Source organism: Toxotes jaculatrix, chromosome 21 (assembly GCF_017976425.1).
Source record: "Toxotes jaculatrix isolate fToxJac2 chromosome 21, fToxJac2.pri, whole genome shotgun sequence".
Taxonomy (NCBI): Eukaryota; Metazoa; Chordata; class Actinopteri; family Toxotidae; genus Toxotes; species Toxotes jaculatrix.
Window position 1 is genome coordinate 1,409,296 of NC_054414.1, and position 248,959 is coordinate 1,658,254.

At 42.6% G+C, this 248,959-nt stretch overlaps 9 protein-coding genes across 14 annotated transcripts; 6 read left to right on the forward strand and 3 right to left on the reverse strand.

Annotated features, from left to right (window-relative positions):
- Nucleotides 1-49: 49 nt before the first annotated feature.
- Nucleotides 50-2,684, reverse strand: adoa (2-aminoethanethiol (cysteamine) dioxygenase a). The gene is made up of 2 exons (XM_041029627.1): nt 2,063-2,684; nt 50-1,216 (listed from the first exon to the last, which is right to left on the reverse strand). The coding sequence occupies exons 1-2, from the start codon at nt 2,399-2,401 to the stop codon at nt 758-760; spliced, it is 798 nt and encodes a 265-aa protein (XP_040885561.1). The 5' UTR covers nt 2,402-2,684; the 3' UTR covers nt 50-757.
- Nucleotides 2,685-21,444: 18,760 nt separating this feature from the next.
- Nucleotides 21,445-31,928, forward strand: bms1 (BMS1 ribosome biogenesis factor). 3 transcript variants are annotated; one of them, XM_041067006.1, is made up of 23 exons: nt 21,445-21,523; nt 22,718-22,898; nt 23,148-23,338; nt 23,553-23,632; nt 23,879-24,067; nt 24,225-24,367; nt 24,453-24,574; nt 24,672-24,865; nt 24,964-25,106; nt 25,336-25,886; nt 26,104-26,205; nt 26,615-26,769; nt 26,888-26,969; nt 27,150-27,229; nt 27,343-27,531; nt 27,653-27,841; nt 28,470-28,650; nt 28,882-28,940; nt 29,156-29,278; nt 29,469-29,616; nt 30,418-30,593; nt 30,882-31,043; nt 31,326-31,928. In XM_041067006.1, exons 2-23 carry the CDS (start codon nt 22,726-22,728, stop codon nt 31,551-31,553), a joined length of 3,660 nt encoding a protein of 1,219 aa, XP_040922940.1. In that variant the 5' UTR covers nt 21,445-21,523; nt 22,718-22,725; the 3' UTR covers nt 31,554-31,928. The 3 variants fall into 3 exon arrangements, with proteins under 3 accessions (XP_040922940.1, XP_040922939.1, XP_040922941.1); XM_041067005.1 differs by lacking the exon at nt 21,445-21,523 and adding an exon at nt 22,398-22,508; XM_041067007.1 differs by lacking the exon at nt 21,445-21,523 and adding an exon at nt 22,399-22,508 and having other exon boundaries at nt 27,346-27,531; nt 31,326-31,927.
- A 590-nt stretch (nt 31,929-32,518) lies between these two features.
- mtr (5-methyltetrahydrofolate-homocysteine methyltransferase) lies at nt 32,519-56,527 on the forward strand. 2 transcript variants are annotated; one of them, XM_041067004.1, is made up of 33 exons: nt 32,519-32,669; nt 33,788-33,999; nt 34,239-34,328; nt 35,018-35,087; nt 35,230-35,322; nt 36,365-36,471; nt 37,352-37,411; nt 37,632-37,726; nt 38,808-38,908; nt 39,323-39,384; nt 39,769-39,836; nt 39,952-40,031; nt 41,016-41,128; nt 41,248-41,388; nt 42,299-42,484; nt 42,572-42,751; nt 42,848-42,964; nt 43,268-43,408; nt 43,504-43,593; nt 45,221-45,373; nt 45,598-45,705; nt 45,901-46,001; nt 46,551-46,618; nt 46,781-46,901; nt 47,119-47,200; nt 47,465-47,563; nt 50,957-51,032; nt 51,201-51,356; nt 51,507-51,706; nt 51,914-52,114; nt 52,229-52,421; nt 53,221-53,333; nt 54,102-56,525. In XM_041067004.1, exons 1-33 carry the CDS (start codon nt 32,627-32,629, stop codon nt 54,189-54,191), a joined length of 3,810 nt encoding a protein of 1,269 aa, XP_040922938.1. In that variant the 5' UTR covers nt 32,519-32,626; the 3' UTR covers nt 54,192-56,525. The 2 variants fall into 2 exon arrangements, 1 of the variants encoding a protein (XP_040922938.1); XR_005896616.1 differs by lacking the exons at nt 51,914-52,114; nt 52,229-52,421 and having other exon boundaries at nt 54,102-56,527.
- Nucleotides 56,528-57,430: 903 nt separating this feature from the next.
- Nucleotides 57,431-166,578, forward strand: ryr2a (ryanodine receptor 2a (cardiac)). The gene is made up of 116 exons (XM_041029386.1): nt 57,431-57,478; nt 93,911-94,030; nt 95,508-95,612; nt 98,476-98,496; nt 102,920-102,994; nt 103,936-104,014; nt 105,877-105,989; nt 107,415-107,514; nt 108,331-108,427; nt 109,982-110,056; nt 111,847-112,003; nt 113,264-113,428; nt 113,762-113,883; nt 114,512-114,695; nt 114,839-114,974; nt 115,981-116,076; nt 116,156-116,274; nt 116,739-116,872; nt 116,970-117,211; nt 117,503-117,695; nt 118,027-118,231; nt 118,440-118,544; nt 118,986-119,089; nt 119,292-119,375; nt 119,569-119,728; nt 120,288-120,435; nt 120,606-120,709; nt 121,064-121,168; nt 121,300-121,474; nt 121,953-122,161; nt 122,330-122,506; nt 122,862-123,007; nt 123,097-123,211; nt 123,406-123,566; nt 124,166-124,325; nt 124,438-124,524; nt 125,282-125,413; nt 125,793-125,887; nt 125,996-126,171; nt 126,413-127,068; nt 127,386-127,586; nt 128,048-128,153; nt 128,231-128,374; nt 128,651-128,778; nt 129,078-129,223; nt 129,623-129,737; nt 130,727-130,859; nt 131,276-131,379; nt 132,115-132,250; nt 132,369-132,555; nt 132,884-132,995; nt 133,083-133,203; nt 133,355-133,524; nt 133,633-133,853; nt 134,092-134,182; nt 134,403-134,543; nt 134,800-134,963; nt 135,120-135,198; nt 135,314-135,403; nt 135,658-135,795; nt 135,927-136,004; nt 136,199-136,274; nt 136,473-136,596; nt 136,898-137,013; nt 137,658-137,722; nt 137,864-137,985; nt 138,288-138,337; nt 139,212-139,272; nt 140,082-140,320; nt 140,471-140,552; nt 140,785-140,915; nt 141,158-141,285; nt 141,464-141,656; nt 141,837-141,919; nt 142,226-142,383; nt 142,475-142,562; nt 143,051-143,143; nt 143,334-143,504; nt 143,732-143,791; nt 143,965-144,099; nt 144,391-144,503; nt 144,617-144,713; nt 144,852-144,958; nt 145,199-145,250; nt 145,358-145,408; nt 145,516-145,615; nt 145,829-145,908; nt 146,162-146,238; nt 147,009-147,082; nt 149,324-149,341; nt 152,944-153,024; nt 153,328-153,416; nt 153,938-154,066; nt 154,300-154,404; nt 154,507-154,588; nt 154,727-154,885; nt 155,252-155,406; nt 155,630-155,845; nt 155,965-156,237; nt 156,332-156,538; nt 156,611-156,925; nt 157,127-157,191; nt 157,425-157,575; nt 157,769-157,855; nt 157,981-158,250; nt 158,365-158,495; nt 159,067-159,109; nt 159,654-159,787; nt 160,031-160,091; nt 160,661-160,807; nt 161,751-161,885; nt 163,162-163,318; nt 163,573-163,637; nt 163,811-163,911; nt 165,162-165,213; nt 165,721-166,578. Exons 1-116 carry the CDS (start codon nt 57,431-57,433, stop codon nt 165,814-165,816), a joined length of 14,940 nt encoding a protein of 4,979 aa, XP_040885320.1. The 3' UTR covers nt 165,817-166,578.
- A 7,643-nt stretch (nt 166,579-174,221) lies between these two features.
- On the forward strand, nt 174,222-176,581 carry LOC121201313 (muscarinic acetylcholine receptor M1). The gene is made up of 5 exons (XM_041067094.1): nt 174,222-174,324; nt 174,466-174,635; nt 174,807-175,102; nt 175,243-175,979; nt 176,061-176,581. The coding sequence occupies exons 1-5, from the start codon at nt 174,222-174,224 to the stop codon at nt 176,579-176,581; spliced, it is 1,827 nt and encodes a 608-aa protein (XP_040923028.1).
- Nucleotides 176,582-181,716: 5,135 nt separating this feature from the next.
- On the forward strand, nt 181,717-198,570 carry fmn2b (formin 2b). The gene is made up of 21 exons (XM_041067093.1): nt 181,717-183,413; nt 185,432-185,673; nt 188,059-188,240; nt 188,437-188,587; nt 189,120-189,131; nt 189,457-189,510; nt 189,779-189,792; nt 190,385-191,382; nt 192,637-192,781; nt 193,536-193,623; nt 194,522-194,583; nt 194,726-194,817; nt 194,946-195,075; nt 195,254-195,400; nt 196,482-196,541; nt 196,641-196,761; nt 196,873-196,965; nt 197,225-197,276; nt 197,957-198,106; nt 198,330-198,411; nt 198,544-198,570. Exons 1-21 carry the CDS (start codon nt 181,717-181,719, stop codon nt 198,568-198,570), a joined length of 4,599 nt encoding a protein of 1,532 aa, XP_040923027.1.
- Nucleotides 198,571-209,846: 11,276 nt separating this feature from the next.
- si:ch211-214e3.5 (zinc finger protein 518A) lies at nt 209,847-225,307 on the forward strand. Of its 3 annotated transcripts, XM_041067401.1 has the most exons (4): nt 210,282-210,310; nt 210,440-210,518; nt 212,712-212,790; nt 216,651-225,307. In XM_041067401.1, exon 4 carries the CDS (start codon nt 216,671-216,673, stop codon nt 220,856-220,858), a length of 4,188 nt encoding a protein of 1,395 aa, XP_040923335.1. In that variant the 5' UTR covers nt 210,282-210,310; nt 210,440-210,518; nt 212,712-212,790; nt 216,651-216,670; the 3' UTR covers nt 220,859-225,307. The 3 variants fall into 3 exon arrangements, with proteins under 3 accessions (XP_040923334.1, XP_040923335.1, XP_040923333.1); XM_041067400.1 differs by lacking the exons at nt 210,282-210,310; nt 210,440-210,518 and adding an exon at nt 209,847-209,973; XM_041067399.1 differs by lacking the exons at nt 210,282-210,310; nt 210,440-210,518; nt 212,712-212,790 and adding an exon at nt 214,907-215,005.
- Nucleotides 225,308-233,027: 7,720 nt separating this feature from the next.
- On the reverse strand, nt 233,028-237,352 carry adgra1a (adhesion G protein-coupled receptor A1a). The gene is made up of 5 exons (XM_041029211.1): nt 237,219-237,352; nt 236,529-236,652; nt 235,616-235,767; nt 234,603-234,698; nt 233,028-234,516 (listed from the first exon to the last, which is right to left on the reverse strand). Exons 1-5 carry the CDS (start codon nt 237,266-237,268, stop codon nt 233,028-233,030), a joined length of 1,911 nt encoding a protein of 636 aa, XP_040885145.1. The 5' UTR covers nt 237,269-237,352.
- Nucleotides 237,353-243,671: 6,319 nt separating this feature from the next.
- Nucleotides 243,672-248,053, reverse strand: LOC121200922 (transmembrane protein 26-like). The gene is made up of 6 exons (XM_041066419.1): nt 247,779-248,053; nt 247,502-247,598; nt 247,321-247,404; nt 245,089-245,288; nt 244,695-244,774; nt 243,672-244,328 (listed from the first exon to the last, which is right to left on the reverse strand). The coding sequence occupies exons 1-6, from the start codon at nt 247,964-247,966 to the stop codon at nt 244,078-244,080; spliced, it is 900 nt and encodes a 299-aa protein (XP_040922353.1). The 5' UTR covers nt 247,967-248,053; the 3' UTR covers nt 243,672-244,077.
- Nucleotides 248,054-248,959: the final 906 nt, after the last annotated feature.

The following is a 248,959-nucleotide window of genomic DNA, read 5'->3' on the forward strand; positions in this document are numbered from 1 at the left end:
TGGATTAAGTTACATGAGCTGAAATGAGAATACAACAGCGTTTTTTTTCCCCTTAAATGTCCAGGAACCATGTGTAGGAACCATATAAACTAGAATAAGTTAAACACATAAAATAAAAATAAAAAGTATATATATGTATATATAATGTAGTGTGTGCACTTTGGAAGAGAAGTGTTTAATAAAAAATGGCCCTCTTAAAGACGTATACATTCAATATTCACAATTAAGGCAGGTACGACTTGAATTACAGGCTTTGGCATTGAGACACATGACAATGTGGAGGTCTTCTGCAGCACAGTGAGTAATATCATGCGTCAAAGGCTTTTTTTTTTTTCGAGGCTTCACAGGACACACAACAGAGACCCTAAAGACACCAACACCAGCCACAGGACGTCTGGACGAGGACATTCGTGTGTGTAATGTACAAGACAACATATAATGGTCCCAAGAAAAAAAAAAAAGCCATATTTAAAAAGTGAATTCCTGGTGTCAGTACTTTTACAAGCAGATGTTATTTCAAGGTTTGTGAGAGGAGGTTTAATGGTCCTTATTCTGGGCTGAGTATCAGAGGTCAAGTTCCTGTTTCTACCCAGGACTACAATCCTTGAGCAAGGCACTCAGTCTCTTTTGAGTTCCAGGTAATAATAACCGTGGTGTCTGACCTTCCTGTGGAAGGGGGATAAAAATGAAGTGTACCACTGTGGATGGATGGATGGAGATCACAATACTGTTGCTGCCATGTTCCTGCAGTGATCATTCAGATAGAGACTGCAGGGCCTGGGTAGGGTTCCCCTCCACACCAGAAGTCCTCCGGCTGAGGGATTTCTAGTAACCACGTCTCCTCTTCTTTCTCCTTCTCCTCTCCCTGCTGCTCCTCCTCACTCTTCCCATCCGTCCCCCCCTCCACCACAGTCCGCAGGACTTTGTAATAGTGACAATCCCGCCCGTCGTCCGGACTGTACGGCGGCGCCAGGATATCCAGGAAAGCCGCCGGCCCCTCCACGGCGTCAATCTGGTGGAGGTTGTCCCTCTGAGGAGTGAGGAGGCACGGCCCGGTGGTCTCAGAGTATTCGGAGACGGAGCGGAGTATGGAGCGCCAAAGGGAGGTCGTCTGGAGCGGGTCCAGCGGTGGATCAAAACGAGACGGGGCGGTGTTGACGGATAAGTTGTCCTCCAGTTTGTCAAAGCAGCGGACGCTCACCTTCCCATAGAGAACCTGGACAAGAGACAGGAAACAGGAAGAAAGAATTCAAATTCCCATACACACTGCATATTATTTCTGTGAATCAAAAGAAGTTTCTCGTTAGAAAGAGAACCTGAGCAAAGTATGGACAGGTGCAAAGCTTTTCCTCTGATGAGACTGAATCTATTAAAAAAAAAAAAAAAGTAATTAAATTATATCGAGCGACAGAAAATACCATGATATATACCGTTAGCATCCATGCTTCATATTATATTGTGATATAAATATTAAGCCAAGTCCCTACTTGTCTAGTGTAATCCAAGGAATACTTCTTTGTATTCGTTTGTCGTAATTGGATTGCACACAACTTATATTTAGGACTATGCATAATGTGATCATATTAACTGGAATTTAAAAAAAAGTTTAAAAAGTTTTTTTAAAGTGATTTATTCCTGATTTTAGAGCAGAGCCAGAAAATATAATGCCAGAGTATATAATATATAATATATAATGTCAGACTCACTGAGATGATTGTGTACTTCAGTGATGCCAATTCACAAATAGATTTGTAATTAATCAAATTACTATAATCATCAGCATGCAGTGAGGCTGGGACTCTTGAGGCCCCTCGGGGTCTGGGGTCCCAGCAAAGTTACCAAGTTACCAGTTAGGTAACCCATGTTTGGTATCAATGCCTTACTAGTGTATGGTCTTACAGGAGGGGGTGGGCCATAACCTTAGGTGAAGGTTCTGGGGTTTCTGGGTTTCTGGCTGTTGCTAGCTCGCTTAAAATAATAATTAAAAACCGGAACACAGAGAATAGCTGGCACTGGGGGGTCACAAAAGGCCACAACAAGTTAGACAAGAGGTGTAGAAGACCTTGAGCATCCCGTTCATGTCCGGATGGTCGTGCAGCGGTATGGAGGCGCCGGTCCTCAGCAGGAACACCCCCATGCTGAACACCTCCGTCTCACAGATGTGCATGTAGGTGACCGGGGGGCTCTGGAGCCCCGCTGCCCCGGAGCTCGCTTTGCTTTTCCGGGGAGCAATTTTCAGGTCGGCAGCCCTGACAGCGGTCACCAAGGAGATTAGCTCGCTCTGTTTGTCCGCAATGAGTTTATTATTATCCTGGTTGGCAGAAGACTTCAAGCCCTTGAAGGTGATATAAGCTTGTCTTGCTATTTTCTGGATAAGAGGGGTTTTGTTGTCCCGCGGCATTTTGACTGCGGGAAAAAAAAACAACACCAGTTGTTATCGGTTTGTCTCTGGAACTGTTCCGAAGCAAATACAAGCCCTGTCTAAAAGAAAAAAAAAGGCTTGCAAAACCTCCAGTATCACCAGGTTTCCTCTGATGCAGGTCAGACGACTTTCAAAACAGACAAAACTGCGGCTTTTCCGAAAAGAAAACTCGATTCATGGTGATAATAGCGGATTTCACGCCCAGATGTGAGCTTCCCTACAGTCATTTTTCCATCGCCTCGGGTCTTCTTGTTCGTGTTCACGGAGCATGCGCGCCAAACGAAAAGCAGCGCGGGATATGGAGTTTTATCTGTAAATATAAAACGACATTTCCTTCGCGCAAGCCTAAAAAGCTAAGCATTGGATAGCCAGTATTTAACAGATATATTTGTGTGGTTGTGTAAGATTAGGAAATATACCAACATACCGCTAAAACATTAAAAAAAATAATATGACCTGCATGTCAGTGAGACTACATTTCCCACATGTCCCGGGGACGCAACGGGAGTTTCAGAGGGGAAGGCCAGACAGGCCATTGAACTCTCCGCACCGTTAGGGATGGTGTTAGATTCCAAGGCCCAATCCCAGCATCCACAGCCCCGGTCTCGCGGATTTAGAGGCGCGTTCCCGTTTACGACTGGGAAAGCCCCGGAAGCCTTAAAAAAAAAAAGAGGGTAAACAAACAAGCACGGAAGGAGTAGCCAGACTAAATGTTGAAAAAAAAAAAGGTTTACATCCAAGTATTGACACAGCTCAGTGATGATTCATAGCCAAAACTGTGAAGTTGCTTGTTACAGCTTCAAATCAAGCAGTCAATCCCTTTAGTACCTTGGCTGAGAAGGAAGTTAGTTAAATAAATAAATAAATAAAAAATAAAATAAAATAACATGAAAAGTCCCCAAATCCACAGTAATACAAAAGGTGTTCTTCTTTGGTACAGGTAGGACGGTGGCAGCTTTGAAGCATGTGGGGACAACAGACAGAGTCAAGGAGGTATTCAAGATGTCTGTCAGGACACACCGTTGCAACACAAGACCTGGTATGCTGTCCAAACCTGCAGCTTCGTGGGCGTTTATCACGGAAAGTAAATTTTTTCACGCCGAGGAAAAGAGTAGAACCTGGTCATTGAGAGGGAGTGCTGTCTTCTGTGCAGGTGAGTTGTTAAGTTCTTGAGAACATGCAAAGAAGTTGTTGAGCCGGTTCAGCAGAGAAATGTGTCTCTGCTGTCTCTGAAGTGATCTTTTTTTGGTGTATGGGCTACAGACTCTTGGCTTTCCTGATCCCGTGGGATAGAGTCTTGTAGCCATAGAGGTTACACAAAGCAAAACACAAATCATTTTTGTAATGGTCATATAGCTCATGTTGGTTGGCACTGACAACTGAATATTTTTGTTGTGTCATCCCTCCAGTGGTACAAATCGTGTAAGCTGTTTTTTGTCCATGAGTAAAGATAGTAAAGATGAAGAGGCAGTGAAACATCCTTCATTCATCCTTCACTCTGCTGACGGTTTCTGTATTTGTGATGCATTTGCACAGAAACATTATAAAGACTGTTTCACCTGCATCCACAGCCAGCAGGAAATGAGCCTGTTAGATGCTCTTTATGAAGTTTCACTTTGTTGTAAACTCTTTTGCCCCTGTCGAGATCCTGTAGGAATGATGACTCAGTTTTTTCTGGTGATCTGATTGGTCAGTAGTTTGGGCTGTTAACAGGTTTTGACCTGACCCTCTGAACTTAACCTGCTCCGGAGCAGGAGCAGGGTTACTGCATGAATCACTGTCCTGATGTTAGCGCTAACGCCAAATCCTGCTTCGTAGCAAAGGACTCTGCTGTACTTAGAGCTGTCCTCTTGTGATCACCTGAGACACATGTTAATATCCGAACAGGGCCAAATTGTATGTGACGAACTAATGTCAAATCAAGATCCCCTGATTAGTTCCTTACTTGTTTTATCACTGCCAGGATCCTGAATATGCAACTTTTGTTAACAGGGTCCAGTTGCCAGTTTGGCATAGACAGTCATGAGTCAAAGTTTTTTGTTTGTTAATCAGGGTCAGTGTCTTTGTTTTTTTTGTGTGTGTGTGTGAAGTGGATTTGATGTTCTGATCTGATCTTTAAAATCAAACATCTTGCATGAAGCCAAAAGGATTCAAACCTGTCAGACTTTTAGAAGCGGCTCCAGCAGCTCGTCGCTGCTTTCTGGAGCAGAAGGTAGTGAGCATGGTGAACCCAACGACCAATCACAGTCACGGGGCTGAGCCACCCGCGTCGCAAATTCTGAGTAAATGTACTCCACTGATCACATGTGTGCTTGTGTCTCTGTCTGTGCTCACATGCAGTACAATTAAACAGTTGGCTGCAGTTGTGTGTGGGTTTGAGCTTGAGTACTTCCTTACATGGGTGTATTTTTTTTTTTTTTTTATGTGTGTGTGTGAGTAACTCAGTGCATTTGTATGCATGTTGCATTATGTATGATGCATTCTGCATGACGAGTGAGGGAGACACAAAGCAAGCAATATCCTCTTGAGAAATAATGAGGCCAGTTCATTATAGGTTCACACACACAGGCACGCACGCATGCACACACACACACTTCTGTGTGGTTGACACAGGCACAGTGTCATTGCTCTAGAAGATGAGACCGTGTTGCTTAGAGACCCGTCTTCAGTAGATACAGCATGTGGTAAAACTAATTTAATTCCTTTTGAAATCCCGGAGGGTCAGACAGACAGGTAGTCTATGAACTAACTAATTCTTCAATCTGTTCTCGACAGATTAGCCAAAGAAGAGTTTGTTACAGGTACAGCAATCGACTCGATGGCTGAGTTAAAGGCTGGATATTCTCAGTACTGAGACTTTTCATACTCAGAAAAACTTCAGGTGCCTCCTAACATTACAGGCTCCTACACTGGTTATATAAAACTATAATAATAAATATATTAAGATAAGATACTTTGTACAAAAGTACAGCAAAAATGAAGCACGGTACCACATCAGTGCAAAAAGAAAGGTGTACAAATCACAGTATAGCAAAATAAAATAAAATATATTCAGGATGAACTATACAGTGTATACAGAGTATATATGGAAACAGTGTTTTGGTGTGTGTATTAGGCTACATATACATTAGAAGTAAAGTTAAAAAAAAACACCAACACAACTTCAATGGCAGTTTTATTTATGCAGCACATGTGATTATAGGTATACTCAATGTGTTGTATGCTGAAAGATAAAATATACACATGTAGGCATGAAGATGAGAACATGGGAAAACATAGGCAGTATACTGTAAATAAAAGAATGCAAGCATGAGAAAACTGCATCAGTGAAGCATAAACTCAAACATTACACACAACACAACTGCAGAAGGTCAATCCATGATCCCTGTATACACACAAGGGTAGATCTCACCTCGGTGAGTCACCTGCAGAGAAATGTAGAATAAGCAGTTGTTAGTGATTGCTCATATTTATATTTGGCAACCACTACAGTGTTGCTTGGAGAGTGTGTGTGTGTGTGTGTGTGTGTGTGCGCGTGCGTGTGTTCGTGTGTGTGTGTGTGTGTGTGTGTCTGTGTGTGTGTGATCATGGCAAAATTCGGTCCCGGGGACACCTACTGTTGTGGGAACTCTCAGAGGCAGTTTTCAGTACTTTGGCAGGTGTCTGCCTGTTTGCCTGCCCGTCTCTGTCTATCTGCCTGCCTGTCTCTCTGTCTGTCTGTCTGTCTGTGGACAGATTTTGTCACCTTGATAGCGTCACGACTGTGCAAGGTGCAGTCATGAAACTTTACAGATGTGTAGTTGAGATCAAAACGAAGGCTGAGTTTGAAGATGGGTGTGGTCCGACCCATGACTACTGAGTACTCATGTAATATTGTAGTAATGACTTGTCATGGTCGGAACGTCAACACATTGACGGGCGTCTCAGCTGGAGTGAGCCCATCCAAGATGGTCTCTACTTTATTTATTGCTACTGCTATCAAAGCAGTGCAGGCTGTGAGATCAGATTAACGACCCATCGGTTACCAGGCCAGTGGTGCTGAATAAGGACAATGGACGTGGACTTCATCAGTAAATGCTAACAGATTACAGGCTAAATCCAATTTGTTTTCAGTTACATGTAAGTGTTATTCCCTAAATTATGCACTGAGGGTTAAAGCCCATCAAAAGCCCATCTCACCAATCTGATTTTAAGTTGCATAAAACAATATTGTTCTTGAATTCTGCATTTTCCGAGAACAAAGATGTAAAAAAAAAATTCCAGTTTTGTCTGAGGTCTCATTTGCATGTGGTGCCGGGACATAAAGCCAACATTATTCCCTAGCTGTTTAAAATGTGCATGACTGGCATTGCAGAGAAGTCAAGCAAGCTTCATCATGCCATCCTCACAACCTCAGCCAAAGAACTCTGAATGGAGCAAGTGATTCTCTGCCTGTACACAATTTGCATAGCAGTGTACACACACAGAAACACACACACATATACAAATGCAAACGTGGAACATGTTCAGTTTTGTTAGACACACACAAACATACAGATATATATATATATAGATATGCAAACACAGACATACACACAGGTGGAAGCGCAGGTGCCTTTACACACATTAAAGTGTGCACAAATATAAAGTGTGACTGAACAAGAATTTGCATACACACAAACACACACATACACGCATTCCTCTGTCCTCTGTCCTCAGCATATTGAGACAATGAGACAATGATAACAGCTGCTTATGGATCACTTTAGTGCAACCAGTCAACGTGGCCTTTGTGCTCAGTCAATACGCAGCCTGTTCTCTGTCATCAGAGTTGTCATTATTTCGCGATGTGTTCCACTTGTTGAGAACATGAGGGGTCTTTTTATTTGTTGCCCCCCCCCCCCCCATAACCCCCCCCCCTCTCCCCTCTCTCCGGCCTCGTTGAATCGGGCAGAATCGTTTGAGAATGAAGCCGACTCTGTTGTCCGTCAAAGAACGCTACACAACCCGGGCCAAAGATGAAAATTCATTAGCTTGTCTGGAAAAAAAAAAAAATGTCTGCATAACTTGAGGGGAAGCAGCAGGAGACGATGCAATGCTAATGTTTGTTCTCGCCGCCAAACAGCTGCTTTCTTCAGGCAGCTTCTCAGGGGATTTTTTTTTTTTTTTAGAAGTTTTGCTAATGTTTGGTCTGTATGTTGTAAAGAAGTTTGCATGTTACAGAAAGCTGTTCTATATCTGCTCTGAATGCACACATACTTTGAGTACAGCATGATATTCACTTTACTGTATATTTCCATGTCAATCAGTATTTACCAGCAGACAGACTTTATGGGGATTATCTTTGTATAAGTTTCTTTTCTTCATTTGTGCAGTGATGGAAGACATATTCGGAGCCTTTACTACATATCATAGGCTAAAAATACTTGTAAAATTACAAGGAAAAGTCAACACATCCCTTAAGTTAAAGTACAAAAGTATTATCAGTACAATGTATGGATCAAAACTAAAAGTATCCATTCAGCATGTTATTTTGTGAATAATATATGTACATAATAATGTTTGAATTATTGGATATTATTTCTTAATGTTGTAATATGTCAATGTAAATTCAAATTTAAGGTAATTTATATACTTGGATGTGGATATTTCAATAATATTTTATAAGCTGCTCCTATGTTTTGTGTGTAAAATCTTAATCTGAAATGTAACCTGTAACTAGATCTGTCAAGTAAATATAGTGGAGTAGGACAATACTGAATAACTTTGGTAAAGTACTTAGATTTACAGGAACGTCCGTGGGATTGTCTGTGACACAAAACAGTAAATATAAACATGCACAAATATTGTTTGAATTCAAGAAGTTGCTTTTAGTGGAGTAACTTTGAGAGGAATGGATGCCGTGGATCTGCTCTGTATGAATTGGTGTCATCATATCTATTGTGTTTCAGTGCAGCAAGTTGGCAGGACATCCACCATCTTATCTATCAGCGCCCCCAGCCCCAGCCGCCCCCCACTCCCCGCAATTTACTCCTTGTCTCTTTTATGGTTGGGCTGCAGACCCTGACCACCCCAGCTGAGATCTCTGGATTAGGAGTGATGACAGGCAGTGCTGAACACACACACACACACACGCACACACGTGAAAACAGTCTCAGTGGTATATTACTGTCTTTTTCTTTTTTAATTAATTCAGTTAATAAAAAAGGTAGAAAAGTATTTCTAGCTTGATTATTGATAGTTTTTTTTATTTAAATTCCTTAAACTGTTGAATTATTCATCAAATTCTGAAAATAGACGTTTTTCTGGAGTCTATGAAAAAAAAATATTTCCGTTGAATTTATTGCAGATGTCAAGATCGAAAGAATCATTTTCTCTAAATGTGGAATTTGTTTTGGAATATTTTGCTGCACCTGTCTGCAAATGTCCCATAATAAGCGCAAATATGTCGTTTGACGTGCGGGTTCAGTTTGGAACACTGAGACTCAGATGGTGACTAAGGCCCAGTTCAGACCTGACATCATCGTGTGGCACATGTCTCAGGTGATCCAATCACAAGTGGACAGCTCTAAGTACGTCAGTTCACACCTGGTGTTAAAATGCGTCTCCAGTCACTTGGGATCAGATCTCACTTCCCTGCCCTGTATGCAAATAAACACATACATCAGTTCTGTTTCCAAAAACCAAAGGCGTTGTTGTTGTTTTTAACTGGAGGCAGCGATTGCAGCTTCCCCTGCCTCGTCTGCCAGAAATTAAAAGAGGAAGAAGAAGAAATCAACACAGACTGGATCTATTCCTTGGCGTGTTCATGGCAAACAAAATCACCTAAGATGTTCGTGCACACACTGCTAAAAGAATGTGGTCGTATACGTCCCAGACCACCTCTCAATGCGGTCCGAGTAATCAGATCTCATTGCATCCTCAATCTTCCTTGGGCGCCTTCACATCTGAGCTGTCCATGTGTGATCACCTGAAATACATGTTAATGTCAGGACTGAACAGGGCCTAATTCCTTCCCTTCCCTCAAACAGTAAAGTTGAAACTACTCCAATGGTGCTAAATAGTTATGCTTATTAGTAGAAGACTGTGGGTCTATCTCTTGGATGGTATTCTACCATCTCTGATGCTGAAAAAGAGCCAGTGCTGAGGACTGATTGAATTAGATTGATTGAAGAATTGAGGATGATTCTGATTTGTTGGGCTTTTTTTTTTGCCTCCTCTGACACACACTCCTGAGGGAAACACTGGTTTGTGAAAAAGAAAACAACATCTTCACACCTAAAACTGTTGATAAAAGCAACTGCATTTCTATCACTGAGAGCTAAGAGGAGTAAAGTGTAAAACAATGGGGCGTAACCAGGCCGTTTGTCACTGCTGTTGCTGCTTTGATAGAAACTATTACCTTTGTATAAGCCGCCTGACTCCAGTGCATCTTTATAGTGGAGTGTGTGTGCTGTTTACCTGCAAATGTCATGTTGGACTGAGCAGCTTTTTATTTAATAATTAGAGGCTCTATCCATAACCCCTTTTAGACATAAGCTTCAAATGTGATGGTAACTTCCTTTCAGTCTGTTTGAAAGAGCCCCCAGGTCACTTTTCCATCATGATGGCAACCTGACGCAATCTGAAGCAGTGGCAACATTCACACAATTCAGAAATCTGAACGGATTTCTGGACAATGTCATTCTCTTTTGTTTGGCTTGACCCTGAGTGACAGACAGTAAGTTCCACTCATATATAAATGTTAATTAAAAGAAGCTTTTCCTAAAGAGGACATCAGTTGGACTGGTGGTGGTTACTGATGAAGACGTCTTAGGTTTGCACACACCCCTGAGATGAACCTGCTTATTATCAGAATTTTATTCAATAAAATTTGGAAAGTCTGTGTGATTAAATGATTTTTATCCCATTCACGCATTTTAGGAGCCTACAGGAAGTCAGCCCAGGTGAGGTCTCAGATGCTGGAGAGCCTTTGCTGGAGGAGGAGGATGCGATCGAGCCTGATCTATGGGACCAAACATCCAGAAATGTGACGAAGCCTGCAGAGTTGTTCCAGCGTATGCGGTGAGTGAACATTTTTTTATTGGAATTGATGGAGAGCTATGTTTGAAGACAGTAATCAGTTCTCGGGCCTTAGTTTGGCCTTGCTGGGTCTTAGTCAGGCTCAACTTTTATCGCCCAGATGAACCTGCATTGCTTCATCAGAAGCTTCTGTGCTGGCCTGGCCTTATTTAAGTGAATGAGAGGGATACGTTTATACACACAGGGCTTAAGTCGATCTGAACGCAACCTTTGAGTAGTTCACTGTCAGCAGAGAACGGGGGAGGGCTGATTGGCACTACTGTTGCGACAGCAGAGCTTCCCATTGCTATGCTAATGTTTTTCTCATCAACTTCAGCTGCCAGAGGCTCCTCACACACACACACACACACACTCCCTCTACATTGGTCTTTTCCTGCTAAATCACATACAAAACAACAGATGCAAATGCGGCACACTTGAAATAACACATTGGAATGCTTATTGAGCAATGGAATTGGTTGATTTATTGGAGTATATGTGATATTTGTTACATGAACTACTAAATGCAAAATGCTTTAATCATATTGGAGTGGGATGATGCAGACTCAAACTGGGTGTTCTTCATGGCGAAGTTGGGGAAACGAAAATAATTTAGCCAAAGTTCAACCAAAACATTATAACCCAGCCTTGATCAGCCTTGAAATTTAGCTAATGTTCAGCTACATATGTGCCAGCAAACCTGCAAAAAATACAAATGTGAAGTACTGTAAAAGGTCTGATACCTTTTATGAGTTGTGTCTGGCTACAGATTTCTCATGAGGAGTTCCTGAGATCCGTTTTAACAATGATATTTGCGCAGTTGTCCATCATCTGCGAGGACTTCTCATTTTGGAAAAAATTAATGTTGAAACAAACCTCAAGTTGATGGGAGCTGCCCCAAGGGGGACAGGAGTGGAGGGGCTGACACTTGTGGAACTTGAGGAGGGGGTTGGAGTGTGAGTGTGTGTGTATGTCTTTCTCAGGGGCAGGAAGGACCCACCTCCTCCCACCTACTTTCCCCACCCCCCAGCCAGGCCCTTTGTTCCCTGATGATGTATGAGACAGCATCTCCCATGGAGTACCACAGGAACACGACAGCGGAGCAACAACGCTGTCCTATAATAGAGACTGATGGGACGGCTCCCGCTCTCTTCACTTTGTCCACTACTAAGATTGAGTTGGCGTGGCACTCCAGGCTCTGACAGGACCCTCGTAAGAGAAGACTCAACCCGACGGCGGCTCACGTCTGTCAGTCGCACTGGGTCCCGCCATGACCTGACAGGTGGATGGATGGATGGATGATATATGAGAGGATGGAGGGGTGGACGGATGGATGGGGGACCTGCACAGGTCTTTGTGGGCTGTGTGATAGCGGAGGAGAGGTGACGGGGATCCCCAGCCACTGGTTCCTGTTGGACATTCCTGGGATGACTGAGCTCATAAAAGGCAGCCATCAGCTGAGGGTGGTTTGATTTCTGGAAGAAGATGTCACACTGTTAAAGAAGAGCAAAAATAATTGGGCGTAACATTAAAGCTAAAACTAGAGACAATTCTAAACAAGAAAAGCATGCAAAGAACATTTTTACACTTCCCTAGTACTTTATTAATAGAACCTTTGTAATACTGGCTTTACTCTCCTTTGCTCTCATTGATTCCACAAGATGTTGGAAACCTTCCTTTGAGGTTCTGCTCCATGTTGACACGCTTCATCACAACATTCAAGCTGTCAGTGTGGTAGAACATTCAGGCTGTTCTACCACATCCCAAAGGTGTTCTACTGGATTCAGGTCTGGAGAATGGGGGAGGCCGCTGAAGTTCACTGAACTCACTGTCCTGTTGATGAAACCAGTTTGAGACAACTTTAGCTTTGTGACATGGAGCATGATCCTGCTGGAAGCAGCCATTAGAAGATGGTGAACTTTGGCCATAACGGGATGAACATGGTCAGAAAAAATACTCAAACAGACCATGATTGATTGGTATTAAGGCCCAAAGTGAACCAAGCAAACATCCCCCACACCATCACACCATCACCAGCCTGGACTGTTGAGACAAGGCAGGTTGGGTCCATGGTTTCATGCTGTTGACTCCAAACTCAGACCCTACCATCTGCAGCCTCAGCAGAAATCCAGATCCATCAGACCAGACACCATTTTACCAGTCTTCTTCTGTCCAGGTTTGGTGACCCTGTGTCCACTGCAGCCTCAGATCTCTGTTCTTGGCTGACAAGGTTGTGGTCTCTGCTGTTGTAGTCCATCCACAGGTTGGATGTATTGTGAGACATTTCTGTCCACAGAGGCTGCTGCTCACTGGATGTTTTCACTCTGAGTTAAACTCTGAAGACTTCCAGTGCAGTTCTTTCTCTATATGTCAAATGTCATGGGGATCCATCCTCTAGGAATCACGAATCATTACATTACACATTACAGTCAATTTTATAGCAAGAACCACAGTGGTGACATGACCAACATATTCTCAGAGCCATGGTTTTAGCATAGTTAAAAACCCACACAGCACCAGGGCAGCATTTACACACACGAATGTCAAAGTCTAATGGAAAAATTTCCATGAAACGCCACACTCCCAGAGGAAGAACCATTTTGGATACTTCATGAGCATTCCCCTAGTACCACCTGAGATATCAACTAACTTCACATGATTCCCATGAAATTTGTTGTGGATGCTTATGGTTCCCCAAGAATGAATTCTGATGTCTTTAGTGACCCGGGATTTTAACCTTAAACACTGATTCAGGTGGTAACAATAACAAACACTCTACGTTTGCTGTGATGGTCTAAACTCTTGGCCCTGAAGATGATTAAAAACATCAAATGACTAAAATGATCAAGCTTTAGAGGCAAGATGATGAGGAAAGGATGGTGACGGACAGATAATGAGGACCGAGGAACACAGGAAAAAACAGGGAAGTGATGGAGAGATGTGCTTAATGACTTCAAAAATGAGAGTGATACAGATGGAGGGGGAGAAAGCACAGTATGTGTTTGTAAGAGAGGTTGTTTGGATGCTGTTGTGAACTCATCTCAGTGTATGCGTGTGTGTGTGTGTGTGTGTGCATGTGTGTGTGTGTGTGTACAGTACGTGGACAGCTCATGACTCAGACAGGAAATAGATATTATGATCTTTCAGAGATGGAGGCTCAATTATTGAATGGATAATACAGTATAATATCTGAATAATGTCCCTACCACACAAAGACTTGACACGCATGGACATGAATGTCTGTGATGAATCATTTCCTGTGATAACAATAACACAGTCAGTAAAGAAAAATCCATACATAGAGGACCAGTTAGCAGCCATGGAACCTGTAGAGCCTGTGGACCTCAGAAAACTCAGGGTTTACTATTAACATTACGACTACTACAACAACAACTACTACTACTACTACTACTAATATCTCTCAAATATTATCTGCTGAGCAGCCTCATTATTTTGTCCATTAATTAAATAAACTTAATTTGCATTTCCCAAGGGTTGAGATGAGAAGGTCATCCGCAGTCTCCTGTCTGCGTGATAAAGGTCCAGCACATCTGTACACACACCCCACACAGTGGCCTTATGCTCCCCCAGGGCCCCTGGGGTCCCCCCCCCCCCCCCACCCCAGCTTGAGAACCACTGGCTTAGACCTTGCAGCGTTGCAAGCCAGGTTAAACTATTTTGCCTGTTGACCTGCGCCGACCTGCAACTGTCACTGCAGCAGTCGCATGTCAGCCTGAAAACAACCTCAGTGCCTGGTATGTCCTCCCATTGAAATCTTGTCCCAGGTGAAGGGTCTGACAAAGAGTAGATCAAAGACCAAAGACCTCATGCAGGCCCCTATCAGCAGCAGGATGGGGTCTTGTGTTAAGAACTTGCTGGAAAAATTTGGCTCTCGGCATAAAATTCTTTTCACCAATGAGAGGCTTTTCACCCCACCATGTGGTGGGGCCATTTGGTGTGGGTAAAAACATTTTTGCCTTCAGTTGTGCTTGAATGATGTGGTTGTACAAACTCATTCATCAACATACCCAAGTCCCAATAGAACAGAGAGGGCATCTCCCTTTTTGAAAGTACCCAAGTGAGGTAGTGCATCAAGACACTTCATTGGCAGCATTATGCATTTCAAGACTGAAATTCTTGAAATGCATGGCTGATACTGATGAGATTAACATGGTAGCCTTTCATCTGCATCACCCAGAGTCAGATTGTAATGCTTATGCAGTACATACGTAATGGCAAAACGTCAGTGGGTCTGCTGAACACGAGATGCAACAAACTATCATCTTGCCTTAAATGGAGAGGAGTTTGCATGTTTCGTGTTTTTATGGTTCAGTTGTTGCCTGTGCCATAAACAGAAGCTGTGTGTGTGTGTGTGTGTGTATGTGTGTGTGTGTTTGTGAGGGGAAATCACACGTCTAAAACAAGGAAGTGAAAGCAACTGATCAAGGCCAGCTCATAGGCCATGGAATGATTGACAAGGCCTTACTCCCATTTTGTGTGTAGGTGGATGTATGTGTGTGTGTGAGCGCAGATTTTGAAAGTCATACCGCTAAACATAGTCTCCAAATTCCACCATTCCATGACGTGTGCACTGGTCAAAAGTGTGGGAAAGAAGATTGTGGGCACAGATGAGGAGGTTGTTTGGCCAATCGGCAACTGTGACGTTGTACGGAGCAGAGTAGCAGTGCCATTGTTAGCTGCAGTCCATCTCAAATCTTCTACTTGAAGAAATCAATACTCAAAGTATGGATCCCAGCAAGTGCCCCCCTACAGGCTGCTGAGGGTAGTATGTGAAAAAAGACCACAGACAGGATTGTGGGTGCAAAGTCTGGTTTGAGAGTCTTGGGCTTTGGATGACTGCCAACCACCCCAACCAGCCTTAAATTACATGGTAAATGTAATTTCTAGGAGTCAAAGTTGACTCCTTCAAACTATCTGAATGCATTATAGCTTATTCAGAAACTCCTTTTTTCTTCTAGAATTCTTCAGAATGAATGTTTTTCTTGCAAGAAATATGACAGATGAGAAATACGAGCTGTGGGCGGCACAGTGCAGTGGTTAGCACTGTACCTCACAGCAAGAGGGTTCCAGGTTCGAAACCCCGGTCTGGGCTCTTCTGTGCGGAGTTTGTGTGTTGCATACCTGCATGGGTTTTCCTCCCACAATCCCAAAAAGCCCCTAGGTGTGTGTGTGTGTGTGTGGTTGTCTGTCTTTGTGTGTCAACCCTGACTGGCAACTAGTCCAGGGTGTACCCCGCCTCTCTGTTTTAGTCAGCTGGGCGCGCTCCCCGCGACCCTGAGGGATCAAGTATAGAAAATGGATGGAAGCCATCACTGGTTGGTTGGCATGTGGTTGGATATCCATGGTGCCCAGACAATGAATGACTTTGGTGTTTGGTGGCTGTTGTAGCACCACTAGCATATCAGTATTTTAAATTTGTGTTTCCTGTACCTCTCTAACTTTGATTGTACTTCAATTTTTGTTCTAGTCTCTAGAAAAGTGGGAATTTTTGATTAAGAGTGAAATATCTCAACAACTATTCAGAGGACTGGAATTAAGTTTTAGTAAATGCATCCATGTTCCCTTCAGGATCTGTCCATCCATTATCCATACTGCTTATCCTTATAAGGAGGGAGGCTGGAGACGAATCCCAGCTGACACGAAGACAGCAGGAACAAACCGACGCTGACTTCCTCCTCCCTGAATCCTAAACATTATGGTTAGTAATCTCTTGACATTCAAAATGTTAAAAAGGATATGCACACTGGTGTTGCAATAAAGCCTGCTGATTATGATGCATGTTATTTTTTTGTTGTCCTTGCCCTGTGAAGGGAATTTCCACAACCATTTAATGCAACGCCTTATTTTGTAACAGATAGTTCACCCACATAGAGCGCTGTCATGTACTGTATGTGTGCTCATTGTTCCAATGGTAACGGCCAGACGCAGTGATGTGGAAATATTGTCTATGGATTTGTTATGGTCTCATTCATCTCTCTCTCCTCTGCTTTCTCTCACTCTGTGATAACTTCAGGTCATCTCTGCTAAATGACGGATCATTCCACCACAAACACCACAGCGCTGAAAATGGACCAATTCATCAGCTCACTTTATTGGGGTGTGTGTGTGTGTGTTTGGCAGCAAAACTGTGAAAAAAACATTTCAATGGCCCCCGACCCTTGTCCTCATGGGACTCATTCTTACCACCTGTTACCAACCCCCCCGCCCAGCCACTCACCCCATGCATGCAGTATGTTCCCTCCACATAAACCTGTACGCTTAATAGAATACCATTAAGAGTAAATGCATGTTTAGTGTATTTATTTTTGGTTCAAACATTTGGGCACCCTGCTACATCAGTACCTAGTAAAACCCCCCCCCAGCTGTTAAGCATGGGGCGGGAGGTATTCCGCTTTGCATGTCCAAGTCAGCTAGTGGAATACATGAAACACTGCAGAGACTGGGGGAAAGAATGGATTCCACTAATTGCCTGCAAATTCTGGATGCAAATATCATGCAGTCAGTCGACAAAGTGAAAGTGAAAAGAGGCGGGCTTCCACAACAGATCCAAAGAAGATCTGAAAACTCACCATGAATTACTTCAAATCAATGATGATCCCACTTCCTTGGAACTGAGTCACATTTTGTGAAGCCCTTACTGCTGCACCTTTCTCTTTCGCCGCTAAAGACCTGGTTGGTCATTTAGATAGTACATGTATAGCTATCTAGGACACTATTGCTCCTCTCAGAGGAGACCTGATTCAGTGTGTAGGACGTCTGAATAGTCAGTGAAGACAAATAAATTAGAAGTTAACTTGAGCCATTTTCACGTGAACTCTATACAATGTCCAGAATCAGGTCCGGACATTGACCAGACTTGCCCTTTCACAAATGAAGCACACAAGCAGGAGATTGTCCGTGTGAGACGCGTTCACACCTACTGGAAATCCTCCGTTTGATTTAGGCAAGGGGTGGCGCCCGGGTAGAGCGCACAGAAGGATGGAAACATCATCAACACGCCCACTTGGAGCTCTGGACAATGACCTGCTCTATTCACACATCTGCTCAATTGGACATTACATGAACTTTGTCCTAGGGAGATGTCGGGGTGAAGGCCGTTTAATGTCCAGTCCAGCTGATTAGGACATTTTGCGTTCTCACGAACAGCTCATCTGGGTAACGTCTTGAAAAATTCAGGGTTGCAAGCGCATGTGTGAAAGCAGCTTTAGAAATTCTGAGAGACCATATGTATATACATATCACACAGCAGTTAAGGAATCAAGATGATCCTGTTTCTCAAATCTCATTTTTTTAGAACCACCATAACTCCATTTCTATTTCATCCCTTAGAAGAGATAAGACACATGAAATCCACATCATGTCCATCAAACTTCCATCTTCACCTTTCTTGCCTCCTTCCTAGCTGAAGAAGCATTAGATTATTCATTTGAACTGACAGGAAACATAATAAATGTGCAGTATAGAAGAAAAATATTATTGTCAGTTAACAGACAATGATAAACCCCTGTGACAATGCAGAATCTTGTATTTCCCTGCTTCAATGTGCAGTCTCACCCTTACTTCAGACCTTACACAGAGAACCCTACACTTTGTCACACATGTTGACCACAGTGATTGATTACACAACTCTGGTCTGAGATGGCTGCAGTGTAGTTTGCTTATTTACTTGCTATTGCTCCCTCTTACTGCTTAGAAAGACTTTAATTTTCTTATGCACAAGTACTATACTATACTTGAGCATGAGAAGTAGAGAAATAAATAAGAGAAAGAAGTACAGTATGCACCTGCACACGATCCCAGAACAGTAGAAGCCACAAGAGGGCAGTATATAAGATGAATGCAAACAGGCTTAATATCCTTTATGGCCACTATTCTCAGTCTGGGGTCCGCAAAAAAATTGATATTTCATCACAAGTTTCAACCTCTAACTTTTGGTGAAAAATTAACTATGTCTCTCACCCCCTTTACAGCATCTTGGACAGTCTGAGGAGCTGCCACAGCAACAGACTGCTGCAGCCCAGATGTTCTAAGGAGCGCTACAGCAAGTCCTTTCTGCCTGAGGCCATCAGACTGTATAATACACATGTAGCCTCCAGAACTGTGCACTGAATTTTATGTGAATTTTACCTGAATTTTACTTAGATTAATCTCTCTATTTATAACTGTACTGTTTGTTGTGTATGTGTGCTGCTGGGACAAACTAATTTCCCTCTGGGATTAATAAAGTTATCTATCTATCTAAGCAACTTACAAGTCATGTGAATGTTTTGTATTTTAGGCCACAGTTCTTGTATTTCCACTTTTTTTTGGGGGGGGGGGGGGGGTCCCTTGATGTCTGCATTTCACCAGTGAGCTCTGGACTGAAGGTTGAAGACTGCACTCACAATTTCAACTTTCAGACTTTTTGTAATCTTTATGCTGGATTAACAAAAAAAAAAGTTCCATATCTTGCAAACAATCTTATTCATTCACCTGAATATGAATCAACACGTTGTCTGAAACATTTTTAAATGAATGGATAAACATACATACATCCAGAAACGAATGATTCCTCAACCTTTAAGTTCAATCCGCTCTTCTATTCATCACTGAAAGATCCCTGCCATACAATAAATGTTGGTCCAGTCCAGCACCTGTGCCATGATCAGTGCTTCAGGTTTCGGGTGTAGCAAACCAGATGACGACGATAATAGTGCATGTATTGTTAGGAAGAAGGTGGAAATGGATTATCCAAAGGACAACGAGCACTTGATGTTCAAAGGCTTTGAGGGCAGCTCAGGGTGTACTGGACTCTTCATAACAACATGCTAATGATAACAAGAGATGACAGCAAAGAAGATGAGGATAATGATGACAGCAACATTGATTGTAATTAGGATGGTTAGATTTAAAATAAAGCACCTTTTTTTTCTCTCCAACAAACAGTGAACAGAAATAATAATGAATAAATCATTTCTATTTTATTTGTTGCTATGTGCTTTGTTACATTTGCAATACTATATCTTCTGTCGCGATTATTTAGCTGTGGTGCTGAGTCCTGCTCAGGAATTTGGCACCATCAGGTGGTACAAAATAGTTACTGCAGCTCTGGTAACACTGGAATAATCAGGTTCTGTTCTGTTAACATGTGAAATACATATTTATGTACTTTTCTAATTAAAAAGACTGTGGGTCCACTGCTTCACAGTAATGCTTTGTTGCACAGCTGTGGGACACAAAGTTCACTAGCAAGCTCCCACGGCTTTATGTTGTAACTGTAACTGAGGCAGAGTGCTGCTGGTGCTCTCTGCTCTCCCACAGTATATTAGAGTTTAACAGAGCCCAACTGTGTCAAATGAAGCTTAACTTTGAAAGCAGAAATATAAGATCATCAGGGTTCGTCAGATGTATCACTCTTGCCCTGGCTCAAAGTCCCTGTGAAAGACCTGCCAACCAGCCGACCATTCAACACCCAACACACACAGGGGAGTAAAGACATCTCCGTCTCTTTACATTCTGTTTCCGTTTCTTCTCTTTTGTATTGTCTGTTGTGCCTTATCTTGTTTCTACTCCTCTTCTTATCTTTGTTCACATTTCCTTTTAATTTCCATTTCTTTTTTGTCAGAGACCAAAGAGGAAGTTCAGTTTCCTTTAGGTTCTTTTATGTTCAAGATACTAAAAGTCATCCAACGAATCTTTCACAGAGGTGCTTCATTTTTAGTCATATAGGTTTTATATTCATTTATATGAATTACAGCCTCTGTTTCAATTGCTCTTTAAAACTATCAATAAAATACATGCCATGGCTGCCCTCTGCTGGCCCTCTTGTAAAACTCTCCTCTCTCTTGTTGATGCTTGTGTTCAATAAACTGGGAGGTACTGACATTTTGTTGAAATATCAAAATATCAAAAGTCACACTGGAAAATGAATTATAAACATAATTTTAGGCCTCACAGTGTCCCACTGTGGGACAGCAGAGTCATATTAAGTGAAAGAAAATCTATGTTCATGGAAGACTGGGTGAAGAAACAGATATGATCAACTGTGAATCTGATGGATGGAAATGGTGATATTCTTACTTTAATAATAAAACTAACTTGGATTGCTCTTGGTGTGGATGTGGATTTTTTTTTTTTTTTTTTTTTTTTTTACACAGAAGCTGCATTAATACACTTTTGAGGCAGTATATGGTAAATACGATCCCACCCTGGTTTACTGAGGAGGACACTTCATCTCAAAAACTATGGAAAAAGTGAAAATCAGATCAAAATGATGTAGATACTTTTCACCTCTGCAACACAAATGTAGGCAAATCAACAAGGCACCTGTTTTATGCTCGTGACAGGATGCAAAACTTATGGAAATAATATCATCATTGTACCAGAATACTATAGACATAAATATCCCTTTGCTAAATCTTCCACTTAGTGGAATACAGTAAAAAAAATTGTGTCCATGCCAGGAAACTCTATATTCTATACTCTAATGTCTGAATATAATTTACTTGCTCACTTCCTTATTTTGAATTATTTGAATGCCTCACCTTTCTTTACTTGGATATTTCCTTTGTGTTAGTTTGTCATTTCAAAAACTGAATTCATTTTTTTTTTCAAACCAGTAAATATTTGGTCATTGTTTCCTATAACTGATGTGTAATTGTTTCCTGTGTGATTCTGTTTTGAACAGGAAACCTTACCTGAATGGAACAACATTAAGTTCGTCACTGTACTTGTCTTGTGTGTGCTATAAATAAAGTTGCACCCCGCCAAAAAAAAGAAAAAAAAAAAGAAAACATGCAACATTCATGATGTCATCAATTTCCATCTGTTGTCGAGGAGAGAGACGGCGCGCATCTCTGGAGGCTGGTGCCACCGTGTGGAGGGTTTTTGGAACCACACCCTGGCTGTGCGGAACCTCTTTGATTTTTTTTTGTTCCCAGTCGTTTCTCTACGAAGTGGCACTTATATACACATCCGGGTCGGCGTATACTATACACACGTGAGAAGTGAAGAAAACACGACAGCAGACTGGAAGCCGACTGCAGCCTGTTTTATCTGCAGGTATGGACACTGGTTATGTCTGTTTGTTCTCTGGACATTGAAGAGAGAGATGTGTGTAGCTGGTTGGGAGACGCCGTTAGCTGTTAGCTAGCTTGTGTTCATTCAGACATACAGAGATCTCTGATACGCCACTGTGCACAGGCTGCAGCCTGGATCCATGAGGGGGTCTCACTTCATTACAGCTTCACTAAAAAACATGTCCACTGTGTCCTCCTTTGTTTGGCCCAGTAGTACAGAATAAGATACCGCAGTAAACTTAGTTTTTTTTTAGCTGGACATTGGAGAGACATTCAGTCCGAATCCAGCAGGGTCTGCTTAGTAGGAGGACTGTTATCTCATGTCCTAGCTCCCCGTGCTGGGGGTGCCTTCAGGGACTAATTCCCTTATACTATAGTGGGATATAGTGTTTAATACAGTATATTGTGTTGTGCTGTAGGTTTGTGCCCTCTGTAGAATACACTGTGAGACACTGGGTCACATGATGTGGATAATAAAAAAAAAAGATTTATGCAGCGTTTACAGTTTATACTAAAATGTGTTGCCACATGGCTCAAACCTATTGCAGTATTGAACAATGTAAAATGAAAAAGTTAAAACTAGGTTCAGTGGTTCATATAATCGCATTTAATAGGGTTTGGACTGTGACTCAGGAGGTAGAGCCAGTTGCCCACTAATCAGAGGGTGGTTTGATTGAGTATTGTTTTGTGCTTGATTTTTAATCTGAATTGACAAATGTGTTTTTATTTTTCATGTATCATAACAGTTTTAATATCAGTGCAACCGGAAGTTACAACCAAAGCTCTGTTGTGGGCATAAAAGAGTAACAGTAAAAAGAAAATAAACCAAACTAAGAGTCTAATGGGAGATCATGTTTCCAGAAATCCTGTTACAACATTTTAATTGTGTAGATTCTGATTTATCTTCTTAATGTATAGACAGTGGGGACCAAAGCCATGTTTTCACTTTGTCATTATGGATTATTAAGGTCAGACTTATGGGTAACTGTTGCAATTTTATCTACTTAAAAACACATATAAAACACAAAGTGTCCACAATGTGAAGGGGTCTGAACACTTCGTGTCTGTCTTACCTAGACTTACTTGTACATATATACTCTGGTACATTTCCTGGACACCTGCTGTGACATGATGTCTTGTGTGTGTTTTTTTTTTAAAATCTTTTTTTGTGCTGCAGTGGACACGATGGACGGGAAGGTTAAGGAACAGAAGCGACATCAGCAGAAGCACAGTGGACCCAAGGCGGAGAGGAAGAAGCTGAAGAAGCAGGGAGGCTCAACGGAGGAGGATGAACGCAAACGCAACCCCAAAGCGTTTGCGGTTCAGTCCGCTGTCCGCATGGCCAAGACCTTCCACAGGTTTGATCGCTGATGGCTTTCTTATTAGCTGTACTGCTGCACAGCTGTTAGGCCGACTGGGACTTCAGGCCCCTGTAGCATCAAAGATGTAATGTATGATTCACCAGGTCTGTGTTGACACCTTCAGGGACATCAGGGACACACAGCTGATATAATTCCATTAATTAATCCAACGTAATAACAATCAACAATTGAGGTAAGTCCAAGCATAGTCTGAAACTACTGCCTGTGTATGTATATTTTTTTTAGGGCCCAGGACATAAAGGCCAAAAAACATCACATCCCCCTTGTGGATCGGACTCCCCTGGAGCCGCCTCCGGTTGTGATTGCAGTTGTCGGGCCCCCCAAGGTGGGAAAAAGCACCCTCATTCGCTGCCTGATCAGAAACTTCACCCGGCAGAAGCTGGGGGACATATGTGGACCTGTGACCATTGTCTCCGGTGAGTTTGGCATCTTTCGGTCCACCGCTTTCATCAACAGGACCTTTCCTGCCTCTAATGAGACGTGACAGTAGAGAGCTGACAGGACATGGGAGGTGGGGAATGACACGCGACACAAGGTGGTCAGCCGGATTCTAACCTGTGGTGGGGGTCACCATCACGTTACATTAGTTTATTATTTGTTTAATAAGCGACTTCTTGTCTTGTTCTTCAGGAAAGAAGCGTCGCCTTACTTTCATGGAGTGCAACAACGACATAAACACTATGATTGACCTTGCAAAAGTAGCTGACCTGGTGAGTTGTTTTTTTCTTTTTTCAGTTTGCAGTAAACGAGTACATTTAAGAAAAATATGAAGGAGCAGTATTACTCAAGAAAGCATATTTGTGTACTTTGTAATATAATCAACATGTTGTTGTCAGTACTGAAAGTTTTTTTTTTAATCTTGTGAGCAGTATATCAACTATTGAATTGAGTCTTGAGGGATGAATAAAGCTTTATGAGCTAAATCCGTTTCAATGCGCTGTGTTTTCTCTCTCCAGGTTTTGATGCTGATCGACGCCAGCTTCGGCTTTGAGATGGAGACTTTCGAGTTTCTCAACATCTGTCAGGTGCACGGCTTTCCTCGCATCATGGGTGTGCTGACTCACCTGGACTCGTTCAAGAACAACAAGACGCTGAGGAAGACGAAGAAAAACCTCAAACATCGCTTCTGGACCGAGGTCTACCAGGTTAAAACCGACACGCTCATGTCTTCACTGCTGGGGGGGAAAAAAAAAAAAAATTCACCCTGTGTTCATCATACACTGAAACAATAACTCATCTGCCAATAAAAGGGCTGTTTTTACATGTGTGTGCATGTTGTGTGTTTGTTTGTTTGTTTGTCAGGGGGCCAAGCTGTTCTATCTGTCTGGCATGGTTTATGGTGAATATCAGATTCAGGAAGTGAAGAACCTCGGCCGCTTCATCTCAGTCATGAAGTTCCGTCCTCTGGTGTGGCAGACCTCCCACCCTTATGTGCTGGTTGACCGGTGAGTGTTGGCCTGTGGAGCTATGTACTCCTGTTAACTCCAGTTAGCTATTATATCCTCAACGCTCCTTTCTGCATTGGCACAGTATGGAGGACCTGACTGACCCTGAGAGGGTGAGAACAGACCCCAAATGCGACCGGACTGTGTCACTCTACGGCTACCTGAGAGGGACATATTTGAAAAACAAAGGCCAGGTCCATATCCCAGGTACATAATCACACACTGCTTGTTACCTTTCCTTGTATTGTTTCTTGTGGAATCAAGATCTGGTGAAAGATATATTGTGCGTCGTTATACTCTGCAGGTGTCGGAGACTTTCAGGTGGCGGACGTAAACTTCCTGCCTGACCCGTGTCCTCTGCCCGACGCTCAGAAGAAGAGGGCACTGAACGAGAAGGAGCGCCTGCTCTATGCACCCATGACTGGGGTCGGAGGGGTCGTGTACGACAAAGATGCCGTGTACATCGACCTTCCTGCCAACCACGTCAATCAGCAGCAGGTGTGTGTGCTGTTTATTTATTTTTTTGACCAGTTAAATCAGAGTTCAGTTGCTTGTTGTACCGAGCGGGAAGTGAAATCGCTCTTCATCTGGTACAGGAGGAGGTGAGGCCCACCACAGAGCTGGTCCAGTCTCTCATCGACACACATGCCACCCTGGATGAAAAGATGGCTGCCAGTAAAGTGTCTCTGTTCAGCGGCTCTGCCAGCCTGGACCCCGCAAACGTGGACCAGCAGAGCGGGTGAGACACCACACAGCTCCAGTCCTCTGTCTCTCCTCTTCTTTTACACAACAACCGATTTGACAGTCATTGGAGACATGAAATAGTCCCAGTTTATACTGGGTTGCGAGAGTCTGCCCATGTCTATGTCTGTGTAATATGTTAGCACAACTTTTACTGGAAGAAGAATCATATCAAAATGAAGAAACATACTCTTTTCTAATTGTTCTGGTTTTTGTTTGTGTGTTAGAGAGAAGGAGGGTCCTCACGAGAAGCTTGTCTGGGATCCCAACACCCAGAGAGAGAGGAGGGCGGTGGTCTTCGCTGAAGAGGAGGAGGAAGGTGACGTCAGCGGCGATTCCAGTGATGATGAGGACAGTGACCAGGAGGAGGGGGAGGATGAAGAGGACGAAGAGGACGAAGACGAGGATAACCTTTCCACATTTCTCAAAGAGGCAAGAGCCAAATCTGAAAGGACGGACGTAACAGGCAGCGCCCCGCCAGTGAAGAAACAGAAACTAGAGGAGAAGAAAGGAGAGAGGAGAGGAGCGATCGCCGAGGAGGTGCCGGCGTTTGCCGACAGCGAAGATGACCTGGAGATGAGTGAGGAGAGCGGGGAGGCTGGGAGAGCAGGAGACTCTGGACACTGTTCTGAGGAGGACGAGGAGGAGAGCGATGATGAAGAGGAGGAGGAGGATGAGGAAGAAGGGTCTGATGATGAATCAGTGGAGGAGGATGGTGCGGCTGAAGCTGCAGAGAAGGAACAGACAGCGAGTGAGAGTGATGGAGAGGAGGAGCAGGGTAAATACAATGTTGCCTCCGTAATCAGATTTTCATTTGCTTTCGAATTCAGTTCAGCTTGTGATGACAAAGATACACAGATGCCTAGGGTGTCTCAGCCTCAGCCACAGGTATGAAGATGTAAACAGTGTCTTTATATCAGCTGAGGATGGATTTGACCCTGATCAAGAGCCAGTTTGTGATACTTGAAGGTTCAGTCTACTGTTTGCCTCCTCAGGGGCTCTGAGGTGGAAGGAGGGTCTGCAGCAGAGAGCATCGGAAGCGTTTCTACGGCAACAAGAGGCTGCCCCCAATCTGAGAAAACTGGTCTACGGCTCAGGTAATTATTGTCCCTTCATACTTTTATACAGGGGATCATTACAGTGACTTATTTATATTATTTAAGTATATTTTGACATATTTTTTAGCCAAAGACAAAGGTGTTGTGAATGATGATGATACAGAGAGGGTGAAAAACTGAAAATGATATACACTGAGTCAGCAGTGTGTTCTAAACGTGGTTGCTTCGGCTTTATGACAGTTGTGGAGGATGTTGTTTGTGGTGTTAATAAATTGCATTGCACTCCACAGACAGGTGTTTCAGCTATTTTGTCCACCCTCCATATTTTGTTCATATTAATGAGGGTAGATTAAGGAACAGAAACACATCACCACAAACCACAGCCTCCTCAATGAGGGTATTTTGGAGCTTTTCAGTGTCTCTTAAAGATAACCGTATTTTTTTTCAGTTGTAGAGGCGGGTGATTCGGAGGACGAGGAGGAGGAGGAGCTGGGGGGGCTGTTTCGCGTCAGTCGCCCTCAAAACAGCAAAAAGTTCAAGGCTAACGCTGTGGACTGCTCCCGTTTCAACCCGGACACCTCCCACGACTGGGACCTGGAGGAGGTAGGACATTTGAAACCCTGCTCTAAAAACTGTTATAATGAGGAAACTTTACATTTCTTTTGTTACTAATGTTCTCTTGATATGAAAAACAAATACAGAGGTGTTTTATTTCTTTCAGATGTTGAACTCCATCAGGGACTGCTTTGTAACAGGGAAGTGGGAGGACGGACAAGATGCAGCCACACTACTGAAGCAGGATGGTAAGAAGAGGAATTCTTTTAGACTTTAGTTATAATCTACTTTATGTTTAAGACTGGCTGAGTGATTCAGAGTGCTTACATGGGGAACCACAGTTTTGTTTCTGACTGTTGGAGCACGTAAACCATGTGGTGTCCGAAAAAAAAAAAAAAAAGACACTCATTTCTTCTCGTTTTATCCAGAGGAGCTGTATGGTGACTTTGAGGATTTGGAAACAGGCGAAATCCACAAGGGACAAACTGGACAGGAGGATCAGGCCGAGGTACTTCTTTTGAAGTGTCCAAAGCAGAGATATTTCAAAATGCAAATACAAATACGTTACAGCTTCGGTGAACTCAGCTGGATGATGTTTTGTCTCGTGCACCTTGCGACCAGCTGAATAGTGAGGAGGAGGAGGATGATGAAGCTGAGAAGAGTCTGGTGAAGGTGGATGACGAGCAGGTCCAGAAGAACAAGCGTCTAGAGAAGAAACGCAGACTGAAGGAGCGATTCGATGCAGAATATGACGACGGAGACGCCACTTACTTTGATGATCTGAAGGAGGAGATGCAGAAGCAGGCTGAGGTAGACCATTTTTAAAATACCATGCACGATCGGTGAACATACATTTTAGAATTTGTTAGTTACTGCTGTCTTAGTATTTATTTGATTTCTCATTTTGTGTGTTCTGTCTTAATGCCCTCAGCTGAACAGGGCAGAGTTTGAGGATGTGGACGATGAGACCAGGGTGCAGTATGAAGGCTTCCGGCCAGGGATGTACGTCAGATTAGAAATCTCCTCTCTCCCGTGTGAATTTGTCACCAACTTTGACCCCCATTACCCCATCATCCTCGGAGGTCTGGGCTCCAGTGAAGGCAACATAGGATACCTGCAGGTACGTGTAATGGTTTGCACACGACTGTTAGTACTTGAGAACTTTATTGTTCTGGTCCATGCTAAAAATTCATTATAAAATTCAGGTGAAGTTAATGCGAAGCTTCAACAGTCTGTTTAATAAGCCTTAGCAAAGATTTAGCTGAACGTCAGAATATATTTTAACACAAAACAGCCATTACCTCCATTGAAATACCTTGAGAGAGGTGATCTCTTTGTGGCCAGTATGCACAGGAGCAACAATTGCGAATGTTGTTTTAGGGTAATCTATCACCCAACTATTTCTACTCAACAGGTTAGTTGGGTAGTTAGTTCCAGCACAGAACTACCCAACAGATAACCGATAAAATAAATGAGACTGAATGTCTTTTAATGAGCTTTAAAGACGTTAGTGGGTGTATTTTTGAATACAGGCTAACTTTTTGCACCATTTCCAGTCTTGGAAAGCAAAGCTAGGCTAACCTTGTCCTGACTACACATGGTTTGCGCAGTAGTGAAATGTTTCCTTGCTCCCTCTAGGAATCCGCGTTTGAGTCCCAGTTGCCCCATCTGGTTTTTTGTAATAAGGCAGTGTGAAATCCAGATGATACCCTCATATCTAAAGTTGTGTGTCTGTGTGTGTGTGTCAGATGCGACTAAAGAAACACCGCTGGTACGAGCGCATCCTGAAGACACGGGACCCCCTCATCCTGTCCTTAGGCTGGAGGCGCTTCCAGACCATTCCCCTCTACCACATCGAAGATCACAACGGTCGCCACCGCCTGCTCAAATACACACCGCAGCACATGCACTGTGGAGCCTCCATCTGGGGTGAGGCCCAGTTAAAGCGGCAAATTCATTAAAAAGTGAAAAACTGAAATGTCACTGTCATAAGTATTCAGACCCTTTACTTAAATAAATGGGAGTCATTTCTTACTCTGCAATCAGTCCTTTGTCCCAGCACAGCTGAGAAGCCTTTGAAACGTTTTAGAGTCCAGTCTAAAATGTTCGCCTCCACGTTAATGACCATAATTCTGACTCCTTTTCTTTCTCTCGTTGAAGGTCCCATCACTCCACAGGGCACTGGTTTCCTGGCTGTGCAGTCAGTAGCAGGAACTAAAGTAAGTCTGATTGTTCAAATCACTGCCGTTTAAATCAGAGCGGTAACTCGGTTCATTTAATACGCTAACTGAGAATAACATCATTCCAATCCCAGTTGTAAAAGAAGTGAGACCATTACCAGCTTCACTGTTACTTACTATATGAATTATAAAAGAAAAAAACATCTGGAGGTGTTGAGAAAATATTTAGTTTACTTCCTGTTTTCTCTCTGCAGGCTAATTTCCGGATTGCAGCCACGGGGGTGGTTCTGGATCTGGATAAATCAGTGACCATAGTGAAGAAGCTCAAACTCATCGGTTACCCCTACAAGATCTTTAAGAACACGTCCTTCATTAAGGTGTGGAAACGACATTTCATACACAACTCATTGTTTTTTGTCAACCTTTGACAGACATGTCACCTGATAAATAAAGCATTCTTGTGATAACTAAAACAAGCAGGCTGCAGTTTTCCTGCTTGTGTTGAACTTGAAAAGGCAGCGAAGCATCACAGTATGTATAATATTAATAAAACCTCCGTGTTCACAGGGCATGTTCAACACAGTGCTGGAGGTCGCTAAATTTGAAGGTGCTTCTGTACGAACAGTGTCAGGGGTCAGAGGTCAGATCAAGAAGGCGTTGTCCACGCCACCAGGAGCTTACAGAGCCACGTTTGAGGACCGCCTGCTCATGAGTGGTGAGTGCCTGTTTGACCGGTGTTGTTATCCTGTGGACTTTTCTTTTATGGTTCTTGTGGGGTTCCTTTATATTCTGTTTGTTCTATAAAAATACCAAATCTGTCAGGCTGAATTTTTGGGAAATGGTGAAAAAAAAGATTCAAAAGATATGTGGAATATTTCCACTTTTTGATGGAACATTGCAGAAACACAAAAACATGGAGCTGGGTCTTGATATTACAAAAAAAAATTGTATAACTGAGAAGCTTTGCAACTCTGAAGTACAAGACGACACCAGGTTCACTTCCTGTGGGATGGATGGCAGAGGAGGGAAAGATTCCCATGTTTTGAGCTTTTAAACATTCATGCTGCCAGATTCAAGACAACATAGCAACCTCTCTGTTACATTTGGGTTTTCTTACCTTTAATGACAGAGCTTGATGGTCTGAGGTGTTTATATCTGGTTGGTTTTCAGGCAACTACTTATTATTTATTATTATTATTTAAGTCAGATATGTTGGGACCTTAAAAAACAGTTTTTCAGTTGTAATCATGACTTGTTTGTTGACATGAATGTATGTACGATTACAAAACTTGTAATTATGGTAATTTTTAATGTGACATGAATATATTCATATAAACAGACGTATAATACCATGGTGAAGCTGTTTCTCATCTTAACCATGATTGTCTTTATTGTATGCAAATGTGTAACGGACAATGATTCAATGAAATGAATGTTTTGTTATGTATTAAAGGGTATGTGCTGTGTGTGTGTGTGTGTGTGTGTGTGTGTGTGTGTGTGTAACTGTCTTGTGCAGACATTGTGTTTCTGCGCTCCTGGTTCCCGGTATCCGTCCCACAGCTGTACAACCCTGTCACCTCTCTGCTGCTCCCTGTTGGTCAGAAGGACAACTGGGAGGGGATGAGGACCCTGGGCCAGCTCAAACACGACCTGGGCATCCGCAACAAACCCAACAACGACTCTCTGTACAAGGTAGACCCAGTCTGATACACCTGTAAACACAGGATATGATAAATAGATGAGGAACTAGGAGCAACGTGGCATAGCTGGTGCTACAGCACCTTCCAAACCTCCAGCTTCTCCAATGTGATGTGTGGATTTTCTGTTTGATATGACAGTAAACTGAGTATCTTTGGGTTTTGGGACTGTTGGTTGGACCAAACAAGACCAGATTAATCATAAATGATCTTTATTTGTAGCCCTAAAATAGAGTAGCCCTAACCGCCGACCTGACGTGAATATTTGCCCTCTTCCCTTCAGCCGGTTGTCCGAGCCAAAAGGCACTTCAACCCCCTCCACATCCCCAAGGAGCTCCAGAAGGCCCTGCCCTTCAAGAGCAAACCCAAACAGCAGCAACCCAAAGGAAAGACGCCCAGAGACCTGCAACGTCCCAGCGTGATCAGAGAACCTCACGAGAGGAAGGTGTGTAAAACCTGATTGTACGGTCTCATCACAGCAGCTCAGGAACTACCATCGGCCATTGGTTGTGTGTTTTTGCGATAATGAAACACTGATTTGACCATTCATACAAAAAAGTTGTCATAACTGATAGAAACTGACACACCCAAACTATGAAAAAGACCCATTTTGTTGTGGATTCCCTTTCAACTACAAACTGACCTTGCATTTCTCCCTGCAGTAAAACATGACTGCAATTACTACAAGTTTTTTTTTTTTTTCTGTCTCCCCCCCTCGTTCCTTTAGGTGGCGGCCCTGCTCCACGCTCTGAGCACAGTTCACAACCACAAGAGGAAGAAAGCCCACACGGTGCAGCACACCAAACACAAGGAGTTCCTGCAGCAGAAGGAGAAACAGGAGGAGGCCAAGATGAAGAGACAGAAGGAGGCACGGAAAAAATTGTACCGTGTCATGGGCCAGATGGACCAGAAGAAGCACAGATCCAGTCTGAAGGGGGCACCACAGGACGATTGACTCTCTGTATCCGGACTAATGGACTCTTAGCATGTTTTTCATGACTCTGGCAGGTTCATTTTGATTCTGTTTTTCTTTATGTTTTGAACTGAGAATTTGCTGTAAAGAAAAATATATTTGACTTTTGGAGCTTATTTTAATAAAACTTGATAATAATGTCGAAACATGTGACCTCAGTCCAGCAACTTGAAGTTTTCAGCTGTAAAAGTGTCAGTGAGTGTCTGTGTGTGTCAGTTGCATCAGGGTTTAACCCTTAAATAGTTTTATTTTTTTAAATTTCCCCGCCACCATCAAGTTTTCTGTCTATGGTGGACATATTCCAAGACTTATCAGTGTCTGTGGGGGAATCCCTCCTCATGTTGATGGGTGATTTTGCTACATCATGAAGATATTATCAGTCAAATCACTAATCATTAATAAAAACAATATCAGTTAATGAGATAAAACTTTTCACACCACTACTTATCTCCTGCCAGACCCTTTCTAAGAGTGCCATCTACCGTGTTATGAAAGAATAATATTGTAACCTTGTCAATGAGTTGAAAGCAAAACGTTTCATTTTTCAAGTATTGATGTAGATGAATAAGGCAGCATCAGGGAGATCTATATGAAAGCCCGTTTTTGTCAGGAAAAAAATGAAAAAAAATGAATGAAAATAACCATAGCCATTGTAAATCAAAATTAAGAAGTACGACAAAAATAAGTTACTGTGTTCACTGACTTCAGAGTCTGACTGAAACTTCCCTGCCAGAATCTTTGGATGTTTAAATCCTAGACCTATGCTTTCAAAAAATCGTTTACAAGGAAAATATTCCAAAGTAATTGAACACGCATTTTAACTGTGTGATATGGGATATGTGAGAAAAGCTTACCTATTAGCGTTAACGGTGAATCTTTTACTGTGATGGTCTGAAACCGGAAGCGGAGATGTTACCGCTAGAGGAGCCAAACATTTGTAGGCGACGCGCCGATAAAGTTGGACCGGAGTTGCAGCAAAAGTTTTGAGTTTCAGGATTAACCGTTTGCTCTTCAGACGGTCTGTGGGGCTGTTCTCAAGCCTGGGTCTTCACAAGATGGCACCGACTAACCTCACTCATCAATTCTCTTCGGAAGCGGGTAAATAAACTTAGTTTTCTCGCTGTTAACGGTTAGCTTTTAGCCGTCTGCCTCATAGAGTCCAGTGTAAACTCAATGGACCTACTTGTTAACCCACGTGCGGGCAAGTTTGGAACGTTGTGCTAGCTAAACAACCAGATGTGACAGTTAATTCTGTGTGGAGTTTGCAGTGTTAGAGCATTTATTCCCACTCGTATGACTGAACAGGGAGGGTGTAGAAGCTGGTCGTATAACAGAGATGCTCTTCTGAGCAACAGTGGTGACAACCAGCTGGACTAGAGTGAGAGTCACCGCTCAGGTCTGAGGACTGGACTGTGTGGACAGTTCCACAGGTGGACATCTGGGCTGACGCAACAGGCATGAGCGTTGGCTGATTTGAATCACAAAATTAACGATGTCATGAGACAGTGTTTTCATGACATGGTTAATTCATCAGAGAGCACTGACAAGTTTTACACTGTAAAATGTTCCACTACTCTATATATCTTGATCCCAAGGCTTTAAAGTGGTGATAAAGGTTATTTTTTTAGAATAACTATGTATGTATGAAATGATAACATGGAAACAATAAGACATTGTGAAAGGAAGCACTCATATTGATGAATCTTCAGAAGATTATTATCTGAAATACCTGCAGCTCCACACTTCTTTATGGTGCGTTCAGGCATCAGCAATGACCTATAGATGGAGGCATCATGTCTCTTTTTTCAGGGTTTTACTTTAAGTTATCATCCACCTGTACATTGCTACTCAGCATGATAGATGTCAGAGGAGAGAAGGGTATACAAACACCCTCCTTCTCTAATGGAGGAACTCTGGAATGTCTCAACACCAAGAGGGCTGGATCAGGAATATGAAAGAAAATGCTTTTTGTCAATTCAGATTAGATTCCTGTAGTTACCTCTTCATGTACTCAGCCACCACATACACATTTATGTAAGTATGCAGGTTGGCCACGCCACTGACTGCGTAGGAAAATGATAAGAGATCTCCCTCTCCCCCTCTCTCTCTCTCTCTCTCCCTCTCTCTCTCTCTGTGTATGGAAAGCTTGTCATTACAGTAAATGTATTTAAAAGTTACCCATCCCCGATGAATAAAAGCCCCACTTTCATTTCCAGGCTGCAGAAGTCCGTTAGAGTCCGAGCTTCGTGCAGTGCTGCAGCAAAGGATTATGGTCCTGGACGGTGGGATGGGAACCATGATCCAGCAGCATAAGCTTGAAGAGGAGGACTTTAGGGGGGACGAGTTTAAAGAGCACAAGTTTCCACTGAAGGGCAACAACGACCTTCTCAGTATCACACAGCCCGATATAATTTACAAAATACACAAGGTAATTTGTCTATGAGAAAGGGGTTCTGTGAATGTTTTGTCTTTGCAATGATAATGTTTATCTGACTTCACTGTGAACCACTGTCTTCTAAAAGAATAGTCCTAATGAGAATGATCCACCGTGAAGGTCTGTGGATTATTCAGGGACTCTGTTTCTTTGGTGGGCTGAGCAGGATGTGAACCTGAACACGCGTGTGTGTTTTGGATGTGTGTAACCTGTGCTCTCATCTGTGTGTAAAGGAGTACCTGCAGGCCGGGGCGGATATCATCGAGACCAACACATTCAGCAGCACTTCCATCGCTCAGGCAGACTATGGACTGGAACACATGGTATGATGTCAACAGAGCGGACAGACTGACAGATGTTACCTCATCAGCTGCTGATGCATCGCTCTTTGGGCTCTGTTCAGCCCTGGCAGTAACAGTGGTTAATGAACAGGGCAGTAGAATGAGAGCTACCCCCCATCTCTACAAACAGCTGAACACTCTGCACCCAGCTCTGTGTCCTTGCTGTTATCTCCACCTTAAACTACAACACCCTCCCATCATTCAGCAGACACAGCTGAGATGGCTTGTTGTATTAAACCTCAAAACAAAACCTAAAACAATCAAGAGACACTGGCAGTCTCCTAGGCAACGAATGACTCCTAAAAGAGTTCACCATAAAGTGTTACCAACTGCAACCACCAACTTTGCTTTGGCTTCTGGCTAAGAGTCTTTCTTAGCCAGACTCTTTCATTTTTCTGCTGATGACTCGTCGATTCCCTCTCAGTATCTATTGTTAAATTATTATTCTCTCCCATCATTTCCCAGTTTATCACATTGTTCATTTTATTTTTCTCGCTCTGATGTTGTCAATAAGCCACGTTTCTGTAAAGAAAAAAACACAGCATTCCCTCATGTCACATGTGGGTTGACCTCAGAAGACATATGTTGTCCATTCTATTGCTCATGGAGCTTACATGAGCTCACACAAGGTAAACCTGAGTTATATATATATGTGTGTGTGTGTGTTGCAGGCTTATCGTCTCAACAGGGTGTCCGCGGAGCTGGCAAGGAAAGCAGCTGATGATGTCTCCAGACAAAGCGGTAAGCTGAGTTTTTAGCATTACAGCAGCATACTGCTGCCTGGAAAATAGATGTACAGGCCCTGACTGTCAGGAAATGCTTTACGTGTGTTACATCAACATGAATTAATCATCAGCTATAATCTGTGTGTGTGTGTTATCAGGTTGTAAACGCTATGTGGCTGGGGCAGTGGGTCCCACCAATAAAACCCTGTCTGTATCGCCGTCTGTGGAGAGACCGGACTTCAGGAACATCAGTAAGATGACTTGCAGATTTTTTTTTGTGCTTTTTCTGGGTGTAGGTCTTGGCAAGTCTTAAAAAAAACACTTAAATGAATCTTTTTTTTGTTCATTAGTCCATCCATCCATTTTATACCACTTATCCAGATCCAGGTCACATTTATTGAATTAATCATATCATTTCCAATTAGTATACAGTTTCATAGGTATGTTGTTATGACGTGAGATTTAGCTCAGGTGCCTTCATGAGGCCGCCATCATTCTTAGATGGAAGAAGTTTGGAACATCCAGAACTCTTCCTGGAGCTGGCTGCCCGGCCAAACTGAGAAGTCAGGGGAAAAGGGTCTTGGTAAGAGAGGTGACCGAGAACCTGATGGTCACTCTGGCTGAGCTGCAGAGATCCTGCATGGGGATAGGAGAAACTTCCAGAGGAATACTTTGAGGAACAAGGATCTTTGGTCCCATGAAACCAAGACTGAACTGTTTTACAGTCTGGCTTAGGGCTTAGGATCTGTTATATTAAGCGTAGAATACTGGATACTCTCTGAATGAACTGTATTGTGTAAGATTTAATCTTTACCCATCAGGTGACAACAACAGCTCAGTTTGTCACTGCCTGTGTTTAAATGTCAGGGTGACTCTGTTAGCGTTTTTAGTTGTTTACATGACCTTTTGATCGACTGAATCTCGGTTGACTGCTGTTATCTTTCAAGTTATTAGTAGAGTTTTGACCCTCCTCCTTCCTGTACCTTTCTTTCTTTAGAAACATTGGAATACCTGTTTTATCTTCAGAATTTGCAGTAGTCAAAACGAAAACTGAAAATGACTACAACGATTGCACAGGATTGCATTAGAGCACACAAGTGTACCTAATTAACTGGCGTCTTAGTGTAGTCAAGGCTCCCTGGGACACTTGAAATAGAGCAGAGCCATTGTTAATGTTAATAGTAACAAGTGCTGGATGTTTGCTGTGAAAGGCCTGTTGAATTTGAGTATCATAGTAACGTCATGTACAGTATGCAATTCTGTTGACTGAGTGTGTGTGTGTCTCTTCCCCAGCTTTTGATGAGCTAGTAGAAGCCTACTCAGAGCAGGTCAGAGGTTTATTAGACGGAGGAGCAGACATACTTCTGGTTGAAACCATCTTCGACACTGCCAATGCTAAGGTATTCAAGCATAAGTGGTTTAAATGTGTTACTCAACTACTTAAATTTATTTTGTTAAACGTCTAAGCGCCTTGAAAGTCTTGAAAAAATTATCAGAATCATTCCAAGATACTCCAAAACACGTACAGGGTTCAAAACTGTTGACCCCAGTTATCAGGTGTTGACTCTTTCATTTCAAGTTTCTGATGATTACATCGAAGAAATATCAGATTCTGATCAGATTATAACATAATTATTAAAGGAACAATGTGTAACATTAATAGCAAGCATTTAAAATGGATACAGCAGTCCCCCCCCTCCTCACCAGACTTAAGAATCTCACGCAGGTTGCCAGGTTGAGGACACTGAGCCAACAGGAACAAGCACAACATCATACTATCACAATGGCCAGCGACAATGATTCCTACGCTGTGACTTGGATCAGCTCGTGTATGATTACAAGATAAGACTAGTTGAACTTCCTTGCCAGTGATTTGGTTTAATTAGTGACCGTGTTAACTGACAGCGTCCGGGTGAAACAGAGGTTCTGCTCCAGAACGGAAATTTCAAAGGAGAACATACTGGCTGTAGCACTGTTGTCGGAGAAGCTAGTGTTAGCATGTTTCTTTAATCTCTGATAGTCATTTATGATTTAGTACAGGAAACGTATCACATATTGTTCCTTTAATAACGGTGTGCTGCATATCTCTAAAAATATGCATATGCACAAAAATGTGATATGCAGTTTTAATGGACACCTGCTGGCAAATTAGAAAAGAGTGATTTCAGTGGACAAGTTATAAATGTATTATAAATGTAACTCGGGAGTTGCTGATACCCTGATGTTTTATGTACAGGGATTGATGTGTCTTGACGGCTTTTTTTTTTTTTCCTTACACAGGCTGCCTTGTTCGCCATCGACCTGCTGTTTGAAAAGAACTATGAAAGAAAACCTATATTTGTATGTTTGTTTGTTTTTTTAAAATTTTCTTCAAACTTCATTTTCCTCAGTTTCCTCCGTTTCATTTATAATTTCACATTAAAAAAAAAAAACATAGTATGGACATTCGGCCTCTGTCTCAGCTGTCCTCGGCCTAACCAAGAATGAATGTGTTCTCCAGGATTTAGTTGAGCTTATGTTTAAATATTTATGTCGCCCTCTTGTCCCACTCATGGTCTAGATCTCAGGGACCATTGTAGACCGGAGTGGACGAACTCTGTCTGGTCAGACAGGGGAGGCCTTTGTAGTGAGTGTATCCCATGCAAAACCTCTATGGTGAGTTCATGTACCTCACACCTTGACAGCAACACTACTACTACTGGACTGAAGTCCAGTGTCTTACTGGTTTTCTCCCTCTCTGTGTTTCAGTATTGGTGTGAAGTCCAGTGTCTTACTGGTTTTCTCCCTCTCTGTGTTTCAGTATTGGTGTGAAGTCCAGTGTCTTACTGGTTTTCTCCCTCTCTTTGTATTAATATTGGTGTGAAGTCCAGTGTCTCACGGGTTTTCTTCCTCTCTGTGTTTCAGTATTGGTGTGAAGTCCAGTGTCTTACTGGTTTTCTCCCTCTCTGTGTTTCAGTATTGGTGTGAAGTCCAGTGTCTTACTGGTTTTCTTCCTCTCTGTGTTTCAGTATTGGTGTGAAGTCCAGTGTCTTACTGGTTTTCTTCCTCTCTGTGTTTCAGTATTGGTCTAAAGTCCAGTGTCTTACTGGTTTTCTCCCTCTCTGTGTATTAATATTGGTGTGAAGTCCAGTGTCTTACTGGTTTTCTCCCTCTCTGTGTTTCAGTATTGGTGTGAAGTCCAGTGTCTTACTGGTTTTCTCCCTCTCTGTGTATTAATATTGGTGTGAAGTCCAGTGCCTTACTGGTTTTCTCCCTCTCTGTGTATTAATATTGGTGTGAAGTCCAGTGTCTTACTGGTTTTCTCCCTCTCTGTGTTTCAGTATTGGTGTGAAGTCCAGTGTCTTACTGGTTTTCTCCCTCTCTGTGTATTAATATTGGTGTGAAGTCCAGTGCCTTACTGGTTTTCTCCCTCTCTGTGTATTAATATTGGTGTGAAGTCCAGTGCCTTACTGGTTTTCTCCCTCTCTGTGTATTAATATTGGTGTGAAGTCCAGTGTCTTACTGGTTTTCTCCCTCTCTGTGTTTCAGTATTGGTGTGAAGTCCAGTGTCTTACTGGTTTTCTCCCTCTCTGTGTTTCAGTATTGGTGTGAAGTCCAGTGTCTTATGGGTTTTCTTCCTCTCTGTGTTTCAGTATTGGTGTGAAGTCCAGTGTCTTACTGGTTTTCTTCCTCTCTGTGTTTCAGTATTGGTGTGAAGTCCAGTGTCTTACTGGTTTTGTCCCTCTTTGTGTTGTAGTATCGGTCTGAACTGTGCCTTGGGGGCGACAGAGATGCGACCATTCATTGAGACCATTGGAAAAAGCTCCACAGCTTTCATTATCTGTTATCCTAACGCAGGTGACCCACACTCACACCTTTTTCATAATGTCATCATAAAGCAGTCAAGGCTTAAATCCAGATGAATGAATACATTACATCTTTTAAAGTATCAATTTATGAACTCATGTTAATTCAGCACTGCAGAAATCTGCCGTACTTCCGTTGGCACGCTCCAGGCTCCATCCGACATGGTGCCCATGTAAACACCTCTCCAAATGAAATGTGTGTCTTCATATTTCCACATGTTAAGGATTGAAATGACCATTTTCACACAGTTGAAAGGATTCTGCTGGTGTGTGTGAGCAGCTGTAGCTCACAGACCTTTGGCCTAATTTAGCTTGCATCACATGTCAGACCATCCAGGATGATGTAATGATGTCATTATGTCGTGTGTGTGTGTGTGTGTGTGTGTGTGTTATCTTTTTCTGGCAGGTCTTCCCAACACATTCGGAGAATATGATGAAACTCCAGAAGTAACAGCCTCCAGTTTAAAGGTTATGTTGTATTCTGCTGCTTTATATTTGCAGCATGCCTGTAATTCCTGTCTCTCTGTAATGTCACACCCGAAGGCAAAATGCCACAAAAGCAGATAGTAATAACAGGTATTGCTCAAAACTTTGGGAAGTACTCTTTCTTTGTGAGAAAGGGAGGAGAGGATGGATATTCATCTCATATCTGTGTTAAGCAAAGAGCCTAGCTCAGCCTGGAAGCCAGGAAGTGGGAGGAAGCAGCTTAGCCTGACTCTGACTACAGTTCCATACACCTGCAAACACCACTTTCAATTCAGAATGAAAAATAGAAAAATATGTTGATATGTAACCTTAAGTAGCCCTGGCTTCCTCATGGCTACAAATTTTTCTGTTAACTTCGGTCTACAGGAGTTTGCTACAGATGGACTCGTGAACATTGTGGGAGGCTGTTGTGGGACCACTCCAGGACACATCAGGTCTCTTCAGTGTTTCTGACAACTAACTGTTCATCTATAAGTTTCATACAGTTTTGAAAATAAAAAAAAAAATAAAATAAAAAATTGTTCCATTTCCTCCTCTCTGCTCCATCAGAGCTATATCTGAAGCAGTCAGACACTGCCAGCCAAGAGCTCCTGCTGCTGATATTTATCAAGACTACTTGCTTCTCTCAGGTAATAAAACCTTCATGTCACCATCTGTCAAGTCTGCTGTGAAACTTCCCGGTTGTTGTGGTTGATGATGACTGTAAACTAATGAATTGAGGATGTCAATCAGATCAGACAGTTCTCAAATAGTGATTTATTTAATTACCTTAATTCACTTCTCTCTCTCTTTTCCACTTTTCCCCACATTTAACCAATGATGCTTCCCCTGTTTGGTTCTCACTGTGTATTTAAACCTTTGGGCTTGTGCTGTCGTTGATCTGTGTTTCTTCATAAATATGGCTTCATCTTTTTGCTCCATTCTGCTTCCTGTGACTAACCTCCTGTTTTTTTCTAACTGGAAATTGGATTTGCAAGATTTGGCATGAATGTGTGAAGCTCCTGCAAGTAACATTTATGCATCCTCATGGTGCCTCTAAGACTCCAGTTGGTCCAGGAGAGAGGACACCTGTCTCTCTTGTGCGTGTCCTGAAGATCATTGATGCCCCACTTACACCAACAGGCAGTTTACACCTCCATTTTGGGAAAGAACATCACTGCATTGTTCAGACTCTTAAAGTAGACACAGCTTCTTCAAAGCTTTTCATTTCCTGACATTTTGCCTCAGTTAATTTGTAGAACTGCTTTGTTTTGCAAAATGTCTGTTATAGTAAAACATAATATGTTTGGTACCTTAATAATTAAAGGTTTATTGATGGTAGATTTAGGAAAAATAATGGAGAGGAGAAAGATTTGGAGACAATTAGTGAATAAAAACGGTGCTTGTGTTGCAAAAGCGCAGTAGAGTGGTGAGTATTAGGACTGTAGAAATGTGGAAATGTACATTATACTGACTTTATCAACATATAAATTACTTAAAGTTGACATCCTGGGAGTTTGTTTGCATTTTTCTCTTTAAAATTTGCTACAGGAGAGATCCTTCATACGGCCACTCCCTTTTTATCCAAAACACAAAGCTGTCAGTGAGATAAAAATGTCCTTTTTGGTTTCTAGGTTTAGAGCCGTTCAGGATTGGCCCTTATACCAACTTTGTAAACATTGGCGAGCGATGCAACGTGGCCGGGTCACGCAAGTTTGCCAAGCTGATCATGGCAGGAAACTATGAGGTGAGACACAGAATTTATTTATTTATTCATTTATTTCATTTTCAGCTGTCAAGTCATTAGCATAGGCCAAAATCAGTATTGGATTTCACTGTTTATTTGCGTCCCTCTTTGATTTCCAGGAGGCACTAAGCATTGCTAAGGCCCAGGTGGAAATGGGAGCCCAGGTGCTGGATATAAACATGGATGAGGGGATGCTGGAGGGGCCAACCGCCATGGCCCGATTCTGTAACTTCATCGCCTCTGAGCCAGACATTGCACGGGTAGGATTTAAAGGCAGTGGAAATGAACACAGGCAATTCCTCAACAGCCATGTTACTGTATTATATTGGGTATATTATAGTATTGAATACGACATGTGAAAGGGACGGCAGGGTAGATTTCATTTCCTTTTTTGCAGTTCCAAAACTCAACAGGAAGCCCGCGCAGCACGAAACAAAACAGAAAACAAATGTGTGGAACTGTTCACAAGCAAGGCTGACAGATCCAGAATTCAACAGCGTGTTGTTACACGCGTGTCAACACGACTCAAAGCACGTTTTTCGACTTCAGTCAGTTTTCTTCCATTCCTTTCTCTCAGCTTCTGAGGACTGCCAGAACCGAGGTGGCCTGACCTCAGTGCTGCCCCTGAAGGCATCCTGTGCAGACGCAGATGGAGCTGCTGTAGCTGCTGCAATGTTGTTTTTTTTGTTTTTTGTTTTTTGTTTTTTTTTAAGATTCATTCTTGACCTCAGGGACACATACGTGATATAGTCTTCTAAACTTGTGATAAAGACTGTAAATGGAATGCAAATAAAACTTGGAGACAGCAGGCTTTTTTTTTTTTTTTCCCAGCAAATATTTTGACTTATCGTAGCAGGAGAAGCACAGGTGGTTAATAATGACTCTGAGGCACATTCTGAACCTCACCCTGAACTCTGAGCTGCCTGACTAACAAGTGGTTAACACCCCAAAGCTAAATGTGGTAAACAGACTGCATTACACTACACTACAATTTACCCATTCACACACACATTCACATACCGCTTTTTACTAATACTCCCAGTTCAGTATCTTGCCCAAAGACACTTTGAGACACAGACTGGAGGAGCCGGCGATCGAACCACTGACTTTCTGATTATTTAATTTGGCTCTAGTATTTATTTTTTGATTGAGCTTCTGCTTCTCCTTCAGGTTCCTTTGTGCATCGACTCCTCTAACTTCTCAGTGATTGAGGCTGGGTTGAAGTGCTGCCAGGGGAAGTGTATAGTCAACAGCATCAGTTTGAAGGAAGGAGAGGAAGAGTTCCTGCTCAGAGCTGCTACCGTGAAGCGCTACGGAGCCGCCGTGGTGGTCATGGCCTTTGATGAGGAGGGACAGGTGGGGGAGACAAACGCACGCAAAACTCTGTCATACGCAAACACAAACCTGCATGCTGATTAAAAAAAAGCGTTCTGTCCTCTCCAGGCCACAGAAACTGACCGCAAAGTGGAGATCTGCAGTCGAGCCTACAAGCTGCTGGTCAGCAAAGTGGGATTTGACCCCAACGACATCATCTTCGACCCCAACATCCTCACCATCGGTACGGGCATGGAGGAACACAACGAGTACGCTGTCAACTTCATCAGGGCTACCAAGCTTATCAAGGTAATGCAGCATTAGGTTCACTGGCGACTCTGAAATGTCCATAGGTGTGAATCTGCATCAACTGTACATTGTTTGTGTGTGTGTGTGTTTGTGTAGGAAACTTTACCAAGAGCCAGAGTGAGCGGAGGTCTGTCCAACCTGTCCTTCTCCTTCAGAGGAATGGAGGCCATCAGAGAGGCCATGCATGGAGCATTTCTTTACCACGCTATCAAGGTAAACGCTGACACACCACCATCACATATGCCGACCTCACTGTCAGCAGAGTTACATTTTACTCTGGGAAGATGGTGACAAAGTACTCGGACACTCAAGCAGGTTGAAAACAGTTTGAGTAGGTTCAAATCTGAGGCAGGAAGTTGGTTTGAAAACTCTGATCGATGTTTACAACAGTTTAATGAACTCGGTGAGTGCAGTTTTAGTAGTAACAGAAAAAAATGGCCATGAAGGTATGACTCAACGTAGTAGAGTAGGAAGCCTGTAAATAATAACACCCACACACACTCTCTCCTGTCCCAGGATGGTATGGATATGGGGATAGTGAATGCCGGAAACCTGCCGGTGTATGACGACATCGACAGAGAGCTGCTGCTGCTGTGTGAAAACCTCATCTGGAACAGAGACGCCGATGCCACTGAGAAATTACTGGCCTATGCACAGGTACGTCCGTACCTACGCGTTTTAATCCACACACCAAGAGGATGTTGCTTTAGTTTGGTTTTCTACATGTTGACTCTACTGCTCGTGTTTAACAGAACAATGTGAAAGGAGGGAAGAAGGTGGTTCAGACAGATGAGTGGAGAGAAGGAAGCGTGGAGGAGAGGCTGGAGTACGCTTTAATCAAGGTAAGATCTGACCATTAGAATAGATTAGATTACTGTAGTCTGGAAGAACTATTATTATTATTATTATTATTATTATTATTATTATTACATATTTCTTTTTCCCCCTGTATTAAAATCCATGTTTACCTGTGTCCTGAGAATTTCAGTATAACACTAGTTCATCAGCACAGCACTTGTCACCTCAGATGCTCCACTGCAACCTTTGCCCCCAAACAATGATAAACTGCCATGAATGAAACTTGATACTTCCTCCAGGATTTTCATATTAAAAGTCTTGCAGCATTTCCTTCATAGGCAGGCTGTTAAAACCTCAGGAAGCTTTGAGTTGTGCTGGGAATGAATTATAGAATGAAAACATTACTTCTGTTAAAAAGAGAGAGTGTTCTCAGCAGAGGGGTGTGTATGACAGGACTCTGTAGATAAATTAGTGCTGTGGAAGTGCACCTTTAATTGTTCATGGTGGACAAATCAAATGTAGCTCCAAATCATGGCAGAAGTTATCTCAGGATGCTTCTCATATAGAGTACGGTCTAGACCTACTTCAACTGTACCTTTAAGACAGAGAAACTTAGCTTAAACTCAGACCAGGTCCACACTAAGAGTTGGAATATAGTAGAAAAGAAGTGGGCTGTGCAATGTGCTGTTTGACCACATGGTAGATCACATGTGTTTATACCTTATGTGAACAGCCACGCTGGAAGGTGAAGTGAGATAAGATAAGCTATATTATTCTTTAGGGGAAATTTGTACTGCACACAGCTACATACAAGATATATATATATATATTACACATTATCACACAGTCTCTGCTGGGAGACCAATGTCTACCTGGACAGAAGAAAGAAAGAGAGGGAGAAGTTCCGTCCCCCTGGACATAGGAGGTATATTCATGTGCTTGTAGCTGGTCTTTGCACCGTGGTATGTTCCTCCCTCCTGTTCTCACTTGCCCCCACCCCTTACTCTCTCAACCCAACCGGTCGAGTCACTAATATAGTGGTTCTCACACAGAGGTCATTTTAGTTCAGGGTTTACTGGGTCACTATATGAAGGTACCTCATATTATAGCCTGGTATTAAATGAGTGAAATTAAAAGTTACTCGTTTCAAACCTCAATAAATGTGATCACCCATTAGGCCTACAGCTGTTTGTCATTGACTTGTATTTATGTTTATTTCATGAGACAACTTCGTCAACATCTGACCAGATGTTGGCTGTGATGCTCCGTTTTGTTGTTTGCAGAAGAGAGGAAGTAGAAGAAATGTGTTGTGGACGCAGAAGGTTTTTTTATACATGTAAATGGTAATGATAATGTTTAAACAGCTGGGCATAGTCTGAAAATATTTAGCACAGAAACAGACATTTCACCTATTTATCTGAACAAAATAAAAGATTACAAAACCATTTTAAAAGCCTTTTAAAACTGTTGGGTCTCCTTAATCATCACTTGAAATATGTAATAAAATAAGTCTTTCACTGTCAGGTGAGTGTATGTCATCTCATTGGCATACTTGTAAACATAAATTTATGTATGTTGGTTTTTTTTTTTAAACCAATCAGATTCCCCTGTTGTCATGTTTTCATCTCTCCACCTCTGTAATATGCACCAACCTGTGTTGTTGCTGTGCAGGGAATAGATAAGTATGTGGTGGAGGACGTGGAGGAGTGTCGCACTCAGGCTGAGCGCTACGCTCGACCCCTTCACATCATTGAGGGCCCCCTTATGAACGGCATGAAGGTGGTGGGAGATCTCTTTGGAGCTGGGAAGATGTTCCTGCCACAGGTAGGATGCTACTAATTTTATTTATTTATTTTTTTTTTTTTTACCTGTGTCCTTCTTGCATAGGTGTTTTTACTTTATGCTTCACATTATGCTACACCCAAACAATAAACATATTCATATCTGGATTGAACAAAACAATTGTCCCCACTGTATTACAGCATTTTAAAACTACTGGAGTTAAAACCAAAGAAGCACTGCAGTTAACAGCCTCTGTGCGTTTGCAGGTGATCAAGTCGGCTCGTGTTATGAAGAAGGCTGTGGGCTATTTGATTCCTTTCATGGAGAAGGAGAGGGAGGAGATGATGGCATCATCGGGCTCAACGGAGGAGATGGTCAGTCTCCCCTGAATATGAATGCATTTAGCACATTATGATAGATGAAGATATTTCCATAAATATGTCAGTATGTCTTTTCACAGGAGATCTGGGTGAAATATAAAGATATATATAAAGAGTATTGGTCCATATATTTATTTATTTGTTCTATGGCTCTCCTCTTCCCCCTCATGTGTTCTCCTTGGTCTGCAGGATCCCTATCAGGGCACCATCGTTCTGGCTACGGTGAAGGGAGACGTCCATGACATTGGCAAGAACATCGTGGGTGTGGTGCTGGGTTGCAACAACTTCAGGTAAAACTGGTTCGCTGCAAAGTTTTAAATGGTTTCAAATTCTTCACTAGGCATCAGGTTCTTTTTTTTTTCCCACCGCGCCCTCGTCAGAGTATATTCAGCCTGTCAGCAGCACTTTGGCTCACAATGTGGTGTAAATAGCAGCAAATATATTTATGATGAACTGGAATTAACAGCTGACGGTGTCCGTTTGAGGTTAAACGTTAATCTCAGTGGCACCGACAGCAGTTCACTGAACCGTTCAAGAGTATTAACCCGTTCACCTCACATCGCCTTTTGATCCCCCACAGGGCACAGCGGTGCATTATGGGAGTGAAGTGGCAGTGTTGATTTGTTGCCAGGCCCTGGGCACCAACCCAGTGCTGTTATTACTGTTTAATGGCACCTAATTTGCTATGCGTTTGTGTGTGTGTGTGTGTGTGTGTGTGTGTGTTAACTACCTACCTATGTGGGTTTATCCTACATTGTGTAATATTGTATGTGCCCAAACAAGTCAGGGTTACAAGTTACATCATAGAAATGAATTTGGGGGTGTTTGTTCCCTTTCAGAGTCATTGACCTGGGGGTGATGGTTCCCTGTGATCAGATCCTCAGAGAGGCCATCGCACAGAAAGCAGGTACAGTTCAGATGACATGTTGTCAGTGTGAGATTCTGACTGAACATATGGTTAAACTCCTATTGTTTAACTATTGTCAAATGATTCTTCCTGTATTAATTCTTACTGTCTTATATGAGCAGCAGCAGTAATCCTGGGCGTGTGTCACGTGTGTCCCCGCAGATATCATTGGCTTGTCTGGTCTCATCACCCCGTCTCTCGATGAGATGATCCACGTGGCCAAAGAGATGGAGAGACTGGGAATGGCAACACCACTGCTGATTGGAGGAGCCACCACGTCAAAGTAATACGAACACAAACACGCATAAATCCATGATAAAGTAAAAATATGTATCAACAAACATTTGTAAATGATAGGTAGCAGGCAGGTTGCTGGATATCCATATATCCTCTATATATAATTAGGCATTGTAAGTCATCCCTCTGTTTTTCATCATAAAAGGAGGCTGATGTCTTGCAGTGCTTTCTTGGGTTGTAAATATGTGTTTTGTGTTTGATAGGACACACACAGCAGTGAAGATCGCCCCTCGCTACAGCTGTCCTGTCATCCATGTCCTGGACGCCTCCAGGAGTGTGGTGGTGGTAAGTACCATCTGCCTTACTATACTTTTCATTACAGAAACAAAAATCAAATGTTTGAATCTGTCTCTGGATCAGGATCTGCATCACAGCTCGAAGAGACAGACAGTCATGGGACAGTGTCAGCTGTTCAAGACAGCGTTTGGTGTCAGTGTTTGGTGGTGCATCAGAATCCTAACTAACAAACAAAGCAGAGTGAAAGATGTTTGAACTGACTGGTCCACACTTCAGTGTGTTTCATCTCCTGCTTGTTCTCCTCTCCCTCAGTGTTCCCAGTTGCTGGATGAGACCGTGAGGGAGGAGTACTTTGATGATTTGAAAGAGGAGTATGAGGAGATCAGGCAGGAGCACTATGACTCTCTGAAGGTAAGAAAGGGCTGGTAGAAGCTCCCCATTATGGAGGGGTCCCTACTTTTGAACCACTTTAGTGCTTCAAAAGTGTTTTCTTGGATCCAGTGACCCACGTAGGTGACCTTCTTTGCGATCCTTGTCGCATCTAAGTCTTGCGCCCTTATTACAAGTAAACACAGATGGCTACATTCAGCAGCCTCCAGACAAACGACAACACACCTGAGCCCAGGCTCATTTATGGTAGTTTACTATAACCAACTGAATTTCCCTTTGCATAAAAAATGAAAGTGAACTCTGAGATGCCATCTAGATTATTATTTGGTTGCCATGAAGGCTGTGCAAGATTCATACTGCATGAAAGATGAAGATGTGCTGCTGGGAGAAGTAGTTTTATAAAGGCAATAGAAGATTTTTTTTTTTTTTTAAGAAACAACAAATCAGCCTGCTTAAAGGATCAGTTTGGTTTTATTGCACATTTTGCTTGTTTTCAAATATTCATCTTCAAACACGTCATAAATATATAGTTTCATTTTCCTAAAACAGCTGAAAGAGTTTATTAACAAACTAACAGACTATTTTCAGTGGCGGACTAATCCACATTTGGTGCTCTGTATTTGGGGCAGCAGCATGGTGTGTGTGTGTGTGTGTGTGTGTGTGGCACTGAGTTAAAATAAACTACTGTGTGTGTGTGTGTGTGTGTGTTCATGGTAATGAAAGAACATGTCACCCAGCGCAATAGTGTGGCTCACTTTTGTGTTTTTAATCGTGTTTGGGCAACAATGGATGTAACACAGGTCACCGTTAACATGGGCTCACACGTGTATGTTTTTACTTAGCAGGAGCCGTACTGTGTTATGTGGACCCTTTTGAATGAGCATACAAACAGTTTTCTTTTCTGTCTTCATTGAACACACACACTGAACGCTTCAAAGTACTGGTGGAAAAAAGTAAACCCTTAGATTTAATAACTGGTGTTTGCAAACCAAACACAAGTTCTCCCAGTATCTGTGGATCAGACCTGCACAGTGTGCAGGAGGAATTTTTGGACCACTCTCCCTACAGAACTGCTGTTGTAGGTTTACTTCAGTGTTTTGTGGTGATGCATGGTCCCGCTGCATCACCCGGCTTCTACAGAGCTTCAGCTATCAGACCTCCACCCTGACATCACCCTCTAAGACACCCTGGGAATTCATCTTCCCCCTCGATGGTGTGGCGCTGTCCATGTGCAGTCGCTTTTATGTTGTACGTAGGCCTGTGTATTCCATCCATCCATCCATCCATCATCCATACTGCTTAGCCTCTTAAGGGTCACAGGGGGCTTGGAGCCAATCCCAGCTTGGGTGAGAAGTAGGGTACACCCTGAATAGGTCTCCAGTCTAGCACAGGGCTGTTTAGAGTCACCAATGAACCTAATGCGACTATGGGAGGAAGCTGGAGAACCCAGAGGGAACCCACACAAGCACTGGGAGAACATGCATATTCTTCCTAAGCAGTTTAACCTTAGTTTCATCAGTCATGCATGAAGATCTGAAAATATTGAAAGACAAACTTATACATAAATGCACAGTTCTAAAGGGTTCACATACATTTTCCACTAGTCTCCTTTAAACCACTTTAATGTTGGTATTGTTCTAGTGTGATAGCATATTCATTTAGATTGTTGAACGCTAGCTTTTTGTGAAAACTTCAGATCTGAAGTAGTCTCCCAGGTCACAGTATGGGTAAAATAGTGCACTGTGACCAGCAGTAGTAGTAGTTACTGTACACAGTGTTGTATTTGAAGTGCACTGAACAGAAATAGAACACAGTGAGTCACTGGGGGAGTAAAACCTACAGCTTGACCTTCTATTGTGTACTAGAGGTAATTTGAAGAGTCAGCACAAAGGTATCGCACAAGTGAACAGGAACAAATTGAAGTCAGTTGAGATGGTCTAATTAAAAGTAATGAAGCAAGGATGCTGATGTTCATAATGTGAAACCGCCAGGAAGACTCTTCTCCCTCTCCTCCTCTGTTTTATCTCGTTTGTCTCCTCTGAGACATCACTGGTGTCTCAGTGATTGTAAAAGGAGTCCTGTTTTAGTTTTGTTTGACGTCAGCTGAATCAGAGAAGGTCGGTTACGATTGTTGTGATTTTTTTTTTTTTTTTTTTTAGGCAGAGTTACACTCAAAACACAGAGACAGGGGTGGAATGAAGTCAATAGGAGTGTACTGCCAAGTAGAATAATGGTCTTGGCGTTGGAGCAAGCTAAGAACAGGCTGGGTGAGACTGACAGGCTGGAGCAGGTGGAGGTGTGTGAGGCAGAGGAGAGGAACTGGCGAGCAGGAAACCTACAGCAGTCTGATGAGGAGCGTGGTGAGACGGCGGAGGCACGGGTACAGGTGGAGCACAGAAGAGTATAAGCACGAGGAATAATAACAGTGGTGTTAATATACTGCAGACTGAGGGTGTGGCCGATGATGTGGTTGTGGAGGGGTGAGAAGGAATTCTGGGAGGAAGCTGAAGATAGGTCGACCGCGCATATACATAAACGCGCACACACAAAAAAAAAACCAACAGGGGACTAACAAGAATGGTGAGGGATGGGAGAACACCAGAAACACAAGGATAGAGGGGGAGACTGTTCACTCTGAACTACAATACTGTAATTTAAAGACATGCGCTGATCTTGGGACCTGAGATTGCTTCAAGATGGCCTCAGAAGCCTGGACTGTGAAACAGGATTTGGGTTTTCAGGGTTATGATGGTGGTTCACTTCTTACCTTGTTACAACGCCATGGTAACTTATGCTGCACACCTCACCTGCTCCGGAGCAGGTTAAGTTCAGATTAATGATCAGATCAAAAACCTGCCAATAGCCCCGGCCCCCGACTACTGACCAATCTGATCACTGGGAAAAACGGAGTCATCATTCCTACAGTATCCCGACAGGGACAAAAGAGTTTCCAATAAAGTGGCAAAACAATGAAGAGCATCAGAGATTTTTATAGACGAGTGGAATCATTTTGCTGGCTGGGGTTTTCCAATTTAACTGACATTTACTGACTTTTTTTTTTTACCTGCTTCACTTATTCAGAATAATTATTATTAATTCACGAAGAAGCTTAAAAATAACGCTGAATAACTGAATTTACCTGCAGGTATCACTGTTTCCTCTCATATCATGTTAAATACTTTATTCATGGTTCTGATAATCTTGCTTGTACTTGTAATTAACAACCCTGTTAACTAAGCCGGTTGATAACCAGCTTCATAGTACAGGTGATCCAGGGCAGTCAGTGTTAGGCTCAGGGAACCCAGATAACCTAAAGATATCCTGGGATATGTTGTAGCTGTATATTGTGTTGTGATATGTGTTAGTACGTGTGTTTTTACTTGTACTGAAGTGTGCTCCCTCTGTTGCCTTCAGGATCGTCGGTATCTGTCTCTTTCCCAGGCCAGAGAAAAGGCTTTACGTATAGACTGGCTCTCTCTGCCCAGACCAGGTACAGATACACTGATGCAGTTTCAGTTTGTCATCATAATCTTTGGGAAGTCTATCTTTATAACCTTTTTTTTTTTAAGGCCTGCTCAAGATCCCAAAGTTTCCAGAGATACCAAACACGTCAAACCACTTGGCAACAGTGTGCCCTGTATTTGTCTTTGTGTGACAGTGCGTCCTCAGTTCTTGGGCACCCGGGTGTTCGAGTGTTACAGCCTGAGCAGTCTGGTGGACTTCATCGACTGGAAGCCTTTCTTCGATGTGTGGCAGCTGAGAGGAAAATACCCCAACAGAGGTTACCCCAAGATCTTCAATGACAAGACCGTGGGTACGAGCTCCGCCTTTCGTTTTTATTTTAATACTTCGTCATCAGTGAAATCATCTTAAACGCTAAAATAAGAATACTACTACAAGAAAACCCTGATATTGGCAGCAGTGAGTAACTTGAAACCATGTCTGATCTGTTTGGGTCCTGAAGGTTCGGAGGCTCGTCGAGTCTTCGATGACGCTCAGCGGCTGCTCAACCAGATGATTGCCAGCAGCAAGCTGAGGGGTCAGGGCCTGGTGGGATTCTGGCGTGCCCAGAGCGACGGCGATGACATCAATGTGTACAAAAATGACGTCACAGTGCACAGAGACACCGAGCCCATTGCCACGTTCCACGGCTTACGGCAACAGGTGAGGGACATACCAGAAAAAAGTGATTCAGGTCTGAGGCATAATTTCTTGCGAACCGCTGACTAGATCACTGTGAAATTTACTAAAGACATCATTTGGCTGCCATGGCAACATGCTGACACAGTGCTTTTGTTGTCATACATAGATTCAAGCTGTGTGTGTGTGTGTGTGTGTGTGTGTGTGTGTGTGTGTGTATCTGTGCTGCAGGTGGAGAAGGACAGCTCCAGTTCAGAGCCCTACCTGTGTGTGTCTGACTTCGTGGCCCCCGTAGACAGCAGCGTGGCAGACTACATCGGCGTGTTCGCTGTGGGTGTGTTTGGAGCTGAGGAGCTGAGTCAGCAGTTCCAGGCGCAGGGAGACGACTACAGCAGCATCATGGTCAAAGCCCTGGCCGACCGCCTGGCCGAGGTACGGTATAGACAGCGTCCTAAACACGGCGCGCCTCCGTCACCGCCGGCGTCGCGCAAGTCAGTGAGTCATTGAATCCTGAATGACAGATCGGTGGTACCGTTTGTCCTCCAGGCGTTTGCTGAGGAGCTCCATGCTCGCGTGCGTAAGGAGCTGTGGGGCTATAGTGCCGAAGAATCTCTGCAGGCCTCAGACCTCCATAGGATTCGATACCAGGGAATCAGACCTGCAGCCGGCTACCCCAGCCAGCCCGACCACACTGAGAAGACCACTATGTGGAGCCTGGCTGGTATACAGGAAAAGACTGGTGAGAGAACCAGAAAGCACTTCACAGAGACCTGCTGATGGGATTATGTAAGCCAAGGAATCTGCATTTTCCAAGAGAAATCTAACTGAGGACACCAGGTTTCTTTAATCCCCTTCCAATGATTATTGAAACCTAAAGTTTCTCACTTACTCACTTGTATTTAAGAAAACAACACACTGTAGAAAACTGTAGCCAGGTTACTTCTGTGCATGCTAACATAAGCAAAGGAAGGCTATAATCATTGACACACACGTCGTCTCTGTAAAGCAAGCATCAGTCAAGCTGTCTGCTCACCTTTCCTCTGATGGTTATATCTTTGTTTGTTAGTCTGATGCAGGCTCAGCCAAGCTGCTGCCAAACTCATCACGCTGTCTCAAAGTGAAGAGCAGTAGATTTAATGCTGTCATCACAGCACTGACTTGATTCTAGTCCGAGCAGTCGCACACAGGTGGGGGTGGGGGCCCAGGATGGGTTTTTGGATCATGTCCCAGTGTAGTCCAGATGGAAAATGTGTTTGCTATGTGTGTGTGTGTGTGTGGGGGGGGGGGGCTTGTATTACTCATGCTGTGGGGGACATATATGTGTGTGAGTCCCCATACCTTCCTTTTGGGGACAAACAGGAAGTCCTCATGATGTAAATCAGTACATTTTGGTGTGAGGACCTGGTTGAAGGTTAAGGTGTGTGTGCACTTGGACATTTTGTGTACTTCATCTTTATGTTTATTACATAGGTATATCTATGCTGTATCCATATATAATAACTGTAATAACTGTGTGTGTGTTGTCTGTGTGTGTGCAGGTATTGGTCTGACAGAGTCCCTGGCCATGACGCCTGCTGCCTCTGTGTCCGGACTTTACTTCTCCAACCCTCAGGCCTCGTACTTTGCTGTGGGGAAGATCACCAAGGAGCAGGTTCAACTATCCACATCTTAAACTGCTGTAGTTCACTGGAGACAGGATTGGCTTTTGTGTCTGTCCTTCACAGTGAACTGTAAAGATGTTTTCCTGTCTTAGAACGGGTCTTCCTTCTTTTGTGGCGCATGCCAACAAAGTATCCCATTAGGACTACAATCCCCAAGTGCTGCTCCATCATGCTCCATAATATTGTCTTATATTTGGGCCAGCATGGTTTAGTGCAGAGCAAGTATGTCCTTTGATATTGGAAGGTTCTGAGGACAGTAGCTCTGGACATGAAGACGTGTCAGAGGCGAGCGGTGATGAGGAAGATGATTTGTGTCCAATGATGACTCAGCTAATTCAGAAGCAGAAGTGAAGACTGAGAATGATGAGGCTAACTCAGGTGATATGAGCTCCAAATATTACAATGGTCAGGATGCAGCTAAAGTAGCTACCACAGGAGAAGCTAGGACCAATGAGGTATCAGGTTCCAGTCCTGTCAGCCGAGAACAGAGATGTGAGGCTGCAGTGGACACACACTCACCAAACGTGGACAGTTGAAGACTGGAAAAATGTAGTCTGGTCTGATGGATCTGGAAAAAATATAATTATATGTTCATGTTATTAATTAACATATCATACACAGATACACAAATTAAACTAAATGCAAGAAGGAGCCAAAGTGGGGTGTTGGTATTGTTAGACAAAGATTTCTAACAGTGAGGACTCAGGACACAAAACTAAGCTGAAACCTGTATTTTTCTCTGCTGTTGTTGTCTTCAGGTGGAGGACTACGCTAGGAGGAAAGAGATAAGTGTGGAGGAGGTGGAGAGATGGCTGGCTCCTATACTGGGTTACGACAGCGAGGCGTAGAGCGTGACGGCTCCAGCAGCCGGCTGCACCACAGAGGGATCAGGAGCGGGGCCGAACTCACCGAGAACCAGGTTTACAATCCAACCATTCCACTGTGGCTCACACGGGTTCTTACTGGTGCTGCTCAAACTGGGATTCACCGACGTCCCACAGTATATATTTTTTTAACTTCTGGACAAACACACTACGCCTTATCATTTTAACATGTTCTACTGTATGTTTCAGAATGGGTCAGGGTTTGTTTTTTTTGTTTTGTTTTTAGTGGTACAGCCTCACACATAGGGGGAAAACAGTTGCATATTAATGCCTCTCCAGCCGTGCTGCACGATCAAGCCGAAGCGATCACATCACAGTTATTTTGCTTGTTGTGGATATTATTATTTTCTCTCTTTCATCCCCGGCTGGGCTGGATGTTGTTCAAGGTCAGTCTCTGTCAGTGCCAGTATGATTCCTGACGCTTGGTGATGCGTTCATTTTGCTGATTATAACAATATTTTTTTAAATGATTTTGTTCCTTTTATGAGGCAAGTTTCTTACATCAGCGTTTAAGTTATTTTAAAGGAATAGTTCCAACACTTTGGAAAACGTACTGTCTGGGTGCTAAGTACAGCGCTGGATGTCTGGATGTCAGACACAGAAATGAACCTACCAACACATCTGAAGCTGATTAACGGGATTTAACTGAGAAGAAATGAAAAGAAATGTTGATGGACAAGAGTTTATCCATCTGCCCAGAACTTCAGTGTCACATCTCTGCCTCTGTTTTGGTCACCGTACAAGCACTGTGGTACAAAACCTGACAACCTCACTGTGATGACAAGAGTCCAGGAAGTGCACCTGGCTGTCAGTTTGTGTTAATCTGTGATCTTTGGTGGTGTTGGCTGGTGTATAGAACTTTGGAGAGCACCGGGCTAGCTGTGTGTACCTGCTTCCAGTCTGTACGCTAAGCTAGGCTAACCACATCCTGACTCCAGCTCCGTACCTAACGCATCCACACCCATCTCCGTATCCGTGAATGTGTGGCTGGTATTGTTTTCACCTTGTGAGTCTGTGTCTGTGTCATTAAAGGCAAAATGTGTGGTGCTGGACACACTTACTGTGACAGGAACTAACTGGGCAGATGTTTGACCGACTGTCAGGACAAGATGTTGTTACTGCAATAGCATCTAGAAACTTTACAGGTGTGTAGTTGAAAGCCAAATCACAGACTGTATCCCAGTTTGGATGATCCCTGTCCACTCTAAGACACTGGGTAAAACTACAGACCATCTTGAGATGGGATCACTGCAGCCACACACCTGTCGGTAATGTAGTAATGACCACTGAGCACTCGTGGTTGTGCCTAGGTTGTCATGTTGACAGGGTGTTGCAGTAGTCAGTACTCTGCCTTTATTTGGATCACAGCTACACACCTGTGAAGATTCATGACTGTGTCTTGCACAGTTGTGATGCTAATGTGGTAACAAAATCTGTCCTCAGACAGACTTGACTGACTTAATGTGGAAGCTCTCCTTGCAATAGGTGTCCCCAGGACCACATTTTACCAGGATGACACGCACACAGACTCACAAGGTGAAAACAACACTAGCCACACTTGTCGCTGCTGGTAACAATTATGATTAAAATCAGGAAACATCTGATCAAAGAATCAGTGAACAACACTAAGAATCTGCTCTTACATTCAGTTCCAGTTCATTCAAACAAAATCACATTTACTGATGTAAGCTCTGCAAACATGCTTTATAAATGTTATTGACTTCATTTAAGTTTGAAATTTTTATGTGGAATGGAAAATTTGGGTCTTTGCATACCGTTTGTATTTAAGTTGTTAATTAAAAAAAAAAATATTGTTCTTATGTAGTTTGCATCAGCATTTGTTTGGAGGCTGTTGTGAACTTTTAATACTCTTAATACTTACCTCAGTTTCAGTGGTTGACAACTTCATAGGCACATTCAGTCACTCAAAAACAGTATTCCATTGTCGTACTTTGTTCATGTTACATTGAAGATCTGTGTTAAAGAGCTGCAACCAGTGTGTTATAGCAGGAGACTAACACACTGTGGAAACATGGACAGGAGAATTTTAATAAAAAAGCCTTTTGTTAGGAGCAACTTCCCAGCAGCTGAAAGTCTTGTTTTTGTTGACCTCCAGTGGTTTAACTTCCCAGCAGGCTCTAGTGATGTGGAAGTGTACTATAATTGTGTGTCAGTACACCGTGATATCACCATGTTGTGGGTGTGGTTACAGGCAGTGCAGTCAGGTGAACTTTAAGCCTGACAGAGCAGTAAAGTTCTGTGTTCCAGCTTCTGTAAAAATCCTTTTGTTGCGTCATTTGAAATTCATTCGGATACTCGGTAATAAAAACATGAACTGCTTTAATTAGATTTTCAAAAAATGATTTTTAAAATGACATCAGTTCATCGGGGGTCCAAGCCTGGGGGCCTCACAAACCAAGCAGCGTGGCTGGAACCTCACTGAAATCGCTCTGATTTAGATTTTTTAAAATAATTTTTTTAAGGGTCCAAGCTCCAGCAGTATTTATTTATTTTTTACTTACAGACACACATCAGACACCAAAAAAGTCCACCAACAGGTGGCGCTGGAATCAGGATTGTACCAGTCCGAACTGCCATGGCTTGGACCCTGGTCTAGTTATTGTTAGGGCCCGAGCACGAAACGTGCGAGAGCCCTATTGTAACTGAAGGAATTATTATTATTATTATTATTATATAATTAAAGATACTAATTATAATACCATTGATTTGCTAAGCTGAGGTATTAGCTTAGATTCTAATTTGCTATATTATGTAATAATAAACTATTAGGGTTTTTTTGATGAGTCATTATTTGTGAACTACTGCATGTTGCAAGTAATTAATCATTAATGATAATGAATGATATTATGGATGGTAAATATTATATTAGACAGATATTTATTATCATTAGTATGCTGATAATAATGATCACTGTTATAATGATGATGATGATAATGATGATAAGCGGGGGGGAATAGCTCGCGCACACACATACTCGCTCACACCTGTGCAGCTCCTCCCTCGGACAGCGCGCGCCATCCAATGAGAGACAGGTTCCACAGTGCGTTGGCTTTCGCCGTCTCGAATGCACACACACACACACACACACACACTCGCGCGCGCGCGCACACGCACACACGCAGAGCCATCCTGCTCTCTCCACACGCAGATACACCTCGAGCATCTCCGTGTGAAAGCTAACCATGGCCGAAGGAGGAGAAGGCGAGGATGAAATCCAGTTCCTGCGGACTGTAAGTGCTGCTCCCGTTCCTCTGGAGCCGAATGTAGGCGCTGTGCTGGGTGTTACTGCGTCTTTCTGCTCGGCTATACGTGTATGCGTGTGAGTGTGTGTGTGTGTGTGTGTGTGTGTGTGTGGTGTGGGCAGGGAGTTTACCGCATTCAGGATGACAGCTCCTGTAGATACTAGTCATTGGTCAGTGAGTCCGCATCATGCGGACAGGACTGCAAGGATGGAAGAGGTGTGAAAACCCACTGACAGACAGACAGAGGGAGAGGAGCAGAGATGTTAGAGCCCGTGTGGCTGTCATTTGTCATAAAGAGGAGTTTAGCAGCGTGCAGACTGTGTGTAGTCGCTGCTGTGTGTGTGCGTGTGTTGGGTGGATGCGGGATGCGGGGCGCAGTGCGGTGCAGACTGGCAGCATGAAGCCTGCTGCATCTGCTTCACTTCTCCTCCATCAGCTTACAACACTGAAGCAATGCCACGGTTCCTTATGTGTGTGTGTGTGTGTGTGTGTGTGTGTCTGTGAGTGTGTGTGTGCGCGGCCGTTTGTGTTTGACACGAGAAGGAGCTGTTGCTTTTCAAAAAAAAGTCACGTGAATAATCACACGTGAATTCCCTGCACATTTATAGTATTTACTTTTTTTTTTTTTTTTTTTCTAAGGGGAAGAGGGTGGACACACAACTCTGCACACATATGTGCTAATGTACACACATGAATCCGTCTGCGCGAGTGAACATGTAGTTTAACCTAAAAAGCCTGATGTGTGAGTGTGTTTCTGCCAGAGCTCAGATGATCCAGTGCAGATCCCCTTTGTTTTTGGACTGGTGTCAGTATCTGGACCACAGCAGGAAGATGCACTGCACTGGTGTTAAGATGCCACGATTTGGATGAAGTTTGAAACGATGCAGTGAAATTCCTGAATTTAGGGAAGCTATGGATGCTTCAGCATATTCAGACAGACTGCATTTTAATGCTGCATCCACTGATTTTTTTTTTTTTTTTTTTTTTTTAAATATTAATAACAAGTGGAATGACTGTGTGTAGCATGGAAGGAGTCAGTCATAGTGACAGTCCTTCAGAGAATTATGGCCTGACTCTGCACTTCCCATAAAGCCAGTGTGGGGGGGCAACAGCAGAAACAGTAAGAGACGAGCTGGTGAACATAGGGTTTAGCCATAACACATTAGCCATATCGGCTTTACGAGGTTACCAGTGCTGCCTCCGGGTGGCCGAAAGAGATGAAAAAGAATATGTAATAAGTGACTTTAAGTTATTTTAAGTTCCATCCATCTATCATGGATGTTTTAAGTTCCATCGTCATGGTGGGATGGGGAGTTTGAGGGCTAGAGTCACCAGTGAACCTAATCTGCATGTCTTGGAACCCACGAACCCAGAACCTTCTTGTTGTGAGGCCACATCATATACTGTTGTATAGTTTTATATATAGAGAGAGAGTGGAAAATGTTTCATAGAGAAGCATGCCTCATTTATTATTATTTTATTTTATTTTTATATTTTTTGGGTGTGTTTTTGTGGTACTTCGCATTCTCACCTGCTCTCATGGAGCTACACAGAGGCAGTTGTTGTCAAAGCAGCGTTCTGTCAGTGGAAATGGACAGAGTCGTGTTCAGATAGCTGTGTTACACGTTGTACTGGACTGTTGGGATGAAGAAGCAGATGAGCCCGAAGCCAAAGTTCTTGATTTACATTTCCTCTGCTCTCTGATGACGATGAGCTGTTGCTGCTGAGTGAAACAAAGGCGTCTGATACACGCTGCCAAAACGAGGTCCCTTCACAGGGTGTCTGTACTCCGACATTCAGACAGATCTCAGATCAGGACTTGGGACTCTTTTGGCAATTTGTGGATCAGTTTCATCAGGATACGGTATGTCCAGCTGGGACGGGCACACACAGAACATATGGAGGCTTTCAGATATCTAAACCGGCCTTGGAACACCTTGGTACTCCTGCTGGTAGATGTGGCTGTGGAAAAAGGATTTGGATTCATGATGTTTGGAAACCTGTGTTTTACACAATACACATCCTTTAAACTGGCATCGGGAATTTTCTTTTATATATGCCTTTGATGTAAGGACAGAGCTGACTGCAGTGGAGGTTCCTGGTTATATATCTATACACACTGGCCCCCAACAGGCCACCGGTCACCATTTCAGCATGTGGCAGCCTGTCGGCCATGGTCTGCAGAGTGAGGTGCTGCTCTGTTTGGCAAAGGCTGTTCTCTAATTCCTGTACACACTGGCTGAATGGAGGGTCAAGATAGAGATATATACCTTTTATATATCTATATATCTATCTATATCTATCTATCTATCTCTATATCTCTCTCTCTCTCTATATATATATATATATATATATATATATATATAGAGAGAGAGAGAGAGAGAGAGAGAGAGAGAGAGAGAGAGAGAGAGAGAGAGAGAGAGAGAGAGAGAGAGAGAGAGAGAGAGAGAGAGAGAGAGAGAGAGAGAGAGAGAGAGAGATGATATCTGTTCCTGTTAATACATGGGGAAAAAAACCTCATATATAAATAATAAAAAAAAAATGTGAACAAAAGCAGAGCTGAAATATGAAAAGTAAAAAAAAAAATTAAGTTAATTGGCAACAATTGTGATACTTGATTGAACATTTAAGTCATTTTTATAAGAAAAAAAGGTGCCAGCTTCTGAAATGTGAGGATTTGCTGCTTTAAATCTTTGACTGTCTTTGATATTTAAATAAGATATTTAAATATTTAAGCTTCAGCTCTGACATTTTATGGATCAAACAATCAATGGAGACAATAATAAACAGACTAATTGAAGAATTAAAATAAATATTTTTGCAACCCTAAAATATACACACACAAATAGAGATAAAAAACATGAGAAAATAAACTTTGCAGATAATTTGGCAGTGAATGGTGACACCTATTGAATTATTAATAATTATTAACCGCAGGCTCACATTTTACACACCTGATGAGCTGTGTGTGTGTGTGTGTGTGTGTGTGTGTGTGTGTGTGTGTGTGTGTGTGTGTGTGTGTGTGTGTGTGTGTGTGTGTGTTTTTTTTCTAACCACAAACTCACAGTTGTGGCTGCAGAGAAATGAAAAACTCGAAACAGTATTAATGTCAGTTTATTTACTGGTAAATGTCAGTATCAGGCCACCTGTTAAATGTATATTTAAAAAAAAGAAGATTCTGGGTTTGAGTCTGCTGGCAGGGTCTTTTCTGTGTGGAGTGTGCATGTTCTCCCTGTCCCTGTGTGGGTTCTCTCAGGGTTCTCTGGCTTCCTCCCACAGTCCAGGGACATGGACATTATCTGGTAAAATTTTGTGTAGCCTTTCTCCATTTAGATTGAGGCTGTAATACTGTTCAGTCTGAGGACTTCCTGTCCCAGGTTCCAGTGTTTTGTCTACATAGTCTCCACAGGACAAGTGTCTGTAGTTGTATCACGTCTTGTCAGTACGTGCTGTGCTGCTGTAGTATTAGAGTGACACCGATGGTGGTTCAGGTGAAGTGCTGGATGTGTCCACCACTGGACATACAAGACATACCACCACAGAGGAGCAGAGCTCAGAGGACAGAGGGGATCATGATGGGCCGCTTCACAGGAACCGGACCCAGGGAAGACACCGGAGCTCTCTGGCTTCATTAAACGCCTCATTAGGTGCAAGTGACTAACGTTTGGACATGTACTGCATCTTCATCCGAGTCAAACGGTACTGGCTGTGACAAGCAACACTCATTGAAGTGGACAGTACAATACAGGAATACTGATATCTGATCCTGTTAATACATGGGGAAAAAACTCATTCAAGTGTCATATGGCTTTGACAAAGAGTAAAGACTAATAAGGTCTTAGTAAGACTTGCTGGGATACTAATGGGGGGTTATCCAAGGTAAGATTTGGAAAGTCCAGAAGAGCTGGAGGATTGAATAATTTGATCCTCTCCCAGCCAGCAGAAGACTTAGCTCTCAACCTTGGCTGGAGAAGGACTCTACTGATGCTCTGCTCATGCTCTTCGGCCTAAACCTAAATGTTATTTTTTGGCTGAAAATAACCTTTTCGTGCACATTATAATAATCCAGGTGGCTGGTGGCAGTGCAGTGGTCAGCACTGTGGTTCTCCATCTTCCTCCCACAGTCCAAACGACTGTGTGTTGGATTATCCATAGGCGTGAATGGTTGTATGTCTCCATATGTTAGTTTCATGATATAGGTGCAAAAACACACCTTTTTTTTTCCTCAAAACTTTAATCAGACGTATTTGCTTTACAAAGCAATACGTTTTAATGAGCTGTCTCAGATTGAAAGACAAGCCAAGGCTTGTCGGTTTTCCTCAGTAGGCAGTTAATTGGGTGAGGGACAGGGTGGGGGGAGGGGGTCCAGAAAATTCCATGAAGATGCAGGGGGAACAGAGAGATAGGACGTCCACTTCCTGTCCTCTCCGTCAGCCTAGTAATGGTTAATGATAGGTCTGTCAGCATCAGTCCCAGTTTCTCGTCTCGCTGTAGATCAGATCGTACGTCCACACCAGACACTTCACTCTGCTGTTTCACACACGTAATGCTATTATGAATTTCCTGTTTCATATTGCAGGAAGTGGTGAAATTTATTTGACAGGTCACTTTAGTTAATCGACCAATTGGAAGAATATTATTAATATATTATTAGAGCCAGTGATTGGGTTTCACACTCAAGTAAATGAAACGTTTTCTCCTGGTTGATCTTAATGAAAACAGACTCAGGTCAGTGATTGGACTCAGTATCAAAGTGTGTGAAAGGCTCTTGATTATCAGTAGTTTATATTGTAGAGGAGCAGCTCATTATTTTTTAACGAGCCCAGCCTTCTCACTACATCACCACTGACTTTACCGATAGCACGGCGGTCGACAGCTGTTTGCTCCTGCCAATAATGTTTAGCTCCACGGCCTCTGTCTGTCTCTGCCGCTCACACTCGCTCGTGTGACACTAAAAAGCAGCAACGTGTTGAGATTTCCATCCAGAAATGCTGAGTTTCTAATATCAGGTGTATGTGTAGTAATTTACATCCAGGCTTTTTGCCCCCCCCCCCCATCCTCTCCTCAGACTCTCATCCCCCCTTCTCTCTGCCTCTTCTCTGTTCCTCCTCCTCCTCCTCCTGTTCACACCCACCCCCCATCACCCCACCCCTCTAAATCCTGCAGCACTCCCCCTGCTAAGTGCACTTTGAATGCAGATCAATACATGGTTACTGGTGACTGCTGATGTCTCAGCACAAAAGCAAACAGCACGGCAGCAGCCGTGTGTGTTTGTGTTCGTTTCATCTCTGTTAGAGGGAAACGTCTGTGTTTGCAGACTGTGGAAATGGACTGAGCAGACAATTCCACTACAGAGCCACCACAGGTCAACTGAAGGAGCGCTCCACCCATAATCTTTTTTTTTTCTTTTTTTTTTTTTTGTAAGACATTCGTCCCCCTTTAGACTAGAAGAAAATGAAGCATAAATTACAAAGTCACCTCAGCTGAGTTAATTCTGTTAGAAGAAGTGAGACCAGTCACACACTTAAATAACATCTTGTCAACCATATAGTAAATGAATTGGGGAGTTTAATGATGGAAAAAAAAAATCCACATCAGTGCTGATTTATATGTAAGAGTTAAGAGTTAATGACGGGCTAACGATAAGAGAAAAGAAAATGGAAGGTGCTATGGTGATGATGATGAGCTGTTTTCTTCCCTGTGTCAGCCACAGCTGATCCAGGATACTTGATATATTTGATATGTTATTTTCACGACCGTATAACTGAAGCAAATATTCACCATGTCACGTATGCTGTCAAATAATACCTAATAATAAAATAATTCATGGAACTTTTCTTTCTACTTGGTCACAACTGCAAATTGTTTTTATAAATATAATGAAAATCCAAGAATGATAGCTTTAGTTAGCTACAACTCTGAGATATCAATGTGTAAATTGTTGTATTTGATCCCATTTAAGGGTCAGCCATAGATTTTGGCCTGGGGTCATCTGTACCCTGTTAGCCCCCCCCCCCCCCCCGGGGCTGATGTACAGATACGAGAGCGAGGATTGGCTCACAGAGTTCGGACTGTGGTGCTTAGACTTAGGTGCAGCCATGCAGAGCTTGTTTGTGTTTGTATAAAACTTACTGTACCCATTCTGCCACTTCAGCACTGTCCTAAATTCATCATGGGAAGCTCGGTTCCCCTTGTAAGGACATGCTGACTGGCCTGTGGAGCAAAACAAGTTTTTTATTAACACACACTGCTGAAGCAGTATACAATTTAATACACAAATGAAAAGTAGGAGCAGTAGCAGTAAATACTAAGGAATGCAGAATGGAAAATATGAACATATAGCTGATATTCTGGCTGAGTGTACGTGTGCGTGTGTGTGTGTGTGTGTGTGTGTGTGTGTGTGTGTAAAGCTTTTGTTGTTACCATAATCTGGAGACTCATGGTTGAGTTTGGCAGGTGACAGCTGTTCCACATGCATCTTTGCCTTAGGCTGTTCATGCACATGGTTAATTTATTATTTGTAGAACAAGTTCAAGTGGTAAAGGGGATCAATTTAAAGGAAAAGAAAAAGAGTAGAGATTAAAACAGAGGAGATTTGTGAGGCGGACTGTCGTATTATTTTTAGATTTGATGTTTAGCGGCATTTGTCCCGCAGTTTCTCTTCACCACAGCACCCTAGAAAAAATTGAGTGTTGCAAATGTGTGTTTTTTGTGTGCAGGTGTTGTTTATACATCAGTTACAGTGTAAGTGCTGTCAAACTGTTGAAATGCTTTTTTTTTCTCCTTTAAATGAAAAGAGAACATCATACAGGGGCGGTGTAATAGACTCATAAAGTGTGGGAGTTTGCCCTGTGCAGTTCAGGGTGGGGGGTGGAGGGGGAGGGGGCAGTGTAAAAAGCAATAGTCCTCCATCAGCTGTCAGTGGACCACACACACATTGAGAGTGATGAGCCCTTTTTCTCAGCATGAAAGTTTAATGACTTCCCTCCCAGTTTTATAAATGTTATGTCCTCGCTATGAGCCACACAATTCCCTGACTATCTATCAGCCAAACACTCTGCGCCACTGTGTGTGTGTGTGTGTGCTTGTACTGTGTGCTATTCGTGTGAGGACCAGTTTGAGTTTTAAACCACTGAAGTGAGGACATTTTGGGAAAAGGAGGACATTGTGGCTGTTTGAAAAAGCTGTTTGAGGGTTAAGGCCTGGTTTTAAGGTTCAGGTTAGAATCTGGTTTAGGTTTGGGTTAGGGTTAGGCATTCAGTTTTGATGGTTAAGGGTTAGGGTGAGGGTCTAGGCAATGCTTTATGTCAATGAGTGTCCTCACAAAGGCAGAAGTATAAACATGTGTCTATGTGTTTGTCTGGTTTGTTTTAGCTGATCCGATTGTCCATCTAAAGTGGAATATGGACAGTGTGTGTCCTGTCCTCCAGAAGGCTGGAGCAACTTTCAGACATGGAAGGCTTCGTCATTCAGACACTATTGACTTTTACGTTAACATGTCTTTAGCATCTGGAATCTACTGTGTGCAGATCAGAGACTCATTTTGCTGTTGAAGCTTTAAGTATACTGAGCATCATGAGTGACACTCATCACTTCACGACACAGTGAGCCCACTCATCCGTTTTCACATCGGCTTCATCATTTAATGGTATTGGAGCACCAATTCTGCAGCTCTAAACCGTCCATAGGTGTGAATCGGCTGTTTGTCTCTATATATGAATCCTGTGGTAGACTGGAGACAGGGTGTCCCCCCACCTCTCGCCCAGTGTTTGCTGGGATTGGCTCCAACCCCCACCCGACCCCACAATTAATACAGTGATATTAGAGTCTCTATTATTCATACGTTTCACCTTGTGCTGTGGTATTTGTGTTAAGGCTAGGGGTGAATGTGTGAAAGGGGTTGTAGTGTAACAGTAGTTTGACCATTAGTGGGTAAAAAAATACTCCACACTACTGCCTTCACCAGCTTTCTCTACAGGTCCCCTATGCATAGAAGTAGTATTTTCTCTGTGCTAGGAATCGGGGACAAATAAGCCGTCTGGTACCATGTGTGCTTGTGATAGTGAACCCTGGTATATGATTCCTTTCCTGCAGTTCAGCCTTTTGTCATTTTCTGGCTCTGTGACTTTTTAAATGATGGTGTGTGTGTTCTGCTGTGGTTAAAAAAAAAACAGACTATATATTTTAGTCCACACTCTTTGATGTCAGCTGTCTGCTCACCTCTGTGAGAGTGAATATACACTGTTTGATTTCTGCCTTCTAAATAAAGAAAATCACTTCTTCAGGTACACGGATACTGTTGTGCATCTATCGTGTATCACAGGACCACTGTTATCAGGAGGAATATAAAATATAGTGTCATTTCTGTGATTCCCTGTGATCTAGATGCTTGTGGCTTTCAGAAGTCAACACACTATACTTACTACATACTTATACAACCCCTAGAGGCCAAAATACTGTTAATAAAGAGGGTACGACCCCATGAGAGAGCATCGTCTTGCTCTGATGACACAGACCAGCATGCTGAAGAACAGCGTCCACTGGTTTCACTGGTATTTTGTCTCCTATAGGAAAAGAGAGAAGTGCATCTGAAATTAGTTTCCAGTAGATAACTGAACATTTGAGGCAAGTACCGATGAATATTTGATCGCTGTCCTCAGTCCCGACCTTCACACCTGGGCAGAAAAGAGCAACCTAATCACATCAAAGCAAGCTGCAGAGATGGCCGAAGCTGTTCTTGCGGTCTGACGACCCACTAAAAAGCCACGCCACTCCACACCATCCAGTCCAAGTCGGTAAGACAGTGGGTCTTAGATTCAGTGAACTCAGTGGATGGTTCATAAGTACAACCAGCAGCCAGGTTAGTAATAGTCACATCCTTGTCAGGTAGGATTGTCTTCCCAGGAATATCACCTTTCATTGGTAGGCTTACAGTTTGATGGATTCATGGGGACAGTGTAGACTGCCCTATAACCAGCGTCAGTATTCAAGTTGATGGCCAAGTGACAGTTCTCCCTGTCAGTGAGAGTAATGGGTAAACTTCCTGATGTTGACAGATCCAGACCATGTTGTGCAAGGAATAGCAGAATGCAAAGGAGACATGATAAAGTTGAGGGAACTAAGATTGTTGAGCCAGTTTCAGAGGCAGAAATTGATGTGCCAATGGTCACACCTAGTGATATATCCACAGAGACCAGATGGTGCTTTCCAGCAGCGTGAGGCCCACGGTTTTGCAGCCGACTCTGTCTCTACCTTGGCGGCAGGACATTTAGGCCAACTCAAAACCTTCTCCAGAATGACAACTCACTTTTACTGGTCTCAGCAGTTTGCTGACACAGTTCAGTTTTGCAAATCATGTCCACAGTGCCAGCTAACAGCACCAGGAAAGGTAATAGGCCTCCACTTGTCACTATGCCAGTTGTAGACACCCCTGTTTCCCACATTGCCATGGACGCTGTATGCCCACTGGAGAGGAGCAGTTCAGGTCCCAGGTATATTTTAGTAGTGTATATATGTAGTGTAAGATATTATGAGGCATTCCTCTGAAGAGAGGTCAAGGTCTGCCAGATTGCAAACTGAGGCTGGGATCCCCAGAGAAATCACTGCTGATTGTCATCATCTAAATTTCATGAAATGAGAGACTGTTGGTTCTGGTTTCCTGTGCAGCTGCAGCTCAGGAGCTAGAGCGGTTCTACCCACCAATCAGAAGGGTCTGTTCGATCCCCAGTCCTTTTCCAGTCCTTATGTTGAAGTGTCCTTGGGCAAGATACCCTGAACCCTTGATTGCCCCTGATGTATCATTGGTGTGTGAGTCTGTGTGTGTGTGTGTGTGTTAGTGAAAACACTGTATGAATGCGAGTGAATGGATGAACGCCATTTGTATCGTAAAGTGCTTTTGAGCGGTCGGCAAGACTAGAAAAGTGCCATATAAATGCAGTCCATTTACCATGTACCATTTTCAACCATTTCTTCCTGATAGACTATTCTGCATGGGTCATGTCGCAGCTGTCTCTGCTCTTTGCTTTGGTGCAGAGTAGAATTTAAAGCAGTTTAAAGGCACATTAGGTCGTGGTAGAGAACGGTGTCATCTGTCTGGGGGGGGGGCTTGGTAAATTTGTAACAGCACAGCCTGATACCCGCTGCAGGGCCTGGTGATAGGTCAAACACCATTTAACACAAATACTGGGCTTCTATATGGATGTTTACCCAAGTTTTTGAGCATTTTACTTTGTACTGGTAACTGTCTACAGCACTAATTCCATCAGTACGACAACAGAGTCATGTCATGCTCACCGCCGTGCTGCTGTTGAGGTACACCAGTAAAACTCAACACTTCCTGCAGATGTTTCATATTAAAAGGAAAGGTGGTTATTATGTGTCTCTCAGCTTTTATTGTGGTAGGCTTTTATTGTGACGCATGTGACCAGGAAGTGTTAACAGTTAGTTTAAAAGTGATCAAATAAAGCAAAACGAAGTGACTGAACTAAATGAGTGATTGAAAACCAGTATTTCTGTTGGAGAAAGGAAGCCAAGAGCATCATTATAATCACCATCATTATAATAAAATAAACCTAGGACAGGACAGGAAAATTCAGAATAAAAGCCCTTCTTTAATATAAGCCTGTTTCAGATAAAGACATGAGTCTCTCTGCAGCTGAGGTAAATAAAAGCCATTATTGGAAACTTTGTAATACACCTATGCTAATATATCTCTGATAAGCTAAAACTGGATCCTTGTATTGGCCATGCATATGTATCAGTCCGGCTCTAAGTGAAACCCCTGAAATAAATATGAAGGCAATAGCTTCTCTCTCCTCTGTTTCTCATTTTAATGTTTCCTGACTCAGGGCCCTATTTTCATGGTGGTGCCAAGCAGCAGAACTCTTTTGGTATTTGCCTGACCTTGAAATTTGCTTTTCCTGCCCATGGTATTTTCATGCCAAGCCAGAGCACGCGGTGCACAGGTGGGATCAGGGAAACAAACAGGTGGGCGGTTCATTCAAATGAGGTAGTGCAAAGTATTTTGGTGGAAAGGTGTGTGTCTCAGACTCACATCTGTTTCTGACACAACAATTTAATCTGCTGCCACTTCTGTGATTTTATTAACAAGTGCAAACTAAATACACTAAATGACTTCCTGGCCAGTGCAGGCCTGTAAATTGGCATTAAAAATTAATATGCATCTGTAAATCAGTCTGCATTTATCATTCACTCATAAATCAGAGTGTGGTTCTTCCAGTATCTGCTGTCCACAGCAGCTTTATGCTGTATGCTGAAGCTGCTTCTTCAGTTCATTAAAATCCCTGCAGCCGTCTGAAGGCAGCAGGACACATATGTTAATAATCTGCAGCCTCTGATTTAAGAAGTGTCACGTCAGAGAGCAGTGCCATTACACAACTGTCCAGCTTTCCTGGGAACAGTTCTTTTTGTTGAGCTGCTGTTATAGTGTGTCTTTGTGATTGGTTCAGCTGTTTCAGAGCGATGAGCCATGCGCTCAGTCTGCTGTATCGCTTTCTTTCTCCCATCTCCAGAACCCCCCCCCCAAGTCACTAGAGTTTGGTTGACTGCTCTTCACCAGGGCTGGTCAGGCTCAATTAAATAGCGTAGGCCACTGATGAATAAATCAAAAGGAGCGGTGAGGCTGATTGGTGGATTCATAATTAATGTTGGACATAATATAAGTCACTGCACTGCTGTGATTTGTGGTTATTACTGTTAGTGCGTCCTGGCAGGTGAACAACTTGAGTGTGCCTTTTGTGCTGCACTCAAAAGTTAGGAGGATTGTTTTTGTTTTTTTTTAAAAATTAGGTCACTTATTCATTACATTTCAAAATGTGCAAATCAACACTTTGGCCTTGGTTTTGTTCACGTTATTTTGGTGGGGGTTATGGGGATTTAAATATCTTTTTTTATATTTATTGCTCATTTGAACTGCGGAACCTGAATGAAAATAAGGTTCATTTGTTTTATGGCAGGGGGATGAGGCTCACAGTGACACATGTTGATATGAAATGGAAAAAAATCACTGCAAAAATATGAAGGACGTGTGATAGGTGGGATATAAAATGCATGGGAATCCCTGTTTGAGCTTTTCCCTGCAGTTCAGTATGTGGAACGTCAACTGAATAGACTTGTAACTGCATACAGCTTTACAGTCTGTAAGCCTGGGCTCCCCTGGGCAAATGACAAATTTTGCTGACTGAAAAGAAGTAAATAGAACCACTGCAGCAAACAGACATTTAATTAATTAATACTGACTTTCTTTTTAGTTCATTAACTACATGCTGATAATTTTTCATACAACTATATGTTTCTTATTATCAACAAATTCCATGTTCAGACACAAACCAACACTGAATATTTTGCACTAATAAGAATTATGTGTTTCATTTTAATTTGTTTTTATTTGTGCTGATGCTTTGGCAAAAAAAGGTGAACTCTCATGCAAGTACAGCAGAAATAAAAGAAAGAAAGTCTGTATGTGTGTATACGAGCGTGCTGGGGGGGGGGGGGGGGGGGGGGGGGGCGCGTGCTTTAAAAGTGAAACACGCTTTGAAGGTGACCTTTAACAGGTTCAAAGGATGAACAGAGAGAGGATGAGTCAGAATTTCAGCAGGGGATGAAGGCCTCCCATTTTATTCAGAAATGACGTGGCTGTTAGAACGTCACACAGCTCTCCTGATATTAAGCTTCAATTAAACAATTCTAGAAATGGGAAAGGTGTTTAATAAAGAAGGTGACGTCTCCAGACTTGCCTGGTCCTACCTGGGTTAGTTCTCCGGCTTAGATTGTCTGCCAGGACGAGCTGTCTTCCAACCAGTCTGCTGGACTGAAACTCATTATTACCAAACAAAAAGGTCTGTGCTTCTGATTCATTTAAAAAAGAAATGTGCTGTGAATCCACCACAAATCTGCTGGCCTCCTGGTGAGCTAGCAGCCAACGGTGACACAACCCCCCCCCCCAAAAAACCCCCAAAAAACCAGAAATCATGAGCAGGACTCAATTTATTTAGGGCTGTCAGTTTTCAATTGAAATTCAAACTATCTACTCAAAAATCTACTTATTAGATATTGTCTTGCCAGTAATTCATTTTGTCCATCCCATTACATGTAGGGTTTATCCTTTTTAAGGGCCACAGGAGCCAATCCCAGCTCCCTTTGGACAAGAGGTGGGGTCCACCCTGCAGGGGCGTCGCAACCGTGGGGGATGTGGGTGTTTTAACACCCACACCTTTCCTGGCGAGAGGGTTCAACACCCACACTTTTTTTTTTCTGCAGATTTTCCGCAGTTTTGCTTAAACGCCTCACAACTTTCGCTCCGTTTCTCTGGCCGCTCTGTGTTCACGCTCGCTGCGGCTGCATCCTCTCCCCTCCCTCTCCTGTTCTTACTTCAAACGGCTTCAGACACCGCCTCTGAGTGTGACCGGCTGATGATTGGTTTTTCTGCCTTAAGTCCCGCCTCTCTTGCTGTTAGAGTTATCTATCGGCTCGTCCTGAGGAGGAGGCGGGAACTAGCTAAGTTCATAGTTCACACCGGCACCTTTTTTTTTTATTTTATACTGAGTGTGTTTTTGTACTTTTCTTTCTTTCTTTCTTCTCTTTCTTCTTCTTTCTTTCAAACTTTATTGGCATCCATCCCTCACACTTCTGAAACACTTGCTACACCTCTGAAATTTTATGACAGATGAGATCATTAGATGATAAATACTGAGGCATCAGTGCATAAGCAGCCTGTTGCTGTTGTAGCTGCTGGAGGTGGAGCCTGTTTGAACTAATTCATATACAAGGACATTAGATAAATTGGAGGGGTCCTGATATGATTCATTTGAAAGGAATGAAGAACAAAGTTCTCGTACACACATCTGTTTTCAGTGTTTGGACTCTAATCTTTGATTTCTGGTGAGATATCAGATCATGGGGCAGCACACTGGTGCAGCAGTTAGCACTGTTAACGCACAGCAAGAAGGTTCTGGGTTTGGATCCGCTGGCAGGGACTGTTCTATGTGGAGTTAACAGGTTCTCTCTGTACCCTGTGTGGGCTCAATCCAGGTTCTCCAGCTCCAGAGTCCAGAGACATGCAGGCTCATCTGTGACTGTAAATTGTCCATGTGAGTATGAATAGCCCTGTGATAGACCTGTGACCCAGGATTTGGACCCTTAAGAGGATAAGCGATATGGATGCTGGACATTTTATCTTTGGAAATGAAACCATGTGAGAAGTTTAGAGGGAAGAATGACTTGTGCGGTGGAGCTGTTAACAACTCATAGACATCTGAAATGTGACCCTGACTACACCAACAAGTACCTCAAAATTATACTTAAGTACAGTATTGAGTTAATGTTACTTAGTTACTTTTCACCACTTCAGGCCAGTAGCTATCTGTCTGGATAACTAGCTGTGTCTTAGAACGTTGTGCTGAAATGCGGCTGACCAATATCAGTGAAAATGGCTAAAACCATATCCATAAAAACATAACAAACATAACCTGTGTGAGTGTGTGTGTGTTAGTGTGAAAGAGGAAAAGTGAGATGGCATGGCACCCCTCACTTCTCTGTGTTTCTCTCGTCCTCGCCGCTTCTCACTGCAGTGCTCTTATGTAATCTGATTGATCATAGCGGAATGTTCTAGTGCAGAGTGGATGGGAAGAAAGGAGAGAGGAGAGGAGGGAAGGAGCAGAGCTGAGGAGAAGTGGGAAGAGGAGAGAGAGAGAGAGAGAGAGAAAAAATTAGAAAATGAGAGGAAAACACAAGGCTGAGGAGAGTTTTCTCTGCGACTGAGGACCCATAGCATCTGTAATTGTGAACAGTTTTTCATTCTCATTGTGGCTTCAACACACATGATATCGAATAACATGATGAGCAGACGGTCATGAAACTGGCTGAGCACACTGATGATCACACTGAGGACCGTCACAACTGTAGCTATTCACCCTCTGCCCGAGGGATGGTAATGCTGGTTGGTCCACTACTGCGGTCCAGTTTGAAATACAGTATACAACAATATTGTGTACACCTCTTTACAATATCACTGAAATGTTAAATTATTCTAAATTGTACAATCTTACAATAATAATAACAATGTTAACACTTGATCTTATGTGTAGTTAAAAACAGGTTGGACAGACAACACTGAAAATACAGCCCCAAAGTCCAAACCTCAGTGCAACAAAAACCAGTTGACTTGTGATCACTGCAACAGAGGTGATCACACCTGTGATTTGATCAAGCTTATAAAAGAACCTCCTCAGTTCTGGTGAGGAGCTGCCTGAACAAGTAAGAAACCAGACTGTGAGACTTCATAAAGATGGAGGAGGGGACACAAGATTGCATCAGCAGGCGACTGAACATAAGCTGAACCACAGCTGCAGCAGAGGTTAGGAGGTAGAGGAAGAGCCACGCTGACAATAACAGAAGGTGCAGTGATAGAATCATCTGTGAGGAAGCAGAACATCTCTCCACTGATTAGTGTTAGGCTGGATTCATCCACGAACAGGAGGACTGAATCTATCACCAAAACTAAAGGTGGACGTTCAAAATATTAACCAAATAAAAGACTGGAATCTCACCAATGAAGGGAGTATTTAAAATAACTTAACATTTTTATTGATATTGACCAGGTGTACCCAGTTTTGTTGTATGTACAGACATTCTCATACCTCTCAGGATTACATGGTTTTTAATTTGGCGATCTCCTCACTTTTTATTTAATTCTCTGGATCAAAAACTTAATTTATTCAATACTTAAATTTTTAACCAAATGCCTGCGAACAACAATTTCCTTCAGCTGTAGTTTGCAGTTAGTGCTACTTACCAAATGTTAGCATGGTGAGCATGGTAAACACATGAATGAATTGTAATGAGAACAGGATACCAGACTGTAATATGGCGCCCATTCACTTAAATGAAAATTTGCTTGCTCACAAACTTTGCACAAGCAGAGCTGTAGCTTCGGGGTTTTGTTCCACGTTGTGAGGCTCTGCTGCAGATGTGCGTTAGTATTTCTCCAGCTGACCCTCTACTGCGCACTCACACTCTGCTCATTGACTTTACGCTGGATGATGCCACACACTTTAAAATAGCTTCTTCTAGTCTCTTGGAATATTTATAGCTATAAAAACCCTCCATGGATTCAACATTTACACGACACAGAGTGATAAATTACCATTTTTGTTGTTAAATGTGTCTTTTTTACAGATGTTTCTTTTATAGACTGTAGACTTTTTGTTTTTTTACCATCACACATATTATTTAATGTATTATTTTGAATTTTAATTTATAGAATTTATTTTTAAAAGCATTCACTGCACAGTAGTGAGAGCTGGAAATTAAAAGTTGCTGACCCGAAATTACCAACAATACCCAAGTATTGAAGTATGAATTTTGATTAGGATACTAACCTTGGTAAGATGTAAGCTGGATCAGTTTAAACCAGATTAAATTGCAGCCTTTGCTTAGGAGCCTGCTCTACACTGTGAAGTAGCTGCGCTCCTTGTTGTCCTGCTTCTTAAAACTGGGAAAAGTAGGATAAAGTTGTCCTTTTTTCTGTGCTGCGACCCTTAGCAGTTGTCACAGCAACCTATATACTGTGAGTTAAGCAAGTGAGTGTGTGTGTGTGTGTGTGTTTGTTAGAGAGGGAGCAGTGCATGCAAAGAGTTTGAATAATGGGCTCTGTGCAGCATCTCATACATCACGGCTGATGTGCGCTGTGGATGGATGGCTGGCTGCGCAGGCAGCCTATTTCTAGGAGACCTACCTAATGGCATAGAACCAACACACACTGACAGGTTGCTGCTGCAGTGCTGTACTTTGCGCCGGTCCCAGAGGCTGGTTTCGGCCTCTCAAAGACACTACAGAACTCTGTAAAGTTTTAACTTCATGCGAAGTGTCCCATATATGATAGAAGTGGGAGAGGAACAGCAGCACAGCCTCTGCGGTGCTAACTGCTGCTGCTCTGGAGACCTCAGACAGCGTGTGATGGACAACAACCTGGAAAAAAAAAACTGTGACCTTTATTGTGTTCATCAGATTCTTCTTTTTTTAAGGTATTTTTAGGATTCAGGACAGACAGTAGAGATGCATCAAAGCTGCTTGGTTGGACTTTATCCGGAGACATTGTGGTTCACGGTTGGCGTCCCCCCGGTACTGCTACCTGTTAGCTATAGGTGGCACCCTATTGTTTGGTTGCAGGCTCAAATCATACGACACATCTGGCCTCCAGTTCCTCTGTGCTTGAATGAACTCCCAAGTTTGAATGAATGAATTAATGCCAGTGAGTGTTGGAAGTTACCTTACTCTCCCTCTGTACTCAGTCGATCAGTGTAGACGTATCATCCAGCACCAACTACAGCGTTAAATCGATCAGTTCAGTAAAATCAAATCAAATTCAAATTCATCTATCAGATTCATTTGGAATGTACCCTGCTCCAGCTATACCTGGAACAGACATGGAAAAGTCTCTATGGCTGCTATATGTATGCTACAGAATGATCTAAGTATGTGTATCTGAAGATGAGATCCAGCTCTATGAAAGACATAAGGGATATATGTGAGGAATGCCTCTTGTATGAAAATGCAAATAAGGATGTCTTTTGTCTAAAGGAGGATGTGCACAGGCTGTCACTGGAGCTCAATTTCAAGACCTAAGCTCTTCTGCTATCCATGGAAACCAGTCCCTCACAGTGGTGTGTGATGTCCTGACTCCAGCTGTGGTCTTTTCTGATCAGGTCTCTCTAGAATCAACAACTGGCCTCCCTCCGCTTCTGTAGTCCGTGCTCCCCGTCCTACAGCGGGGTTTAGTGAACTGCCTCTTGGTTTGGGCAGTGGCAGATCATGAGACACTGTCCCGTTAAACTGCCTTGTTTGCAGTCCACTGGGCCTTGGTTTGGAGCAGACACTCTTCTCTTCCACAAACGGAGGTTTGTGCCTCTAAAGGGTGTTTGTTCAACTCAAGCCAATTAACCCATATTGCTAGTTCCATTTCACATAGTAAATTCTCCACAGGGTCCGGGCTATGTTCTGTAAGCCCCTCTCACCCTACACTTGCCAGTGTGTATGAAGAAGTACTAAAAATACTACCTGTGCAGCCACACTACTGCCTCCATTACTTGTGATCTTTTCCATATTTTATCCAATCAGCAAAAATGCTGCTTTTAAATGTCAGATCACTCTCCATAGAGCCCTTCATTTGAAACGATTTGATTTTAACCCATAAATTAGATTTCTTCTCAGTGAAACCTCTCAAAGACCTGGTGTGGTCAGGTCTTTTTCTGAGTTATGTCCTCCAGAATACAAATACCTCAACTCTCTGTGGATTGCTGGACATGGTCAGGGCCTGGCTGTGGTTTTTAAGGGAGATCTTTCTACCTGTGAAAACCCATGTCATGAATGATGAATATACAAGTTTTTAAATACTGCTGGGACTTATACCCAGTTAGTCATGGATCTTAGGTGCAAAGAGCCTGTTGTTTTTGTAGATATTTTTATTAGTAGTTGTAGTAGTAGTAGTATCATTATTATTCTGCTGCAGAAATGCATTTTTGAAGGTTTTGAGATGTTTGAAAACTCACCAAACATGGCACACACGTCAGAACTGGTGAAAATTGCAATAATTTCTAGTGATCAGGCCCAGGTGATCATCACTATTGAGAGCATTGCATATGCACCAAACAGCAGCTCGGAGTGTCTTAGAGTCTCAGGGTGGGGTCCTGGAAACTGGACTTCTAGCAATAGATTGGCCACAACAAACGGCATGTTAGAGCATTGGATGGTTAAAGTACTGGTACAGGAGCTCCTGAAGTCTTCTGCCATTGTAGCTGATCCACCTGCTCCGCTCAGTTGTACAGAGTGGTTATCTGAGTTACTGCAGCCTTTCTGTCAGCTCCAACCAGTCTGACCGTTCTTCCTCCTCTGACCTCTCTCATTAACAAGGTGTTTCTGTCCTCAGGACTGCTGCTCACTGCATGTTTTTTTTTAAATGTTTTTTGGAACCGTTCTGAGTAGAAAAAAAAAAAAAGTCCCAGGAGATTAGCAGTTTCAGAAATACTCTAACCAGCCCACCTGGCACCAACATTCACGCTATTGTCAAAGTCACTGAGATCACATTGAAGCATGGAACCTGGCTGGTTTAGTTCTATTGGAGTATGACTGTAACATTTAGGGGTTTTTTTGTGTCCATTTGATTTGCTTGCAGTCACTTTACATTCATTCACACCACACCCACATTTTTCTGTGTGTCCTGCTTGCACACAAACACACACACTTGTACTTATATCTTTGTGAGGACACTCATTGACATAATGCATTCCCTAGCCCCTTACCCTGACCAAAACCCAATTCTAACCTGAGCCCTAAAACCAAGTCCTAACCCTCAAACAGCCCTTCAAAGTTGTGAGGACTGTCTAAAATGAAATGTCCTCACGCTGAGACTTGAGGTCTATGCTCAGATTGGTCCTCACAAAGATAGATCTACAAGTATACATACGCACACACAGATTAATTTATTGGGTTCAAACTGTTGGCCCTGCCAATAGCTGTAGCTGCCAAAAGACATACACACACAAGTGTCTGTGGATGTGTTTGCTGCAGACTGCTGAAAGGAAGCGAAAGTCGAGATGACAATTAGCAAGGAAAGATTATGTCGAAATCACCTTTTTTAAATGTTGAAAAGTAGAAAAACTGTTGTTATTATTAGCAGTGGTGGTATTAATTCAATTCAATTCAATTCAATTCAATTAGTGTGTTCACTGTATTAGTACAGTGCGGTCATAGCACTGAGGCCGATGTATGTTTTTCATTACTCTGACACACTTGATTGGATGTTAAGTGCGCTAATGAATGCTGAGAGTCAGCACTTTAACCTCATAGTCATAGTTTCATTTCCAGCTCAGCAGTTGAAACAGAATACAGACATATGTAGTTCATCTGGTTTTTCACGTGTGTATTTCTCTGGTTGTAAATCCACCGGCAGTATTCAGACAGTACACGGGTTACAGAGCCTGGGTTAATGAGTGCTGATGGTAAGATGCACCCGTGATATGACATTTTCACATATCCTAAGGATAATGCAGTCAGTTAATGTCTCAGTCAGGCTGCTGTGTGCTCGACTGCTTTCTCCCACTCAGTCGCAGCCAGCAGGAAGACGTTCACGTTCACCGAGCAGGATTTAAAGGAGCTACAAAAAAAGAAAAAAACAAAAACACCTGATGGTTTGATACTACGACTGTCAGGTTTTCAAATACAGTCAAAATCAGACAAATGAGAAATAACACATCTCTGAACTCTTGGAGTTATATAACTCTCTTCTCTGATCCTGCTAGTGGTTTAGAGAGAGGAGGATGAGGATGCAGAGTCACAAAATGAATATTCTGATTTGGGCTTTCCAATGTGGTGTAGTTTTTCAGGATGCTGTGCTTCCCCAGTGCTCTAACAGTGGTGCAAGAAGTATTCAGGTATTTTACTCAAGGAAAAGCAGCAAAAGTTAAAGCACTCATCTGCCCCCCTGTCAGTGTGTGTGCAGCATGTTCGAGTGCGTTACCATGAACTGATGGTGTGTGATGGATGGTGGGATGAACGGAGAAGTTAAGACAGAAGTTTTGTGGAATGAGGACAGAGCGATCTAATTAATGATTGGATGGGTTCATTAGAAGGCAAACCCAGGTCGCAAGCTAAACACTAATGAAGATAAGTGGAGCTGCAAGTTGCTTAAGTGGTTAAATGAATGGATGTCGGACTACTATCACTGTGAAAGAAGATGTTTCAAAGGAGTTGGTTTGATTAAATTCTTTGGATAAGTCTACGACTAATTATTATTTTTATTACTGAGTAATCTATTTATTATTTTCTTAGTATTATATGATTTTGATTAATGGCTGAGTTTGCAATATGTCAGAATTTTTTTTTTTTTTTTTTTTTTAATGCCCATAAGTTCTGAGAACCCAGTGTGATGTATGATGCTACATAAAATCCAAAGATACATAATTCAGGACGATATACACTTGATACATTTGAGAAGCTGGAATTGGAAAATCTTTAGCAAAGCAAGTTTTATGACCACTTTTTGGCAGTAAATTACATAGATACATAAATTCCTAAGCAACATTGTTGACTTTATTTCAGTCTAGATATGATTTCAACAAGCTCTGGAGCATATTCCAAACAAGGACAATTATATTTTGTATCTTTTTAAAATCTAATTCAAATCTTTTAAGGACTCTTGAGGATGAATAATTTGTTGTTTATAATGGATTATAAATGATTTGAATTGTAAAGGACTTGAACCGTATTTACCAGTTTACATACGCTGTAATGCTGTAAATGGGAGTAGGATTTGTAAAGCAAGAACTGTGTATTATTGTTTGCAGGGTTGTGACCATCCCATTGTCATCAGCTTCACATAGCCTGCTGCTGAGGTGGTTTCATGCATGGATAGTGTTTTGCGTGTGTATCAGCCCCGTTGTGAACTCAGTGGTGAAAGATGCACACAAAGAAAAAGACACTTGTGCATCATACAACACAACTACATGCGTGTATTAAATGAAACGCGATCCGGCCTGTGTTGCTTTTTGTACAGGACTGTGTGCAGAATGATGAACAGCTGATGAAACACTGGTTGGGATGTTTCTGTGAAATCGAGTCACCTCTCCTCTTCTGGTTCAAGTTTTCCAACAGTGGGAGGTGTGTAGGCTGTGTGTGGTCATAGTCTATTTCTACTGTATCTGCATAGTGCACAGTGGACACACACACAGATACACTAGTGGTGGATGTAAGTGTATGTGATAATAAGTGGAATTTAGCTTAACTGCATTGCAAGTTAGCACTTAGATCGATGCAGATATATGTGTGATCTGTCTGATCCTGACAGCTGATGATGATATCTCCCTCTCAATGCAAAGAAACTGTGAGGGAACACCGTTTTTTGGATTTAATGGGAAGTTATATAAAGCAATTTGAAAATAAAGCAATGAAACTGGGGGGAATAAGGGCTTTTGCATAAGACCTACTGAGGAAAAATCTAATGAAAACTTACCAGTACAATGTATTACAAGTTAATGACAAGAATTTAGTTTACCTAGTCATACATATCATTTATTTGACCTAAAAAGAAAAAAAGAAAGATCTCGAGCTGCTTGTACACCAACCCTGAACTTTTCTAGACATTACCCAGAGGAGGTGTGTGTGTGTGAACACTGATGTCCCTGTCCCTGCCCCCTGGTTCAACATCTGTGTAATGTCTGATTAAAGTTGATGTGTGAATAGAGCCGGTCATTGCCCAGAGAATTCACAGCGAGTGAGTGATGACGTATTAATGATGTTTCTAACCCGCCTCTTGCATGATTTTGAAAAAGTCTTTTCTTATAAACTTCAAACCATAACTTTAAAGATAACTAAACTACATCAGAGATGACGGAGCATGTTGTGTAACTTTAAACAGATGAAACACAACTTGACAAAACAGTCCCAGTTACTAGCTTTCTCAGTATGAGGTCGACCTTTTGACTGGTTAGTGAAGTGTCTCAATGACTGTTGGTTGGATTGTCATGGAGTTCATTAAACACATTCATGTTCCCCTCAGGATTCATTGTAATAACTTTGCTGATCCTTTTATTTTTCCTCTAACCCCATCACCAGGTCAACATTTTCATTTCTAATTATATATAAATAATTTATTTGAAATTATTGTCATACCCATCAGCCTCAGCTGTACGCTGTGTTTAGAGCAACAGGGCTTGCTTTAGGTTCCTCTCAACCAAAAGGCTTCTGAGAGGCAATCCTCTCAGTGCTCTCAGGTGAACCAACTATGTAATGGAGACACTGAATACTGTAGGTCTAAGGTGTTCTGATGTACAGTACAACTGTCAGCCAGCCAATCAGAGCGTTCTGTGGCTATGGATTAAGGTTTTATAGAGAACCACTATTCCAACCCAAAAAAAAAGAATCCTTGAAGGTTCCCTTCTTGGGAGTGTAGGATGTTTGCAGCGCGATGGTTCCCTCCTTTAATTCTGAAGCTCAGCCATATGTCCTCACTCCTACGTAAAGATGTGGCTTAGATAACAGCTGGCTGCAACTCCCTGCTTTAACCCTTCCACATTTCAGAGTGCCCCGGTTAATCTGCAGTTTTTACTTTTTTCCTACCAGCGTTTCTCTTCCTCCCTCCTCTCTTCTTCTAGTCCAGCTTAGTGTGAGGCAGGCAGTGCTGCTCTGTTGTTGTAATTACAGAGACATTTGGGATTATGCCAGGAATGTCACTGGCCAGGCCTCTCTTTGTGTGTGTGTGTGTGTGTGTGTGTGTGTGTGTAAGTGTTTGCTTGATGTATTATTCCTGTCAGAGAAATGTTGCCAGCAGTTGTATGGTAAAAGTCAAAATCCTACAAATCCTGCTGTCAGCTGTGAGTTATGCTCGGGCCAGCTGGATGGGATACTGTCAGAACATGTAGTAGTAGTGTTGATTCAGAGGGAAATCCAATGAGTGGGCATGACTTTTTTTTCATATCGGGTTGGGTTCAGTTGTTTTACGACAATTATACGAGAAGGCTACAAAGATATGACCCCAAAACGTGGTCAAAGATGGGCATTCCCAAAACCTGCACCCACCTGTGGCTGGCTTTAGGTGGCACCTTCAATTTTGGGATAGAATTTGATTTATTTTTCTGTCATGAACTGTAAACAATGGATGACTTTAAACTGAGTAAGGTAATGTCAGAGACAAAGGTGGTGGATGCGTTGGAAGGGGTGTCTCTACAACTCCTCATTAGGCTCAGTGTTTAGATCTTGTTCCCAGCAGGACTGGAAACAAACAGGGTTCTTTGGCGAAGCTGCAGGCCTGGAGGTATCTAAAGAAGTTTGCCTCCTTTTGGAGAATTTCAAAAGAGGCCAAAAGAAACAAACAAACAAACAAACAAAAACAACATTGTTATGCCACATTTGAAATGCTTCATCACTCTGGGAGGGAGGAAAAAGATGGTTATGTTTCAAGGGCGTATGGGCACCTGTACTACTACAATTAAATTGTTTTCTGAACTGACACCAAATTCAGAAAGAGCAATTTATCACAGCGTTAATAACCTGTTGATAGATGGGCTGAATCCATATTTTTCAAGGAGGTACTTCCATTAAGTCCGATCAAAAGCTTTCTCTGTATCTAGGGGAGAGTACAACTTGTGCTTGCTGGGCAGAATCAGAGGTCTCTTGTCAGTTCTTGTCTAATTTGTGATAAATTAGATCCTTTGTCTGTTTGTATAAATTTGTATAAATCAATAAATGACAGAAGATCCTAAGTAATAATTTTTGCATTGTAAATATTGTTTTTATTTATCTCAATTTACAGGTAGAAAAAAAAATGTTGTCAGCGCTACAGAGACTGAATGGTATAAGTGAGCTGTATGAAGTTGTGATTAAAAAAAAAAAAAGTACAAATAAATAAATAAGAACAAAAAGAAATCAGCTCACCAGTGTTTCAGCAAGAGGCCGATCGTTCCCCTCTGCCTCTCCACATGCTTCCTTTTATAGCCACGAACCCACAAAGTGACAAACGGTGAATAATGAGAACATAATGAAGCATTATTCACATACAAATACACAACTCAGCAACAACACTGTCCTTGCCCACGAAAATGCATGACCTCAGGCTGAAAGCCCAGCATCCAGCACATTGACGTCTGTGTAGAACTCTGCATTTAATAAATCTGAGGCCTTGTGTGACCTCAGCACATAGAGTTCCCTGTACAGACTTCACAAATGTCTACCGTCTGCCTGGAAGACAAAATAGTCGTCCAGGACGAAACCAACCTTTTAATCCAATATGTGTAACCCCACAGATTTAGGTTAGCAGAGGAGAAGAGCCGAGCAGAAGGAAAGTTTTGGACTTTTAGTTTTGGACACATTCAGGTTCACTAAGACTTTTTTTTTTTTTTTTTTTTTAACAAATAAATGAGCTGTAAACATGAAGTTGTACAGGACTGACAGGTTGGACAGTTTTGGCAACTGTCAACTGTCCTGTTTTTTGAGGACATCAGCAGGAGCCACGAGAGGAAATCAAATTCGGATGACTGACAGGAGCACTTCCCTTGCTGTATTTTATGTATTTAAAAAAAAAACAGAATAGAAACCTCGTAGTTTGCTTGTTCATTTTATAGTTTCAGTACAAAATAAAACTTTATCTTAAGTTTACTTTATCAAAGTTTACAATTAAGAGTCAACTTTTATAATTTAGCCAATTTAGTCCCAAGAAGCATATAAATAGTACACTTACAAGTTAACTACTAGTACGTTGATATTATGCTTACTACATAAATTATACTAGGACTTCACTTAAGTTTACTTAATTAAATCAATTAGTTTCCTTCTTTTTTTGTAAGGGAAGCCATGATGAAAAGCATCTTGTACAGCAAGACCTATTGTACGGTGAAGAACGTACATATAAGCACACAACACACACACTGCTTTTGACGCTTTCGACCCCAGCAGATTGATCAGAGGCAGCAGCAAAACCCTGTCTTCATAGCACCATCTATAAATGTCATATCTCCTACACCTTTAGCTCTCATGTAGCCCCGTATCAGCACACTCCCACCTCCATGTTTCACAGTGAGCGCTGCGCAGTCGCTGTGGTGGTCCTGGCCTGGTCCATGTCAAACATACTGGACTCCATCTGATCCATGTATTTTGGTTTAATGAGACCGAAGCATGTGCTGCCAACATTCATCGGGATTCTTTTCATGTTCTTTGGCAAAGCGGTTTTGTGATCAGTGCTTTTTCTTCTTGGACTCCGTCTGTAGAGGTTGACTTCATGCAGTGTCCTCCTCACTGTCTGATCAGTCACTCAAACACAGAGTGACACTGATGATCATGGTGCCAAGTCAGAAGCACTTACCCGTCTGTTTTTCCGTGCAAAGTTGTGTAGATGGTAAATTGTGCATGACTCCTGTTATTGTTAGTGTGGTCAGAACTGAGGAAGCTGAGTTCACAGGTTCTTTTATAACCTTGTTCACGCAGTCAGCCTTAATTGGAAATCACAGGGTGTGATCACCTTTGTTGCAGTGATCACAGGTTGGACTTTGGAGCTATATTTTTAGTGTAATCTATATAATCTGTTTTTCCGCTTTAAAATAACACATACATACATACACACACATCTATCTATCTATCTATCTATCTATCTATCTATCTATCTATCTATCTATCTATCTATCTATAGATACATATATCCTGTTATTCAGTAAAATGAATAAATAACTGAGGCTGGATTATCTTGCGCACAGGTGTATTTTAAATGTTTATTGTTACAGAGGTAAACATGACAGTTACATGAATAATTAATAGTGGTATGGAAACGGCTCTTAATCGTATATATAAGATTGATCAGATTACTAACAGCAGTGTCAGTAAACTAATAATATAAACTGATATCAATGTTTCTTCTGTGTACAGTAGGATGTGATCAGAGGCTGAAGAGTCTTCCTCTGTTTCCCTCTGCTTTTCTCAGATTACATCATCGCTGACGCTTTTCCCTCCTCCGCACTCTCCCTCTCTCTCCTTCTCTCTCTCTCCCTCTCCCTCTCTCTCTCTCTCTCTCCGTGTGCCAAGCTCATAAACCCTCCTCCGCTGACCTGCCCACTGCCAGTGTGTGTATGTGTGTGTCTCCAAAATCCCTGATGCTGTGTAACACCGGATACTTGAAATACAACTCACACAAACACACATACGCACACAGCAAGCTGATCTGTCATGTTCAGCAGCAGATTTGGACTGTTTTAGTGCAGACATATATGAAAAGCTGACTAAATATAAATTGGTAAAGGGCTTTAGAGTGAGTCATAGCATATTCCGTGTCACTCTATAGCTTTGATATGAAGGAAGACATTATTCCAACTGAAGCAGCAGGGTCTTTTATCATGGTGGTGCAGTGGTGAGCACTGTGGCAAGAAGGTTCTGGGTTCAAATCCACCAGCTGGGGGTTTTTCCTGTGTGGAGTTTGCGTGTTCTCCCTGTGCTTGTGTTTGTCTCTATATGTCAGCTCTGTGATAGACCTGCAGACCTGTTCAGGGTGGACCCCACCTCTCGCCAAAAGTCTGCTATGATTGGCTCCAGTTAATGAATGGATATATCATTGCTGACTACAAATTAGGATTTAGATGCTTAAAAAAAATGAAAGTAACTCTGATGAGTATCCTTATTTTTGATAATGGATGACATGATATTTACCTTGTTTCCAGTGATATTCTCAGTTTTCAGAAGTAATCCCTGTGTGCAGAACCAAAGCAGCAATGAATGTAGCACCTGATTCCTCTGAGCCATTGAGCTCCATTGTTTCCAGAGACTATTAAAACACATCAGTGAGCCACACACAGTGTACTTTATTTTGGCTCAACCCCCCCCCCCCCCCCCCCCCCCCCCACAAATACTCACCACAGCACCAAATGTGGATTAATCGACCGCCAGCAAACGCATTCTTTCCTCCTGTTTGAGCCACATGTGATAAAAACTACAGTGACCAGCTGTGAACCTTTTTTTAATAAAGTGAAACACTGGCTGTATCGTTTAACGTGCTGTTGTGAGATCTTCTCACCTCACTCTCTGACAGAGAGCCCTCCCTCTGTCTTGTGTCGGAGGACGACTTGTCCTTGTTGTGGTTTCTTTTTCTGATCCTGCTTGTCTACCTTTGGATTACAGACCGCCCTCTGTGGCAGCACTCACCCTCTCCTCTGTCTGCCTCCTCTGTCTCTCTTGCCTCCTCCCCTTCTGCTCAGTGTTTCAGGGAGGTCACATTTAATGTTTCCACTGACTGCCACTGTTGAATAAGCTGTTGTGTAAGGCGGTGTGTATGCAGCTCTGCGCTGCTTTTGAGTGTAGTCCTGATGAGCACTGACTGTGCTCTCTAATGTGGCTTTTGTGTGTGTCTGAAAACTGGGAGCCCGCTGTACTTGTAGGGTCTAACAGTTTTGTGGGGACCAAAGTGTGTGTGTGTGTGTGTGTGTGTGTGTGTGTGTGTGTGTGTGTGTGTGTGTGTGTTTAGCTCAAACCTGCCCTCGGACACTCAGACTTTCAGTTCTTTATACATCCATGACAAAGAGATCAGAGGAGAGAAATGCGACATAACCCAATTTTTATAGTCTCACCATCACAACGTCCCAACGTCTGAGAAAATTATCTGGCTCTTTAGCTTCTAAATGGTCCAATATGTTGGACAGTAGCTGACAAGCCACTTTCACTGACAAATTATGACAAAAATAAAATACGACCCAAAAGCTAAGATAAGGTAGTCTGCCTTGTATTTTACTGGGTTTTCAAGTGTATGATTGTGAAAGTTTAAACATAGATCCTTGTTGTTTTGTGACCAAAATGGCAACTTGAAACATTCAAATGCATTTAGACAATTCTGTTGCCACTGGTCATTTTACTTACTATATCTTTTATTTATCAGTTGTGGGTTATTTGCCTGCAGGAGATGAAAATCAAAAGGAAGCCGTGAATCTAGTGTATGGGTCAGGACACAGTGACGTTACTAAAATGAGTGTCCAGCAGAGGCACAAGCACAAATGGTCAGACAATCGATCACTGTAAATAACAGCCAAAGCTTTGTGTTGTTTGTCCCACTTTACTTTGATTTTAGGCCTGCTGCTGTAGACCCTGCTCTAGTTGTCTGTCCATTTAACCTGCAACTCAGTTTCCCTTAAATCAAGTAGTTTTTTTTTTTTTTTAAATCTAAATCTTCAAACAGTGTCATATTTTTATGTGTTTAAAATGAGAGGTAAACACCTTGTAATTTCGTTTATTGGGCTTATTGTTGAATACAGTCAGCCTCTAGTGGTCAGGAGAAGAAATGCAGCTTCGCTCAGTTCTGTATTCCTTTCAGCAATTCTGGTTTCCACTTCAGGTCAAATGATTAGACTACACACACACACAGACACACACAGACACAGACACACACACACACACACAAATCTGCAATTACTACATGTGGCTCACAACTGCTGCTGTTGATCCTCTGTCGGTTCCTGTGTGTCTGTCTCTTTTCCATTGATTCCCTGAGTCTCTCTATCATTCCCTCTCTCTCTCCATAGAAGGCTGGAATGCAAACTGCTGCTGACAGACACCAGACGTCTTCATGCAGGGAACTCATCCTTCTCTCTCTCTGTGTGTGTGTGTGTGTGTGTGTGTGTGTGTGTGTGTGCGTGTGTGTGTGCGTGCGTGTGTCAGCCATTATGAATGTTACAAAAGCATGACTCAAGTTAATGTTAGACATATCTAAGATACCCTCCCGCTCCTTGTGTGTGCATGTGTGTGTGGGCAGTAGGGTCTGTATGTGCCAAGCAATATAAATGTCATTAAGTCATTTATACTAGTTTCCAACAAACCTTACATGGATATGTGTGTGTGTGTGTGTGTGTGTGTGTGTGTGAGATGGTATTCCCTCAGCCCACATGTCTAGATAATTAAGCAGAACCACAGAGACTGATGAATTCCCAGCGCAGCTTACGGCAACTACAATGTTCCCCAATTGGAACCATATTGCATTTAGTCATTTTCAGTTTTATCTATGAAAATGTATTTCTGCTTCAGCATCATCATCATCACCATCACCGTCATCATCAGGCTGCAGGGAGAAATACTGCAGCAGACAGAATTGTACCGCTGGGAGAGCACTTCCACTCTGTGGCCATTTTCCAACCACGCTGAGTCTGTGTGCACGTCTAGTATACACAGACCTCATTAATGATGAAACGACAAGTGAAGCTCTCATTCATCAGAACACATGTTGACTTCCTTGAGAAACTCCAGGTACTTTATCACTGTATGAGGCATAATTCACGTTCAGGCTTATTGTCACACAGCAGTAGCATGATTTGAAGCTGCCGGTGATGATGAAAAATCCATCCAGGTGTGTTGTTTGTTGACTTACACTGCCGTACAGCTGTCACAGGTACACTGCTGCAGCAGTGAAGTCCCTCAGCAAGTCATGTTGACAACAACCAAATATGGCTGTAAATAATACAGAATAAAGTGACTTTGCAATTTATTTATGAAGAAGACAGTGTATTTAAGAGAACGTTCTGGGTTTGAATCCACTGGTCGGGGCTTTTCTGTGTGGAGTCTACATGTTCTTCCCGTGCTAGCGTGGGTTCCCTCCAGGTTCTCTGGCTTCCCCCCACACAGTCCGAAGACATCCAGATTAGGTTCACTGGCGACTCTAAATTGTCCATAAGTTTGGATGTGAGCACGAAAGCTTATTTGTCTCAATATTGTGTTTAAGACTGGAGACCTGTTCGTGGGTGTACCCTGCCCCTGAACCAATGTCAGCTGGGATTGGCTCCAACCCGGCCCTTCAGAGGATAAGCGGTATAGGTAATAATTGGTCATTTGAACCAGAGGCAGCAGTAAAACATTAGTTCAGCCTGCTATTATGTTTTTAGGTTATTGTGGAAAAACAAGCTAACTGCTCCCAGCAGCTACTACGGCAGCTTACATGTAGCCTGATTATTATTAGGCTAGGTATGAGCTGCTTCATACAGGCTCCACCCACCACGCAAGGTATAATTAACTGGTCCTGCAGGCTCTATGTACACAGTGGCAATGGAAATCACTCCTTCATTCACTTCCTATGTAATATACACTCAGTAGCTGACTCTAGAGTGAGCCGTAAATTGAGATTTCACACCCTTTCACACACTCCTTTTCATTAGGCTGTGGCTGAAATCACTCCCTATTTACTAAACAGATCTTTACTGTCCGACATTTTATTGTGCGAGTTTGTAAATGTATCCACGCAGTCGAAAAATTCCCCAGTGGAATGGAAAGTGCTTTCTGCTAGAAGTCTCACAATGCAATGCTCTGCATTTTATCGATGAGAAAATTACAGTTGCACAACTCTAGATCTGATAGTGAGGATGCACAATGGCAATGATTCGTGTGTGTGTGTGTGTAAAGTCTAAAGTCTTTATTGTTCACTACGCTATTTAAGAAAAGTTGAAAAAGCTCAAAATTTAAAAGTTTTGAAATTGAAATGAATTTCTTTGTCATGACTAGCCCCTAAGGGGGTTGTTTTCTGAACACTTTTATGTTTTGAACCCCTTTGTTGTCTCTGAGACTCTTGTTTAATTTGTTAAATTTTGTTAGTAGTTCCTGTTTTATTCTGAAATCATTGGCCTAGTGTATCTTGTCTTGTTATACTTCCAGTCTTTGTCTTGTTTCCTGCCTTTGTAATTGTTTTCCCCGCCCTAATTGTTTCCACCTGTTTCCCCTTACCTGTTGTGTATATATAGTCTGCGTTTTCCCATGTCCGGTGTTAGTTCTTTTTTGTCCCATGCCGTTGTCATACGTTTAGTCTCATGCTCTCATGTCTTGTCTTTTGCCAGTGATCAGGTCATTGTGTTTCCCTAGTCAGGTCACGTATTATTTATTACTTTGTTTCTGATTTTGTTTTGCTCCTTGTTTAGTCTTCCTTCTCTCAAAGAGTGATTCTGTGTTCACGTTTTGCATTTTTGTTCTCGTGCCTTTTTTCCCCTTTATGGGTGATTCTTGTTTGTTACTTTGTCCAGTTGGTTTGCCTTCCTCCTTCGTGAGTAATTTTCTGTTGATACTTTGTTAGAATAAATAATTATTATTTTGGACTACGTCTGAGGGGTTGTGTATTTGGGTCCTAGTCCTTGCTTCCAAGTCTTGACATTCTTAAGTTTTTCTTAAGTTCGCTTTCTGCAGGTGTTTCCACCTACTACTAGAACTTCTGTAAGGTTTACTCTTATAATATTATTTGCAGACACCCAGCATTCCCCCGTGAGCTATAGCATTCAGTGACAGTGGTGAGGAAAAACTCCCTTTTAACAGGTGGAAACCTTGAGCTGGAGCGGTCACAATCACAATGCAGGTTCCATAATGATGTGTTATAATAATAATAATAAGAAAATCATAGGAATAAGCCCACGGTCACAGATCCAGACTCTACAGCTCCAGAAGCAGATGAACCTGCAGAGAGCGACAGCAGAAGAGAAGAGAGGATAGACAAGAAAGAACAAAACCACAGGAAAGACAAGAAGCCGAGTTAGTGACATGTATTAATGGGATATGAATTTGTACAGATGGAGAGGGAGAGGAGGAGAGAGGAGCGTGGTGCATTATGGGAAGTCCCACAGCAGTCGAGGCCTATAGCAGCAGAAGTAGGGGATGGCGTGGGGGGGTTGTGAATGAGTGAACAATGGGTGGATTTAGGACACAGCCTCAGCCTTGTAGGACTGTAACTTTGTCATATAAAACACAGAGCATTGTGGGATTGTTAGCAGAAAGTGGGCTAACATCACTTTTTGTTCCACTGTGTGAATCTTTCAGGGCAGATGCTAAATATAGTGCACTATATAGTAACAGAGTGAATTCAAATGCAGGTTTGTGGCCTTGGTCAGGTTGCATATCAGGAACAATCTACGATACATGCAGGCCCGTGCATGAGATGAGACATGTATGGTCAAGGAACTTTTTTAACTGTTGTGTTTTTGGGAACTGTCTTTGCTGCCGTAGAACTATTTAGAGCCTTTGCCCATCTGATCATGTTGAAATGAAGGATTTTTGATGAGGACGATAAAGAAAACAGACTCCTATTCTCGGTACTGATAGTGTGGTACGTTGTTTCTAACTGTGAGAATCAGGTTGCTCCTCCTCCGCCAAGGGGAAGTTGTTTTAATCCCAGCACTGTGTCTGCGGATCAGTCCGGTTTAACAGACACGAAGGTCCTGGATTTGCAGCAAGAACACATAAATCCGCCGTTGTTCTCAGTTCTGGGGTGTCATGGCTCTGTTGGCCCTGAGGGATCCTTGTTTTTCAAAAGGGCCAGACACTTGAGTATTTGTAATCAAAACAGGACTGGATGGAGGTTTGTAGGTCCAGGGAGGGCATCCGGGTCTGTTTATTTGTTTGGCATCCCTGCAAACGTTTTGGAACAAAATCTCCTTAAATAATCTCGTTCTGATGCTGCTGATGTGTCTGCTCTTTAGAACTCATATTATCTGTAGTAATTACAATCCAGGCTTTTATTAGCACCCATACACAATTACTGCACCTCTGGGATTTCTTACATAATCTTGCATTATTTTGAATTAACGGTGAGAATGTAGAGATGTTGTGTAGACGAGATGTGTAGAGATGTTTGTATGAACAAGTAAAATGTTCTGAGACACAGAAAGTTTTTTAGTAGAATACACCTTTCTTCCTTTGTTATAACACCACTGACAGTTGACTGTGGAATATTTAGTAGCGAGGAAATTTCATGACTGGACTTTGTTGCACAGGTGGCATCCTGTCACGGTACCACAGTCTGGATGCCTAGGTGATTGATTTTATACACCTGTGGCCATGGACTAGTCATTTTCAATGATTTAAAGAAAGCAAGTTTAAGGTGAATTTTTTTAATCATATCTTTTTGGATCATAAGCACAAAAATCTGTCATATGCTTGTTTGTTTTCTTAAACTACTACATATACTACGAGGCAACACTGCTGCTCTTCACAAATCTTTGCTGCACACTTCAGTAAAGCCCCACATGATCAGCTGACAATCAGATTTGGTCTTTGGCGTCAGATGTGAACATCGTCCTTGATCTTTCTCTGTGTCTGTTCTCTAACTCCTGCTCCATAACCTTTGACCTCTTCTCAGCGGATGCTGTGAGTGGTTTTGGTCTGATGTTCACAGACAGCTGATGTTGTCTGCTCATTTGGTCTTGAGGTCCTTGCTGTTTCACTGATGTAATGTTCTGATGTAGTGTGGCTAATTGGTTGTGTCCGTGGTCTGCGCCTGTGTGCGTGCATCCATCCTTCGCTTGTCTCCAGCACTGTTTGTCCTATTGACTTCACACTTGGCCAGTGTATTTCCGGGGACCCAACAGAAGTGCAGTTGGTTCATAATTTGGTTCAATTTGGACTTGCCACAGGCTTGGTTTAAATAAACTCTGAATAAACAAGCGATCTCGCAGCAGCGGGGCGATTCTTCAGGGCTCTGGACTGCACATCATGAGCACAGCCCAGATCAGAGCTGTACAGGAGGTCAGAGAAAAGTAATTTCACACGCTCTAAAACGTACATAAATATGAAACTGTATTGCAGAGGCACAGTTTGCTGTGGAAATGTTTACAGTTACTGAAAGCAGCATCTCTAATCTTTTCTTTTTTAACTTTGGCTTTGGAAGGAAAATGCAAAAGAAAATTTCTTCCTGAAGGCAAAAAGAGCTGTTCATTCATTGAATATGATGAAGCTGCACAACTAATGTACTGTTTTCCACCTCAGGCAGGGCTGAATAAATAAATAAAATACGTAGAATTATTTATTTCCTCAGCAATTTAATGGTGTTTTTATTATGCCACTAACAACTACAAAGAAAAGAAGCAACAAAGTAAAGAAACAACATTTTGATTTTGGGATGGTTTATGTGGTGAAAACAACTGAAGCCCTGCTGGTGAATACACACACCAAAATCCAGGTGCTGGTCCTGGTAATGACATGCTTACACACACAAAAGGCTGTGAGACAGACCAGGTGTGATCAAAATGTCAGTCATGTAATAATTAATTACTGGAGCTTTGTGAGCCGTCATCTTCTTTTTTTTATGTCGTCTATTAGACTCCTCAGCTGGTATTAATTATTATTATTAATTCTCTCATTAGCCTTCTCATTAAAGCAGCTGTCTAGGAACCATTTGGAGATGTGTTGAGCCCTCCTGTTTTGGGGCGGACGAATCAGCAGTGAGGATCACTTCCGCGTTCAAAAAGCTGCAGTTCCTCGGCTGCCGCTGGGGGCTGGCTCCAGAAGTGAGCAATTCTCCATTGACCCCCATGTTAAAATAGCCAACTTTACAGCCTAAAAAAAAACATATTTACAGTCTGGTACATTTTTTTGTACTACAACCGTTTTAGTGTTATTTAGACTTAAAAGTCTTACATAAATTGACAGCCCCATAGACAGACACTGGCAGTTAGCTCTTTGCTAAAGCATCGGCTGGGCTAGGCGGCTACATCCAGAGGCTTACGGCTACCTCCAGCAGTTGACAGGTGTCCATGTTTGTTTGCCAATGTTCGGATAGGTTTTTGTGATAATATGGCTTGTTGTAGTGTAGACTGTACTAACCGACCGTCGAGTCTGTGTTGCAGATTTTTCGGTAAGTAACTTTCTCTCTATTTTACCTGGATGTTTGCACTAATTAGCATGTATTAGCATATTTTGCTGCTGGCTTATGACTTCATTGCAGATTTATGGTCGCTGCTGATACAGATAGAAGACCGGAGCAGCTAATGTTAGGAACGCTGTTGCGGTGTGTTCCGTGCTCTCAGAGTCCGTTTAATGCGGGAATACTAGGCTACAATTTTATTTCGTCTCATTTTTCTGTTTAAAAAGGCCGACATTGCATGGACAGAGCAGCTCCGTCAGTTAGCGGCTGCTGTAAGTGGAAAGTGGATGGAGGTAGCGGTGAAAGCCGGTAAATATTAAATATTGCTCCGAGTTAAGTGGGCAGGTTCTCGGCCGGCTGACCCTGGCAGACCCGTAGAGTAACGGCCTCTCCGCCAACTATGGAAAGTACACTCCGACTAAAATCCAAGATGGCGCATGGTTTGGTCACAAAACCCCGAAACCAATGGGTGACGTCACGGATACTACGTCCATGTTTTATACAGTCTATGGGAGACACAGATCGATTCTTCATCCAACTATGCTTCACTTTATATTGTGTCCTTTTAGACAGTCGTTCCCCTCACGCAGCTGAGATTGTAGTCCACATACAGTATGAATGGGTAGACAGACATTAGGCAGACAAACAGATGTATGCTGATTAGATCTCAGTTCAAGCAGGATTAGCTGCTGTGATATGTGAGCAGACAGATTTTTGAATTGATTGTAACACTCCGGTGTAGGACATGTTGTAGAGCTGTTACTCTCTGACTGACTGATAAGAAGCTTATCATAGCCACATGATAGCTTAGGACACACTGTGCCTCAGTGTGTACCAGAGCAAGCCTGTGTGTATATGTGTGTGTGTGTGTTTGTGAGTGAGTGAGTCTGTTATGATGCCAATGTGTGCTTGTCTCTCTCAATCTAACTCCTTATTAAAATGTGTGAGTTGAAGTGAATAGGAAATGATATCTAGCCTCTACAGGCTTGGTGGTTTGTGTAATTGATGGTGCTGTATCTAGATGTATCTAGCAGGGGTAAAAACACCATGTTCATAGAAAAATCTGAAGCTCAAAATTTTCGTAAAACAGAAGCATTTATTATGTAAAGATCTTTCAAAAAAAAACAGTTTGGAAAAATCATCCCTCATTCTGATGGGGAAGATGAGGCTGCTCTGTACTTTTTGGCTGCTACTTACAATGAGCAACGCAAAATCACTCTGGGTTGACAAATGTGTTGTAACTATATATTTGTGTCTGTGTGTGTGTGTATATGTGTGTTTAGGATGATGAGGTGGTCCTGCAGTGCTCGGCTACAATCCACAAGGAGCAACAGAAGCTCTGCCTGGCTGCTGAAGGCTTTGGAAACAGACTCTGCTTCCTCGAATCCATCTCCAACTCTAAGGTACTGATACAAACTTCTATATACTTCTTTACATGATGTGAATAGCAGAATGCCAAACATGGTGATGAATTGAAAGAAAAAACCCATTTGTCCCCCTGATCTGGACACACCACAGTCCACTATCTCTCCTCCTAACCGGGGTGTGGTGTATGGTGTATTTGCCTTGTGATTTCATTAATGTTATTTGTCATTTATGTGGTGGTGAATTCCATTTTTTTTTCTCCTATTTCACATCCAGAACAATTTGTCAGTTAAGAATATTAGCTGGTGGAACTCTTTGTCACACCTTTAGTACATCTGTCAGGCTACATGAACAACTCCATCTGCTCAGAAATACTCAAACCAGCCTGTCTGCCTCCAACACTCAGGTCATGCTATGCTTAAAGTTAATGAGATCATTTCTTTGGCTGCTGTAACACTGCAGTTTCACATTGGGATTAATAAAGTACTTTAGTGTATAGAATATAAAATAATAAGCACACAGATAACCCAATCATAATCCACGAAATTAAAATATGGGGAAAAGTTAGTCATTATTTAGAACATGGGACCACTCTGTCTCCACTCACACCTATAATATCTAACCCTTCTTTTAGAGTGTATTGTGAAAGATCAGGGTTGTGTGGGCGCAGACAGTGACACACTTGAAGTGCCACACACTTTAATAGATAGCAGTCTACTACTGCAACATTTTATACATTCACAACTGGGTGGGCCTTTGGAAAAACCAAAGCTTTTGCAATTGGAATAATTTTTAGTTTCAGGAGCAAGATGTAAAATCAATATAGGAAACTTATGACCTGGACATGCCCAAAATTAGGTCCATGGTGGGAGGCTATAGAAAATACTCTTAAGAAAGTCTTAAATATGGAATTTAGCTTATCTCCTTCAATAATACTACTGGGAGACTACTTGAATCTCCATTTCAACTCCATATATTTTAGGATTTTTTAGGAATTTCTTTGGGCTGGCCATAACAGCTGCCAAAAAAATGTATTTAGTCTAAATGGGCTGTTGAGAATCGTCAGCCACTAGCCACTCACAATGGGTGAATGAACTTCACCTTTGTATGCCACTGGAGAAGATCATGCATAATATAGGATATAAAAACCACAGGGCTTTTTTTAGGTTATTTATTTGTTTAAATTTATTTATTTATTTTTATCGTTATTATTTCCTTAATAGTCATTTGCTTAATTTTTCTTAATTAAATAATTACTTAAGACTCCCTGTATACCCACATTGATTCTGTGGCACTGTGGTTTGAAAAGTAAAAATGAAATACAAATCTTTAGCCAAACACACATAAATCCAGAAACATCTAACAGAAGCTAACGAGGCAGCTCTCATTCATCAGCAATTCTTCTGAGTGTTGCTACACAAGAAGCGACTGTCTGTGTATAAAAGTGTTAAGCGTGTAAAAGCGAAGTCATCAGTAAACTGTAAATCATCTAAGTTTCGTCCACTGTTGTTGCAGAATGTGCCTCCTGATCTGTCCATCTGCACCTTCGTCTTGGAGCAGTCGCTATCAGTACGAGCCCTTCAGGAGATGCTGGCAAACACAGAGGAGAAGGCCGAGGGGGTGAGTGTGAAGACACACACAGACACCAGGGAAGGGGAGCTGAATGAATATACAATAGGTTGCCTGTCAGATCAGGGCTGGGACTCATATCTGATTAAAACACACAGAGGAGACGGTGGCTGACACAGAAACGGTGAGCGTGGGTCTGCTTCATCCTTGTCATCTACACTCTTCCTTATGTCAGGTGGGTCCTTGCTAGCATTAATGCACAGGTTACAGCAGCAAGCAGGAGGCTGCTCATCGGTCTCCACCAGGCAGCTGAGGTTATCTCTTGCACTGATTAGAATGATGACCATGATCATTTTGGAAGCATTGAAAACCAGCTTCACTGGAGTTAAAACTAGTAATCACTCTTTTGCCAGCCAGCATCTCAAGTCAAAACTTGAAAAAGAAAAGTTGGTGTATCAATAAAAGGTAAATCTAACTAAACAGAAACAGATTCAGCAAAGAAATGATGATGTACAAAAATCATGGGACTTAAATGTCTTTCAAGCTTCTGCTCAAAGAGATGAAAAATGGTGGTAGACAAAGAACACCAGGCACGTGTGCACTCATGAGGAGACTGCAACGTTCCTTGAATTAATACAAGAAATCACCAACCTTTCCATCACATCAGTACAGTCATGGTTTTCCTGTGTTTGAGCTTTAACTGGCAAACTGGATGGAAATGTGCATAAATTCACGTTGTTGTGAAATATTTGAATGGAAACACAGTGTTTGGGGCGGCTGTGGGTGAAGGGGTAGAGCAGGCCATCTGCTCATCAGAAGGTTGGTGGTTCAGTCCCTGGCTCCTTCAGTTCACGTGTTGAAGTGTCCTCGGGCAAGATACTGAACCCCAGATTCCCTGTATGTGAGTGTGTGTGTGTGTGTGAATGTGATGTGGTTTAAAGCGCTGTGATTGGTTGCTTTGATTGGTCAGTAAGAGTGCTAAATAAGTGCAGTCCATATATCTATAGTGCAGATCCACAGACTTTTTTCCTGTTCCACCTACTCACCTGTTCCCAGTTACATTATCATACCAGCCGCTATTTGAACCTACCTCTGTCTCTTATCTCTGTTTATGTTCCTCTGTATTAACCCTGGTTCTTGGTTCCAGTATTTTGGATGATCTGTTTTCTGCTCGCTCTCTCATTCACTCGTCTGCCTATAAGCCTGTTAGCATATATTAGCTACTTCACTGCATTAACCTGCCTTTATCTGTCTCCATTTGGATTCTCTGCCTATGCTGTTATCAGCAAAACCCAACAAGATGAGCGATAAGTTAGCTCAGAGGTATAAAGTATACTCTTCAAGGCATTCCAGGAATACGGGAATGTAGGAATGGCACTGAGTGTGGCTAAAGACTGAGGAGCAGGTGCAGGGGAACTTGAGAGTAAAACTCTAAAGAGAATCGGCCGCTTGTTCTTATACTGCTAGTGAAGGGAGTGGTTGATGAGGTGATTTGTGGCAGGAGATCTGGTAGGAAGCAGAGACTATGTTGACCACGTCCAGGCCTTTACACACACAGGGGGACAAATAAAAAGACCAGGGAGGGAAAAGCAGAAGAAACAGAAGAGGAGAGGGAGAGACTGTCTGCTCCTCACAATCAATGCATCCAGCTGAACTCTTCTGCATTAGACATTATGATTTGACCAAACTTAACTGCATCATCGACTGGATCATTCTGTGCTACAGCACTGCAGGGTATTATATAATGTTAATAGGTGACAATGAAATGTAGTGCATGATACTTCTTAAATAAAGAACAGATGTTGGTTGAATATATCTCACCTGCAAGTTAAAAAAAAAAACAGACACTGCTACATCAGTTGATCTGAGCTAAGTTAAGGGGACATTTGGGGATATTTTGAGAAACCAGTAGTCAATGAGCATCACTCTTTATGTTTATGAGTTAGCTGCTGGATTATAACAGGTACACAGGCACACTAATTCTTTGGGGGAAAAACATTTAACTTTCTTGTGAACACATCTGCTCTCCACAGAACCTAAAAAAGAAAAAAAAAATCCTAGTACACCAGAGGCTGACACCAGACTTGAAGAGGAGGCTGCTACATGAACTGTAGGGCATTTTATAGGAGCGACAGCTTATCAGTTTTTGGCTATCAAAAATAATTTGTAATAAGTTTTAATTTACATTAAATCTACCTTGGGGGCACCACCTTTAACCAGGAGCTGTCATGTTTAACCTTCCATTAACTTTATTTAAGGGGTTAGTGAATATGTACACAAAGAAAGAGCACGATCACACTAACAACACAGAGGAGCTCATTGAGTAAGTGTCAACGAATGTGACATTAGCTAGGAAGAGAGAGGCAGTTTGATGAGAGTAAATGGAAAGGATTACACAGCTTTTATGGGGTAAATGTGCAACAGGTATGCTATTTTCCAACAAGTAAATATAACTGGTAGATTGATGGTGTTAACTACATACGCATGCACACCCTTAAACAATTAGCAAATGATATTGTTTTCTTCCTGACACTTCGCTAAGAAGACTGACATCGATCCATGTCTACACTCTTAGTGCAGACATGAACTGGTTCAGGCTTAGTTTGGAGACAGAACCAGAGCCAGGAGGCTGTTAACTTAGCTTGGCTGAGAGACTAGAGGCTAGTGAAAATATCTTACTGAGGAAGCACAGAAGCATATTACCCAACCAAGCCAAATCTTTAAATGAAGGGGGAAAGTTAAAAAAAAAAAAAAAAAAAAGAGGTGTAAGACCTTTGATAAATTCACTAAACTATAGTCATAAGCTTCTCATCCAACAGTCCTGTTGGATCTGTTGGATAGATGTATGTTTTTATGTGTCGTTTGTAAAACGATTGCGACTTACTTTCTCCTCCTCTCTCTCATTTCCACACAGCATGTAGATGTGGAAATATGGGTAGGTGTGCCCCCACTCGCTGTCTGTGTTTGTCATAAGTGTTATCGTCCTTTTGTTGGTAATTATTGTCACTGTCATGAGCATTAGCAGTGTAAACATTAGCAGAGTTGTTTTTTGGTTATCTACTGAGTGTCAGCTTGGACATAATGGAGATGTTAGATATGACCATATTGATGTACTCTGTACTGACAAAAGAAAAGCTGATCACACACAGCCTTGCCTTACTACTATAATCATGGGGACTCGTCACTGACATAATGTATTCCCTAACCCCTTACCCCAGCCTTAACCTTCGCACCTAAATGCCTAAACCCAACCCAAACCTGAACCTAAACCTGATTCTAATCTCAACCCTAAAAACAAGTCTTAATCCTCAAACAGCTTTTTGAAGGTGTTTCAGAAAGTTAGGACCAGCCACAATGTCCTCACTTTCCCAAAATGTTCTCATTCTATAAGATCTATGTTCACATTTTCCTCACAAAGATAGAGGTAACCCTCAAACAGCCCTTTGAAGCTTTGTCAGAAGGTGAGGACAGGACAAAATGTCCTCACTCCATAAGGTCCATAACTTTATAACTGGTCCTCACAAAGATAAAAGTACAAGTACACACGCAGACACACACACACAGACCTGCTTTAAAATTATACATGGTCTCATCATTCTGCCATGAGGTCAGAACCAGTGGCAGTCCCCATGAAGAGTCAGGAGATTATATCAACAGACGATTCCTCAGCAGAAAAGGTAATGTAATGATAATGCCCAAAAATGGAGCTGCTCTCCCATGGAGGTTCTGTTCTCTGAGAGGCAGCCTCTGGGAATTCTGCCATCGGTCAAACAGATCGACCTCTTCCCCCCTCATCCACAAATTCCAGCTGTGTGATTCAGAGTAGGAGATCAAACAGTACAGGAACATAAAAACACAACAAAGCAGAGAGAACCCCTTTGAACTAAGGAGGGTAGGTTGCATGATGCATCATCAGACTATGTCTAAAAGCAAAGTATGGAGAGAGATTTGTGTTAATACGGTGTTAAATGTGTTTCATGATCTATAATTAAAAACAAGATTGAGTATAATGATTTGTGAGTAATTCATGAAGTTTACACACACAAGTACTAACCAGTTAGAACTAATATAAAACAATTTTACTTGGCACAGCTCTTCTCTTTCATTATTCATTCACTCCCAGTCACCAAATTCCCCACATCCTCCTGTTCACCTGCTCCCCATTCCTTCATTAGCTCTATAGGATGTATACAAGAGCGGTTCCATTCAGAACCTACCAGACTGTCTGTCGTGGCTTTCTCAGCCTTTTCCATCTTTTCAATTGCTAACCCCAGCTCCACCATGGACTTAGCCCCTCATCCTTCTCTGCTTTGCTTGTTTTTTTTCTAGCATAACTTTGAGCTTTTCCCTGTGTCTCTGGGTTGTTTAACTTAACCATGACACAAATAAATACCTTTAATAAAATGCCTTTCCCACTTCTTTTCCCAATTCTAATGAATGCACTGAAAAGCCCAATGTCCAGGTTTTCCACCAGCACTTAAACATAAGGTGCATTTGTTGATCAGAGAGTCCCAGAACTCCATAAACAAATGGAACTCAGAGATCATCTTCCTATCTCCTTTAGCACTCGTCACCAGAAGTATTCCACCACTCATAGGAACTTTAAAAAATCCAACTTCAGCAATAAATGTCCAACCATGACCTTTATGAACCACAATAATTTTAGGACTCAGCTCTGTACAGAAAGTGTCTTCTATCTAAATCCAAACCTGCCCCTGTCAACCAGCATTCTTCCTTTGGGTCAACAATGAATCAGCTTCCTCTGAGTCACGTTGTATATTTCATGCAGTACCCACCTCCCCCTAAGGAAAAACTGTTTATCCCAGGATCCTGAAGGGCACCAGTCTGTTATGACTGTTCATTCACTCGACAGGAGGCTTGGTTTATCGTATCTTTTACAAGCATAGAGCCAGGGTCTGTGCTAGGACTTTGCTCGCTATGGCAACTGCCATTGAGTACTGGGCCAGCTCGACTCTATTCGCTCCTGTCCATTGATAGCTGCTCTATCTACCCTTCTTCAGAGGTCAGCAACCTAGCCATTATCATTGACTCCACCCTTTCATTTGAAATCCATCACTGAATCTACTTTCCTCCACCTGCCACCTGAGGATCATCTCCAGACTCTGCCCATCACCCACAGACTCCATCGCAAAGACCCATTTGTTACTCATTTGTTACACCTCATCTTAATTATGGTGAATGAATCCTGCTGGGAAGGTTCTCACACACACAAAACCCTGGCAGCTCATCACCCCCACTATGCAGCCTCTCCACTGGCTCCCCATCAAGTTTTGCATGACATTTAAAGTTGTCCTCCTCAGTTACAAGTGTCTCCATAAATTCCCTCCCACACCTACACCCCCTCTTGTACTAGTCTGTGCTCTTGAGAAAGTGGACTGCTTGCCATCCCTCACACCAGGGTGTGTCCTGTGGTAGACAGAGCCTTTGGTGCTGCTGCTCTGGAGTGCTCTCCCTACATCAGTCCACAGTGCTGAGTCTACATCTTTTTTTTCTTGGGTTACATGAAAGGTGCTATAGGTGTTTTTCTCATTTTCACAGTTGAGTGCAGATGGTGGGGTGGTGTCAGGTGAGGTGAGCCAGACTTTCCAGAATCTGCCACTTAATCCAACCTGGCACCATCCTTTAAGCATTATAGCCACACTGCGGTGGCTCTACAAACCCGACCAGAACCAATTATGGGCATCATTTGGCCCCAACCCTCTCCTCCTAGCTCCAAGATTTTGGGGAATATGGAGATGGGCCAGCAACAGGCGCTCTGGTTTTATAAATCCCTTTTCCATGTTTGACACCCCGTTTTGTGCGTAAGCAGCAGTTATGAATGAAGCCCCAGGTCTTTTGCATGCCATTGTTGTATCAATGTGAGGAAGTGTACAAATGGTGGTTGCAGCAAAATGTGATGAAGTATCTCTTCAGAGATCTTGAATCTTGGAAACTAGGTAGTCTGTGAGCATGATTATCATATTGTGTTGCATTCGTAAAACTTTGTGTTGCATTCGTAGCCCTCACTGATTCTGCCATTGCCATGACCTTCAGTTCATCTAATCCTACCAGTGGCTGTTATCAGATTTTGCTTTTGGGCAGGAGAAACAACTCCAGACTAACTTTTTGACTTTGATGATTGGTGATTTTTTAATTCCAGAAATATGTTGTACTGCCACACAGTATACAAACACCCATCATTTCACTTTTTAGTTAGAGCACAGGCAAATAATAGGGAATGCATTATGACAAAAAAATGTTGTTGCATTAGTGTATTCTTGCTTTTGCTTTAGGAGAACATTTTGAATTAATCAGGAACGAAGGAAGACTTTTAGGACTACAGGTATACATTAGTTATTGTATTTTAGACATTGAGATTTACATTTCTTAGTTTATTATTTTTAATTATATTATTATATCATTATATTATTATTAAGTCATGAGTTTCATAGATTGCATCGCCTACAAACAGGATACAGTAACAGTTACATAGAAAATTAATAAAGGGGGAAAAGCTTCAGCTCTGTCTGTCTGTGTCCCACAGTTGCTGTTGACACACATTCATTAATATAGGTGTCAAACTGAAGAAGCTCTGCTCTATGAAGCCTGTACTCTGTTCACAGAGAGTGTGGGGCAGAACGACTGCAGCGCAGCAGGAGAAATCACAAGACAACGGACACAGGCATATGTTGGTTGTGTAGGAATGGTGCTGTGCTCCACTTAAATGGTACAGCCTCCAGGTGCATACTTCTGCTGCAGTCACAATTTTAATGTCACCTTGTTTTGCACTCCTCTGGAGTCTTGATCAGTGCTGGGGGGGGGGGGGGGGGGTGAAGGAAGAAGGATCAGTTTGAGGAACACTAGCATTGGTTCACTGTACGAATGGCACTGATGACTATCTGTCATTATTTTGTGTTACTCTAAAATCAATATTATGGATCCAAAACCTATTTTGAATCGCTACTAAACCACCTTGAACTTGTAATGTCATGAGACTGTAGCCCTCAGCTCGGTCCTGCCCTGCTCCCTTTGTCCTCTCCACACGTCCCCCAGACCCTACACCTGTCTGAGTGGTGAGGCATTCTGGGAGACGTGTATGTTTCGGCAGGAATGTAGCGCCCCTCTACTACATGTCTACAAATTTTACAGTGAATCTGATAAACTTCTTTAAATGGCACAACTGGCCTCACCTTCTCTCTTCCTGTGTGTGTCTGTTTTTGTTGGCATATCTGTCACTGGTGTTCACTGATATCTCCGTTTTGCTGTTTCTCACTGTCCTTTCTGTCCGAGTGACTTTCTGTCTTCAGTTTTTCTCCCTCTTCCTGTTGTCACCATCTCTCTCTCTCTCTCTCTTTCAGACGGCCCAGGGAGGCGGTCATCGAACCTTACTGTATGGACATGCTGTCCTGCTGCGACACTCCTACAGTGGAATGGTTAGTGAACACACACACCTACACACACTTACACACCCTTGTACTTCTATCTTTGTGTGGACACCCGTTGACCTAATGCATCGCCTAGTCCCTCATCCTTACCCCTAACCTGAACCCCAAAACCAGGTCTGAACCCTCAAACAGCCTTTTGAAGGTGTTTCAGAACGTGAGGACCGGCCACAATGTCCTCACTGTCCCAAAATGTCCTCACTCCAGAAGGTCTTTGCTCAAATTGGTCCTCCCAAGGACAGAAGTACAACTACACTGTGCTGTACTGTGAATGTGTGTGTGTGTGTGTGTGTGTGTGACGCAGGTGACAACTTATTGGAAAAAAACCTGTATAGCTGAGTGGAGAAACATAACAGATGCTGACACAGTTAAGCAGTTAACATCCCATCATCCTCTGTGGCATGTATGACAGGCTGAGCAGGCCCAGCTGATTCTGACTTTGTATCAAGAGGAAAAAAATGTAAGTGACTTTGAAAGAGGGCTGATTGTTGGGGCACAGATGGAGGAGCTTCAGTCACAGAGACTGTTCAGCGGGTTAGTGCTTCGACAGGGACGGTGACTGAAGGGACATCTGCATTTACAGCTATGAGAAGGACGTCCGTAAACAGGGTCAGAAACTTTGGTCAGCAGCACACACTTGATGACTGATGCTCATGCATTGGTGTGATGGTGGTGCAAAAATGATGATGATGGTCAGATGAGTCATCCTCCACCATATTCTCCACAACCGGGTGAGTGCATGAGTGGATGTGTGGTGTACACTGAGAGAACACTACAGGCCTGAAGGCTTGACCTAGGGGATCTGGTGGCCCTGTTGTACTGTGTGTGTGTGTGTGTGTGTGTGTTAATGGTGGGGGGGCACTGTAGTTAACAGATGATCAGATGATCTGATGTATTAACTGGGTCTAATTCATTGTAATTCTTTTGTTTAGTACCTGTGCTGTCTGTCGACCTCACGCTCATCCACAGACAAACTGGCCTTTGATGTGGGGCTGCAGGAAGATACCACAGGTAGGAGTACAGGTGTCTGTACCTGTGTGGATCTCTACAATCACAGTGTTTGAATAATGTTGATATTTACCCCTTTGACCGCTGGACTTAAATTTTAAAGCTGCTCTAATCCGTATTTCTGTATGAATAGTAAGTCAAATGACAGCGCGTGATGTAAACCTGGTTTCCAGCTGCAGCAGGCAGCTGTTTTCAGAGAGAAAGCTATAAAAAGCCACTGTTAAAGTACCTGCTCAGCTTCAAACAGCAGACAGACACATTTAGACACTAACACAGTGGAGCATGTGGCAGCTAAAGAGTCAGTTATTTCCCTCAGGAGGCTGAAAATTAAAATGAACATTTTCCAGCCACTTCTTGTTGAGTTGAGAACCTGAGAAGAGCCGACAATTTGACTAACTCTCTTTTTTTGTGTGAATTGTGTCAAATCTACACTGAATAATCAGTTAGCATTAACAGAATTAAGCATAAACAGAAAAACAGATTTAGTCATTTATGTTTAAGTAATTCTTGTTAATAACCAGTTTACATCCTGTAACACAGCCAAGTGTCACGGGGGAGGCTGGAGCCAATCCCAGTTGACTGAACAGGTCTCCAGTCTATCACAGGGCTGACATATAGAGACAAACAACCATTCACACTCATGCTTATGGACAATTTAGAGTCGCCAGTTAACCCGATCTTCACATCTCACAATGCAAACTCCACACAGAAAAGTGGATTCAAACCCAGACCCTTCTTGCTGTGAGCCGACAGTGCTAACCACTGCATCACTGTGCCGCCCCAGAAGTTCAGTTAACATATAAAAACCAAGTAGGTGTGATAAGTGAAAACGTTAGTCATGTCTCACTTTGGAGTGCAGTATGTGGCTATCTCCTGGAGGCAGTGTGTACCAGTGTAAACAAAAAAATACCTATAGAAAATACTCAACCTTTCATTACGGGCCAGCACTACTGTTTCCTTCTATTAACAGTGTTCACACAGCTGTATCTGCTTTGTGTCACACTAGTCCACAGCTCCACCCCGCGGCGTTACCTCTACAGCTTTGCAAAAAGAATACTCAGGTGTCTTAAGTAGAGTAGAATTCCTGGGGGACTCTGTGTAAAACTGGTCCCAGCAAAGAAACTGCACTGCCAGCAGAACACCTTCAGACTGGTTATAGACCTTCTCATAGAAGTGCTTCTGTGAACTCATTACAAAAAGTTGAAACGCAATTTCATCAAGGCAAGAAATGAGTTGTTGAAATGTTGTTATTTTTTGTGTAACATAACATAATAACTAGTAAGAACACCAATAACAGTATGATTATTTAAATTAAGCACAGACAGCTTTAAGATTCTGAGGAATCTTGATCGCATCAGACCTTCAGTACCTGAATGAAGCTAACTCAGAGCAGGGCTTAAAGTAACCTGACTCTGTTAGCAGGAAATGAGTTCCATTCTGGTTCAGTTTGGTCTGAAGCTGTGGACTGACTGTCCTTCGTCTTATTCCATCAGGTTGTCTCTGTGTGTGTCTACCAGATTACAGTCTAACTCCTGACCTGCTGCTTCTGCACAGTGGTTTTTCACTTTAGAAAGTCAAAGTCAAAAACAACACGCTGCTGCAAAGTACACCGCCCTTACTATTCTTGTTCTTGACCTGCTTCCGTAAAGATGGTGCAAACTGCAGTAGAAGAAGAACAGCTGCAAAATCTAGGCTACCGAAATCAGTACACACAAACTGAGGTGATAGGTAGTATCACAGGAGTTAAGGCTGCTAAATGAGTGTGTGATTAACGGACACATTTCTGCTTTATTTTTCTGAGCTATGGCTTGTTTTGTGTGTTCCTACGTGTGTGTGTGTGTGTGTGTGTGTGTGTGTGTGTGTAGGCGAGGCCTGCTGGTGGACCATTCATCCAGCATCAAAGCAGCGCTCAGAGGGAGAGAAGGTTAGAGTGGGAGATGATCTCATCCTGGTCAGCGTCTCCTCTGAAAGATACCTGGTCAGTAGCAGCTGTGTATGGGAACATTTGTGTTTTGCTTCCTTCCTTCCTTCCTTCCTTCTTTCCTCCTTACTTTTTTCCTTCACCCCTTCATTCCATCCCTTTCTCCTTCTTACTGCTCCTTTCTTTGCTCCTCTTCATTCTTTCTTATATGAACAAAAGAGGACAAAGATTTGTGAAGTATGGCAGAAGAGACAACCAGTCACACACTGTACACACACATACAGTACATAGAAGCCAGTGGGATATTCACACATATGTATTCACCACTGGATGAACTACCAATCAACATCCATCATATGCCATTAGAGCCTTCTCTGTAGTACTTAGAGTACCTCTCCAGTGGTGTAGATTCATTCATGATTTAGATTTTATACCAGTTTCCAAAGGAACGTTGCCTAGTCTACAATATTACAGAAGTACAACATTATTAATATAGTAAATTCTGATTTTTTTTTTTTTTTTTATATAAAAATCATGAAAAATTAGCCACATTTAGCACAGCTTTGTAAGCTTAACCCAAATTTAGGCTTGATTTAAAAACTTCTCTAAAACCTCTGGCAGTTTATCCACATACAGCATGTGTACATGTGCCTGTTTGGACAATATGCCGGGCTCTGTTGTTCATCTGTATTCATTTGTACTTTGCAAACATTTAGGCAAATGACATATGCCCATGTTGATTTTGTTTGAGTAAATGCAGCCCCTGCAGCAAACAGACATAAACAGTGAGCCTCTCTTCAAATGTTAATGCATTGTTGTTGTTTTTTTTATTTCATTAACAAAATTTCGGGCTCCCTTCTGAAAAGCAACGTCTGGATAAGCCGGAGTTATTTCGGAACTGAGTGCTCCAAAATGAATTTAGAACTAAGCTCTCTGGCCGCAATCAGCAGAGGTGTGTTTGGACGAGAAAGGAGCAGCGTTTGATGAAAAGCCCGCTTTGCCAAATGTTAAACGTTGGTGGGCGGAGGGGGGGGGGGGGGGGGGTATTCAGCTAGCAACCAGTGGCACAGGAATCACTGCACAGATGGGTTCCCTCTAAAATACTGGATGCAGATGTCCTGAAAGTGGAAGTGAAAAGAGGCTGGCTTCTACAACAGGACAATAATCTAAGTCAGACCTCAAAATCCACCATGAGCTAGTTCAGTAAACACAAGCAGAAAGCTTTAGGAACGGCGCCCACAGCTCCCTGACCTGAACATCACTGACAATCCGTGGGTAGATCTTAGACATGATGTCTGAGCAGGACAGACTAAAATATCTCACAGCCTGAAGAGTCTTTCTAGAACAGAAAGACGCTTAGCTGCTGCAAAAAAAATGTTTTCAAGCTGTGATATCTGCCAGAGAGGTGGGTTTACTAAGTACTGACTTAGTGTGTATTTCAGTCTGGTTTGTCACTAAGTCGTCCTGTCTCTCTTCCTGCAGCATCTGTCCTACGGTAACGGCAGTCTCCATGTGGATGCAGCCTTCCAGCAGACTCTGTGGAGCGTGGCTCCGATCTGTTCCGGCAGTGAAGTAGCACAAGGTGTGTGTTCCTTTGTGTTTCTGTTGTGGCTCAGTATGTTTTTTTGTTTGTTTTTTTTTGTACAAATTTGTGACGTCGAATTTACATGCACCATGTTTACACAAACACTCAGGAGCTGATCTAGTAGTGTTCAGTATTCAGGTGAAGTGAGAACTAACTTTGTGGCTCAGTGAATCGCCTCTGACTTACTGAGTCCCAAATCTAATTTACATTTTAATTAAACTCAGCGTGTACTACGTTCTAATCATTCTGGATCTATTTACCGCCATTGATAATTTATTCACATGTTTTGCAGGCGTTAGCGCTTCCTTTTCTGCAATGCATTGTGGGAGAATAGTGTATATCACCAGCACACATGAAAAAAAAAAAAAACGTCCAAACAAATATGTATGTAGGATGGAATTGGGCCTCTGCAGCAGGAAGTACCTTTCTCCCACAGGTGTCGGCCATTTGGGCAGTCAGGTGTGCTGGTCTTTATATGTGTGAACAGGTGGGTTTCAGAAGTGGAAATCCTTGTCATAATGCCATAATTACCCTGCTGCACTTGATCCCTGCTGCCCTCCTCCCACGTTAGCAGCCAGGTTCATCAGAACACTGAAGCCATCTCCAGAATTAGCAAAGTGTAGGCAAGGTACTAAGACTAAGGTACTAATTCTGCTTCTTCAAACCTGACTGATTCTTTCTCTGGAGTATAATTCATGCGTTGAGTCCCACTAACTGTCCTCCTCCTTCACTCTGTCTCACCCCTCTTCTGCCTGTCCTTGCTCCTTTTTTTATTTTTTCCCCCTTTTCTCCCTTTCTTCTCTCCGTCTGCAGGTTTCCTGATAGGAGGGGACGTCCTGCGCCTCCTTCACGGTCACATGGACGAGTGTCTGACTGTTCCATCTGGGGAACACGGAGACGAGCAGAGGAGGTAAAGTGTAACCCATAATTACAGCTGGGTTGATTTATGAGCTCAAGACTCAAAGTCATGTAATTAACAGTATTTAAATGCTATGGTTTTATGTGAAGTAGTTTTTCAGCACTGATTGTGTTTATATATATCGATCAGATTACACACAAAAGTATCAGTTAAGAGTTTTTACCTTACAACCAAAGACCTAAATTTGCTAAATTAGAAAAATAAACCAACTACTATTTCTAATCCTTCAGCACCAAAACGCTAGACAGAAAAAAAACAACATGCTCAGGTTTTTTTTTTTTGACCAGGTATATTCACAGATGAGTTTAGGTTCTGGACTGAGCGTCTGTATTTTGTCCATGTCTCAGCTGATGAAAAAGCAGTTTCAGCATAGTCTGGCTCCTTTTTGGGCTGCCTGCCAACACAAAGCCTGACATCTGTGATCATGGATAATGATGTTGCTTTTAAAGTCCCTCCTGTCTATACTGGCTGTAAGGTGACCCCCCAGTGTATGATGGGGGACAAGATCCACAGTTCTCTTTCAGTGCATTTCTAACTGACTGGTGGGGAACCCAGGTATTTAATCCTTCTTATGGGGTCGATTGTACATTTGCAGATTTAGTCGAGTAAGACGTTAAAAGCACTGCACTTTATCCCTTACCTTTGGGTTTAACGATCTTCAACGAACAGTCTTTGGGTCTGAGGCATCCATGTGTGATCGCTCGCTTCAGTATTATTAATTATTAATCTTGGCTCTTGCTTTTGCAATTATGGGCTGGAAGTTGGTTTGAACACTGTTTACAAGTTGGAATGTTTTTGGTTGTTACCATATGACACGAATGCAGCAGGAGTGCAAATGAAACAGCTGGTGCCGGTCGGCTGCTGCAGTCATTACTTCACTGCACAGCCTAAATATATTCTCTGCTCCATTAGATGAGTCAAAAAACAAAGTGAAGATTTGTCTAACTTCTTAGACCAGGACCCATATTTACTTATTTACTGACTTACTTTTACTTAAGATGTACAGTACCAACTTAAGTAAAACAGTTGTTGTCTGAGTGCAAGCATTGCCAGGTGTAACAGTCACTTTGAAGAGCAGCTCTCAGGTCATCACATGACTGATCCAACATCTGATCTTCTGGAATAATTAACATGACAAATGAACAACAGTCTCACAGATTTGGAATGTATAAAGATAGAAACAGGGATGAAATAAAAGGACATGGTCTGAAATGGAAACAAACGTCATTTCAGTGTCACCTCTGCTGCCTGCCTCTCCTTCACCCTCCACTTCAAACCATCCGACGTACGGTGTTCAGCTTCTTTTGTAAGAAAATTACCGTGGCCTGCAGGGAGAGTGAGTAACAACTCCCATTACAGGCTGAGTCCTCTGCTGTGGCTGAGACGGAGAGGACGGTGAATAATTATAGTTTTAAGAGGTTCCCAAAAGGGACAGCCATGTTGTTAAACAATACCTTGAAGAGTAGCAGAGTAGAATCATAAAGCAGCAGTACTTTCGTATATAATTTGATTAAAGGTGCGGTTGTTTCATTTTTTTACCCCCAGGGCAGTGCACTATGAGGGGGGAGCAGTGTCCAGTCATGCCAGGTCACTGTGGAGGCTGGAGACACTGCGGGTTGTGTAAGTACAACACACACACACACACACTGCTGTACACACATACAAATATGTTCACCAATACATGTTACTGTGTTTTTTTTATTAATCTTCTGTCAAAGCTGTTTGCTGCCATTGGGGATTCCTCACCGTGTAAAGAGTCTAGCATGGTTTCATAGCACTTACTGTACCGTGGGCAGCAGCGTGCTGGAGTACACCTTAAAAATATTACAACTTCTACCCACGGTGTGCATCAACAGCTTTTAAATGATTTCAGTCGGTTGCTAGGTAACAACAGCAGAAATGGTTTCCAGGTTGCTAACCACGCAGCAGCTCTCAGTTGCTTCAAGCTGACTGAATGGTCGCAGTAATGCTCCTTTGTAATTATACTCCATATCTCAGTGGTGGAAGTGATAGGATAAACCCTGCATGCTGCCTGTTGCAGTTGCTCCTGCTCTTTTTCTTATTTCCCCCACTTTTTCACTTTCTTCCTCTGTAACACTTGTTAAAGTTTTTTTTTTTTTTTTTTTTTTACCAGTAACATGTCTGAGCCCTCTCTAGATGTGTAAGTAGAGAGAGTTTTGGTCTGTGGAGTTACTTCTTTAATTCAGCTACCTTTTTGACAAAAATACCACTCAGCCCGTTCCACCGTTGCACAGCAACTCCAAGGTCACATTGTTTACACCGGGGAGCAGCTGATCACACTGATGCCAGTGAGACAGTGAGATGACAAAGCGAGCAGCCCCGACCACAGGAAGATACTCTGGATCCCTTTGCCTCCATTGATGGCTTTCAGATGGTTCAGAAATAAATCTGTAAGGAAAGAGGCGACAGGCTTGTCACTCTTATGAACAACACATGGTGCACATTACGGCAAAGTAGGGGCTCTCAAACTGGCGGGAGGGGCCCCCCCTGGGAGTGTATAGGGCCACTGCAAGGGGGTCGTGGATGACCAGGGGAAAAATATGGAGTGAAACAAAGCTGAATAAAAATTTTGAGACTTAAAAGTTTGCCGTAAACAAACCTTTTTGCAGCCCAGACAGTGAACTGTTAGCTGTGGGGCTACGTCCATACTACATACTGAAGGACATCTGCTGTGTTGCCATGAGACTCCAGACACTGCACCCAGTCCCTTCTGGTCTCCGGGCACTTCAAGTCATGTGACACTGGACACATTTCTTTCTGTACATTTTTTTCTATTCATTTACTGTGTGTTTATCATTATTACTATTTTATAGTTTTTACTTTTATACGTTTTTTTAATCCCTTGCAGGGATCAATGATGTTGTTCTGATTCTGATTTGGTAACATAACTTTTGGTTTTCTGTCACACACACGTTGTAAACATGCAGTAAAATAAGCAGTGGCTCTGCTTCACCGGCAGCACTAATAGACTTTAGTAGTTTCCAGTGTATTTCAGTAGTAGATATGCTCGTGAGTTGAATAATATAGCTGCACAGTGGATCACAAGTCAAAACAAATAATAATAAATAAATTGTGTGTGTGTGTGTGTATATATGTAGATATGTAGATTGCAGATATCAAACAGGCCAGGTGGTCCAACATGCAACATATTTCAGTTTAAATTTTAACCCAACTCAAGCAAATCATTTAAAATCGCATTAATTCACTTTGGCCTCTAGGCAGCCAAAAAATAAACCAGACTGTGTTCACCAGCTGCTCTGTCTGTCTGTCTGTCTGTCTGTCTGTCTGTCTGTCTGTCTGTCTGTCTGTCTGTCTGTCTGTCTGTCTGTCTGTCTGTCTGCTGTGTGCTGCCTTTAGCATTTATGCCTTCTGACTGTGTTTGTGTCCAGGTGGAGTGGGAGTCACATCCGCTGGGGTCAGCCGTTTAGACTGAGACACGTAACCACGGGGAAGTATCTGAGTCTGATAGAAGACAAGTCTCTGCTGCTGATGGACAAAGAGAAAGCTGATGTCAAGTCTACAGCCTTCTGCTTCAGGTCCTCTAAGGTACAAGCTGCGCAACACTGTCTGTGAAGGCTACACTGTACTGTATTACAGCTTTGTAATGGAGGGTAAATCTCTGTACTGAAGACATATTTTGATAGGATCACATGTCTGTGTACACCATCCTGGTACAGTATGTTACTACAATACATCCTGGTACTTTTACCCCACACACTCACACAGATTATGTTTCCAAATTCTGAGTGCGTAAATGTATCCACTCTATAATCCCAAAACAAAATGTATGGAACAATGCAACAAAAAAAAAATGTTGTGTCCATACATAGGCAAGTTTTTCCACAATGCAATACTCCACATTTTATAGATGAGGAAGTACAACTGTGACAGTGATATTGCAAAATCATAATGAGTTAGAGTCTGAAAATCTCAATTTACTGCTCATGGAATACTGAATGTCTGTTACATCGTGGGAAGGAGACACAGCCTAGGTGACCTAAGCCCAAGGACATCTGTCTGAGCCTGCACTGTGGCTGATAAGGGATTAACAATTCATATAAATTTGTTTTAGAGTGATTTTTGATCTTTGATCTTTTTAAAAATATGATTTAAATAGATAATTGTCAGCATTGTTGCTGATTTTCTCTCAATCAGCTAATCAGTTTATCATCTGTATGAACCCAAAAGCAAAGCAGAGACACTGATTGCAGGCGAAGAAACCAGGCAGGCACAAAACAGTACAAAGAGGCAGCAGGCAGAGTCACAGTCAAGCAGACAGGCAGGCGACCAGGAGTCAGGCAGATAAGCACACTAAGGTCTGGAGAGCTTGGCAGTGAGCATGAAAACAGTCTGACATGTACAGTATGTGGACAGAGGGGATGAGTAGAAAAATGGAAGCAGGTGTTTGCAGAGGCGGGTAAGCGGACAGAGGGGACATGACTGGGTATGAACATGACATGAGAGTCAGTGAGAATGAAAACATGGAAACTGGCAGAACCATTGATAGAATGTGAGAACAATGACAGCTTTGTTGTTATTTATATATTTTTATTTTACCCGACTCCAGTCTTTTGGAGAGACTGAAATATGAATATGAAAAAAGAAATATAAAAGCCTTAAGTATATATCAGACATATCCACTGAGGCCCTGTTTGTGTTTGTTCTCAGAAATATGGTGCTGAGTGTGTTTAGCTAAATCTGTTAAATCACAGAATTCTGATACCTGTTAAATCAGCCCTGTCGTGTCCGTCATGTAAGGTTTAGTCAGTGTAAATGACAGTTTTCCTCTCTGTCTTTATACTTCAGGAAAAGCTGGACCCAGGTGTGAAGAAGGAGGTGGATGGGATGGGTGTTCCTGACATTAAATATGGCGACTCCGTGTGTTACATCCAACACGTTGACACCTGCCTGTGGCTCACATACCAGACGGTTGATGCCAAGTGTGCACGCATGGGTGGAGTACAGAGAAAGGTACCTTACCATGCTGAACCATACTGATTTTTTTTTTTAAATTCCCATTCTTGTACCTACAGTCCTTGTTTTGGTTTACTGTTTACCAAAGAAGAAGATGTGACAAGAGAAGCAGCAGCAGATGAAGAAGGCGAGAGCTTATGACCTCGACATCAACCGCAGGGCGACACTGTCTCTGTCACTGTCTCACTTCTTGATTCAGTCCAAGAACTTTGACACAATAGTCTCACAAGAAAAGAACATTCTACAGCCATTTGAAGATTGTGTAATTGGATTAAGTGTTATGTTAAGAGTAGAGTTCAATGTTTTTCAAAACCTCACTTCTTCTTCCAGGCCATCATGCACCACGAGGGTCACATGGACGATGGGCTGACGCTGTCTCGCTCGCAGCATGAGGAGAGTCGCACTGCCAGAGTCATCCGTAGTACTGTCTTTCTGTTCAATCTCTTCATCAGGTGTTTTACCACACAGACACACACACACACACACAGAGCCATGTTTCCATTACTTCAGAGGACATTACACTAATGTGCATTAATTATACAACAAGCATGCTGCAACCTCTCCGGCAGTCTTGTTCACGCAATGATCATGTGGCAGCATAATGTGACTGCACCGACCAATGTGAAGAAAGATTTGCGAAATTCCTGTGGCGGCAAAAAATGAACCTCGGGGGAAATGGTGGCTGCTCAGGAGTAAACATGAAGCAAGATACTGATAGTAATTCATTAAAAGCACACAGAGCAAACTCCCTCTTTGAGAAGTGTAATATGCAGTATCTCTGGGAGGAGCTGAGCTGCACTATCTGATTCACATTTCATTACACACACCAGCAGTCCTGTTCATCAAGACGCTGTATGTACAACTCAGCTGAGTTCAACTGTTCCCATGCAATACTATATAAATACATGTCAATCATCATATGGATGGATTTCACCATCAGTTTAGCCTAAATCACATAACAAAGACCTTCCTCATCAGTTAGACCATTAAAGCTCCCTGTTTCCACCTGTGACCTTTGGTGGAACACTAATTTTCCATGATGAAGCCTGTCACTGAAGTGTTCTCTTTTATATGCCCCAGGGGTCTGGACACACTGAGGAAAAAGGGGAAGAGCTCAACATTAGATCTACCAATAGATTCGGTCAGCCTGAGTCTGCAGGATCTGATCGGCTACTTCCAACCTCCTGGAGATCACCTGGAGCACGAAGACAAGCAGAACCGACTGAGAGCTCTGAAGAACCGACAGAACCTCTTTCAGGAGGAGGTGGGGAATGTCTGCCTGTCCTGTGAACAATTGGACTCTCTCACTCTCTCTCTCCTGTCCACTTAATTTGATTATAATTAAGAGCATTTTTCTGACTCCAGCTGAATAAACCAGTAAAAACCACCCCGTCTCTGTCTCTGCAGGGGATGATCAGCCTGGTACTGGAGTGTATCGATCGGCTTCACGTCTACAGCAGTGCGGCTCATTTTGCTGAGGCAGTAGGAAGGGAGGCAGGAGAGGCCTGGAGCTCCATCCTCAACTCCCTCTACCAACTACTGGGTACACACACACACATTTTCACCAGCTGCATATTAGCATGGCTGCCGTGTGTGTGCGTTTGTGTGTGTACTATTTTTGTGAAGACCACTTGGAGCATAGACCTTACGGAGTGAGAATCTTTTGAGAAGGGGCTCAAAGGGCTGTTTGAGGGTTAAGACCTGGTTTTAGGGTTAAGATTAGAATCAGGTTTTAGGGTTTCGAACCGGCAACCCTCCGATCTCTGAGCGGTCCAAAGCCGCACTCTTAACTTGCTGTGCCCCATGACTGTCCTCACAATGATATAAGTGCAAGTTGTCATCATGGCATAATGTGGTCCTGGAGACACCTGTTGCACAGGAACTACCACTGAGGCAGTTCTGAAGGCGTGTGTCTGTCTTTCTGTCTGTGGACAAGATGCAGATGTTCTGTTATGATCAGTCCCTTGGTGACTGTCTCAAATCCTTGTGGATGGTTTTGGACTTGGTTTAAATCTTTATGTTCTGTCTGAGGACTCTTGTTTGGGTTCTGTAGGTTTTGTTCAGTTTTCTTTGTTTTAATTTGAAGGCCTGTGCCTTGTGTATCTGTTCGTAGTCTACTTCCTGTCTTTGTCATGTTTCCTGCCTTGTTGATTGTCTGCCCCTCCTTAATGTGTATCACCTGCTGCTGGTCTTGTCTCTCATGGTTTTGTCTCCTGTGCTTGATCCTTGTGTTCCTATGGACTAACCTCCTTTGTCTTGCTCACCCCAAGTAAGAACTCCATGAGTTTGCTGTTGAGTTTAATGCCAGTGATTTTGAATAAAAGACATTGTCAATCATCAGTCCGTCCAGTAGTGTCTCCATTTTGGTCCTTCCTTTGTGTCACCTGTTTACAGCAGCTTGAAAACATGCTCACAAAAAGAGATGAGAATTCAGAGTAGAAAGATTAGGTAAAATATATAGCTAATAAAAAATAAAAAGTGTGCAGGTATCAACCCACTGACAATGTCTGTGCATTCATCCTCTCTTCTGCTCTCTGTCCTCCTCCCAGCTGCACTGATCAGAGGAAACAGGAAGAACTGTGCCCAGTTTTCTGGCTCGTTGGACTGGCTGATCAGCAGACTGGAGCAACTGGAGGCCTCTTCTGGTAGGCCGGCTTGACTCTGTGAGATCCTCTGTTTTGAATGTTTAAACATTCATCCATTCTTATTTACTTACGTTTCTAGGTATACTGGAGGTGCTTCACTGTGTGCTGGTGGAGAGTCCTGAGGCACTGAACATAATCAAAGAGGGACACATCAAATCCATTATATCTCTGCTGGACAAACATGGACGCAACCACAAGGTACAGACACTTCTTTCTGACAGATGTACATAGACGTATGTGCGGTATAATTTCCTCATACAGCAAAAGTTGCACACGTGTCAAGGCTTCCATTATACATCCTGAAATCAAATTGTAGGAATTTGTGGGCAGATCAGAGCTCGTGGTGCTGGATGAACAAGCCTGCCAGAAGCAATGATTTTTAGAAGAATTTACACCCATTTCTCAACTCTTGTCTTTGTTTTAAATCCTTCAAGCAGAGTGACCTGTTATAAATTCCTGGAGGACGCTCCCTGAGCAGGGTTTGATGACCATGAATTATTTCTCAAGGCGCAGAAAGCTCTTTGGCACACACAGAGTTGCAGCCTGTCCAATTACAGTAAATCAATCAGTGCAGCTCAATCAGAGTGACGCTTAGTGTTTGCACTGTAAGAACGATAGAAACACAACAATGACTCGTCCTCTGGTTTGTGTTTGATGTTTAGGTTCTGGATGTGTTGTGTTCGCTGTGTGTGTGTCACGGCGTAGCGGTACGCTCCAACCAGCACCTGATCTGTGACAACCTGCTGCCAGGAAGAGATCTGCTCCTGCAGACCCGCCTGATCAACCACGTAAGCAGGTATGTATACGCAAAGGCACACACACACACACAAAGATGAATGGAATTTCTTTTGTGATAGTCGCAGCATGGATATTTCCTTCATTATGCTTTCCAGCATGCGTCCAAACATCTTCCTGGGTGTCAGTGATGGTTCGGCTCAGTACAGGAAGTGGTACTACGAGCTGATCGTGGATCAGGCGTTGCCATTCGTCACGGCGGAGGCCACTCACCTCAGGGTGGGCTGGGCCAACACCAACGGCTACGCGCCTTACCCCAGCGGGGGGGAGGGCTGGGGGGGCAACGGCGTGGGTGATGACCTCTACTCCTACGGCTTTGATGGACTCCATCTCTGGTCAGGTGAGCTGTGTGTGTATTGAGAAAGATGATGGTAGTGTAACTACTTTGGTACATAAGTAGTATATAATAACCAGCTAGATAATACTTGTACATCTTTCCAAGCTGCTCTACACATAGACAGTATTATACTTGATTTACACAAAAAACTGGAACTCAGGTGAATTCCTGTTCAATCAGATAGTAACTGACTGGTCAGACTGGTTGGAAAGGCAGATGTTTGCAGACTGGAAGTTGAACACAAACCAAACTTAAACTCATGTCCTCACTGTCCTTCCACCGAACCTCTGGCAGGCTGCATTGCACGGACTGTTAACTCCCCCAATCAGCATCTCTTGAGGTCAGAAGATGTGGTGAGCTGCTGCCTGGACCTCAGCGTGCCCAGTATCTCCTTCAGGATCAACGGCCAGCCGGTTCAGGGCATGTTCGAGAACTTCAACTCCGACGGCCTCTTCTTCCCTGTGGCCAGCTTTTCTGCCGGGGTCAAGTCAGTGAAACTGTTCACACGAATGAAAAGCCAGTTATTATCTTTAACCTTTAACATGTCAGAGGAGATTCAGTAGATTTGTAACCATCAAATGCACAACCAGCATCAGGTCATTTAGGTCAGCGTTTTCCTATGGACACAATAGGTTTAAGTTTCATATTTTTGTGATGGTGTCCTGTTGAGTCACAATTATTTTAGTTTTTAATTTTTTTTAATCTGATGTAATAATCATACCCGGTATGGCATGATGTCTCCTTCTTAATTCTTCATCATGTTTTCTTTTCATATTCCTCCCTTCAAACTCTTCTTCCTGTCCTGTGTCCTGCTGCAGGGTGCGTTTTCTCCTCGGGGGTCGTCACGGGGAGTTTAAGTTCCTCCCCCCTCCAGGTTATGCTCCTTGCTATGAAGCAGTGTTGCCCAGGGAGAAACTAAAGTTGGAGGCCAGTCAGGACCAAACCGCAGCCAGAGACCTCCTGGGACCCACCGTCACCTTGAGCCAGGCAGCGTTCACCCCCACACCGGTGGACACCAGCCAGGTAGGGTCCACCGTTTCAAGGGTTGTTAGCAGCAGAGTGGACTTTTATGGGAACTGAACATATTAAATAAATCAGTCATAATGAAGTAGACAATCATTCAATTGTGAAATAATCTAATACATTTCTAAAGCTTAGCTCATTATCATGATGTTATTTCTAATAAGGTGGAAGAAGGAAATGAACTGTGTGTTTGTGTGTGTGAGTACAGATTGTGCTGCCTCCTCACTTGGAGAGAATCAGGGAGAAACTTGCAGAAAACATCCACGAACTGTGGGTGATGAACAAGATAGAACTGGGCTGGACCTACGGCACAGTGAGTATCAGGCAAAACATCTCAGTCCTGTTAATGAAGTATTGATCATTGAGAAGTGAGCACACTGTACAGCTCCGCTGTGCAGCTTTTAATGCTGGACAACAGAAGCTTTATCTCGCCACCCAGACTCCTCACTGACCTCACTCAGTCTTCCACCTCAAGGGCATTTTATCTTTTATTTCAACTTTGGCGCATCTGCAGCCTCCAGGTGGGTCCTCACCTGTTGCCCAGTCAGGAGCTGGGGCCAGGTGTATCACATCCCAGAGTCCATTATGAAACCAGTCAGAGAAGAGAAGACACACAAAAAAAAAAAAATGGATGTAACTGTCATCCTATGATTTCTACCTGCCCTGAGATCAAAGAGTGCTAATCAACAGACTCCCCTCCTGTGTTAACCTTTGCTTTTGTGTGTGTGTGTGTGTGTGTCTGTGTGTGTTTCAGGTGCGCGATGATAACAAGCGGCAGCACCCCTGTCTGGTGGAGTTCTCCAAGCTTCCTGAACAGGAGAGAAGCTACAATTTACAGATGTCATTGGAGACTCTCAAGTAATGCACCAGTGCAGTGAGCGACATAAGATAGGACACTGACACATCACATACTGATCAGTCGCAAACATTAAGCAAGATGCTGTACATTAACGCTATGTAGACTGGGGCTATGCAAGCTTCCAAGTTAATGTAGGAGTATGTGGATTTATAGCACTATATTATGTGTTTAATCGTGTGTGTGTGTGTGTGTGTTTTCTAGAACTCTCCTGGCTTTGGGTTGCCATGTTGGCCTAGCAGATGAACATGCTGTGGAGAAAGTCAAGAGCATGAAACTGTCACCAAAGTAAGTCACCTCAGGCCAGGGTGGGATGCAGTAGGATGCTCTCAAGATGTTCTGATAGAGTGATGACCGTGGACTGTTTCATGACATGATTAACAGGAACAGAACCAGAATTTAAAACAGAGACTCTTAGAGGTCAGAGGTTGCTGAGCAGCAGGCTAGCTAACGATTCAGTGCCTCAACTCTATCTGTGCAGCTATGAGTTGTCCAGTGGTTATAAACCTGCTCCTCTGGACCTGAGTCACATCAAACTGACCTCCACCCAGGAAGCCATGGTGGACAAACTGGCTGAGAACGCACACAACGTCTGGGCAAGAGATCGCATCCAACAGGGCTGGACCTATGGCATCCAACAGGTGGGAGATTTTATGTCTGTATCTCTAATCTAATCTGCTCAGACCCGGTCCGGTTCAGACCCGGCATTAACATGTGTCTCAGGTGATCCGATCACAAGGGAGATCTGAGCCTCAAATGGCCTCATTCTTTTAGGAGTATGAACGAAATTCATATATATTTTTAATCTGATCTGTTAGCAGCCTTTGAACAGCACAATGAATAAAATGATTTTTTTTCTACCAAGCTGTCGTTAACTAGTAAAGATGAAGAGGCAGCCAAACCTCCTTTATTCATCCTTCACTCTGCTGACGTTTCTTTCTTTGTGCTGGAGATGAAAGTTTGCTGAGCCACGTTTTCCCAGCCTGTTGATGAGCCTGAGAATCTGATTGGATGTTTCGTGGATAATATTAAACAGAACACTCATTTGACCCAGTTGTGATTGAGTAGAACCAATGGTTATCTCTGAACAACAAAGACAACAAATGTCTCACCGTTTGCCTCACTCTCTCCACCCAGTGCTGGCTTCCTGCAGAATAACTGAATAACTTTCCTTTCTTTTCTTCGCGCTTCTGTTTTCAGGATGTGAAGAATCGTAGAAACCCTCGTCTGGTCCCCTACACTCTGCTGGACGAGAGAACCAAGAAGTCCAACAAAGACAGTCTGAGAGAGGCTGTCAGGACTCTGCTGGGATACGGATATAACCTGGAAGCTCCTGACCAGGACCATGGTACAATGCTGGCCTTCCATTGAACCGTTTCATTCAGTGACTTATCATTCTTACATGGCCACCTGATTTACACAAAAGCACAGTATAAGCTGATGTATCCTTGAGATCTTTCATTAGATCATTTTCTCCCCCCCCCCCAACCCCCCACCCCCTGCCTCCCCCTCATCCAGCGGCGCAATCTGACCTCAACAACATGTCTGCTGAGAGGTTCCGCATTTTCAGAGCAGAGAAAACCTACTGTGTGAATTCTGGGAAGTGGTACTTTGAGCTGGAGGTGAGAATATGATGCTACTGCTCTGAAATGTACTTACTAAATAAGCTTACTGTGATGATTTCTATAGAAAAAAAACATTCCCTCAATATTTTAACCAGGGTTGAAGTACATTCCAAATTTAAAGTTTATGGCTTCACGTTCTGTGCTTTGCAGTGCTGACAGGCTAACACACTGGTGTGAAGACATAGTAAAAAAATCTTGTAGTAAATGGGTTTATTGATCCATCGTAAATTTGCAGGCAGGAACGCGCTTGTTTTGTGGGGGGGAAAAAAAAAAAAAAAAAAGCCAACCTGTCACCAAACCTTTAACAGACCACAGGATGCAGCTATTAACCTCTTTCTACATGTCCCCCAGGTTCTGACAGCAGGAGAGATGAGGGTGGGCTGGGCCAGGCCAGGATGCCTCCCAGACCAGGACCTGGGATCTGATGACCAGGCCTTTGTCTTTGATGGCTTCAAGGTGGTTGGATTTTTTGTTTTGTGTTCAAAACAATTCTTCTCCATCTTGTCTGCATTACGAGGATGAGGTTTAACCTTGTAGTGAATCTTTGTGTCAAAATCAATGTTTTTTTTGTTTTTTTTTTATCCCAGGTCCAGCGCTGGCACCAGGGCAACGAGCACTTTGGGCGTGCCTGGCAGACAGGGGACGTGGTGGGATGCATGGTGGATCTGAACGAACACACCATGATGTTCACACTCAATGGAGAGGTGCTGCTGGATGATTCTGGCTCTGAGCTGGCCTTCAAGGACTTTGACACTGGGGAAGGTCAGTGACAACACACACACACACACACACACACACACACCAAAGCATGCCTCTGTAACTGGAAAGACACAACTCACCGTTAAGGCTTCAAATGAAATCAGACAAACAAAAATGAATTCCACCAAAGAACAGTCAGAAATCCTTCTGGCTCTTTTCCAAACCCCTTGAATGAATCAAGAGTCCATTACAGAACCGAAATCTCACTGCCTTCTTAAAATCTGACAAAACTCTCAGTGTTACTATCTAATCTCTGTCCTTTGATGTAAGACACATTTGTCTGAACATTTTTGAAGATGAGAGGACATCAGCTCTGCCTGCAGTCAGCTGTGTAACATGCAGCCGCAGTGTAGTTATCGTTTGTGGGTTATTCTGGTTTGGTTATGAATCCACAGGTTATATGACTCCATTGACCGGGTGGATAATGACTTTAAAAAAAAAAAGTGTAGTCCGAGTATATGATTTCTTTGGTCCGTCCCAGGTTTTATTCCGGTGTGCAGTCTGGGCGTGTGTCAGGTGGGGAGGATGAACTTCGGTAAAGACGTCAGCAGTCTGAAGTACTTCACCATCTGCGGCCTGCAGGAGGGCTACGAGCCGTTCGCCGTCAACATGAACCGAGATGTGACCATGTGGCTCAGCAAGAGGCTGCCTCAGTTCGTACCTGTCCCCCCCAACCACCAGCACATAGAGGTGAGGACAGTCCTCTAGAACAGACTCTGTGCTCACTTCAGACCGTGGAGCTTACAGGTGTAGCTACTATAGATCCTTGACACAACTTTTAATGGTAGTGGCGTGACAGTAAAGATCTTTCTCAGACCACCTCAGTCATTTTTCTCCTATTATTCTTTTTCTTTGCAGGTGACGAGGATCGACGGGACGGTGGAGTCGTGTCCGTGCCTAAAGGTCACCCAGAGGTCGTTTGGGTCACAGAACAGTTACACTGACATTACCTTCTACAGACTGAGCATGCCCATAGAGTGTGTAGAGTCCTTCTCCAGGTCCCAGCCTAACGGCAGCCTCTTCTCACCAAAGAGGGTAAACACACACACAGACACACACACACACACACACACACACACACACACACACACACACACACACACACACACACACACACACACACACACACACACACACACGCGCGCACACTCAAATGCAAATCCCTCTGTTTTAAAGCAGTTTCCTCCAGTGCTGCAAATATAGCTGCCTGCTTAATTATCACATAAGTGGGCAGATGTTGCTATCGTGTGAAACTCAGGGCAAATAAAGTGAAACACTGGCTCAATATCATTACTGACTCTTAGACTGTGGCAGACCAGACATGTAACTGTACTTCAGATTCTAAATACACACGACCGTGTGTGCGGCGTGTTCGGTGTCTGTTCTGCAGGAGCTGGAGGACTTCGAAACCGTATCGGACTTCGAGGTCCTGATGAAGTCGTCTCACGGTCACAACGGTCCCAGCGGACCCGAGAGGGACGAATTCAACAACCACAAAGATTATAACCAGGAGAAGCCGTCCAAGCTCAAACAACGGTGAGCCCTCTGTCTCCTCGTATAAAGACAACTCATCGTGTGTGTGTGACCTCCGTGTTTAAACCTAAACCAGTTCTCTGCTCCACCAGGTTCATGCTGAAGAAGAACAAACCAGACAACAGCTGCCCCTCGTCTGCTCGTCTGTCAGAGGAAGTGATGGCCGATGACAGAGATGACTACGAATTCCTCATGCAAGCCTCCACTGTAAGGCAATACACATGCAAAATCAAAATGCATAAAACACTCAGACACATATGTACTGATGCCAGCTACCTGCTCCAGGAGAGCAAGTAAGACTCCAGATGCACAAGATGTTTCTGAAATGAATGCATTCTAAATGTTACAGAATGAATATATGGTGTCTATAGCTACTAAATTTGGCACCTCTCTCTATGCAGCACTACTACTCAGTGCGGATCTTCCCTGGTCAGGAGCCCAGCAGTGTGTGGGTAGGCTGGGTCACCTCTGACTTCCATCAGTACGACCCAGGTTTCGAGCTGCACAAGGTCCGGACTGTCACTGTGACCCTGGGAGACGAGAAAGGCAAAGTCCATGAGAGGTCAGTCAAGTTCCATCCGAAATTCTTCTTTTCTTTCAATTTTATGAAGGGCACAGATGTGCAGTTTAATCATGCTCTGATAAAAGGATGAGCGTTGGAGGTTTCCCCCACCGGCGGTTGCAGTGTCTATTCCATCATCGGGGAGCGTTTACAGGCAGTGTTGCCCACTTAGTGCCTTTGTCTCTAGATTTACAGACTCTTCAGTGACTTTGTTTTGTTCCAAAAAAGCTCTTAGTGACAAATGTGCCAGCTTTTTGAAGTCTCCATAGTAGAGAGTCTTGCCCAGTGAGCGCAAGGTTCGGGCTTTCCCTCCACAGACAGGCCTCTCTGTGCGTCTCATTCAGTTAAAGAGCACGGCAGCTGGCATAGATCTGAACGTTTCCCTCACTGGTTCATACCTGTTCCATTGTCTGACAAGAGACTTCCTGGAGAAGCGTCTTTCCATTTGCTGAGCTGTTGTTGTCATGCTTCGGTGTCACTGGCTCAGCTGTGTACCCAGCGCTTTGAGCTTGTTGTTGTGCGACTAAAACAGGGGACCACTGTGAGTGTGTTTGTTTGTTTTATTCTTGACTGGCTTTTCTTTATCCCGTGTCCTGCAGTATAAAGCGCAGTAACTGTTACATGGTGTGGGCTGGAGAGAGCAGCAGTCCTGGTCAGGGGAGGAACAACAACGGCTTAGAGATCGGCTGTCTGGTTGACACGACAAATGGGCTCCTGACCTTCACTGCCAACGGCAAAGAACTCAGCACATATTACCAGGTGAGATGTCTGAACTGGCGACCCTCCGATCAGCGACGTACATTAGCTTGGAACTCAGAGACTCGGAGCTTTAACTTGACTTTAATAACCAAACACTCTTTCTTCTCCACAGGTGGAGCCCAGTACTAAGCTGTTTCCTGCTGTCTTTGCCAAAGCCACCAGCCCCAACGTCTTCCAGTTTGAGCTGGGGCGAATAAAGGTGAGAGGAGGACACACATACACAAAGACAGCTGCTTCGTAATAAAATTAATTAAAGCAACGTCATAACAAACGTGAATAAATCCTGTCAGGAGAGGAAAAAGTGATACCTGCAGGTAAATTCAGTTATAATGACATGGAAAGGTGATATTCAGCAAGATGAAATGTAAACAACATGAGAACATGACTAAAATAGAAAAATTTACAATGAATAAAGTCAGACAGAGGATTTACTGTAAATAAATACAAGAATTATTATGAAGTTTCTTACTGAAATAGTAACAAATTATGATGAATATGTGAAGCAGGTAAAAAAACATGTTTGATGAGGTCAGTCTGGCTGAAATTTGTAATCACGTGGAATATTTAACAGTATTTGAATCATTGTTCTTAAAGTCATCAGACGGTTTATAATGGTTAAAAAAAAAATCTTTGTTCAGTTAAAAATGAAGCTGTAATATTTATTATGTAGTTGTTTAGAGATAAACTCTCCCTCTGTTTGTTTTAAAACCAGAGTGAACACATGGAAAAGCTCCAACAGCAAAACGATTGCACTCATCTATAAATCTGTCCCCTGTTGGGAAGACACAGTCCCTCTGTGGAATATGAATCTGTTCCATGACTGTTTTAAAATGATCTGACCGTGAACTCACATCAGTGTGGAATAATGCTCTTCTGACCCTCCCAGCCTCATCCTGTGTGCTGCTGCTGCTGCTGCTGCTGTAACATTCGTCTCACGCGTCTCTGTTTCCAATCAGAATGTGATGCCTCTGTCAGCCGGTCTGTTTAAGAGCGAGAGGAAGAACCCTGTCCCTCAGTGCCCTCCACGGCTTCATGTGCAGTTCCTTACTCCTGTTTTATGGAGTCGTGTGCCCAACCATTTCCTCAAGGTAACCAAAATGTAGACGTGGCTTTGTGATTGAATGTGCTAACAGCTGGGACACAGCTTCCATCTTACACTCAGCTTACTTCTCAGCATGAGACCCCTTCTAGAAGTGTATCTGAAACTCTGTTGCCTACGTCTGAGTATGGAAATGATGCTGAGCTCCTGATATTAGCTGCTTATTTCATCTAATGTTACCTCCAAACTGTACAACAGTACAGACAGTATGCGTGGTTGACAGACGGGCTGCTGTGCCTCACAGCGAGCTGATCCTGAGTCAGTTGCCGCTGGCCAGAAGTACTCATCAGAAAATAGCATGAAACTTAATGTATGCTGCCTGTGAAGTGCTAACAGTTATCTGTTTTTGTTTTTTTTTCTTTGTTCAGGTGTCCACATCCAGAGTGAATGACAGGCATGGCTGGTTAGTCCAGTGCAAAGAACCTCTGCAGTTCATGTCTCTGCACATACCTGAGGAGAACAGGTGGGGTACACACAGCTACTTGCATACACTACATGCACACATTTCCTTGATCCTCCTGCTCCCTCGTTTCTCACGCAGTCTCTTTCTCTCTCTCTGTGTGTGGTCCAGGTCGGTGGATGTCCTGGAGCTGTCGGAGCAGAGGGACTTATTAAAGTTTCACTACCATACCCTCAGACTGTACTCTGCAATCTGTGCTCTGGGAAACAACCGGGTGGCACATGCCCTCTGCTCCCATGTCCACGAAGCGCAGCTCCTGCACGCTATAGAGAATAAGTACATGCCAGGTAACACACGCAAAGCATGTATAAAGAATAGCTGCATGCAAAGTAATAGAGTCTCTGTCCCTGAGAAGTAAGTAGAGGACAGAAAATAGTCAGAGCTTGCTGACGCACTCAGAAACATCACGAGTGACGCAACACAGGGTCATAAGGTGTTTCAGTATCATAAAACCTCACCCAGTCCGACAGAAGCAGTGTGGGAGGGAGGCATTATAATATAATCTTCCTGTCCGTCTCTCCCCCACAGGGTTGCTTCGCGCGGGCTACTACGACCTCCTCATCGACATCCACCTGAGCAGCTACGCCACGGCTCGCCTCATGATGAACAACGAGTACATCGTTCCCATGACGGACGAAACGAAGAGCATCACCCTGTTTCCCGACGAGAAGAAGAAACATGGCCTGCCAGGCATTGGGCTCAGCACCTCCCTGAGACCCAGAATGCACTTCTCATCTCCAAGCTTTGTCTGCGGGACCGGGTCGTTGTACCGTAACAACGGCAACAGCGGATCAGGATCGGGAGAGTGTTTCCAATACAGCCCTGAATTCCCCTTAGATATACTGAAAATCAAAACCATTGAGATGCTGACAGAGGCGGTGCAGGAGGGAAGCATGCACGTACGGGATCCAATAGGAGGCAGCACCGAGTTCCTCTTCGTCCCCCTCATCAAGCTCCTCTACACCATGCTCATCATGGGCGTTTTTCAGGACGGAGATCTGAAGACCATTCTCCGACTGATCGAACCGTCTGTGTTCTCTGAGAGGCGAGAAGGGCAGGAGGAGCTGCACACGGAGCTGGAGGTGGTGAAGGAGGTGGAGACTCAAGGAGGAGGGGATGGAGGGAGGAACATGCCCAAAGAAGGACTGTTACAGATGAAGCTCCCAGAGCCTGTAAAACTCCAGGTAACAGTCGGTAACGTCGTATCTCAGTTTGGAAATGCAGTTATATTTTTCTGCTATATCAGATTAGTGGTATATTTACAGACATAGGTTTCAGTGTTAAAATATCACATATAATTATCTTTTATGGGAACTAGAATAGAGAATACACAGTGGCTCAACATGTTTTTTCACTGAGAGATGTTATTTAAAGGTAACTAAGCTTTTACTAAGCTAAGATTCTATGAAACTTTGGCTAAAATTAAATTAATAACTTCTCTTGACATTAATTAGCCTAATGGTGTATTTATAGCTTTGTATGTATATGTGTGTGTGCGCAGATGTGCCACGTGCTCCAGTACCTGTGCGACTGCCAGGTGCGCCATCGCATCGAGGCGGTGGTGGCCTTCTCCGACGACTTCGTGGCCTGTCTCCAAGACAACCAGCGGTTCCGCTACAACGAGGTGATGCTGGCGCTCAACATGTCGGCAGCTCTCACTGCCAAGAAGACCAAAGAGTTCAGATCGCCTCCACAGGAACAGGTAGGAAACACCGCGAACGAACGGAAGAGTTCAGGAGAAAAGATGCATCGGAGTCAGGTCAAGTCCAGCCTGTGCAGAAACAAACAGAAGACCACAGACGTGGAGACACATTGAATTAAAGGAGCTAAGATAATCGAACATATTTTATATCACATTAGATACTGAAATTGAGCTGAAGCCTTGTAGCCCCGGATGCCAGTCAGTTCTCTTTTTATCCCATTCTGTGTTGAACAGACTCAGCCTTGCAGTGTATGATTCACCCATTTTTTTCTGCTGCTTTGGTTCTTAGTGCACATGGAGACATTTACTTTAAATGCACTTGTAGCCTCAAGAAAAATAGCATCATCTGTTCCACTCAAACCCAGGACGGAGTAAATGTTGTGTTCCTGTGATGTAAGCTCATCAGCGGTGTGCAGTGAACAGGACTTGTGTCACAGCCATATCTCCACGTGTTCCTGCAGATCAACATGTTACTGAACTTTAAGGACGAGAAGCAGGAGTGTCCCTGTCCTGAGTACATCCGAGAGCAGCTGCTCGACTTCCACGAAGACCTGATGAGACACTGTGGTAAACTACCAGTCAGCTTCACCTACACAGTCAAAAAAACACATTTGCGCTGTGCACTGATCTCTCCATTCTGTCAGGTATAGAGTTGGATGAGGACAGAGGGATAGACGGTGACAGTGACTTCACCATCCGAGGTCGGCTCATCTCATTGGTGGAGAAAGTGACTTACCTGAAGAAGAAGATGGCCAACCTGCCGAAGGAGAAAAAAGACAGGAAACCCAGTAAGTCCTGTGTCCAGCCAGCAGTGAGGTATATTTCCTCATTTGATTCATTAGGCCTAAATACTATGCTAATTTTTTACATGTTACATATTTAACAAGTGGAAAATTCTGAGTATGTTGCACGATCCAGCAGACACATTACAGACTCCAGTGCTAGCAGCACTTTAAGGGGTTCTAGAAGTAAAAAAAAAAAAAAAAAAAATACAGAAAAGAAATGGAGAAGATAATACCCCAGCGTCCTCTTCCTCTCTCTCCTCTCTCTCTCTGTCACTACAGGCACGTTACAGCAGCTGATCTCAGATACGATGGTCCGCTGGGCTCAGGAGTCAGTGATTGAGGATCCAGAGCTGGTCAGAGCCATGTTTGTCCTGCTGCACCGCCAGTATGATGGCATTGGAGGACAGGTTGGTGTGTGTGTGTGCGTGTGTGTGTGCCCAGATCCTGTTTGCTCATTAAAACGCATTTAAAAAATGTCGGTTTCCGAGTCGGTTAATTGTCTGTGTGGCTTCACATAAAGTCTCACACCAAAGCATATTTATACATTCAAATCAGTTAGTCAGTTTGGTAGTTGTGGCATTGATTTGTTTATCTGTAACAACTTTTTTTCAGTACTATACAATATCACATCAAAAAATCGTCAAAAATCAAGCCTCTGACCACAAAGGAAACGTGTATCTGTCCTTCTCTCTCTCTCTGTGTCAAGGTGCGGGCTCTTCCTAAGACCTACACTATAAATTCGGTATCCATCGAGGACACCATCAACCTGTTGGCCGCTCTGGGTCAGATCAGGTCTCTGCTGAGTGTCCGCATGGGGAGAGAGGAGGAGAAGCTGATGATCCGGGGGCTGGGGTGAGGACGCACTCGTCTGTCAGGCTCCAGAACACTTTGATTATGTTTAGATCTGATTTGATTTTTAAAGGGGATTTACTCCCCTGTTCCTCTTCCCTCTCTTTCTTGTTAATCACTCACTTCCTGTTTGTCAGGGTATTTGACAACTGGACAAATGTCTATGCTCTAACTGAAAATAATACTTATGTCTTATTCTCAGTATGTTCCTGTATGCTCACTCATGTTTCTTATTTAGTATTTGACACTGCATCTCAAATTAGTCTAATCTAAAATTCAGTCTGTAGCTGATATCAGCTAATTCCCTGACTGACTGGACTGACTGTGTATAACATTCAGTCAGTGGTTATAAATCTGACGAGAGCTTTAATGGCGTTTTGACTCCACGTTCTTCCCCTGTAGTGATATCATGAACAACAAGGTGTTTTACCAGCATCCTAACCTGATGAGAGCTCTGGGGATGCACGAGACCGTCATGGAGGTGATGGTCAACGTTCTCAGTGGAGGAGACTCGAAGGTATGAAGTCTGTTGATGCTACAGAGCCAGAAAACAGAAAGTTTTCTAAAGTTAAATCAATCACAGATCTCTTCTCCAGTACAGTGCATCTGAGCAACAACATACAGAGAGTAGTAAAGTAGTGATTAAGTAGTTCTGTTACTATTGGAGTTTTTATTATCAGAAGCAGAATCGGAAAAAAACTTTATTGATCCCCACTAGGAAATGTACACGTTTACGCACATTGATCACAACAGTTACAGCAAACAACCAAATAAAAAACAAGTTATGTGTTCATTAAAGGTGTCAAACTATTAGAATGGGAGCCATAATAAAGTGGTGCTGAGCATCGCAGTCAAGGTTTAGAGCAAATTTTAAAAAACAGAGGGAGGAATGGTCAGGGTCAGCCGAGATCGACAGTGTCTTCATCCAAACTTGTCTGTCCTCAATCTGTTAACAAAAAGCCATTTTACACTGTAGGTTCACATACCATGACATCAAACAGAAGGTTAAAATGGTCTCCACAGGTCCTTTCTGCAGACTGCAGATGCATTGGAGTCAAAGTTCTTGTCATTCACGTGTTCCCAGGTGCTTGTAATCGATGTTTGAAGAGACGCAGTATGAATAGTAACGTCTGTAGGCGGTTCAGATCACAGCCACACTTTTCTCCATCGCTCTCTCAGCTCTCTTCCCTCGTCTTTTGTTCCTCCTCTGCATCCTTTGTGTGTCCTCCTCCTGATTTCTGCGAGGACGTACGTTGTTCCAGCTTAATTAGGTTACAGTAAGCAAACTTTAACAAGAATGACAAAGGATGAAAGCTAAAGAGTTGGAAAAGTAAGAAAAAACAAAGAGTGACTTCAACTGGCTGCATCAGCCTTACCAATAATAAAAAAATGGACAAGTATAGAAACAAAGTGATGAGAAAACATAATGGAAAATATACCATTTATAATGAGTGGACAATTTTGTGTAATGACTCTTTGCCTGATGTTTTTTTTTTTCCTCCCCAGGAAATAACCTTTCCTAAAATGGTGGCCAACTGCTGTCGCTTTCTCTGTTATTTCTGTCGAATCAGTCGTCAGAACCAGAAAGCCATGTTTGACCACCTGAGCTACCTGCTGGAGAACAGCAGCGTCGGCCTCGGTGAGTGTGTCATTGCGAGAGTAGATCTATGGTGATGGGTTTTTTTTTTTTAACATCAGATAGAATGAACTGTGTGGGAGATGCACGCACAGCACACACACATTAGGGATTCAAAAAAATTCTACAAAGGAAGTTGTTAGAAGATAATCAATGTTAGGTTAACGTTAAGAGCAAAGAGCGATCCGCTGATACACTGGGTATATGACACTATGAAGCAGATGTGGATCCAACCTAAGTCTGAAGTAACAGCAGCATCCAATAAATCACTACAGGTACTGGATTCAAGAGGGTGGATGTGGACAGTATGTGACACAAACACTCGTATTCATCATGTCTTTGACCCTTTGTCCCTTATTGCTGTTTGAACAGTGCTGTAACAGATAAATCTCTGATGTACCGTCTTTTCCTCTCCTCAGCTTCTCCATCCATGCGAGGCTCGACTCCTCTCGACGTGGCTGCAGCATCAGTCATGGATAATAATGAGTTGGCCCTGGCTCTGAGAGAGCCCGACCTGGAGATGGTGAGGTGGACAAACATTTATACAAACACACACACAACGACAAGTCATGCCACAATGAATCAGAAATGCATGTCGAAATGTAATGTAATGAAGCAAAACTAAATTTCAAAGGACTAGGACAAAGGACTAAGTCAAGGTGAGGCAAGTAACAATAAAACTACACAAAATATCACACTTTGTGAACTATATAGCAACAGGGTGGAGTTTCACCAGGATACAGTGGCCTCTGTACAGTATGGTACAGGTGTTTTTTTTTTTTTCTGTGACTTGCTTGGACCAGAATTTCCCTTGTTTAGAAAAAAGAAATGACAGTTGCTGCACTACGTTTGAAGACGGCTGCTACAAGCATTGCAGATTGTCTTGAGAAGCTGGAAGCAGTTACTGTTAGATTTTTTTTTTTTTTTTTTTTTTTTTTTTTCTTTTTGCTGTGTTGCAGAAAAAGCTAATTGTTCATCTCCCTTTTCCTGTGATGTGTTTATCAGTGACACACTGTAATACTGTAATACATGCACTTGGTAATACAGTGTAAGTCAAGTGATAATCAATCTGTCCTGACTTTACAAGTTGGTGAGAATTGCAGTTCAAAACCACCATAAATAATTCCAACGCTAAGACAGACAGTGTGCAGTGAGTTATGCCTTCCTTCATGACACATTCAGGTGTGAAGAAGTGTTCTTTTTTTTCTTTTTTTTTTTTTTTTCTTTTTTTAATTTCTTTTCATTTCTGCCTCTGCAGGTGGTGCAGTACCTGGCCGGCTGTGGGCTGCAGAGCTGTGTGATGCTGGTGCGTAAAGGTTATCCTGACATCGGCTGGAACCCTGTGGAGGGGGAACGCTACCTCGACTTCTTGCGCTTTGCTGTCTTCTGCAACGGTGAGCGTTCGTCAGATCAGTCACATTATTCTCAATGAAGCTCTTTTTCTCCACCTTTGTCAGAGTAGTATGTGTCAGGTTTGTACTGTCACAAACACTCCTGCTGTTCTGTGGTCAGGTGAAAGCGTGGAGGAGAATGCCAACGTTGTGGTGAGGCTTCTGATTCGCAGACCCGAATGTTTCGGCCCTGCTCTTCGGGGCGAAGGTGGGGATGGGTTGTTGGCAGCGGTGGAGGAGGCCATTAAGATCTCTCAGGATCCCACCAGGGACGGTCCTTCTCCTACATCTGAGAGCAGCAAAACACTGTAAGACTAGAATATCTGTCACATCGTAATATTGGTATTAGAGAATGTAATACTTATATACTAATATAAAGTATTAGATAATGAGATTTTAGGGTGTATGTACAGTTTCACTGTGTGCTGTATTTGTCTGTAGCAACATTTACAAGGAGCTCAACAGTTAAGTAAATCAGTGCATGTCCATTTTTCTGAATGGACAGAAAATCCACACTGTCATTTGTTGCTGTAGTGAGGAATTATGGGACACCAGCATGTGTTTGAGGGCAGAGTAGTCTGAAGCACTTAGTATTGTTTATGTGTGTCATGTTATTGTGTGTGTGTGTGTGTGTAGCAGTGACATGCTGGAAGAGGAGGAAGACGATACCATCCACATGGGGAACGCCATCATGACCTTCTATGCTGCTCTCATTGACCTGCTAGGTCGCTGTGCTCCAGAGATGCATGTGAGTGACAGAAACACACACACACACACACACACACAGACTCATACATGTCACATGCTCATACTAACCTACCTTATTCCACATCAGCTGATCCATGCTGGGAAAGGGGAAGCCATCCGTATCAGAGCCATCCTGAGGTCTCTCATTCCTATTGAAGACCTGGTGGGAGTCATCAGCATTCCATTCTCCATGCCCAGCCTGGCTAAAGGCAAGTGAACCCACCCCAGCACCCGCCCCAACCTCCTGTGCATGAAACAACTGATCCTGATTTTAAACAGGTCCAGCTTAGGACACAAATAAACGGCAGTATTATGTTATTTCAATCTTTAAACCTGTTTCTCATGTCTGTGCACGTATAGATGGCATGGTGGTGGAGCCAGACATGTCAGCCGGTTTCTGTCCGGACCATAAAGCAGCCATGGTGCTGTTCCTGGACCGGGTCTATGGTATAGAAGACCAGAATTTCTTGCTTCACCTCCTGGAGGTCGGATTTTTACCAGACCTGAGAGCTGCTGCCTCTCTGGACACTGTGAGTGTGAGTGTGTCCATGTGTGGGTGTAGTGAGTAATGTCATGTTTATCATGTTCATACTGTAGCGTGACATATTCTCGTCCTCTGTCTCTGTGATTCGTGTCAGGTTGCTCTCAGCGCCACAGACATGGCACTCGCCCTCAACAGGTACCTGTGCACAGCTGTGTTGCCTCTCTTGACTAAGTGCGCACCGCTGTTTGCGGGGACAGAGCCGTTCGCCTCGCTGATTGACTCACTCCTCCACACGGTTTACCGCCTGTCCAAAGGCTGCTGCCTCACCAAGGCCCAGAGGGACGCCATCGAAGAGTGTCTGCTGGCTGTTTGTGGGTAAGACGGAGAGGTTTTATTGAGTCATCGGAATCCCACGGTGTGAGTTATTGTGAAAACACCTGGGAAAGAATGTTGGGAAAACAAAATAAAGTCAGAATCAGAGTTGTGGCTGAGGCCTGCCCTTGAAGTTTTATTTGAACTACTTTTTTTTTTTTGTTGTCTTTAGATCAGATTGTACTCCAGTATGTTTTTGCAAATAACCAACCAGTGTATGTATATTCTTAATAATACGCAGGAAGCTGAGACCCTCAATGATGCAGCATCTGCTGAGGAGGCTGGTGTTTGACGTGCCCCTGCTCAATGAACACACCAAGATGCCTCTTAAGGTGAGAAACGAGTTATATCTCTGCTCAGTCTCAGTCCAAAGATGCTCAGCTTAACACCAGGTGAGGTTTTCCACTCCAGCATCAAATCATGATCATGGTCATTTTGAATACTTGAATACTTTATGGTCAAGCGACCCTTCGTTGTGCCAGTGGCTGCACTTGTTTAGCAATAACGGCTCTTGCAGATGGTTTGATGAACATCCTGTTTGACTTTCCCCAGCTGCTGACCAATCACTACGAGCGCTGTTGGAAGTATTACTGCCTGGCTGGAGGCTGGGGCAACTTTGGCGCCGCATCAGATGAAGAACTTCACCTCTCCAGGAAATTGTTTTGGGGAATATTTGATGCTCTGTCATACAAGGTGAGACTCTTTAAGGACTCACAAGAGATAGATTTATTAAAGATGTATCAGATATAGTCCTCAGAATGGCTCAGGCTCCAAAAATGTAACTTCCTCAGTGCCACATCTCTTTGTTAGACCTTCATTATCGGGTAACCTGGTCATATCATAACTCCAGAGCTCCAGTTTGTAAATCAAAATTGAAAATTCATATGAAGTAAATTTGCAGTGCTATGTAATGACATATGAACGATCACAATGTCTCTTTGTGATCCAGCAATACGACCAGGAGCTGTTTAAGCTGGCATTGCCATGTCTCAGTGCTGTGGCGGGAGCTCTTCCTCCAGACTATATGGAGTCCAACTACATGGCCATGATGGAGAAACAGGCATCCATGGACTCAGAGGGAAACTTCACTCCACAGCCTGCAGACACCACCAAGTACACAATATATTTATTATTATTTTATACAACATCATGCTCTTAAATGTTTGACATGTTTATGCTTTCCCAGTTATATTTTGTTGCAAATCCAAACTGAGAATTTTACCTTAAAGTTACAAAAATAGTGATTTATCAAACACTTTTTTTTTCCAGTGTGACCGTCCCAGAGAAATTGGACTATTTCATAACCAGATACGCAGAGCACAACCATGAAAAGTGGTGTATAGAGAAGGTAATAAGGCAACAGGTGCTAGTCCTGTCACTTAATTCATCAATGGATTAATGAGTAGTTATATTATGGAAGAAAATGCTTGAATTTTGAAATACCTCTCATGTATGTTATTCAGTTTTCCAAAGGCTGGTCATACGGGGAAGAGATATGTGAACTCAGCAAGACCCACCCGTTACTGAAGCCATACAAAGGCCTCTCTGAAAAGGTAGTCTGCATACATCTCATCTCCAGCCTAGCATGAGTCTGCGGGCGTTACCCAAAAGACCAGCTCCTTCACTGAAGCCTTGAAGCTTTCTATGATTAAACAATGACAGCTGAAGAACAGTGTTGGATTAGGACGGATCTTTTTAAAGACTTTTCTTTTGAAAAGAGCTGCAGTGAAAGGGCTCGTCTTAATTGCTCTACACCACTGGACATTTTTATAGTGGAGTAAATGAAGCTGGGTTGGTGTTGTTGTAGGATAAGGAGTCATACTGCTGGTCGGTCAGAGAGTCTCTGAAGACCATGCTGTCGTGGGGCTGGAGCATCGACAGGATCAGAGAGGGAGACCGTGCCAGCCTCCACAACAAGTCCAGGAGGATATCACAGGCGAGCCAGGTACGCACTGACGCATACAACACCAGCAGACACACACAACTACACAAACACAGGCATACACATTGAATTTAGCTATAATAAAGAGCATTCCTGCAGAAATAGCAATAGACAGCATGTCTTCTCCTCCACAGCTGTCTTTTGAAGGAGCTCCAGCTTTCAGCCCAAGACCCATTGATATGAGCAATGTTACACTGTCCAGAGACATGCAGGTGGGTTACTGTTGACACAACAGGGTCAAACATTATACAGGATATGATCAAATAAAAGAAAGATTTATCAATCCGGAGCTTAATCTGAGCTTTTGGATCACTTAGGGACAATATTGATATGAATATAAAATCTAGAAGGTGTTAAGGATTTGTGCTGTACACAATCACATATGTTTTATGTTATATTTGTCCAGTCTATGGCAGAGCTCCTTGCAGAGAATTATCATAACATCTGGGCCAGGAAGAAGAAAATGGAGCTGGAAGCTAAAGGTAAAGCTACCACAGCACGTCCACACATTGTTTCCTCTAACATTTCTCTTTATTTTCATCACGTTTCATCACCAGCAGCTTTCACTGGGGCCATCACTTGGATAAATATGTCAAAAAAGCCATTAATACAGTTAACTAAAAAGATGTGTGTACTTGTCCCCTGTCCTGCTGCGTCGTCGTCGTCGTCGTCGTCTCCAGGTGGCGGAAACCATCCCCTGCTGGTTCCTTATGATACGCTGACTGCCAAAGAGAAATCCAAAGACAGAGAAAAAGCACAAGACATCCTCAAGTTCCTCCAGATCAACGGGTACACTGTGTCCAGGTGGGGACATAGACAAACACTCCACACACAGATTAGAACCAAAGTACAACTGCATTTTGTATGAGTGTGATTGAATGATTGAATTCAAATATAAGTCGTGGCTGATGACGCACAGTTCGATAGGTATGTTGTCTGATGTGATCGTGACAGGGGCAAATAAACAGGGGCAGGAGAACCAGGCAAAAAAAGCAGAAGGGTGGGGGTTACTGCAGGGCAGCAAAGACGGGCAGAGGATGAATGAAAAACGAGTGTGTGTCCCTGAATGTCACACCCTTTTCTGATTGTGTTTGTCGTCTTCCAGAGGTGTGAAGTCCCAGGAGCTGGACACTCCAGCTATAGAGAAGCGATTTGCCTACACCTTCCTCCAGCAGCTCATCACATACGTGGACCAGGCCCACCAACACATGATGGAGTTCGGTGAGACTCTTCCTCCAGTAGGAGTGGTATTATTTTAGCTGTGTCTGTGATTTGTAGTAGCTGCAGATATAATCTGTGTTGTTAGGCTCATGCCAGTCTGCCCTAATCCATATTCATGTAACAAAGACTCCTGGGATAAATTTCTAAATCACACGATGTCCCCAGGGGAAAAGAACCCAAAAGCAGAGATATGATTCAGTGAAGTAACTTTTAATGAAAATGGAAGTACATGCAGGTAGATGAATCAAAGAAAACGCACAGGAACAGGCAAACGAGGGAACACAGCCAGGGACTCAAACATATGAGCTGACAGAGCCTCTTCTTCTTCTTCTTTTTCTTCTTCTTCTTCTTCTTCTGCTGCTTTCTGGTTTTACAGCAGTTGGCATCTGTTAGTTGTATTACTATCACTTGCTGTGACCAGTTCTGAGTTTACTCATAATTATTTGTTCCTTCCTCTTGGTTCCTGTATTCCTTACCCCTCCTACTTTACTTTGTATTTCGTCTAAATGCCTTCTCTGCGTTGTGCTATCCCCATGCTATTGCCACTGTTTGATTATTTCCCTCCAATATTAATCCTTTGCTTGGAATGTAAAGTAGGAAGCATTTGTTCTCTGATTATTATTATTTTGTCAAATGTCACTTAGACCTGGGAACAAGACCGAAGGGAGAGAAGATTCCTCACGAGCAGCAGATTAAGTTCTTTGGAAAGGTGAGAGCTCTTCTGCTGATCAGCTTCTGTCCATCAGAGACCGGTGGTTTACTGAAACTGACCCAAAAAAAAAGGAGTGGGTTGGTTTGAAAGCCAACCAGAGGTAAATTCCACTGTGTGTCTATGCTATTTAACCCACAGGTTGTCTTGCCATTGGTGGATCAGTACTTTAAAAACCATAGGCTGTACTTCCTGTCCACGGCCATCCATCCAATCAGCAGTGGCGGTCATGCCTCCAACAAGGAGAAGGAGATGGTGACCAGGTGAGTGTGGTAGACGATACAGCTGCAAATAGACTTAAAGCCAATGATGCCAGTATCACTCTTTCTCTTTTAGTGCTTAAATGAGTAATATATTTATACATGTGTATGACAGTCATTGAGCTGCTGGACGTCTCAGCAGCTTGACATTAGGCTGTATGCCTTTATATATCTCCTGCACTTTCTGTTTTCCCTTGGGTCTCACTCATTTGATCATCTCTCACCTTTTCTTTCATCCATTTCTCCGCTTTCCTCTCCACCTCCTCCTCCTCCTCCTCCTCACTCCTCTCATCGAATCTTTTCAGTCTTTTCTGCAAACTGGGAGTTCTTGTCAGACATAGGATATCCTTGTTTGGTAAGGATGGTTTATGCCTAATGCTAAGGCTTGGTTTAATGAGCGCTGAATGTCTTGAGTGGGTTCATGACGTGCCAGCCGTGTCATGAACCCACAATACAGTATGTGTCCCACAAAAAAATAAAAATAAAAAGCTTAGGGTGCAACAAATGAAACACTATCTCAAACTGTTCCTGGTCTAAAGGGAAGCTGCTAAACATTCCATCTATTAGCTTTAAAAAAAAAAAAAAAAATTATTAGAATTACTGTTAATTTTCAACTACACTAAGCGCATCAAGTATCAACTGTGTGTGACCATGTGTGCATGCGTGTGTGCATGTCTGCATGATACTGTTGGAGTGTGTGTGTTTGATCCTCTGTTCAGCAGCTGTGTGTGTTGTGTGTGGTAATGTGATGCAACCTGTGCCACCGTATGGAAGCGTGGAGAGCGTTCCACCGAGTCGTTCTCCTCAAAGTAAAAAGGTGTTCTGCACATTAAACCTTCATACAACTGGAAACGTACATTCAGACTACTGTTCCATTTCAGTATTGATTATTATTGTATTTATTAGGCAGTTACCATGGTAATATTTCATATTTCTTACCTTTGCATGCTTTTTAGACACTGTAAAAGACTTAGAGTTGATAAGTTTGTAATATATGGATTGTACAGCGTGTCCTCTCTTATACATATAACAGTTTTCATTTTTTACTGGAACATCCTTTTTCTTTGAATACGATGCTCCTCTGTAGTTTTTTTACTAAAACACCAACATGACGGAGGTGATTGTTCAGATTTGGTTTTCAGACAGTTCCATCTGATTGTCCAGCAGGTACATCAGCGGTCGTTTTGTCCGTTTACACTCATCATATGATCCTCTCTGCTGCTCTCCAGGTAACAACGCCACATCCATAGTCAACTGTCTGCAGATACTGGGACAAAGCCTGGACGCCAGGTAAAGAAAGAGGGACATTTTTTCTGTGTCCACACAGAGAGTCAAAACTCTGTGTAATTAATTGCAGGCGTCGTATTATTGAGTTCATATGATCAGGACAGCATTTGGAGCAAACCAGTGAAATGCTTCTGTTGCACATAAGTCAAAAATGGCAGAGAACTGTGATGGAAGGGAGAACCAGGATGCTGATGTCAGGGAGGGACTGCAGGCGTTACTAGATAGGTTTGTTCTTGGAGGTTGGAGGCCATTTTTTTTAGACTTCTACATTGTGTTCATCCAATGTTTGCCACGCAAATGTCCAGTGTTTTTGTATGGAAATGCAATCCCTCGTATGCTACTGTTACAGTAAGTCAGATCGCATTTTGTCCTATAAAAAATATTAACGCTCTTATTTGAGTTCCACATCTCATGGTCCAGTTCAGTCAGTCGTCTAAATTGACTGGCGCTTTCTTTGGCAAACATTTTTCCAATAACTTCTCACTGATGTATGTCGTGATTTTACTGCTGCCTTCTTTTTCCAGCTGCTCCCTCTTTGTGTATAGAGCTCAGACGTCTTTGCGTTGGCCAGGTTAAAGAATCTCCATTAGCACTGCCTTGCAGCTCTTTCTCAGTTTTTTGGGAACAAAGTCACTTCAGGAAGGCTTATTAAGCTGCATCCACCCAGCGCTTGGGTTGCTGCGGTAACCCTGACTCCAGTCAAAGGTCATGCTTTGAGCAATGAGACTGAGATCATCATCATTGGCCTCAATATAAATATAATAACTAATCAAGTTCTGTATTTTTTAAACCTAACTCTCCCCATAAACCAGGACAGTGATGAAGACTGGTCTGGAGTCAGTGAAGGTGGCTCTGCGCTCGTTCTTTGTCAGTGCAGCAGAGGATCTGGAGAAGACGCAGGAGAACCTGAAGCTCGGTCAGTTCACCCACAGCAGGGAGCAGCCGCGAGGCGTCACTCAGATCATCAACTACACCACCTTCGCCCTGCTGCCCGTCCTCTCCTCCCTGTTCGAACACATCGGACAGAACGTGTTTGGAGAGGACCTCATACGTGAGTACCGACGATGTTCGCATTTGCATATTAGTTAAAACAGTTACTAATGTCAGATTACCGGCAAGAAATTTCAGTTTTCCCATTAAGAAAAAAATGAACATTAAAACGTAAATTTCAGTAGTTGTTTGTTTGCCTCTCTTCCTCCAGTGGACGATGTTCAGGTCTCCTGCTATAGAATCCTCAACAGCCTTTACTTCCTGGGAACCAACAAAAGCATCTATGTAGAAAGGTGCAGTATACCCTGCTTCATATCTCCAGGGGTTATAGAATCATGTCTCTTCCTTATTGTTAGATAGGAGTGTGTATGATGCTCTGTGCAGAGCAACTGAATTTACAGCACTGAGTATGTTCACAGTGAATGAGTATGTTCTGTCCATGTCTAAGTTTATCAATGCCAATAAACTGGGTCACCTATCAACTATTTTCTCATTATCTCTTCTCCCCTCCCGTCTGCTCTCCAGACAGCGTCCAGCATTAGGACAGTGTCTCGCTGCCTTCTCAGCAGCCTTCCCTGTTGCCTTTCTCGAGCCTCACATCAACAAGTTCAACAGCTTCTCCATCTACAACAGCAAAGGAACTAAAGACAGAGGGGGTACTGATGGTTGTATCTTTATACAATAAATGCATTTACTACAACTCAGCAACACACTCCTCCCGCACTGTGTCTCAGATTGTTGGTAAATCCTGACTCCCCCGTGCTGCTTGTGCTCTCTGGACTGGGAGATAAATGGGATCAGGCTGCTTTTTCTTAACAGAATGGGCTTTAAGTGTTTTAGCAGTTGAGAAAAAAAACAGGAAGTGCAATCTTTTTTTTTTTTTTTTGTCACCTCCCAGCTCTAGGTCTTCCAGGGTATGTCGGGGATGTTTGCCCTGTGATCCCAAACTTGGAGAAGTCCCTGGAAGAGATCATGGAATTGGCAGAGTCTGGCATGAGATACACTCAGATGCCCCATGTGATGGAGGTGGGACATACAACTAACAACTAAAAATGCATGTTAGGAGGACAAAGGTCCTGTGTTTGACCATATAGCTTATTTTTGTTGTATTTCTGAATCCAAATAATGTTTATATAGTACTGGTGGAAGTGGGTGATCCCATGAGAGTTTAACCTTGGGTGTGTGTTCTTCTGTTTTACCGCAGGTGGTGTTGCCCATGTTATGCAGCTACATGTCTCACTGGTGGGAACATGGACCAGAGAGCAACTCCGACAAAGCCGACAGCTGCTGCACATCTGTGACGGCCGAACACATGAACACTCTGCTGGGAAACATCCTCAAGATCATCTACAACAACCTGGGAATAGACGAGGGGGCCTGGATGAAAAGACTGGCAGGTATATGATGACAACACGTCCAGTGTTTATATAGAACAACAGATTCAGCTAATAAACTGCCAACTGAGACATTTGCACAGACACACACACACACACACACACACACACACAGTATGAAGGTAAATAATTAGTTTTTGTATTTTTAACTGTCCAACCCTGTCTCTGTCCTCGCCCCCCAAGTTTTCTCTCAGCCAATCATCAGCAAGGCCAAAGCTCAGCTGCTCAAGACCCATTTCCTTCCTCTGATGGAGAAACTGAAAAAAGTGAGTTCTACACAGTTTATAATGTGTTCAGATGGATTCACATCGACCTCAGTGCAGCACATGTAAGAAATGTATGATGTGTGTTACTCTGAACTCCACGGGTTCGATGATTTTATTGTGATTTATCACAGTTTATTTTCTGCTAGGCTCATTAACAATTGGCCTGCCAAAACAAAACATTAGGAGCTTTAATACATCTGTCAACATAACACAATAACTAGACAACCACAAAAAGGAGATGACACAAAAGCTGTTGCTCTCATAAACTTTTATACTGGACTTTTGTCCTGTCCTGTGTCTGCGCAGAAAGCAGCAGTTGTGTTGATGGATGAGGAACACAGCAAGGCAGAGGGGAGGGGTGAGATGTCAGAGACGGAGCTTCTCATCATGGACCAGTTCACCATACTGGTCAGAGACCTGTACGCCTTTTACCCTCTCCTGATCAGATTCGTTGACTACAACAGGTATAGTGCTCTGATTGAAAGGCCCCCAAACCTCACTGTTTATACATGACAAGTGTCACTGTCCACTCACTGCCTTCATATATACTGACAGGGCCAGATGGCTCAAAGAGTCCAACCCGGAGGCAGAGGGGCTGTTCCGCATGGTGGCCGAGGTGTTCATCTTCTGGGCCAAGTCTCATGTAAGAAAATCCCTGAGAAGACACACATGTAAAGAAACACAACCCAAAGGTCAAGCTGATTAAGAAGGTTACAGTCAAAGGTAGACAAGGGAATCTTAGGCAAGGTCTCATGGTTTGAGTAATGTCATCACGTAGATAGAAAACTAGTAATCTCCCACTTACTTTCATGTTCTCCGTTAGTTCATGATTTTTATAATTAGTTCATGATGTAATTACTCCCATAGTAGAGCTGCAGTATATGAAAAGATTTACTGTGACACAACAAATAATAAATGTAATTTAAACCCAGTGAGAGCTGCATTAAGATATTGTGTGCCATTAAGGTTAAAGGTCGGGCTCAGGCTCAGACAGCTGATCAGGCTCAGCCGGAGAATGATAGAAAATGTGTCACAAGAATAAAAGTATGAAGCCAACATGACTTCATTTTGAACAAGCATCAGACAGCATATACAGAGGAGTCATGGTGTCACCTTGTCATCTTTCCGCAGAACTTCAAAAGGGAAGAGCAGAACTTTGTGGTCCAGAACGAAATCAACAACATGTCCTTCCTCATTACTGACACCAAGTGTAAAATGTCCAAGGTATGGACCATAATGTCCTCACAGCCATGGGTACATGGAATGAGTGGAAAGGCTAACGAGCTCACATCTGAACAGGGGATTTATTAAATGTTAATTTATGCATGGAAACAAATTCAGCGCAGTAAAGGCTACCATTCTAAAGTGTGTCTGCGTGCATTTCCTTTCTTCTGACGTTCTCCGTTTGCCTCAGGGAATCGTTTCAGACCAGGAGAGGAAGAAGATGAAGAGGAAGGGCGATCGATACTCAACGCAGACAAGCCTGATCGTTGCTACTCTCAAGCGTCTGCTACCTGTTGGACTCAACACCTGTGCCCCTGGAGAACAAGAGCTCATTGCACTTGCTAAGAACCGCTTCACCCAGGTATTAAGAATATATTTGTCTAGAACATTGCTGCCTGGTTTCTGATAAGGGATGAGACATTCCTACTGAATAACAGGGGGGGTTATAGAAATAAAATTTCATAGAATACGTTCAGTTCAGGTCTTGAACATGAATGATTTGTGTGTGTGTGTGTGTGTGTGTTCATAATCAGCATCTTAACCTGAAGCTAAAGGTTTATCTTGACCAGATATTGTCTCTGTCAACAGAAAGACACAGAGGATGAAGTCAGAGAGATCGTCAGGAACAATCTCCATTTACAAGGGAAGGTAAGAAAGCAAGTACCTTGATCTTGTAACAAGAACAAGGTACTGTAAGTATATTCAGTTTTAAAGCTTTTGTTATATGGCTCTTGCTCAGAGAGCTACTCTACCTCAACACACATTTAAATGCATTCTCAGTATTGCTTGGGATTGTGACTGCATGTGCTTGTCTTGTACAGCTGGAGGACCCAGCTATTCGTTGGCAGATGGCTCTTTACAGGGACCTCCCTAATCACTATGAGGACAGCTCTGACCCAGAGAAGACTGTGGAGAGGATCCTGGACATCGCTCACGTCCTCTTCCACCTAGATCAGGTTTGTGTGTGTGTGTTTGTCGTCTGCCTTTGTGAGGACCACTTTGAGTTATAGACCTAGAGGGTTGATGTGCTGTGTAGTTGTAATCCTCCAGGAGAATAACTGCCTCTGAAGAGAAACTGGCCTGCTCTTTCCCCTTAGAAGAGCTGATGTGATGGGATATACTCTTGTCTGTCCAATTCTGTGTATCCAGTATTCTTTAGAAATGCTTTTCTGCTACCAGCTGTCTTAGATTGTATGGTCTACCAGACACACACACAGACAGACAGTGAGTTCAGTTTTTGTTTTCAGGTTGAGCACCCTCAGCGCAGTAAGAAGGCAGTGTGGCACAAACTCCTGTCCAAACAGAGGAAGAGAGCAGTGGTCGCTTGCTTCAGGATGGCACCGCTCTATAACCTGCCCAGGTAAGTTACACACACACACACACACACACACAGTACATGAGATTCACAGTTGTAAAAAAAATATATATATATATATTATCATCATTACTCCTCTCTGAATCTCCCCAAACCAGGCACCGGGCTGTCAACTTGTTCCTGCAGGGCTATGAGAAGTCCTGGATCGAGGCAGAGGAGCACTACTTTGAAGATAAACTCATCGAAGACCTCGCAGTTAGTACAATTTCAATAGAAACGTAAAAACAAGTGGAACAGTTTACGGCCTCCGGTAAAAAAATTTGTGACTGTGATCTTTTTTTTTCTTCTTTTTTTTTTTGTACCCCTCTCAATGTGAATCTGCGTTAATGCCAGAAACCAGGTGAACTAGAGCCGTGTGAAGAAGAGGAAGGAGTGAAGCACATTGATCCACTCCATCAGCTCATTCAGCTGTTCAGTAGAACAGCTCTCACAGAGAAGTGGTGGGTTCTCAGAAATAATTGTAAGCTGTATTTCTCACTCCAGTATATACATACCAGGCTTTTTTATTTATCACTGTATCACAAAAGGATCACAAAGAATCAGCTCCACTGGATTTTTAGTAGAAAGTCACAAAACCAGAGCTGCAATAAAGGAAATGCTTAATGCGGCTCAAATAATAAAACTTGTTAGAATGGATCATCAAATCGTGCTAATGTGTGTGCTTGTATTTCCTGTTGCAGTAAACTGGATGAGGACAATCTTTACATGGCCTATGCTGACATCATGGCTAAGGTACCAGCTCCTGGATTCAGTACTAGAAACTTTCTCAATACTTGAAATAGCTTTGCTTGTGACAGTATGATGATGATGATGCTCCTATATCGTCCTCCTTCCCTCAGAGCTGCCACGATGAAGAGGATGAAGACGGAGAGGAAGTAAAGAGTTTTGAAGTAGGTGATCCTGTGTCTATCTGTCTGTCCATCTTCGTGCTTGTTTTAGCTGTAGACTGTTGCAATGCAGCTGCTTGTCAGACCCCGTGTCGTGTTCACCTGAACAGGAGAAGGAGATGGAGAAGCAGAAGCTGTTGTATCAGCAGGCTCGGCTGCACGACCGAGGAGCTGCTGAGATGGTGCTTCAGACCATCAGCGCCAGCAAAGGTAAGTTCATGTCCTCGGGGGGGGGATTTGATCAAAGATTTCAGAATATGAGATGGAATCTGTTATTTTATTACGGTTAATTAACGATTGAATTTGAGTGACCTGGGATTAAAATAATGACCAATTAAACTGTAGGAACCTTTCAGGAAATACTAACATAATGGATCCTCAGTTTGTGGTAGATAAAGGAATCAGTGTGTTTTTCCTTTACAGGTGAGATGGGCCCCATGGTGGCCTCCACTCTGAAGCTGGGCATTGCTATTCTCAATGGAGGAAACTCTACTGTACAGCAGGTGCTCACTCACTTCTTTCTTTGACATGAAACATGTCATTGTTTTCGTGTTTGCACTGGATTTGAAAGGCTGTATACAGATATACATTTGTCCTTTATTTATTAAACTGGATTAGAGTTCATCTAAACCAGGATTCCTGTGTAATGTGTAGTGAGACCTACTACACAGCTGTTCGTATGACTGTGTCCATACTCTGAAACACAACTCAAGCTGGGGTCCATGGTCCTCTTGTCTTCCTCTGTCTCTTTGATAGAAAATGTTGGATTATCTGAAAGACAAGAAGGATGTGGGCTTTTTCCAGAGCCTGGCTGGTCTGATGCAGTCATGCAGGTAACTACAGCCTCTTCCCGAATCAGTATTCATCTCACACGAGTTAATGGGATCTGACTGTGGCTGACTCAATCAAGTATTTAGCTCAGACGCTGACTGTAGAGCATAAAACGTATAAAACACACTTAAAGAATCAGTTACAGGTATCATCTGGCTCCACAGGACTTCAGAACAGGTTTGTTTCAAACTGTGACAGACACATGAATGTGTTCTATAAGCAGAAAAGTTAGTTATTATAGTTGCTGCTGACCAGCACAGTGGTGTGGTTATAACAGCGGGTGTGTAGTGAGTCTTCAGAGTCATAGCTCAGTCACATTGTTATACACAGACATGGTGCATATATTTTTAGATTTAGATTTTTAGGAAAGAATCTGCTTAGAAATCCTAGATAAGATGCTAGAGATCAAAGAAACTCTTTATAACTGTAGAGCTAATACATACACACACATACATCACCACAAAAAGCTCAAATGTGCATCATATAAAGAGATGTTTCTGGAGCTCAGTCTTTGCGTTCATCACTTAGCTTGATTTGCTAATGCACATACACCAGGCCCATTGTTTATTTTTGCACTGAACAGGCTGAATCTCAGCGCCATCTCAAGAAGGCGGGTGAGATTTTAACAGAGCAGAAATCTGAACACTACAGTTTTCACCTGTCACTCTGTGACAGAGTGTTTCTGTGTAGTGAGCAGTGCTGTGGAGGTCTGTAGGTCAGTAAAGGGAGCACAAAATAGCAGAATTTCACTCTACATTTGCCTGTGTTTCAGTGTTCTGGATCTAAATGCTTTTGAGAGGCAGAATAAAGCCGAAGGACTGGGAATGGTGACGGAGGAGGGATCAGGTACGCTTCGTTACGTTTTACACATTATCAGATTTATTTCACAGCAATACAACCAAACATCCATGTCATTTCTCTTTTTTTTTTTCCTCTGAGTTGCAGATCAGTGTTGTTGCTCTGAAACATTACAAAACAAGATGAAGTACCTAAATGATTCATTTAGTATTTCTAAAAAAGCCTAGGTCAAGGTGTCGCTGTTTAAACCTCAGAATGGTTAATTTAAACCTGTAAATAAACATCCAGAGGGCACTGCCCTGTTGGGACCGTTTGTTTCAGAGCAGGTAGCTTGTAAGATACCTGAAGGTAAAACTTTTCTTTCTCTGTTTCAAATAAAAAAAAAAAAAACACATCAAAGTAACCCATGAAAAGACTGATATTAGCATGTTCTGGAGTGATGTAGTGGTAATTAGAGTAGCTGTGCTAGAAAATAAATACACTCTTTGTTGTGTACATCTTGGATGTTATTGTTTTACACATAAAGGTGTTTTTTTATTTTTTTCCTGTCAAATCTTTTTTTTTTTATTCTGCCTTTTGTCCCATTTATTCCTGCCATCACTTTGACTGAGCGTTTTGGTTGATTTGAATGGTGTGGTAATGCAGCACCACCTGCTGTTCATAAGCATCGTCGAGGATGATCTGCCTGTTACATCTTCTTTGTGTAATGCATTTGTTCCTTATGTTCAAGAGTCCTTTTTGATTGTGTGCTGATCAAAATCCGTTCCCTTCATGTAGACAGCTTAAGAAACTTTCTTTTGTTTGTTTTGATGGTTTGTAGAATAAGAGTTTTAAAAACGTTACGAACTTATAAGTACAGGAAAATAACTGATACATAAATGATAATGCTTAGATAATACTTTTATTTGGTTTTCTGGCAGTGGTGCATATGATGACCCTTTTCTACAGTTAGATGAACAATGGTGGCTGTAGAGTGATGTCATTATATACCAGAGGTCTTCAACAGGGGGTCCGTGACCCCTAGGGGGTCCGCGGAGGTGCTACAGGGGGGGCCGTGAAATTTTTGGTTGATAAGGCAAGTTTTTATATATGTATTTTTTCCTTTTTTCCCACAAATTTAAATGTGGGGAAATAACACAATTAACATGAATCTAACATTAGCAAACAAATAAATGGCAGCAGAAGATGTTATCTTAGATAGATGTTATCTAACATGTGCAAGGTACAGTGAGTAGGGTGGCTGTGTCACCCTACTCACTGTACCTTGCACAAAAACATTTATATGAACCTGTGTATTATTTGAATAGCTTAGTATTGACTGCACAATAACAAGGTATGTTTATACATGGCACTAGGCTCAGTTTAAGATAAAACACAATTTTATAAAATATATCGTAGGGGGTCCCTGCTCCATCTCTCCATCAGTTTCAGGGTCCTTGGCCTGAAAAACGTTGAAGACCCCTGTTATATACCATTGAACCCCTCTGGGAGGGGAGGTCACAGTCAAAGTGTGTGACACGGGGAGATTGTGGGTCTCTTTCTTTCTTCTAACCATGAAGATGGTCTTTTCCTAACAGTAACCACAGCTGATTGAGGTGGCAGATCACACACTGTGTCACATAGTTTTTGAAAGGCTCTGACACAGACCTATTTCTTTTTGTTGTTGAGGACTTACTGGTACGATAAAGGCCTAAATACCTGTAAATAATCGTCAATGAATGACAGATAACCATGTAAAACAGGCTGAGGACTGTGAAAATGAATACTTTGTAATGACTGCTGTGTAATGCTACTGTCATCACATCATTTCTTTTCTAAAGCAGTCATTAGGATGAAATGGTGACTATTTAGATACTTTTTGCAGTGTTAATGGAGAAAATAACAACACCTTATTATGAAGTATTACAAAAAAATACTCCATATAATGGCACCATTTTGAAAGGCGCTACCAACAACAGGTTAAATGTTGATGCACATCCACAATACAGTACATATTTGAATAGTAAAAACAGGGCTTGGTGTTTTATATATATATATTTATATATATACACATTTTTCAGTGACTCTTTTTGAGTTTTACTCAGCTGTACGACGTCTGTTACTCTTCTGTTACTATTATTTTTCCATGTTGACCAAACAACTGAATTCGGAAATTTTTAAAGCTCTTTTCCCTATATGTAATCTTTTTTTTTTCTTTCTTTGTTTCTTACTTTCTTTCTCTCTTTCTTTCTTCCCCCCTGTTTTTTCCTTTTCCCATTTTTGTTTACTGCACTTTCTTCCCTTCCTCAGTCATCACTCATGAGCGTGGTAATTATGCCTTCTGCCATTTTCTTGTGTGTTGGTTGGTCTCTCTCTCTCTCTCTCTATCTCTCTGTCTCTCTATCTCTCTATCTCTCTCTCTCTTTCTCGCTCTTACACACTATGGTTGGTTAGTTGTTGTGTCAGTTCTGTCCAGGTCCTGAGTGTAGACCTTCAAACCTCGTCCTTCCCAGCTCTGTGCTTGTAGCTACTTTTCTGCCTTACCCTCACCATTTTAATCTGTTATTTTCTTTGTTTGTGTTTCTTTTTTTTTTAGTTTTGATTTTGATTTTTATTTTTTTATTTTTATTTTTTTTTATTTTTTAGTATAGACCAATTACAAGTCACTCTGTGGTTGGATTTGTAGTTGGGTCTTTTTTTTATAGTGTTAAAATCTGAGTCCATGATTTGATATAAAATGTTACGTCATTCTTTGTCACAATAGTAAGCGGATAATGACTCATCATATTAAGAGTTAAGATGTAAAAAACCTGGGCCATGTTCAGGCAGAAGCAGTAGTGTTGCCATCTAAAACACAAGCCATGTATGCCTCCCTCTCAGGATTTGTACAGTATCTGGCACATTCTAAATATTACTAATACAAGTATTTACCTTCCCCCCACCCTCATTCTCCACCCTCTCAGTCATATAGTCCACCTGAAGTCGACTGGTTGTTTGTCTCAGTAATGGAAATGGTTATTGTGTTGGTTGTTTTCTGTTGTGGTGTACGATCCCCTCTGTGTTCTCAGCCACTTGTTCTTCTGTCTCCTTCTGACTCGCTCGCTCTCTTAGGGGCTGCAATGAATACCAAACGCACAAACCCAGAACAGGTGGAGCTGTAAGCTGTAACAGCCACCTCCATTCAAGCTGCTTCCGTCATCACTTTTCTATTGGCAATAAATCAAATGTCCAGGTGTGATGGAAAAAAAAAAACCTCACAATGATCACGGACCCTGTGCAGTTCCACTGTACTCTGTAAACATGTTAGTATCTGTCAGGAAACTTAGTTGTTTGGTTCAGTCCCTGTGGTCCCCATCATGATCATCACCATCAGCAACAGCAGCAGCAGCAGCAGCAGTTTTCAGAGAAAAGCTTTACCCAACACTTTGTACACCACCTGGTTAGCAGCAAACTGCAGATAGACACAAACATTTAGCAGCTAAAAAAAATAAACGAGGAAAAAAGACAAAAATAATCCTTTTTTAAAGGATTTCATGTATAGATTTACCCCCCCCCCCCTCCAAAAAAAAGAAATTCCTAAAGAGAAATTGCAGCCCTACTGATTTCTCATCTCTGACCTCTTCATCTGTTCTGTACAGTCTGCCTCTCTCCCTCTCCTCTGTCAGTGTTGCACCTCGGACTTTACAGTGGCTGTTTCTAGTCATGCTCCTCTGTGAGCGGAGGAGGGTGAACCCTGATCATTTTCTCATTCCTTTCTTCTTCCCTTTTCTCTCTTTAATGGCTGAGCTGTGTTCTGTAGAAAGTGTTACTTGTCCTTCATGACTGTTTTTGCTTATGTGGCAAAAAAAAAAAAAAACTTAATTTGAATAACCTGTCCTTTTTTTTTAAAATGATTATTTTACATTTAGATTTATTTTCACCCCAGTGCTGTATTTTATATAAATTGGTGGTAGCTGTAAGCGTTATAGTGCGTATATATCTGTAAATCTAAACCATTTTGAAGGAATAACAAACCTATAGAGAAATAACCCAGAGATCTGCTTGTATGACATATGAACAAAGATGGAATGATCTCATTTCTTTTTTTTTTTTTTTTTCCCAACTGTGGAAAATGTATTCATTCATCCAGTTTATCACTCTGTTTGGAATAAGCCTGAAAGTGCTTTTACTTGAATCATGAAACAGGATTTTCAGCTTTTCTTACAACTTTAGAAAGATGGAAAACATCAGCTATCTGCTTCGGTAAGAAATGCGGTGTCAGATTGTTCACTAATATTTGGAAAATTCTAGAGAATCACGTTATGTACGCTGTTGTTGCGACATCCGATGATTGAACAGGATCGTATCTAGAAAAATATTGGTGTGAATTTTGTTGTCAAAGCACCAATAACTGTAGAACAGGTGTTTTTAGAGAGTAAGTGTTAAGGTTTTCCCTCGTCTGTCAGTCCATCCAGGTACTCAAGGCCTTCGTGAACTTTACATTTTTCATGTGAGCTATTTAGCCTGCTGCCATCGCAACCTACTCTTCATTAAGTGGTGGCAAATCAAACTTTAAAACCTTGCGTCCATTATCTGTTCCACCCCTATCCATAATCAGGGTCGCAGGGTGACTTGAGCACATCCCAGCGCTCGTTCGAGAATCCCGGTTTTTTCCTGGACAGGTTCCGGACTGGACCTCAGGATGTTCTTGCCTCGGTGCATCAACACCGCACCACTGTGAATGCTTGTATCATTCTTAGCCTTTGTAGCAGTTATTATGTATTAGAAGCATAACTTTTAATGTGTACACTACAGTGTAGTGCATTATAACAACTGAATTCTTTAGCGGACGCTGTCATATCCATTTTTGCTTTGCATGATATAAGTGGAAATCAGCAATAGGACCATAACAATTCAAACTGATCTTCTGACATCCTGGTGGACTGATCTATAGGTACAGGTCTGCACATCCTCCAAACTGTCTACATGAAAAAAAAAAGAAAGAAAATCATCTGCACTTTCAGTCTTGTTTCAGATGCACAGATTCTCCTCCTTTAGCCCTGTCCAGTTTGTTGTCATACTCTCTGGATGTGTTCCGTTAATGTTTATGTTGTTATTGTTCTGATGTGGTTGTGTAGCGTCTCATCCTCCTCTCTCTGACCTTCCTTTTCCTTTTTTTTTTTTTTGCATGTCTCAAAGCAGCATTTTAACCCAGTCAGCGCGGCTGTCCTCAGCTTCCTCAGGGTATTTGGAATCTCTGACAGAATCGACAATTGGGGGGGGGGGGACACAAACCAACGCATTTTCATTTCTAATCACAACAGCATTAAAAAAAAAGAAAAGAAAAGAAAAAAAAGACATGCAAAGAGACGAAATCCAGTCCTGACTGTAAAATGCTGCAATTTAAAGACCAGTGCACTTCAGTCCACTACCGAGTGCTGTGGCTGCCCACTGCTCATCCAAGTGTGTGTGTGTGTGTGTGCGTGTGTGCGTGCGTGTGTGTGTGTGTTCGTCTTTGTATGACTGTGTTAGATAAGAATGCTGTAGTATGACCACACACTTCTCACTGACTGAAAGATAACGGGTATTTCGTCACATTAGCTCCATCTCTTTTTAATAGTTCTTCACTCTCCATCTTCTTGTCTTGTCTGTCTCTTTCCTGATTGTTGTCTGCTTTTGTCTTCTCTGTTCTCTGACTTTTTTTTTTATGTGTATGTGTGTCTTGTTTATATGAACGTGTGTGTGCATTTGTGTGTGTGTGTGTGTGTCTGTGTGTCTGCACATGCTCGTGTTCTTGCGTGTTTACGTTTGTGCATACCTATGTATGTGCTGGTGCATATGTGTGTCTGCATGTGTGTCTTGCCGTGTATGTGTGTGTGTGTGTGTGTGTGTGTGTGCGCGTGTGTATATGTATGTATGTGTGTGTGTGTGTGTTTCCTTTCTCCGGCCAGGTGAGAAGGTCATGCAGGATGATGAGTTCACCTGTGACCTTTTCCGCTTCCTGCAGCTGCTCTGCGAAGGACACAACTCAGGTGTGTGTGTGTGTGTGTGTGCACTTGTGTGTGTTCTCTGTTACTGATTGATTCAGCCTGATCTGATCTGCACAACTTTTGTGTTGTTAACCTGTCAAACAGGTTTGTCCATAGTTATGTGGCGTCGTCCCACATTCTTTTGCTAGTAGAATTTGAGAAAAGTGGCTGCTCAAGCCTCACTATAGTTATTAAAAGTGTGGGGCTGACATTATTTACCTGGCACTTCTTTACACATTTATTTATGGCAACACATTTTACAAGTTAAAAATTAAAATGATAGTGTTTTGCGATTTCCCGTTTCAGACTTCCAGAACTACTTAAGGACACAAACGGGGAACAACACAACTGTCAACATCATCATCTCTACTGTGGACTACCTCCTCAGAGTCCAGGTTTGTTCCCTCTGTTAAACCCTGCTGGTTCATGAAGGATGGAAGCCGAAAATAATCATACAGAGACAACAATCTCTGTATGACCATATAAAAACCATATAACTCCCGTTCAGTTACCACTGAAATCAGTGTTAACTAAACCTAATATTAATCTAGTTCTAGGAAATTCGTTTTTATGTCTTTTTATGTGCCAGTCTTTGCTGTTACCTTCCCTGATCACAACACACTTCCTGTTCCTGTGCACAGCCCAGCACAGTTATAGGCTTTTAAAAACCATGTCATAGTAAGTTCAGTCTTACATGTGTAGAATTTCACTTGGTCAATTTGCTTTTTAGAAAACTTGCATTTCTTTTTTCTCCCTTTTGCTGCTCGTTGTTTTTTGTGTTTATTAATCAGTTTCATCACTTTCTACTGCTTCTGTTAATCTTCAGTTTATTATCGAATAGCTGATCTGTCTCAGTGTTTTCATTTCCTTCACTGACTCTGACCCTGCTTGCCTCTCCTCCTTCCCTCTCCTCCAGGAGTCTATCAGCGATTTCTACTGGTATTATTCTGGGAAAGATGTTATTGACGAGCAGGGCCAGAAGAATTTCTCCAAGGCAATAAATGTGGCCAAGCAGGTTTTCAATACGCTGACTGAGTACATCCAGGTATGCCTGCCCACTGCAGCTGAAGTCACAGCTGTCATGGATGCTAAAATGGAAATGGAGATGGAGATATCCTCTGTGTAAAAATAATTTTCTTCAACATAGTAACAACCAACACCACATCGATATACTGCAAGATTTAAAAAGCTGTATCTGGGAACTGTTCTAACATATTTCAATCCTGAAAAGTCAGAGTTGCGATTGTGATGCAGTTGTATCCCTTTCCGATGTTGAAGGGTCCTTGCACTGGCAACCAGCAGAGTTTGGCCCATAGCCGTTTGTGGGATGCTGTCGTCGGTTTTCTCCACGTCTTCGCTCACATGCAGATGAAACTGTCTCAGGTGAGTTAAGATAGCAAGCTGTCTGGGATGCATTCTTCGACAAAGTGGAAGCAGCTGTAAAAAAGAAAAAAAAAAAAATCATCCTCGTCTTTTCCTCTCCAGGACTCCAGTCAGATCGAGTTACTGAAGGAACTGATGGACCTGCAGAAAGATATGGTGGTCATGCTGCTGTCCATGCTGGAGGGTAGGTCTCTGTGTCCATGGAGTTGTACTGAGCATTAAGGGAAGAGCTTAATCAGATCACCTTGCTTTTCATTGACTATAATCTAAGTTCATAAGGTTGTGTCGTGGTTTTAAGTGATTTCCTGGACTGTTTTGACAGGTAATGTGGTGAATGGGACCATTGGGAAGCAGATGGTGGACATGTTGGTGGAGTCCTCCAACAATGTGGAGATGATCCTCAAGTTCTTTGACATGTTCCTCAAACTGAAAGACCTGACGTCCTCGGATGCCTTCAAGGAGTATGACCCTGACGGGAAAGGTCAGTGGTGGTCAGAGTCATGCTGCCTTCGCTTGTTTACACTGAACCAAATCATTTTTACATAGCATGGAGTCAGAACAGTGACATGACACCAGAGTCAGTGTCTGTCTTGTTTTTGAGTGGACGTTGATGGAGCTCTGTGAATGAATGTGCCTTCCACATGCTGCCTTCAACACGCGGTGTATGAGACTGTGAGCCGTGAGCAGGTGTGTGTAGTCCATGCCTGAATGCAGATGACCGTTAGGTGAGGTGGTGTGGCAGTCAGGGCTGAGAGATGAGAAGGTGAGGTGACCGTACGGGAGGGAACGGCCAGTCATGAATCGTGACGCAAACCGATGTACGACTTCAGGTGTCATCTTCCGACAGGTGTCATCTCTAAGAGGGACTTCCACAAGGCCATGGAGAGCCACAAACACTACACCCAGTCTGAGACGGAGTTCCTGCTCTCCTGTGCTGAGACTGACGAGAACGAGCTCTTGGACTATGAGGAATTTGTGAAGCGCTTCCATGAGCCAGCCAAGGTAAATTCATTCAGCTGATTTAAAAAGGGGGGTCTTAATGCTGCCTGAATATAAGCCTCCGAGAATGATCAGAATCTGTTATTCAAACTTTGTTTCACACAAGTGGAGTCAAATTTGTACTCATATGAATCACAAAAAGTTTTCACAGCTTTGCTGAAGTTTTGTTAATGAGCAGCTCACTGAAAAGGGAAACTAAAAATGCCTTGAACTGTGATTGGTGAAGGACATTGGCTTCAACGTGGCCGTGTTGCTGACCAACCTGTCGGAGCACATGCCTCACGACACGCGGCTGCAGACCTTCTTGGAGCTGGCAGAGAGCGTCCTCAACTACTTCCAACCCTACCTGGGCAGGATCGAGATCATGGGCAGCGCCAAGCGCATCGAGAGGGTCTACTTCGAGATCAGCGAATCGAGCCGAACACAGTGGGAGAAACCTCAGGTAAAGATGATAGGAATCCATGAACGTCACATTTGATTTTACATTTTTTTCACTTCAAAGACACAAAACTTGATTTTGGTTACAGTGTCAGTTTACTCCTGTTTGCCTTCTCCACCCAGGTCAAAGAATCCAAGCGTCAGTTCATCTTCGACGTGGTGAACGAGGGAGGGGAGAAGGAGAAGATGGAGCTGTTTGTGAATTTCTGCGAGGACACCATCTTTGAGATGCAGCTGGCGGCTCAGATGTCTGACGCCGGGGAGCGTTTGGCGGTGAAAGAGGAAAGCGAGCGGGAGAAACCAGATGAGGAGAACCCTGACATGGGCTTCTTCTCCGTCACCACGGTCTGCATGGCGCTGGTGGCTCTGCGATACAACGTCATGCTGCTGATAAAGGTGAGAGCGTATATTAATTCAAGGTGTCTGAGGGATAAGATCAGGTTTCAGGTTTTTATGTTGATGTTTCATATTTATTTTTTTCGGTTTTCAGTTGCTGTCCATGAAGAGCTTGAAGAAACAGATAAAGAAAATAAAGAACATGACAGTGAAGGACATGGTGACCACCCTGGTGTCCTTATACTGGTCAGTGTTGCTGGGCCTGCTCCACGTGGCCTTCAGCGTGGCTCGAGGGTTTTGTCGAATTTTCTACAACACCTTCATGGGGGGCAGTCTGGTGGAGGGGGCCAAAACCATAAAGGTCAGTATACATCATTCAACTAAATGCACTGAAAGCTGTTCAGAAATACTTCAATGCTGCCTTCATCCACAGGTGTCAGAGCTACTGGCCAACATGCCTGACCCCACCCAGGACGAGGTGCGGGGCGAAGGGGAGGACCGAGAGAAGAGACTGCCTGACCGCGGCTCCCCTAAGGAGGACCTGGCTGACCTGGCAGTCAACACCAGCGAGACCGAGCTGCTGTCAGATATTTTCGGCCTAGACTTAAGAAGGGAGGGGGGCCAGTACAAGATCACCCCCCATAACCCCAACGCCAGCCTGACCGAACTGCTCAACTCCCCGGTCCCTTCCCCAAACCCACCAACCCCGTCCACAGCACCCCCACCTGAGCTCAGGCAGAGGCATCGGGTAAGAGGAAAGCTGAGCCAGCTGAGCCTCGTTCACACCAGCGAGAGATGCACAGAGAAATGAAGAAATATCAAAATCATAAAAAGAACCTGATTGAGAAAAAAGGTTTTCAGGGCCTTTAAGCCACAGAGCTAGAATGGCTAAAGTACACTGATCTTCAAAGTGACTTGTTTGTTGTTTTGTCTGTGTTTTCTGTTTCAGTCGAAGAGCTCCGAGGAGAAGGAAGCAACACCAGAGTCTGGATGTGAACCTGAGAAAACATCAGAGTATGTGTACGCATGTTGTCATGTGATCTGACAGCTATGGTGGGCAGACAACAAGAAGAATGTTAACTGCCAGAGCCAATGAGAGAGAGTCAAAGTCAGACTCTCAGCCACATTTGGTTTGTTCTGAAAATACGTGCAGTGATGCAGAGGGGATCATAAAAACGTAGGAGCTTTCTTTTCATTCAGTGCTGCGTCCTTGGGTGTGTGCAAATGCGATCGTGTTGTGATTTCAGGACTCGACATGTAGAGGAGCAAGAGAAACGGCCGAAGAACGAGAAGATGAAGCCAAAAGTCAGAAGGCATCACACCTCAAAGTCGGATGAGCCAGATCTGCAGGAGTCTGCGTTCTTGAAGAAGATCATCGCCTACCAGAGGAAACTGCTGGTACACGATACTCCTCGGTCCTTTCCAGTTCGCTCTTGTAAAATCCTGATTGTGAACCCCAGTATTTCTCAGCCCAGCTTCAAGGAATTTAAACAAATGCTGCTTATGTACAACGTGGACAATAAACTCCAGGATATTTTAGCCTAACATGGAGTCATATCTCTGTCCCTCCTTTTTTCTGTCTCCCCTGCAGAACTACTTTGCCAGGAACTTCTACAACATGAGGATGTTGGCTCTGTTCGTCGCCTTTGCAATCAACTTCATCCTCTTATTCTATAAGGTAAATGAACATAAAACACAATAAACATCCACTAAATTTAACAGGTTACAACATGTTTGCTAATCATGTTTTTTCATTCTTACTAACCTGCCTTAAGGACTAATTATTTGTCCCCCCCCTACAAGGTGTCCACGTCCTCCTCTGTGGTTGAGGAAAGGGAAGTGATGTACACCAACAGCCCACCGGACGGCAGCGTTCAGTGGGATCCTCTGGGTGGAGACGCGGCGGAGACAAAGGACGAGGTGATGGATGAGAACGGGGAGCCCCTGAAGCCCGTCACGGTCCGTTTTGTCCTGGAGGAAAGCAGCGGATACATGGAGCCCATGTTACGGATCCTGGCCATCCTCCACACTGTCATCTCCTTCTTCTGTATCATCGGATACTACTGTCTGAAGGCAGGATTCTGACTGCTGATATTCAGCAGAAATGATTTCAATATACATTATGTCAATGAGTGTACTCACAAAGATAGAAGTACAAATGTGTATGTGTGTGTGTGTGTGATGTAGGTGCCACTAGTCATCTTTAAGCGTGAGAAAGAGGTGGCCAGGAAGCTGGAGTTTGATGGCCTTTATATCACAGAACAACCATCGGAAGACGACATCAAAGGACAGTGGGACAGACTGGTCATCAACACACAGTGAGTAGACCCTGTGTGTCCATATGAGAGTATACTGTATATACATGAGCTGGAGTATGTTGAGTGTGAGGTGCATGAACTGGCAGTGCAGCCCGAACTTCTGGAGACCCTGTAGGCATCCCCCTCCAAATTTTTACTACTTTACAGGGGTCACCTGAATAAAGAGAGGTGGGGGTCAGCCCCTGAAATACATTGCGTGCGCTCCAGTAGACATTTGACCGTGTATAATGTGCTGTTCCGCCTCGTTGCCACGTCTCGGTGCAGACGTTTTTGACGGACAGTTGGAAATCTGTTTGGATATCCTCCAGGCGTGTCCTGTGGCGAGTGTTTAAAATGCATTCACCAGTGCATCACTCTCACTTCGCTGTGATAGTATCCTTTAGATAGTCAAGATGCAATAGTCTAGTAGACTTTTGTTGTAATATACAAGATATGTCATTTATGTCACTTCTGCCATCTTTTGTATTTTTTTTTAATGTTGTGTTCATTGTTTCGTTTCATGTATTTTTCCATGTCGGGTTCCGATAAACAGATGATTTTACTCATGAGGCTCTTGTCCTCTGATTTTCAGGTCTTTCCCAAACAACTACTGGGATAAATTTGTGAAAAGGAAGGTAGGTGTCACTGTTTGTGTACATCTGATAATATCCTATGAACACTTTACCAATCATACCAGTCATAAGTTGATTCATCCAGCCACAACAATGTAGGTTTGTTTTTTTTTTTTACCTGAAGGGGAATTCTTTTTTATTTTAAGTTTATTTATACTATATAAATTTATTATAATGTAATTTTGGTTTAGACAATATGAAACATAGGATCTTAACTAATTTATAAATTGAGCTTCATCACACTAATGGACAAATTTTTACTAAATTTCTAATGGCACATCACACACACTACAGTACCATATGTTAGACGTGTGTGATGTACAGACTGTTGACAGAGGGAGCTGTGCACCACATTGAAATTTCTCTCTCAGACTTACTCTAACTCCCTCTCTCCTTCTCCTTCACACATACCAACAGTGTCTCTCCTGATCCATCTCTCTCTCTCTTTTCTCTGCCTGTACAGTTATGTCTTCATGCCACATTTCAATGATCCCCTTTTCCTCCCGATCAGCTGTGCAGTTTATTTCTCTGGTCCGCTCTCCCTCAGGTGATGGATAAGTACGGGGAGTTTTACGGCCACGATCGCATCAGTGAGCTCCTTGGAATGGACAAGGCAGCACTGGACTTCAGCGATGCTCACAAAAAGAGGAAGCCCAGGAGAGACGGCTCGCTGGCTGCTGTGTGAGTGTCCTGCGTGAGGGGAAGCTGAGACAGAGGGACAGGGGATATTCTTTGTGTTTGTGTGTGATCTTTGTTTTTAGTTTTTTCTTGTGTCGTTTCTTTAAATCATTAGGATTTGAATTCACCCTGAGTGAAATAAACCTCCTGCCTTGGAGGCTTAACTCAGCACAATGTGCTTTAAAAAAAAAAAAAAAAAAGGGTGGGGGATCATCTTCTGCAAGCTTCTCTTTCTTCTGTTAACAGGCTGAACTCCATCGATGTCAAGTACCAGATCTGGAAGCTGGGTGTTGTATTCACAGACAATGTACGTATTTAAAAAGAAACACACTCAGATCACTCACCGGCCGTGTCTGGCTCCATTGTGTGGGATTTCCTAAATTCTGGATTTAAAAACAAAAATAATTTAAATACTGTCATGCTAAGATTAAAGACTTTATTTCCTTAGCTTAAAAATTCCTAAAATCCTCTTAATTCATATTGTGTGTCAGTATCATACTTATTCTGTGTCAGCTTGTTCCAGCTCTTCATAAAGCTGTATGTTAAAGAGTGAAATCTCGTTCTCCATGTTTCTTCTGTCTGACCCATCACTCTGGATGGAAATAGTCTAAATGTGGACACATTCCACAAGTTGCTGTTTATATTGAATTTAGAATGATCTGTTGCATAGGTTCATGATTTTCAGAGTTAAAACAATAGTCACATGTCCAGTTTGTGTTTCTATATTAATTCCTCCATAATTCCAGTATGATAATAATAACTTTGATCTGATCTGTTTCAGTGTCCATACGTCTCTCAGCTCTCTCACACTCACTTTAATACTCACTGCAGTACCTTGATTAACCTCTCTCCCCCTCCCTCCCTCCCTCCCTGCAGTCCTTCCTGTATCTGGCCTGGTACATGACCATGTCCATCCTGGGTCACTATAACAACTTCTTCTTTGCTGCCCATCTGCTCGACATCGCCATGGGTTTTAAGACGCTGCGGACCATCCTGTCCTCAGTCACACACAATGGCAAACAGGTTAATAACTATAGTAGCACCAGGACATGTTCGGACCCCCTTCAACTGTTTGCAGACTTTATTGTGCTGTAGATTTCATTTTTAATCTGCTCATCAGTCTATGCTCAATAATCCATAACAACGAGGTAAAACCATGATTTTAGAAATAGTTGCAAATTTATTAAAATTCAGAAACATATTTCTTTCATTTACAAGAGTATTCAAACTCTGTGATGTGACACTGAATGGACTGGCCATAGTTTCGTCACTCACCTGTGTATATATAAGGTCCCACAATTCATACAGGACAGAAAAAAAACCATGAAGTCCAAGGAATTATCTGTCGGCCTTAAGAATAAAATTGTGTTGACAAAAACTGAACCCTCTGGCTGCAAGGCCAAGCTCCATGTCTGGCAAACACCAGGGCAGTGCTCGTCACCATCCCTACGGTGAAACATATGAACCCCCCCCCCCCCCCCCCCCCCAGTCATGCAATGGGGGCAGTGGCAGGGACTAACTGATGCCCGAGACTTGATAGTTTACCTTTCAGCACGACAGTGACCTGAAAAATGTCAGTTTCATCCATTTACAATGACACCTACAACACAAAAGGGGTCTGAGAACATTCTGAATCCACTTGACTTCCATTCCTCAGGTTCAAACAAGTGTAAATGTAGATTTGCAGGATGTGTAAACAGGCAAACAGGCTTGTTAACGTATCTGTAATAACTTTAGAAGTGATAACACTGGACTGAATGTCATGTTTGTTATGGAGTTCAGTTTTGATTACCACGTCCAGATGTGACGTCCCTGTAGAAATTTTCAATACGTTTCATATTCCTGTTATTTCTAAAAGATGCAGTGGAACAAAACACACACACATTATTTATTAAAAGGTCATTTTTCCATCGTTTAGACTCCACCATTGCATCACAGCAGCCTTGTCTGTGCTCCTATCTTCCAGCTGGTGCTGACAGTCGGCCTGTTAGCAGTGGTGGTGTACCTTTACACCGTAGTGGCCTTCAACTTCTTCAGGAAGTTCTACAACAAGAGTGAAGATGGAGAATTGCCGGACATGAAGTGTGACGACATGCTGACGGTGAGTATCTCATCAACATGTGGGATTTGCTGTTATGGGAAGGACAAGAATATCAAGAATAATCATTTCTCCTTTTCTGTACCTTATTTTTATTAAAAAGTGGTTCACGGCTGTTTCATATCAGTCAACCTTGTCTCTCACTGAAAGTTAAGGAAGTGTCCCGCTGAGACTTTGAGTAAAAGAGGGTCCACAGCTCCATTTATGGACAGAGAGTCATGGGTCAGAGCTCATCGTCTGACGGTGTTCACCCTCAGGCTTTGTCTACGGTCCAGCTGAGCTGCTGTGTTTTTTTTTTTTTGGTCAGTTTCATTTCCAGGCATCTGTTAGCTTTACAGGAATAGCAACAGCCTACATGATTTAAAAAAAATTTACTTACCAACCTGAGGCGAGGATCACGATGCAAGTTCTTGATCCGGAATGGAAAATGAAGACTGGAGACTTGTTTCATGATACTGGAGCGGCCTAAGATAAGAACTGGGATTCACTGGGTTGTAATGTGTGTTAGCTTAACAGGTGAGAATCGTAATCACGTGTCATGTAAGTCGAATATGTAGGAACATGTTGTCGGTGATGGAGGGAGGACGGAGGTAAAGACAGAGTGAATTACAGCTGTGATGATGCTGCTCACTGCCAAGCCATCTGAAAGAAATACTATATAAGGTCTATGATGAGCGTTTTCTGGTGCTGGGGGGGGGGGGGGGGGGGGGGGCTTCTGTCACCCAGACATTTCAAACACACACACACACACACTCTAATCCCCTGTAGTCAGCCACCCATAGCATTCCATAGAGTTCTTCTGTTTCCTATTAAGGGGCCAGAGGTGGCGGCTCTGCCTGGTCTACACCAAGGTGACACCAGGCTTAGTGAGATGGAGGGATAGACTGATGAAGGGCTACTGCTCCATCCTCTCCTCCCTTACAGTTACACTGCGCAGCAGGATGAGTGGATCTGAGCTGATCTCTCCTTTTCTGTTCACTTTCTCAGCCTTCATCTTTCCCTTTCTCTCTTTTCGCTCAGTTGCTCTGTTGTTTTTTGTTGTTTTTTTTAACAGAGTTGCTCAAAAAAAAGTTGAGAGCATATTATAGTCCCATTTTTGTGAGTCCCTGATTTATATAAACAAATATTACAAGTGTCTGTAAATTCAGTCTGTGTGATGTGACTGTAATAATCATGTCTGTTCCCCATTTCAGATCCAGCAGGTTCAACTTTATCTATGTCTCTCTCTCTCTCTCTCTCTCTCCTCTGCTTCCTGTGTGCATCTTGCTCTCTCTCCCAGTGCTACATGTTTCACATGTATGTAGGTGTGAGAGCAGGTGGAGGGATCGGGGACCAGATCGAAGACCCAGCAGGAGACGAGTACGAGATCTACCGCATCATCTTTGACATCACCTTCTTCTTCTTTGTCATTGTAATCCTCCTGGCTATCATCCAGGGTGAGAGATCCCACACACATTTACACATAGTGACATGACAATTATTTGTCATACTGTAATGTTACTATGATTTAAAAAAAAAAAAAAAACTTAAAGCCTCTTTCTTGAATTGCGAGACTCCTGGTTTCCAGGTGGTTGTGGTGCAGTTGTAAGGAAGTGAGTCAAGTAAGAAAAATTGTGTGGACACAAACAGCAGGAGACTGTGGGTCAGTGTGTTTGACGTGTACAACCCTCTGTGCTCTGTGCAATTCTAGGCTTGATCATTGATGCGTTTGGAGAGCTGAGGGACCAGCAGGAACAAGTCAAAGAAGACATGGAGGTGAACACACACACACACACACACACAAACACTTTATCACTTAACATTAGCATGATACGGATGCAGGCTGTTATCTGCAGCACTGATTAAAAACCCGTAGGTGATTTTTTTTTTTTTTTTTTTTTTTTTGTGTGTGCAATCAACTCAACTTTGTTTCCGTGTTTCTCTTCCAGACCAAATGTTTTATCTGTGGAATAGGTAACGACTACTTTGACACAGTGCCACATGGCTTTGAAACGCACACGCTACAGGAGCACAACTTAGCCAACTACCTGTGAGTACATCACTATTACTACTGTTATTAGGAATGCATAAAATCCTGCAGATGCAGGTCAGGAGAAGACAACCTGCTGGTTATTTCTTTCTGCTTAGAACCAAGGAACCTATTGTTTCTGTAGAGTTAGTATTATTATTATTATTATTATTATTATTATTAAGGCCTGAGTAGCACATCATGTCTGCAGCCACACACTCCACACATCTTATTCTTTTTGTGCATGATCGCACTTTGCTTTTAAATTTGGCTTCAATGAACAAATCATGGTAGGCAGATGTAACATTTCCAGACTTAAAACGAAGCCTCTTGGAGCCATACCCTAAGTCCTACAGGAAGTCAGCCATTTTGAATTTACTGTGGATTTTCTCTTGCAGATTGAAGCAAATTAACCTGAGCTACTTCAATATTTAGCAGGTTGCATCTAAAGACTTTTGCAGCGCTAAATTTGCGAAGCTTGTTAGCTTACCCTTGATGTCATCATTTGCCGCTTATCGGGGTCCAGGCCCGGGTCGCCGGGGTCAACTGCCACCCAGTCACAATGCACTGAAGTGCTACAGCACCTCCAAAGGGTGGTGGGGGCCCACGACCCCGAGAGATTGAGTCTTGTGCTCTACCAATTGAGCTAACCGGGCGGCCCCCTTGATGTGATGTGGTGTGCTGTTCAGTTTTGCCCAGAACATGAAACAGAAAGTTGGTATAACTCAAATTTACATGTTTAACTCTGGGATTTTGTGTTGGATGATTATGCAAAGTCAGAGCCATGTCACATGACCTGCTTTAACACCAATCGGTGGCACTCCCTCCACAGGTTCGAAGTGTGAGGGCCTGTTCAGCTGCTTGCAGCTTTAATTCACTTCACAAAGCTCAGTGGGATTTTTGTTTGCACATGGGAGTGAACACTTGTCCTCCCCACTTAAGAAATGGGATTCAGAGTAAAAAGAGATGATGCTTGAAGCTTCAGTTTAGCTTTAAAATTACCATCTGAGCTTTTGCATTTTAAAATTAGGATCAGGTTTAACGTGATAATCCACCTTAAATGAATGTTTCTGTCATCCTTCTTCTGCCCATATTTGGTGAAAGACTCTGAAAGCTTCTCAGCTGTGAGCTCCTGTGTTGATGCTGGTTGTGTTTTTCTAATGTGTCTGTGTGTGTGTGTGTGTGTGTGTGTGTGTGTGTGTGTGTGTGTGTGTGTGTGTGTGTGTGTGTGTGTGTGTGTGTGTGTGTGTGTGTGTTTGTTTGTTTTTCAGATTCTTTGTGATGTATCTCATCAACAAAGATGAAACAGAGCACACAGGCCAGGTAAACCATCTCTGTTCCCTCGGTGATGCTGCTCACACCAGCTCAGCTTCACACTTTGCTCCAGTGTCTCTGGTCTTGGCTGTTTGTCTGGTTAAAGCCTCACTGTGCTTCCTCTAACTGCACTGTAAAACTTCACTTCTTATTACAGAGTGTTAGGCTTTATAAACGCACATTATCAGCAAAGTACAAACGTGTTGACATCCTCTGACCTATAAAATCATGTCAAACTTTTCTTTAACATTGAGCGTAATTAGATAAGTTTGTTCAACTCACAGGTTCAGTTGACTGAATTCATTGTTTACTTAATTATTTAGAAACAATGTCAGCTTATTTGCATATATTTCCCAGCATGCATTGCATCAAGTTAGGACTAATAATAATAATAATTAATGAGACTAGTAATGGGGGCAGTAGATCCACAGCTGCAGATCCATAACTCTGCAGCTCTGGAGGCAGATGTAGATGAGTCAAATGTCACATGCTTTCTCTCATTGCTCTGTCTTTAAGGAGTCTTACGTATGGAAGATGTACCAGGAGCGCTGCTGGGAGTTCTTCCCTGCTGGTGACTGTTTCCGGAAACAGTACGAGGATCATCTCAACTGATCTGTTCTTGGAGCATCAGACTCTTTTTGGGTTTTTTTTCCTCCCCCCTTTCACACTGGCACTGTTTTCCCTTCCCTCTGCTTACCCCTCAGACCTTTCATACTGCTCTCTAAGGAGTCTCTGTTCTACCGAACCAGAGCTTCTAACGCTGTGCTCCACCTCCCAGTTCAGGGGGGGGGGGGCCACACCTGCAGCCTCCTCTCCAGGCCTGAACCCCAAGCCTTCCTCCCCGAGCTCTTCCTCATCCAGACAGTCAGCTCTGCCGGCTCTCCCCTCCACTCCCAGCACACTTTGTTTGGAATGCTTCTACAGACGTGTGTAAAGAGAAAATATCAGATTATATGCTGTACAGTACGTTCTTTGGTTTTTGGCTCAGATGATGACTCCTTTGATTTATCTTATTATACGTTCACAGTATCAAGCAAAAAAAAAACACACACACACACAAAGGAAAAGATGGACAGAGGAGGAGAGGTGACGGAAGATGAAGAGAGAACACTTCCTGAAAGACTTTCAGGGCAGTGATGGATCCATGAAGAGACGTTAGAGTGACAGCGATGATGATGATGTTGTTGTTGTTTACGACATGTGTACAATGCACGTTGCATGTAGGTTTCCGGGGGGGTTGGACACAAAATACTGTAACACAACAGCTCTGCAATAAATCTGACCTTTCAGAAGCTTCCATGGTCAGAGAGTGAGAGCAGTCCTCATGGTCAGAGAGGTGAGGGTCTCATTCAACTCCAAGCTAACGTTTGGTTTTTGTTTGTTTGTGGTACATGTGAAGTGGGAAGATTTAAGGTTCCTCAGTATAATTAATCCAACACATCATCAAACTACAGCCTGTGACACAGTGCCAACAAAGTCTCAACAATCCGATACGCAAACATTGGGCTTTTGTACTGGACTGAAAATATATATATATATATAAATTTAAGATATTAGTACCTTGTCCACAGCTGTATGTGCCAACACTTGTGTGTGAAGGGCTCTTTAAGTAAGTGTTCATATTCTGTTAGAACATGACCATTGAGTCCATTCTGTTCCCGTGGAGCTGAGCGACCAGGAAACTCCGCTGAGGGGTGGACACTGTCCCGGTCCTCCATCATCAGCTCAGCAGTTCTTTACGTCTTTTGTTTCCAAAATTAGAAAAAGAAATCAGTGACACACCCCAAGTGTAAGAGACACCACCGTCTCTGGTGGGACTTCAGACTTTTTTTTTTTTTTAAATGAATGCTATTGAACTACTGCTTGCTCGGTTCATTTGTTAATCAAATGATGTAGTTTTGTGTAAAGCAATACCAAAGCAGCAGCAGCAAAAAAAAAAAAGGGGGATTTATTTGTTTAAAGCTGCATACAAAACATACGTGTGTGTGTGTGTGTGAGCTAAGATGCCAGAGAAGGAGCAGCTGTCAGTCATGTTTCCTGCAGCAGGAATGCACAGCATGGGCAGGCTGAAGGAAGGCGATAAACACATGGAATGGATGAGAGGTGAGGGAAGGGAAGGGGGAGACAGGAGTATACAGTGCCTTACTAAGCCAGGAAAGAGCTATGCACGCTAAAGGAGGAGGAGGAGGAGGAGGCAGGAATGATGGACAGCTTCACATAAACTCAATGGAAAAAAAAAAGAACAGAGGAGAACATGGAGCTGGGTGATGGGGTGTTTATGAAAGAAGGGAATATGCCAAAAAAAGGATGGAGAGACATCACCTTAGTGTCGTTAGATGATCTGTAGCTTGCCTTGTAGAGTTGTGGGAAAGTCAGATTTGAGGTTGAAGTGAGAGCAGGTGTGAGGTGAGGTGTGTGTCAGCGGTGGAAGGTTGTGTTGTAATAAGACACAAACCTTCAGTATCCAGCTGCACGTCCAGTGCGACGCTTCCTTCCTTTTAACAGGAGCCAGGGGCTGACGTTGGGGTCCGAGCTGCTGTTGCAACTGCACCGTGTTTTACTGATGTATCTCTATGATTAACTCTGCCTTCATTAACATGAATGCGGTGTTAGACACATGTTAGAAATAGCTCTCAGTATGAACACAACAGTGACCTGTGGTAGGATTTCCTGCAGAGGTGTTGGTTCAGCCGGGGTGGACCGAGTGAACTGAAGTACACACACCTGCTGCAGACACACACAGCGTTATACGTACTGTCTCATGCTGTACAGGAGCATGAGACAATCCATTTCAGCGCGTTGGGCTGTTTGCTCACTTATTTCCATTTTGTATTATAATCGTTCCTGTAAAGCAGGAAAGGAACTGGCACAGAACATGTTTCATGACTCACAAATAACACTACATCATTTCTCTGGAGTATCACTTCTTTCTTTCTAATTCATTCCTCAGTGAGTGTGTGTTGGTTGGTTGAATGAATGCTCAGAGCTGACAAATGATACTCACCAAACAGAAACTTTTTCCCAAAAAAAAAAAAAATACAAAAAAGATTATTGATCCAAAAGTCTTTTTCTTTTCTTTTCTCGTGATGATCTTATGCAATACAGCAAATAGTTATTCTTTTTGTATGGGGAAAAAAAAAAACAAAAAAACAATGGCATTGCATGTCTATTATGCGGGTTAAATGAAGAAGTATAACAATGACACTAAATCTATGTCACCCATAAATTGTTTAATAGGATTCTTTAAGATGAAGTAAGATTTCTGTGATATTGTATTCAAAGTGTTGTGGGCTTCATTGTTAACTCTTCAGCTCATTGCCACAGCTGCATCCCTGGAGAAAAAGAAAAAGTGGCTCCTGCTTTCATGTCACTTTACCATCTCTGGTTTAATATTCTATGAGCAACAGGTTTGTTTAAGTATCATTTGGTTTTTAAGCTCAAGCAATAGCCCTTCAGGGGGACAGTGAGTGGGAGCTGACTGATCATCGTAGGCTGCAGACAAAGGCTAAACAAGCTTGCTTCACTTTTTTCTCGCATTTAAATAAAATTCTGTATTTATTCTTTTATTAGCTATTTCTTGATTTTATTTACTTAACAAATAACGCTAAGGAAACAAAACAGATTCTTCTGTTTTTAAGTTCACCACTTAATCTTAAAGGTGCAGCACACGACGAATATTTTATTGGCTCTTTTGCACAAAAAAAAACACCTTCTCGTACCTGCAGGTTTGGCTGAACGTCGCCCCCCCCATCACCCTTCTCGCGTTTCGGCATCAAGCCTTTCAGACAAGCAGAGGTGGTCCTGTTCTGTTTTGGTTTAGTTTCCCTAAAACAAAAAAAAAAGAAAACCCAAATTAGTGAAACGTGTAAAAGATGAACAGAGCTTCAGAATTGGGAAATATTGAAATGGCGTATCCTATTTCTCAGACCAGTAACCTGCAGTGTGAAGACCCAAACTGTTTAATATTAAAGTCAGCAATACATTGCAAAAAGAAATAATCATATTTATCAATCAGCTGATCACAGAACTGGCTCTGCTCTATGTGTCTTGACTGACTGTTGTGACTTTAAAGCGGTGTTGTGGAATAAAACATACTTTATTCATCATCATGAGCCGAGCTGAACGGAGCTGTTTGGGATTATTTCACCATTTCCTGTTTGTATCTATTTATTTCCTGTATTTCTCGATGTCCTCTTCATTAAATATTGAACATTTTGGGTCTCCAGGATGAGAAACCTACAGCGTGGCCTAGTTAGCCGCATGAAACCTGACGTGTTTTTAGCTGCATAAACCAACGGTTGCGGCTATCTGCAAGCTGATGACACGCATCTGCTGATAAGAGCTCTCAAACTCCCACTGTGAACAAAAAAAAAAAATGGCTGACATTTGATTGTGAGTTGTTGTAAATGAACTGCGACAGTATGTCTGAAGTACTGTAAAAAAAAAAAAAAAAAACCTTCAAAGAGGCGTGGAGTTGAGCAGAAGCCATCTTTACCGATCGCACCTTTAATGTTAGGTTGAGAATGCACGTGTGTTTTACATTTAGCACTGATGACTTTACAAGTATGATAACACAGCTGCCACCCACTGGTGTGGCTGTTATATATATAGCATTGCTCTCATTATACAATGCGGATGTCATGCCTATTTGTTGTTGTTTTTTTTTTTAAATTGCAATACCACACCAGACTGAATAATGCCATTACGACGTGGTATTTTGCTCATGTAAAAATAAATAAATATTTTCCATATTTACCACAGAGAGGGCGGGGGGGGGGGGGGGGGGGAGGGGCATGTTCAGTTTGCCACACAGTCGGGGGGCATCATGTAGACTTTCTGAGCAGGCTAATGCTACTTCTGAGACATAAAATGTGTAAAGAGGGACTGAGTCTATGAGTAATGAATGGATTTGCATGATTTTGAAAATAAAACTTTATTAACTTGTGAAGAGGAGAATATTCTTAATTCAATACTTCTGAAGTTTCTCTGTTTTTTTTTTTCCCGGTGGCTTTTCATTGCAGAGCCTGTGGACAGTTACACACACCTGTTACACACACATTATAGATTTAGTGGTAATGCAGTCCAATGCAACAAGCAGTTCATCTGTGGCACAACCTCAACAAATAAACATCTCATATAATATTATATATATGTTTATTTTTATTCAGCAGACTTCTTATTCTGCTTAAAACGCTTCTTCCATATAAATTTCTCAAAACACGTGGTTTGATCAGGAAGTGTGCTAGGACTTTTGGGAGCCATTGAAGTAACCATGGCGACATAACTTGAGAAAAATATCCCATAGAAAAACGATGGAAAGTCACTAAGAACATGATCAAACCCATCCCCTTTTTTGGAGCCATATTGCTTTGTCATACTTTCATCAAGAATCATGGTTCAAACTTTAAATGGGTCACACGACTTCAGACTATATCAGGTTAAATCAGTACTTTGACACCCGGTATGATTTTTATAAAATCACAGAAGTTTAAGTATTTGTTGTTGTTTTTTTTTTACTGTCTCAGATTGTATAATGGGTGTGTATTGTGCAGAATGTTCGCTTCTTTTAATTCCCATAATTACCAACCTTCACCCAGTGTTATTCTCATTGTGACGTGACTTACGATTTTCAAATAACCCCCCCCCCAAGCACAGAGAGTCCTGACCAAAGCTCCCATAGATTGCCATGTTAAACTGAGCTCTCGAGTTCTTGTCACAAACAGAGATGATGGGAGTTTTTAAACTGTGACAGCTCCTATACTGTAAACCAGAGGTGTCCAAACTGTTCCACAAAGGGCCGGTGTGGCTGCAGGTTTCTGTTCCAACCAAGCAGCAGCAGCACACCAGACCTGAATCATTTAATCAACTGATCTCAGTCTTCAGACAGGTTGATTGGTCAAACTGTGTGCTCATGATTGGTTGGAACTAAAACCTGCAGCCACACCGGCCCTTTGTGGAACAGTTTGGACACCTCTGCTGTAAACAGTAGGGACATAAATAATGCATCAGCGTCTTCACTGAAGCCTTGTGATGCTCCTCCTGAAAACATTTTGTTGATAGGACTTGTACTTTTCAAGCTATGAGGACATTTTGGAAGTTTTGGCTCATGTGCTGTTGTCCCCTGGGGATACAGAGTGGATACGGTCCACTGCTTGATTTCTGTGCACAGACATCACCAGTCAGCAGCTCCCGGTAGAAGGTGGTGAGGATGGGAGGCCTTTGCAACCTGTACAACCTGTGGACTATCAGTCAGAAAGTCCAGAATCCAATCAAAGATTGACTAAAGATGGAGAGGATACTCTTAATGCTTTGCATTCTGCAGCCACCAAGAGTATTATTTTTTAGGTTGAGGTTTATTCAGAGCCAGTTCTTCTGGACGTCCCAGGGGAAACTTTACAAAGTCCAGCAGAAGTGCTGATGTTTTCAGTGTCTTAGCACCCCCCCCCCCCCCCCCCCCTCACAGGAAATCTTATAATGGCCTCTGTCACAGATCTCAGAGAGGTTTCACTGCACACAGTGGCAGAGCAGCTGTCAAAGGCGGAGCTGGAGGTTCCAGCAGCATTTTCCACAGCAGAGAGAGACAGAGCAGCATGCTGCCTGAGCAGAGCTGAGCCTCCCACAAGGATACCACACTCAGCACTGGGAACCAGAGGGACCTTGTAAGTACATTTCATTTTCATTTTTCAGGGGCTCATGTGATCATACACACAGACAGAGAAAGACATTCAGGGGCTTTAACAAAAAAAAAACCTAACTCTGATCCATAATCAATTATTAAAATACATGGAATTCATTCACCTCTTGATGTCCAACTCAAAAATCACTTTAGATTTCTGTAAATATCCATTTTTATGGTGATAAATTGAGGCGTATGTTTCGGTTCCTCCTGTGGAAGTCCTGTAATTGTTCTAAAAATTTTTTGGGTCAACACCAACTGTATAATGAATGAGAATCACAAGGCATTTCCTCAGATAACATGGGAATATCATACAGAGCTTGACAATGATATGAAACTCTGGCCCATAGTATTATATAATACTATAAGGTGTCTCCTGCAGCTTTGATGGCAAAGAAGTGTAAAAGAAGCAATTAGCTAATTTCTGTTAAGTAAAACAACTATTTGACAGCAGAGGAGAGTTATTTCCTTATTAAAATAAATAAGGATACAAACACAGAGAGAGAAGAGAGAGAAAGAAGAGAGAACAGAGAAGCTTTGCACTGGAGGAGAGCTGTTGATCTTTGTCCCTATTTCAGATTTGAAGTTACCAGGAAGAATCCACAGCATCTGTTAGATTTAGTTATCTCACCTTTCTAGTCTTTCTACAAAAATATACATTTTTCTCAATTTTAAAAAAAAAATTACATTTGAATCTGTTTGTTAGTTTGTTGTGTTACAATACTGGTTATTTAAATGTTGATTGGATGAACTGAATTTGTTAAATGTGTATTTCATTTTGTTATTGCTGTTGCTTATGTTCTTGGTTCATTTTTCTACGTATATTGTTTCATGTGTTTTACTGACCGATGCAGGGTGTAGCCCAGCAGATAAAAGTCTAACATGTCAAACCCTTTCTGTTCCCCGACATCATGCATCAGAGAGAAGACGTTTTCTGAGGCCGTGTGATGGTTCTGGCTTTAATTAGTACAGCCTGTATTAGTAATGTCATCTATTCTTTACAGGCTATGCTAATCTATGCCAGAATCAGCAATGCAGTGGGAGCTGAGGATTGAACTCTGCGCTTATATCAAACCATTCAAACCATTAACGTTCATTAACGTGGAGTCAGTGAGGATTTCTGGGACCAAAGCGTAGCATGTCTGAGTCACACGGCAGAGTTTCTGCTGCGGTGGGGATTGGCTCCAACACTTCCAACAGAAGTGTGAAATACTAATATATGCACTTTTTGTTTGTCAGTGTCCACTAATCAGAAGCGTCCCTGGCTCCTACAGTCCGTGTGTCCAAGTGTCCTTGGGCAAGATGATGATATGTTGATGATGTTAGTAAAAGTGCTGTATGAATGTGTGTGTGAATGTGAATGTGTGTAGTGTAAAAGTGCTTTGAGTGGTTGATAAGACTAGAAAAGCTCCATATTAATACAGTCCATTCCAGTGTAGGGTGAAGGCAGGACTCTGGACGTCGCTGTCTCTGTCTGTCTCTTCTCTTCTCTCTGTGCAATGAATGTATGAAGAGCTGCAGGTCTGTGTGTCTGTTTGACCACACACACACACACACACACACACACACACACACACACACACACACACACACACACACACACAGTGAGGAAGAAGTGTGCACTTCAGTTGCGCTCTCTCTCTCTCTCTCTCTCTCTCTCTCTCTCTCTCTCTCTCTCTCTCTCTCTCTCGCTCAGTTCAATTCAAATGAGCTTTATTGACATGAATGTTTCAAAAGCGATGTTGCCAAAACATGAAAGGTTTTCTAATCTTTTGTCCTGAAGGTTGAAATTTTGCAGGTCCATTGTTTATTTTGTACATTTTTGGTTTGAGGCGTCCAGAGTGCTTATGGAAGTGGACTGAGCTTGTGTGTTTTTTTTTTGTTTGTTTTTTTTTAATAAATGGCAAAATTTATGTATTAAAATGAGTCTTTCTTAGTTCTAAATTTGTGGTGGACTCATTTTTTATGAGGGCGATTGTGATGAGGTGGCATGGGACAGCCTTACCTTGCATGAACACAGAAACTTCATTGTGTGTCATATTTTGTTATGAAATTGTGAGAGAGCAGGATGATGAACACAGACAGTTGTAGCTTAGTGCTAATAAGGTATCAAAAAGTGTACTGGCTGGTAAATAGTAATTCAACACATACAGTACATGGGTGTGTGGCTACACCATCTTTTGCTCAATTTTAACAGAATTTGCAATTGATGGCAACACATGCTCTCTTCAAAACTTTTTTCTCCACTGAGTGAAGTGGTAATTTCATCTTTGAACCAAATAACTTTTTTCTTTCCTTTCTTTTTTTTTATCCTTTTTCTTCCAGATGTCCATTGGTCATCATGAACCTGACCCCCATCTCTACTCCTATCCATTTCCTTACCAACAGTTCTCCTGCAATGAGAGACCACTCTGATACCACTGTATTTGAGTCTGCCATCTTAGGTACTGTCTACAGCACTTAGTAGCTCTATAACAGCTAAGTAATGCAGATATTATGTAGTTGTGAGATCATTTTAAATGAAATCTAAAAGGAGATTTGCCTTTTTTTTTTTTTTTTAATTGTATGTTTGTCTGCATCTTCAGGTGGCTCTTTCCAGGAGCTGACCCTATTATCTGACAGTGTTGGTGAGTGGCGGCATAATGCCAGTCACGCCTCAAGACAAGGAGGAAACGTCACTGATTCACCAGTGAACAGGACATTAATACTGCCAGCAGAGGACTTTGACCCGTTAGGAGGACACACCATCTGGCAGGTAACAATCACCTGTGACTGTACTAAAAGTCTTACTGGTAAATCTTTTCTCACTGCACTGACACTGTTATTTCTTACAAGCAGAGCTGCTTTGCTTTGCTTTGCTCTGCTCTGCTCTGACATGGTGTAAATCTAAATCTGGTTCTTTCTGTTCTCGCATCTTCATCTTCAGGTCATCATTATTGTTTTCCTCACTGGATCGCTTTCTCTTGTCACTGTTGTTGGCAACATCCTAGTGTTGGTGTCATTCAAAATCAACAAAGCACTGAAGACTGTGAACAACTACTACCTCCTTAGCCTGGCATTTGCTGACTTGACCATCGGCACACTATCAATGAACCTGTATACCACCTACATCATCATGGACCAGTGGGCTCTGGGACCAGTGGTTTGTGACTTGTGGCTTGCAATTGACTACGTGGCCAGTAACGCCTCAGTCATGAACCTTCTCGTCATTAGTTTTGACAGGTAGTCCTCCTTCTGCAAAATTTTGGAAAATTCCAAGTCTTAGCGATACTATCAGTGACAATGTAGACAGTAATGCACCATGACAGTGACAGTAATTCTGTATGTGTACAGTTGCCTATTTTCTTTGTGTGTCTTCTTAGGTATTTCTCTGTGACCAGACCTTTGACCTACCGGGCCAAGCGCACAACCAAGCGGGCCATGACTATGATTGGGTTAGCCTGGTCCATTTCTTTCATTCTGTGGGCCCCAGCTATCCTGTTCTGGCAGTACATCGTGGGTGAGCGGACAGTCCAGCCTAATGAGTGCTACATCCAGTTCTTGTCTGAGCCCATCATTACATTCTGCACTGCTATCGCCGCATTCTACTTGCCAGTGACTATTATGGCAATCCTGTTTTGGAAGATCTACCAGGAGACAGAAAAGCGAGCTAAAGACGTACAAGGTCTCAAGGGATCCGGGTCAAGCAGCAGCCCAAGCCAGGCTCAGAATCAAGGGAGTGGCAGTGGAGGAACTGGTGGAGAAGGTACAACTAACAGCCAGAAGAAATCATCAGCCATGCTGCGCCAGATGAGCTCCCAAAGCTGCAGCAGCTATGAATTCAATCAGTTGGCTTCAGAGAAAAACAACAAGGACAATGCCAGCATACCAGGAGGAGCAGGATGCAGAGGGCGGTGCGGCACCTTCTGCTTTGAGTTTTTATCACTCCTGCCAGGTCGCCATTCATCCAAGGGGCCCGTCAACACCACGACAACTACGGTGGGTGAGGCAGAGCAAAGCAGCTGTGATAGTTTTAACAACAATGAAGGTGGCGCCTCTGGGGACCAGTCAGGCTCAGAGGAGGAAGCTGATGGTGTGGACCCATCGAGGCCTCCAAAAGGTTAGATATAACCGTACTAAGCCTTGTCTGCATGATACATATATAACACTAATATTCGTAATGTTCTATTTATCTATCTAGATGGTAAGAAATCTGGGAAGGTGAAGGTGAAAAAGGATAAACAGCCATCATCATCCAACAAAAGTCAAAAAGAGTCACAATCCAATCCTGTCACCTCATCGCCTACCGACCAGTCAACTACAGCCATCACCATGAAAGATGCCGCTTTAGCCAAACGCTTTGCCTCCAAGGCCAAGACAGAGATCAATAAGCGCAAGAATGAAAAAAAGGCAAATGAGAAAAAAGCCGCACGGACACTCAGCGCCATCCTGTTTGCGTTCATTACGACATGGTTACCGTACAACATCATGGTGTTGGTCAACACTTTCTGTCAGGACTGTATCCCTGAGACTCTTTGGGCGCTGGGCTACTGGTTGTGTTACGTAAACAGCACAGTCAATCCCATGTGCTACGCCCTGTGTAACAAGACCTTCCGCACAACATTCCGGGATATTCTGATGTGCCAGTGGAATCAAAGGAAGAACAAGTCTCATTTCCACCAGAGGAAGGCCGTGGCTTTCCGGAAGAAAGACCCAATGTAGAGTACGGTGGTAAATTATTAGATGGATCTGTACTTAAAGATTAATTTCTTGATCCATTTTCAGAGTTGGAATGCAGCCTTACATGGCTCATCTTTCAGGGAGAAGATGCTGTCACAATCAAATCCTGAATCTTGTTCACTCAAACTTGTTGTAGCCTTTCGGTATGTTTTGCCAAGTTAGCAGACGGGCCTAAGGCTGGGTTGTCTGTCCAAGATACTGTATCTCGGCAGCTGTTTGCCAAATTTGAAATGGATATTCATGGTCCCCAGAAGGTAATTCCTAATAATTTTGTGGACCCCTTGATCCGTTGTTTAGGCCAGCGTCAGTTTAAATATCGCCAGTGATTTCATATCTCATCACTGCAGAGGCTAAACCACCGCCATGAACTTACTGCAACTGCCACCCTCAGGCCGAATGGTCAATTGCAGGAAAAATGTCTCACAATTTAATTTTAAAAGGGCTGCTTGGATGCAGATGTATTTAATTATTTCCCTGCTGTGCCGTGAATAATGGAATAGTAATTTGGTGTGTTTGAAGAGGTGGATTTCATGAAGGATGCAAGAGCTTTGTGGGATTATTTGTCAAAATAAAAATAGCCCAGCTTTTATTTGTTTTTAATGCTGATCTTCTGAGGACGAATTGGAGCTCAGCTCACATATGCCAGTTTGACTTTTCATTGTGGCTTTTTGAACGATTTTAAGTATTAAAAATAAATAAGTAAAGACTATAAATAAATGAGATTACCTCAAAGGATAAAGCTCAGTGTGTGCCAAGAGTTCAGGAAAAAGTATTTTGTTTTGTTTTTTACTGTGCTAGTAGGTATAACTTTATTTTTGATACACATAGAATGTTTCAGTAATATTTGATAAACATTTTTCTGTCTATTGAAATATTGCTTTGACATAAATGATATGCTGTGATATGCACTCATTTGCCGGTGTAATAGGTTCACATAGTTGAAACAGTTTTAAAAATGTGTTGATTCATCTTTATGGTCATTTTAGCAGGTTGTAGTTTATGTTTCTGTGGAACTGTGTTGTGTTGCTAATGTTTAACCGGCCCCCACTGATGTAAGCAGAGTGAATTAGATTTGGTTCTAGACAGGATTAGTTTTAGCAAGGTCCTACCAAATACTGGCAACTACTGTGACTGTCCATAACATAAAAATACTTTAAATGCACTTGTATTTAATATCTTCACTATAGTTCAGTGAAGAGTTGTTGTTGTTTTTTTATCTATTTGCCATAACCTGCTGTGACCTCCAGTGTTTCGTCATTTGATTCAAACTCTGTTCAGAAGCTGTGACTTGAACAGTTACGAAACAGAATAAACAGAATCAGGAACAGAAAAGGATGTACAGACATCACTCAGACAGAGCTGACTCCTGATGATACTGATATTATGGAAGGAAGTCATTCCAGGCAGATTTACAGAAAGAAATTCTCCTGCAAAAAAACAACCAACCAAACAAAAAACTGCTCTGTCACTAACTGAACCCATGTGCAAGATGGCATGAAACACTACAGAACACAGTTATTCCTGGTCCACTGCTGCTGTTTTCACAAATGACATGACAATAACATGCAAATAGTTCTAAGTGTTACATAGTGAATGTGTTGCACCTGTGGAACTCAGTTCTGTCTAAAATCTTCATTTTTGTGTCATTGATGATGAATAAATATCCATTCAACAACTCTGGATCATGATCACTATAATAAAAGTACAATAGTGCCATCAAGTGGCTTCAACATAAATGGTTAAATTGTTAGTTGTTAGAATTCAAATGTTTCAGTGAATACTGCTGAGCACATGACAGTCATGAAAGATGTTGCCATATTGTGTCACCATATTTCCAGAGGTAAAAAAAAAAAGTTGAGTCAGTAATTTGTATGTAAAATGGCTGAAATGTTTATTTAATAAGAGGAATTCATAATAATATTTAACTAAAACAATAGTGTGATTTGTGGAAAATTATTTCACCACAATGTGGTTATTATTATTATTTTATTTTTATTAGAAGCAAAGAACAGGAAACAGAAATACGTTGTTATCAAATGAATTTATGATATTTATGTTGATTAAATTATTCATTAATTCATGTCAATGTCAATCAAGTGACAGTGAGCTCCCTCAAACCAGCGACTCTGCTCAGGTTAGTTAGTGCGCATGCTCCACTCCCACGAAATGGGAGTGTCTTGTCTTCGTCAATCAAGGCAATGTACAGAGAAAGTAATAATGAAAATAAAGAGAAAAACAAAAAACTAAACAGAAAAAAATAGACGATTAATTAAATCCCTCTAAAGCGTGGAAAGAGTCCAGTCATCCTGCTCAGACTTTCATTTACAAATAACAACACTGTACCGCATGTGGTTTAACTTTCTCGGAGTAAATATTTAACACGCTTCCAAACGCTTTGCGCTTTGACCCTAATTGTTTGCCATTCATTGATATTAAGGGTAAGTATTTTACCTGCATTCATTTTTAGGTCAGTGTGTGTGTATTAAGTAGCAGTTATTAGACATTTCTGAGTTGGGTATTTTTTTCTAAACACGAATTTTGTCATTCATGTTTCTTATAGTTCAGGCTAGCTCAACTTAGCTATAGCAGCTTTCTTTATTACATTGGTGTAGGTTAAAGCCCATCAAGAGACTAGCTTCCTGTGCTGTAGCTAGGCTAGCGGTTCTGCTATGAGGGATACACAACGACGAGCGGGGTAAGTGCCCGGATGTTGTCGTAGCCACGGTAAATCATCGTGTTTAAGTTACTGTTTGACATTCAGTGTCCAGACAAACTGAAGTTATAGCGCAGCACTTCGGCGGTCCCATGTGTTGCAGTAATGCCAAAGAAATAAATCACCGGTTTTTGTCTTTTACCGTGACCACCGCTCGGCGTAGCATTTCTGGGTAGGTAGCAAATGGCAGTGTAAATCCCGTCTAAACCTTTCTGCTACACAGACTCAGCCCTGTCCACCAATATACAAAATACCCCAAACCAGTGTAGAAAATATTATAGTAACACACCTTGCTATGAAAGCTGTCATGCATACTGCCTTATCTTTATGCACACATATTCACTTGTCAGTGAGTATGTCAAGTATTAACAAGTACTTTTTTCCTTCCTCTGTAACATCACATTATTCTGCTTTCAAAAATTGTAAGAGGGCCAAATATGAATTCCATGACTGACCAATGATTTCAAATAATATTTGGGCCTCTTACAATTGTTAAAATCAGGATCTTTTTAATTAGGGAGAATATTGCATGTATTGTTTTTCTGCCTTCAGGTTCTTTACATTAAGGTTGACCAACAGTCTTCACATTATAGAGAATGTTCAGAGTTATTGCTTGATAATTCATTAAATGATTAAATAATTTAAAAGAATAGTTTTGATCAAAAAAAGATATAAGCACTGAATTTAATCAACTGTAATATATAATATTCTATGAAATAAATAATAGGATATGAAGACAAAGTATCAGTCAGGATGGAGATTGTGGGGTGGCTTGAAGAAAAATAAGACATCTCATGCTGGCCAGCACCAAGGTCTGTATTAAAATGGGTAGACCTATGCTTGTAAAAGACTTCTTATGCCCCTGTCATGATATCTACATGCATATAATTCTCTATACACATGCTAGACAAGAGTTCCAAGACAATAACACAATAACCATGTGCAGCACTTGAGGTTTATCAGATTTGCAGTTTGCTATCAAGACTGTCGTTTGTCAAACAACTGCCTAAAATGCTGACCATTGTCAAAATGGATTCCCTTTTTTTTTTTTTTCAGGATGACTCCATACATACATGATCCATCCTCATGTCTTTGTGCGCCTACCTGAACGAAGACCATGGGAATCTTGTGAAGGAATACATGGTGAGTTACTCTGAAATAGACTAGATGTTGAAAAAGTCATATTTACAGTGGTGATCAGCGGTTCATGGCTCGCTAGGCAAGCCAGACTGAGTCTGTGAATACTACCTGCTCTGATCCACACCTAAGGGAGACTTTCAGCACCTCTAGCTAAGACTGGAGAGCAAGCTTTGCAGATTCAGCTCACCTCAGTCACCAGCTGCAGTTGTGACAGGCCTATCAGTGCCCTGTGCTGACTGAATATTTTATATTTTATTTATATTGCACCATGTCATAACAGGCAGGTATAGGGTGGGTCTAGACCGTATCCTTTATATATTTTCCCCCAGAACAAGCACTTGGTGACATAGGCAAGAAAAACAACATTAGTAATAATAAGACTGGCAGATCATATGATGTGATCGAAAGCTACAGAACCATGACAATTCTGTGAATAATGAGCATCATTTAGCTGAAACCCTTGTTGGGTGAGAGTTTTTTATAATTAAACAAATGGTTCATGCTTATCTTCATTAAGAATAAGTGCCATTATTTGTGTGTAGTTCTGTTAAACAGAGAATGGAGGGTGACTTTCGAGAACCTACATCCTGCTGTGAAGGAGAGGTGCAAGAGAGGTCTCTTTACTGGAGTCCAACCCGCACTTAGCATCATGGGTAGTGTAGGCAGCTGTCTAGGAATCGTGGGAAATGTAGTGAGGCCAGCTAAGAGGAGGGTGTGCATTTCCACCCACCCCCACCCCCACCTCCAGTCCACCAGAAAAATAAATAAAGATGCTGCCAGTAGCTGGCAGCATCTTTATTGCTCTCTGATTCTTTTGCCAGTTCAGTTCCAGCAGACCCGGCTTTGTGTCCCCATTCCCGTCTGTCTCCATCTCTCCCAGTCTGCCTCCCTGTCAGAGCTCCACTGAGCATGCAGTGCCTACGTCACTCCTTTCAGCAGCTAGGAGGAAGAGGGGGAGGGTAAGACAGGGAGAGAAAGGGGAGGAGGAGGAGGAGGCAGCTATATGTCTTTCCTGCATCAGCGCCAGCATCACTGCCACACCAGCTTTCGTCACCGGAAAACAACAAGGAAGATCTTCACATACCAGAAAAAAAAACCTCATCAGAAGCAGCTTCTCCTCCTCCACCAGACGTGCATCCACAGATTAGACGAAGACGGTTATGCCGTCCACTGGCACAGGCATCTAAAACCTCCCCCAGATAGAAAAAAAACTCCCAGACATGACCTGAGTGAAGCAGGCAGCCATCGGACGCTCTCCATCGACATGGGCAACCAGGAGGCTAAGCAAAAGAAAGCTGCAGCACCATCGGGTAATGGAAGCTATCCTTCGCTGGATGAAGGATGGAGAGAGGGAGGAGGGGACATCTCAAAAAAGGGAGGAAAGAAACTCCATGGTAAGCATGGAGGTAAAGGAGCAAACAGTAGTGGAGGAGGAGGGGGGACGCATGGCACAGGACCAGGCAAGAAAAAAAACAAATCTGAGTCCAAGCCCTCTGTTTTTTCCATCCGCAAGAGAAAGGGCAACCTGAAAGGGAAAGGAGACACGTGTTCGTCCGTAACAGGCTCCAAAGAGGACGTTTTAGCATCTCAACATGACGAAGTGGACTGCACAAAAACACCTGATTTGTCTGCGGATGAGCTCGGACAGTCGGACACTGAGGCTGCTTTCCCTGAGAAGAAAAAGAAACAGGAGCAAGGGAAAAAGGATGGAGATGGAGGAGGAGGAGGAGGAGGAGAGCAAAAGCAGGAGGTGCAGCGGAAAACCTTGACAACAGCAACCTCTCCCACAGAGGATGGAGGACAGAAGGGAGGGAGCTCCGGGTCAGACACAGATATTTACAGCTTCCACTCAGCCGCTGACCACGAGGATCTGCTCGCGGACATCCAGCTCACTATAAGGCTACAGCACCAACAGCAGCAGCAGGGGGTGGTTAACTCAATCGTGGAAGCACAGGGAGGGGGAGAAAGGGATCTGAGCTGGGGAGGAGGAGAGGGGAGGAGGAAGCAGAGTAATGGAGTCGTTAAAATAACTCCTCCTGAAGTACTCGATCTAACCCCAGAATTAGAACTAGGGTCTGATGCCCTGTCATTCCTTGAGACAGGAACTCTGTCTGACTATGTCAAGCACATGGACCAGCCACCAACACTACACCCTCCCTACCACACAGAGGTGCATGAGAAGAGGGAGGAGAAGGGGGAGGAGGAGAAGGTGGAGCATCTGGAGCTAAATGGGAAGGAACAGAGGGAGAGAGAAAGAGAAGCCTCTCTTTGTGTTGCTACAGGCACAAAAGACCAGCATGCTTGGCTACAGCAGTCCCCTCACACAGCCATCACCATGGCTACTGTAGGGGGGGCGGCAGTCAGCCCAGTCACCATGACAGCCAGTGGTAACAGCTTCCCTGATCCCACATTTGAACGTGCTGGCAAAGCCCCAGGGGAGGAGGAGGAGGAGGAGGACGCAGGAGGTGAATCCCCTCAGGAGAAGAGGGAGCCTGGGGTGGAGGTGGATCTCAGTCTCCCGCCCGCAGACAGCCACAGCAGAGGTCCTGAAGCGACTGAGGGGCTGAGACCAGGGACCCTGTTTGGAGAAGGTGAGGGTCAATTAGGCTCAGATACTAGTGCAGAGTCCCTTGAGGACTGTCTAAGTGCTGGCTCTGAACTCAACCACTCTGCTGCTGCCAGCGCCAGCGTCTCCCCCTCCACCCAGCAGTGCAGGAGGAGCAGCGTCTGCTTCACCCCTCTGCCTCCCCAGGAGAGCCCCACATTGGCCAAAAGACTCCTCAGGTCCATCCACTCCTCCTCCTCCTCCTCCTCTAGCCCTGTAGTGAAACCCTACCCTCCTATCTACCCCTCCTACATAAAGACCACCACCAGACAGCTCAGCTCCCCTGGATACTCCCCAGCCCTGTCCCCCTCCCACAGCCCCCTGTCCCCGCGCAGAGCCCACCATCACCTCCACAGGTATCTGTGGTGTTGCTGCATGTCAATTATTTTGAAAATCTTTGATTTTATTTTACCTCTTACATGACAATCAAATGTGATTGACAACACTTAAGAAATAGAGAAGCTTAGATTCAATTTCAACTTACACAGGTATGATGCGTGTTGTGAATCATAGCTGCAGATTTACTTTCTGATTGATTGTTTGATTGATAGAGGTTTTGCTAATTTTGCTAATTCCACTGGGGCAAGAAAAACACATCAGACAGGTTGTAAACAAACCACCAGGTTAACTCATCTGAACAGAAAATGAAAGTGAACATTGGAATTACTGCCCAAACTGCCTGTTGGCATTCTCAGTTTCAGTCTGACCTCCAAATAAAGTTGATTTACATCATCTGGCTAAATGGTTGGTTTATTTACAACCCGACTGATCCTCTGCCTGCCGTGTTTCGTGCCCTGTCACACTTGTTGTTGTTGTGATGGTACCAAGTTCCCAGCTAACTTAGGCAATTACTTGGATGAGTACAGTGATCACAAACCTTCTATTTTGCCAGCTCACAAATCACAAATGGTGGACTAACACACTGGCATACTTTAACAGCTGGCTAATTAACTCTGTGAGTTGCTTAAAATCTTAATTTCAAAGCGACTTCCTATTGCCTCCTGCTGACTTGTATAAAAACCTAAACCAAGCAGAGACCTATTAAGTTCACATTTGAGGGCTACATACATTATATTGTGTTAACTCAGCAATGTACAGTATTGGGGGAAGAAATGAATTAAAGGGTGTTTCTAACAGGTCCCAGGATAAAAGTCAGAATCAGAGTTGCCACCTGCTTGAACCACCTGGTTCACAGTAACGCAGTTTAATGACAAATTGATTATAGACCCAGTTTTTAAAAGACAGGTGATCCTCCAGCCTCCGGCTCGTCACACTGGCAAACATCCGACCTGATGCGTTCATCAATGGCAGCAGTAACACACTGCTCAATATTTATCATGTGCATTAGTGATTTAGACTGCGTTTTTACTTGTGCAGACATGCAAGCGACCTACTTGCGTAGATGAGAGACCTGTGCCTGCCATGGGGAGAATACAAAGTGACCGAAAACTCAGGCAACTGTTGTGTTGGTGGTGTTTGAGGCAGGAGTTCAGGGAGCCTACACATCCAGGAGTTTAACACTGGGGCAGTACAAATATCCATATTTCAAAAAACGTTTGTGCCTCCTGTTACCCCACAAAATAATGCAGCTTGCTAATGATTTTATGTTCTGCGTTTGGGAGTTATACCTCATATGCAGCCAGTTAGCCAGCTATGTGTTGAATCTACTCCATCCACTTTATGTGCCAGAGCTTCTGTTTTGTTAAAAAAAAAAAAAAAAAGACACAGCCATCCAAACTCTTTAGACACTTAATATCACTTCATGCACCAGAAATGTAAAGCTTGACAGGCCTGTAGCCTGTAGTGTTGCTAAGCTGTGACTGGGTAATCACTGATAAGGGAGGCATTAAGTGACCCATCAATTATCCATTAACAAGTTTTAGAACACCTCCATTTTTCCAGTGTTTTTTTTTGTTTTTTTGTTTTTTTGTTTTTATGAGTATATTACTCATTCCAAAGCATGCAATAGTGTTTTAGATTTCAACCACCCTCCTTTGTATCCTAGTATCAACTTGCACAGACAAAAAGTATCCTTGAGATATTCAGTCCATCATGGTGAAAATCACTTTTGTTGTTGGCAAAGTTATATTGCTATATGGTAATGCGGTGCAGTCCCTACTGCCGTTGCATTAATAAGCATTAATAACACTGGCAGCAATTAAAGTATAACGTTCTCATGGTTTCTGCCTGAGAAGTGAAGCGGGTTTTAGGTCTTTTAAAATTGATTTTCATACCAAATATGGACAAAGCCAGGAAAACACTTAGCTGCTTTGAAAGGGAGCCTGTCATTTTACACCACAAGATTAGTTTAATTGTGTGATCCACTTGATCCACTGTCAAAGTAAAGCTAATGTGAAATGTAAATGTTTGACAGGACGACGGCCGAAGGTCATCAGGTCCGTAGGCAGCGCTCTCGAAGCCTTGCCGGGCCTCTGAGTCGCTCGGCTGACTGGACGGAGGAGCTCGAGAGAAGGCTGAGGAGCAGAGAGGAGGACGCTTGTGGTTCGGGAGAATATCTGGTGGGCTACAGAGGAGGGGGCAGCCAGCCTATATGCGCTACCAGAAGATCCTCCTGTGGACAGGTTTCTACCTGTGGCTTTCAGGATGTCTTTACAGGTGAGTACAGAGTGTGTATGGTTTCTTGGGGACGAGAAAGCAAGAAACTAAATGTGACACGTCTGCTTTTAAACCTGAGCGTGGCATTTCTGTAATCATCATGGCATTTCTGTGGTCATCCAAAGCACTAAGCAACCTCAACCACATCCACAATATCACTCACTGAATCATGAGCTCTTAGTGTGTCGGAGCTCTTACTGGACTGAAAACACCAACAGTAAACCTGTGACTGTCTGCTTAAAAGCCACAGGAAGGATCATGATGAAATACCTGCAGATAGCAGGTTGTTGCTGAGCTGTCACCCTTATAACACTGTTTGTTGTATCCCGCAAGAGTATATAACAAATTTGGTGTTGATAGAGTCGGAATCAAAGAAGTCTGTGTCATATTATTGTTGTTCACATTAGCATTAGTTTTTTCTTGTAGATGACAGTGGGGTGTATATTTGTGCCAAGTAATACAGATGTTCAGCTTTTTTCTTTTTTGTCTGTTAATAACAGCACCACCGTCTGGATGATTGGGCTCATATCAGCACATCATTTCCAGTTTCTGGGCCAAGTTTCATGTTTCTAGCTCATTACAGGGATCGGGGGGTTAGAATTAAGCTAGGAGTTAAGGGCTGGATTTGTTTCTTGTTACTGCTTTGTTTCCTGTTATGATCTGCCCCTTGGTGACTTAACTCTTAAACTCTGTTTTGGACTATTGTTGTTGTTTTTTTTTTGTTGAACTCCTTGTGGACTGTTTGGACTTCTGATTGAACTCTTGATGGATTTTTTTGGGGACTCTTTTGTTGTTCAGTATTTTGTTTGCCCTACCCTAATGTGAATCACCCAGGGTTTCTGAGGTTACCCCAGTGTAAATAAGCGTTGTTGCTCCTGTGTCTCTTTGTCAGTTTGTTGTCTTGCCCAAGTCTATATCTGTTGTCATTGCTGTGCTTGCCCCTGTGTTCTTGTGTTCCTGTCTGCGCCTTTGCTCCTGCCTGTGTTTTGCCTCGTGTTGATCCTCGTGTTCTCCATTTGGACTTACCTCTGAGCCTAGTTTTCAGTTGCCCAAGTTCTTTTTTTTTTTTGGTTTCCTGGCCACAGACTCTATGCAAGTGATCCTGAGTTAAATAAAGGGACATTGTTAATCATCAGTTTGTTCTAGCAGTTTCTGTGAGAATGAGTGTGAACTTGCCTTTTCTGAGTTTTTTTTTTTTCTTTTTGCCCCTTTCAACCGGCTGGGCTCTTTCCATTAATCAGGAGAGACCTCTCTCCTGTGGAGACCAACACATCTTAAAAACATGTCATCCAGGGATTTAAACCTGTACTTGCCACATTTGTAGTGGTGGCTACACATGAAGAGTGTCCTAAGAAGGCTGCCATACTACACCTGTAAACAGGAAGTGTTTGAGAAAAGATGGAGCTCAGACTACTGCAGTGTGTTGACCTAGCATTGATTACACAGATGGAAGGCCACATCATGGAAGAAAAGAAGTGCAGCAAACTTTGGCCTTAATTAGGTTTCCCTTTACTCTTTTAATATGACAAATTTAAGTTGTCACACTGTCGTGCTGGTAAAACACAAAACACTGCTCTTTTCCTCTTAGACAACAGTACTAACCAAAACTGGAAAAGCCGTTACATAGCTCATCATCTTCATGTGTAAACCATAATCATGAGCTCCTGGATCATATGTCATACTCTTGAATCCATCATGGCTGTTGTCATGCTGCTATCTCTGGGTTTTGTCATCCATGCACAGTATGAGTCTGGTTTCACTGTGTAAGGTCTTTGCTAAAGGGTCTGCCACAGTTAAAATGTCCCTGTTTTTAATTCATTGAATCTCCTCAGGACCAGCTGTGTCTGACATGCATCAACAAACAGCTGTCAGGGAAAACTTTTCTTATTAGTTCAAATGACTTTTCACACAGTGCAGAGGACTATCAGTCAATTTTTTTTTTTTTTTTTTTATTGGAAAATTCATTTTTTAGGAGGTGGTGTGTAATGGTGGCACATGATGCCCCATGGGCAGGCTTTGCACCCCAGTACTCTCCACTTTGAAAAGCCCAGGCCTGTGTCTGGTGGTAGTATCCAAGGGGCTTACAACTTCAGGAAAGAGCTGAACAACATATATGCCCCTAATACCTTTGCATAGCGTAAGAAAACAGCAGACTTGGATTCTTTGCACACAAACCTCAAAACCTTCCAGTGGAATTACCTTTGTCTGTGGGGATTTAATGAAGATAGAAGAGAAAAATAGATCCAGAGCATCTGGTTTCTTAGCAAATGACTTTACTAAATGGAATAGATTTTACTATTGATTGAGTAGTTGTGGATCCCAGCTTCTCAGATATATACGAGCTATATGAGCCTTGCTTCTGACTTTCACCACTTGCTTGTCCAGGTCGAACGCTGCTGGAGAAGCTGTTCCTGCAGCAGCAGCAGGAGGAGCCAGAGGAGGCGGAGAGGCTGTGCTCCAGGATCTTGGCCATGGGCCTTCTGCTGCCGTTCACTGACTGCTTCAGAGAGCAGCTGGGCGGCAGCACTGCCCACATCACCTCCTCCACACCATCAGCCAAGTTTGATGTAAGTAGCTGCAGCTCATACACTCTTGTACAGATGTGTTTGTTGGCATTTGTGTTTGCACTTCATTTTTAAACATTGCTCCATAAAATAATGTGAATAATAATAGAATTGCATACTGTTGCCTTTAGTAGTTTATTTATTATATTATAAACCCATGATATTCATCAGCTGACTCTAATTAAAACTGTCTCCCTAGCATGACCAGTTGTATACGTGGGCAGCAGTTAACCAACCACCACACTCCCTGGATCCTCTTGATGGGAAGTTACCTGGGCAGATCAAGAGCCCCTGTCCCCCAGCCAGGCCTGGTTCAGAGAATAGGACTGGACTCAAATCCACCGAGGCTGGTAATGCTAACACTTACTGTACACACTGTATATAGCATGGCAGGTTAGCATTCTGCTTTTGAAGACTTTAGAAACCAAAAGTAGATCTGCATTCTGGGAGCACAGATAGGACACTGTGTGGTTCTTAAGATATATGCTGGTGCCCAGCCACTGAGGGCTTTGTAGGTGAGGAACAGGATTTTAAACTCTGTCCTGGATTTTAACAGGGAGCCAGTGCAGAGAAGCTGATACAGGAGAAATATGATCTCTTTTCCTGGACCCTGTCAGAACTCATGCTGCAGCATTTTGAACCAACTGGAGTTTTGATTGAGTGATTTTGTGAGTTTTGTCAGTGTAATAGCAGACAGTTATTGGTCTACCAGGTCTTTATGTCCTTCAGGCATGTTTGTAGTTTAGCTAATTGATTTCATCAGACTTCACTAACAGGAATAATTCATAACATTGTCTGTTTGTTTGTTTTTTCTCCCTTTTTTTTTCTCCCCTATCTTCTTCTGAATGGGATTTCTCCGTCTTCATTCTTTGGCGTTTGTAGAGGACAATCAAGGTCAGTCATCATTTCTGCTGTGGGCTGTTATTTTGTGCTGACTGAAAGTCTGAAAATGTGCAAACACTAGCAGGCTGCCACTGTTGTTAGGCCTCAGTCAAAGATTTGTCCACCCATGTGGTAATATCAGAACTTAAAATCAAAGTAAACGAAATGATTTCATTTCACCATGCAGTTCAATGAATTTAACCCAACTGGGAAATATTGGTAGTGAGCAGTTGCTTTCATGTGTTCGTAATCACCTACAGGAGTGTTATGAGCCTTATGCCAAGTGTTTCTGTTGTACTGTATTCCACTGACCTGCTGATGTGTCCGTTTTGTCCAGAGCACCATGCAGCCTTCCTGGGTGTGAGGCAGCAACAGAAGGAAAGCCAAGAGTGTCTGGTCTGTCTTAACTTTCTTATGATACACACTGTAAGGCAAGAATGTAAGACTTGATTAGAAATGGCTTTAGAGCTCATGGGTTTTTGTTTGAGTGAGCAATTGCACTGCATGTATTTTATTTTAAAAATACATGAAAGCGCTTTCACTGAAGTCTGTGCCGTCCACTGTCTGAGAAGATTAGAGTTTTTCTCCACTGATGTTCCATTACACACGAAGAAGTTCTGCTATGTAGCTTTATTTAAAAATAACTATATGGTTTTAAGCTGCGTCACAACAAGTTAACACAATTTATTATTGTCTCAGAGTGTAATGTTTCTTGATTTTGGTAAGATGTCTATCCTGGGGATGTGAAGTTTAGCCTGTAAACGTCTGGGGCTTATGGGAAATCATGAGCACCACAGATTTGTTTAAGAGCACTAAACAATAAATATAAAATAAACAGCAAGGTATTAAAACCCATCCATATTTGAAACGTGTGAAGTGAGCCACATGACCTGCTATTGTGAAAGGTTCCGTTTGGAGGCAGGATTTTTAGTGCTTAGAATAGTTCCAGGTATCTTTTGGATTTGAATTTTCTTACTTCTGGAACAGACCGGGGAAATTATGATTTCACTCTATAGTTTTGTCTCTGTGGGGGGGGGCAGGGTACGTAACATGTCTGTGATGCACAGGTCAGGGCTGTGTACCAGTGACAGAAAAAATGACACTGCGTTTGAAATCCATTGGTCCCATGGGGGGGTCAGTATTTAGGATTCCATCTGTCACTGAGAGTAAACTTTACAGTTCTTCTTTTCCTGATTTTAATAAGCATTTCTTTTTAAAGTGAGAGATTATTTTTTATCCACCTTGTGGTTCTGTCTTATTTGCAGGAGGAGCGTGTCCTTGCTTCGGCAAAACTCAAGGAAAAACATGTTAACGTCATACAACAGCTGGAACAAACCATTGAGGACCTCAGGACTAAGATCGCTGAGCTGGAGCGACAGCCCTCTCCTCTGGACAGGGACGGTGTGAAACCCACCACCTCCACCACAGATAAGGAGTGTGGAGGAGAGGAGGGCCTGCTGAGGGTGTGTGACGCTCACCTGCAGACGGAGGCAGCTCCCTCTCTGGGCTGCCTGGAGGCCAAGTCGGTGCAGACATCGCCCATGGACGACAGCTTTAAGTTCAAAGTGCCTTGTAGTGACTCGGGTGGAGAGGACAGCCTCCTGCAGCGTCCACCCAAGCAAGATGGCTTCCTGTGTTCGTGTCAGCAGCAGCAGCTGCCTCCTTCGTCTTTGCCTCCCCTTCCAGGAGTCGCAGTACCTCCCCATCCAGGGCAGACTGTACTACCTCCTCCACCGCCACCTCCTCCTCCACCCTTACCAGCAGGCTCAATGCCAGCTCCTCCACCACCACCTCCGCTACCACCTGGTTCACTAGTTCCTCCACCTCCTCCTCCTCCCCTTCCTTGTGGCCTTGTGCCACCCCCACCTCCTCCTCCTCCCCTTCCTGGTGGCAGTGCCCCTCCTCCTCCTCCTCCTCCTCCTCCATTGCCAGGACTTGGAGGCCCACCACCACCTCCTCCTCCACCACCTCCACCTCCAGGCTGTGGGCCTCCTCCTCCTCCTCCATTACCAGGACTTGGAGGCCCTCCACCACCTCCTCCACCTCCTCCAGGCTGTGGACCTCCTCCTCCCCCTCCTCCACCAGGAGCATTCAGCGTTCCTCTAGGTCCTCCAGGGGCTCTAGGCTCCCTGCCTCCTCCACTGCCTTTGGGGCTGTATGCTCTCAGTCAGGTTCAGGAGAAACCTCCCAGGAAGGCTGTGGTGGAGCCACCCAGACCCATGAAGCCGCTCTACTGGACCAGGATCCAGCTGCACGCCAAAAAGTAACAACTGTAGCCGTGATTGCTATATATATACACACACACACACACACACACACACACAGCCGTAGTTTTTAACAAACATTTGTAACACAACAGGAAACATTTGTACATTTCCTGGGGACTATTTTCAGCTGTGGATTAATCCACATTTAGAACTCTGTATCTGGGGCAGCAGGACGGTGTGTGTGTGGGACTATGGTGTGTGTGTGTGTGTGTTCATGGTGGTGAAGGAACACGTCAGCCAGTGCAACAGTGTGACTCAGTGATGTTTTTAATAGTTTTTGGAAACAGTGGAGCTCAGAGGAATAAGATATATCAGGTTGTGATACGGACACTGTACTTGTTAGAAGGAGACACTCAGTGCTGGTTTGAGTCTGCACATGGGATTTGTGGACAAATAGCTACAGATACAAGACATCACCAGACTTACCATTTCACTCAAGAGTTAGCATTTTGTCCTGTTTTGAAGTTTATGTTTGTTGGCTAGTTTTGGAAAGTGAACCACATCACAGTGTTGGTTTTGGGACAGATCTGGAGATGAGCATGTTTTACTTTCCACCACATCTGTGTTTACTTGTCGTGTGCCCTATGGGTTTGTTTTTCCCACTGTGTTGCAGTTCAGCAGCTCAGATATCTTATATTTCAGAGCCTCTTGCCTGCACATGAACTCACCTCCCTATCTGACATTAGCATTATGTTCAGTGATACTTTTTAAATGAGTCTGCATCCCCGGCTGAATTTCAACTTCCCAACATAGGCGCAGTAACTCTGGCAAAACTAAAGAAAGATGTAGTGTGCCAGAATGATAGGAAACCAACGGCTGTAAGGAAGGCAAGACCAAAAAAATGACCTGCCAAACCATGTTCAGTCTTTAAAGAACACAGCAAAAGTGATGTTGTCAGGTACCTGACACTAATCACATGAAAGAAAATTCTGAAAGAATTGATAGAAAACACATGATTAATGAAGCTTTGAAAGAGGTGATAATGCATGGACTGCATGATTGATTGTGTGTAAAAGCAAGAGCAGACTTTATCCACCACTGCTGGCCTCTGTAAGTTGTACAGTTTCTTTTGCCTCACAAGGTCAAATGGTGAACAGAACGCACAAGGTTTTTCTAAAAAGTTTAAAAGAAATGTAAATGTAGGTGTAGAGCTCAGAATGGCATCGGGTGCTATCTTTTTAATGCATGGCCTGTGAAGATTTTTAATTTCCACCTGTTAAGTGCTTTTTTTGCTGTGTTTTTTTTTTCAGGGAGGTTTCTTCTTTGTTGGTGTGGGACACAATCGAGGAACCTGACGTGGACTTTGAGGAGTTTGTAGAGTTGTTCTCGAAAACAGCTGTGAAGGTGAAGAAGCAGCCGCTGTCTGACACCATCACCAAGTCCAAGGCCAAACAGGTCTGTGTGTTTAAGTGTGTATTCCTTCTTATAACTTGAACGTTTGTTGAGTCTTTGATATAGAATGGCTAAAGGCTGTAGGACTAATCTTCTAATAGATAAAGCAAACAAAATTACTGGTACTGGTAATGGTGCCTTCCAGTGGCGTGGGACATTTGAACACTTTTAGAACATTTGTAAACTTAAACTTAAGTCAATTACAGCTGCAGTCACTACATCTGACAGAGAATAAGGAGGTAACGATAATTTAACATTTTACAACATTTCCAAAGGGAAACTTTTTAACAAGCAGAGAGGAAACTGGACTATCAATCTTAAACTTACAGTGTTCCACATTATTCACGACACAGCTCAACATACTTTAGGAACTAAGCAGTAAAGACATAGGCTTTATCCTGGACACACTCAAAAGCAAAGTCCAAACAGGGCTGTGTGTCCCCTGCCTGATGGACATCCTCACACACCTAGTAGCTGTTGTGTCATGGTGACGGGCATTGCTGATTGGTCTTTTTGTGGACCTTTATAATGGACTTGTTATGTCTTTGCCTAGTAAACAATGACAGAATTGGAAGTGGGTTCGTTTAAACAGCTCTAACCAGTATATTTATATATTAGACCACCACAGCACAGTTGCAGCATCATAACTGGTGCCTTACTTGTGGAGATGCTGAAAGGTGAAATGCAAACCAGCTCAGCATTTGACACACTACATGTGGCGCAATGGTAAAGCTACATCTAAGCTTTTTCTTTTCAGGTTGTGAAGCTCCTCAACAACAAGCGCTCTCAGGCAGTAGGAATCCTCATGTCCTCCCTGCACCTCGACATGAAAGACATCCAGCACGGTGAGTTGATCTTAATGTAAAGTCGGAGGGTCAGCAGCTGCTCAGCTGTCTCTGGATGGACTCTGCTGAGCCTGCAGAGTGAGTTCGATAGACTTCCCGCTGGGTTTTTTAAGTCCTTCTCATCTGTGCTGGATGAGGACCTGTTGGAGGTTGAAGGCAGATTCCTGCCTTGGCCTTTAGAGGGGGGCCCAGACAGGGATGTTCTCTTGACTTCAGGCCAGCCAGGAGGTCTATGTATAAAACCTCCCCTGGCAAAGAAACATGCAGACCTACAGTGGAGGATGTGGAACCATTGTGGTTAATTTGCGACTGTAGGGGACAAATGTCCTTTTTGTGATCAAAGGGAGACACATTTTTCTTGGCTTTTTTTAGAGTGTCCCTGTTTGACAGCCTTGTTTGTTTTACTGGAGAAGATCTTCAGCGGTTTGATGGGGATTTTTTTTTTTTTTTTACCGAACAGGTCTTTTTCTGTGGTTTTAAATCGAGTCAACTAAGAAAGCGCAAATGTCCCCTTGAAAACGTCCTCATAGGACAGGCAGGTGTGGCTGTGTTTGTGAGGAGGACGAGGACGGTGGAGGAATCCTTGGACATTGTCAATGTCAAACTGGTTTTTGCTCAAATGTTGGAAGTTCAGGTTGTTGATGGCCTGGATGGAGTCGAGTGTAGGAGGTCTGGGGGGGGGGGTGGGGGGGGGGTGGGGGGGTGCTGTGCTGTGCTCTGTAGGAGAGGACCAACTCATTTTTGGACCAATGCAGATGTGAATCTGGACTTTATGTAAAATAAAGTATTATGTTTTTGTCAAGTCCACATAAAGACAAATACCCCCCCCCTCTCTTTCTCTCTCTCTCTCTCTCTCTCTCTCTCTCTCTCTCTCTCTCTCTCTCTCTCTCTCTCTCAGCCATCCTGAACTTGGACAACACAGTAGTGGACCTGGAGACCCTGCAAGCCCTGTATGAAAATGTGAGCAACGCACACTTACAGTCAGTTTATATTGTGTACAGCTAAGTGTGTGTTACTTATATGATAAGATAACAGTGAATTACGAGGTCATTTTAATTGTAACCCAATAACATATATAGTCACTGTCTTGTGTCTCCCACAGAGGGCACAGCAGGAGGAGCTGGACAAGATTGAAAAGCATGTCAAGTCCTCTAAAGACAAAGAGAATGCTAAACCTCTGGACAAACCTGAGCAGTGAGTTATTCCTCAGACGTTTCAGCACTAATGAGCTCACGTACACACATGCACATGCTGTGTGTCACACCCTAAAGAGTGAGAAGAGTGAGATAAAAGCTGGAGTCTGTGTTTATCATTGGTTCCAGGTTTCTCTACCAACTCTCCCTGATCCCAAACTTCTCCGGCAGAGTTTTCTGCATCCTTTTCCAGTCCAGCTTCTCCGAGTGCATGTCATCTATAATGAAGAAGCTGGACACACTGCAGAGGGTATGCAAGGTGAGTCAGACCCTGACTGGTAGTAACCTCTTCATGTCCAGTCAGAATACAGCTGATTTTAAAACAAGAGCACACTGTTTCGCATGAACACAGCAAATATACGACACGATGACTGTGTGCTTCATCCCCACTTTCTCTATTCTAAGATGTTTTTTAAAAACCTTTGTCTCCTCTGCAGGCCTTACAGGACAGTGAGACAGTGAAGCGGATTCTAGGTCTGGTTCTGGCCTTTGGTAACTTCATGAACGGTGGCAATCGAACCAGAGGCCAAGCGGACGGCTTCACCCTCGACATCCTGCCCAAACTCAAAGACGTCAAGAGCAGCGTGAGTAAAGAGGAAACATGTTTAAAATGCTGCTCTTTCTCCTTCCTCCTCGCAGCCTTGTGTGGTTTTATGTGCTGATCATACCGTTTTTGTGTCATTGAAATATTATGTGTTAACGTGACAATATAGTTTATGTAATGTTTGACTCAGATTGAGAGCTTTTTCAGTCGCTCTCTCTCACAGAGACAAAGTTATCCACGTCTGGCGTCTGTATCTTCCACCGATTACGGTGTAAACAGTCTTCATCAAGAGTTTGCGGTGTTCCTTTCACACTGAGGGAACAATTCACAAAAACTCCATGTTACCGTTTGATTTAAATGAGTTGACCTGGGTTATTCTGAGCCACACTGTGCTCAACAACTTCCTGCTCATTTTAGATTGTGTTTTATCTTTTGCATTTTTAGAGTGCAGGGATTTTAAGTTTGTTTTGGTTGTAATTGCCCTTTTTTTGTAGGGGAATTGGAACAGGAAGAGCCATCATTGTGTTCGTCTTCCTCAGGATGTTACAGTATCTTGCTAATTCAGCAATATACTGTTTATGGCTGTGTGTGTCTTAAATCACAATTTCAACACCGTGTTCACGATTTCATTCATTCATCTCATTCAACAGCACCAAAGGATAGATGACACTCTGACATGGTATGGAGCTCTGGTCTTGGGTTAACAGTTATTAAATGAACTCCACACATCCATTCCCAGGTGTTAGGGAGTATAGAAGTGCACATCCTTCAGTGTGTCCAGAGGGAGTCATGTGACGTCTCCTAAATGTCCTCAGGTGAAGTGAGCTTCACCAGACCTTTGTAGCCTGCTCCTCGATCTCCAATCGAGCTGTTCCCAGTCGATTTGCATCCTGGGTAATGGTAGGCACCAGGTTTTGGAAAAGGAAGGAGAATGTCCGCAATAGTATCTCGTGTTTCTGCTGCACTGATATTAATGCTTCTTTAAAACCATTGGTCATGAGTCAGAGTGTTAGAGGAGCATCAGTAGAAATACCTGTATTATTACCTGTATACCTGTATCAGGAACGTCATGTTCTGATCAGTGGAAACTGGTGTTTTTTGTCTTTTCTCTCCACCTGCAGGACAGCATGAGAAGCCTTCTGTCTTACATTGTTGCATACTACCTCAGACACTATGATGAGGTAGGATGACTTAACTCTTTCACCTCCCTGTGGATTCTTATATCAGCCTTCCACTCGTAATGTTAAATGTTTGTGTGTGTGTGTGTGTGTCACACACAGGATGCTGGCAGGGAGACGTGTGTGTATCCTCTCCCTGAGCCTCACGACTTGTTCCAGGCTTCACAGATGAAGTTTGAAGACTTTCAGAAAGACCTGACTCGACTCAGGAAGGACCTCAGATGTAACATACACACACACACACGCTAAAAAAAACTACACAGCGATTGTATTTTTTTACCCTACTTTATTTGTCGTGCTGCCAGAGTTGTAACTCTTGACATTGTTTTGTCAGCTTGTACATCAGAAGTGGAAAAGGTGTGCAAAGTTTCAGATGAGGAGAACTTGCAGCCTTTCAAAGACAAGATGGAGGACTTCCTCACACTAGGTAGGTGACAGAAACCATGAACGGACTAAGACAGGCACAGCTAGTCAGCCTTTCTACAGTGGCCAGTTCTCAGTACTTGCACTACAACCGTACTGTGGAAAAAGTATGTTACTTGTAGACTCCCATTCTAAAAGAGGGGTCTTTAAAACTGTTGACAGGACACCTGGGACTTTAAACAAGACTCATTGTTACACTGCTGACAACAACAAACCCAACGACCTGTTTGCTATGACCTTTTTTTAATTTGTTCTTTTCTTAGCTAAAAGTGAACTGGAGATCCTGGACACTCAACTCAGCAGCACTCACAAACTGTAAGAACAACTTCTTTTACTTGTTGTATTTCAACTGTTTCTGTATCAGTCCGTACTGAGGAATTCTTTTTCTTTTACAGTGTCAACAACAACAGTACGTCTGATATGATGACTAAGCCAATAGGGCTGTGTCTCAGGGACCTTTGACCTTGGGACAAGGCTTCTGGTGGCCAGAGGGGCAAATAGATAAAGCTCTTTATCTAGACACAAACCTAAGTGTTTTTGTAAAAGATTCTACAGCATGGCCATAGAAAATATTCTAATTGGCTAGCACAGCTCTGCCATGTTTATCTCAGCGCTCTAAATGAATCTTCTCTGCCCTTCCAGACTCTTTCAGCTTCCTCTAACTGTTGGAGTGACATTTATTCCACAGTTGACAAAGATAGCAACAACACAGAAGCTAAAGATTACATTGCACCCAAATATGAATATCATTATAACTTTGCTGCTTATGTGCTTTTGATTCCTGCCCCCTGCAAAGCTCTGAACCCCACCTCCACAGCTCCACCTAGCATCCACCCTGTTATTCGACTGGCATTTTCCATTGACTGATGATGGCCATGAGCTCAGGCGTCTCTGAGACATAGACGTTGAGTCTCTGTGTTTCCACAGTCAGTCAATGATAGTCACGGATGTAGGTCTTTCTGGTCCTCACGTGTTCTCACGCTGTGTCCTGTCAGGTTCCTGGAGCTCACAGTGTTCTTCTCAGTCAAGCCCAAGGCAGGAGAGAAGGAGGTTTCACCCAACACCCTGTTCAGCGTCTGGCACGAGTTCTCCTCTGACTTCAAGGACCAGTGGAAGAAGGAGAACAAAAGCATTCTCAAGGAGAGGTACGTCATCTCTGTTGTTAGCGTTTCTTTGTTTTTTCTTTTTCTTTCTGCCTTTCTTCCCTTCCCTTTCTTTCCCAAATTTCCCCAAGGGACCTCCCAAAGGGATTAATAAAGTATATTCTATTCTATTCTATTCATTCAATATCAAACCTTTACTCTGAAATAATAAAAATAAAGTGCCTTGAGTTGAGTGTGTGTATTCGCGACACTGTGTGTTGTGCAGGTTGAAAGCAGCTGAAGAGTGTTTCCGTCAGGCCAAGGAGAAGGCTTCCTACAGCGTCAAACCTAAACACGCCTCTGGCATCGTAAGTTGCTCCTTGTTTTTAGCGGTTTCATCAGTCTGCTCACCTAAAGACTCGATAATTCGTCCTTATTAGTGACATTTTTAGGGACCTGTGTTCTGCACTTTACCTCTGCGACGTGTCCTTTTTTCACAGAAAGCCAAGCTCGGCATGAAGATTTGACTCCACAGGCTTGCCGTGCTTATTTTTCCCGACTTTGGGCACCAGCATCAAAGAGTCAAAGACGAAAAAACATTCTGAAGAGGACGGAAGAGAAAAAAAAGGGAGGGACAGCACAAATGTGAACGCCATGCATTGTGTGTGTGTGCAGCTGAGCCTCATCTGGACATCTTGTTCGATTGATTGATTTTATTTATTTCCGGTTGATCGGTTTTTCCTGCTCTGTCGGCCCCCCCTACCCCACCCCCACCCCCCCGTCGCTGTCCTCCCGCCGGCTGATAACTGAATCCAACGCAATCACGGAGGGAAGGAAGGAAGGAAGCTGCAGCAGGACTGCTGGGATCATCACAACTCAGACTCATTACACACACTGTACATTAGCTGGCATGATGTCATGCTGTCTCTGCAGCCGACATTTTATGGAATAACAAAAACCTCACTCGCCAAGATTTCACCTCCAGAAAACACCACAAGCTCAGCGATGAAGACTGCTCGAAAATCTGACTGATTTGTTTGAATGACCCTGAGTCGTCAACAACAACAATGCTACCTGTAAACGACAGGTTCTCAAACACTGGGGGGCAGCTATCAGTCAGAAATATAACAGAAGAAGAAGAAGAGCTGGTGGATGGTAGCTGATAAATGGACTGCATTTATATGAAGCTTCTCTAGTCTTATCAACCACTCAAAGCACTTATCACTGCAAGTCACATTCACCCATTCACACTCACATTCATACAGCCCTTTAACTAACACACATTCATACACCAATGGACACGTGGGGGGAGGAGGGGGATTTGGGGTTCTGTATCTTGCCGAAGGACACTTGGAAACGCAGACTGGAGGACCCGGGGATCAAACCCCCTGACTTTCTGATTAGTGGACTGATTTGTCTTCTGCATCACATCCAGTATTTGACTGCATCCGTTCCTGTGTGAATTCCTCGTGTGGATTTCCATCCGACACTCTGAGTGAAAGCCAACATGAAAACCGAGCTAAACACAAACCCAGTGCTTCAGTAGTATCAGCAATGGTCACTGCTGTTGCAGTCTCAAGGATTAACCTCAGATCCAGCAGTGTCTGTGGACATGCCTGGGGAACGATGGAGATCACAGCACAAGGTTCAGGAGGAAGGAGGCTACGTGAACATCTCCACTCCCCCGTTTGTGCTTCCCCCTGAAGAAGGTTATGTTTTCAGTCATATGTCAAATGACTGACCATTTATAAGGCACTTTATGTTTTGGTTTATAAGTGTTGGTGGAAGATGAATTTCAGTATACAGTGTTAAGTACACCACACTTCGTATGTTAGGGTCGCTCCTCCTGCCAAATCCCTCTTTAACCCCCGGTCACCTCGATATCTCAGCACACACACACACACTTCACCTCACTTGACGGACTCTCACACGTTACCACAACGCATTGTCTGTGGTTCCACATCCTGCCTGTCCAATCAGACTCAGCCGCTCAGTAGGAACTCAGAACAGCTGATGGTGTGTTTTGACAGCAGAGCTGATGAGCTGGAGAAGTTCAGTGTACTTACATGTGTGATTTTAATGTATTTCAAAAATATTTGCCACATCAGATAATATCATAGGAAGGTGTGTGTGTGTGTGTGTGTGTGTCAGATCTGGTTGATCACATCTTTGTGGTTCATAGCCGTGTGATGAAGGATGAGTATCGTACATCGAATTACAGCTATTGAATTTTGTTGCAGAATTAATGACTTTATTAATGTAAAGTAATACATTGTTAAAAATGGTCGTGAGACAAGTTTTGTGTTTCCGTCGATGGTGATGATGATGATGATGATTCTGTCGGCTCGCATGATACTCACAACAGGAACTTATCTACATTTGAACTGTTTCATGTGCAATAAAGAAATTTCTGTATACATGTATATGAACAGGATGCATGGTGTCTGGGTGCAGAGTTATTTCTGTAAAATAAAGAGAATGAATTCTGGATTGTTTTTTGGTTTTATGCCATATTTCATGGTTCATTAGGGAGTTTAGGGATCTGAGGTCATGAGGTCACATCCAGCTTACTCTCTTGCCGAGGGTTTCTTTCGGTGATCTTAGTGAAAATCTTAAAGTCACAACACCTTAGTTAAACAATGCAAACATATTTGTTAGTATGCCTAAATCTACATCCATGACGAGAGTTGTGTACTTACAGGGCTGAACTGACCTTGTGTATGTTAGACACAATAATTCTTGTAGTTCTTGCCGTGTAGGATTATCATAATGAGACCAAAGTCCTGCCTCTGATGCCCCTGAGGATACCAAGGTTAACCGGAGAGGAGCAGAGCTTGAACTCCTCTCTGAAGCTAACACAGCTCAGGAAAGACACCACACCAGTGGTGTCTGGTGAAAAGTGTGTGTGACAGAGACTTGATTTTATGAGTCTGATTGCCTCTTGCTGACTCTGTGTTATGATCAGCCCCTGTGGTGGCCTTTTTGGACTTGTTGAAGACTCTTGTTTTGGTTTCTTGGGTTTGTTCGGTATTTTCTGTTTTATTTGTGTAGCCCTGGCCCCTTTGTGTCTGTTCCCAGTCTACTTCCTGGCTTTGTCTTTCTTCCCACCTTTGTTGATTGCCTGCCCCGCCCTGATGTGTATCACCTGTTGCCAGTTAATTCCAGTGTATATAAGTCTCAATGCTCCTCTGTCAGTTTGCCTGTGTTCCTGTCTGACTTGGTCCTGCCTGTGTTTCCCTCCTGGTTCTGTCTCCTGTGTCTGAGCCTTGTGTTTCCTTTTGGACTTACCTCTGTTGCCTGGTTCACCCAGTAAGATTTCCTGAGTTTGTGTTTCTTGAGTTTTTCTCCCTTGTGGATGATTTTCAGATGTCTGAATTTAATGGTTTCCTGGCCATGGACTGGTAAGGATGTGATGAAGAGAAATGAGAAGCATCCACTTTACCTCCCTCTCCTTCTCTGTCTCTGTCTCTGAGATGAAGCTGCTGGTTCTGACACATTCAGCACAAGAAATGTCAAAAGAAACAAAAACAACAAAAAACTCTTTTATGGATTTATTCTAACCATTCATCTTGAATGACTGCTTCTTTGTTAAAGACCCCTTCCAGTCAAAAAAAATGGATTTATTGCTACTTCACCATGATATTTGGGCCCGGCTGTGCAGGATGATGTTGACAATGTCATTCATTGTCTGAAGGGAAAAAAGTAATGAAAATCCTGTTGCACTGCTCAAAGCAACTGGCACTTCTTAGATGTGTTGTTACCATAGATTTTGCTGGGGGGAAAAAAACAGAATTGATTAATTGAATTTGGCATAAAATGACAGTGGTCTATGCCCAGATATCAAGCCCCCTAATTGGGGGTTTACATGGTTACACACAGCTGAGCTTAAGCCCAGAGCAATCAGCTGTATGAAACACACACTTGAAACATGAAGTTTGACCAGCAGAGGGCAGCAGGAGACCACAAAGGAAATGACTGACTCTGTGCCTGGAGGATTTAGAGCCAATCTCTGAAAATAAATAAATACTGTACATCTGATGGCAGCACTGTCAGGGCATCAGGGCCTGCCAGCAGGGTCTAAGCAGGTGGAGACAGAGAGGATGGGGAGGTTGGAGTGCGACAGGCCAAAGAGCAGATGTTGTCGGGCAAGAAAATATATGGAGCTGTGGAATCTGCAGGGTCTAAGGTTTTCAGATGAGCAGGCATCTATGGTAGCACTCATCAACACTGCTAATAACTACAACTCTTTGTCTCAGTCTGTGGACATGATGGTCAGTAAAATTATCTAATCATGTTTGTGAGCTCCTGCTTTACAGGTCAGAATTCAAGGGCTGATTTTTCGAACAGCTGATCTTCAATATTCTTCACTTGACAGCAACAGATGCTTCTTCACCGGGTCGTCCTGTTACAGGTCAGATCACTTGTGTTTATTGGAAAACAATAAAATATAAGACATATTACAGAAATACTGTAACTTCTATAAGATATTTACATTTTTTTTGAATTTCCATACAGGAAGGAAGGAAGAAAAGTGGTGTCCAGAGGTTTGCTGAGTGCTGATCATGAACACAGGTCAGTGTTGGCTATCAGATGACTGCTGTGGCTTCTTCTGTTTTTAGCAGTGATGGTCCTTTAGAAGGAATATCACAGTTACATCTGGGACAGTAATCACTACATTTCAGAGATACACACATTGCTGTCCAGGAGTGATAACAGTACAGCTTTGGTGTAGGCCTCTGTTATTATAGATGTGAACACATTTTCATTCTGTTGTTCGCAGTCATTTGATCATTAGCAATCCAAGCTATTTTTGAGTTAGCAACATTTCACTTCCACAGTCACTTGCATAATTTCACAGTGCTGTCAGAGAGAGACCAAGAACTAACGTGAGGATTTTTTTTTCTGCCCAAGCTTTGGACCCATGTCAGAGGTCCAGAGTGTGGTGGACTCTGCTGTCTTTGTATTTCCTGTTGTCATGGAACACATGACATGTAACAGTCCAAAGCAATACCACATAGAAATACAAGTTTGGGGGTTAGGCAACTGATGGGAAGATGGTTTTATGGGTAGAGAGTAATAATATAAGAGGGTTGGATGATGCATTTTGTGCAGCAGTAATGGACAGTGTTTCCTGTACATGACCAGATTATGACCCACCATGTGAAAAACATGCCAGAAGTGGTCTCAGTTTGAAGGCTAGCATATGATGAGAACCAGTACTGGAAGTATAGATGTGGAGCAGCTCATGTGCCAAGAAGCACCTTCATGTATGTAAAATAAAAGAGTTAAATATGACAGATGACACATGGATATAACTCTTTCCCATGACTGTCCCATGTCTTGTTTTCAGGTGCTGTGTAAAGTGAAGATGGTTCACCCTGAAGTGAATTTTGTCCGTGGAGTAGAAAACATAGTGTTGTCTTTGCCTCCCAAACATGGTCTAGAAGCTGGATCAGGATCCGGAGCCTGAGACTCTTGATTTCTTTAAAGCCCAAGGTCACAAAATGAGCATTCACATGCTCGAAGTGTTGTATTTTCACTCCCAAAGCAAAGACACATGCAGTGAAAGCAGCCTGGACTGTGTTAGAGAGACTTTACAGCTGCACCACTCTGCATCTTCAGTCCTGGACATACCTTAAGCCCTGCAGTCCACCAACACCTCTGCCCACAGCCTGAATGACCAGTCATAGGAAGAATGGGACCTACCATCTCTGCATAGACCATGGAGCCATGTAGAAAATTTTAAATTAGTCTAGGCAGTAACTGTCGAAGTAGCCCTGCCTCCCATCACATTCTTTTCTCCGTCACACCTGTAGACTTCACATGACTCCATCAGTAGCAGTGTAACACCGTCGTTCACCACACAAGCTGACTGACAGACACGTCGCCGTTCGGAATGGTGCAGTTTCACTCACTGGGTGAAGCTGTGGGCTGATTAGGCTGTTGGCTGAGTCTGGGTTGTTGACAGCCAGACTGGATGGAATGTTATAAATCCACCGGCTGCTCTGGTCTTTGACAGAATGTCCAGATTACCAGTCTGCCCCTGTTTAACAGAGAAACACAGAACTTTTTTTTAATGCACTGCATTTATCTGGCAGCTGTAGTTACTGGTTAGTTTTCAGATTAAGATCTTATGTTAACATCCTTATGGATTATGCCAGTCTTTCCAACCTGTTTGCATGTGACCTCTTATATAACAAACGTTGTGTAGCTGTGTCTCCTTGTCCAGTTAATAACTAGCTAACTAGTAAACTCGCTCCACTTTAAAGACCTGCAACAGTAAAATGCTGAAGCTTTGATGACTAAACAGGAGGCAGTTTAATGCACAAATTCAAATTCAAATGTGCTTTATTCACATGAAAGTTTCAAAATCAAAGCATCAAAATACAACTCATCCAAGTTCACAACCAAGAACAGTAAAACAACAACACCATCAATACACACAGATGTATTAATTATGTATTTCTAGTAGATTGTGTGGTCAGAGTGTGTTTGAGAGGGGGCAGTCAGTCTCAGCACCAGCTGATACAGGGGGCTCGTTTCTGGGCTCGGCTCAGGGTTTGGAGGACTTTGGGATAGAGGGTGTGGAGGGGGCTAGACTGAAGGTGCTTCACTGTAGAGATTCTGTAGGATTTTTATCTCAACAGGCACAGCTGTGATGACTGAGTGGACCCACACTTCACTACCATAAAGCTCAAAGAGCTGGAGAACACTATCAAATGTGATTTAGATCCTCTAAAATTTCCTCATAATTGTATTTAGTTCTCTTAGAGGTTTTTCTTTTAGTGCAGTCACGGCCATGTTGAAACTTCCTGATGCTGTCATGGTTATACCAAGATAGGTACAGCTCATACTGTGATCAGTGATTATAGATAGTTGGTGGTGTGGTGTTTTGGGAGGAAGCCAGTTAGATTTGTCCTGAAGATGGAGTGCTGCTGGAGGAAATTTAGTTTCCTTTTATCTGGAATTTTACAGAATCGTTTACGTAGACAGCTGCTGACACACATGCCATGCTAGGTACTCAGGTCTGATTTTTCCCTATTCTTATAAAAAGGGGAGATGAGCCCTTTGCACCAGATGTCAGGAAAATATCCTGACTGTGATATGAGCTTCAACACGGCATCTGTGGCTGCTGCATTGGAGCATTTCATTTTTAATGCTGTCTGGACCACAGGCTTTCCTTAGCCTGACAGATTTAATCTGTGTGGTTAGTTCTTCCCAAGTAATTAGGAAATCAAGCTGGTTTTGGTTCTTCAGTTGTTTTTTCTTTTATAATATATTGATCTGAATTCATTTGATTTATTAGCATATCTTTGTACTGGTTTTGAAAATGTGTACTCCAGGTGTCACCATTTGCTTGGTTGTTTGGTTGTTGGTGCTTTTAATTTGATATTTTTCTGATTTTCTTACATTATTGATCAAACCATCAGCTCTGATAGCTACCTTATGAAATATTACACTGATATCATCAGTGGCCTTGTTTGCACCATCTCTGGTAGGGACATATTGATTTTGTTTATATATTGGTATATCATTGATCAGATCAGCTGGGTTTTAAGGCCTTGATGAATCCTACTTACAGAGTTCCATCTGTGAGTAGGATTTCATTTATACAGCTTACTGAGCTCCTTTCTTTCTTGTGTACTGTGATGCTTTATCTACATGAAGCCAATAATACATGTGTGCTCTTTAATTATAGATTACTCTTAAATTGTTGTATTCATACTTAATTCATATCTGTTGATACAGAAAGAGTTAGAGCTGAATGTCTATGATGGAGAAAACACATTGAATTTCCTTTATGGAGAAAACAGCTTATTAATACTAACACACCAGAGTTCAGGTTGTAGATGTCTTACTATACTAATGAATGCATGCTGGATCATTTCCCCACAACCAAATGTATAAATGTATATTGATTTATCTATTTAAAGCTACGTGACTGCGAGAAGCACAGTTGCTGTTGAGCCACTGGTACTTTGAGTTTGTAGGTGCAGGGTGGAGCTGAGTCTTGAGTCTCATGTTAGGTTCAGAAAGAACTAGGTTTCCAATCGTATCAGGAAGAAACAGAGTTCATAGTAGTTCTGAAGGGCCACGCTGGAAGGTGGAGGGAAAATCCAGCTGTGGTCTACTTATGACTTATGCAGCCAACACTACTGGTTCTTGTTCTTTCGTGTTTCCCTGTGAACAGGCCTGGGTCAGTGTTAGGTGCCGCTGTTTTAAGGCGGAGTTGGTCCTCCTGAAGGCTGAAGTGTGCTGCCAGACTGGTCCGTGGTGATTTCTCAGAGAGGACTACCATCAAGTGATGCTTAGCAGTTGTCAGTGGACTGTGAGGAAGCAACCAACCAGCTGACTCTGAACTGTCCTCCCCCTCCTCTCTCATGTGTAGCACACTGACTATTTCCCCCTTTTCCTGATAATTGAGGAACTGGACCCAGATATTTCCTCTTTGATTTTAGTTGGCATTTCTATTAAATAATAAACAAAGCCTTTTCTTGCAATGTGCTCTTTTGCCCCTTGCTGAGACTGGTTGGTCAAATCAAGAATCTGTAGGTTTCAAGTACGACTGGTGTAGCTTACAGGATTTGATGAGCAGAATCTGTAGTAGGCAAAAACGAGCAAAACACGACATGATCACGAATGAGCCGCAGCCTGGCCGAAATAAGCCGAAATAATGGCTACAACTAAATTTAATGGGAAGGATTCAGATATTAGTGTGGGGGAATGGAAAAGTAATCTGCTGACAACATTTGCCTTGCAAGGAATTCCAGCAGAATTTAGGGATGAACTGACCTTCTGTTATTTAGAGCAAAAAAAGACAGATTTTAATTTTACCACCAGAGAAGCTTAACACAGCTGAATCATTTTATATGGAGACTGACCCACTTCCAGTGCTTGCAGTTCTTCAAGCCCATCAAGAACCTCATGAAGATATCAGCACTGCCGCACTGAGACTACAAGAACCTTTTCTCTGATTAAAGAGGAAGGATTTCAGAGGCATTAATGCTGAAATTTTCTTGCTCAGAGATCCTCTGATTGAAGGACAGAGAGGGCAACTGTTTTTGCCAGCAGCCCCACAGGTAAAAATTATTTTTAAAAAATTTATAACTTCTTTAAAATTTCATTTTTGGTGTGTATAAAAAAGTGTACTTGCGCTCTGCTAAACTTGGTAGTTTGGAGTAGAAATGGGCAGCACGCCTGGCAAGTTTGAAATCTGAGAAAAAAAAAAAATTGGCCAGGATGTATTAATATAGATGTGATGCATTATTCCAATGCATCACATTGCTAAATGCTTCACTATATTGACCGGATAGTCTATGAGAAGGAATTCAATGTTGAGTGCCAAGTTGGTTTTGTCACCAAAAGTAATACCTTTCATCCTTTCAGAATCATTTCAGAAAGTTTTATTTTAACTGGATTAAATTAAATAGTAAGAAATGAGATGCAAATCCAAATAATTAAAATGTAAAGACCATGGTCAAAATTTCCTTTGGAGGATGCGTGTCAGGGAGACTTGGACTCCTAGTCTCAGTATTTCTAAAACTCTGGCTACAGCCCTGGATCCACCCCAGAACATCAGAAATGAATGCATGTTCATCTCTGCTGCTCAAAGTACTAAACAACATCAGAGACAATGTCCCTGGTACGCAATCCACTGGTCCAGTCCACTGGTGTCAACAGTACTTTTTCAGAACTATTCCTATAATAGAAAGTATAAAATACTGGTGACAATGACATCTGTTGATTTTACAGAGTCCCTACTTAAGAAAAGGAAAAAAGAAAAAGCCCATGTTTAATCATGTACTGTGGCACTTGTATTGCATCTGGAAATACAGAACAACAGAATTTCAGCTCAATTCCCAACATTGTGTTGAAGTTACTTCATATGTTCTCACATGATCTGTCCAAACAGTGGCGTGTGATGAATTTTTCATGTAGGTGAGCAGTGAAGAAGCAGTAAAGAAGAAGCCCTTGTAGTGTAGTGTCTACACGGACATGCTAAGACACAACAAGCTGGTGGGTACATCCACACAGAGCCACACACGTACACCCTCTGATGACCAAATTTACGTCACTCAGACCCTAGTGGATTTGAAAAGTATAACCTTTGAGCCTTTGAGGGAGATAGAGTGTAACCAAGGTTATTTTTCTGCTGCTACAATTTGCAGATCACCACAGAATGCCTCACATGGCTGTTGGTAGACGTTACAATTTACTGTTGTTAACGCTGTTCTGTAAACGCCTCACATGCAGGCTATTGGTAGAGGCTAGCTGCGCACAGAGAAGCTTCTAATCCTCAGTGAGGTATTGCAGCACGCACAACTCAGACAGGTGTGTGGCCAAAATGTAGTTAGTTTGAAAAAAGTGAAATTAAGAGTTTCACGTTTCCAGCAGAGTAGACACATGAGCTTGATATTATTGTTTTGCAGCACACAACTGTCAGAAAAACAAGCTGGCATCAGTAAAAGTAACTGATAAGTTTGAAGGCATACCGTTCTGATGGTTTGGAAAATTTGGAACATGTTCTAAATTCACATCCCTATACCTTCACCTTTCTGTACTCCTCCCTGAGTAAAGAGGGTTAGGATTATTCCTTTAAACTGACAGCAACATATCAAATGTGCAACATAGGGAAAAAATGTCTTTAAAAAAAATCACTTCTATAGTAATAATATTTAGCATTAACTGACAATGACAGTTAAAAATGCAGTGACAATACAGAATCCTCCAAAGTTAAAAGCCTTGAGTTTTCTGTTACACGATTCACTGTAAATATGTAAATTCCATAAATATGTCTGTGAAAGACAACTTATACTGATCGGAGATGATGGATCACTGTGTCATTTGCATGTTTACTTAGGAAGAAAAGACTGCTGAAGTCATTTTATAATCTGAAAGTACAGTTTCCACATGCATCTGCATGTGTGTCATCCTAACTGGTTATGCAACAACATAACTGATCTCAGAACAGTGGAAGCTCAGTCAAGGGCAATTTGAGCACAGTTGTCTGTAGCTAGTTGTACTTAATCACATCAAAGACTCGAGGATTATCCACCATGCCCAAACACCCTAAAAATGTCTTCTTTAACTGGTCAAGCACCGCTTTCCTTCCTTGTACTGATGGCGAATCACTGGTCTAAATGGATATGATGGCAGAATAGTTCTCAACAAAAACATAAAAACGTCAGAGGCAGAAAGATGGAGGGAGGCAACCTCCACCCACTGAAGGCCACCAATATGGCTGACGAGAAACACTGTCAGTGCTCAGTGTTACAATGTTGGGTGATGAGGTTACAGTGTATGAGCCTCACATCCTCCATTATTGTAAGTCTGTCTCTTTCTGTGTGTATGTGTGTGTGTGCGGGAGGGGGAGGGACAAAGACAAAAAGACAGGGGGGAGAAACAGATTCATTATCAGTGTTTAAAGTTGAAAAAGAGAAAAGTCAGCGTCGGAAATCAACCTACATGTAACGCATTCAATAGGAAATGGCGTATATCCGCCATTGCTCTTATTGCTTCTTCTTCCACCGAGTACACACACACACACACACACAGACACACACACACGCAAGCAACAAATGACGTAGGGCTCATGCTGCGAAAACACCGACAGATTCATATGGATGTCTCGTAAAACAACAAATAAATCCACTTTAGTCAAAGTTGTTTTCACTGTGTGTTTTTGCGAAGAAAATGCCCTTCAAGGCACTAGTTTGGGATTTGACAAGCAACACATATTCATCCGCTTCTACATGAGTGTCAAGAGCACGGCAGTACCCGGATGGACTGTCATGGCCGCCGTCGCTGTGGTTCCACAGAGAGGAGAGGAGGAAGGCAAATGTTTGTGCTGTGTGTTTTTTCAAGCTTAGCCTGCTTTTCGTAATGTCGGACGTGGACGGGACGCCGCCGCAGCTTCCATCGAGTTCATAGTAAGAAACAACACGTTTTCCGTAACTTTGGATAGCTTGGCGTGGGTGGGGGCTTCATTTGGGTGTAAAATAACTGCTTATTAAACTCCTCGGACGGTAACATTGTCCCTGAAGGGACTGACAAATTTCCATGTCCTGAGCTCTAAGTTGCCACAATGCAGTAAAACCAACGAGCGCTGACTCCGGTTCCTTTGTTGCTGTGTGTGTGTGTCTACAGCCTGTAATTCTCCCACTGATGCAGCCTTCCCTCGCCTTTCCTAAACTTAAGCGACTGTGGAGCAAGTCACTCCGAAAAGTAAACCTAAATGAAGCGAGGATGTGGGGTTGTAATGCCCAGGTAAAGACTGACAGTCCTGCAGCGTGTTGTGTTTGTCTCTGTGTTTAGAGGGTGAGGGGAATTGCAGTTTTGAGACGATACAACTTTTTGCTCTCATCACACCAAGCTTCATTTATCTGTCCCGTGTAGATGGTGTGGGCCTGGAGTAGCCTACCTGTCTGTCTGTAGTCCAGGTGTTCACTAAAGTCCTGTTCACTTTTATTGCACAGTGAGTTTCTTGTATCCAGTTTTTATTAAGATTAAAACTAAGCAGGCTTCTCTCTTGAATTGCATTTTGATAGTATTATTTCCATTCTGCTTTCAAGTCTATTATGGACATTGATGCTGTAAGTGAGACTAAGTGTTTGTCAGGACAGTGTTGGATTGAAGTAGCTGATATGCTGAGATATGTCTTAAAATAATGGCAGCCATTTTTCGCCCCCAATATGGCCTCCTTGGATCCCCAGGGTTGACAGCTGAGTGAGACTTATGGAGTTGTAGGCTGATGCAGGTCTCGTACTGAGCTGACATTTATACTTTTGAATATTGCTGTTGTATTTGGGTCTATTTGCCTTAAATAGTGGTGCACACAGAATATCTTCCTGCACACAGAAAACCTTTCCCTTTGCTGAGTTTCAGTTTTCTTGATCCCTCTTCCATTGCCGATCACTCATTTAGTGACAAATTAGTCACATTATGGTACAACAACTCTTACAAGACTGCTCCATAGATAGTTGTTTTTATTGCCACTGATATTGGTGCATCATTTGGTCTAAAAATGTCAGAAAAGTCTAGGTGAGTTGTGTGTTTTGTCCATCCAGAACTCAAATCTATTAAAGGGGAATTTCACCACTTTTCCACATTAGTGTGTGTTAAAAAAAAAAATCCTTTGGTGCGTTAAAAAAATTTGTTTAAAAAAATCAAAAGTGCATGTGTAGAAAAGATTTGTAAATGATACCGCGTGAATAAAATCTGCAGGCACATTCTATTAGTGGTGAGGTGAGACAAATACACTGAACGATTAAATGCTTTTGTGAACATCTGTATAGCTGGAAAGCAGAAACATGCAACATGTAAAAATTACCCACACTGTATGACATAGTATAAAGTTACTGTACAAATTTTGATTCTGCTTTTACACCTGTATGTGACTGGACACTGACTGTCCAATCACAAAGCAGAGTCTAGTCTGATGGCACATGGGCGTAGTGGATTTTGAAGATGAGACGACGCTGTGGACTCTTCTACAGCTCAAGTGGGTTTGCATACATATATGGCATATTAAATGTTTACCATTATTTTCTACAGCATCATCAAATGTAATTGAACCCATCAGGGTCCCAGGCGAGCCTGTGTCTAGCTTTTTTTGGAGATATTAAGTTCACAGCGACATGAAATCAGCAGATGTGTTAATTCATAGTGCAAGTGACATAGATGTTTAATCCGTCATTAACATTATGGCCGGGTTATTTTTTTGAGATGATTTGCCCTTTTGTATGTTAAAGAGGCTTAGTGCTTGCTGTCTCTGTCTCTGAGCCGCCTGCAGTTTGTGCTTGGATGATTACATTAGTTTTTTGAATTTTGCATTACGTCCCTGACTGAGAGGCGTTTAATAGCTGTATGACAGCCCACCCTTAAATCATAGTTCTTGTCTTAAGTTACAGTCACAGGGAGTAGAGGTCTTGGTGTGGTTCCCATAGAAAAGCTGAGGAAATTGGCTGTGTGCTGCTCTTTGACAGAGGTGTGGAAGTTAACCAGACACACACTTAATAAAGCAACCATCTGGTCTCCATCACTGAAGAAGCAAAATTGAAAACTAACTAGTTTTTAGTTGTGTAATGGGCTAATTGTTGCCCCTTGTGGCGACTGTGGTTAACCCCCCCCACCCCCATATTTGTCACTTGACATCAAGTATCAGTGGGTGTTTTCTGTCCTCTGGCCTCAGGGGGCAGTAGTGAGCCCATTAATGCTCAGTGTACCACAATGAGCAGAAGAAGACACTGCACTTGAAAAGACTTGGACAAGTGACACAAAGGAGATTTGTACCTCATGGGAAGTGTTTCTGTCTGTCTCTCACAGTGGACGAGACCGTCCCAAACAGGGCTAACGTTTTCTATGTTGACTCCTCAAAGGGACATCAGCAGCAACATTTTCTTGTGGCATGATGCTCAGCACAATGTTCGGGTTTCTGTTGATGGTTTTTCATGTTCACACCATTGAGCAGTAACATTAAACTTAAAATAGTCAATAATGATAATAATAATGAGCTGTCAGTATTGATAATTAATACCAAACATACCATTCACCATAAATACATTTTTCCAAACATGCTTTGCTTTAATCAATAACAGTTACCCATATTTGAACAGACCCATTTTTCTGTCTGAAAACTGAGTTGTAATGTTGTGCTTCTGTCCTGCAGGCACCGTGGCCACACTACAGGCTTCTCCTCTTCAGAGACGACATGCGTTAATGTTTGACTTTTTCCTGAAGGAGTACAGGTAATTATAACTGCTTATTACATGTTTCTCTTTTTGTAAATTTTGGTTCACCCAAGTTACAAAAACCATATTTTCACATTAATTACTAATCACTGATCATAATATGTACCCAAGCAGATAGTTTTCTACTTCTGCTTCTTCTAAGGTAAGCGAGAAACAAATAGTTCTTTTTATTTGGGTGAGCTGACCATTTAACATCTGTGGCAATACACATTGTGCACGTTGTATATCTCATTGAGTTTTAGTGGAATGGCAATGTGATCATGTGATTATAGTTAGGGCTGGGTGGTTGAATTAAATTCATGAGATTAGTTCTTGTTTTTGTAACTGCATGATATGTAAAATGCCTAAACAGTGAAAATTACATCTTACAACGCAAAAGGTGGAAAAGTTGCAGCCTTTGAGTCACAACAGTTTCAGAAGAGCAATGAGCCACTGTTTATCGGATTGTTGTGGATCCGGGTGGCTGCCTGCTCAGAGAGAAACGACCGAAGGAACACGGTGCATGTTGTTGTGCACTCTTGCTTTACGCTGGTTGAAGAGGTGTGACCCGATTATGAGAGGTGAAGCAGTGGGAGTTGAGCATGTTTCCATTATTTTGTCCACCCAAAACATAGCAAGGAAGGTAGATTAAATGACAGAAGTGCCTCACTTTATGGAGTCATTGTATCTAAACTGATTGATATAGGAATATGATATATGAATGAAACTGAAACTGAGCGAATGGGCCTCCTGACATTAACATGGTGCGATCAGCTTCAGAGAAGACATCTCACTGCTGGAGATGGTGGAATTCCACTCAGTCCACTCAAGGTTGAACAGTGTTATTAATGGAGTGGAGCTTCTTCCCTCACAAACTACAGAGAGCACTTTAACCACCAAACAAGTTTAAATTAGACCAGTTATCCAGTTACTCTGGGATATGACAGGAACTAATGAGAGCTGATATATGACCTTCTGCTGGTGACGTTGGAGCAGCGTTGGCTAACAATGAGAAGCTGTTTCACTATATTGTATTAGATTGTGTGGATGTATCTAATAAAGTGGGCAGTTTGTACATGTCTGCACATCTCTGAAAGAGAAAACATCTGCTGCCTGTGTGCACCATGGGTGTGCATGGTCTTTAGTTCAAAATTCATTGTGTGTGTCCACACTTGGGCTCATGGCTCCAGCGACTTTCATTCACTTCTGACCCCAGGTGACTTTAACAAGCCTGTCGACAGTTGTCGACAGGCCTAGACGCACTGACCAATAAGTGGTATCAGTGGCCTGGTTAACAATCCTACCACGGATAAATACCTGGGTCTCCCTATCAGTCATTCAGAACTGAAGAAACCTCTTGGATGAGAGACTAATAGTAAACTAATACAAGTCCAGTTGCCTTAGATTCAAACCTTCTTGGGGGAGGTTCTGGCAAACTTACCTCCCTCTAACTCCTCACCTCCAGGTTGTTTTACTTTTCAGACTTGTAGTCTTCAGACCCCAACTGAAGCCGACTCAGGTGACATCACCTGAGGACATTTATCAGACCTCACTGCTCCATCTGGAGACACTTAAAGGTGTATGCTTCTGTTTTCACATATGCAGTAGTACTCCACAACACCTGGAGACTCACATGAAAAAGTTCCCCTTTAAGGTCCCTGCTCAGTGGACAGCTCATATTTGTTGTTTGGAGCTCTGACTGTTTATGCATTGATGTAAAATCTTTAGTCTTTTGATAGAGAGGAAGCCAGTTACCTCACACAGTACTGACTTAGTAGCTTATATGTTCATACAGAAACATCTGTTAGATTTAGCAGAGCCAGTTTCTGCCAGTAAAACTGACCAACTGTCCAAACCCCCCTGTAATACTTATCATTATAGAAGACTTAAAAGAACAACAGACATTTGTATTGTTGTTTGAGAACCTTCTGATTTTGAGGACGACCACTGCACCTTCTGTTATTGTTAGTGTGGCTCTTCCTGTATCTCCTAACCTCTGCTGCGGCTGTGGTTCAGCTTATGTTCAGTTGCCTGCTGATGCCCTTGTGTCCTCTCCATATTTATGAAGTCTCATAATCCGGTTTCTTATTTGTCCAGGCAGCCTCTCACCATGTGGAGCCATGTTGCATTTAGACACAACCCAGGCCAGAACTGAGGAAGCGGAGTTCTTTTAAAACCTTGTTCATGCAGTCAGCCTTAATTGGAAATTGCACCTTTGTTGCAGTGATCACAGGTAAACTGACTGTTGTTGCACTGAGGTTGGACTTGTAATACGATTATTGTGATGGTACAGTGTAGAGTCATTGAACACTTAGTGATGTTGCATAGGGCTGTACTCGTTTTTTTTTTGTAGACAATGCACCAATATAGAGTGAAAAACTGCAGGAGGTGTAAACCTGACAACCACCATCATAGAGTACAGATTATTCAGCAGTGGTTTTTTATGATCAAATACACAGCAGTAATGCATTATAGTAATGGCTCACAGTAATGTTGTCTCTTGCTGTCAGGAACGTGTGATGTAAGGGATTACAACCCCCTGTGACCAGACGCCATGACAGAACTGCAGTTATCATTCGATCAGTAATCAGTTAGTTAATGGAAAGAAGTTAATTGGAAAGAAAACTAATGGGCAATATTTTTTTTTTTGATAATTTATTAATGGGTTCAGTCATTTTTCAAGCAAATGCCAAACATTTATTGTCCACGTGTTGAAGTGTTTATTGTCCATGTGTCCTGAGACTTGGAGGGTAAAGTGCTTTGAACAGCTGATAAGCAGTCCGTCGTAGTCCATTTACTATTCCTCAAAAACGAAGATTTGCAACTTTTTTTGCTCTGTTTAAGCAAGTAAATGAAATATCTTAGAGTTTTGGGCGTATAAGTATTTTTCACAATTTTTTGTCACTTCATAGACTAAACAGTCAGCTTTATCCGTTTGGGCTAGGTTACTCTGATTTGGCTTTAAACGCCTCTGCGCGTCTTGTTGCACCACTGCTGGACTTTGTTTGGGACACAATACTGTCAATCTATGGCAGACTCAGCCTGCCAGTCAACTTATTATATGCCATCACCATCTACACATGGTGTACTCTAAACAACAGGGATAGGCCCCAATGTGAAGAGCTCTTAAATCAAGTTAAACCCCAGAAGTGACCTCATATTATCAGTGAAAGAGCCTCGTTTACGTGCTTGTTGTAAATACAGACTCATGATTAAAATTTTCTGTGACAGTTCAGGCTTTTTTGTGTGTGTGTGATCAGCTGGTCAGGGATTGAAATGATGTACTTACAAAAGTATGCCATGTACACATTCACACCAAGAAGTAATGGTAGCAAATGAGCCTTCTGTTTTTAACACACATCTCTCTTCATATGTAATTAAATGTTTGGTTTTATCCACACAAACTAAAATGTGCATGTTGACTGAAGGTGCTTACTCACCTACACCACCGGTAACACCTGAGAAATGCCTCACTGTGGGATCTCTGGCTTTTTCCTCTTCCTGATACACTGAGCTACTTCTACAAATCAAAAGCTATGAATTGGTGAAATGTGAAACGTGCTGATCTCCTAAGGGCTTATTCCAACAAAAGGCCTCACTTCTTTCACATCATGAGAAAGTTTCTTAGTACATTGTGGCCTAAGCTGTAGTCACACTCATTTAATATATATCATTTGGTGTGTGAAATGGCATATCTACTGTGCCACAGTTACACCATTGGATCAGTGATTATTATGTGCCACTTGCCACTATGTGCACTGCTGTACATACATTATACATTGTGTTATTTTTATGTTTACAGTAGTAAATGCATTTAGAATAAGTGGGATACTTCTGTCTGTGTTTATTAAAAAGACATTTGATTTCTTCTCTTACAGATATCTGCAAACTTACAGCTATGGAAGAAGACCTCATAATACCTCATGATTCTGCCAAAAACAGCAGCATATCAGTAATAGAGGATGAAAAAGAAAAGGTAAAGGACTTTGTGTATAAGCATTTCAGAGAAGTGACAGATGGGTCGCTGTTCAAGGATGCAGAGGAACCTTCTCTTAAGGAACATGGGGGTTTCATCAAGAAAGACAAACAGACTCTCAATAAAGCCCACTGTAAAATTCAGCAGGGGGCTGTTTTTTCTGGAAAGATCCTAAGTTTTGGATGCTCAGTGTGTAAAGATGATTCCACATATAGCCCCAATGATCTCCTTAAGCATTTTCGAGCGGCTCATAAAGGAACCCTTCCCACGTACCCTTGTGACCTGTGTGGTTTTGTCACAAACGAGTTTCCCGCTCTTCAGCGCCATCGGATTGAGCACAGAAATACTCTGGTTACGTGTGAGCTCTGCAGCGACGATGTTCAGTATTCTCTGCTTTTGCTCACCAGACACTACATCATGTGTCACAGTCTGAATGGACAGTTTAACTGTGACTGGTGTGACTTTACTACTGTGGATGCAGGGACGTTCGTCCAGCACATCCATCATCATAATGAGAGTCCTTGGAAGTGTTCAAAATGCAGACACATCAGCTTGAACGAGGAGGATCATCAGAGGCATGTGAAAGCTCACTCGGGTACATTCCCCTTCACCTGTCAGATCTGTGGATTTGGGGTGGCAAGAAGCGAGTACCTGAAAAAACACACTGCAGCTGTTCACAAACAGGAAGCTGAGAAAAGGAATGCATGGAAGGCTGTTGAAGATAGCAGCACTCCAGCAAATTCATCTGCAACCTTAAAACTTTTGCTCAAAAAGAGTGGCGAGTCACAGGAGGCTCAGAGGATATCAAAACTGAACTGTCTTTCTGGGAGTTTAACAAACCAAAATGGCAGGTTAATCAAACCAGATTTGTCCTCAGAGGAGACCTACCACGTTGTCGATGGAACTGTAGCAAAAAAGGACAACAATTGGAGCAAAGGTTGTCAAAACACAGAGCAGACAACACCAGTAATGTTACAGGAATGTGACAACTCCACAAGCTCTGATGCTGCAGGTCACACAAGTCCCAATGGACTGACTGTTCTCATGGTTAAGAACAAAATCTCGCTTCCCCCTAATTGTACAACCAAAGTCATGGGATTCAAAGTGGTTGATGGCAAAAAGCATCTAGTTCTCAAAGTAATCCCTACAGCAAGGCAAGACTCATCCATTCAGAACCATTCCTCGGCTGAAGATGTTGGCTGCTTAGCATCAAATCCTGCCTTGGATAAAAGTAAAGAATCTGTTGAGAATGGGGAATGCTTCGATAGCAAGAGCTCCACATCACATTGCTTTGCTGTTTCACCAAGAAGTGGATCTTGCATACAGATGGATCACGACGATATTATGGCAGTAAAAGTAAAGATCGAGGAGGAAGAAACCTCTATTTGCAACCTTGATTCCTCCCCGCACCAAGATGATGATGGAGAACAAACTAATCCTTTACTAAATTTGTCTTCAACTTGTTCAGATATGTTATATCCCGTGGCAAATGAGTTAGATCATCTAGGCAACCAGAGTCACTCAAGTCAAACAACCTGCTCAGAGAGAAGTACATTTGATGATGACTCAGTCTCTGCAACGTTCAATGCTGATGCAGCCGACCATAGTGATCTTAAAACCAGTGATACTTTGACAGTGTGTGCTGGTAAGGTCACTGGTTTATCTTCACCTTCAAAAGTTGCTCAGGAAACCTTTCTTTCCCAGTCAGTCTCCAAAAACACTTTGGAGAACTGTGGGGCTGCAAATGAGTTATCATTGACTGACACAGTGGCAGAGAAACTCTTTGACAAACACAAAGGGAATTCTTCTTTTAACACTACAGAAAATGATGACCAGTCTTCTCAGACTACTCCAGAAAAGACTAACAGGGTAAGAACTGAGATTAAACTTAAAAATGGTCAGCAAAACTTTAAGAAGCTTTCAGCAAATCCAGTACCTCCATCAGAGTCATCCCCACCCACTTCAGGTCACAGCCACAGAGAAATTGCCACAGGCTCTGAAAACTGCACTAAAAATTCACCAAACCAAGAAGTATTTACCTTTCACAACTATTCCAAGGAAACATTCGGAACTTCACCTAACACTACCCAAAGCTTTGACAATATGTCCGAACACTCTGCTGACAGAGAAAGTATTTGTGAATCATCACAGTTTAGCTTGACATTGGCAGACTCTCCAGAACCATTCATGGAAAGTGGCAGTGGAGAAGCAACTGAAGAACAGAATCAAGAGGGTGGGAAGAAAGTGTCAGATAGTGACAGTCAGGCTGATGAGTTCATTTCTAGCGTTCATGATCCTTTCACTGAGGATGAAAATCCTGAGTCAGTGCTCCAGGACTTTAATATAATCAAAATTGAGGAAGAGAGCATTCCCATATCTAAAAAACAGTCAGAAACAAAGAGTAGTTCCACTTCCTTGGGCAGTTTTGTGGAAGAACATTCAGATGCAATCATTTCCCAACAACTAAATAAGGAAAGAGTGAGAAGTGCAAGCAATGATTCTTTGAAACAAACAAAAACAACCCTTCGAATTCTTCAGTTGCCAGAGGGTAAGCAGCCAGTACTCCTGAGGACTGCAGAGAATCGATTTGCCATGCCAGTGCAGGTTAAGGCTACTCCAGGTTTCAAACTGATAACCAATTCTACTAATCCTCAGATCAATGTGTCGTACATGAAACCAGGTGTAGAAAGATCAAGTAACCAAACTGGTGTAACTTTAACTCCTAACAGTGGGAGGCTAGGCGTATCAACACCAATGGCAGGAGCTGCTGAAAAAGGGACAACTCTTCTTTCTGCTGTTCAACCAGCAGTTGGCATAACCTCAAATCACTACCTTATCAATAGCCCCGGTTTTAAGGGTCCTGTACTCCTTTCAAGCACACCACATAATACACCTACAGACAAATCAGCAAAGGCACAGCCCACTTGCTACTTGCTACAGAGGTCTGGCCCATTTGTTCACACCCCCAGTACTCCTGGCCTCAGATTGGCAAGTACACAACTCCCACTGAACTCAAGGCCAGTTCTGGCCATGCCCGTGAACTCTGCAGACAAACCTAGCTCTCTGCAGCCTGGTCGCCAAGCATTCTTGCTCCGGTACATTTCTCCACCCAAATCAGGCCTCCTTCTGAACAACCAAGACACAAAGACTGGGACCCAGTGTAGCCAAACCAGTGAAAGCACTGGAAACAAAGTAATATTTAAAATTGTAACGCCTACCGGTAGCCTCCTTACAAGTGGCACTCCCACCTCAAGCAGTCAACCTTTGTTTCTGGCCACCAGACCTCAGACCCAGTGTTTTCTGGTCTCGTCAAACAAAACTACTGCAAATGCCTCCAGTGGAGTCAAGAAATTGATCACCATACAAAACACTGCACAGAAAGATGTCAAGGAATCTTGCATTTCACCCTCTCAAATGAATGTAAAGGTACAACCGTGTGAAGCAGAGAAACCTGTTCTTGCCCCAAGGCCAATTCGGCCTCCAAGCCAAAGGAAAAGGCGCAGGAAAACATTATTTGACGAGCTTCCGGCAACTGTGCATAAAGCTAGAAGACTATCAAATAAAGCACTGACTGAGAAAGAGACTTCTGTGTTATGGAAGCCTGTAGCCAAAGAAGTTGAAAGGACACTGAGACTTGCCCCGTTCAGTTCTGTACAGCAGATCAAATGTCCTCGTAGATACCAACCTGTTGTGGTGCTCAATCATCCAGATGCTGACATTCCCGAAGTGGCCAATATCATGAAGGTGGTTAACAGATACAAAGGTGCTGTTACTAAGGTCTCTCTCTCTCAGAAAACAGTCCAAGCACTCTCTGAGCTCGGTGCTCAAGGGAAGAATCACTCAACCAAAGGTGTCTCATCTCATAGTGATGATCCAAGACCGCGGCCAGTTCAGAGTTCTGTCCGAGAGCGATTCCTTTTGAAACTGAAGTTAAGGAAAAAAAGCAAAAAAAAGTATGAGGTAGTGGAAACTTTATCGGGCTGTCGACAAGAGGCCGTGGTGTTTGACTGCTGGTTTTGTGGTCGACTCTTCAACAGCCAAGAAGACTGGATTGGCCACGGCCAACGGCATCTCATGGAGGCAACCAGAGACTGGAATAAACTTTTCTGAGAGTTTTCCATCATCTTTTAAATGGCTTGATATTCTGACCTTTTGAGGTGGAACAAATGGTTGAAGTTGTATATTTTTTAATGACCTTATATGTTTGTTCAATTTCTGTTCCTGTAAATACATATTCTTAAGTGAATCATAGTTTATCTTTTCATAGGTGCATATTCTGCTAAATTATGTACTGCTAGCATGATTTATATCATGCATGCACAGGTCAAATTGAACTGTGAAAATGGTACACTGTAATTAGGAGTTGTGCACTGGCACGATCTTACAGAAAGGGGACAATATCAGCAGAGGTGGTATGAAGAGTTGGATTAAATTACTCAGGTGATTTCATATTAATTTGGTTTATAATTTTTGCTCATAAATTTCAAAAAAGCATAGGCCTAGTTTAAGGGACTTTTGTATATTTTGTTATCCTGCACGTGAGGACAGGAAACTGTATTTGTATAGCTTAACTCTAAAGCTTGTAGACAAATTCAATTGTTTTGCGCTTGTGATGAAAAAAAATGTTCTGGTCCAAATAATTCCTTTTATATATGATGTTTTAATTTAAGGCGGTATCCTTTTACACCATTCTGTTGTCAGGAGTAGTTTACAGTTTTTTCTTGTCAGGATTTTGTCAACCTGTAGCATGCATTTGTCAAAACTAGAGATGAGATTTTTCTTGGTAATCTCTTTAGTCTGCCAAATGTTGCAAACGGACCGATGGTCTTATCAAATACTGTATCTGTTAAACAGGGATGCTTCACGGCTCACTGCCAGTACTTGAGAAACACAGATCAGCCCATAATACAACCTATGCAGTTTCATTCAGTATGAGTTTTGTTGTCAGAAGCTCAGGCTGTTTGCTTGTGCGCATGTTGTTAGTCATGTGAATCCACACTGATTTTGGAATTTGATGATAAATCTTAAAGGTCCCCATGGATTTGCTTTCTGATTGTAAATTTGTTTTGTGGGTTGCAGTGTTTGTTCACAAGAGAAGATGCTGGTGCAAGATGTTTTTAAATGGATTTTAGAAAGAGTCAAGTGTTGTCACAGGGCCTGAAAATAAGATTTTATCCACTTCCAAAGCCTTTGGATACCACAGTTGACAAAATGGTTTAATTATTTTGTCCCATTTTCATTTGTAATTGTACTCCACATTTAAAGTGATCAGTGGTTATTCATATTTCTGTAAATTCTCAAATTAAATGGCCAAGATACATATAACAGTATAATGGATTTCCAGCCTTTTTTTTTTGATCATTGGTAAACTGTGATCAATGAAACAACAGTTCCTACAGATATTTAACAGTGAAAGCCTGTCAAGAAGGAAGAGGGATTATTCCTTTTAACCTGCAGGAAAGGCTTTTAATGTGAAACATTAAAACAGGATCAGATCAGAAAAATCATCAGACTTTGGCTTCCTGCCGAAGTATAATGAAATATATTTATAAAAGGGAAATTGAAGGCCTGGCCAATATTTGAGAATTTACAGAGCATACAACATACACAAAATGTTTTTTTTTTCTGTTCTAAATACATGCACAGTTGGGTACACTAATAATAATGCAACATTGTGATCATTACCGTTTTTTTTATGGTTTGGTTGCCAACAGGGATGGCCAAACGTGAAATGGTTGACTTGTTCAGATCTGGTCAGTTAAGGCAACTAGGCAGCCAGGAATATTGTCCATGTATCTTCTGGTTATTCAGGTATTAAAAAATGTTTTAGGTGTTTTAAATGTACACGTCCAAAAACATTTACTCACTACCACATTTGATTCCTGTAGGGATGCATCATTCGGCAGAGTTGCATTTGCTGTCTGGTAGTTTCCATTTTAGCTGTGCGTGTTCCCACGACTTTTCTGGTGGATTTATTATTATTTTGGTATAAATTTCACTCCTCATTTTTGATCATGAAAAAGAAAAAAATATATATATATTTTTAGTTTTAAAATGAAATTTATTTTGTTTTTTAATACCAGTTTCTGAAAGGAAAATTGAATGACCAAAAGATACACAGATCCTATATCAGCCACTACAAAATGACTTGGTATGAGCCACTTGGACCACTACCACAGCTCTTTGAAAAATAGAAACAACCTTTTTGTCCCTTGAGCCTGTGCTACTGCTACTAGTGCTGGTTAGAGTAAGAAAAAATGTAATTGTTATGATGGGAAGGGTTGGCTGGATCAGTCCAAAATCTCACAGCATTTTAATTCAAGTACAAAGAGCAACAACAGAAAACTTGTACACTGTACAGGAATAGATGAGGGTGTGGAACAGCATTTGTTCAGATCTGCTATAGAACAAAACAGAAAGATGCACCCAGACCCAAGATAAAAACACAAAAAAGGCGTTTGCTTACCTCCAAACTGTTTTTAGTTCCATAAGAAGTTTCTTGTTAATATCGAATACATGGAGAGGTGATTTAATAGTTACTGATCTTTGTTTTTCATGCTTTATAGACATTTTAGTTGTAGTAGAAACCTTGAACCGTGACCCATGTATTTCACTTGCACCTTTTGTTGCGTTAATGTTGTACTGTAAATCTGCTCACTGTCATCAAGTTCAGTATGCTGTACATACATTTATTTTAATATTACATTTGACATTTTTTTTTTAACAGCAACAGGATATGGACTTTGTATTTTCTTCTCCATGGATTTTAATGATTGTATTACATGATGATCGAACCAAGGAAATGAATGTTTTATTCCGTTCAATATGCAAAAGCGACTGAATAATGCAAGCCATGCTACCGTTTTTTTAATACTTCAATATAATTCTGAACAGCCAGCCTCCAATTACTGAAGATGTGTCCTCAGCAGGGTCCACTGTCTACCGCTCGCAAAATGCTCATCTAAATCCAGCACTCCAGTCAGCAACAGGGTTTTTTATTCAAAATGAATTCTCTGAAAGTGTTTCCTATGAAAGGAACATAAATGGAGCATCAGCAGTAGATCCCCTTCACTGATATTTGTAAGTTGCAAGTGAAACCAAACATACGTTCAACTTTTTCACAAGTTCTCCTTAAAGGAATAGTTCCTTTACCTAGGTTAACATGAAGACTGGAGCAGGGTAACGGGGCTGTGTCCAGAGTTTAGAAACACACAACACCTCTAAAGCTCAATGAACATGTTGTATCTGCTTCATTTAATCGCGCACATCGCTTGTATGCAGCATTTCTGGTTACACTGCAGGTTGTCAGATATGGTCAGTGAGCACAGGTTTTAGATTCTTTTATCTGTTCAGGCACAATGGTACCAAACCTGACAACCTCACTGTGACCACAAGACCGGCAACCAACAAACTGCCCATCCTTACATTCTGTGTGTAGAGATTAAACAAACCACGTATAACGTGGAAATTCGTTAGCTTGAAGTGTCTTTGGGTGTGTTTTTGAACTTTGGACAGAGCTAGGCTAGCTGTTTCCCCCTGCTTGCAGTCTTTATGATAGGCTAGGCTAAGTCCAGCTCTGTACTGAACAAAGCATGTTCATGTTAATATCCAGCTTATACATCAATATCTCACTCTCAGAAAGAAAGCAAATAAATTATTCAAATCAGGTTAGCTAGGTTCAAACAGCTAACTCCTCTGTTCTTAATGAAGCCCCAGTCATGACCTGACGTTCAGCCTGGAGCCTTATCCCCTGTCCCATGGTTAACATTTCTCTCTTTAAACATTGGTTTTTGGAGATGGAATTCTTCAAATCAAGGGCTACAATCTTAAAATACTGCTTACATTTACTTGATATAAAGATTCATAAATTGTACTTTTTATCATTGCAGCTTTTATGTTTTTTTTTTTGTTTGTTTTTTTGTTTGTTTTTTTGTTGCTTTTTTCAGTTTTTGATGATTGAGTTTAATTTCTCAATTCAAACTTTCCTAACTTCAGCATAATGATGAGAAACAAACACCAAATGAAGTCCAGGTTTGTTTCTGATGGGTTGTGTTTGTCTCAGACTGATCCATATGGTTTCACTTACCGGTATATGAGATAAGCACACAGTCCTTGTCTTCTGCTTCTTCACTTCTCTCAGGCCAAAGAACTATTTGGGTCTATCATGAGAATTTAAAAAACGTGTTGTTGATGGTTTTTCTGCACTGAAATAACTACAAACCACTCATTGTATGGGGATACACTACTAGACCATCGTATGGTATGAGCCTAAAATTAAAAGAAAACAATAATTGAAATCCAGTAGCCTACATAATTATAACTTATACCGTTCAACCCCCCCCCATAAGCTGTTAGGATGATGAAACTCTACCACATACTGTTTCAACCCTCAAATGCTGAACTCATCGTGTACAGTAAACTGTTCCTGTCCAGGAGGCTGTCCGACTCTTTACTGAATCTTTCCTCATGCTAAGTGCCTCAAGTGTCCTTTGGCAGGTTGACAATGTTTACTGTATTCTTTTCTTTAACTTAGTGGTTCACTCTCCTCTAATAAATGTACATACCTTATGGAAAGAATGGTGCGTTTCTGTTTTTACTAGGAAGTTTGGTTATAAATGTTCACAAATGATGAGACATCCACAAGTGATAATGTGATTTGTTAGTATTTCTTTTGATTTATGTAGGACATGAGATGATATAGTTTCTCCACTGTATGGGGGATGATGCTGAAAAACATCCACATGAGGGCAGCACAAGACAAAGTGGCACAGGATGTCCTACCTGTGTTTTATTCAGCTGAACACACTTTCTTTTAGCGCTGTAACCTGTGTTTTATTTGGGCCCTAAACTTGAGAACAAAGTTATTGTTGCCATAGTGTAGATAACAACTGAGTCTATACAAAAGCAATGAGAAAGTCAGAACATCAGATGCTTTCAAAAAGGAAAAATATTATTTGTTCTCTAAGAGTTTTTACAGGGGAAGAATCGTAGACGGGGAGCACACAGATGCTTTTTAAAGACTGTTTATGTGGCATCATTTCAGTATGTCAGTATTTCACTCCCTTCGCAGACACATTAAATGCCAATGTAGGATTTCCGAGCATGATCCTGTCTGAAATTTGCTTCCTATTCTCTTTTTTTCAGTTGTTATTTGTGGCATTTTTCTGCCAGCTTTTCACCCCACCATCAAGTGTGGTCATTCGGTACAAATACAAAGTCTTTATCATTTCAGACAATCATTTGTAGCCTAATGATTGTCATTTCATATCATTTCAATGATATGAAAAAAAACGTAGGTAACTTGAGTAATCCCACTACACTGTGTGGTGTGAGTGACATTTCACAAATGTATTAATTCCATTATGTCTTAGGTTTAAGTGTCTGGCAGTCGTGATGCTGACACAGCTGTCATTCAGAGGGAGCATGTGTCTTCTTGCTTCACCAGAGAAGCAAGAAGGAAAGTCTGGAGAGATGTCTCATTCATGCTGCAGAGTGAGGGAGACACATGCGACCCTGATTTGAATTGCCTCTACATGCAGTTGCTGGTGGAAAAGAAGCAGCTCCTCTGCCTGTGCATTCATGATATGCACGCTCTTAAGGCTGCGCAATTGGGCAATTAGTTGAAAGGGGCGTGTTCAAAAAAATAACAGTGTGGCATTCAATCAGTGAGGTCATCAATTTTGTGAAAAAACAGGTGTGAATCAGGTGGCCCCTATTTAAGGATGAAGCCAGCACTTGTTGAACATGCGTTTGAAAGCCTGAGGAAAATGGGTTGTTCAAGACATTGTTCAGAAGAACAGCGTACTTTGATTAAAAAGTTGATTGGAGAGGGGAAAACCTATAAAGAGGTGCAAAAAGTCATAGGCTGTTCAGCTAAAATGATCTCCAATGCCTTAAAATGGAGGGCAAAACCAGGGAGGCGTGGAAGAAAACGGAAGACAACCATCAAAATGGATCGAAGAAAAACCTGAATGGCAAAGGCTCAGCCAATGATCAGCTCCAGGATGATCAAAGACAGTCTGGAGTTACCTGTAAGTACTGTGACAGTTAGAAGACGTCTGTGTGAAGCTCATCTATTTTCAAGAATCCCCCGCAAAAAAAAGGCATGTGCAGAAGAGGTTACAATTTGCCAAAAAACACATCAACTGGCCTAAAGAGAAATGGAGGAACATTGTTCTTTTTGGGTCCAAGGGCCACAGACAGTTTGTGAGACGAGCCCCAAACTCTGAATTCAAGCCACAGTACACAGTGAAGACAGTGAACCATGGTGGTGCAAGCATCATGATATGGGCATGTTTCTCCTACTATGGTGTTGGGCCTATTTATCGCATACCAGGGATCATGGATCAGTTTGCATATGTCAAAATACTTGAAGAGGTCATGTTGCCTTATGCTGAAGAGGACACGCCCTTGAAGTGGTTGTTTCTACAAGACAATGACCCCAAACACACTAGTAAACGAGCAAAGTCTTGGTTCCAAACCAACAAAATTAATGTTATGGAGTGGCCAGCCCAATCCCCGGACCTTAATCCAATCGAGAACTTGTGGGTGTCATAGTCAGGAAATAATGTCTTGTTTTGTTTTGTCCTGTGTTCATGTTGTCTCGTGGGATTTGCTTTTATTTTGAAATGTGTTCTCCTTTTGTTTCAGGTGGCTTACCCTTCCTCTTGTTTCCCGCCTGTGTGATTGTTTTCCCCGCCCTAATTGTTTCCACCTGTTTCCCCTTACCTGGCGTGTATATATATAGTCTGCGTCTCCCCTTGTCCTGTGCCAGTTCGTCTTGTCTTTATGTCAGCGAACCAGCGTTTTTTTGCCCCATGCTACCATCCCCTTGTCAAGCCAGGTTTTGTATTTTGTTGTTACTTTTCCATGTTAGAGCTACTGTTTTCATTGCTAGATTTTCCTTTGTTACTTTTAGTCATTGTGCCTTTTGTCCTCATGAGTGATTTTTTTTGTTCTCACGTTATCTCGTTGCCTCTTTGAGTGATTTTCAGTTGTACTTTGTAATAAATTATTGTTTATTTTGTACTTTGTCTTCGAGTCGTGCATTTGGGTTCAGGTCCAAGTACAGCCTTAACAGTGGGGTGATATCAAAAATGCTGTTTCTGAAGCAAAACCAAGAAATGTAAATGAATTGTGGAATGTTGTTAAAGAATCGTGGAGTGGAATAACAGCTGAAAGGTGCCACTAGTTGGTTGACTCCATGCCACACAGATGTGAAGCAGTTATAAAAAAAACTGTGGTCATACAACTAAATATTAGTTTAGTGATTCACAGGATTGCTAAATCCTAGAAAAAAAAAACGTTTGTACAAAATAGTTTTGAGTTTGTACAGTCAACGGCACACACTGCTATTTTTATTTAAAAAAAAAAAAAAAGAGCTCAGCTTCAGGTTTCAGGTTGGTCTTTAATCTAACATGAGAATTTTCTGCTTCCTTCCTTTGTAGTATGTTGATCAGCTCCACAGGCCACATTAAGGTCGCAGATTTTGGACTGTCAAAGATTGGCTGGGTGAACACGGCAAGAGACATGGATCATCGATGAATTGAGGAAATTGTCAGAGAGTTCACTGACACAGAAGTTAGTCTCTTCTTTACTCCATTTGTTTAAAGTTGTACTTAACCAGTTTTAGTGTATATGCTTTGCAGTGCTTGTCAGTCATTTTCTGTTTCCTCCCCTTGTCCATCTCGTCCGGCAGATATCACGTACTCCACCTTTCATCCCCCCAAGGGGTGATCCTGAAGCTGGGCTACGGGAAGCCTGTGGACTGGTGGGCTGTGGGCGTTATTCTGTCTGAGTTCCTGGTAGGCTCCACCCCCTTCTCTGGACACACAACAGACAAAATCTTTCATCAGGTCGTCAAAAGTAAGAATCTTTTGTTCAACTCGTTATCTCCTCCTCACATGCAACAGTTCTGGATAAATATGAATTCTGACTATGAATTCACTCTCCCTCTGTAGGATTTAACTTGTCCATAAAACTCTGACATGTAGCTTTCACTTCTTGTTTATTTTGGATTTGTAAAATTTATCTTTATGCTGTGTCGATGATGAGGAAGAATTCTGTCAGTCCCTTTGGTGGAGTCTGTATTACTTGATCAGATGACAGATGATTGCCGTGTCCATTTGGTCCTCTGAGTTGGTAGCATTATGGTTATACCTACAGGTGCATGGTCAGAGATCACAGCTGGATTATTATGGAGTTTAACATATTTTTAACATCTTTGGTTTCAGATAAGGTGGTACGTAGTTTTTGTTTTTTTTTACATCCAGTGAATTTTGAGAAAATGTGGATTCTTGATCCATCATTGGTAAGCAGGCCTCTTGGTCTCGCAAGGCGCAGGATCAGCTCTTTTGTTTGAAAGTGATGGAGCGTTCGTTGTTGGCCTCTCCTGGTTTTGGGGCTGAGCTCCTATGGGCTCTGTTTTCTGTTTCCTACCCTCTCTTTGCTATTTAGGTAGCCTTGTGTGACATAGGTGGTCACATATGCCTTAATGAGCTTTATATCAAAGTCTGAGTAATTACAAGGTTCATGATATGTGAATTAATTTAGTATTTTTCAGGACCTGTGGCAGACACATCTACTCCTTGAGCGTTGCCCCATCAACTTTAATTTTTGTGACCGCCAGTTGGCGTCACCGGGAGTTGTTATCGCTGATGTGAGTAACAGTCTCATTACTTTTACATTTATTCTCAGCTAGCTTTAAATAAAATCCGACGTCACGGATCCTGGCCCCCAGGAGTGCATTAGACAGAGCCGCCAGTGATCAGAGTTGGTTTCTCAGGGGGTGTGTTGCTTTACCATAAAGTTCTGGTACAACGCCCACATTGCTGCAGAGGGGAGGCAGAGCAGCAGAGAGACTTTGTGATGAACTTGTCAAGCAAATTAGGAATAATTAATCTTGAAGAGCTTGAATCTTTTGAATGTTTGTACAGCATATCATGTAGGCAGGTGCAGGGAATAGACCAGCTTAGCAGGAAGACAGGCCAGGTCTGCAGGCTTCTGTAGGGCTTCAAAATAGGTCATGTTCACATCAGGGACATCTGCATAATTTTTATGACTTCTCTGCTGCTGAAGTGGTTCAGGCCAGTGGCCTGTGGCTGTGGAGGGAGAGCGCTGTGTGGGGGATGGGATGGATGGATGGAGGAGACCTTTATATGAAGCATTATCATTATCAGAGATGCTGAGATGCAAACACAGGAACTGACTGAAGACTTTTCACCTCAACCTGTTTATGGACAAAATCTTTTACTCATACAAATCGTTGGACTATAAAGATTTAGCGTTGAGAACTGAACGACTGTACATGTAGTTGTTTTTTTAACCAGAAAGTGATGTGTTTGACTCTGTCTTACAGTCCTGTACAAAGAGAGAACAATGACTCGTGCAGTGTATCACAGGAAATCTTTATTTCTAGTGGAGACAACACACAGTGCTCGTATTGATACTCCCTTTGTCTTACAAGGTGTGCACTTGTTTCTTTACACTGTTGAAAATCCACAATAGACGTGAGAAAAAAAATAATAATAATAATGCCACATTAAAATGGTTTCATGCTTGGACAGCATCCTTCAGTGTCAGGTGATCCCTGTCCTCAGCCTGGGAAGACGCTTTGACCTGTCGCACCACTGGGACACAACAACACATGACATGTACACAGTCATCAACATCAGGCTGAAGGTCAGGTGTCCTTTGATGATCACACCTACAGTACATCAAACTGGGACATGTTGACATATAAGTGAACATATGTGTTTAACCTACGATATATAACAGAGTGATATGACTCATCCCTCTTTAGATGTAAAACTAGTTTCCATATGAAGGCCTAATTATGGCCGAGGGAAATTCCAAGGAAGAGTGAAATTCCAAATATGACCCTAAATACCATGAGCCAGAGAGGTGTTTCATCAAGAAGGCTCAGAAAAGTATTTTTAATGTTTATGAGTTGGACTTAAGAAAGCCTAGCAGTCTAAACCAGGATTAAGATTCAGAAAAACAAAACAAAAAAGAAAAAAACATGACATGTCTCACTCCTGTGTCCTCCAAAGGGACACGTCGAGCACAGAAAAGATTATTTGCAAGCAAAATGATATTATAGAGATATGATTATCATGCAAAAGATTAAAGAGAGCTGACCCCATGACAGCCATGATGATCACAGGTGAGAGCTTCATAAAAAGTTAGTAAGTGGACTTTGAGTTAGGCTATTTCTGAGATCAAGAATGAACTTTACAGGATTAAGCTGTTTTTATAAAATTAACCCAGGGCTAATGTGATCAGCCTTATTCATGGCATGACTTTAAAGTTATAGTTCCCTTTCCCAGTTCTCATTCCCTTTCTTTCTGAATGAGAAGAATGTGATGAGGGGCTTAAGGTCTGTGTGATATGTACAGATCTAGAGTTGAAAGCGGCGGGGGGGGGCTGCAAGTCCAGCTCTGTCAGAAATACACCTTGTTGAATTTGTACACCAACAAAATGGAAAAATGAGAGTTGGTGGTTTTGGGGGGGGGGGTTACATGGTGTTATTACTTTTTGAGCCTGGCTTGCGGTTTTCCTGTTTCCTAAGCTAGGCTAATCACCTTCGGGCACTAGCTCTTTACTTGGCGCACAGACATGAGAGTCTCATCAATCCTCTCACTTAAAGAAGGCAAAGAAGAGTATTTCCTACACTGAAGAAACACCAACCTGAGAATGAAGCTTAGGTCACATCAATTCACAATAAAGAAGAATGATTTTCAAGCCCTAAAGCTCAGAGCTGATGCTTTAAACTAAAGATAAGAGCTCTGGATTTAATGTAGGAGATGACTGTACGCCATGTCAAGTTGGGATAACTTGAACTTGAACTTTTGGGGAAGAACTTGGAGAAGCCTGTTACTCTGGGTTAACACTGATCAGGCCTGAATTGAAACTAAACCTGACAAAGAACAAGCTAATCACAGTAACCTAAGTCTGATTTATTAAACTTCTTTACGAAACAGAAAACAAAGTGTGGTTTCTGGACGTAAGCCTGGTTTGACTGGTAAAACACCCCTCTGGAGAAAACATATGGACGTTTCTGGAAACCCCTTGAAAAGATTGCTGATGAGCTTCTAAAAACCTGAGTTCAAGTTTGTAAGCCGCTACAAACAATGTTGAGTGAGTTGTGTGTAGTTTCTCATCACAGTGAAAACTGGCACATAGTTTTGGCACTGCACAAAGTTTGTGCTTTGTAGCACATTGCACTTTTCTTTTGAATTATTATCTCACCAAGTGAGGGTCACTATACTACATACTAGTGCAATAATTGTCAGACAAGAGTCTCTTTGACTCTATTTGGCAGCATACATTAAGTGTCTCCATAGAAAATCCTTCATAAATTTATCTTTAACAATATATTCATAAATGTAAAATTCTGCAAGGGTGGATCCATAATGACAAATACACTTAGCACAAACACACCACATCTGGATGTACCTACTCATGCACTGTTGCACACATAAAAATCACACATGCTCGCACGATTCGAATCTGATTTCCACGTGCAACTCATATTTAAAATGATACCGTGTCTAACAATGCCATTAGAAATGTAATTAACAAATATAGATCTTTAGAAAACAGATCAATCCAAGTATTAAAGGTGCAATCAGTGATACTTCCTCTTTGCATAATATTGACCGCATTTTGGATCAGGTCTAATTATCCTTAGGTCTATTTGGATCAGATCTCATTTTCCTTAGATCACATTTGGATAGCCCCCACACCCCCCCATCCCCCCAGGTCAGTTTTGCATTGTGTCCAAACCCTTAAGGAATAATCAGAGGTTTGAACTCGTGAAGACCTCCGTGCAGGAGTATTCCTTGTACCTGACCTGCTCGTCTTTGGACAGTAGGAAGATTGTGGAGCAACTGATTCAAACACAGGGAGAACATACAAAGTCCACACATAAAAAAAAAACAAAAGACCCAGCTGGAAGTGATGGGCTTCGAAGTCTTTGAACCTTTTTGCTGAGACATAAAGAGCCATACAAGACTGACTGCAACTTTAAACTGCATGGAACAAAAAAATGAATTCATCATGAACCTTTGTTGTGTTTGAATAGTCCTTATAAAAGCTGATTTGCAACACACAAAGATAGCTTTGTCATAAAGGGTTCTGAAATATGATCAAGATACGAGGCCCCCCCGCTAAAAGCTCAACCTGTAGTTTAAGGGCAGAGCTGAAGGCAGTGAGACCCAAACACTTAGGGAGGAATTTGATGTTAGGGCTGCTGTAAGGTCTGGAACATACAAGAAAACTATACGGTGGTTTCATTCTTCCAAGGGCCAGTCCGTATGTTTCTTGTGGCATCTGAACCGAACAGGCTGTCTTCCTGCAGGCTCCTGTTGCGGCCGATGGTGCCTCGCAGGCTGACGGTGGCATGCTGCCGAGGCAGAGTGTTTCTTGGGAAACCTATCTGCCCCACCTCTGCACAGAGATTATCCTTCTCTTTGTCTCTTGTCTTCAACATGCAGCCGTAAGCGTCAGGGTCTTGCTGATACTGCGAAGTGAAGGGATCAGGTTTCTCACAGCAGCTCGTGGTGGAAGAATGATCAGCTGAGCTGTACATGTGCCACTGGCAGGTGTGGACCCCATGAGAAGGCAGGAGGAGGCTGTGACAGGAACTGATGCTGTCATGCATGTTGTGCGTGTGGTTGTGGCAGGAGGTCATTGAATCTTGTACACTGTGGCAGGAAGTCTGGCGTTGCAACGAAACCAGCTGCTTATCCAAATGAGGGCTGGGGCAGGGGAGCTGGAGGTCTGGATGCGGGCTGCTGGAAACCAGTGGCGAGCCTTCAAGGTGGTGTGCAGCATGAGGGCTGTCCAGGTGGGAGCTGTGCACACTCCCATCCATACTGGTGGAAGTCATGTGGGAACGGTAGTCCTGGAGGCACGGGCGTGGGCGGTTGAAGGAGCGTGACTTTGTTCTGTCGGTAAGACAGCTCTGTAAGGGCAGAACGGGACGAGGGAGTTCGTCCGGAAGTGACTGTGGACGTGGCGAGGGCACCCGCTCAGTGAGAGGTGAGAGGGGGGCTGTGGTAACAGGACTCATCACAGCCACACAGCATGGACCTGTGTGATTGGGTGTGGGGCTCTGGGGAGGTGGTGTCATTTTGTGGTAAGAACTCTGCACAAGCTGAGGAGAGAGCAGCGGCTGCTTGCCTGAGCATGGAGACTTCAGGTGGCAGTGGGGCTGATGGAGCCCCTGCCTCTGGTTCTGTCCATCCTCGTTCCCGTCTTCTGTCTTGGACTTGGACGGGCAGCAAGCCCACCAGCGGTGCCACACGTCATCACGTTTGGCGCAGTGCTGGATGAGAAGAAAGAGTCCCAGAGTGACGCAAAAAGCTCCGTACAGGCAGCTGAATATCATGTCCAGGAAATGTCCCAGTGATACTGCCAGTCCTCCTAAAGCCCAGGTGGCCAGGAAAAGAAAAAGGGTGAAGGCTGTGGCCCGGAGCTGAGATTTAAATGAGTGCTCATTGGCCAGCACTGATACACCTGTAGCAAATGGTGGACAGTCCCCAGCAGGTCCAGAAGATCCGCCAGAGTCTGTGTGGCAGTGATGGTTTGATTCACTGGACGACAGCTGCTGCTGCTCCTCACTCAGAACTTGCAGCTCATACTTCCTCTCTGGGTGGCGTTTGAGCTGGATGTAGGTGCACAAGAAGTACACAGACATGACTAAGACCAGAAGTGTCATGGGGGCATAGAAACCTCCCAGGCTTGGTTCCCACGCCATCCAGCAACTGAAGAAGACACACAGAGACACAAATATTTTGTTTATTTGGCAATGAATGAAAAACGTGCTTGTTTAGAAATAATGAATACTTACTACAAAGCGTCGTCCCGGCTGCCGTAGTTATCCATACCAAATGCTGCTGTAACTCCAACAATTATGAGAGGGATTCCATCACTGACCAGATAAAATCTGTCCAAAAGAAAAGGACAGTATCTCATCAAGATCAACTGACCTCTACAATTTGTGGTTTTAGGCTGAGCTACATGCTCAGACAATTCACAAGCTGGCCATTTTTAACCAAGTTAGTGATGTGGTCAGTCTGTTGGAGGGTTGGGCCACCCCACTGGTCCAGACTCTAATTCATATTCCCACTTCCATCAGTGTGAAGTGTCTGTGATCTGCCATGTTTAGGTCTCTCCACAGATGTTTTATGGGATTTAAATATGGGCTTTGTCTGGTTCACTCAGCGACAGTCAGGAGACTTGTCCCGAAGTCACTGCTGAGAGGTGAACCGTCCCCCTCAGTCTCAGGTCTCTGCCTCTGGGAGAGGTTTTCTTCAAGGACCTCTCTGTATTTGGAAGATTTAATTTAGTAAAGTCTGAAATAAAGTTGTAGCCGCTTTAAGAAGTAAACCTTGATTCGCTGGGACATGAGGTCATCAGCTACAACCAGTAAATGATCCAACATTCTCTTCTATGTGATGAAGTGACTCAGTTGTAAGATTTGTTCAACTTTAAATTCTTCTCAGTCATTTCACACTGACCAAACGCCTTCACAGCTCCTCACAGTCATAGTGGCTGATCTGAATCAGTTGCTGCAAACAAGGTAAGCGTGTAGGCAAGTGTGGGTGAGTATTGTGGTTATGACTTTTTGCAAGTCTGCCATTGTGCAAGGTCACTCAAGGACCAGCTGGCTTTACCAGGATCTTGCAAAAAAAAAAAAAGAAAGACATCCAAAGACACAAGCATCACTGCTTTAAGCCTTTTTTGTGCAGCACAGTTTAGCATCTTCTCTCATAAAATTTTGCTGTTAATTGGTGATTTAATCAGAACTATATGCAGCCCTGTTGTTAACAAAAACATTCGTTTACTATCTCATGGGTCTACCTGAGGATGGTTGGTTTGGTGCGAGTCTGGGCCAGTCCGTTCCTGTCCTGGGCCTGAAGCGGGTCTTTGGACACATCTTTACAGATGTTCCTCGCAGTAAACGTCAGCCATAGCATGGTAGACAGCGAAGCATAGTGGAGCACAATGCCAACCTGACACAGATGAAGACGTGAGCACACATCATCAAAAGTAATATGAGTTCAAATTAGCATGTGTGTAAATGAGAGTTTTGTACATGAATCTGAGGCAGACAGGTAATACTCCAAACTGTGCTCTATCCTATTATATTTTTGCATCATGCTGCTCACTGAATGATCATAATGTTCAGAAAATGGCAATCAAATGAACAGGTCCAGAGAAATGCATCATAGTATGTCTACTGAACCAGCTCTGCTTTGCTTAATTAAATTCTTTTCGCACTGGTGCCCTGAACTGCATTCATATTATCATCATATTTAATCCACTTTGCATAGAAACGCTGCAAAACTATGCAGATACAGAATCCTCGAGGCCACGAGAAACCTGATCTAAAAATAACTTTAGTTTTACTTCTGCTTACTCGTCATTAATAGAAGAAAATAAAAACGACCCCAGGTTTCTTTTCAGCTCTGTGACCAGGCTGACAGAGAGTCACAGCTCTGGTGAGCCATGTGTTCCTATAGCTCTCAGCAGTAATGACTTTATGAGATTTTTTTTACTTCTGAGTATCAGGAACATTATCTGGACACGTTGGACCCCACCAGAGACGCAGGGTCCGAGCCAGGAAGACCGGCTCACAACTGGGAAAAAGCAGTTACAAGACCGTGTGCTAACAGATGCTGCATCCTTGGTCTTGCAGGCTCCTTCTCTCTCTCTCTCTCTCGACCAACAACTGAAAAAATATAACCACACTTATAAAGTAAAAATCACTTACAATCTGACACACAAAAGGCAGGTTGATCTGATTGATGCCTCCGGCAAAAACTCCAAACGTTAGTCCTGTGTGAAAGAGGAAGTTGAGGAGCGTGTGCCAACCGTTCCTGCTGATGCGGATCACGCTGTAAAAAAAAAATGAGCAGCTGAGTTTAACGAATGAATAAAGTGAATGAATATGAAGATGATAATGCTGAACTGAACAGCACAACATAAACCTCAGCTTAAATAAGTAGGATCAGTCCACCTTACTGCTAAACCTACATGTCATATGTGTACTGAGAGAACTGTTGTGTGCTGTAATTATTCTTCTTGTGCCCACTGACCCTCAGGTGAACTCTTCCTGATGTGACTTCACAGTAAGAGATTAAATCCACTGTCCTTGTTCTGTGCTACTGTGAATACTCAAGTTGGGGTGAAGCTAATATGAGGTTTGAGCAGCCTGAGGTACTAAGCGCTCAGACTGAAACCAGTCTTGATCAAACCCGTGCAAGGGGCAGTGTTGAATGTTAGATCCAACACCAAAATACTGCACAGGTGTTCAAGATACCACGAGACAAGAAAATGTCCATGTACGGAGACCTTTAAATCAACCAAAAACCCTTTCAACGTCCACACTGACATGTGCCTACTGTATTAAGATAGACTTGGAAAAATGTGAAACAGTCCTTTAAACAAATGTTCTTCTCACCTGTGGTGGACAATATAGGTCATGATTGAGACAAGCAGACAGAGCAGCATGACTGCAGTGCAGGCATACACCACTGGATGCAGGTAGTCCCCGGGGTACGGTGGGAAGGACAACACTCTCTTCAAATCCTGCAGAAGGACAGTTTCCACACAGAAACAGTGTAGAATATGGAGTCATTGTTTAAAATCTATTAGATCCAAAAGAATGGACAATAAAAAGCAAAACACACAGAGGGATTTTATGCCCATGTTCAATGAAAAAAACAGTGCAGGGTGGTTTGAACTTGCGTGTCCAGATGGTCCTGTACTGATCTAATCAGTCAGGACCTGGATGAGGAGGGTGCTGGTGCATTTTGTCTGCTGTACGCAGTCATTTCCAGAGTGAGATACGATGGTTATACATCATCTACATGTGTTACGTTTGGAGCAGCAGTCACAGTGTGGTTAGCCTCGCTTGGCAAGAAAAGGCTGGAAACAGCTCATCTAGAACTTTCCATGGCTCAAAAATACAATACACCCAGCAGCACATCTAAAAGCCCACTGAATAACACAGCCTTCACAGACTCAAAGTAATTAAACCCTCATTTAATGGAAACAGAACTATGTATTTTTACCCCTGCACTGCAGTGTATATGTGTAATAAACAAACCGACGAAAAGAACGCTCGTAAAAGAAAAAGAGCCGTTTCCCTCTGTGCATACAGACAACGCCGCTGCAACAACGCTGCCGTGCGCCATCAGGATCCGCAGCATCCAGCTTCACTCATGCTCGTCAGAATGACTTACACGAACCCTGGAGACTCGCTGCTGGAGGCTGAAATGCGCTGCATGTTTCCAAAACCCTGCACAATTACTCAAGTCTCTTTCACTACGAGTGCATTAATGAAATCTCCTGACAGGGTCGACAAACATACAACTGAACCTCTGGAAAAAAAAACAGCCCCCTGTGCGTTTAAGTGTAATGTAATGTTTTTTTTTTATTATTCTTATTCCAAATCCAAGACTTCACTGACTTTCTCCACTAGAGCTGTGAATCTTTGATCTGTGTTCAGTAAAGACATAAATGTTTCTAATTGCTGAATCGACAGATGTGCACAGCTGGATGCTGCGCCAGGTGCTACGCTGGAGCAGGAAAGCTGCAGATCTGGAACAGGTGTGTGCTTGTAAAGGTTCTGATGGCTTTTCTAAATGCATAATACACTTACCAAAGACAATGTATACAGTTTATAGTAGTAGTAGCCTAGTGCGTGCTGTTTGTCCCCATATGTCTGTTTTCTCTGTCCGTGTGTGTGTGTGTGTCAGGTCAGAGGGTGGGGACCTCACATTTCCCGCCCACTCACCTGCACACCTGTTATGAATCCCGTCATCATTCCACCTACCTGCAGGATGTATTTAAGACCAGTTCTTCAGCCCATTCATCAAAAGTTTGTCTGACCCTGTTCATGGTGGACATGTTGGCCGACCTAGCTGTTACATTACTATCTGTTTGTTTGGATTACTCATGTCTGTTGTCTTACCTGCCCTAGGATCTCCAGTCATTTACCTCCCCTGACCGATCAAGCATCTACTCACCTGGTTTCTGGAAACGTGCTCCCCAGCTCTGTCCTTAGGAAAGAACTGGACTCACCTCCTCACCATGTCCTCCTCCTTCAGACCTCAGCCTCACTCGTCTGCCTGCCGTTGCCTGCCTGAGGTCTCTGCGTTTGGGTCCAGTCTTAGAAACCCTGCTCTGGTATATAACCTCTACAGTGTCTAAAGAGACGTCACCTCCCCTCAGGTCAGGTAAGACTCCTTCTAAAGCTTTAAACTTCAGAGCGGACGGTGGCCTGTGCAGAGTCCAGTCACTCCTCCATGCTCAGCTATTCTTATGCTATGTGTGCTCGGACACACGGGTGTGAGTGAGTCCTTGATCTGGTAATTCTTGCTCCTTTTATGGCAAAAACAGAGACAAACTAGCTAAACTTTGCGAACTCAGCTCATATTTCAAAACCTGGTATTTTTTCTTTTTTGGTGATGTTTATAATCTCTGCAAAGGAGACTCACTATCTGACTGAATGTAAGTGCGTTAATTATTATTCAGCCAAGTTCGGATGACTTAGCTGTGGAGGCAGGGGTGTGGAGGATGCTTAGAGAAAGTGATTCATGTATAGTAAGTGATGTTTATCTCCTGGACAGGTTTAAGCGTTCCCTCTGTGTTAAGAGGTAAAATGTGCCTTAAAACAACAGTTCGGCCCTCTCCTCCTTCCTTCCTTTCACTGGAACGCACTCTCGCATGTGCATAATTCAAGCTGAAGATTCTTGCGGAGGCAGAAATCAAGAGCTAACTTGGCTCCGTCTTTACGACAGCGTCAACTCGCTGTTCCTTTGTGTTCCGAGGCCTTGTATTTTAGAGACACTGTCATGTCTTCCTCCTCTCATCTCTCTCTCTCAGGGACAGCATGCGCTCTCATCACGCTCCACTGAACGACCCATCTATTGGACAGAGCATGACTGATTAAATCCTTTTGCGGATCCTGTAATATGAAAAACTACAGGCGTGTGCACGCGCGCACACACACACACACACACAGCGAAGCGGAGATCTGTGTGCACTACACTCCACTTATCTCAGATGAACGACCACGCGCTGTGTCACGACGTAAGATTTTCTAATTAGGCTTCTTTGTTCTGATGCCTGTGCTTATGTGTAAACAGGCTCTTCACCAGCACACAACTGTTACAGATTAAAGTTTATTTAAAAAAAATAGTAATCCTTGCTCCTAAATACCTTTTTTTTACACTGAATGCTAGCTGGACCTTGATTGATGAATCAGCCGATATTAACACCAACCAACCGACAAGAGTGGGTGACTGCCTCAGGGCCCCAGAGCTGTTTTGTTGGCTGGTCCAGTAGCTTCGGAACCACCCTCTACCCACACCCTTCACCCTCATCGGGTTCTCAAACAGAAGAACCAACATTCACACTCACTTTACGCTGTGATTGGTGTGCTGTGCAGAGGTGGCTTAAAAAAAAAAACATGCGGGTCAAACCCTGCAGCAGAGGCTGAAATATGCTAACTTTTAGCTCCAAAAACAATGGATACTATATTTCCCATAATGCAACTCCAAATTGTTTTTCCAACACCCCACCCTTCCTGCTAATTGTCCATGTTTTGCAAACCCCAGCCCTCCGGTATATATATGCAGCTTTTCTGTTAAAACTCTGAGTCAGAGGCACAGCTCATTTCTGCCCTGGGGCCCCTCGTGTGCATTGATGGGGGCTCTGCTGAAGGACCCCGCAGCCAACAGTTTAGACTAACAGACTCCAACCTCAGTATTAAACCCCAGTGATACCAATGACAAATGTGATGTCCTGTTGACTTTACATATCTGCAGTGTGATTTCAGACAGTCTTTGGACTCTCTGATGTATGTTCATGTCTAACAGTCAGCTGAGACATATTATCCTCAAAGTTTCCCCCTTAACCTGTGACTGGAATGGAAACTATGCTCCATGTAGCCCCAGTATCACAAATTCACTCCACTGAAGCTCACTGTGAGTTACTATGTTATTATTAGCTCCATACCCTCAGCTCCACTTTGGCAAAAACACCATGTAGCCACAGACCATCTGCACACACACAGGCAGCCATGAAAGTAGTAATGTTCACTAAAGTGTGCAAGTCATAAAATAATAATGAACCCTATAATAACTCACCATGAGCCTTAGTGGAGTTACACATCAGTTGTGAAGCTCTGGTCTCTCCCGGAGGCCCCTGCTGCCTCTATACCCTGCGCCCTCCGGGTCCATGTAGAGGATGGTGACCTTTTTTTTTTTTTTTCTTTTTTTTTTTTTTCTAAATCAGCCTGGTGGTCTTTGTCCAACACTGGTGGTCCTCTGCCTGCTACTCCTGCGGCGGCTGCAGGAGCAGCGGTGACGGGCAGCCACGGCCTCCCGGTCCCGGCTCCATCCGCACGGCAGAGCTGGAGGAATCAAAGCAGGAGATTCATCATGTCTCTGCGTCGCTATAGACCTAGACTGTCCATCTGTCTCCCAGCTGAGTGTCGGCGCTGGGATGAACCACGTTCATCTTTTTTTACTATTATTTTTTTTACGACAGGCAAAAAAAGTGATCCTGGTTTATCCGGTAGCCTCGAACAACAAACGGATTTCATTCATTTTCAATAGAAAATGAACAATTACTCACAAATATGTTCATGGTGGCAAAGTGGATCAGATCCACATCCTGCATGAGGAAAAAAAAACATGTATGAACAATATTCTGAGAGCAGAAGAATCCTGAGTTACCTGCGGTGGTGTCTCCTCCACAGCTGAGTGCGAACCAGACGCTGCTCAATCCAGGTCAGTGGAGATAGTGGCTGCGCTCTATTTGCCACTGTGGATGTCCCGCATGTTACGTAGAGAGAAAGAGGGGGAGAGAAGAGAGAGAGCGAGGGGGGGTCGTGAAGTGGAGTGGAGGCGGTGAGTGGGCGGAAGGAAGGCGTGACGTGTCATCCATCAGCTGATCACCAAAGAGCCGCAGGTTGTGGCAGCGATGGAGGGATGTTTGAAGACTAGAAGAAAGGCGAAGGTCTGTTCAAGACAGGGATGCAGGATGTGTCAGGAAGTCACTAAGACTTTATGTTATCAGTCAACAGATCCTCAATGAATGGATGTGAATTAATACCTGGGATCAGGTTCCATTCTGAGGAGGATTTCAGAGCCATGCCCTGTGATCAGCCTCTCTAACAGCAGGACCTCTCCTCATAGAATTTTTTTTTTATGTACAAGCTTGTACATGTACATGTCAGGTCTGAAGTGATGACAGTCATGAATAAGGCATGATGAACCCTTCATGTGTCTTGTTGACTCTGTGTCAGTGCATTGGGGTGAACGATGGCAGCTTAAACAGCTCAGTCCTGAAGCACTTGGGTAATTATTAGGGAGATAGAAATAAATACATGTATAGTGATGCTTATAACAAACACCTGCTACGACTACTATCACCAATCATAATCATTATAATTTATAAATAATAAAACGAAAGGGTCCTGACAGTGGACTGAGATTGAGGCATCATCAGGGTCTGCTGATTCAGTTGTATTGTTATTGTCTTTTGCAAATATAATTATTAGTATGAACAGCTTCATACTGTTCATACAGTATGGTCCTCCTTGCGAAGCTCTATCTCCAGCAACCTTTCAACTGTTTTTTTCTGCTTCCTGGTCTGTTTTTTTGCATTTGGGTCCTAATGTGAACTGTTATAACAACTCTAGCTTTACAGAGTACTTCATTTTTATGTTACTTTATACTTTTACTCCACTCAGGGGCAGTCTTGGTGATCTGGAGCTTCTGTCAGAGTCCAGAGCAGCTGGTGGACGTATAATGTAAGAATGAAATGTGCACTGTTTGCCTGAATGTAGCTGTTTGTGCTGTTTTACAGTCAGTGCTCCTGAAGTTTGTCATTGTGTACTGTAGCATACATACACTCAGGAGCATGGGCAGTTCCTGCCCGAACTAATTTTCTATGTCCCAATTTAATTGAATATCAGTAGTCAGGGACCGACTGGACTGTGCGTGATTTGTGTTTGTTTACAGCCTACACAGGTCTGCTCAGTCAAGCCAGCGGCCAGTCTTTTCATGCAGCCAGTGTATGGAGGCCTGGAGCAGCCAACATGGACGTGTAAAAAGACTGAGGACTTATGGTAGAATGCAAACTGCAATGAATTCACACATTTCACACAATGGTAAGTGGACTGCATTTATAGAGTCTAGTCTTATCGACCTCTCAAAGTGCTCTATGCCTCATGAAACCGTACTATTTTACACATCATTCTGTTTGTTTAGAATGTGATCTCACCGAAAACCTCCCGATGTTTAAAATGGTGTGTATCTGTGTTGTGAATAATTGATGATCTGGAGAAGCTGTGCTGACGTTAGTGACATTACTGACTGGGTGAAGGGTTTTATATCCACAAAGACCTAAAAACACAAATTTGCTAGCACAGTGACACACTGAGCAAGAGAGAGCAGGAGGGGAAGAGAGAGAGAAGCCATCGCTAACTGCTAAGCTAACTAGCAGATGTGAACAGTGTGTAAAAAACTGTGGGATTAACAATAAAGTCGCTAAGTATCTAATGAGGTCTTGAGCACAGCTAGTGTAGATTTAAATGTACAACTGTAATGAAGAAAGTAGCTAATTAACCGGGTAGAGACAGAGCAGCAAAACAAGCTACCAATAACAGAAACGGCAATAGCAACCTCAAATGACACAACATGCTTACTGCAGCACAACAAACAATGACAATGGCTTTTAAATCTTTTATGAGGAAGGAAAGGGCCTTTACACACATCTTAGGCCACAAAAATACCCACACTATGTTTGTCAGTGAAAAACTGAATGCAAACATTAACATTACTGTTTTACAAGAAAGCTTCACAGAGCCCCTTTAAATGGCGGGGGGGGGGGGGGGGGGGGGGGGGGGGGGGGGATCTATATAGAACCTCGTAGCATTCATAGGGTTCCAGTTCTTACACTCAGGAAGGATTTCAGGCATTTGTTTGCAATGCAACAACTAATTTATTTCAGCAGGAAATATTTCTTTATGAAGACCTGAGGTCAGTGTTTTGGATTAGGGCTGCTAATGAGCTACTCTGTAAGAGTGATCATTTTACCAGTCATATCATACGTCAAATTGTTATTCTGATATTGTATGTCACCAATAGAGACTGTGAGACGGCCTTTATTAGGAAATTGCACCATTCTTCATAGCAAAGATTGACATATTGAACTTCTGCTTTATACAATAAATGTATACAGGTAGTCTGAAGTTTACAGTAACATCATTACTGTACCTTCCTGCACTGGGTTTACATCCAGGCTCAGGAGGACTTGTCACAGATGAGAACAGAGAGCCGGTAGATGTTCAGAATGACAACCAGAAAGTTTTTAATGGCGAAGAAGATCAGCATCTGGTGTACCACATTGAAGTAGATCATGACGGTGAGGCGGACCACCAGGAAAGGCCCATCCTGGATAAACAAAGCTTCCACAGTGCTCCAGATATCAGTCCTGATGTGAGAGATTCGAGACTGGGCAGGTTCTGAGAGGTCTTCTGAGGATGCTGCTAGAACTGTTGACACAAAGGAGAAAACACGTTTACGCCAACTACTGTAGATCAATTGTATCCTACAGTTTTAGGTCCTGGAACATAAACGATCCACATTTATCTATATCAGCTTTCTCAAAACACATGTAATACGTCTGTTACATATTATTACTGAATTCAATAAGTTACTGAAAGTACTGTAACCAGTCAGTCCCTGTTCAGACCAGGCATCAACATGTGTCTCACGCAACATGTGTCTCACGCAATCTGATCACAAGTAGACAAGTAAGACATCTAAGTACGTCAGTTCACACCTGGCACTAAAATGCGTCTCCATGTGCATCTGGGGAGACCACTTGTGATCACGTCTCTGACTTGTGTGTGTGTTACCTGAGAGATGCAGCGGAAACTGCAGCATGCTCCAGGTCCACACAGCCAGAATAATGTAGACCATGGGTGGACTGCTGTCCCTGTTTGATACACAAACACACTGTTTTGTGAGATAACAAGTTAAAGTACCACATGTAAAAGTTCTCATTATGAAAAATGTCCCATTTGACAATAATACATATTGTAAGATTCTAATTGTCGATGCATTAATGTGCTCATCCCTTCAATGTTGCAGCTGGAATGATTTTATATGCTGCTGGGATCAATAAAGTCTTAACCTATAATATAATCTGAACAGTAGTTGGAGTAGAAGTTTAAAGCAGCAGAAAATGGAAGCACTCAAAAAAAGTTTCATGACTGGAGAGTAATGGAGGGAACCCCCGCCCTGACTCACTTGATGTCAGACAGTGTTTCAGAGGTGAACTCCAGTATGTCAGCAGCCGTGCCCACAAAGATGAGCAGTAACTGGGAGAGCTGGTCTCTGCTCAGTTCTCCCGCGGCCGGCATCAGCCACTTCCCCAGTATCAGTAAGATGAGCAGGATCTGGTGCAAGGCCAGTATCCAGTCGTTGGCGCACACTGAAGACAGAGGGAGCTGTGCAGCGTGTGTGAAGAGGGCAACAAATCATACAGAGAAAATCTGATTGATGAGACGACATGGTCCCACTACACCCATGTAGTACACAATGTTTCATGCACATCAATCACAGATTCCGCCTTTAAAATATCATGTATATGTGTCTCAGGTGATCCGATCTCCAGTGAACGGCTCTAAGTACATCATTTCACACCTGGCATTAAAATGCCTCTTCATCTTTACTAGTTAACAACAGCCTGGTAGAAAAAAATATTTATTCATTGTGCTGCTCATAGGATGCTAGCAGCAACCAGCTACTTTTAAGGTAAATTTTGTCTTGCTTGTTACTCAAATCCATGGGTTGACCTTATGAATCAACCACTACACCTTAAATTTTGAATTTTATTTAGGTTCTTAATCTGTCTATTTAGTTGTATTATTTTGTATGTTATGTAAATATGTGCTGCTATGACAAACTAATTTAGTAAAGTTTATCTTTATCTTAAATGTCAATGTGACCACCCCAATTGTTTTTCTTGCATGCCATAGACTTTAGTGATGATAGAATCTTAATCTTAGAATTATATATGAATTTCAGATGGATTATGTGAACTATGAATATCCTGTTTCCTCGCTTAGACAAAAACAGAGTGTTGTTCTGGTGCACTCTGGCAGCTCTACACCTGTGACAGACTGGGTCTGTAGGTGGTCCTTCAGTGTGGCCCCATGCGACCCAGACCTCCTCCAATTATGGTCTCAGTGATTGGATCTCAAATCTGTCCTCAGTGCATCTTGGGTACCCTCACTCCTGCACTTGCAGCTGTCCACTTGTGATCAAATCTGATCTCTGTGGCCTGAACGAGGCCTAAGAGGAACTTACCACCACTCTGTTAAGTGTTTCAAGTCTTCAATTGTTTTTAAGTTTCACATCTAATTACATCCACCATCAGTGATGTAACAATGTACTGATATTCCCTTTAGTACACTTGTCCATCACTGCAGCAGGAGGCCAAGCTAAACTTCAAGGTTTTCAGAGGGGGGTGTTAAGTCCCTCTTTAAATGAATAATTCTTCATTTTGGGAAATACTAGTATTTTATACATTATACATTAAAGTGAAATGGTTTAGTGTGTGTGGTGTACCTATACCACAACAAATATTGAAGTACAAGGGAGGACGGCCAGTGATAACTTAATCAACAAAAGCGAGTCTAAAACAAAATATTGACAAAAAAGTGTTTTCTGATCTCATACCTCCTCACTTAAATGTAAACGTATGTCGTTTGTGGGAATTTAACATATTTTACATAATTTCATATACATTCAGTCATAAACATCATTCACTCGGGTGATTGTCATGAAAGCACACATTAGAAGAAGGTTGTGGGTAAAAGCTGGAGGAGGGTGAAAATGAGGGAAACTTGGTCGCAACACAGAACAGATTTCATGGTGCAGACTGGTCTTTTTATGTTCAGCTTGTTATTGTTTTTATTGAGGGTGGACCATTTCATTAAGGCGGCTGGCTCTGTGACTGTGCTCGGGTTATAAGGGGAAAAAAACACCCGCAAGCCTTACAACAGCCTCCTTGTGGTGAACCAGTATTCCCAAACCCTTTGCAGCATAAGGGCTCACTGTCTAGACATGTGAGAACATGCAAAAGCAAAAGCAAAAGTGCAGCAAATACTACACACAAAAACACAGCCTCTATTTTTTTCTCTCAGCCAAAAAAATAACTTTCTAGTAATTTACAGTGTTGAAAATTAAATTACACTATTAAAACACACAAGTAAGGTTTCACATTTACAGTGAAGTAAAACTCTTTCATGCTATACTACCATGACCAGATGATTATCATGTTTAACACACCTCTACCCTACAATACCCACGATTTGATAAATCCAACAGATTAAATGATTAATAAATAAATAAATAAATATGTTAAAATATAAGTTGCCTGAAAATTTTGAAAATTTTAAAATTTTTGTTTATTTTAACTAAAGTTAGATTCAGCAAAAGGATTGTTATGGATAACATAAATACTCTGAAACCTACCTTGTATTTCTTACTGTCAGCGCTTGAGTTCCCCCAGAGTCTTAAAAGACTCTTAAAGTTTTCGGATGAGTCGAGTTTATCACACTAGGAGGAGACATAGAAGTTAATACTTTCAGTTGATGCAACTCTGTGATATGAAGAACAGAAGAGAATAGGATCAAATAGAATTCATGGACAGTACCCTCGAGTCGGTGGCTTTGTTCTCCTGATGGTGAAGCTCTAAAATCCATAATGATGGAATGATACTGATGAGAAAGAGGAAGATAGCTGGAGAAAACCTGGAGGGAAAAGAAAACATCATTACACATGGTTAGAACTTTAATTCTCCTTACTGGTCTTTACAACCAACTTGTCACCTTCTATTTAAAGTTATTTATGTGAATGTTAAATATTAAATATTAAATATTGAATATATCATAACAGCCTGTAATAATAAATTCCAGTGCAGTTACTCATACCATTTATAATCATTACCCCTCCTTCGCCTCAGGGTCAGGATCATCTCAACCACCAGCGGCAGGTAGAGGATGGTAAGAAACCAGTAGAGTCCATTGTCCTTCACCCACACCACTCTCCACACCCCTATGAGAGAGATGAGAATAAACAGAGCCCTGGTCACCACGGCACAAACAAACTTGAAGAACATGATGTGGCGAGGCTCAGGAAGCACAGCGGAGGAGCTCCGGCAGTCCCAGCTGCAGCAGGGGGACAGTGGACTGAACACGTTCAGTGTTACAGACGGGAGGAAAAGGAAGCTGGGGCCCGCCTCCAAAGACCTGCTGGACTGCTATGTTTTTTTTTTTTTCTGTTCACTGTAGTGTTGTTCCAGCCTTGATAATATGACAGGTGCGTGTAGAGACATGCAGTTGTTGACTCTGAATCTTGAATCCTAAACTGTAAAATGATCAGTGTACTACATGCTTGTAAAATACGTCCTTAACGGATAAGTCTATGCCACATTTTGCTTCTTGCCCACGAGTCCCATGTGCACACTCAAACCAGTACTGAGTGACTCCTACTAACAAATACTGTGAGCTCCACTGTGTCCAAAAACTATTAAACACATCACTGAGTCACACTGTTGCACTGGCTGACGTGTTCCTTTCTCACCACAAACACACACATACAATGAAGTTTATTTTGTCTCAGTCCCACACACACGCTGTCCTGCTGCCCCAAAAATACAGAGCACCAAATGTGGATTAATCCACTGCTGAACATCGTCCCCAACAAATTCACTGTTTCCTCCTGTGTGAGCAGCATTTGTTGAAAACTACATTGAGCAGTTAATTAGCAGTAACAGGTTTTTTTTTTAATTTATTTTTTCCTCATCACCACGAGATGTGTGTATGCAGCCAGTTACACACTCTTATAAAACTAAAAACAACTGAGATTGAAGCTGTAAGACGAGCTTTTATGTTTGTTTTAAAGATTATGTTTCTCTGTCATGTCATGATGTGTGAGAGACTCTGCAGCTAATTGAGGTTCAAACCAGGACAGGGTGATGGATGATATTAAACAAATACATGCTAGGCAAGCACTGACTTGAGTAACGCAACACGGGAATTTTAACAGATTAGCCCTGAGGTAACCTGATTTACCTAACCTGAGTTCATTTTATGACAGCTGAGATGAGAGT

Excerpts from the sequence above, each read along its gene's own strand:
- mtr (XM_041067004.1), top strand. The coding sequence starts at position 32,627 with ATGGCACCGACTAACCTCACTCATCAATTCTCTTCGGAAGCGG. Across the intron at positions 35,323-36,364 it reads ACCGGACTTCAGGAACATCA|CTTTTGATGAGCTAGTAGAA; the intron begins GTAAGATGACTT and ends TCTCTTCCCCAG. Across the intron at positions 51,707-51,913 it reads TCCACGGCTTACGGCAACAG|GTGGAGAAGGACAGCTCCAG; the intron begins GTGAGGGACATA and ends TCTGTGCTGCAG.
- fmn2b (XM_041067093.1), top strand. The coding sequence starts at position 181,717 with ATGGGCAACCAGGAGGCTAAGCAAAAGAAAGCTGCAGCACCATCGGGT. Across the intron at positions 185,674-188,058 it reads CTTTCAGGATGTCTTTACAG|GTCGAACGCTGCTGGAGAAG; the intron begins GTGAGTACAGAG and ends TTGCTTGTCCAG. Across the intron at positions 193,624-194,521 it reads CATGAAAGACATCCAGCACG|CCATCCTGAACTTGGACAAC; the intron begins GTGAGTTGATCT and ends TCTCTCTCTCAG.
- bms1 (XM_041067006.1), top strand. The coding sequence starts at position 22,726 with ATGGACGGGAAGGTTAAGGAACAGAAGCGACATCAGCAGAAGCACAGT. Across the intron at positions 27,230-27,342 it reads GACAGGAGGATCAGGCCGAG|CTGAATAGTGAGGAGGAGGA; the intron begins GTACTTCTTTTG and ends CCTTGCGACCAG. Across the intron at positions 29,617-30,417 it reads GGACCGCCTGCTCATGAGTG|ACATTGTGTTTCTGCGCTCC; the intron begins GTGAGTGCCTGT and ends TGTCTTGTGCAG.
- LOC121201313 (XM_041067094.1), top strand. The coding sequence starts at position 174,222 with ATGAACCTGACCCCCATCTCTACTCCTATCCATTTCCTTACCAACAGT. Across the intron at positions 174,325-174,465 it reads ATTTGAGTCTGCCATCTTAG|GTGGCTCTTTCCAGGAGCTG; the intron begins GTACTGTCTACA and ends CTGCATCTTCAG. Across the intron at positions 174,636-174,806 it reads GAGGACACACCATCTGGCAG|GTCATCATTATTGTTTTCCT; the intron begins GTAACAATCACC and ends CTTCATCTTCAG.
- ryr2a (XM_041029386.1), top strand. The coding sequence starts at position 57,431 with ATGGCCGAAGGAGGAGAAGGCGAGGATGAAATCCAGTTCCTGCGGACT. Across the intron at positions 136,597-136,897 it reads AACGGGTACACTGTGTCCAG|AGGTGTGAAGTCCCAGGAGC; the intron begins GTGGGGACATAG and ends GTCGTCTTCCAG. Across the intron at positions 145,251-145,357 it reads ATGCTGACATCATGGCTAAG|AGCTGCCACGATGAAGAGGA; the intron begins GTACCAGCTCCT and ends TCCTTCCCTCAG.
- si:ch211-214e3.5 (XM_041067399.1), top strand. The coding sequence starts at position 214,957 with ATGCAGTCAGCCTTAATTGGAAATTGCACCTTTGTTGCAGTGATCACA. Across the intron at positions 215,006-216,650 it reads CTTTGTTGCAGTGATCACAG|ATATCTGCAAACTTACAGCT; the intron begins GTAAACTGACTG and ends CTTCTCTTACAG.
- LOC121200922 (XM_041066419.1), bottom strand. The coding sequence starts at position 247,966 with ATGTTCTTCAAGTTTGTTTGTGCCGTGGTGACCAGGGCTCTGTTTATT. Across the intron at positions 244,775-245,088 it reads GAAACACTGTCTGACATCAA|GGACAGCAGTCCACCCATGG; the intron begins GTGAGTCAGGGC and ends TGTATCAAACAG. Across the intron at positions 244,329-244,694 it reads GTTTCCGCTGCATCTCTCAG|TTCTAGCAGCATCCTCAGAA; the intron begins GTAACACACACA and ends TTGTGTCAACAG.
- adoa (XM_041029627.1), bottom strand. The coding sequence starts at position 2,401 with ATGCCGCGGGACAACAAAACCCCTCTTATCCAGAAAATAGCAAGACAA. Across the intron at positions 1,217-2,062 it reads ACATGAACGGGATGCTCAAG|GTTCTCTATGGGAAGGTGAG; the intron begins GTCTTCTACACC and ends TCTCTTGTCCAG.
- adgra1a (XM_041029211.1), bottom strand. The coding sequence starts at position 237,268 with ATGCTGCTCTGTCTGCTTGTCTCAATCATGACCTATATTGTCCACCAC. Across the intron at positions 235,768-236,528 it reads TGCCTTTTGTGTGTCAGATT|GTTGGCATTGTGCTCCACTA; the intron begins GTAAGTGATTTT and ends CATCTGTGTCAG. Across the intron at positions 234,699-235,615 it reads ACCAAACCAACCATCCTCAG|ATTTTATCTGGTCAGTGATG; the intron begins GTAGACCCATGA and ends TCTTTTGGACAG.